Source organism: Idiotropiscis lumnitzeri, chromosome 9 (genome assembly GCF_059441095.1).
Source record: "Idiotropiscis lumnitzeri isolate Australia: NSW breed Sydney's pygmy pipehorse chromosome 9, RoL_Ilum_1.0, whole genome shotgun sequence".
In the NCBI taxonomy this organism is placed as follows: domain Eukaryota; kingdom Metazoa; phylum Chordata; class Actinopteri; order Syngnathiformes; family Syngnathidae; genus Idiotropiscis; species Idiotropiscis lumnitzeri.
This window is the reverse complement of record NC_142399.1, coordinates 18,914,113-19,182,039: the sequence shown is the minus strand read 5'-3', so window position 1 is coordinate 19,182,039 and position 267,927 is coordinate 18,914,113. Positions and strand designations below refer to the sequence as shown.

The window sequence follows — 267,927 nt, the reverse complement described above, 5'->3', positions numbered from 1 at the left end:
TTAAGGTGAGCATTTTTGTTTTCTGGGACACATCCATATAAATAATTATATTATATTATAATTATATTATTCGTACGGGAAACACAGAGAGGCACACGAATGCTCCCAGTTGCGGACACACACATTTGCTTGCTCGCAGTCCGGCAGACTCCACATGCTCTTGCCGAAAAATCTGCCAGCGTTTGTGCAAATTGCTCAGACAATTGTTTTTGAGGTATAACATTTTAAAATGATTTGATGATTTATATATATTGATATATATAAATGGTGACCCTAAAAATGTACATGACATATTACATTGACACCACTTTGAATATGAGCCAGACAACATCTTGTCAGCACCAAGGTGACGACTTATAACTGCGATGTTTAACTGCAACTGGATCTGATGTAAGCCTCTTGGGACATATCAAGGACAAGATCATTTTTCAAAAGTCACACCAGGCTGCTATAACATTTGCTTCTGCAACGAGTCTACAGTACGGTATAGCACAGCTGACTATTAAATTATTGGAGCTGACTGGGAGCGGCATTTATAGAACTCAGTGGGCACTGAGCAGTTTTCTGTCACACTTGTGGGCATTAGTCTGTTTTACGAATCTGTACACACTGTCGACTAAATTCATTAGAAAGATCATGGGCTTGACACTTTAGGTACTTGCACATATTTATAGTATTAGTATAGTATGAAGACTGTTTTCTCAGTTTTTTTTGGCACATTTCTCAGATCAGAACAGAAGTTCTCAAAACTACGTGTTTAGTTTTGACATCAATGAGTCCCTTGCGCATCAGAAAATGCAGTTTGTCATTTCTAGGAACAAGTTGCAAATGCTTTGCTACATGCAATTGATTATGTACAATTTTCTGTTATTTCCTACGTTATCGGTTGCTTGTCATGTTGATTAAAATGTATTCTAATGAGTTTCTGTTACATTGTCTCACACCCTACAACATTTTGGCATTAGTTCATTGTAGAAGTCTTTACATGAAAAATGGTTGAACATAATATGTCTGGCATAATTGAATATATCTCGGTTGGATGTTTTTTTTATTTTTATTTTTTTCTGAAATCACTCACAGCAAGTTAAGATAATTGTTGTAATGTGGATGAGAATTTGTGGCCCACAAAGCCAGAAATACAATGTGTAGGAAGACTGCGCTGTAATTCCTGCGTTGCTAGCGCTCCCGGCAAAAAAACTAAACAAAACAACAACAAAAAAATTAACAGCATAGACTAGAAAGTTCCAAGCAGCCCAGATCTGAACAGCCGCAACCGCACAAGACAAGCATGAAAACACAACAAAACCAAGCTGGTCTATGCTGTATTTTTCGGTGTTTTTTTTGGTTTTTAGTAATTACTATTATCATTATATTTTTTAATAAGCAGGGCTGTTTTCCCATGTTCACATTTCTAAATTTTTTTGTCTTGAGATGGCTTGTCAACTAATTACACTGCAAACAGTAAAAGTGAAATATCAATCTTAACTATCCTCTTGCAATCAATCATCCGCAATACACGAAGGTGTAAATTTCAATTTTAAATAATTGTTATCAAAACGTTATATTGATAACATGCCTAAACAATTTGACTGTCTTATTCGTGCACAATGACACAAAAACCTGCCATTTTGATGGTACTAACATCCAAGGATACAGTTATTTACTTTTGAGGGACGTGACACAGCCGTTAGAGAATGAAAATGGCTTTTGCAGGGGAACCAATATATTTTGCTCTAGTTAAGAGTGTCCATAATGTTTTGCATATTTCAAGCGCAATCAGAGAAATGCAACAAAGTGACAGAACAACTGAAAACTACCCCAGAAATGTGTCAGTGGATGGATATTTAGTGGCTTTTTCTTGATGTACTGTCAAGGCATGAGTTGGTTTATTATAATTTGTGGAAATGCAGCCTATTTGCATTTCATCACTCATCATCCCTCATATGACAGATTTTTGTCTCAGAGGAGCTGGACTATTAAAACATAATTGGAATTCAAGCTGAAAACGCCTTCAGCCTAATTACTGTTGAAAATAAAAGTGTGGTGAAGAGATGTTCTTTCTGTTTGTTCCTGCTAGGGTAGGGATTACAAAAAAATGAACGAGTTGATTCATGCTTTTCAAAGTTATTAACTAAACAAAGTGACTTTTGGGGACACTTTTTATGAACTGTTAGTTCAACCTATTGAGTCTTAATTATTTCAGGCCCTCGTTTAGAGGGGAAAAAAATTGCAAATATGTGGAGGAAAGATGAAAAGGCCTATTCATATTTCAGTTTAATTGCTTTGGACAAGACGAACATTGTCACAAAGTCCCATCATTTATTGCGTTTACATTTACTGGCAATGACAATATTAGTTGTAATCTGTTCAATACGAGTAATAAAAGACAGTAGCACTGATAGCAGGACTCTCACATTCAACGTGCGAATCTTTGAATCTTCTTCATATCTGAATATTCACCACTATTTTACAAACACTTTGCAACTGTTTAAGTTGATTTTACAACTGCAATATATGCTTTTTATCAAAAGCTGTGCAATTGACAAACTGTTAGCATGCTGCACTTATATTATCACTTATATTATATATATATATATATATATATATATATATATATATATATATATATATATATACATATATATATATATATATATATATTGTCAGCAAAGCATTTAAAGGCCAAAAAGCAAAACAATGTGTTTAATTCAAATTAGTAATGCTGATTTTACAAACTAAGCAAAATAATTCACTTTGAATAACAAGACACTGACATTTGTATTATATGCGTGCGTATATAGGTGTGGATAGACAGACTGGCAGACGGACAGACATATTTCAATGCGTGTTTGTGACGAAACGGACCAATATTTGTGTCATGTGAGTTAGCCAAAAGACAGACATGAATTGACAGACACAAATTCACAAAATGTGTTCTGTAGACAGCACCGATTTGCAATGTGGTCTGTGGGTGTGGATGTTGGTCCAAATGAGCAATCTTGAGCACCAGGCTGGGAACTTAGCAAAAGTGCTCCGTTTTCCAATTGATCTTGTGGTGAGTTACTGCAGACAGACCAGACTTACGAATGACTTATGTAATGTGGCCTTCCTGTATAATTTCTAAATTCTATTCATTATTTGAGAGAACTTTTGTCTTCTATCAAGAAGCACACGGAAGCCGGAACATATATTATATTTTTTTAATCCTTCTAGTTGGCTGTAATACTCACTGCACACCAGAAGTAATTGTTTGACAAATTTTTCTAGTGTTGCCTTTTTGTTTTTTTTCCAAACCTCTACACACGTTCACTCAACTACTAAGGTTACACAATAAGTTCCTGAGGACTTGTGCAATGTATTGTTAGGTCCTGGAAAGCACATGTAAACAAACTTCCACTTGTCGTGCTTTTCTCCTCTCACCATCTCAGCTTTGTCTTCCATTTTGTTTCTCCCCCACTTGGACAGCTCAATGCAGCTTGAGGTTCTACTCATCCTCCAACTGTAATACATTTGGAGGATTAAAATTCCTCCAGTAAACCTCAGCAGCTCAGACCTAAACACACCAAGCTTTTCTGTGCTCATTCTATAAGGACGCTTCATCTTGGGTCCTCATGCACAAAATTTCCCATTTGCTATAAAACTCCTCCAACATCCCAATGTTTGTTCGCAACATGAATGTGAGACACATATGAGAGCCAAGTTGCTGTCAATGTAGTACAGTTAGCTATGCTTCCAAAGGGTAATGAATTCCATGCTTTTTGATTTTTCTGTTAAACTCTTCAGAAAACGGATTATTTGACATGTGCAAACTATTCAAATTCACATAGTCTGAATTTATTACTTCTATCTTGCGTATTAAATCACTGATTCACACATTCCAATTTCAGCACACCCCTCAAAATTCTTGCTGTTCAGGGCAACTATTTTATCTCATTCTAAATATTAAAAATATTTCTCAAATGCAAAATTTTCAACCAAAAATTCACCATTCATTCCCAATGGTGTATTGAACATTACAGATTTACACAAATCCCATTTGAAATTCAAAACACTTATTTTATTCAATCTATGTCATTCAAAACTGAAAGTATTCCATTTCAATTGAAATAATGATTTAATTCATAAATTCTTATGGACTAAAATTGTCTGTGTGGCATGCCTGAGTCAATATTTTGTACTACGTTCTACTAATTAGATTATTTCTTTGACAACTTCCTATGTTCAACAAATCCCCAAAATATTTTGGTTTAAATAATATTTGTTTGGCTACCCTGGTTTGTAATTTAATCAAATCTATCCAGGAGTTTAAAACAAGAACATTCCACAAACCACAAATATTTTATATATATATATAAAATATTTATATGTATATATATATTTATATATATATATTTATATATATATATATATATATATATATATATATATATATATATATATATATATATATATATATATATATATATATATTATAGTTTGAAATTATTAAAATGTACCACACACTTTTGGATGTTGTGCAATTTAATAAATCTAAAATAAAGTTTATTTTAAGCTTTTACAATAAGGAAATCACACACGCACGCACACGCGCGCACAAGCACACACACACTCACACAACCAAAGCCTGACACTTCTAATTGGCAGATATTTATCCAGGAGCCAAGAGACGCCGAGCTGTTTTCACATGGGATTAACCCCGGTCGAAATTTTAGGTCACTTCGTTGAGAGCACCGCAACACTCCAAAGGCATCATTTGGTAAAGATTGGCCCCTGCTGGCCTGATTACCCAACATGACTCCCAATCTGATGATCATCAGCATACATAGCCTCATTGTTTAAAACATTTTAAAAAATAAATAAAAAAAAATAAAAATATATATATATATATATATATATATATTTTTTTTTTAATTGAACAATTTTCATGTTCCAACTCTGTGGCTACAAGCACATAAATTATCCCAACAACTGATTAAACCCCTTACGTTCTCGACTTTGAACAATCGAACTGCAACAACAGCAAAGACGCGATTGTTCTGACACTTTCACCAATTCAAATCTGTCTCAGAAATATTATCATTCATTTTGCTGTCTGCTATTATGTGAAAGCAATGTCGCCGCGTCATCCTGGAACTTCGGCTCACAGATGGCTCTGGGGTATTGCAACAACAGATTGAGGCTTTTAGCAGTGGTATTAAGAGTAAAGTCAGCTTGGGTGAGAAAGATGGCCTCCTTATAAAACAACACAAAAAAGAACTCTTAAGACAAACATGCATTAGCATTAGTTTTCATGGAAAATACATTCATAATCGCAATTTAGAGTGCCCAATTAAACTGGCATACATGTCTGTTTTTGGAACGTGGGTGGGAACTGGAGCACCTGGAGAAAACCAACACAGGCAAGGGGAGATCATGTAAACTCCACACAGGAAGGCCGGAGCCCGGGTTTGACCCTCCGACCTGTGGACTGTGAGGCAGTCATCCACCGTGCTACTCACATTAGTTACTCATTTCAGTAAAATGAATTGACTTTCAAAATGAAATTTAGCAGGTTTTGGCTTTACCATTATCAGTCAAATTATATAAAAATGACCCATATATTATTAGTGAGATTGCAAGTCATTCAAGACTGCTAAGTTTGTCAGGGCACTTTTGGATCATAGCATGCGTGGTTCACTCTCGATGCCTGAAGCCACAAAAAATCATTCATTCACCCCTGAAAAGGCTTAAAAAAAGAAGCCAAAACCCTTGTAAGTCCATCCATCCATTATCTGTACCGCTTGTCCTCACGCGGATCGCGGCGGTGCAGGAGCCTATCCTAGCTGGCTTCAGGCAGTTGCGGGGTACACCCTGAATTGGTTGCCAGCCAATCGCAGGGCACACAGAGACGAACAACCATCCACTCTCACACTCACTCCTAGTAAAAATTTAGACCTACCATGCATGTTTTTGGAATGTGGGAGGAAACCAGAGTACCCGGAGGAAACCCACGCAGGCACGGGAATAACATGCAAAATTCACACAGGAAGGCTGGAGCCGGAATCGAACCCACAGCCTCTGCACGGTGGGGTCATTGTGCTAACCAGTCGCCCACCGTGCCGCCGCCCTTGAAAGTATGTTTTAAAATTTCCAAATACATTGGATATTTGCTCCAAACAGTATTTTCATGCATCTCTTCTCAGTTCTGGGTGTGCTTCAGCCTTTCCCCAGCAGCCTTTGGGCAAAAGGCGGCATACACAAAGGAGAACTGTTTGCCAGCCTAATGTAGGGCACAAATAGACAAACAATCATTTAACACTGTCTTACACAGTAAATTGTGTAGAGTATATTTTACTCTAATAAGACTATTTTTTGACCTAGTAGACAGAGTCAAATATTAAAGTAAAATATTCAGCGCAAAATTTACTCTGAGAATTTCCATCTATCCATTGTCTGAGCTGCTTCTCCTCAAGAGGGTCACGGGCGTACTGGAGCCTATTCCAACTTCGGGCAGAAAACTGTGCAAGGAAATAACAATGTCCCAAACAGGCATGAATCATGTTGGCGAATTATCAGTATTATTGAGGGAGGAAAGGAAAAGTCATCACACTTTTACACTCCAGTTCATATTCAGTTTGGGATTCAAATTCTTAGTTTTTGATGGGCAGAAACATTCTGGTTTGCCAAAAACAAATACATTAAAAAAAAACGAGATGTTCAGTCTATATTTCAGATATTTACACCAGGGTTGCAAAAAGACAGCATTACTTGTAACTAGACACCATTTCTTTTAGGTGAGCAAAAATAAAATGAGAGCGACTACGACATGAGAGAGTTTATGCCTGGGGGTTGACTTGGCCAGAGTAAAAAAAGTGCTTTCCAAAATACCTTCAATCCTGCCCTCTGGAGGTTGTTGCTGATGTGTCTTTCTTTCCAGCTCGCGGTATTTCTGCAGTAAGCAGCGGCTGATTTCCTCATTTCTACTCGTTCTCTTTTCAGTATGTTGGTTAAAGAATTATCTAAATTGTATAAATGGAGTGTAAAAAAAAAACAAATCCCCAAAAACAGAGCATTGTCAATCAACACTACTTATGTGAGTCACGTGTTTTGCTCAGCTGAAATGTGCCCAAATTTCCAACAAATGTAGGATATTATCCTGCATTGTGATTCAGATCGAGACACAAATACCTGGAAATATAATAATGTACTATGTAATGTACATAATATAATAATGTACCATTAACCTCATATCTATATGTGTATAGATATATAAAACGTGTTTAAATCATCATCAGACGGATGATTGTTTCTTTTCTTTTTTTTTTTTTTTCATTTGCTGACCAGTTGATCGGCTCCATAATCCTGATTGTTTAAGCCTACTGTCATAATGTCAATAGGATGACATTACACGCGCCTGACACAGAGTAAGCATCCTAAGTATTAATACACTAAAGGGAATGAGACACAGTAGCCCTAAGTCGAGGGTAAACCCCTGCCACGGGTGAATTGTGAACAAAAGTAATATCTGCAATTGTCAGCATGCATTCTGACAAGGATAAGGCAGTAGATGACAATAAAACTCCCGTTGCAACATAAAATTGTGTCATTAAATAAACAAACAAGATTGCACTTTTTTTTTTAATTTGTGGGTGGATGGAATGGTACCATCATTACTAAAATGACAAAATTAACAAAAGTGAAATAGATGTGCGGTATTTTTATTTTTGTTCCGGAACAGGTTACTTTTTAGTTCACGCGATTACGATTTGAAGGGCCAACGGCATTCACTATTACTAAAAAAAATTAAATAAAAATAATGTTTGGACCAAAATTGAAAGCGAGTTGAGCTCTTGAACCACATCACCACACGTTCCATGTTCCAATACATAATTCCTCCAACTACTGGATGGGATGTTCTGTGTTAAGTGCTATTTCTTCTTGACTTCTTTTAGAAGTGCGAGCTCTGTATGGATAACCCAAACCCACCCAACCATATTTTTCCAACAATTTAATTTCTCCAAGATTGCATGTTCTGTAACTTGATGCCTGAGTCATGTAATCCTATGATAAGAAGCCTGGCTGCGTGCAAGGGATATACATACAAATGCAATGCAATGCTACGATATTTGCGTTATTATCTAAGTTGTTTTTGGTAGGGGTGGCTGACTACAGATTTCTCAACTCCATACTGATTACAGTGACCCAAAGGTGAAGGCTGAAATATGTCTGAAGCCCATGACCCGCTCTAAGGTATACGTTTACCAGTTCTTCTGCCATCTGCCCATTTCCCACCAGCTCATGAACTCCGGCATCTGGCTGCACTATTTAAATCAGTCCAGAGTGAAGACAGTGTCGTTTTGCAGTCTTCTTGCCTGACCTTACGGTAAATGACGTTCGTCACTCTGAATTGGTTCATTATTATTATAATTTGTATTTTCATCTATATCATATCCTGTCAATTTACTTTCAACAGATGTCGCCAATGTGGACTTTCAGTCTCGTCTGCTTACTTGCTGGTGCATCTTATGGTAAGTTATTTATTGATTTTACAAGACAGAAACCTATGATTTTTCTTTTTTTGGCGGGGTTGTTTGTTTTGAGTACAAGTGTATCTCAATAAGATTTTATTATTTTTAGTAGTTCAATCTAAAAATGTAAAATTTACTGTGTTGATCCACTGAACATTCATCATAGATAAAGAATCTTTTATTTGTCAGCCTACCTTTGATTTTTTTTTTTTTTTGGTAACATTTGACTGTTGTCAACAACGTGGTGCTGGTGGGCACCAGGTTGCCCCCAAGGACCAAATGACTAGCCCATGGGCCAGTCGAAAAATAGCTCACAGTGATGGGACATGCTGAAGAAGTGATCATTTGGACATATGAGCACTGGCAATCATTTACAGAACTAAAGTGTTGCATATATATATGTATATTTTTCCAAATTATTGTGATCAATGAATAACATCAATTAATATCCTTAATTATTGATAACATAATAAGAGCATTATTAGGGGGCCTTTTGAGCAAAATTGTTATTTCAGATGTTTTACCGTTTCACACATTACCCAAAATTTTACATTATTGTAGATTGTCTTACTTAGTCTTCCATTCCACTGAAGCTAGTCAGCTCCTCACAACCGAAAACAGAATGAAGCATATAGAAAATGGATGGACGGATGGTTCACTGAGGGCCAGAAAAAGACTCGTCCATGTTGTCAAAAATATGATGTAACGTCATGTGCTCCATGTGTGTAGCTGCTGAGGTCTGTTTAGGTGAGCTTGGTTGTTTTAATGACCATCCTCCATGGGGAGGAACCACCCAAAGACCTGTCAGTGCCCTCCCGTGGGATGCTGAGAAGTTAGGCACCCGTTTCCTTCTCTTCACCCAGAGAAACCGTTACTACCAGGCAAGAAGCAAGCTTGCCAATTCATCTTTATTCCTTTCTCTTTTGACAATCGAAAAAAGTGATTTTTTTTTCCACAAAGTTACCAGTCATTAAGCAGTTTGCATCTTAACTACTGTTGAACTTTCCAGGAGATCAAGATTGACTCAACCATCCAGGCGTCAAACTACGGCGGTATGAGAAAGACTCGATTCATCATTCCTGGTTATCTGCCAAAAGGGGATGAAGACTGGCCCCAAGAGATGTGCAAGGTTAGAAATGTGCTCGTGTCACCCAATTGGGCCTGGGGTAATATGTGGTTTGTATCAGGGTCACATGCAAAAGGAAAAGTTGTAATATATACGAGAATTAAGTCAACATTTTTTTGATAAAGGTCTTCTTAATAAGATGCAAATTAGAAGTGGATGATAATTTAATAACCCAATAAAAAGGAGATTTATTAGGAACACTGTGAACATATTTCTGTCATCTCATAATGTCCTCTGAATTGAATGGAAATGTAAACCTAGTGTAATTGTAATGTTTAAAAAAACATGCATGTTTTCAGAGGCTATTTTTAAATGGTACATTTTCAGCAGATATCTGTCCCTGAGAAACAACATATTTCGGTTGGCCGTCTACTTAAATTGGCAGCTCTCTCGAGGAAATCAGCAGCTGCTAGTCTCAGAATGGTGCATTTACAATTGTGCTGGAATTTTACTTCCATGTGTTTCGATTACGACGATTCTCATAACATTAAAACTTTTTTTTTTCCTGAACAAACCTAGTGCACTGTTAAAGTGAAAAGCTCAACTTTGGGTATATTAGCTCACTTTCCAAAACTGCACTCTTTATTCCAATTTTAAAATTAGATTCAGATGCAGCAGTAGTGAAGTGCAGTTTGTCACTTGTGAAATTCTTCTAATAATATGATGTGATTTTATTTATTGTCTATTAAAATATAAAAACCACTCCACTGGTAGTCTAGTGGTACAAGCTGGTGCCTTTTGTGCTGGCTGTGCAGGTTTGAGTCCTGGCATTTCCAATACCCAGGCACTGCTGCTGGTTTGTGCCAAGAAAGCCAGCCAGTATATGAACCGTGCCAAACAAATCATCTGAGTGACTTGCAGCGGCCCGCAAATCTATAAGCACAAAGTCACAACAACAGTGTTGAAAATTAAAGTTCATAAATGTACATAATACATTCATTGACAAAGTTTTTGTTTTGTCATTCAAGTGCAGCAACCCTACATTGCAAAATGTAAATACTTTATATTGGTTGATGAAAATGACAATTGCATTTCATTATCCAGGTTATGCTGATCTGGGAGAATGTCAACTGCATCGCCGTGGAGTGGAAAAACGGTGTGAAGACTCAGTATGCCCAAGCAGCAAATAATGGCAGAGTGCTCGCTGCACAGGTGGCATCCATGATGACATTTCTCATGGTACATTCACTGGCCCTTCACACTTGCAAACTGCGCAAACCATCATCCTGAGAGATTATTGCTTTAAGGAGAACATGATCTGAATGAATGAAACAATTATCGAATTGTCTTTAACTGTAGAGATCTATATTTTAAGAATAGCCACATTTAGAGCTGCTTAGTGACAAATGCACTCATTTTGTTAAATAATAACAAAAAACTCATCAAATATCAAACCAAACCGAGTTGCAATTCCACAATTCCAAGAAAGACTCTGAAATCAAGTTCCTTTGTTTCAACACATGAATCTGGACAATCAGCTTGCGAGTTAGTAAACGATGATATCATTTTAGCATATTGAACTTTGACGGCTAGATTGACCCACTTCTTACCCAAGCTGTATTTTCTGCATATTTATATGTGCATATACCAGTGCTTCTCAATTATTTTCTGTTACGCCCCCCCCTACCAAGAAGAAAATAATTCGCACCCCCCCATCACCACCCACTCTCCGCCGCAACTTTAATAATAGCATTTTTGTTGCAAAACAAACCTACACCGTCGAGGTAATACTCGTGGCGCACAATGGGCAAGGAGAGAACCACTGCCAGCTACTGGAGTGGATGTGCAATTACACTTTATTGTAATCTGGCAGGAAAAAAGCATGTTCCCCAGGTTCACACGCGCCATTGATGAATTGGTCAATATTTCTGGAGTTGTCAATATGATTCCAACTTCGATTGCAAAACAAACTTCATTTTTTCGAACATCAAAACAGGTTCAATGACAGTGCGGTTAACAGCTTGTGGTTCAATATGATTAACTTGAACATATTTCCTCGTCAGGGCAACTATAAGCAGACAGCGAGTAAGTTCCACATTATCGGTCACAGCCTTGGCGCTCATGTTGCTGGCGAAATTGGTAGCAAGATCACCGGACTTGCACGTATCACAGGTAAACCCGACACATGCAAAACATCATTGCTTAGCTTCTTTTATATCTCGACATGCACCATTATGATCTAAAAGGCGGTCCTTGTACATGTTACAATTATTTGGTAACACCAACATTGGTCATGATCCGTCTTTCTTCACTTCGCAGGATTGGACCCAACTGAGCCATACTTCCATGAGACGAATGTAGCAGTGCGCTTGGACACATCTGATGCCGCCTTTGTTGATGTCATTCATACTGACGGACATCCTTTCAGCACAAAACTTGGTACACAAATTGTTGGTAAAAATGTTTAAAGTGCATATGGAATTGATGGATTGGATAAAAATTAATCTATTCTAGAGCAAAATGTTAAACTTAGTTGAATTAAGTCAGTCCAGTTTTATGCACAAGTTCAAGTGGACTAAGTGTAGAGTAGAGACCACAATCATTAAACTTGCATTAAAGAGTCCTAAGATCTGTCGCAATCAAAAGATAGATAATAGAGATGAGTGTGTGTTCTGAAAGAAAACGGCACCTAGCGATAGGCTTACCGGACATAATGGAAAGGTCTGTAACAGTAAGGTAAGACAGGTTTCAATTTTGCTTCTAATCTTTAGAATGGTCACACAGGGTCCTTCTAGCTGAAGGTTCTTCCTCCCCATCTGTGTTTTTGGGGACTCAGAAAACCACAGACAGATGATCTGACTTCCAAGATCGCTTATTATGATTTCTTTCCCCCCAAGATGATACATTTAGAGTTGGCAGGCAAAGAGGGGGCATATGAATCCTATTTTAGATTTTACAGGGTGCTTGTACGGTAAGGATAGTTGTGGAGAAATAGGATCTCTTCTCATAGTTGTAGTCAGCAATCGAGTAGCAATATCTGCACCAACTGGTGAGTCTTTACGGACTTGATTAAAAAAAAAAAAAATTACAGGAGAGATTTAACTGGAAATTGTTTTCCTTAACTTCTGGTGTATGTGGGACTTACTGTTCAAGTCTTTATCCAATTGATCTTGTTTTGGTTTCAAACGTGCAGGTCTTGGGATGTCCCAACCCATTGGCCACATTGACTTCTACCCCAACGGAGGAGAACTGATGCCTGGTTGCAAAGCTAACAAAGGCACTCCGACAGACTTGGATGCTATCTGGGAGGGTAAGACGAACCGACATGGAAAACAATGATATTCTTATGAGCTGGGAGTTTATTATGATTCGATGAAGATGATGAGTTTGTCTTTTTTGTTTTCATGCCAACAAATAAATCACGTAAAATACTGTCATGTGAAGCTATTACAACGGTCCCGTTGTTCAACATTCAATTTGTGACTTAATTGCAGACTCAACATTAATTAAGTATTGCTGCTGCAACCACATGAGCAAAGATTTGAGAAAAACAAAAAAAAAAAACAAGAAGAGAGAAAAAAAAACAACATGGCCGCAGCTCATTTGTCATAATTACCTGCATACTTGACTTTGCCTGTTTGAGTCCACATAAAGAGAGTTAGAATGACATCTGAACTGGATGTGCTAGAGCATAGTGTTTCCTGATTTGATAAAGAACACAATGGAAGCTTTGACTTCTTACAGTATGTCTGCATCCGCACAATACCGTCTGGCTGTCTGCCTCACTGTCATCACCACTTGGCCCCTAAAAGCCGAACCGAACGCAGAAATGTACGAAACATCTTTCATATTATTTTCCCTGAATACCCAAGTCCGATCGTCGACAGCCCCAATCCAGTAATCCGGCCTCTCCAAAACTTGCTGATGAGCTGATTATTTGCATCAGGTGTGTTGGGGGAAGGAGGCAATCTGGACAGTGGCTCTCAAGAACCGGACCTGGGCACCTCTGGTCTACATTTTTAAAATCTCACTCAAAACTTTGGCTTTCAGTCTCTTGTTGCAGTTCTAAACCAGTATGTTATACTGTCATACAGTATGTTGTCAATCAACAGGCTTGACATTTCCAGATTGGGGGCTTCGAAATTTGCAAGTGGTACCATCAAACACCATGTGCAGTCTTCAGACAGTGCGGAAACTGAGAAGAAATTAACTTACTTTCTCTTTGGCCCCTGTGGTGCTAAAATATATCCTCTCCCCTGTCAGGTACGGAAACCTTTGATCCCTGCAATCATGTCCGAGCCTACCAGTACTACCAGGAGAGTATGGTTAAACCACAAGGCTTTGTAGGGTTTCCTTGCTCCGATGCGGACAGTTTTGCTGCTGTAAGTATTTTCTACTCAAACTGACAAATTGACACATAACAATAACCGACGGTTACAGGGAGTCTGCCGTTTATGACACAGTTATAGTTCTAACGCAAATTTGTACATACAGTCAATAGGTACATGCTGTAGTCTTTATTAACACAGTACTAAAATCATACCGACACTAAATATTGCCATTAAAAAAAAAACAACAAAAAAAAAAAACAAGATTCTAGATTCGAAATAGCAAAAAAGCAAACAAATGAATAGAAGTAAGTACGGAGCCTGAGTGTGTCTTGTGCCACATGATTATATATTCCTATGGAGCACTGTACGCATCCTCAAAATGCCCAATATTGGGATTGTCGTAAAACAAGGTTACTATACCGTATCAGTTGTCATTTCAACTAACCAACAAAATATTTCAGGTATATATTCAGTGCTTATTCATGAATGATGGTAAACTATTGCACATATTTAGTTTATAAATCCATGTCTTGTTGCGTTATAATTAGTTTGCTAACTAGAACAGTATTTGCAGATATTAATAAAATATCAGCGTCAATCTACTTTTTCTTCACCATTGACAGAGAGCAGAGGATAGCGAGAATTGCAGAGTATTTTATTTTATTTTTTAACTTTTTAACTTTAACTTGAACTATAAATGTTGATAGATCAGAGCGCTAATTACTAGATTTTGTAATATGGGGTCATATCGGCTTTTTGTACACTGGACAAAAAGTCACCTACGCAACGGAGAAAAATGAAAATAGATGAAATTTGCATTCGTTTGTGCTGTGCCGTTATAGTTTCCGTCCCTGGGCACAGCCATTCTGGAACTGTAAGAATCCACAAAGCATACGGTCCAAATTGTCTTGGAGGAAGCAAGCTGTGAATCCAATCTAAATTAAATGCATCTCTGTTTGTAATTTAATTAATTCAGTGTCATTTTGGTTGCCTGTGTAAAAAGTATCTCACAGCTTTGAGAAAGAATTGGAGAAGAGTGGAAGGGTGGTATGTCCATCGCAGCATGTTTATGGAGCCACCACCTGTTGCGGCAATGTGACACCGATACGGCTGTGAACAATTTATTTGCTTTTAGAAGTTGATTCGGCAAGATTGGATTTTTGTTGCAGCAGTGGGGAGATATAAACAGGCTTCCTTCGCGTCTTCCATTGGGACAACTTGTATCTGCAGCTGTTGGTGATAATGGCAGTTTATCCTGGCTTTGATCAAAGCCAGCATTGTGTATGGTCCAGGATATGCTGGGCACATATCCAGTTGGTTCCCACACGGTTACTGTACATACTCTCGATGTATCAAATAAATTGTTGACTCTTTCAATAAGAGCTGAGATAGAAAACTCTTAAGCAGCACACCAAGATGGAAAGGCCCCTAACTGCGTCAGCATGACTGTAATGTCCATAAAAATTTTAATAGATGACTTGAGTGTCAAAAAACTTTTACGATGGTGACCTCAACTCCATCGGGCATCTTTGAGATGAACTGCAACAGAGACCAAGGGCCCTATTTTGGTAGACTGATGCCCGTGCACTTGGCGTAAAAACGGGTGTAACTTTATTTTTGTGCCAGCGCAAGTCTAGATTAGCGTCTTTGGGGCCTTGAGCGTTTCTACCAACGGATTGGGCTCAGGTCATCCGCCAATTTAGTAACAGAAAGTAGCCTGCGCTCAGCATAAAAATAGGCACTTTGTCATTTTCATGCCAGATTGATGGACTAATACATTGTGTTTGTGAAGTTGGTAAATAAATGCACTACCCCTCACTGGGTTTTTCTACTTGCCCCCCAGCGCATCTGCAATTTTTTTTTTTGCATTGCATGTGGTCCAACGCAATTTTGTTGTCTTTAATCAAGGTACAGTCAGATAATTTCGATGCTCAATGGATGTGAGTGGTGCACCGTGCATGTCACCGAATTCATGTTGCAGTTTACTTGCCATTGCTGCCAATGTCATGTACGGACCCCAGCAAGTCTAATTTCTGTTTCCGCACTTTCAAGCATGTCGTACTCTTCACCTTTGACTGTCCAAATTTTGATGCAAATGAGGGATGCGGCGAAGATTGGCTGGGGGAAAAGAATTCCATCTCACAAGGGCACACAAAGGCGTGAACGCCCCGTTTACGCCCACTTCTACCAGTGCAAATTTGAGCAAAATACCAAAAGGACGAAAACTCCACCCATGCGCACAGTTAGACTGCGGTGGCAACTTCTCATTCAAATATCTGCCTTATCTTCCCTCTGAACAAACATAGGAGTTTTTAACTTCTTGTCTTTGCTTTTAAATGTCTTTAACTCTTTTTTTGTTGATGTATTTTTAATTATGTGAAGGACGTTGAATAACCGTGTGTATGAAATGTGCTATCTAACTAAAGCTGACGTATGTTGTGTTATCTTTCCAGGGAAAATGTTTCCCGTGTGCTGGCGACAAATGTCCATTGATGGGCCTGTATGCGGACAGGTTCCCCTTGACTGACATCATCTCAGAGACAAAGTACTTCCTCAACACTGGCAGTTCGGAACCCTTTGGACGTGGGTACCCTGTCTATCCTAAAATATGACCTGACCATTATTCAAATAGAGAGTGACTTCATCAAACTATGTGTAGATATATACATTCTTTAAACAAAAAAAACATTTTCATAATTGAGGCGTCCCAAGTAGAGCAGTTTATTTCAAACCACTTCATTCAACAACCTCAATAATGAAATTCTTAACATCATTATTGAGGTGTCATAAATGCTCTGAATGTTATTGTCATGGTAAAGGATGAATTATGTAAGGATCACTTTATTTTCATATAGATCGCAACCGCTATGTGTAGAACCCAAATGCAGTGCACCAGACCATGGCTGGTAGCCTAATGATGTATAATGTCACCTTTGACAGGTCCAGAAGCAAACAAGTGAGTAGCTAAACCTATCAAATTAAAGTTCAGATTCGCTCCGGTAGAAGTCTCAAAGCTCAGGAATTCACAGGTAGCCAGACAAAGTGATAGCAGAATACCAAACCGTGTGCAGAATGTAAAAGACGTGTGTGTAAATTGAAATCCAATGCATAATTTTGCTTAATTCATCACTGTTAGCAGCAGCTATGGGAAAACATCCAGTACTACATCATTCATTCGTTGTGTGAATATTTTGTTTGTTCAAAATGTTCGTAAAACATGAGCGATTAGAAAGGTGTACCAGAAATTGTTGAGAAAATGTAAGTATTGAGTTTGAAATTTTGAAAGAATGTGAACTTTTTAATTGATTAATTCTTTTTATTAGGTTACAGCTACAATATGAAGGTAACTTTGGATGGTCCCATCTGGCCTAACCCAGGCTTCATGTTTGTGGCTCTTGCTGGAGAAAGTGACACCACAAAGGAATACCAACTTCATGTGTAAGGCATTTAAAGAATTATGAAATGACACAAGGCCATTAGAGGTTTTGTTTCAGGTGATCACACACTTTCCCAGACTTCTAGAGCTATGCTTGTTATTGCAGGTTATGTTGAGTAACAAAATGCAAATGTTTGTGTGACCATGTAACAGTTTAAATTGACAGATTTGTATGATTTCAGGGTCTTTAGAGGTTGCAATGTGAATATCTCACAACTATTTTTATTTTTTCTATTTATTTTTTTATTTTTATTTATTATTTATAATTGCACTGGAGAGGGGAACTTTCCTATCTCTTAGTACTCTGAGTAGTCCGATTCTGAACTATCAGGGGAACTAAGAGAACATTTTTGTTATATTTCAATTAATTATTGTTATTAGTATTATTATTTTTTTCTTTTTTATCTACAAACATTTTGAACCGGTGTCCAGGTTCACACTACACTGAAGGGGGTTCCAAAGGAACAGTTGAAACATTTGTCACCACAATTTGAATCATATCTCTTCATTATGGCCGCCTCCAACAATATTGGAACAATCCATCTATCCCTTTCATACATCACTTGCTGTCAGCAGGGTGAGCTGCTGCCTTTCCCAGGTGACTCTGGGGGGGAAACGGCCCTGTGCCAGACAAAACTTAAAATCAAACATCAAAACAAAGATAAAAAAAAGCCCCCAAATCTGTGACTTGCTATTGTAGTCACACATAAACCTAATATACCAATAAATGCGTATACAATATTAATTTAAGCAATTAATGGCTACATATCTCGGAAAAGCTTTCAATATCATTGTCAGTCCCATACATGGGTTTCAATCAATATATATAAATATAACATCATGAACTGTTTTGTGTGAGCTGTCCTGTGTGTTTTTAGGGGGACCATGAAGCCAGGAAAGACCTATGAAATCCACATTGACGCCGAGGTTGATGTGACTGCCGTAACGGAAGTCAAATTTCGGTGGAACAACCACATCTTCAACCCCTTGAATCCAAAGTATGGAGCGTCGAAAGTGGAACTGCTGAGGGCTAAAGACAAGAAGGTGTAAGTAAACAAATGTGGTCACTGAAAGAACAGAAAATACCCCCACATTATCATATCATTTTACTTTTCCACAACATACAAAACAAATCAGTTTCATGTTGGCAATTGGCTCGACATGTTTCTACAGTTCAGCTGCTATCTTCAAGTTAATATAGTGTAGTACTATGAGTGGCCACTAGAGAGCAGCAATGCACTGAAAAAGGATTACATTTGTGCTGGAGGAAACATAAAAGGAAAAAATACTTTAATATATGTATTTACTAAAATAAATGCATGTGTTTTGGCATACCAGTCCTAACAAAACGTAAATATTCAATTCATTTTAAAAATAAAGTTATATGCACTCAAAATGTCAATGTCAGTATCCATTTAAAGTCTTAAATGTTGTCCGTTAATCTCTGCTCTTCCTCTCTTGCAGCTCTTACTTCTGTGGACCAGAAAACGTCGCAGAGAATGTGATTCAGTCTGTGCTTCCATGCCAAGTTTAATCACCATAATACAAGTATCCTTTCAATAAACATCTTGGATTCAATTTATTGAATTTGTCTTCACTCATTCACCCAAAACACATTGATATGGGTACATCACTACATAAGATCTTATGTATAATACACATTATGATTTAATTTACATTGTGCTGAATGTTTAATGTTTCACGCGGCATGCAAGGAGAAATTCTGAGAGAATTAGCCTGGGAGGGTGAGGGCAGCGCCTTGCTCAAGGGCACCTCAACATTAACCAGGCAAATCACACATGGGCCCACTGGCTCCAAAATCCTTACAGGTGAGCTACTGCTGCCTGCAGATACAGGAAACCGAATGACAGAATACTGAAAACCAACTATTTTGAAAAGCGTAGCACATTGTAACACACCGGTGGAAGAAAAATTGCATACAGATTTAAAACCACAGATTCACATGCCACGTTTTATCATCACAGCACTATCTAAATGGGAACAGGAAATTACTGAGTTTTGTCTTGCCATATATTTGCAAACTTGTCTACCTTTTTTCCGATTGCCTACAAATTCAAACCAAGATTATAACATGGGTTGAAAAAAAGTTGATCATCTTTAATTGTTTTGGGGGCTGGCACATGGAGTGGGTGGAGCACAGAAAAGCGGAGTCAGCCTTGATTATTAGATTTATCAAAGAGTAAGGTTTTAAGTCTGATGTTGAAAAGTGAGACCAAATCTGGAATTTGTTATTAGGAGAAAATCCTAATAACAGATGTTCCCTCCTTGCTTTCTATACGTTTACAGATTCTATTTTCCTCGAGACAAAATAAATGGAAAAAAATCCATTTCATGGTTCTAAATTCTTATCCTGTGATGTTCCTCATAACACCAATTGTTGAGGCTGCATTTTTGGAGTCTGCCAGAACAAAAGTAAAGCCAGTTAACTATTTCATGATCAATAAATTAAAGCTCCAATATTAAACATTCAAAAGTAGCACAACTGGAATTGCAAAAATATGTCTCTGAAATCGACAGTTGAACATTAGAATTATCAATTCATGACATAAACCTTGACAAAACCTGTGCACTTAGTTATGATTTTATAAGGAGAAAAAAATAAAACTCACTCTTATTGTATGGGAACATTTATTTGAAATAAGAATGGCTTAGAATTCAACCAGCATCATAGAAATGATTTTCTTCAGATTTGACGGTTCAACTGTATAATCATATATATAATATAAAAAATATACGTTCAGTGACCATTTGACGCTGAGCGCTGATCACTCTTGCAATGGTTTGCAATTTCACGTTCAACCTTGGTCCACATTTACATGAAAAAAAAAAAACACTACACAAAACGATGCTTGTCTAGGCTGACTAAATTTCCTTCAAAATTTTCTGCTGAATGCGGTTTTTATGTCATACTATTTTACATCACCGAAGACATTTGTCTGAAGTTCATTAGATGGTATGTACTCTATATGCAATGTATTCAAATTATGTTTGAAGTAAGGAATTGACTTCAGAAAGTTCCATAATAACTGCCCAAGTTGTGGTATTAAAAAGTTGCTGAAATCTTGTTGTCACTGTCAAGGCCTGTCAGGACAAGGAAAGGGTAAATATTACCCTCGTTAATGCGGAGACATCATGTGCCATTTATGCAAACACAAAATCAACAGCAAATGACATGGTGAGATCACTGCTTTCACCTGCCGATTTGAATGCACAATGTGTCACATATATGTGTAATTCCAAAATCTTGTGCGCGCACGTTTGTGAGCGTGTCTTCAATGCACTCATTAATCTGTCCGTGGCCTTTCGCTGGTTTATGAAGTCCTGATTGTGTGTCATTGTTTTGGCTTCATTTATTTAAACGCACACCCTGTAATCACGCCTGCAAATACACAGCTTTAAAAAGGCGAGCTGCCATTTTCATCATGGCGCTAACAAAGTCTATTTGAAATCACTCTGAACTGAGCCATCAGCGCTCACACAATACCAATCAGCGGAAGAAACTCTTCGCTTCCATGCTTCAAGCCTGACTGCATTAATAATATTAATACAACAGCAAAGTGAATGTGTGGGCTAAGAGGTGGCGTCGGGGGTGTCTTGAAATCCTCTAAAGACATCCGTCTTTGTCTCACCGTCTTGTTTCTCTTTTCATTATTGGCTCATTGAAAGTGAAGGCTAATGACAAAATAGCAGACTAATTCCTGTAATTATGTGTGTTTGTCAGAGAAAATTTCCAAATGACAGCACTTCCTTTCTCTGCTCTTTAAGCCAGTAGCTTTGGGGGTGGCATTGTTACTAACAAAACATTTTATCGACAAGTCGTGAATTAGTTGAGGTATAGATGTAGGTTGCAAAGGGAAAAAAATAGCCCCCCCGAGCGAATGCTTACACAACAAATGTAACCCCTGGCCGTCGAGCTGTCGGTGTCATCTTCAAGAGCAGCTTCAGTCGAGAAGAGGAATAAAACATGTTTTTGTGTTATTTTTTGTTTAGTTTGGTCATGTTTTCGTGGTATTGGCACATGTCTAGGGTTAGGTGCACAAGGGATTTTGGACCCAATGAAAAGAAATGCCCCATCCAGAGCCAGCCAATAGGCCGGTGGAAAATTTTGATATTGTTTTACATAAAACTACGCATTTTATTAATATTTTTGACTATTCCCATATTTGTGCTAACAATATGACAGTTAGTTGGTAGCGGAAGGACTGATTATATAATGAAATTGGATGCTGGAGCCTATCACAGCCGCTTTCGGGCAGTATAGGCGGGGTACACCCTGAACCGGTTGCCAGCCAATTAGAGGGCCCACATAGACAAACAACCATCCATGCTCGCACTCACACCTAGGGCCAATTTAGAGTGTTCCATTAACCTCCGATGCATGCTTTTGGAATGTGGGAGGAACCCAGAATACCCGGAGAAAACCCACTCAGGCATGGGCAGAACATGCAAACTTCACACAGGAAGGTACTGTGCGGCCTTCGTGCTAACCAGTTGTCCATCGTGCTGTACACATGCAATTCAATTATTAAAATAACTGAATGACAACATTGATAAACATGCCAGAAAATTTTCAACAAATCATAAGTATTGTTGGCTTCATATAGATCGAGAAAAGAAAATGAATTAGTGTTACCCTTATTTTGTCCTTTTGATCAAATCAAGACTTCCACTGTTCTCGAGTCTTTTGTTGCTTTTTATTCGAAGAAGAAAAAAATTACAAACCAAAGATGTTGAAATGAAGTAATATTTAAAAATAAAACAGAGGCCCACATAAATGTGCCTTCTGCAATTTCATTCTTACAAATGGACTGAACATGGTAAATTACATGTTTGTGGGCCAAATTTGAAAATAAGAGCCTATATTATTTTTGCATCGGTAGTAATTTGCTCCATGCATTGTTTAGATTCTTTTTTTTGGATGATGGTGGCTATGAGTGGCTAACTTCTGTGTGTGTGAGTGTTTTACAGCATTTCTCTCTCTTTTCTGAATGTCTTTCGATCGATGCTTTTGCCCAGCAGGCGCAATTACATGTCTCTCTCTTTTTTGTGTAAAACGGCATCTTTGGGGAACCGAAACAGGCTCACGCTGTCCTCCCGTCACGTCAAACAAAAGCTTCCAACGCTATGTGGCAGCATAAGTGAAACAAAGAACGGAATTTATCAGAAGAAAAACCACGCCGAGCGCACTTCACAGCCAGCAAGTCAGAGATGTGGCTCGATTACATCATATCCGCCTTCTTCACGATTTAGCTGTTGCACTGGCCCAGCCTGGAAGGTTCAAAGCGTAATGCTCAATTCTATAAATAATTGTTTAATGTGTATCAATTCGAAAAATCGTTCATTGCAACATGGATATTTCATTGTTACGTACAACTTTAAATTTGTAAAAATTGTGTCTCATACATTTTAATCGTTGGAATGCCCCGGTCATGTAGTTATCATGCAGTTGGAAGTAGTGGAATTGGCTGGATGCGTCATCTGCAAAATAAGACTGTGTCCAAACATTTTTAACAAAACACGACCAACTGTATCAATGAGTAGTTACTGGTGTGCCTCCGAGCCAGAGGTTGGGCATTCCAACAGTTCTGATGGAAGGTCATGTGTGCTGCACCCTGAGGTGCGTGTGAGTGTGTGTGCATGTGTGTGTGTGTTTGGTAGCTTCGCAGGTTTTGTGTGTCGGAGTTGTCTGCAGCAGAGTTCAATCTTCATTGCTAGTACTTCCTACCACAATGCTTTGTGATGCCAACCCATCGCCACATTGTACCCTGTGCATGAAATTTGTAGCTATCGAGCCTTTTATCGCTGAGGATCTACCTTGAATATATGTTTTAGTTATCTTACTCTTTAACTACAGATCATTGGTTGCCATCATTGCCTTCATGAATCCATACTGCCTGCCTGGCTGCCTCAGCACATGTGTTGCTCGGCCCCTACACGTCCTCCACCCGCATGCTGAGCACCGGTTCCCCTCAAGGATGCGTGCTGAGCCCTCTCCTGTACGCCCTCTACACCTACGACTGCAGCCCGGCCCACGGCAACAACACCATCGTCAAGTTTGCTGACGACACGACAGTGGTCGGTCTGATCTCGGAAGGTGACGAGACAGCCTACAGAGAGGAGGTAAAGAGACTGACAGCTTGGTGCAAGGACAACAGACTGCACCTTAACACTACAAAAACAAAGGAGATTGTCGTCGACTTCAGGAGGAACAAGACGGTGCCGCCCCCCCTCTGCATCGAAGGCGTGTGTGTGGAGAGGGTCCACACGTTCAAGTTCCTGGGAGTACAGATCTCCGACGACCTTTCTTGGACACACAACACCACAGCAGTGGTAAAGAAGGTCCGCCAGCGTCTGCACCTCCTGAGAGTCCTCAGGAAATTCAACCTGGACAGGAAGCTGCTGCTAGCCTTCTACCACTCGTCCATCGAGAGCCTGCTGACGTACTGTGTCTCCACCTGGTACAGCGGCTGCACTGAGGCGGACAGAGTGAGGCTCCAGAGGACAGTCAAAACAGCGCAAAGGATTATTGGCTGCCCTCTCCCCTCACTGTCGGACATCTACACCGCCCGGTGCCTCAGAAGGGCTCTCAACATCGTCAAAGACAATACCCACCCAAACTCACACCTGTTCGACCTGATGCCCTCTGGCAGGCGCTACAGGTGCATCAAATCGAGGACCAATAGACTGAGAAACAGTTTCTTTCCGAGAGCCATCTCCATTCTGAACTCTCACACACACACGAGAACACCCTTACCTTACAGAACAGCATTGTGATGTGTTTTTATATACACTATTCAGTACTAAATTCCATTGCACTCTCTTATTTATTTATCTAATTTATATATTTGTCAGTATTATTGTTGTATTGCACTGGAGAGGGGAGCCCTCTAATCTCGTTGCACACTTGAGTACAATGACAATAAAGGGATTTCTAATTAATTCTAATTCTAATTCTAATCTCTTGCCGCCCCGCCTAAACTCCACTCCAGCTCCAAATGCAATGGGCATTGAAAGAAACTTTTTGGACACTAACCTACCATTCCCTAGTTCTGCATTTGGGACCTCTTCTTGCCTCCACAAACTCTGACACCATCTATTGATCGCTGAAGGACGCCTGTTTTGATAATGATTGATGAATGACAAGAAGGTGGGTTGTCGTCCGTCATCACTAACCGGGTCGAGTACCAAAGGACCTCTAGTCTCGACCTGCTTCCGGTGATCCCTTCGCTCTGTTTCTGTTTACTAGTCTTTTCCCCATCCTTCCATTATCTGTACCGCTTCTCCTCACAAGGAGCCTATTCCAGCTACCGTCGGACAGTAGGCGGGGGACACCTTCAACTGGTTGCCAGCCAATCGCAGGGCACACAGAGACAAACAAGCATCCGTGCTCACACTCATACCTAGGGGCAATTTAGAGTGTCCAATCAACCTGCCATGCATGTTTTTGGAATGGGGGAGGAAACCGGAGTACCCGGAGGAAAGCAGGAACTGGGAGAACATGCAAACTCCACACAGAATGGCCGGAGCAGGGATTGAACACACGACCTCTGCACTGTGAGGTCATCGTGCTAACCAGTCGGGCCACCGTGCCGCAGTTGATGGCAAATGAGGGATGGGCATTTCTTTGTATATTCCAAAGGTGAATATTCTATGATAGATTCAGCAACGCTTCTGAAACCCAGTGTAAAATGTCATCCCGCTATGAGTGTGTATAATGCGTGACTGACACCTCGTCAGTCAGGCCTTCAGTGACTGCTTGTTTTTCTTCAGGTGTGATAGTTCACTGCATGAAATTGGAGAAAGAACATAGGGCCAAGGTCATAGTTAAAATTTTAGCAAAAATGACAAAAGGTGCTGTTTTTTTTTTTTTTAATTCCTCCACTCCTTTCACCTTTCCACTGCTGGAGTGCTGATAAATATATGAGCGATGTAAATTGCATTATGTTTTTTTACGCGTTTTATTTTCTGCCCATTCTGTAACGTGCAGTAGGGGATTTATTTATTAGTATTTTTATTTTTTTAAATGCGGGTTTCCTTTTTAGAGAAAAAGCCTCATCAACTCTTGAAAACTTAAGAAAAAGAAAACACGCATGCTCCCCTTAAAAACACACACACACACACACACACACACAACAGGAACAAACCACAAACAAAAGTAAGGCTTCTCTGTCCAACATATCGGTACAGGAGAAAATATCACTGATAATTATTAGATGAATAATAGTAAAGTTATTTGGACTTTTTTTTTATTTGTTTCAATGTCTGCCCAAGGGCATAGAGAGCATGAACTGAGGATGCAGAACACTTTTTCTTCTACTTCTTTGTATTATTCAATTTCAGTTTTGGTGTTAAAGTCAGTTAAATCACGTTAACAACGTTCAACACAAGAAGGAGAAAAAATGAACATGAAGTTGAAAACGTTTGAAGTTGTCAACAGTTTTAGACTTTGAATATTAAATTAAATTATTAACGCCCAAGTTCTCAGCAAATAGTTTCTGTGTCCTACACAGCAGCATCATTCACTAATTACCACAGTTTTGTATCGGCTGACCCCCTCCACCTAGCCTCTCCCGGGTGACGGCGAGGATCAGAGGGCTGACACAAGAAACTTTGCTCCGTCCGGACTCCAGTTCAGGTAGAATGCACCTGGTCTTTGAGGCTTCAGAAATGAACTTCAAATTGACTCCAAAGAACTCGAGACTGGAGTCCATTCTTTATTCAAAACCCAACCAAAGTGAGAGAGTGGAGTTTTACAACAGCTTTTATACAGTTTTCTTCTGATTAGGCGATGTTAAAACCACTCCTTCTTTCTTTTGTCTCTTTTGGTGTCCCAAAGTCTGATAAAACCTCTTTTTATTGCCAATGTGTAGAACTTACAAAACTTAGCGGTACAATTTACAGTTTATATAGGTATCCTGGTAGCTTTACTAAAGACAAAATAAAAGTATTTTGTTCTTTAGACAGCATAAGCCATTGCGTTCAATGGTTCAAAACAACAAGATATTGCATTCAGTCAGCGCTATTATTCACAACTTTTGCCTTAGATTATGAAAAAATAGCGGTGAATGGGTTTTACTAAACATATCAAACATTGTCAGATCAGCATTTTCCAGTACACCTGCTCAGTTACATCTGCGTTATGCGTCTTTTCCCATCCTGCAGTTTCGGTCACTTACGTTGTGACTTTTGCCATAGCCCTCTCGTTCAATGTTGTTGTGTTGTGGCTTTTGCTATCTTGCCGAGGGTCACTCGTGTTGTAGTGCAGAGTTTGCAATTGTTGTGACCTTTCTCCGCCACCGTATTGATTGCTGTCTGTTCTTTTTTGAAGATCACAAACTGTGAATCAATTAAATGAATTAATATCCAAACCGTGGTTGACTCTCTCTCAATGTCTTTGTCAAAACATGTTATCATTCTCACAAGTTGACAAATGTAACAAACCAATTTTGAGAAAGGAGTAGAGAGTACCTAGTAAAACAACCTGGAACTGTTTTCAGATTTTGGGAGTAGAAGTCAAAAAAGTCTGAACAACATGTTCTCAATTAAAGTACAGTGGGAGGAGTACAAATACTCGGTTACTTCCTACTACTGAGCATCACTAAACTATTCCGTTAACATCCATTGGTTTGCCAAACATAGTTATTCATCTGCAAAGTTTACAGTAACTGACGTGCACAGTCATGCTGTACAAACATATGATGTCAAAGATGGTGTTCCTTACATACGATTGAGTTGTGGCTGCTCAGTGAGTTTTAACACTTAGCTTAAATTAGTCTTGGTCCCATCATTAGTGTTGGCTGCTTGTGAACATGTTACATGCATTTCAGCCTACCTCGACACTTCAGAAGGTTAGCCAAATATTTATTCCAGACAAACATAATTTCCTGATGTTAGCTTAACTTTTTTTCATCCAGACAATGAAGCCTAAAAAAGATTAAATGAGTCAGCCTCCCTGTTATTGTCCCCTGATTTTCATGGTTAACCACTATGCACTAAACCATGCAGCGATCAAAAGGAGAGAATGGATGTGGGAGGGCAGTGGAGTGAAGGACCCTTTGGAGAGTTCGGGTGTCGCCCGATTACCGTAGCAACTGCTCTCTCTTGATGCCTATTTGAGGAAAATGCACCATGCCTATGCACACTCTTCACCCTGTCCACAGTCTGCTTCCACAAACGCACACTCATGCACATCCAAACTGAAATGAACCTTGCCCTGTGACAGGTTGAGTGGTTCGAAGCGCCACTTCTGTAAAAATAATACACTCCAAGCACAAATGTAATATGGTCACTCGTGCATTCCTGTGGTTAATTTCTTGTTCAACCGGTGAATCACTGAAGGAAGTTAACATGGAAAGAACATAAAAAGTAATGGAAATAATACATTGGATATAAAATATGATAAAACTGCTTGAGTCCCAGGTCTTATCCTAAACCACCCTGGCATACGTCCATCAAATAAGATTTCAGTAATGTGGCTCCTATTTGTGGTCTCATACAAGTGTTCGATCATACAATCACGTATATGAGTGGGAGGAAAACCCATAAGAAAAAAATGTGTGCAAATATATATCAGAAGTCATGGACAGTAAAGTTGTGATTTAAAGAAAATCAATAACCGTGTGGAAGAGAAGGAATAACTAGTTAATTATGTGCTGGTAGTAGTATCCAAATCACTGTCGTGAGTCCGGTTTGAACTCCAATAGTGATTTGGATACTCCTACCGCCACATAATTAATGAGCTATTCTTCAATGCTCCTTTGAGCTGGAGAGCAAATTTCTGTTTAAAGATGACGGACTCAGAATTTGTTGCAAAAGGCAGTAAACCCAAACGATTATTCTTGGTGCCTTCCTATATGTCTGACGATGACCTAAGTGGACCAGGGGCTCGGAGTAATTTTCAAAGACCAGTTGTTCCTGCAAGTGCATTAAAGTGGCACACAAAGCCTCGGAGTAGATCGCCATCACCACCAGTTAGCTGGTTGAATTTGGCGGATGTTTTGCAAGAACAAGAGTCCAAGCACTTTAAGATCCCAGCCACCAGGGGGCAGCATATCAACCCACTCACTGAGTTTAATGCTGTTCTTAGAGAAATGTGCACGGAAATGCAGAACTCCGCAAACAGTTCCAAAGCCTGACGACTGACTGCTTTACAGTCCACCTCCTCCTCAACCTCCAAGCACATACAGCAATGATTAAGGTGGAAGTGATCAATCCTCAATCAGAAGTCAACCGAACACTCCAGCCCACCCACAGCTGCCATATCAGACATGCCGTTAATACCGAAACGAACTCTGCGCTGTGAGGTGGACGTGCTAACCAGTCGGACTCGGCACCGTACCGCCCTTCAGCTATACTTAAAAAAAGAGAGGAAAATTATAATTAAAAGTACTTTACATCGGCACGTGATCACTTCATAATTATTCTACTTTAAAATGTTTTGCCAAATTTGAAAAGCAAAAAAATCAAAAATTAATATGAAATTCCATAGCTCACATACAGTTTATCGCGAAAATGACCATCGGTTCCCAATCATCACAGCAACCTTTCTGAAGCTGTTTTAAAGTCATGTTGACTCATATTGCAGCGTTACGGACCCGTTCTCCTTGTGTGGGGAAAATACTATTAAAGACATTCTGCAAAAATCTCACATGGTGGCAGTGTGGCTTTATGAAACCTCAAAAGCAATTAAAACAACTCAATTAGAGTGCAGTGTTTGTATCTCGAAATCATTCCATCACCAAATTAAGTTTGTGGTTCTGTTTTTTGACAAATGTCAATACTAATGGTGCTTCAACCAACAAAATGATGAATGACTGCCTGTCAAGATCATATCACTATTAAATTGGTGCCCTTTTTTAATACCAGTATACCTGGTTTATTATATACACATTTGTATCGGAAGTTGTTCATATTATTTGGCAGGCATTGTTGTTGAATGTGGAATGTGAACCCGACCATTTTCACCCATTAGCATTTGAACTCTAAATTGTATCACTTAATAACATTATGGACATTCAAAATTCGAACGGCAAACACAAGACTATGAAACATTGCCACCTACTTATTCATTCATCCATTATGTATAACACTTGTCCTTGAGCCTATCACTGCTCAACCAGTTGACTTTGGGCCACAGGGTGATACTTGGTACGTTTCTACAAACGATGCTCCAATCAACCCAATTTGCATGTTTTTGGAATGAGTCGAACGACTGTAAAACGGATTTACTTCCCACCAGTGCAGCGCGCTGCCTGTATTTAGTTAGCATATATTTTCATTTGCAGCCTGGTGTGAATAAGGATTGTCTGTCTCTTTATGACTCCCGTAATTGACTGGCGACCAGTCAAAGGTGTCACCACATCAACCTTTAGCACAAAGTTAGCTGGGATAGACTCTAATGACCCAACTAAATTATAGATATGTGCTAAAGCAATCAAGCACATTAGCATATTTGTGTCCTGAAAACCAGACGACTGTCTGATGATATCTTAGCTGTATGTTATCTTACTGGAAAAAAAACAGCCTTGAGGCCAGCCCTGGCGGTTGTGATTTTCTGATGATGACGGCCGCTGTGCTCTGTGGGACCTACAAAGCAGCAGAAATGCTTCTGTGCCCTTCTGAAGACCCGTGCCTTGAGATAATTCTGTCTTGGAGCTCTACAGACAATTCTTTTGACTTCATGCTTGGTTCGTGGGCTGACGTACAGTCACCGGTGGGACCTTATATTCTGCAAAGGGGTGAGTCAAACTTTCCAATTAACTGAATCTGATTTCAATTAAGATGTAGAAACAATGATAAAGGAGTTCATTAAAGGGGAAGTTAATACCCCCCCTCACCCCCCCAATTCTTTGCAATAAAATGTTACATGCGTCTTAATTCACTAGCCCTAAACATGGCATTCTGATTAATACTGCATTTGCGGAATATGAGTTAAGTAGGAAAATCCAGGAGTTTTTAGCAATCTCAGCGGGCGGCCATTTTGTTACTTCTGTCGACTGAAAATGACATCACAGTTGCTCAGGTAATGACCAATCATGTGGCACACATGTTTTCTGAATCTGACCCATAAATTCTCATTAGCTGAGCCTGAGCAACACTGATGTCATTTTCAGTCGACAGAAGTGACAAAACCGACGCCCCCTAAGATGGCTAAAAACGTGTGGCTTTTACTACCGGTATTTAACAAATTTTACACAATGCAATATCAGTCAGACTACCATGTTTCGACGAGTGAGCCTGCATAGGACATATTCTTGAAAATAAAATTTTTGGGTCAAGCAACTATTTTAAGTAACTGTACCTACCTAATATTGTGAATGCTAAGGTTCTAGCATGACAATTCTGGATTGTTTTGGATTCTGTCCAATTATAAAACTCCTTTGAAGACACATTTTTTTATTCTTTAGCTTTCGACTCAACTGTCGCTGTTCTGCTGTTCATCTGGTATCTATTGTTTATGCGTATTAATTTTTGTTCCTATTTCTCTTTGATTTATATTACACCATATGCAAAGTGCTTTGTTAGAGCTCCAGCTGTTGTGAAATGCGCTCTATAAATAAAGTTGTATTGCATTGTATTTTTAGCATTTCCCAAACCAAAGAACCACTAGAAAATATAGGCAGCAAATGCAGAAAAAATATTCTTTGAAATACATTTTTATTCATGAGAATCTGACAGTGAATAGTTGTAAATGGTTTGAGTACACTTTGTAAAATTAGCGGACTAAGACATGAAGCAATTGAAGATAAAGGAATATTGAAACTTCATCCATTAAAAAAAATTAACAACAAAAAGTACATTCAAGAGTGATTGAGAAAATGTTAAGGTGAACCACAAGTCAAGTGTTTGGCTCATTGTAGACAGGGGAAAAACACAGTAGTTGATTTACACTGGATTTCTGCTCCAGACTCAAGCACTTCCAACTCAGCAACCAACATGCGGCTTGGCATCGAAATGCCACATTCTGCCTTGAACACAATTGAAAGCATTTACTTGAGCTTTCAGGTCAAGGGTGCTTTTACACCTGCAGTTTGCTTTCTCAGGTCAGTCATCTTGTAAACAATTTAGGTTTGGCTCGTGTATTCACACAGTAAACGTTCAAACGTCTCCCTCTTCTTTTATGCTCCTGAATGTAAGACAAATGTAACCTGAAACAAGGTTAACTGTTTGGGCTTGCAACAAGAGTTTTGATTAAAATGAACTAATTGGCTCTCAGTGTAAAAGCACCCAACCAACTGCCAATAGAAATTGTATTCATACATGATTCCATTTCACATTTGCTTGAGTGAGAGTACATGTTAAAGAAATGTAATAGCTTATATCAGTGCGGTTTACAGTGATTGAGAGATGTGGTGGTGGGCAGCACACAGCTTCCCGCACATGTCCAACACGTCCATGTGCAGTCGCAGTTCGCCTTGGTTGTGGTGTGACTGCAGTTAACTTGTTTTGTCTGTCGCGACACATGCAAAACATGCATTGCAGAAAGGAGACACGTGCACTGCCTGCTACTGTCAAGCATGACCACCTAGGATTTGCATATCAAAATTAAAAAGACGTGGTGACAATAATACAGAAGCACAACATGACTAATTACTGCAATACAAGGTTGCTGACTGATGTCAGGTGTTTATTGTAGTTCACTGCGGGCGCTGTTTTTTTTTATTTTTTATGTGTGTGCCACCAGATAAGATACACAACCCTGCTCAATATGAATATCACAATAGAGAAAAACAGCAATAGCAGTATCCAACCTTTTCTGTGCTCTATACCACCTGGAGACCTTTAATACAATCTCATATACTGTATTCTATCATTTGAAAAGTAAATAATATTAAATATGACAAAAGCATGTGCACTTAGCCATGTCTTAAAACAGAACAATTGGTGGTGAGTTAATTCCCATAGTTGACTTTCATTCTAAACATTTTCCCTTTAAAGAAGGATTCATTGATTGAGTCGTCTAGTGGACTATTTGTTGTTCCTTCTCATGTTTATACTGTCCCAAGATGTTAATGTCAAACAGAAAATTGCACTCATCATGTGACACTTTGATCAAAATCCTCTCTTGGCCCTGTTAACGTCACACTTGATGTGTGCAACTGTAATCGGCGATGGGCGTATTAATCAATCGAATTTTGCAATTGAATGTTTGGAGATGGAGTCTTGAAGAAACTGAGGCAAAATCAAGTATGAGTGATATTCTGTTCAGCACAACACTTCTAAACTTAAAAAGGGGTTTAGAACACACCCAAAAATTATTCCATTACTTTAATAACTAATTTTAAAAATCCTAGTAATGTTGACGTAATATAATGTTTTTACATGTACTAGTCATATTCAATGTTAAGTTAAGCAACAATTAGTAACAACAGAAATCGTTTAATTCCTTCTCATCAAGTATTGTGAATGACACACTGACACCTTAGCTGTTTACTATATTTTGTATATAAATTAAAAAGAAAACAAAAAAAATATTTACTAAAGCTTAACTGCTAAATGTTGACTTTTCAAGGCACAGATTCCCGGGTTAAAATGGAGGCAACAATATTGTGACGATAACCACCATTTTCTGTCAAGTAGTGATGCAAATGCAGAAACAAACTGCAGCTGTGCTTGCTGACAGTTATCAGTCAGCAACAAGCAGGCTGGCAGCCCTTCAATCATCTGTGCCAGATACTGCCCAAGCAGAAATTCCCTTTAAACTCCACTTATGAGATTTTGACAAACGTAAAAGGGTGAAATGTGAAGAACGGCAGCATCAGTGTCTGGGACATTAACATTTAACCCGTTATTTATTGATTGACTCTTAATGTATTAGACAATCATTGATTAGTTAATCATTAAGAATTCTGTTATGTGGAATTGATTGCTGATAAAAAGGGAATGCACCATTTGGTCGGGCCCAAAAGAGGTGCTAACATGGCTCAGGCCTCCTTTGCAGCACAAATATCAATAAAAAGAAACTGAGATATAAACAAGCGTTCAGAACATTCACTGAATACTCTCACATCCCTTGATTGCAATGTCTCACGCAGATTTGTGAAAGAGAATCAAGTGGTTTGGTATAACTTGCAGAACCAGAATACTCCTTTTATGTGTTTTGAAAACTGACTGTATTGCTTTCTGTAGTTTTATTGTTGATGTTTCCAATGATTTAGTGTATCATTGTGAATTCCTCTATTAATGTCCTGAATTTCCCTTCTGGGGCTCATTATATGCAGGGCAGGGCAATTGAGCCTTTTTTGACAGTCAGTCCCCCACCCATTGGCCGCAATCTTGGTCGTGTTCCGGCCTCAACCTTCTGGCCTTAAAAATTGTCGGCCTTGCCATAAAAAAAAAGTGTCTATGCATGACGCCACCACGGGAGAGATGCTAGGAACAAAGGTTTATTTAAACATAGCTGGCTAAGCTACTATTCAAATCCACTTACCTTATTATCAGTTTATTACGGTCTTATTTGTCTAATTATTTTTATTTGTCTCATTCTTCTTTCTTTTTCTTCACAAACGTGCCCAATTCAAGTAAGTATGCAAAATTGGTGTTATAGGGGTTTGGGTATTACCCCCCCAAATTGTAACGGTATGCCCCATTAGCAGGCGGGAGGCACGGGTGATGTGATGTCAGAATATGGAACTATAGGAACGCTTGAGCACACACGGCTGTCTCGCATCTCTTCAAACACAACCTCTTGGTAGTGGCGCTTTTGACACGTTCGGGGGCAAGTTTTGTCGTTTGCTCATTACGGCTGGACTAAAATCAACCTTTGACCTTTTTTAATCTAACCCTTTTTTAAAATTTGTCACCCTCCGACCCATAAATGGGCATCTGGCCGGACCGTTACATCCCGTGGATGGACTGCCCAGTTCTGATTATATGTTTATCTTATCTTAAAACAGGGGTAATAAAATGTCAACCTTCCCTCAATATCGCTAAATGTAAGGTCTCCGATGTGAATTATTTTCTCAAACATTTTGACATGTGACTGGATAGTCATTGCTGATTGTATTTGAAACTCAAGCAGGATTCCCGCAGAACTATTCCAATAGGAAGCATGAATAACAAGGGGGCGGGCACCGAGATTTCAACATCTAATAGTCAATCACCATGAAGTGAGTGTAACTTCATTTGAATGTGGTCCACTTCCCTTCTACTACTGTCTTGAAAGCGCACATTCATTACGGCTCCAAACCATTCGGAAGAGGTAGAATGCTGACAACATGCAAGCTGGCAGAGTGCTGTGACACGCTAAACAGAATGCACGCGGAATGAATGAATGATCTGTTTGTCCTGCACAAATGTGGCCACATTGTCTATCGTGCTGTGCTGGATGACGTGCTCAATATGAAAAGTGAAAGCACGCGCATGAAACGACTCAAGCTAAAGCTATTGATACAATGCTAAAAATCTGTACAATATTTAAATACTGTATATACAGAAATAAACAAATATTACTGTTTGTCATAATAACGCTGCGTATATCCGAGTGGCCAAGTAACATCTATTAATCGGAAGCAGTAACAAATAAAGGCAACACTAAATCGGCTCTGATGGTGGTACTTGCAGCATGTTTGACGTTCCTTCGATTGCTGATAGTAGCAGATGAGCCTGGTGTTATTGCGCGATTTTAGAAACTCAGGCCAAACCAGCAAACGGTATACAGTACACCACTTGTTCTTAAGCACAAGATGCAATGTTGCTTCACAGATGCAATGAGAGGACCTTAGCGTGTTATGGTCAAACCCAACCAGCGGTCACGTGAGACTGCGTACCTGATGGTGTCGGATCTGAATGTTACAGAAACTGCAGCCTTTTTCACTTCTCATGGTCACCAACAGTACTGCTTAGGCTTTTTTAGCCTATTTTCCAAGTAGAGTATTCATCATGCCTTAATTTAATCTTCAGCGTGGAACTCTTGATTTTTATTTTTTATTTGGTGGGGTGGCAGTTAAAAGCATGCCAATTTCTGTCATACTACATGCCGCTGCCTTCCAAGCAGACGGCACAGTTGGGTTCCCAGCCAGCTCCCTGACCCCGCATGTGGCATGGAAAACAACTAATGAAGGTGGCTGTGGTGATGTCTGAGGGCAGGTGCCGAACAACAACTACATTTGGTGAGAGTTGAAAAAAAATCCAAATCCAGTGTCAACTAAACCGAAATGTTGTAATTCAGAAGACAACAACCTTTATGAATACCTGTACGTTTCTCGTTTCTGCTTCTTTCACATAAAGCTATTTTGCAGAGCACATACCAGAGGTACATTCAGAGCATCGGCATTATTTTCAACGCACACCATGTTTGTATTTTTTTGTCTTTGTCATCGTCTAGCGAATACGAGATCAAGCGTTAACAGTACATTTAAATGGGCCGTTATAATGCCACCATTGGATAAATGGTTGAAGTGATTGGAATGATTTAATCGTATACTATCCAAAAAGTGTCTAAGCCTTAATTTAGAATATTTGAAACATTCTACTAGTTGTGTGCATGTGCATGTAAGCTGTGCCGTTTCCAATTAGCACTGTGCCTCCTTCCTTAATGGCTGAGGAAGTCAATACTGGCCTTGACTGTGCGCCCGGTGGACACGTCCACCGCCATGGCCCGAATCTCGGTGTCACCAAACTGCATGAGCGTCTGGATCTCGCGGCGTGGCGCTGTGCTTTCCGTGCCACTGACATCCAAGCGAAGTGAGCCGCATTTTTTGACGCCAGACTCGCTGATGAAGCCCACGCTCTCCTTCTCGGCGCAGTAGACGTGGATGACAATGACCTGCTGCGAGGGCTTGGCCGGCGTGTAGCTACGTTTGACCATCTCGCCAAGCGCTACTGACTGGTCGGTGGCGATGAAGGTGTCAAAGACGTCGGTGCACCAGCGCGTTCCGTCCTTCACCAGCAGCTTCTCGGGAGGATGCTTGCCCTCTACAAAGCGGTTGAGGACACCGACACCATATGTAAGTGGCGAGCGGCGGACTTTGATGATGCTGGGGTCCAAACCGAACAGCACGGCGCCTTTCAGGATCGTGAGGCCGACATCGTGGGGGATGATAATGCGACTGCGGCCCTGCAACATGTTCTGAACGGCCTGCTGTAGCAGAGCTGATTCGGCGAAACCTCCCACGAGGAAAAGGAACTTGATGTCGCTCACCTCAGGTTTTTCAAAGAGCTCATCTACAGGGGAACAAAAAAAAAAAAAAATCAAATTCATTTATAAAGCTCACAGTATCAGTATACAAACCCTTTTAGATCAGAACAAAACATTACACCTATCGCACAATATTAACTCTTTTGAAACTCTCCAAAATAAACTGTTGTTTTTTTAAACACATTACAACAGAGGATAACGAGAAATTCACCCAAAAAATCGTCACATTTCTCTAAGGGTAAACAAATACAAATGGACAAAGTAATGCAAATCTGTCAAATGTTCTGCCTGTAATTGTTATCTTTACTGTGTCAAGCAGCCAATTATATCTTGTTCAATATATATTTTTTAAATAAATCAGCTAATTAATCGGTGAACAAAATTTTATTCTGCCAAATATTGGCATTGCCACTGGCCTCAACAAATCCCTATCAGTAGGACCATGGTTTCAACTTTGTCAAACAGGTATTTGTTGTTAGCTTGGCATGGTGATTACAAGGAGGAAACAGCTTACATAACGACTATCTGTATTTATTTTGTAAAGAAAAATTAAATGGATTTTTTTCATCCACCCACACATCATGTTTACATTATCAGTTGCTTTGAGGTTAAAAGAAAAACATATTTTGTAAAAATCTTTTGTAAGAACAAAGACTTGAATTGCCTTCTTCGTATGCACTGTAAATAGGTACTTGTGCGACATTTGAAAGTCTCTCTCAATCTTCAAGGTACTTTAGAATGCAGCCTCATTCTCAAGTTTATTCAATATTGAGGGAACATGCTGCCAAAGTGACGGCTCGTTCTGATAAAGCATCAGGGCCAACTTTCATTTTTTTTTTAAGTTTGAAGGATAACGTTTTTATTTCTTTACATTTAATATGAATTGCATACCTTTGATATAAATTGAAACAGATATTGTTCAATAACTTGAATAAATTGACTGTCAAAACAGTCTTGCTGAATGAAGCACCATGCAAGCTGATGATGGTGTTGAGCTGGTATTGACAAAAGGATTACAAATCTAAAAAGCAAGTCATATTATCGCTACATTGACATAATAATTACAGATAAAATACGGATTTATCACTTTTGACCTTAGTCCTACTACTACAACTGCTATTAATAGTATGAATGATATTGCAATTATGATTTATTATAGCATTTCTTTCCAAGGTCCTCTTACTATGTTTTTAAAGCAATAATTAAATCTGTATTATCAGAGGTACAGACTAACATTTTTAAAGGAGCGCAGTAACCCCTTTGATAAATTCAATTTATATAATAATATCTCTCACCATTCAGAACGCTTCCAAGTTATCCAAATGTTTAGACAACACAGAGCAGTAAAGTGTATTAGTGTTGGTGGGCAATTGTTTTAAAACTTATATAATGAATGGAGTTTTTGTCCATGTATTACTGGACATAATAATCTTGTATGCCAGTGTTCTTCCATTCCAATCTGCTGCTGGTGTGAATCTATGGATGTATTTATTTATTTTCCAAATCGGTAGATTTACTGGTCACACATGCACAAGTAGATGAAAAACTGATTCATATGCTCAATTTTGTGGCAACATTCAGGAGGGGTAGTCAAGAGCCCCGATTACAAAAAACATCAAATTCCTAAATGTTTTGGTCTTTCAGGTTATCTTAAACTAAAATAAAGCCATTTTATTTATCTACTTCCATTAAAATGGTTAAATTACTAACCAATTTGACTTTCATTCTTTGAAGCATTCACTTCAACAACACCACAAAATTCTACCAAGCAAGTGTGACGGAAACACTAGTAAGTCAGTCGGAAATCAGATTACGTTTATGGTACAACAAGAATGCAAACATCTTTTATGACACCGATTTCTTTATGTCTCATGACACAAAGACATAAAAACATGTGGACAGCACGTCTTCACCACTGTAATTCTCCAGACACTATAGACAAATTACACAAAGCCCAATAAATAAATAAATGCTATCAAATGACCCAAATGAATCACTTTCCACAGCCTTTGCAATTTGAATTTGATTAATTGTTCAAGCCTAATTAGTAGCATTAACTACCTCCACTTGGGCTTAAGTCATCGATTCGTAACAAAACCTTGCAATAAATGTAAAAAGGAATAAAACGTCATTTGCGTGTTTGCAGAGTAGCTTACTGAGGTGTTGAATGATATGGTCGATGGTGGGCTTGAAAAGGGAATTCATAGCATCAGGACTCATCCTCAGCATCCCCTGCGATGACCATTTGACAAAATCCACACTAGAGAGAAAAGTGTTCAATATTATTAAACAATATTTATCTATGGTATTAAATGATGATGATGAAGAGTCAGAGGTAAGCTTAAGAAAGGTCGAAATAATGAGAAAATATAAATGTTTGATCTAATGGAAGCAGTTTGAGTTAACATTTATGACCAAAACCAGGATCCATAAAGTAATTCCAGTATTCCACTCAGTCTTTAGGCAATGGTGATGATATTGCTGTGTACTCGATTGTTCTGGCATACATTAAATAGTAGTCGGCAGTCTTCTGGTAATTACTATGGGCATAGTGAGCATTAGAGATAAAAGAACCGGGTGAAGCGTTCCGCCAGATCTTTTCAATGCTCAGTTTGACACAGATCAGAATCAGAAAGCTTTTGATTAACAATGTGATTCCGATTGTTGTAGTTTGCAATCGTGTTGAGGTGATCTGCATCATACTACATACTAAAATGTGTTTTCACTGCAGTTTTATTTACTGTTAAGCTTCCATGGTTACCAAGGTCAAAAAGTTGATATTATAGGAAAGCCCTGACCTTGAACAGAAAAAAAAATCAAAAAGTGAGAAGGATTGGCTGTAATTTTTGAAAAATTCCAAGCGACATTATTCACCTAGTTAAACCTTTGATTCAATCATCTATTCTGAGCAAATAGTTGCAAAAATACTTTCACGTCGAGAAAAATAGCAACAACCCTTCTAAAGTTCGACAGAAGAAAATGTTTAAATATTACAAAATATTTTTTTTAATTGGCAAATTTTATTATAACTTATCAACCACAGGTTTAATAAAATTAATAAAAAAGAACTCGCCAATTGCCTATTTTACATTTTTCAATAGTTATCTACTGACACAAATGAATAATAAAATCCACCCCCCCCAAAAAAAAACACAATTTGAGGGGGGGAAAAAACGCTAAATCAGTGTGACAAATAATGCGAAACTCTTGATAATGCAAATAGTAGATGGTCATGATTAAAGAGTAACTGTTGTGACTCACTACAACATTAATTGTGGTTGTGTATGGTAAAATGTATGCACGTATATGTATGCATATGTGTTCTGGTGTCGCGAATAAATAAAGACAATGTGCTGCATTTCTATCAGCCTCTGTGTGTACTCATCTAAGTGTAGATCAATATCAATCTCCTTCTGCTTGTCTAAATCAGTGTAGCTGTTACATCATAAATTTTGAAACAATCGATAAGTACTACCAACTATCATCCCATGAGTGTGATTTATGTTCATTATGGTCATGTGAGAGAGTGTGTGCAAGAGTTAATAGTAGCCCCTCCCTGGGTCAAAGTCATTCTTAGCGCTTCCAGTTATGCATCCGAGACTAAGACCCATGGAAGGCTCTGGTTTCAACCTTCATAAGTTCTTTGAGTGACCCGCACTATGGGATTACTAAAACATACAGACAGGAGACAAGGCAGTTACATTCTACACAGTGAGTGGCGTACTATGCTCATTACTAAAAGGGAACATCTATCTTCATGAATAGTGCATCATGTCTATAAAAAAAAGAAAAAAACTGAAATAAACAAATAAATAAAAAATTAATCTGTGTTGGCATGGCCTGATTTTAGCCTTTCATATGTTTTTTTGCAGACTCTAGATACAAATAAATATGTACTCATGCTAATGTACTAAACTAAACATTTAGAATAATTTTCAAACAATGAATATCCAAGTACAATGTGCAAAGTGAGACCTGGACCTAGTTACGGAAAGAAACATCGAATGGATCATCGTTTTGAGGGGGGGGTATTTCTATGCTTTTTGACTCAATCTGCCTTTTGCCTGCACTTCACTACAACAAACTCCCATTGTGACATTAAAGATGGGCAGTAATGTTAGGTCACTGACACAGCAAACCGCCGTGTCGAGAAACAAGAGGGACTAAACAGTCATATTACCTACATATCTATTTCTTGCCACATATAGATGCAGCCAATCTCCTCAGTCACTACTAAGGAGGCACACTGACCATTTTTGTCGTGTTTGCAGCATGCCTCGGACTATAAGAAAACAAACGTTTTGGATCTGTTGGCTGCACATTAACGTCAATGTTGATGTAAAACTTGGTACAGTGCAGGCTTTATCGTCCTCTTGAGCAGTGATTCCCAATCGCAGTGGTCCAATTGCACCCATTGATCTGAGACAATAACACGTTCTTCCACTAGATTGCCAAAGTACAATTAACCTGTTTCTTCACCTGTTGCCATTCATAGAACAAAATAGCATCGTTTTACATACTAGACAGGCTCAGATTGTACACAAAGTATATTTGTGAGTAAATTGAGGCAAGAACATTACTTCAGTGTGTATATGTACTTTTTGTGTCATTTTTTGGGGCGGTGCACCGAGATTTTTTCCAACCTAAACTATGTGCTTTGGCTCAAAGATTGGGGACGACTACTCTTGATGTAGTGTCACTGATGGTGTACTGGTACACTCGCCTGACTTCTGTGTGAGCAGCGTGGGTTTAGTTCCCACTCAGTGACGATGTCTATGCTTGTCCCTGTGACTGGCTGGCGACCAGTTCAGGGTGTAGTGCGCCTTTCGCCCATAGTCAGCTGGGATAGGCTCCAGCACCCTCCCGCGACCAAGTACAGGATAAGCGGTGTGGATAATGACATGACATGACTCTCGTGTACTTACTTGCTTTTGCGCAAGGCGTGTTCAACACTGTGGCCCCGGAACTTCTTGTAGTAGTCGATGAATGAGAATGGCAAGTTAATATTCAGGGGGTTCGCTCTGCCCGGAGCTGCTGCCCGCTTCCGCGATTCAAAAGCAATCATTAAGTCCACCCAAGCCGCTGGCCGCTTGATTTTGAACTGGTCAATAAAATCCTGTCCAAAGATCTGACAGAGGAGCTTCTCAAATTCATAGTCAATCCCAAGAGAGCCGTATGGTCCACCTAATGTTGAAAAATGGGTGAGCTGATTGAAAAGAAAGAAGAAACACACACAAGAAAACAAACAAACGAAAAAAAAACCCGATGTCAAATGTTACCAGAAGCTTTGTACAGTTCTTTCAGATGTCCTTCTGGAAGACGTATCTGATGGACAGTCAGGTCCACTGTCCCTCCGCCACAGTCCACCACCACATACCGGTCACCTGCATAAAAGGTGTCATGATAGGGTTTGGAGAGATCCAACATTCATCATCAACATCATCTTCAACCACCAATGGGTACAGGTACTTTTGGCTCTAGTCGGAAATTCTAAATTTTGATCAATAATTGACAGAATCAATTATTGTAATGCAGCCTTTTGATTAAAAATGATTTCAACAACATGAATGAATCTTGCATTCGTCATAGGGTTAGGGTTCTATTCGCGGGAGACAGGTACTGCAAAGAGAAAAATCTGCATCAACAGCCATTGAAATGCTTTGGGAAAAGGAAAAAGCTTTTTAATGCAAAAAATGTATCAGAAAATGTGAACAAACATTCCATTAAATTGGCCCCCCAAAAAAACCTGGAGGTACGGCAAAAAAAAAGAAGCCTCGCAAAAATCGGTATTCATTTATTGATTTGTTTTTTAAACTGTAAAATAAATTGGCAAATATGTGAATCTGTGGGTGCCGAAACTGAGCGCATACAGGGATCCACTGCACTTACACACTATTGAGTGCACTTGAATACTAGCCCCACCTACTAAATCTGCAAAAGAAAACAAAAATATATTTTTTGTTATTTTGAGGCTAAAATGGACTAAGCTGCTGGTATTCACAGTGTAACATGGGACTTATCTTCTTTTAATTTTTAGGATGTAACATAAGAGGGCTCAGTCCTAAACGGAGCAGCACCTCACTAGCCCACAATTGAGGGGTAAGGGGTTAACATTTTGAAGAAGCCCGTAAAAGTAAATGAGCAAGATTATGGTATAAGCCAGAAAGTTCAAAGTGTGTGAAAATAGTAATGTCTTACAGTTTGTAAGTAACAGTAGTTATATTATTTACATCACTTTATGTTTCTGAGCATCACGGTCATACAAATTGTCAATTTGCGATTGAATACAAACAAATTGCAACTCAGTAAATGTCTACTAAAGGTCAGAGTGCAGCAAAGCAAACCGTAAGAGTTCCTCTCAAGCAGAAGCAGAAGGAAAAGAATCAGAGGCACGTAAAAAGAGACACTACCTTCTTCCAGCTCCGACCAAAGCTCCCCTACGACATTTTCCACCAAGAAGGTGCGACTTTGCCGGTTGCGCCGAACATGCTCCTTGTTGGCTGCTTGTTAACAGGAAAGAGAGCTTTAGTGAGTGTGATAAGGAATGCAAAGCTCTGCTTTGTGAAGTAGTGTGGTTCAATTAGTATAAAAGGCAAGGTGGGTCAGATGCGAATAAAATATAAATCATATTCATTCAAAAAGAACAGAACCAAGCGTTCAATAGAATTGAACAAACGAAAAAGCAACTAATTTGTTTTTATTCAATTTTTTTCATGAAATGAACACATGAAGATATTTTATATAGATCGTTTGATGGGCTATGTCGCGATGACGTTAGAGGGTTCGCTGGAAGCAAAAGAAAATCACTCTGGAAGGAGAGCGGAAGCCAGGAGTAAACACAACTACTTTTATGTAGATAAACATCGTTCTCTTATGTTTTTGGTTGCCAAAACAGTAAAAGTAAAAACAAAAACTTGAAATTCTATCGCATCCCAGTCTTTGCCAGTTCGAGAAATAGACGGCTGTGATTGAACGCGATGAGGCAAAAGGATTGGAACGAGAGTATCAACAACATCGCTTGTGTTTGCAGCGCACACTTTATATCAGATTTAATGTCAAATGTATTGGTGTGGTAAATGTAATCTGTATCAGTTTCCGCCTGGAAAATTATTCAGGCTAGACTTAGTTGTGGCTGAAATTACTTTATGTTAGTCATGATTTGGGGAATTATTTTTATATGCGACATGCGCTAATGCTAACCGCTTGCTACCTCAACGTTAACTGTATGTTTCAGAAGTATCCAGGCGATGGCTTCAGATGATGATCAACAGACTTGCAGTTTATCTTTGGTGTAAACACGGTTTTTCGATTAGGTAGGCGTAAATGTCCGGTTAGGGATCGGTAAAAATCAACCCATCATTCAGAGTCAACTTGCTAAAGTAACATTTACGGTCGTGGAGAGTACATTTATTTACATACTCACTCGAATGACCGTTTTTCACACTCATTTCGACGTAAACATTGTTGTTGAAATATGCTAACTTGCATTGTCATCCTAGCACAATTCTATGTTCAGCAGTGTTAAATTCTTTTGAAACATTTTCCTTGACATTTTTAGAGCCTTTGGTTTGGTTTTAAAGGAGGTTCTCCCAACTATTGGTTAATCGGTATAGGCCAGTATCAACAGCATTCTGTATTCGGGTGTAATATCGCAACAATTTAAACGTGCTGTGGTGCAACCCTTGCTCAAAAAACCTTTCCTCGATCAAGATGTACTGTCACATTTTGGATCAATTTCCAAGCTGCCTTTTATTTAAAAAAAAAATCGAGAAAAAGTGTACCCGGCCTACTTCTAGCAGATAGCTCGGGTAGGCTCCAGCACCACCCGACACTTGTGAGGAGAAGGGATACAGACAAGAGATGGATGGATGGATAGAACTCCATCACGCGTCTCCACTTGGTCCAAAATTCTGCTGCTGGAATCTTGACTGATACTCGTAAGAGGAAGCACATAGCTCCTACTCTGGCGTCCCTTCATTGGTTCCCTGTACATTTTAGAGTTCTTTTTATGATTACATTATTTGTTTTCAACTCTTTAAATGATCTCGCCCCACATTATCTCTCGGAGCTCCTCCACCCTTATGGACCGGCCTCAGGTCTGCAAACCATACGCTATTAGAGGTACAGAGGACTAAGCGAAGGCTCAGAGGTCATCGTTGCCGGTCCCTCTCTTGGGAATCTTGAAACTAATTTTTATTATTTGGCTTTTGACTCACAATGAGAATTCTTTACTTATTTTGTGCTTTTTACTGTCTTCATTAGTAATTTGCTTAATTGTTTGTTGCGGGGCAGGACGGTCACCGATTGGTTAGCACGATGTCCTCACAGTTCAGAGGTAAAGATTTTGATTTCTCTGGCTGTTCTGTGGAGTTTGCATGTTCTCCCCATGCCTGCGTGGGTTTCCTCTGGGTGCTCTGGTTTCCTCCCACATTCCAAAAACATGTACATGCATGATTGGACACCCTGAATTACCCCTAGGTGTATCTGTAAGAGTGGATGGATGTTCGTCCATGTGTGCCCTGCGATGGGTTGGCAACCAGTCCAGAGTGTACCCCGCCTACTGCACAGAGATAATGGGATAGGCTCCAGTACGCCTGCGACCCTTGTGAGGAAAAGCGGCTCAAATAATGGATGGATGGATGGATTGAACTCCATCACGCGTCTCCACTTGGTCCAAAATTCTGCTGCTGGAATCTTGACTGATACTCGTAAGAGGAAGCACATAGCTCCTACTCTGGCGTCCCTTCATTGGTTCCCTGTACATTTTAGAGTTCTTTTTATGATTACATTATTTGTTTTCAACTCTTTAAATGATCTCGCCCCACATTATCTCTCGGAGCTCCTCCACCCTTATGGACCGGCCTCAGGTCTGCAAACCATACGCTATTAGAGGTACAGAGGACTAAGCGAAGGCTCAGAGGTCATCGTTGCCGGTCCCTCTCTTGGGAATCTTGAAACTAATTTTTATTATTTGGCTTTTGACTCACAATGAGAATTCTTTACTTATTTTGTGCTTTTTACTGTCTTCATTAGTAATTTGCTTAATTGTTTGTTGCGGGGCAGGACGGTCACCGATTGGTTAGCACGATGTCCTCACAGTTCAGAGGTAAAGATTTTGATTTCTCTGGCTGTTCTGTGGAGTTTGCATGTTCTCCCCATGCCTGCGTGGGTTTCCTCTGGGTGCTCTGGTTTCCTCCCACATTCCAAAAACATGTACATGCATGATTGGACACCCTGAATTACCCCTAGGTGTATCTGTAAGAGTGGATGGATGTTCGTCCATGTGTGCCCTGCGATGGGTTGGCAACCAGTCCAGAGTGTACCCCGCCTACTGCACAGAGATAATGGGATAGGCTCCAGTACGCCTGCGACCCTTGTGAGGAAAAGCGGCTCAAATAATGGATGGATGGATGGATTGAACTCCATCACGCGTCTCCACTTGGTCCAAAATTCTGCTGCTGGAATCTTGACTGATACTCGTAAGAGGAAGCACATAGCTCCTACTCTGGCGTCCCTTCATTGGTTCCCTGTACATTTTAGAGTTCTTTTTATGATTACATTATTTGTTTTCAACTCTTTAAATGATCTCGCCCCACATTATCTCTCGGAGCTCCTCCACCCTTATGGACCGGCCTCAGGTCTGCAAACCATACGCTATTAGAGGTACAGAGGACTAAGCGAAGGCTCAGAGGTCATCGTTGCCGGTCCCTCTCTTGGGAATCTTGAAACTAATTTTTATTATTTGGCTTTTGACTCACAATGAGAATTCTTTACTTATTTTGTGCTTTTTACTGTCTTCATTAGTAATTTGCTTAATTGTTTGTTGCGGGGCAGGACGGTCACCGATTGGTTAGCACGATGTCCTCACAGTTCAGAGGTAAAGATTTTGATTTCTCTGGCTGTTCTGTGGAGTTTGCATGTTCTCCCCATGCCTGCGTGGGTTTCCTCTGGGTGCTCTGGTTTCCTCCCACATTCCAAAAACATGTACATGCATGATTGGACACCCTGAATTACCCCTAGGTGTATCTGTAAGAGTGGATGGATGTTCGTCCATGTGTGCCCTGCGATGGGTTGGCAACCAGTCCAGAGTGTACCCCGCCTACTGCACAGAGATAATGGGATAGGCTCCAGTACGCCTGCGACCCTTGTGAGGAAAAGCGGCTCAAATAATGGATGGATGGATGGATTGAACTCCATCACGCGTCTCCACTTGGTCCAAAATTCTGCTGCTGGAATCTTGACTGATACTCGTAAGAGGAAGCACATAGCTCCTACTCTGGCGTCCCTTCATTGGTTCCCTGTACATTTTAGAGTTCTTTTTATGATTACATTATTTGTTTTCAACTCTTTAAATGATCTCGCCCCACATTATCTCTCGGAGCTCCTCCACCCTTATGGACCGGCCTCAGGTCTGCAAACCATACGCTATTAGAGGTACAGAGGACTAAGCGAAGGCTCAGAGGTCATCGTTGCCGGTCCCTCTCTTGGGAATCTTGAAACTAATTTTTATTATTTGGCTTTTGACTCACAATGAGAATTCTTTACTTATTTTGTGCTTTTTACTGTCTTCATTAGTAATTTGCTTAATTGTTTGTTGCGGGGCAGGACGGTCACCGATTGGTTAGCACGATGTCCTCACAGTTCAGAGGTAAAGATTTTGATTTCTCTGGCTGTTCTGTGGAGTTTGCATGTTCTCCCCATGCCTGCGTGGGTTTCCTCTGGGTGCTCTGGTTTCCTCCCACATTCCAAAAACATGTACATGCATGATTGGACACCCTGAATTACCCCTAGGTGTATCTGTAAGAGTGGATGGATGTTCGTCCATGTGTGCCCTGCGATGGGTTGGCAACCAGTCCAGAGTGTACCCCGCCTACTGCACAGAGATAATGGGATAGGCTCCAGTACGCCTGCGACCCTTGTGAGGAAAAGCGGCTCAAATAATGGATGGATGGATGGATTGTTTGTTACTGTATGACTTGCTTTTGCTCCATGTACAGAGCTTGTCTTAAAGTTCTTTATAAATACAGTTAAGTTGAGGTGATCCACCCACCTAACAGTGACATATGAGGATGCTGATTTGTCAGCATGATTATTGTCCATATGTGCTTTCTTCGGATTATGTTGCTAAGATTGCAAATATATAAAGGGAAAATTAGAAACTGACATCAACACCTTGAGTGATTTCAACGAAAGTGCGATGAGTGGATGTTAAGACTGCTGTTAATTATCCTTTCTGTATTCCCCCCCCCCAAAAAAAAATCTAATATATGGGAGGATTTGTATTTGCTGTTTTATTTATTTGGTTTAGCTTTTATATAGCATAATCCTATAAACTAGTGCAGCTCAACAAACCTCACTGTAATCTGCCCCAATGATGGATGACTCAATGTCAATGTAATTAATATTTATACTGTAATTTCATAAATTTCATCGAAATTCAAGCTAATACTTGAAAAAATATATAAATATACATATGCCTTTAAAGTTTATTTTTACATTTACGCAACTGTTTCTAGGGGTTATCAATAACAACATGTAATGGAACGAGAGAAACAAAATAGGATTCATGCTTGAAATGAATGAATTTCTACAGTGAAAAATCCGAAGCGCAGTGACAGTTTGGGACAAAAAGGATAGGATATTATAATATTTTCTGTTGCTGTTTTAACTGTTAGCTGCTGCCTATTGAAATCTGAAGCTAATTTTAACTGAGAGGGCATTTTTCGCAAAATTTTGAAAAATATGTGGAATGTGGAAACAAATATATAATTATTGACATGCATCAATCCAAACATAAAATGAAGGTTTGTTTACCATGACCTGGAGAAGCTACAGGAGGAACAACATACAGAAGAAAAAGATATTTTTCTTGAATTACAGTCAAGAAAAATATATCTTTGTGTTTTTAAATGACTGTTTAATGAGAGGTACCTTGAGTCATTGTACTTCCAACATTGTCTGTGGGACTGAAACCATTCTCAGTGGTCTGGTTGCTCAAGTCCACCATCTGGTGGAGGCGGAGCTTACGGCAATAAATCGATGCTGCCTCAGGTTCCAGAGCAATTATAAGTTGTTCTGGGTTGTCACGGGACACCAGACCAGCCTATACAAAGGAAAAAGACAGAACATTTGGGGATTCAAACAAAACATATCAATCATAATTTGAGTTTGTTCAACACAAATGCACCGAATTAGGTAGACATGTAAAACACTGAATCTGCCAAAGCGATAATCTAATCTTGTGATCTGATTGGCTATCGCAGCTGTGTATTAACTGTAAAAGCTCCCTTGAGACACAGAACAGACCCCTGCACGATTGTATCTGAAGGCCTCGGACGAATCGTGCGTACTACTGGCATTATGAAATCTGCCTGGCAACACGGGCTAGCTGAATTCTGATTGGATAAAAACCTCTAACCTAAAAAATCAACACTATATGACATCAATGAGAAGAATATGATCATGATGTCTTGATTATGTTAGGCCAGCAGAAAAGGCCTTGACCGCCCACCACTGTAATCTAATAACCTTGGTCTATTTCAAATAACACAGATTTTCACACACAACCTTCATTTCTAAAAATCATGTCTAAACACCACTATGACACAAACATCTCATATTTCTTCACAATTTTTAACTATGATTTTTCTTTACGTATGTTCCTGCTTGTATTATGAATATGTTGAGTAAGGTTCTGGATATCTGTACATTTTATTTCATTAAACCATGACTGTGGATGGTACGTTGAACAGTTACTTCTCAGCCGTGTTGGTTGCTTTCAGTGGTGTGAAAAATAGATATAATTGACATTGTCTGTAAAACTCAAACATTCTATTATATAGAGATTTTCTTAAGAAAATTGTATTTATGTAATTATTTCTGGCGACCATGTAGCTCTGCCACTGATGCTAATTGGCTCAATTTGCTGTCTATACAGTATTGTGAAATGATCAATGGGCTGCTCCCTCAAAATTGTAGGCCAGTCTCTTGGGAGCAAATGTAAGGAAAAAAAATAGAAAATGCCAGCCAAGCAAGCATCTCTCCTGTAGGCCAGATGACCAGGATAGACCTGGCCATACCACATTAAAATTTCTGCTGAGGTCACTTCCATTGTACCACACCCTCAATGTGTATAAAATGCATACATATGTGATTGGCCAAATACATATTGAGTGTGAAAATATTAAATATTGGACAATTCAACTGTTTCACTATATTAACTGATTAATCAAATAAGCCAGTGGACCACAATCACCAGTGAGCGCACTAGTGCTGAGCAGCGGCAGCATATATATAGTATACTGTTTTTATGTTTCTATAATAGATAAATAGAATCAGATAAGTTACATCGCAAAAAAAATGCTGCTTCTGCTGTTTCAAATAATGCAGAGGGTAAAATTATCATCCTTTTTGTCTCAAGAGGTAAAAATAAAAAGAGTTGAGTAGATTCTAAAAGAGGGGGCTGTGAATTACGTCATGGCCCCAGGAGAGCAACTGAGTTGTGGTTCCCTCCCTCTGTCCTCGATGACCGAAGCTCAGTGCCAGTGCTGAGTCACTGCAGATGCCCAACCCATCCACTGCTCATTTTCTCCCCAGCTTCTCTTTCAGCTCACCCCGCCATCCCTGCCTCCAGACGCATGGCTGATAAGAGCTAAAAGCCCTCCGCTTCCTTCCTGTGTCTGCACTCATGAAATCATCCGCATTCTCCTTCTGTTTTCATGCCAATTTTAGCATACGTACACATGCACACACACACAGGAAACGTAATCACAACAAAAGGATGACATAAATGTGGAAGGCAGGGACCCTGAAATGTATTGGTTCAATCAGTATCCCAAAATACAAAGACTGAATTGAGACTACTTCCAGATGAACTACAATGCAGCCAATTGCTGAAGTCATCTGTAAAATGTGAGAAGGATCTGAACGATAAAGCAGCAGGCTCATTCACATCAGGATAAATATGATGAGGCATTTCAATGTGTCTGGAAGATGAAGCGTTAGGATTGTATGGTCACTCGTTGAGTAAAGTGCAACATATTTTCAGCTAATTCCTATTTCAACACTAGTTAACATGCTACAAACCTTATGTCGGTGTTTCCCAAATTAATACAAGTGGATGGTTTTACTACATCACACTATTTAAGTCTGTGTTGTTCTACTGTACGAATTTGGTGCAAAAGGGTTTGTGAAGTTAAACAGGGCTTGATTTATAATCTCTGCTTTAGTTCATGCCAAAGATGTTTGATGATTTGGAGGCTAGATGAGCAAGTTAAATTGGTGATGTGGAATTTGTTCTACTGTACTACATTATAAGCCTTACACACATTTTAATGAGTACCGTTAATAGGTGAGATACTTAATCCAGCTTTGATTGTTTGTCATACTTTATCAATATGGTGGATAGGAAAGCAGTTGAATATGTTGCATACATTAACTGCTCTACGGTACGTTTAGTTGATCATCTTTCAGCAAAAAAATCCCCACCAAAACAGAGCATAATAATCACTGCATAAACTGCAGGTGTAAAACTTGGTTTTATTCACCCAGGCATTATACAAAACAACAAAAAGAAGCTTTTTAGTCACTGCTACAGGAAATCAATTATGCAAAGGAATCCAAATAATGTTACCCATCCCTTAAATTTATTTAATTTCTGTCTTTGATTCTCCATTACAATCCATCTCATTCTGCACATTCACTCTATGTTCCCTCCCCGCAGCCTCATTTGACCCTGCAGACAGCCACACCCAGTGACCCACACATTCATGAAAGGATTTATATAGTTTTAATGATAAAACAAGTCCAATTTTTGTTTTATTTTCCCAACAATAATTGATTTAAATTATTTTTTTCAAACATATTTGCAAAAAAAATACACATGGATTGTATGGTTGTTTATTTCATTAATATTTATTGACCTATATATTTTTTTACTCACGTAAAAAAGTTGCACGGCGGCCCGCTGGTTAGCTCATCTGACTCACACTTCTAAAGTCCCTGTTATAAATCTCGGCTCTAGAGATTAGAGAGAATGGATAGATTTACAGCAACTCCATTGGATTAACCAATCATTTAATAACTGACCTAAACATGTTTTTAAAACATAAATACATTTTAACTAACCCATTCAAAGGGGGATGAAACTGCAATATTGATGCATCTAATATCACAGGACTCTTGATTATGTAAATGCTTAATGGGCGAGATTAGAGAGCGGAGCAGGCCATGCGATTACAGTATTTTGGAAACACCTGAAATAGACCAACACTGCAGCATGTATTGTATTAACTAACTGCAATGTGAATCATCCCTGTGTATGGCAAAACGTATACACGTGCAATTTGAAATATGTTCAGTTGCTGTAAATAAATAAAAGCAATGCACAACAGTAACATCAGCCTCTATGTAGTCCATCATGTATGTATTGATCAATGTTAGTTGTGTCCAGGCTATTTGTATTGCATTTGTCCGATCCAGTGTGTCGATTAAATCACGAATCTGTAAACAATCCGTGAGAAATAACTGTTGCAATCCCATAAGATTGATTCATGTGCATTATGGTTACTAGAGTGTGTGCATGCAAGAGACAAAGACAGACTGTGCTAAGCACAGCTCTGCATCAAAGACGCACAGGATCCATTGATGGCTCTTATTTCAGCCATTTGAAGTACTTATACGGAAGTTTGAGTGGATCACTGCTCCCTCACAGGACTGACCATCACTCAATCATAAGGATGACACACACAAAAAACATTCATTTGCCTTCATGCTCACACTTACGGGAAATTTACATTGTTGAATGTATACTATACACATATTACTGTCTTGAATTAGGATATGAAATCCCCTGCTGTAACATTCTACATCTTAGTAGATGGTGTCCTTTATGGTGTTGAATAACTTGAGATTTGTGTACAAAATTTTTCGGATTATAAGGCACACTTAAAATCAGATCAAAAATTGACAGTGCGCGTAGTAATACGGTAGGCCCTTTATTGATGAATGTTGGCTTTTCAGTTCACCTTTAATTCAAATACCTTCCTATTATATTTTCACCCACATCTAAACACTAGCTGGCGGCCACATGTTTTCATCATACCGGAACTACGACTACTTCCTGTTTCTGTGACCTAGAATCACGGGAAATGTTGTCCTACTATCCTAGTGCAAGCTATTTCTGGCTGCACGTCCAGTGTTATAATGAGGAAGAATATCATTGCGGTCTGTGGGATTTAGAGGTCAACATACATTTAAATTCCTTCCTATTTACTTTAACATTCATGTTTGCGTTCTCATTCTAATGCGCATTTAATTGCTAGCAGGCTTCTCATTTTGGTTTTCGTCATCCCAGTACTGGAATTACTTCCTGCTTTCATGTCTAAAAATCATGGGGAATGTCCTGCTTCTAATGTTACAATGTGGGAACAGACCGGTGTGAGTTCGAAACGGCCCAGCTTCTTATAGATGCAAAAAAATGCAGGATAATGGTGAGTGCATTGACTTGTTTACAGCTGTTGAACTGTTAACCGGGATAACATCTAGCATTAGCCAGAGTAATAAAACAATTACTGGACACCAGATTGATGAACGATTTTCAAAGATTTTTTTTTTCAGTCCATGGATGCCCTCCTATCCTCCGGTCAAAGCAACCCCTAGTTTCACAATGAATAAAAAGCAAGCGGGAAACGTGGCGCTTTCCCGATGGTTTCAACCAAGCTGAATCTAACACAATACTGATAAATGCATCAAATGAACACATGGTATGTAATATACCCATTCATTGATATTGCGCCTATTAATATGCTAAAATACGTTAGTAGTGGTCTGATCGATCATCCATCAATCGTGTTTGGCCGATTTTCGTGATAAAGCACGGCATATGCCAATTAAACTGAAATAGTGAGCAGCTCTAAAATGGAAAAATTATAATCAATTAATTAATTAACTAATTAATGTCAGGTTTCGCCGTTCGGCGAAGAGGTGGGTGGACCCAAAGAGCGAGGAAGCAGGAGAAGGGTAAACTAAGGGAGTTTATTAAATAAATCTAACGAGGACAAACAACGGGGCGTGGACGAACAAACGTGGCAGGATGAAAAATAACAAGGACGCAACCAAAACGTGACTAACAGAAAAGGAAGACGAGGAACATAAGCCGGGGGCAAAACGCTGAGGGGCGTGACGGGAACGAGGACGTGAACAAGAGCATGAACTTGACAGGAACAAACGTGGTCGTGGTCGTGGTCGTGGAAGTCCGGAAAGTGCGGCAGCAATTGCATAGGGCAGGCGTAGCAGGGGCAATGTTCCGACAATAAGTTGTTGGGATGAGGTGTTTATATAGTCCAGCCATTAGGAGTGCGGATGGGCATCAGGTGTGTGAGCTGACGGGGAACAGGTGCGTGGCTGGTGAGGGCGAGGTGCTGAGGGGAAACGCCCCTACTCAGCAGATCAAAACAATAACAAGTGCACATGGCCGGGAGGTGAAGAAAACAATAACAAAACCGCATGAACATGAAAACAATAACAAAACCCCGGTCATATCCGACGCGGATCATGACAATTAACAGTTAACTAATATTTATATCAGCATTGGACCCGGTATCTCAATCGAGAGCACAAAACCCTGATCGGAACAAGACTAATATAACTATAAACAGAGCTGGGCAGTCTGTCCTGGGGGCGGAATGGTCTGGCCCTCCGGCACAGCTGGACGCTCATTTTTGGGGTGCTCATTTTATAAATGGTGGATTTTAGGCTGGCCCAATAATCGGACCTCGTGCCTGTGATGTGGTCGCGAGCTGGCCAAAAGTTCATCTCAACCTACTCGGCGAAATGGGCAAATGACAAAAATTGCTTCCGAGCGCCAATACCAACTGTGCGCACTTACTTGCATTTGGCATGTTTGTGGAGAAGAAGACAGAAAAAGAAGGAGACAAAGAAGAAGTGGGGGAAGAAGAAGAAGAAGAAGAAGAAGGAGACAAATAAGAAGGAGGTGGAGGAGGAGGAGAAGTAGCAGGGGGCCAAACAAGATTAAAAATAAAGATTTTTTTTGTGTTTAAAGTGGTCCACACTGTTTCACAATAAATTATTGAGTGCTGTTGTGTTCTACAGTGTTTTGCTGCTGGTCTGTGGCGTAATTTTTACGAATAAGGCCGGAGGGCCGAGGCCGGAAGGCTACCCAGCCAAAGGGTGGGGGAATGACCGTCAAAAAAGGGTCAACTGCCCAGCTCTGACAATAACTAACTAGTATAACTAACTGCATATGATACTGTCATCAATGTGTGTCTAATAGAATGTGGAGCGCCATAGCCCACCTTATAAGCAGCTTCCCTCATGAATTGCTTTGCAGGCATTTTCCATATGGCAGGAACAGTGATGACCCATCTGACATCATTATTGTCAAACTCGCCACCTGTCTGATCACTCAGCTCCTGCAAGATGAAAAACAAATACACTCGGTGGGCTCCAAGTACTGAATGTTAAGTATGTATATATCTCACAGTCCATTTTTTTCATGAATGATTTGGGTTTTTGCCAATACATGAACACAAATCACTTCCCAAGATGCACTTCCAGTTCATTGTAAGAAATAATGTAGGCAATGCACAGAAATACAGTGTGTAATGCTGATCATCAATAAATCAGTGAGGTACATTACCTTCAGAGCTTGCTCCTTAAAGAAAGCCAGTGCATAGGCAAAGATGTCCAAAGCTTTCACACGCTTCCCATTGGCTGCCTGGAGATCCGTATTGATGGACAGATTCTGTTTGTGGGCATGATGGCACAGATTTGAGGTTTTTTTTCTATATAGTAATTGCAAAACAAATGGGACAATGATCACTTTTATCTTGTTTTTAATGATTTACTTGGTTCATAAAAGGATTATTTGCTCAAAAGAAAATCTTATTACGTTCTTGTTTGGAAAATTAGAAGCGATATCCTTTTTTTTTTTATTGCTGCTACCCTTTTCTAAACATGCCAATAGCATCCTTGTGACTAGATTTTAGACCTTTATCTACATTTCATCTCCGTGACTACCCAGAGCCTTCAAACACATTGCTGCCATACAAAAACAAACAAACATTGAAAAATGTCTTGCACATCTTGGGAATTTGTCGGTGGTTGTAACCAGCAACCAAGAAGAAGTTGAAACCGCGGCGACAAAGAGCGATGTTTTGAACATGCATGCTGGAAAAAGTGAGAATCCACCCATCTTGTCCATCGCATGGGACGGCCATTTTGCTACTTCATGTCGACTGAAAAAAACATCACAGTTGCCCAGTGGTCAATTATAGGCCTATCAAGGCTCAGCATCAGAAAGCAGGGGAGCTTAATGGTCATTGGCTGAGCCCTGAACAACTTGTAGAGAACATTTGAGCAATCATGTTTTATGAAAAAAATGTCTTGCTCACATTACAGGGACAAAAGGTCAAGTTATTAAAATGCACCAATTTCCTTGTTGAATTCCCCTTACAATACGTGTTTTTATGAAGATTGACCCAGTAGTTCACGAGATATAAGGGTTTCAAAGGAAATTGAAATTTTTGACAATAACTTTCCTAAATCCCTGCTCTAATTTACCTGAAGTTTGATATTTAATGTTGTGCCATTATTATAAACAAGTACACCAAGTTTCATTAAAATATATATCAGCTTGGTTAAACCAATTGGAGACCCATCTGCATTTAATGCTGTTGCTTGTATTATGCACTTGGTTTTGGTGCACATAATAGGTGATGTGATTATCAGTAGTAAGTAGAGTGGACGAGGTGTTAGCTGAGTTCTACGTCAGTTTGAAGCTAAATAATGTCCCATCTCTTTTAACAAAACACAAACAACTTTATTAAGTTGTAGGTAACGATAAGCCTCAGAGAATTTTGAGGTCACATTGCCTCACAGGTCTCAAGCGACAGAGTTCAGGAAATAGTAATATGACCATTTTTGCTGGCCTCCTCTCATCTGACTAAATTAGTAGGGAGTGGGATTGTTGTGTTTTCTATTTTTAGCCTGTGACAACCGGCGTGACAACATGGTTTAAAGTCTGTAACTGTCATAGAAACTGGACTCGCACGGACAGTTACCATGTAAACAAAGCGTCGGTTCCGGTTCATACTGTAAGACGCACCCATCACGAAAAGGCTCATGGGGGATAAGAATGAGGGGGATAATTGTAACTACTACAGGCTGCCAGGTTGCTAATCCTGACAGTATAACACCACTACTACATAATGTCACTTTATTATTTTTATGTTGTATTTGTATGCATCTAGTCATTTTAACTATTCTTTTAATATATGTGCTGACTGTGTGTTTAATAAATGGCAATAAAGCAAGTCTAGGTCTAATACAAATTAAACAACCAGTTAAATCTTTAGTTGATTGCCTATCGATGAAAATGTGTCTGAACTAAGTCGGTTGTTGTTATTACGCATGACCCTAATGAGGACAAATATTATATAGAACAGAGGTATTCAATTAAAAGTCACGGAGGTCCACGACTAAAATTTCTTCCAATTAAAAGGTCCGAACCAAAGTCCGACTTCCCTTAATGTCTAGCCTATGTTCACATTTTTATATCGTTTCAATATTTAGTCATTTTCAACAGAGTGCACTTATATACGAAATATTTAGCAATGTTCCCATTAAACACCTTTGCCAGTCAAACAAATATAAGGCGTTTATTTCACATTCAAGAAAATGTGGCTCCAGGAACTTAAGGGTGCCACTTCTGGAAAAAACAGTAAAATATCTCCTGCGGAAATATATCAAGTGCTAAGCATTGAGTTAACATCTTTTACCTTTTTTTTTTTTTTTTTAAATCAAAGAGTTATCAGCCTAAAAAAAAACGGAAAGCCTAATTATTCAAGCAAAACAGGTCAACATGTTCAGTACACAATCAATAAAAATAGCTGTCCTCATGAAAAACTAATTCAAAATGAGCTTTGACACCACCTTTTCTTTTGAATATTTTTTTTAACTTCTCTTAATGAGAAAAATGAGTTTGTGACTGCCCTGCCAGTAACTTAAATCTGGGTTGGAACGGAGTCAGGTCCATTGGGATTTGGTAGATTATTTCGCACATCTGGGCTTTATGTTTTCCTTTAAATAATGTTTGTGCAACCTCATTTAAGCACTCCTTCACAACTTCCCCATCACTTGAACGTTTTTTTATGTTTCCCCAAAATCCATGATAATTTTACTGAATATTCGTTTGCATGCCGCTGGGCTGTAAACGAAAATGTAAAAATCTGTTATACTGCACTCGAAGTTCGATGTTTTGCGCGAGCTCACCTCAAACTTCAGCGGCTAACTTTGCACAAAAGGGCGGTGCTTTGATTAGTAGGGGCGCTTCGCAATGTTGCGACGGTTTCGGGGCATATGATGCACACTGGTTTTGAATCGGCTGCAGCCAGAACGAAACTAAATTTCTCCGTCCATTCATTTAAAACAACACGCATCGACCTCGCTAACTTATTAGCAAGGCATACTGTCAGCAGCACTCTCTTCCGGTCTGCTACGCAATTGGCAGTGGTTCGTAAACAAAAGATTTGATGGGCTCAAATCAGTGACGCCTTTTCCATATTAACTAGAATTGCAGCGTCAAGGTTTGCGAATGCGCCCTGAAAAAAAATCATGATAGATTGGTCATGGGTCCGGTCCGAACCATCTGTCGGTCCGGATCCGGACTGCGGTCCGCCATTTGGTGATGGCTGATATAGAATGCATGGATGGATTTAACTTGTCACTAAAATTAATAATGCCTTACATTACTGTGCTAAACACCACGAGACATTGTTCCCAACTATACACACAAAACACTTATGGAACCCACAGTTGCTTTTTCACATTATTAATAAAGTACTTTAATGATAGTAACATGAGCAGGCAATACATCTAATTTGGATGGTGGCAAACTGAAGTACGATTGTTATTCATTTTAAATAGATTCCGATGTTTGTCTCCAGTACCAATTATGTGTGAACATAAGCATGATTCTTACCGCTGTGGTGTGCAGCTTCATTTTGAATTTCTCCAGGTAGAGCCAGTGCTTCGACTCACTGGGGTCTAAGTCATGATAAAAGTCCCGTGCTGCGTAGCCAAAACTGTGGAACTTTCTGTCTGGGGTCAGCAAGATTGTGGTTGGTGTCTTCTGGTTGGACACTCCAGGATCACCACCCTCCCAACGCCTGGTTAAATTAGGTAATAATAACAATTATAATATACAAGATATGCCATTCATCTAGATTCACATTCTATGTATTCGTCCCTTTTAGAAGGATTAGCTAGTTACATGATGTTTTTGGGAGGTTAAAGTCCAACTCTCCTTAAAACAGGACAACACTTTTCCAACTATAAATGGGAACTTTCTGGTATAAAAACTGTTACAATGTGCAGCAAGAAGGCAGTCCATAAAACTTCCTGTTTCTGGTAATAGTCATGATAGAACATGCTCTGTTTAAAAAGGGAAGTCAACTCCCCGAAAAATGTTTGCAATTAAACGTTTTATGTGCCTTCACTAGTCTGAACATGGCATTCTGATTAATATGTTTGTGAAATATGAGTTACGCAGTTAATTCCACCCATTTTTAGCCATCTCAGGGAGCGGCCATTTTGTCACTTTCATCAACTGAAAATGGCGTCACAGTTGCACTGGGCTCAGCTAACAACCAATCATGGATCCCTTCAGAACACAGGTGAGCCGTGGTGAGTCGTTACCAGAGTCCTTTTCAACTATGATTGCATTTTCAGTCGACAGAAGTGACAAAATGGCCGCCCCCTGAGATGGTTAAAAACTGGTGGATTTTACTTCTCAACTCATAGTCCACAAATGCAATATTAATTAGAATTCCATGTTTAGACGAGTGGGTTCACAAAGAACATATACTTGTAATGATTTTATTTGGGTAGACTTCCCCTTTAAGGTAGGATTTCTGCATGCAGGCAGGTCTCCTACAATTGTGTCAACTCCCTTTCCTGAGCATAAAGTACTTAGTGGATTAAAGAACAAAATGGCTGATATTTTATGCCCTTTGGAGTTAACAAACAATAATTCTTTTCAAACAATCAATGAACTTACAAAAATGTATGCAAAACTATGTACTGTACACAATATAATAATGGCCAAGATTCAGGAATTTATCCTGCAAACTGCTTATCCTCACTTGGGTGAGCAGGTGGCTCTCCCAAGTCTTTGAGCAAGAGGCGGGGTACACCCTGAACTGTTCGCCAGCAAATCACGGGGCACAAATAGAGAAACATCTAATCAAACTCACATTGATTCTTTAATTAATTTAGCAGCCATGTTTATGGAATGTGGGAGGAAACTGCAGTAAATGCCAACGATGATAGCAAATAAAAAAAAAAAAAACTCTTAATAGATTTAAAAAGCTGATGGAAACTGTGTGCCGGGCACTTTCAAACTCATTAGATGACTAACAATATTTTCTTTGAAAGGCGCTTAGACCAGCAGCTTAATATGGAAGAAATCTCTGACTGCTTTCCAGGATTTGTGCTATGGTAGCATGCTCATTGCTCAACCAAACACGCCGCCTCTCAGGGTGGCTCCCAGTAAACCTCAGTAAAATGTTACAGTGGATATTTCTTTTATGCTTAGAGGCGAAAACTGGTGTGGAGGGAATTATGGAGGCAATTTTTGCTGGAGATTTGAGATTTGATATTTACAGCAGAAACATGAGTAAAACTCTGAAATCACCAGACTTATATTATTGTTGATCATTTCGCTTTACCGAATAATTTTGCTCTTTCGTGGCACAACACATTGCTGACAACAATGCCAAGAATGTGAGAAACCACAAGAGTTGCAACTTAAACACCTGTCAGCTGGTGTTGAGATCGAAACCATTCATGCCTGTGGAGCCAGGCGCTGAGGCTCACAGCTTTAACTTGGTGGGTCTTGGGGGGGCTCTGGTCAAGAGTCTCACAATTGTATTTTTACATCAATCGATCCAAAGTATTAGCATTGCTCGAAAAATATTAAATAAATCTTAAATTAAATTAGATTTCATGCGATCAGGGTTTTTGGAGTTGATCAGCGATTCCATCAGAAGATGGAGAAAAAATGCATTAAAAATCCCCAAGAATCCTCCCAAAACGGCTGATAAACATTAAATATAAAATGCAATGTTTACATGTTTACATCTCCCACCTTGACATCAATGAAATAAAATGCATTGAACATCGCATGGCAATCATGGGGGCGGAGCTTTTGCTAACACTATTGCTATCTTGGCTTCAACAGTTGGAAACTGTCAGGTTCTATCGCCGGTCGGCGAGGAGGAGGTGGACCCAAAATGCGAGGAAGCAGGGAAATGGGTAACTTAAAGGGAATTTATTAAATGGATCAAACAAGGACAAACAACGTGGCAGGGTGCCAAAACAACAAAGGTAAACTAAACGCGACTAACTGGATCAGAGGGCGAGGAACAAAGACAGTGACAAAATACGGAGTGACATGAACGTGAACGAGAGCAAGAACGAGATCAGAGAGCGTCCGTGACAGTCCTTAATGGAGCAATGCACTGACACTGAGTTGTCGGCAAGGGGTGTTTAAGTAGTCCAGTCATTAGGGGAGCAGATGGGAATCAGGTGTGTGACGTTAACGGGGAACAGGTGCGTGGCTGGTGGGGACGAGTGCTGAGGGGAAACGCCCCACTCAACTGACAAAATAAACAAAACCCAGGACATGGCAAAAATGTGAAAAATAATAACAAAAAACCTGACATGACCGACACGGGTCATGACAGAAACAAATCCATACATTTACTTTTCAGCTAAGTAGTCTACACTTGATCCTTTTCAGCTTGTTTTGGAAGTTGGCTGTGTTGCACAAGTCCCGGCGCCCACAGACAGCAATTATTAGTTGTTATAATTAAAGTGTTTTAGTTTTTTTTTTTTTTTTTTTAAATTGTTTAGTCCTATTGTTTGTCCACTTTTTACCCTACGTGTATTTAAAAAAGTTGAACATTCTTAAGGTCGTTAGGCTACAGCTGTAATTTGCCCCTTTCTATGCAAATTGTGGACTTAATATGTAATCGTGTCACGAGAATAACTCAACGCACGTTTGGCATGACCATGATATGTCTTGTATTCTTGTTAAACAAATGTCAACAATTGAGCTATTTCTATCTTTTTTCAAACAACATGTCTCCCTGCTGACGGCATCTGTTATTGGCTGAATGTGCGTGGCTGCAAGTTCAGGTACCGTAGCCTTATTTTTTTGGGATGCAAATAAAATGATTTTTTCACTGTTTACCAGTCAACAAATAAATAACTACAATAATGCCATTACTTTGTGATTGGGTGGTCAAAGGTGCAGACTTCTGCTTCTCAGGAAAAAAGCTTTTCGCTCACAAGAAATGCAAGAAGGCTAAAAATAGTCTAGCTTTCAGATACACTATGGCAACACAGAACAACTTCCGGCGAATGAGGTTGTGTTTGTTGTAATTTCTTATTTCGCAGAAACATATACATACTCAAATTATGTCGTAAAATAAAAAAAATGAAAAATGTCAACTGATTAGATTGGTGTAAAGTCTTGATTAAATATACTACAGTTGCCTTGTAATTGGATGATGACCAGTCATGATATATCAATTCTCTCGCTCAAAGTTAGCTGGGATAGGCTCGAGTTCACCCGTGATCCTGTGAGGTGATGGATGGATGTGAGTGTCTATAAAAATGTATTCCATCTTTGAAAAATGTGCTTTCCCCTTGAACGCTTGGACGAAACTTGAAAATATCTAACTCCAAGATCAACTGGTTGTTTAACTATGTTGTCCACAAAAATGACAAGACCTACCTCATGGTGTGTATGCACTCAGGCTCCTTTGTGAATGCGTAAGCATAGCCGCTTGATGTTGTGCCAAAGTCAATGGCCACCACCACCACAAAGGCCATTCCTGACGGAACCTGGTCTGTGTCATTCTGCTGCACAAACATAAAATTGACATTAAGGGGATTAGCGCATCAAGTGACATGCAATGGGTCTGCGCTTAACTAAACTCATACACATTAACTCGTACACATATTCACCACAGTTGCATTCAGTTATTTGGAAAATTGGAAATAGAGAGGACAGAATGAAACATCTAAATTAGAATGACCCTAAAGTCAAATAATTCCAAAATCTGGTTGGTGGAAAAAAAAAATATTTGCAGCATAAAAATGTCAAAACCACTTGTAGGTCATGTAAGTAACATGTATGGGAGCATTTTGGATGAAACGAGTCCATGTCTAAATTGGGTACCTCCAAATAAAAATATTATAGTTTTTTTTTTTTCCTGCCTCAGGTAAGTTTAGTGTGTCCACCGTCATTTAATCATGTTAAGGAGGCTGCAAACATAGTTGTAATGATACGCGCCGCCAACGCTAAGACTAACTTTGAAATGAAAGCTTACCAAATACATTGACGCGAATGCAATTGCCTCAGTGGCTTCTATCTTGAAGTTGTCCCCCGTTGTGGCAAGACAGCTAGTTTGTTATTTTTTTTTGACATTTTAGTATGCCTTGTCACAGATTTTATTGCCATTACATAGTGGCTACCAAAATCAAAACAACACCATCCTAAAATCATAATCAATCTCTAATTTAGGACACTAAATAACCGCTAGTTGATCACACCGTCATTGTATGGTATGGCACAAGTCTCCAGTGTTCGCGGCTAGAAGCTAGCTGCTAGCAGTTTGTGCCCGAGCGGCTGGCTACAGAGAGTATCTTTTCTTATTTTTAAATGATGTGGACATAGACTTGTTTTTCATTAACTCTCCAAGAAGAGGATGTGACTTAAATTGCAATTTGCGGTCTTTTTCATTCACAGTCCATACATCAAATAAGAAGCTATGCTGCCTTATATTTCACTTAAAGTTGTCTTCCTAAAAGGCCATATTTTACATTTTGAGTGGATTGTTTTTTTATGTAATGGGCAAAATTGTTTTATAAATTGAATGAAGAAAGTACAATGTATCGTGTTTATTTATTTAATTTTTGCTGATATGAAAAACGATCCATGACCCAAATCTGTGATCCGATCTGGACTGTTATTTTTTTTATCCAAAAGTGTAATGATGATTATAGAATACAGTGGCTCTAACTATTTTCGATGTAGGCAAGCCGTAGGAGCAAGTCTGTCCTTGGTTTTCCATACAAAATGGCTGACATGGCACAGAATTAACAGAATTTGAAGAAACAGAATGCTCCTTGTGAAGTGAGCACATTCATCAAGGTGTCCATTGCATCACAAACAATTTAAAGTTTACTACAAATTTATTGTTTTTAAAAATGTAGATCCTTATTCTGCATTTGTTGATACAACCACCATATCTTCAAAGGGTAGTTTTATGACAATTACAAATGCTAAATGTTTACTTAAAAACAGAGCCAATACACTTAATATTTCACGGTGGCAGCAATTTTACAGTGGAATGGATTCTATTTCAACCACTCTCTATGGGAATAATGTTTCTAAAAAGCACAAATTAGAAGTTGACAAATGGATTATGGTTGTGTTTGCATTGTTGTTGAGTTACTGCATGCATTTTATTTTTGACTTTGTCCTCCCATAACAAAAAGCCCAGAGTTGGAAACGTTATTAAGAATTTCCTTTCATGAATTTCTCTATTGGCTTGTTAAAATTAAAGTTTTCAAAAAGTTTGAACGTCACTAACATTGATGAAAAATATTAAAATAGAAGAATTACCTGAATGTGTGTAGGAGACAGTGGTGTGATTCCAGGGTCGCCTATACTCTTTGCTGGCGATGGATTAGCCATTTCATCTGTAGAAAGAGAAAACGATTCATGACCACACTGCACCATCTCAACAAGCATCTATTTTCATGAACTAAGAAAAAGATAAAGCCAAAAACAACTTTCGTCAAACGTTCCTGATGTAATGCAATTTGTTATTTGACCAAAATCGCAGAAGCAAAAACAAGAGACTTTTCACCACCGTATGACATCACCTAAGATAAAGAATCACTTACGCATGTTTGTTTGGCTCTTTATTTAATTTTGAAACAAGACCAACCTGACCTGAAGTACTGTTAAGAGAAGACAAACTTTAAGAAATACATACTGGAGTTATACAAATTATGCGGGCTCACACCGGTACTCGGTGTTGCCATCTTAGAGATTTTGCCAGTGTAATGAGAAACGGTCCTACTATTCATACACTTTTTTTCCCCAAAAAATGGAATTTGCACATTTAATTCCTGGTAAGAAACAAGTCACATTGATTTACATGCAACCCGGTGCAAGGTTTCACATTGCCAAAGACATGGTGACTATTTATATACAATAGAGTACTAATATAATTTATTTATATAGCGCATTTCACGGCTGGAGCTGTAAAAAAGCTCTTTCTATATGGTGTAATGTAAATTAGCAGGAAATTAGAACACAAGTTAAAACACTTAAACAATTGATACCAGAAGAACAGAAACAGCAACAGTCTCATGTTGAGTCGAAAGCCAAAGAACAAAAATGTCTCTTCAAACGAGGTTTAACATTCATATTATGTTGCCTTGTTCTTTCGTCTTTCTCTTTCTTGTTTCCAAGGTCAAGGTCACCTAGCCTCACCTATACAATTCTACAAGAGAAAAGACGGTGAGAGAGCTGGAGGGGTTGAGGTGTTACTCTTGACAACAAACATGGACTACCCGAGCCGTGCATTTTGACAACTCATTTTATTATGTCAAATTTTGTTGAACATTTACAATGTTTTCAGAAGGACTTTGTTAACGTAGGTTTAACAAAAGGGATTTTTTTTAACCACCCCTGGCAATAACTATGGAATCACCACTCCTGAGGCTGATCATTTAAATGTTACATTTTGGATAAAAATGACAAATTATGAATCTTCCACGAAACCATTTTTATTCACATTTTTTCTTTTATTTTTCAGTTCTAAAACAAATAACGGCATCAGACTGAATCTGATCATTCCTGCTGACTAATAATCAGCCAGTTCCGAGTGAGAATGCAGTGTCTAAAATCTGGGCAAAGTAATAATAAAATCTGAAGGTTCTCAGACCAAGGAAGAGCTCAACGTGTCTTAAAAATAGAAATTGCACAACAAAATAAATAAGGTACAAATTGGCGGAAACTGGGAGCGGCACGGTGGCCTCAGGTCGTGGGATCTATTCCAGCTCCGGAACTTCCTATTTGCATATTCCCCCCGTGCCTGCGTGGGTTTTCTCCGGGTACTCCGGTTTCCTCCCACATTCCAAAAACATGCGTGGCAGGTTGATTGGACACTCTAAATTAGCCCGAGGTGTGAGTGAGAGCGTGGATGGTTGTTCGTCTATGTGTGCCCTGCAATGTGCTGGCTACCAGTTCAGGGTATACACCGCCTACTGTGCGAAGACAGCTGGGATAGGCTCCAGCACCCCTGCGACTCTTGTGAGAAGAAGCGGTTCAGACAATGGATGGATGGATGGGTGGAAACTGGAGTCAACATGGAGTCAACATCTTAGGCAGAACTTTAAGAAACACAATTTAATTTACATACAGAAAAGCCAAACAAAAGACAAGTATAGTTTATTTATATACCCCTTAATCACTGAAATGACTCAAAGGGCTTCAAATGCTCATAGTAGACAAATATTAACAACATCCCATCATCTTAACTCACAGCACAGCAAGGAAAAACACAATAAAATTCCATGTGGGGAAGAAACTTTGCGTTGGGACCACAGATGGGGGAATCCTCCTTCCAGGCTGGATCCCGAGTGGACAACATTTAGCACATATTATGAAGTCATACAATGTTAGATGAAACATTGTGAAAGCCATCCGGAAAAAATCAAGAGAAAACAGCAAGGCTTACAGTGGGCTAAAGACAAGCAATCATGGTCTGTGGATGACTGGATGAAAGTCCTATTCAAGGATAAATGTGTATTTGTCAAGATGATGCTGGTGAAACTTTTGTTTGGTGCTTGACAACTGCTGAACAAAACCATGAAAATCTTTCCACAGTCATTGATGATGTGGCGCTACATGTCAGGTAAAGGCACAGTCATTACAGCTTCAATAAATGCACAAGTTTACAGTGAGCGTTTGGAAACTTGCTTTAATGGTTTGTTGGACAATGGCAACGGATCTCGTTTAAGCTCAAACCACATAGGATACTATACAGGTGAGGCTATTCATGTGCGTTTTAAAAGCAAGTAGTTCATGTCGCGTTGCAACATCTCATTAAACACCTTGTCCATTCAAACAGCAGTAAAAAGTCATCTGCAATCTTCTTTTTAAAAATAAATCACACGACATTTCAATTGAACGGAAGTGTGTCTCCATACGTGTGCCATTAGTTCTATTTGTCTGTCTTAATAACCTAAAGTGTTCTATGAATGCACACAATAATAATCATTTTGTCTGACTTATTATAAGCATCTTGTTGAATTGTCTCCCAGCAGGACATCATGTTATCCAATCCAATCAAATCCTTTTATCTACCTCACTCATCTTTCCTCTTGTCCACCCCTATGGAGAGGATGAGTGGTCTGAAGTCCCATAATACACTTTGCCAAGCAATTACAGAGCCGAATTACAGACCACCTGTGGCTACACCCTATCTAGCCACAATCCAATATGTTTTCCAGCAGCAATGGCAGTCAACTCCCCAAATCACCTTTACAACCGCTAGTTTGTATTTCTCAAAATGAATCATAAAAGGCGCACTTTAATCGCTTTCACTCTTACCCGAGGGGGATGAGTCAAAAGATATTACTGTACACAGAGTCCATAAAATTACTTTAATGGATCAATGGTCAGGGCCAGCAAGTTTTTTACAGAAGCACTGACCTGGATTTACAACTTAGATTCTTTATAGCATTACATTTTTTTCATTAATTTCCAACAATCGATTATCTTCATTTTCGAACGTTCCTTGTGGCTGCACTGCTTCTTGTGTGTGTGTGAATCCTACTTTTTTTTTTCCTTTTGTCTCCAATAGGAATTCAGATTTCATCCTATGCGGGGCCCTCTGAGGCTAATCTGCTCAGGGGCGTCTGAAGGAGGAATTGTGACTGATGTCACTTAAACCATTGGTTCCCAAAAAGGGCAACCAAAAATAACAAGCAATAAGAATGATAAGCAGAAAAATGGATGGATGATTATTTTCTGTCTTATTTAGAAACATATATTGTTGTTCATTTACTGTATCTACGCCAGTGACTTGGGTTCAACATTAGGTGGCCCAACAGCCAGGGGACACTGTGTCGTTGTGTCTGGCCACAACCCACCTATTGACACTGGGCTGACCAGGCCAGTAAAAATTTCAGTCATGGCTTCTGAAAATGGCTCAAAATTGCATTTTTAATTGAGCTGCAAACTTTTTGTATGGTGGTGAGCCAAGTGCTTTTTATAAGGTCATCAGGCTACACAAATGTAGCCTGAATTTTAGCCGACAAACATGTCTCGTACGTAGCCGATTTTTAATCGTCCTGGTGAATGCAGTCTGACTTACTCACATGGTATGTCAGAACGCTTCACGTCCACCACGATAAAAGTCCTCACAGTGAGACACATCCTACGTGGTTGTTAGATTGGTAGGAAGACAAGAAGACAGTACCCTCCTACTTACGTCGAGAGATTGGATGTGGCGAGTACATACCAACAATCAAAATGCAAAAAAAAAAAAAAAAAAAGCAACAGTCTGGAGGAAATATTGGAAAGTATATTTAGCATTTCAAATCATGCTACATTAGCCTACTGCAGTGCTTCTCAATTATTTCCTGTCACGCCCCCACCACCAATTTTTTACATTTCGTAATATACATGTTCTTTGTATATTAATGTTAGATTGTCAATAAAATATTCCTGAGCAAAGCTCAATAGATAAGAAATATAATTTTGAGGACTATTATTGTGAGGATCTCAAAACTCAGTACTCTGTTGTGCAAATATTGATGAGATGATAAATATTTACAATACGTTTTTTTTTTCTTTATTAACATTAACAAACCAAACACAGTTATATATACGTACATAATATAAAAAAGACAAAAAGAACAGCCAGGGTGATTTTAAACAAAAATGTTATATAAATAACAAAGCAACAGTTTTAATATGTTTATTTTTACTATATATGTCTCCTCCTCATTCTAAACAAAGCCAGGGCGTTCCGTTGTAACTCGTTTATGTCCAAATGAGCGAGAACAGGGGGATCTCGTAGGTTACTTAAACATGAACAAGTACACATGGGCAAGAGAGTCGACGGGAAAAGGCACAGCTTCTATATAACTTCATATCATCTTTGATATTGGGTAAAACTCCACACATTAATTCATCAGACTTTTTTTGTACTTCAAATAGACTCAACTGTTATGAAATGTGGTAAATATAGTCACTCCCTACATTTATCTTTAGTCTTAAAGAGATGCCCCATTATGTCGCTGGATCACACTTGTTGGGACTCAGCTATCTGTTTTCTTATGTATCGAGCTGATTTGCAAGATTACAATATGACAGCTCCTCCATGGACACGTCGACAACCATACAGTGTGTGTTTTGACAAGTAGCTTAATGCTTTCTTGGTTGTGACAGCATTGATGTGCAGTCCATATGCAAATTCTGCAGCGACTGACAATGAGCCCAGTTAGTATTGTTGGCAGCATGGAGACATGGCTCATTGGTAGAGTGGTCGTCTTCCCAGCCAAAGGTTGTGGGTTTGATTCTCAACTGTTGTGACTGTGTCAAAGTGCCCTTGAGCAAGTTACTGAACCCTACATTGCTCCTAGTGGACCTGGCAGTACCTTGCATGGCAGCAGCCTCCTGTTAGTGAATGAATGAATGAGAGGCTTTGTAAAGGGCTTTGAGCACCATATTGCAGAGATAAAGCGCTATATAAGTGCACTCCATTTTGTGTTTAGGATGAACAAATATTTGACTTGGTTTAGTCTTGACCAAGAACTAGTTAACCTTTTGGAGAAATGTGACTTCCACATTCAACAAAGATGTTCACTGAAAGCCAAGACATAGCAGCAAAATAACTTGATTGTTTTATGTTGTTCTTTTCTTTAATGCTTTTCTAGTGAGTTTGGTAATCGATCATTCTTTTCATGTGACAGTAAGCCCAAAGGACAGCCATGATATCTCATGGATTTTTACAAACTGTGCCTGTCCATCATGCAAATACTTTGATTCAAAAGTTGACATTGGTTTTATCCGGGTCGACAACGGAATGAACAAACAGTTGGTTTGAAAATGGACAACAGCAGCTTGGTTCAGAAAAACATTGCTGGCAAAGACTGAGAGGAGGGAGAACGAGCAAAGCCTCCATTGTAATAATAACAGAAGAAGAGGAGACTCATTAAATTGTGTGAACGTAGCAAACTAAGGTGACACACTCAGAAAGCCTTCAAAGAGTCATGTTCATTCCACATGAGAGGGGTTGCAGTAAAATGAGGTTGGACAGAGCATCTGCTGTTTCTTTTAGCCATCTGATGTCCCTTTATTCATGCCATGCCGAAAAAGAGGCAATGCCCCAAAAGCTTCCCTCTCACTGCCCCACTCCAACAAACTTGGCCATGAGCCCAGATACACAAAGCAGGGAAACAGCCTGACATCAACTTCAGCCATGACACACAGTGTTGTTACACAAACCATTCACAGGTCCTCAAAATATCCTCTCAAAGAATTCAGAAAACCGAACTTCCGTTCCATTTTAAATATTGCTGATTGTGGTAAAGAAGAGTAAATTTATTTTTAATATATTCCACAGTAAAATTGGTTGGGAAGAGAAAATTCAATCACTGTAACGAGTCTTCATTAATTTATCACTTCCTTCTAACAGTTTCATGAAGGATGATTTTTTTTGTTTGAGTTCCTTGAACTCCATTGCTTCCATTGTACATATGGAATATTACAATCGAAATTTTACAAGGATTTTGAAATCAGAGTCAGGACAAGAAAGTCAAGTGACAGTGTTGGTGTCTTGTACGCTATTCCCGCAGCTCTGAAAACACACATTTGGTTGTGTGACAACATTAGCTGGGCAAATGAGTTGAACCTATTTTTCAATAGGTTTGATCAAATGCCTGACCCCGCTCAGGCTCCCCTGCTGCAGCCACCACCAACCCCTCCTGCCACTGCGAACGAGACCCTCTCTCCCCCTCTCTTTCTCCACAGGCTCCAGTTCCCAGCCTCATCAGACAACCACCACTGATTCCTGCTCAGCCTTGTTCCTCACAACATCTCAGGTGAAGAACCAGCTGAGGAAGATGAAGGCGAGGAAGGCAGCAGGCCCAGATGGGATTAGCTCCCAGCTCCTCAAATCCTGCGCAGACCAGCTGTGTGGAATCATCCAGCACATGTTCAACCTGAGCCTGAAGCTGAGCAGAGTCCCCCAGCTGTGGAAAACATCCTGCCTGGTTCCGGTTCCAAAGACACCCCATCCGAAGGAGCTCAACAACTTCAGACCAGTGGCGCTGACGTCTCATCTGATGAAGACCCTGGAGAGACTGGTCCTCGTCCATCTGCGCCCCCTGGTCAGCTCCTCAATGGACCCACTGCAGTTCGCATACCAGCCTGGCATCAGTGTGGATGATGCCATCATCTACCTGCTCCACACTTCACTCTCCCACCTGGAGAAGGCAGGGGGCACGGTGAGGATCATGTTCTTTGATTTCTCAAGTGCTTTCAACACCATCCAGCCCGCCTTATTGGGAGACAAGCTGGAGCAGGCGGGAGTGGCCCACCACTTCATCACATGGATCCACGACTACCTCACAAACCGGCCACAGTACGTGAGGACACAGGACTGTGTGTCTGACGTGCTCCTCTGCAGCACGGGAGCGCCGCAGGGAACTGTTCTGGCTCCCTTCCTGTTCACCCTCTACACCTCGGACTACAAATACAATTCCACAACCTGTCACCTGCAGAAGTTCTCTGATGACTATGCGATTGTCGGCCTCATCACTGACGGTGACGATCGGGAGTACAGAGGGGTTACGCAGGGGTTCGTGGACTGGTGTCAGCAGAACCGCCTCCAAATCAACGCTGGGAAATCCAAAGAGCTGGTGGTGGATTTCCGCAAGCGTCGGCACTCTCCACCTGCACCAGTGAATATCCAGGGAACAGACATTGAGAGGGTCTCAACTTACAAGTACCTGGGTGTTGATCTGAACAATAAACTGGACTGGAGCGACAACACAGATGCTCTCTATAGGAAGGGTCAGAGCAGACTCTTCCTACTCAGGAGGCTGAGGTCCTTTGGCGTTCGGGGAACACTCCTCAGGAACTTCTATGACTCTGTGGTTTCATCAGTCATCTTCTATGGAGTGGTCTCCTGGGCAGGAGGCATCTCGGGCCGGGACAAAAAGAGACTGGACAAACTAGTGAGGAGGGCCAGCTCTGTCCTGGGCTGCTCCCTGGACTCTGTGGACTCAGTGGGGGGCAGGAGGATGATGGCAAAACTGTCATCAATGCTGGACAACCCAGCCCACCCACTCAATGACACTTTGAGAACACTCCACAGCTCCTTCAGTGATAGACTGTTACACCCTCGTTGTACCAAAGAGAGATTTCGCCGCACCTTCCTGCCGACTGCTGTCAGACTTCTTAGCAAGAACATTGGGTCAGGCCTACAAACGGGAGGGCATTAGTGCAATTTTGCAGTCCTAGGATGCAATATACACTACTACTGTACTTTCATCCAATGGTGTACTTAAATATTGACCAATGATGTATTTTGTTTACCATTACAGTATTCTTATTACAGTACTTCTAGAACTGCAGTATTTCTACATTGCAGGACGTTCACTATTACAGTACTTTTATCATTGCAGTATTTGCTATCATTGCGGTACTTTTACTATTACAGTACTTTTATCATTGCAGTATTTTTCTATCGTTGCAGTACTTTTACTATTACCATTGCAGTATATTTTATCATTGCAGTACTTTTTACCATTACAGTACTTTTATCATTGCAGTATTTTCTATCATTGAAGTACTTTTCTATCATTTCAGTACTCTTAGCATTACAGTACTTTTATCATTGCAATATTTTTATCATTGCAGTATTTTCAATCATTCCGTAGTTTTTATCATTACAGCGTTTCCCCCTATGTATAATGGAGAGGCATTAGCCGTGTTTCCTTACACTAGATACGTTTATACTGTGTATATTTGCATGCTTTTTATGAATGTCTGCTGCTAATGTTATACATTAACGGCTACATTACGCCGCCGACTCTGTGTGATCTATATCTTTGCTGCTGTAACACCTCAAATTTCCCCATTGTGGGACTAATAAAGGACATCTTTATCTTTATCTTTAATCAGAACTCTGTGTTAATACTAGTTGGGCTGCATACAACATATTCTTGTAAAAAAAAAAAAATAATAATGTTTCGCAAGGAGGTTGAGGACCCAAATGCAGGGAAGCGAGACAGGGAGTGGTTACCAGGGGTATTTAATTTTAAGTAAAAATGCAAACCATACTAAGTAAACATATTTTCACAACGATACGGTGCACTATAAATTCCCAAATCTTCTCCAAAACAGACGGGGCACCCAATAATGGGGTGCGTCTGGTGTACAGACGATCTATAGATCTGTGAATGTGTTATTGTCATAAGCAACGTACCAGATTAATTTAGAGCATTTCACAGTACATGTTAGCACCCCCTCTTGGCAAAGTCTGAGTCTGTCCCAAAGCACAACTCTCTAACCAGGCATTTGATTGGCTGAGGTTGAAGGACTCCCAGAATGCTTTGCAGCACTTTATACATGTTTTGAGTTAATTTTATTTCTTTTTGGGATATGAATTGCATGAGAGATACATGGTTTGTGTTAATTGCAATTATTTGTTTGTTGTTTTGGTTGTTTCATTGTTTGCTAGTATGCTGTTCAGTTAATATTGGGTGATAGTTTTGGTTTTGATTTAAAACCATGACTGTAAGTACTAGGGCTGGGCAATTAAGCAAAAATTTACCGTTACCGAAATGTATTACAATGACCCGCATCATTTTGCCCATCTCGGTAAATTTGGGTGTAATAAAAAAAAAAAAAAAGAAAAGAAAAGTCTTTCCTGTCTGCGGCTACGTTCATGCCCCTTTAGGACGGCTGCAGCGCGTGTAGTCACGTGACTCCACCCATCTGAACAAGAAAGTAAACAGAGACGCGTTCGTTGCTGGCAATTCAAATCCAGAAGTGGCAAACACGGATGAAGACGAAGTAACGTTAGTTGAAATTGTTCCTGTCGCGCTTGTCCCGAAAAGAAATTCGACATCTGTGATTTGGAAATGTTTTGGGTTCCATAAAGACGATGTTTGAGCAAAAGAACATGAACTACAAAGTGCGTTGTAAGCACCCGAAACAGCGCGTCCATCCTTTTCTTTTTCACCACCCTCAACACAACCTTGCTGTTGACTTGGAGCTTGTGCAAAAAGTTCAAAGTGAGAAGCAAGGTTCGACAAGTGACAACAGCCCATTAAGGGAGTCGACACCATACGAGAGAACGTCTCAGAGGTGGACGCGATAGCCGAGCACATAGCTAAAGATTTAGCTCCTCTAGTTACAGTGGAGCGCACAGGATTTAAACGCCTCATGAAAGTAGCCGACAAGAGGTACGAAAATATTTGTCGCAAACCGCACTTCCCGATATGGACATCATCGGGACGGGAGCGTAGACATGTCAAGCATTTTGCGTCCACATCCGACTTGTGGTCGAGTCGCAACATGGATCCCTGTTTGAGCCTGACTGTGATAGACAAGTGGTGACTGCGCATCAGAGTACTTGAGACGGTACATTTTCCTGATGATGCACACGCGTTTATTTGGCATTGGCATTCCATTGACATTTTTTTCATTTTATTTAGCATTTTGTTTACAGGCGACTAGCCCTTTTGCACATGACATTATTTATACTGTTTACAAGATACCTTTACACAAATCTAGGCCTTTGCAAATGGCATGACAGCATCTCGGCGCAATCTATTTGTAGAAAAAGATTTTGTGAGAGGTACCCTTTTTCTCCTGTTCTTTGTGACATTGTTCAATTCATGCAAAGCAAGCTATTTTGAATGTTTATACAAATGAAAGTAATGTGTACCAGTTGGTCAATAAAAAAAGCAGTTAATATGCATTTCCTGCATTTATTTTGATTTTGGTCCACGGGGGGAATTTATCGTGCATTCATCGTTATTGAGGTAAAATTGCTCAATTTATCGCGATATTGATTTTAGCCCAGCCCTAGTAAGTACAATACAATACAATACAACTTTATTTATAAAGCGCTTTTCACAACAGGTGGAGCTGCAACAAAGCACTTTTTATATCGTGTAATATAAGGTATATATGATCTAACATCAAGTAATGTGGTCATTAGTGACATCCCTCTCTCGACAATGTGGGTCTGTTAATGGCAATGTGTCAGACACACTGCTTGTTGAGTTGTCGCAGAAGCTGCCCTAGCCTCAGCGGGACTGCTAATAACATGTGACTTACTCATTTTTACCTCAACAGTGTATTTCTCAAAATGTATGCTTACATACCTGCAAACGAACACAATAAGCATGACAAGGCAAGAAAAAAACATGAAAGTATATTCCAAAATCAAAAACATAGACCATGATAACTATTGCGATTTGCATGTTTGAGGCCCCTTAACAATGTGACAATAGAATGTGGCGACAGAAGCCAAGTCCATTAACACCTTTTGGGAATGTAGGGTTGAGTAACTTTTAATGAAAAAACATATGGTAAATTACTTATCGGTGACAAGGTGCCATTATGCAAGGAACACATTCATGGCACACAAAATTAGATTATTTGGAGTGAGTAGACGAATGGCTGGATCCCAAAGTAGTTACGCTTTGCGTGCCTTTCCTGTTATGTGTGGGAAATGTTCTATTCTATGCTGAAAAACCAGAATACAAATTCATTTCCAGCACACCTCTACTACTCCTAGCTGTTTAAAATTTCCAAAGTGGAACATCAACAACCCAAATACGCGGGTGGACTTTCTTCCATATCGCAGGTTCAACTCTGAGGCGGTTATGACATTATACATTATATTGACTATTTCAGAAACTATAGTCACTTTCACACTTTACTGCACTAAAATGGCCTCTCAGAGGTGTAACAGTAAAGAAAAGATGTATTTGTCTAACCGTATCAGACAGACCTAACTGAAACAGGGACGTTCCAAATCCAAAACACACATACATTTAGGATTTCCACTTAAGGATTATCATTGAATGTGTGGCAATTTTAGTCAATTACTTCAAGGCAAGCAGGAATTGTTTATGTTACTCAGAAGTTAAACTTCAGACTTTCCTTACATGCTGGTGGTATCCCACCATTGTTATGTCTCTGATACTACTTGGGAAGGTGAAAAAATAAATCTGCCTCTCTTCGTCAACACGCCAATCACACATCAGTACTGTACACATAGAACAAGGTGAAAAAAAAGATGCCTTTGCTGGTCAGTGTGTACTGGCTATTGATGTCGAAAAAACAACCCCTCGAAAGAATAACAAATCATGTCTGTGATGTCATTTCACATGATGGTGCAACATCCTGTATCAAGTTACTGCAGATTAGTTTAGCTGTTAGGGCAAGGAGGACACATGGTGGAGAACTTTGTGGCAGGCTAGGGAACAATGTCGCATTCAAGTCACATTAGAAATAATCAGAAATAACAGATTTGCACACCAATTCAAGTTCTGCTTTGGTACACACTACCCGCCACTAGAGCTGCAGCCTTGTAACATCTGCTCCCTTCTGACTTTGTCAAGCCCCAAGGTACTAGTTTGCATTTCTTCAACCAACGTAGATTTTTACACTGGCCTGACAATCACTCCAGGACATCAGGTCACAGGCACAGGCCAAATACCATTCACGATGGTAAAGTTTTTGTTGAAGTCCCTCAATTTTATTTTGTCAAGAGATTGCATGTAATCAAATCATCTGGACCCAGGTATTTTTTAAGTAGACTATCTACATCAATTTAAACAATCCATATGGATCCAAATGTTAGTTTATGCAGCCACTTGATGAAATAAAATTGAGTAAATTCAACACACCATTTTTTTTTTATTCTTTCAGAGGAGTGTTGCCAAGATGTGAGATGTCACTAGCAATACACTCAGTCAAAAGTGTTGGGACTAATATGGAGTTGATCTATATATTTCAGTATATATGTGATTCACCTGAATTACATTTGTGAGGTAAGTTTTACATGGGTTTTTTGCGCTGCATCTTTGTTCTAATTGATCCCAAAAGTGTTGAGTCACCACACACCACATTATCATATTTGGAGTTAGGGCTGGGCGATATGGCTAAAAAACTATATCGGTAGGCATGCACAGGGATAGAGAACAACGTAGCTTTAATAGCACTCCAATCAATTCAACAGAGCTCAATAACTCACTTTCATTCTGGAGCATACACGACGACGAAAAGTGTAGCAATCTGCCCCGAGCAATTCTTGTTAATGCGGCTTCATGCAAGTTAATTTTTCACAAACGTCTGAAAACAACCTAAGAATCTTTGAAGAATTCTTGAAAAAAAAAATTCCAAAACCAAAAACCTGTGAAACATTGTGGTTATAAAATAATCAACATTAATATTCTCTTTGACCCGCTTGGGTGTATTTATTAAATAGTAATAATAATAATAATAACATATAATAATAACATTGTATTTGCAGTACTTATAGAGTGCAAAACATGTCACCAAACAATGGGTTTGAGGCAGAATAAATGATACTAAAGCAAAGATTAAAGATTAAAGAAAAGTATCCACTTGGCCTGGTTACTGTAAACATCCTGCATACAGCAAAATAATAAAAGAGTAATTCAGAATTCCAGCCACGCAGACAGTTCATTTATTATGTGCGGCAATGACTCATTTTTAGTAGAAGTCTGCATGAAATGAGATCAAAAAGTCTCTCCTCATTTGCCCTAAATATTTCTCCTGCATCGCTGCTCTGTCACTCCCTACACACTGGACTTTATTTATATCCACACTACCGCATGACATGGTCTTTTCTGCGTGTCACTCAACATCGTGCTTTATGTGCATGCGTGTCACATCATGAACACGTTCTCTTCACCTTTGTTTTTGTAAAGTTAACAAATACCTAAAAAAAATGGATTTAACAAAAAATCTGAATTGGGTATCAGACCATGCAGTGTGAACATCAATCTCTTCTATCTGACTGTGACATGTAGCTGCCGGATGAAAACTACATGTAAATGTAATATTCTGCACCTCGCCCTGTATTCGGCGAACTACTTTGATTTATGCGGAGGCCTTGGAAATCAGTGGTAAATTCTAAGACGTAGAAATCGCAAAATTGGCCACCAGCTGATAGGCAGTCAGCTTGACAGCTCACAGTAGCATGATGGGAAAATGTCAGTACACTGGCAGGTGTCACTCCTTGCGGGGTTGGTACAAGCGAAAGTAGGGCAATACACTTCTCAAAATGATGAGAGAAAGGACCAGTTCACTTTTGACAGTGTTGGAAGTAAGCAGTTTAACAGTAACAGCTAGCTTCTCAGCAAAAGTCGCTAGCTGTTCATCAATCTAAACAATTGCTGTACCATGTATCGCCACTAGGGCTGCAGGTGAGCTGGTGATTATTCGAGGTGACTTTGGAGGAGATATGGGGTACACCATGGACTGGTCGTCAGCCAACTGCCGGATAAAATGAGTACCAAATCATCATCAATACCGCTTAAGCTATACAGGGTCCCATGAGCCTACCACAGCTGACTTCAGGCAAAAGGCAGACAACACCCTGAATTGGTCACTCGCCAGTCACAGGGCACAAACAGACACTGTTAGGACTAGATGTGATCGGCTTGCTAGATGTGATTGGGGTCTTTCGGTGGCTGCGCGCCTGCTTTAATTATGTATTTCTCAAATATATTTCTATGCCTTGTGTTTTATTTCCCCTTGCTGTTCTATTTGCGGATTTTGATTCGCTAAATAAAACAATTAAATAAAAAAACTGCATTACTGTCACGTTGGTGCGGCGGCTCCTACATCACTTCCGCCTATTCCCCAAGAAGCTGGCGCAGCGAACACAGTGGAACATTTACGTTTCTCCTGACAAACTTGCAACAATGCAGTGGTTCACTCGGGCTACAAGATTGTATTAATATAATGTCTGGATATCGTGTGAAATATTTAATAAAACATTTCCATGTTTTCCCTCCCATTACAACAGTCTGATTCCCAAAGCAACTGAACATTGATGTGACATCTTTGATAGGCACGCAGGACACCGAAGGATGACCCTCGCAAAAGTAGCAATAAATTTACTTTCTTTTTTTTAATCATTATTATTGGACCTTCAAAGTTCCTGGAAATTAGAGTTTCTCAGGACCTGAAATGGCCAACATCAACTCCATTCAGAAAAAGACCCAGCAGAGGATGTACTTCCTGAGACTGCTGAGGAAGCAAAGCTGCCCCAAAAGCTGTTGAGACAGTTCTACATAGCAGTCATAAAATCAGTTCTATATTCCTCCATCACAGTCTGGTTCGATGCAGCCACAAAAAAAACCAAAAAACCAAAAAAACGGACAAGATCCGATTGCAACGGACAGTCAGGCCTGAGGAAAAAAATCATGTGTCCACCTGCCCACTCTTGAGGACTTGCACACTTCAAGAACCAAGATGAGAGCTCAGAAAATTCATCTGTTCTACAACTATCGTAGTATTGTAAGTATTACACCACTGACCATTTTATTTCAGGTCTAATGACTGTCCAAACTGTTGCACAGCTCTCATTTCTGCCCAATGGTGCCTCTACATTATGTATAGTTTTTCTATACCGATATGCCACATCTTAGTTGCCTGTTACTGTAATACGAGCATAGTTCATACTGCCGGAGACTTACTTGGTCAATAAAATGATTCTGATTTTGATTTAGAAACTCAGAACATACAAACACAACAAACAGAGGCGCAGGCCACCAAAGGACACTAATCACATCTAGCAAGCCGATCACATCCAGTACCGACACCGTCACTGAGCGGGAACTGAACCAACATTCCTAGCACCAAAGTCAGGCAATTGTACCACTATTCCATTTGTTACTGATTTGAAAACGTAATAAAATTGCAAATGAGAAATGATTCATGGGTATTTTTACTAGCTGCAAGGATTTAAAGAAATTGAGTGTAATTCAAATTCAAGAATATAGTACGATGGGATATACTTTAACCCACCCATTTAATACTGGACAATTGGTTGCCCTTTACCTGCTTACATTACTGTGTATTAAAACACTATTACAAAATGATATCAGGCTTTAAATGGAAAATGTGTAGGATTTAGTGACATTTGAAGCACGCGCACTACGGTGCCTCAGAGGGACCACACCTCGTAAGCCTACCACCAATTTCTTTCGCAGCAAATTTGTGATAAGGCGATTGTCTCCTTCGGGTCCTCATAGGAGAAAGATGGCGGGTACACATGACAGCGTCCTGTCCAGTGAGGCGCCACCCATGTAATATAATAAGGAATTACTAGACCCATGATTGTATATATATATATATATATATATATATATATATATATATATATATATATATATATATATATATATATATATATATATATGTATATATATATATATAAACATATATATATGTTTTTTATGTGCGTTGATTATCTTGCATATTATTGAAGTTAGTGGCTTTTTGAATTTTGAAAAATCCAAACATTTTACACACTCACATTGTCCCTTTAACTACAGTAGTGTTTGTCACAATCACCATTCTTTTTATTATAATTTTGTGTTTGATTTAAAAGGCGATTTAACCTGACTCACTTCATGTGATGTTTCATAAATATTTAAAATAGTGAAGGTTTGCCAAGAGGGGCGTAGTGGCCCACCCACCGCAGCCAAGCCTGGAACACTGCGCTACCTGAGGACATGGTGCAGACTTTTTTTTTTTTTTTTTGCTGCAGTGTCTCAACTCTAGTGGGGTGGGCCGTGATCCAGCTCAGCACCGTTATAGAGCGCCAAGTGTCAATATGAAACTGTCATGAATTCCACAAGATGGCAAAGTTAACTCTAAAGGGGTGATTAAGTTTGAATGTCGCCATATTGTCCGCAGTGATGGTAGTCTCGGCCAAGGAAGTGATGTCCACACACACACTGCGGTTCCCGTTAACAGAAGGAGGCAAAGGCTACAGCGACCTTTCGCTGCGTTCGAAAACATTTTTCCGAGCTCACACACGCCAGTGGAGGTTATTTAGAAGAGGAAATCATCTCTTAGCACTTTGGCGGTCATAACCCAACACGATGCGCACGCTAAGAACGATGAGTGAAGTGTGTTAAATGAGCCTACCTGTTATAATGTTGTCTTCTTTGGTCGTCATCGAGCCTCCTAGTTTCGCCTCCTCCCGAGCCTTCTCCCCAATGCAGCTACACCAAGCAATTTTCTTCTTTTCGTAGGATAACCCGGACAAAAAAAATAAAAATAAAATAATGATGATAATAGCGATTCGGGGGGTGAAGAGTTTTTTTGACTAGGAGCTTGCAAGTTCACTTCCCTTAGCAACGTCCTGTGCTCGGGAAAATAAAGCACATGGAGACATGGAAAGGCAGGAGGTCTGTGAAGTGTAGGAGGAGGGGAGGGGAGGGAGGGAGGCACTGAGCAGAGAGGATGTTGGGACCCCACACTGCTGCGGCTGCTCTCAAAGCCCCGCCCATCACATTCTCGGCTGTCCTGGCCTGGAAGACAGTACGAGTTGACCACCCTGCTGCAGCTTGGCGCAGGACATCCTGCATCATGCTTTGCTGTCCAAAAATATGCCGACATGCACATGTTTTGAGCCAAAAGAACTCTACTCTTTACCGATGGTAGAATTAGATGAGGAAGGTAGTCAGACCCAATTAACATTTTTTTGCACAATGTAGAATACCCTATGAAATGCGAAATCTTCCATCTTATTTTACTCAGCAGTTGTCTTATTTTCCTCAGTCTACAATCGCTTCAGGTAGATACAACAGAATATTGATTTATTATTCCTGAATGATTATTCTTAAAACACAAAGTAAAGAGCACGGGATTTGGAATATTGTGCATTATTGTTGCAGCTCCTATACAGTCAAAATCGATTTGGGTGAAAATGAGTCAGTGACTTGGTTTAAGTTTGACATCCACCAGGTTGAAATGAAGAAGGGACCAAAACGCTTACATTTGTTTGATCTTGTGGAATTGAAAAATGCACCTTTATTCAATGGTGTACTTATATTGACCAATGCTGTAATTTGTTTATCATTACTGCATTTTCTTTTATCATTGCAGTACTTTTTATCATTGCAGTATTTTTATTTATTTATCCTCTGTACCCTGGACAGACTTCCCTCTGCACTATGGACAGACATTAAGAGTGTTTCCTTACACTTGTACATGTTGAGGGATGTAAGTGTGTATATACATGTGGATTTGTGTATATAAGTATATCGTACTGTGGATCTTCCCATAGGTTTGCTTTTTCTGAATGTTTGCTGCAAATGTTATATATTAACGGCTACATTATGCCGCCGTCTCTGCGTGATCTATATCTTTGCTGCTGTAACACTGCAAATGTCCCCATTTTAGGACTAATAAAGGCCATCTTTATCTTTATCTTTCTTTTAATCTATAAGAAAATCATAATTATGCACCCCCGAGTCTAAACATGAGGGTCTGATTATTTTTGTGTTTAGAGCATGGGATGGCAAACTTTTTGATTGGTGGGCCACAATGGGTTCTAAAATTTGACAGGAACAGAAGGATGGAGTGTTTTGGTAACCTCACCTCATCTGAGAATAAATAAAACATTTAATTTTATATGAAAATGAACAAAAGCATCACAACAAAATGTCTGTCTTTGACACGCCACAGTATTTAGAAAATAAAACATGAACATGGTTTATTCATTTCATTTTTTTTCAAGTTCGGCGGGCTCGATTAAAACGTTTAACGGGCGCATGTGGTCCCCAGGCCTTAGTTTGCCCATGGCTTTGCTAGAGGAATATCAATTAGGGAAAGAATTTCACTATTTTTTATCCATCTCTGGGAGCTGCCATTTTGACACTTTACTGTAACACTCGCCATTATCTGTACCGCTTCTCCTCACGAGGGTCACGGGGTTGCTGGAGCCTATCCCAGCTGTCTTCTAGCATTAGGCGAGTACACCCTAAACTGCCAGCCAATTGCAGGATACACAAAGACCACTCACACTCACACTCACAATCACACCTAGGGACAATTTAGTGTTCCATTAACCTACCATGCATGTCTCTGGAATGTGTGAGGAAACCGGAGTACCCGGAAAAAACCCACACAGGCACGGAAAGAACATGCAAACTCCACAGAGGAAGGCTGGAGCCGGAATCAAACCCACAACCTCTGTACTGTGAGGCCATCACGCTAACCAGTAGTCCACCTTGCCACCTATTGTGAAAGCAGTTTGGTTAAAAAATACCAATCTCTTTGGTTTACCTTATGGTTTCATTGGCCAATAGATGGGACATAATTTGAACAATTTGGGTGGTTACAGTACAACCAATTTTGTTGGTTAGCCAAACAACCACTGAAATTGGTTACAGGTAGTACACTTCACCAGCCTGACTGGTATAGTCAGAGAGAACATGTTAATTTAATAAATTTGAGGATAAGCGACTTGGATAATGGATGGATGGATTAATTTATATACCGGTAATTGTAATTCATACATTTCATTTAATTAACCAATGAACACTTAACCCTAACTAGTGGAGAAATATCTTAGTTTTAGTATAGTATATATTGTATTGTATTGTATTGTCGGTGGAAATGAAGATAAAGATAAAGATGGCCTTTATTAGTCCCACAACGGGGAAATTTGCAGTGTTACAGCAGCAAAGATATAGGTCACACATAGATGGGGGCATAAGTTAGCCGTTAATGTATAACATTAGCAGCAAACATTCAGAAAAAGCAAACCTATGTGAATATAATGAAGTGGCACAGTTGATGACTGGTAAGCACATCTGACTGACAGTGCAGAGGTTGTAGGTTTGAATCCATGGCCTTCCTGCACATACCCCAGTTTCCTCCCATATTCCATAAACATGCATGGTAAGTTATTTGCACATTCTAAATTGTCCCCAGGTGTGGACGGCTGTTCATCAATGTGTCCCCTGCAATTGGCCTTTTCTTTTTTTTTTTTTTCTTGGGGGGGGCAACTAACCAATATCTTGGTTAAAATGACCCATTGGTATCGGGTGGCCCTGTCAGCAATATAGATTGGTTGAAAACACTACAATTCTAAATTGGTTGTTTTTAACCAAAGGATTGGTCGGACACATAACGACCAATTTGATTGAAAAGCTAATACTACTTCTCATTTCTTGCTAAAATCCCTACCAAAATTTCTAATTGTCTTGATGTTGCAAATGTTTTTGGGGATCTCCAACCCCATTTTACATTTAAAGGGGTAGTCACCCGCCAAAAAATATTTCCAATAAAATGTGCAATGCGCCTGATATTGCTTTTGTGGAATATGAGTTAAGCAGCAAAATCTACCCGTTTTTAGCCATCTCACGGGCATCAATTTTGTCACTTTGTCGACTGAAAATGACATCACAGTTGCTCAGGTAACGACCAATCAGTTTCTCAGGTAACGACCTGGTTTCTGAAGCTGAGTTTGACACCCATGCTCCAAATTGTCCTTTGGTTTGAGTTGAAATGATTAGTTGTTGTTGTTGGACTCCTGCAGCTGTCTGGTGACCAGTCCAACTAATGAAGAGCAGTATAGAAAATATATGGAAGGTACCTCAATAGTGTATTGGATCCACTGTCGCCACTGAAAGAGTAGTTTGGAGAAATTTAACTTGGAACGGCAAGGACTCATACAAAAGGGCCAGAAGACAAAAGGATGAAGATAAATGAAAAGAGTCCAACAACAATCAACCACATCCTTGACACACTAAGTCATGTGACTTTTGCCCATGAATATTCCACCATGGGCTGAACCTTCACAGTCACGCTCTCCCTCCACATTGACCAGTGGTGGGCGGTCAAGGCCTTCTCTGCCGGCCTAACATAATCAAGAAAAATATGATCTTATTTGTCATTATTCTTGATGTCATATTATTTCCGATTGTATTTTTAGGTGAGAGTTTTTGTCTAATCAGAATTCAGCTAGTTTGTGTTGCCAGGCAGATTTCATAATACCAGTGGCACGCACAATTCGTCCGATGCCTTCAGATGCAATCGTGTGGGCGTCTATTCTGTGTGTGTATTAGGGGTGTTTACAGTTGATAGACAGTTGCAATAGCCAATCAGATCACGACTTGGTTACAGCGAGCCTTCTCATTGGCCTTGTTTTGAAGGTGAAAAACGCATTTTCTGTTTGGTTACTCACTTGTGAGGGGGCAGCGCCATACGGAATCAACACACCCGGAAGTCGTAACTAGCGACTGTTCGAAAATGTAAAGTATATTCTTGCTTTTTTAAACCACAATGGCCAAAGGAGCAAAAATTGCGGATTTTATTGCAGATACACTTGCAAGGCCATTTTCAAGATGGACCATTCAAGAGAGTCACTGATGGTGTTGTGGTACACCCGCCTGACAGCGTGGTTTCGGTTCCCGCTCAGTGACGATGTCTATGTCTGCCCTGTGACTGGCTGGCGACCTGTTCAGTGTGTAGTGCGCCTTCTGCCCGTAGTCAGCTGGGATAGGCTCCAGCATCCTCCGCAACCCTGTACAGGATAAGCAGTGTCGATGAAGACATCCTTTCAAGAGAACCTAGGTACTCAGTACCGTGTAAGTGTGTTTCTGTATATTATTTGTCCAGACATGGTGTCATAAATGATGGTAATATGAGGGGGATTTATTCAAGTCGGACTTGGTAGGATTTCACTGAAGGCCAAGGTGTAAAATGCACGGCCGGCCAGTGACATTGACTACAGATGGCAACGTGCTAACCATGGACAACACCAGTGTTTGGTCACCAGCTGGAACCAACATGACCCATATTTAATTCAGATCTCAGAACAAAAGGGAAAGTCCAAGAAAATCAGTGAAGATCTACGAACCCTGCCAACCAGTCCTTGGGGTGCCTCTCCGTGGTCAGCATGGAAATCAGCACCACCTTATTTCTGTAAATATCTGACAGTGTTTACATTTCAAATAGTTACTTCGATCACATTCCTAAAAAATTACAATGTCACATCAGAGGTGTGCTATTTTCAGAACAGGTCCACGCCTACTCATGTGGTCTTTGGAGGCTACCAGATCGGTGACCCCTGCTCTGTACTGATTATCCACACTTGGAAAGTCAGATTCGAGTCTTTCAACACCCCAAGATTTGATCTTGGGTTTTAAAAGACATCGACTACATCTGTTTTCTAGCAACAATCCTCTTTTCTTTATTGCCAAACCAATTACCACACTTTCACATCTATAGGGCACACTTTAAACTCCCTAACCTTGCCCAAACCAGACAAGGCACCCTGTACGTTCACACGAACAGACTGAGACCCACAGATATGCACACTTGCTATTCACCAGAGCAACGGGTTGGGTGGCCCATTGAGCATTTCAGAGTCCTTGTTAGTATGTTGGTTAAAGACAGAGATTACTGGGCGCAAACTGTGACATTTAAATTCTGTGAACACCTCATTTGGTGATGGTTTCACCAGTTCGAACAGACCAGTATGTTTTTTATTTTTGTTGTTGTTTTTTTTTTTGTTTTTTTTCAGAACAGACCACTATGTACGAGTGGGAGAAAGCTGGACAAAAGGGCAGCTGTCCACGATGCCGTAGTCTGTCTTATATTTCATGTTATTGCAAGCAAGAAAAATCACAGGTATGGACAACAGACTGAAAAAAAACACTGCCCAGAGCACAACACTCACATGCCTCAAACAAGCCATCTGATTGGCTGAGGCTAAAACGGCAACCGGTCGCCATCAAAATGCAAATGCACATTGCACATTACTACTCTTGTTCACTTGAACCTGTGAAAGTATATGTGTTCTGCACAATATTTTGGATTTATTGACATTAAACGTGAGCTCACATGATCACCTCCACAAAATCAAAAATACCATGCCGAACTCTTTACTTACACAGGCTGATGCTGACAAGAGGAAGAATGTGCACACAAATCCCTACTTGTTATATTTTTAAACTCCTTTGTTTTGTATTGATTTATCCAAAACAAATTGATATCATAGAAAATGCTAGCTAATGTCATTTTCCTGGAAAAGGGATACATAAATTGCGCTTGTTATTGAAAAATGGACCATCCTGGCTGGAGGATCTCTTTTAATAAATGCTGTTTGTGTACTTTGATGAGGTCGGAATTCTGATTGGAATTTATCAAGTAGTTCATTTGAGTTCAAGAACTTGCTCAGTTGATTAGAAAAAACTTTCTCAAGAATTGCATAAGAAGGGAAGGTTTGGGATGGGTCAATAATTTACTAAGAAGGCCATATCCAGCGTTGTCATTTCTAGAAGGGGCTTGATGGCGGCTACATTTAGGGGTTTAGGAAACTTACCTGACTGAAGTGAGCTGTTGATTATTTGCTGTTACTCAGAACAGATATAGGTACTAGTTTTGAAAAAAATCAGATGGTATTGAGTCAAGACTGCTGAACCAAATATGTTTTTTTTTTTTTTTTGATCCACTGTAGCAAATTCTGTCATGTTAAAAAAAAATCAAAGTGTGTTTGTATTTAAAGTAAAGTGTAGTTTTGGAATGGTTTGCATTATCCATCCATCCATCCATCCATCCATCCATCCATCCATCCATCCACCCATCTATCCATCCATCCATCCATCCATCCATCCATCCATCATTTGCCGCCTATCGCAAAGGCAGCAGCTTCAGCAGGGAAACCCAGACTTCCCTCTTCCCAGCCACATCTTCCAACTCTTCAGGAGAGATCTCTAGGTGTTAGACATAATCTCTCCAGCATGTCCTGGGTCGTCCTCGGGGCCTCCTGCTGGTGGGACACCAGGGAAGCGTCCAGGAAGCATCCTAATCAGATGGCCGAGCCACCTCATCTGGCTCCTCTCAACGTGGAGCAAAAGCGGTTTGCATTATGTAATCTAGCATTTTCAGAGTTGCTCACAGAAAAGGTCAAACGTGCAATTATTTCAGGCTTTTAAAAATCACTGATACCAGTGGTGTTTCAAACAGTAAAATCATTTTTTGGTTTGTGATGTTGGATTTTTGGGGCTCTGGTTTGATGCCCTTGAAAAGTGATTAGATGACAGCTTGACTGAACAACATGTTGAAGATACACAGACACAAACCCATCGATCCCTCCTGGAATTATTATCAGGGCCTGCTGTCTTCTGTGGTTTGTCTTTTCTGAGTGTCATTCATGGTTTCATGTGTGAATTCCTGGTACTGGCAAGGCGTCACTTTTCTCGTAAGGTTGGTGGTTAAGTCTTCAAACTCTCCCAAAAACTGATTTTGTTCAGCTCATATTGTGGCGGGACAACCTTGTACTCCGTGATGGACTGAATGCCTTGCAACAGGCACCCAGGGCCCTATTTTCATGGCCAGCAGAAATGCACAAGCACGAAGCACAGAGTAACTGTGTGCATGTATGGAGTTTTCTTTCCTTTGGTATTTTCGCAGAGATCAACACATTCAGAAACATGTGTTTGCACTGTTGTGGGCATGAAAACAGCCAAGTTGCTTAGTAGGCACTGGAAGTGGCTCCTCTCATTCTTTTTGATTTCAGGGCCGGACAGAGGTACGGTCTAGATGGCAGAAGGAGAAACTGACTTTATGGAATCCATACATGAGCTCGTGGGCAAAGTATGTTTATAAGTAATGCTTGTTGTGGCAAAGAACACTCGTCGACTATGGCTTGAAATTCACTCTCTTTGCCAGAATGAAATTGGTCCATTTACGTGCCCTATTTTTTGGTTCTGGACACTCAAACAAATGCATTACATTGGCGACTGGCGAATCGTCGGGTTGCAAAATTCCCGAAGAATATCAGAGATAGCCGAACAAAAGCATTTTGGTTGTTAGGGCATTCCTATGAGTCAAACTATGAATCTTGCACGTTTGTCTTGAAAAAGATGACAAGAGTATTCTTAAAATAGATTTATGACACTAAATTTGGTTGGTCAGGTTTACTTCACACCAGCGAGCTGGTTGTCCGAATGTTGGTTGACTAGGTGGGAGGCCTGATCAATAGCTGTAGGAATAAAGCTGTCGCGGTTCGGAGAACCGAGAGTGGGGAAAAGAGGACCCAAGAGCGACTGGGGTGGTGTGAACTGGGTTTATTGAAAGAGGAGGCAGGGGAGCAGCCCGATCCGAAACCGGGGCTGGGGAGCAAGAGGTGGAGCGACGCGGTAAAGTGACGGGATAATCCGGCGTCTGGCTCCTGGCGAGGCTGGGTTTTATGCCGGTGGTGAATGCCGCTGATGAATCAATCCGGAGGTGTGCCTGGCTGGAAACTGCCGAGAACCTGAAAGCAATCACACTCGCAAGGCCCCCCCAAACCCGAACCGCCACAGTACCCCCCCCTCAACGGACGCCTCCTGGCTTGTCCGGGTGTAGGGCATAGAACTCCCTGATCGGGGAATCGTTTATGAAGAGCTTGCGAGGAATCCACGAGCGCTCCTCTGGGCCATAACCTTCCCAGTCCACCAGATACTGGAACCCTCTACCCCGGCACCGCACGTCCAACACTTTGGACACCGTGAATGCCGGGTGGTCGTCGATGATCGGGGGGGTGGAGGGGAGACGGTCGGAGGGCTCAGAGGGCTGGAGGAAACAGGCTTGACAAGGGAGACGTGAAAAGTGGGATGAATCTTAAGGGAGTCGGGGAGCTTGAGCCTGACGGAGCACGGGTTAATTATTTTCGTGATTGGGAAGGGGCCGATGAACCGGGGAGACAGCTTACGTGAATCCGTCTGTAGTGGAAGGTCGTAAACGGTTGTCGACCTTGATGGCTAATACGACCAACTCTTCGAGGGTTGAGGTTTCGTCGCGGACGGCCAGCTCGTCCTTGAGGGAGTCGGTCAACCCGTTGAGGAAGACCTCGCGGAGAGCGGGCTCGTTCCATCTGCTCTCGTGAGCCAGGATGCGAAACTCGACTGAAAACTCGGCTGCCGAACGGGAGCCTTGCCGGAGAGCGAGCAGCCTCCGGGACGCTTCGCGTCCTTTGACGGGGTGATCGAACACGCGTCGCAGCTCCCGGCAAAATTCAGGGTAGGAAGACATCGCCGGTGACGAAGCTTCCCACAATGCCGTAGCACATTTTGCGGCGCGGCCGCGGAGCAGGTTAATCATGTAGGCGATCTTAGCCCGGTCGGAGGAATAGCTGAGGGGTTGCAGGTCGAAAACGAGCGAGGTGCTGAGGAGGAATTGGCTGCAAGAGCCTAAATCCCCGGAGTAGGGCTCTGGTGTGGGGACATGAGGTTCCCTGCTGCCCGGGAGGAACGTCGCGGGAGCATGGGGAACCGGGGAAGAACCACCCGGGGGGTCGGAGAAAGAAACGAGCGAGCCCACCTGGTTGGAGAGGTGCGTGAGTTGACGGTGGATTGCCTGGAAGGAGCCCGGGAACTCCTGTAGCATCCTCTCATGGCGCTCTAGCTGGCTTCCTTGGAGGGCGAGAGCCTCCCTGAGGGGATCCGGGGTCGCTGGGTCCATTGGAATGGCCGGATTATTCTGTCGCGGTTCGGAGAACCGAGAGTGGGGAAAAGAGGACCCAAGAGCGACTGGGGTGGTGTGAACTGGGTTTATTGAAAGAGGAGGCAGGGGAGCAGCCCGATCCGAAACCGGGGCGGGGGAGCGAGAGGTGGAGCGACGCGGCGGGTCGGGTGCGGCTGCGGGAGCGAGGATCGGCTGGCGGGCGTCGAGGCGGCGAGCGCTGGAAGTGGGTGGCGGGCTGGTGGAGTAGCAGCGGGAGCGGCGCGGAAGAGGCAGGTGAGCAGCGTGGCGGGGGGAGCGCAGGCGAGATGAACGCCGGTCAGGAACTCGGAGATGGGCGCAGGACGCTCGGGTTCGGACGGGCACAGGACGGCTGGAAGGGGAACAAGAGGACACGGAAGTCAGACAGGCGCGGGAAGCAACAAGATCAGGCGAGCGGGCAGCGTGTCGGGACATGAGCCAGTACCACGTAAGGTGACGGGATAATCCGGCGTCTGGCTCCTGGCGAGGCTGGGTTTTATGCCGGTGGTGATTGCCGCTGATGAGCAGCAGGTGCGCAGAAGCCGATGCCCACTCAATCCGGAGGTCTGCCTGGCTGGAAACTGCAGAGAACCTGAAAGCAATCACACTCGCCAGGCCCCCCCAAACCCGAACCGCCACAAAAGCAACTGAAGAGCATCTGCAACCGTGTTGTCCTTAAACATTTACGAGGGTGTTATATTGGTGTCAGAAGTGGGATTGCAGTTGGTGATTGAGGACTTCACAGCACGCTTGACAAAAGAAAAGGAGGCTTGGCGGAAGGAGTTGAGGGTGTATGATCCGTATGAGAGAACCGAGCCCTGCCTGTGAGAGCATTTCCAAAGAGGGGCAAACATTTCCTTCAGCCAGGGGCGCATTGAGGAGGCGGCAAGTAACCCCTGGCTACATGAGGTGAGAAGCGGGCCAGGCTTCCAAGGGTACCCCGTAGAGACTTACAGAATGAACTCTCCCTATGCCTCCACACTCAACAGTGGAGATGCCACGGCAACGGCGTATAGTCAAACTGCTGCACTAAAATGGGGAAAGTCATCAGAAGACGTACCTCGCTCAGGTCCAGTTGGCAGCACAGTTTATTGGCTGGTCTCTTGAGGAGCCAGCAGTCCAGTCCTTAGCCCTGGAAGGAAATGCTATTCACATCCTTGTGGACCACCCACCAAATAACCGTCTTGATCGGCAGGCTATGTCCCTTGCACACAGATGATACCAGGCAGAAGCTATTTACTTGCACCGTAGAGGAGGTGAGAGTTAGGAAGCCTATCCTACCAAAGAAAGTGGGAGGAGAGCAAGAGCGAGGATTATGATAATGTGGGCGTGGCCTGCCTAGCCACCAGTGCACCCTGGCGACAAAGACTACAGGACATGGAACAGAAAACCACTAGACAGCAAATGGAGGATTGCTACCAGTGTGGAATGCTCGGACATATCGCACACTACTCCCCAGCGTTGGTGCCAGAGACTCACCTCAAAGCAGTCTCGCGCCTACAACCAACCACAACTGTGACTGGGCCGCATAGGCAAGACCCATGGACTGTATCTTGATTCCAGCATAGATGGGCAGAACTGCAAGGCCCTCATCGACACTGGGGCAATCATATCATTGCTACGGCCTGAGGTCTTGCCGGGAACCGCAGGCCCCCGATCCCCAGAATGGAGGCCCATCAAACACCATATCACCACTGTCACCAAGGAACAGGCCAGGATGTTTGGTGTGAAGGCTCCAATTACTGTGGCTGCGACATGAGTGGTCCACAGATTTTACTGGACACCTGCATCATCAAAGGCTAGACTTGCTAACCAAATATTTTGCACTAATTCTCAGGATGTGTCCATCGTCTAGAACAGGCAGGTTAAACTCGGTTTGAGTCTAGGACCGGAACTGTCCAAATTCACCTTGTAGCTCATAGGAAAGTTTCAGTACTGCGCCTCCTATTTAACCACCGTACATAAGTGTGATATGGTAGGCCGGCATGAACGCCATTATCACTGATAAATGTGTCAAACTGACGGTGATTTAGACGGCGCGCTCTGATGAAATTGACAGTTTTCACAACTATACTCATAACATGGTCTATTTTAGAGAACTTTACAATACAATACAATACAACTTTATTTATATAGCGCAGTGGATTGCAAAAACGTTGTGTCCTCCATCTACAGTCTGTACCTTCTCACAGAATTTTGAGGCAACACCAGCCTTCCTTCCAACCATTGGGCACCATAAGTAGCCAGGCTGATGGCACAGTCCAGTCCACTTCTGCCTTGTTAGGCGCGCCAACGAGAGAGCTGAGCTGTAGTGGTGCTGGTCATGGGCACCAATTCAAGCAACTCCTCTGTGGTTTTCAATATCTCAGCAACAACCATAATAAATATGGCCTGTTGAGCAATATCTGTGACATCCATGCTCTCGTCAATTGCTTCAGAAAATCCGATAAATTATTTGATTATGTCTTTTATTTGGCTGTCCAAATCATTTAATCGGCAACCCTATCTGCAACAGTGTTCCTCAATAGACTAATGTTGGCAAACGCAGGTCGCTTTTCGCGGCACACGACTTCTGCATCCTCTGCATGCTTTTTAAACAACTCCCCATCAGAATATGGTTTGGATGCCAGCACCACATCCTTGGCAATGAAGTAGCTCGCTCTCAGAGCTCCATCAGCAATATTGCCGCTGCGAGTAAAAGTTAGTCTGCCGAGTGTCCTTTAAAATGTTCATATTTTTCTTTATGATGAGTCTCATGGTAGCACCCAATATTATAGTCTGTAACTTGCTGATTACATATGCAGCATACTTGTTTCGTATTCACCTCTGTGAATAAAAAGCTCTCAGTCCATTTTTCCTACAAAATTCAGTACTCTGTGTCCACTTTTCTTTCTTTTTTTTTTGACAAGGCCATTTTTGGAATTGGGGTGTCTGTCACATAAAACAACGTCTTATAACTGATGACTGGAGTGAAGAAGCAAGATAAGCACATGGCATATGACCATGTTTGACATTTGCTGCCCTCAATCAGCTGGAGGGTGTGTTTGGGCTTTGGCATATTTCTTTTAAAAAAAAGAGAGAATTTTGATAGAAATGAGCAAGAAAGACGCTTTTTTTAGGTGTTGGTAGGTTGAAATTATCCGGCGGGATGTTTGACATGACTGTTCTAGAGCATCTCGCGTTAATCCTTGCTGCCTTTCATGAGCAGTGGCCATTTATTTATTTTTCACTGTCCTCCTGCTCTCTTTTTTAACTTCAGTAGAACCTTAAGGGTGCAAAATCCAGAATGTAAATGTTTGTTAGTGGAAAAAAAAGTTTAGATCAGGTTTTGTTAAAACTTTGGTATGTTTAAAAGAGCAGGTCATTTCAATCAAACAAGTTATTCTCAATTTGCCTCAATAGAAATTGGATTCATAAGGTATTCTGTCTTGTCAGTAGAATTATTTTAGATTTTGATGGACATAATTGACAGCTGCTCTCAGATTTTTTTTTTTTTTTACATGTGTAATTCTCGTCTGAAATCTACTCCTTTATTTGAGCTTGTCAATGATTGCCACCAAGACAGACGGATAGATAGACAAGCAGACACACGCACGGACGGATGGATAGAAAGATTGTTGACCTCTGACAACTTTTTCTTTTGTAAACAGTGGCCTCTGCTGACACAAGAAGTTAATTGCAAGATGCTGGTGACACTTCTTGACATTCCATTTGCATGTTCACTTCAATAGCAATAAATGGTGATATTAATGGAGAACAAAAAGCACGTGAGCAATGATTTGAGGAGAAGTGAATTTTATAATAATTATAAACGTTCATAAATACTAGTTCTGGGAGATAGCAAGTTGATAATATTTATTTGACTAAATTCCAGTGAGGTTATGCATGCAATAATAATAATAATAATAATAATAATAATAATAATAATAAAAATAATTAAGTGGGGGAAAAAGTCAGTGATGTGTGGTGAGGTATAAGGCTGGAGAGGCCCTAATATTTTAGAAGCAGATTATCTATCTATCTATCTATGAAACGAAAAAGTTTCCTGGTCAAAAAAATGTAAAGAAAAAATATATACACATTTTGAAAGTAACTTGCTCAACACTGCAAATGAGATACATGCTTGCGTTGTAGCTTCTCACGTGAGCAACAGGGTCAAGTCAGTAAGTAGGAAACAGAAGAGTAGGCATACTTTGCATCATAGCGGTCAGATAGAGATTAAACATAAATTCAAGTTTAGTTCTCTGCTCTGTCATTTATATTATATTAAATGTTTTATTCATCATAAAAACTTCGGAATGTTCATAGTTCCTGTTCAAATACATCCGTGTGTCGCAAAGTGTAGTAATGAGCAAGGCAAGCCGAAACTGAAATTGTGCAAACTGTCACTGAGTTTGGGAGGCTTGGAAATTACAAGGGCGTTTCTCTCTCTTCACTTCTCCAAAATATTACTTTCAGACACTGTTATTATTGTCATTTTCCACAGTGATATTTAAATACATGTGTTGTTTAGTGCTGGGCAAGCAGAAACCTTGTATCTTCAAAATCATTATTCTACAGAAGACCATAAAAATCTATACATCCATCCGTCAACATATACATGAGCATATATATGTATTGTATGTAATTTTCTTCATTGGAGCATTTTTATTTATTTCCCTTGTGTACCATGGAAAGGCATTAGGAGTGTTTCCTTACTCTTGTATATCTTGTGGGATGTAAGTGTGTATATACATGGGGATTTGTGTATACAGTAATACCCCGCTACTTCGCGGTTCACCTTTCGCGGGTTCAGTGCTTCGCGGGTCTAAAAAATATTCGGGGGCATTGTAGTTTCGCCGAGCGGCACGAGGGGGCGCTGGAGCGGTTAGACGGCCGGCGTGCGCCGAAGAAGAGCGTGGGTGAAGAGGAGAGTGGACGAAGAAGAGCACGTTCCCCCGGGCACGATCCGGGGCGACGTTTCGCGCGGTTCGGACCGTACGAGAGCTCCGGAGGAGGCCGGCCGGCGTGCGTGACAGTTACGCCAAATAGGAGCACCTTCCCCGGGCACGGGCGGTGTCAAGCGGCCCCTAAGTTTAACCAAATGGAAGCTCCGGAGGAGGAGGGCATGCTCGCGTCACAGTTAAGCCGAATAGGATCACCTTCACCGGGCACGGGTGGTGTCAAGCGGCCCCTAAGTTTAACCGAATGGAAGCTCCGGAGGAGGAGGGCATGCTCGCGTGACAGTTACGCCAAATAGGAGCACCTTCCCCGGGCACGGGCGGTGTCAAGCGGCCCCTAAGTTTAACCAAATGGAAGCTCCGGAGGAGGAGGGCATGCTCGCGTCACAGTTAAGCCGAATAGGATCACCTTCACTGGGCACGGGTGGTGTCAAGCGGCCCCTAAGTTTAACCGAATGGAAGCTCCGGAGGAGGAGGGCATGCTCGCGTCACAGTTAAGCCGAATAGGAGCACCTTCACCGGGCACGGGTGGTGTCAAGCGGCCCCTAAGTTTAACCGAATGGAAGCTCCGGAGGAGGAGGGCATGCTCGCGTCACAGTTAAGCCGAATAGGAGCACCTTCACCGGGCACGGGTGGTGTCAAGCGGCCCCTAAGTTTAACCGAATGGAAGCTCCGGAGGAGGAGGGCATGCTCGCGTCACAGTTAAGCCGAATAGGAGCACCTTCACCGGGCACGGGCGGTGTCAAGCGGCCCCTAAGTTTAACCGAATGGAAGCTCCGGGGGAGGAGGGCGGGCGTGTGTCACAGTTACGCCAAATAGGAGCACCTTCCCCGGGCACGGGCGGTGTCAAGCGGCCCCTAAGTTTAACCAAATGGAAGCTCCGGAGGAGGAGGGCATGCTCGCGTCACAGTTAAGCCGAATAGGATCACCTTCACCGGGCACGGGTGGTGTCAAGCGGCCCCTAAGTTTAACCGAATGGAAGCTCCGGAGGAGGAGGGCATGCTCGCGTCACAGTTAAGCCGAATAGGAGCACCTTCACCGGGCACGGGTGGTGTCAAGCGGCCCCTAAGTTTAACCGAATGGAAGCTCCGGAGGAGGAGGGCATGCTCGCGTCACAGTTAAGCCGAATAGGAGCACCTTCACCGGGCACGGGCGGTGTCAAGCGGCCCCTAAGTTTAACCGAATGGAAGCTCCGGGGGAGGAGGGCGGGCGTGTGTCACAGTTAAGCCGAATAGGAGCACCTTCCCCGAGCACGGGCGGGGCGAAATGAAACCAAGTTCAACCGAACGGAGACACGCTTCGGGGGAGCAGGTCCGGCGTGCGTGACAATTAAGCCGGAGAGGAGCACCTCTTCCGCCCGGGCACGAGCGCAGCGCGAGGCTGTCAGTTATGAATGAATAAATGAATAAATAAATAAATGAAGAATGCCACCTTTCATTTCACAGGGCACACCGGACGGCGTACCAGCAGGTAAAAGTCGAAGTAATTAAATAAATACAAAAAGAAGTAATTGAATAAATACAAAAATAATGGCTGGGGAATAAAAAAATAATAAGTTTTAATAATAATTTTTTTTTTGTTATAACATGAATTTCATTCTCTCTCTCTCTACCCGTATATATATATATATATATGTATATATATATATTTTTTTTATTTATTTTTTTTTTTTAAGCATTTTTGTAGGTGCGCCGCTACTTCGCACTTTTTTTTTTTAAGCATTTTTGAAGGTGCGCCGCTACTTCGCGGATTTTCAGTTTTCGCGGGTGGTCTCGGTCCCCATTAACCGCGATAACCGGGGTATTACTGTATACGTATATACTGTGTATATTCGCATATGTTTGTTTTTTTCTGAATGTTTGCTGCTAATGTTATACATTAGCCGCTACATTACGCCGCCGTCTCTGTGTGATCTATATCTTTGCTGCTGTAACACTGCAAATTTCCCCTTGTGGAACTAACAAAGGACATCTTTATCCTTATCTGTTATACAAATATATCAGTAGTGGGCGATCAAGGCCTTCTCTTCTGGCCTAACATAATCAAGAAATCCTGATCACATTTATGAGAAACGTTTAATAGTTAATCGCGATTAATCACATTTTTCAACTACTATTTTTTTGTGAAGCTTGTAACAGGTATTTACTTGAATAATACATTGGAGTTCATTTGAAATCATCAAATATGAAGTGCAACAGTGTTGCTTTGCAAGGCCCAATGGTAACCAGAGCATGGTGTTTTGTTCTGAGATGTGCTAAAGATGTGCAGCTAATATTTGCATTTGGCTTTGCAAAATATGTACATTGGTGGCACGGTGGGCGACTGGTTAGCACGATGGCCTCACGGTGCAGTGGCCATTAGGGGGTTCTTCTGGGATTCTGGCTTTGGCATTCCTGTGTGGAGTTTGAATGTTCTCCTCGTGCCTGCGCGGGTTTCCACGTGGTACTCTGGTTTCCTCCCACCTTCCAAAAACATGTATGGCAGGTTGATTGAATTGTCCCTCGGTATAAGTGTGAGTGCGGATGATTTTGCGTCTGTGTGTGCCCTCCGATTGGCTGGCAACTAGTTCAGGGTGCACCCCGCCTACTGCCCGAAAATAGCTGGGATAGACTCCAGACCCCCCCACGACCCTAGTGAGGAGAAGCGGATAATGGATGGATGACAAGCACCACACTACAGCAGTGTTGGTTAGCAAGGCCCAGTGGTAACTTGAGCATGGTGTTTTGTTCTGAGATGATATGAGAAAGATGTCCGACTAATATTTTAATTCGGCTTTGCAAAGTATGTAAATTATTTTTGAAGTAAATAAAACGGAGTTAACTGAGTTAAAATATTTAATCGCGTGACATTTAAAAAAAAATCGCAAATTAACGCTTTAATTTTGACAAAAATAAATAAATAAGTCCAGCACATTTCATAGTACGCCTTCAGGATCAACAGTGCGGGAATCCGTGTTGTGTGAGTGAAGGGGCTCTTACAATTGATAGACTATTGTGACAGTGAGCCTTCTCACAGGCCTCACGTTGAAGGTGTGAAGTCTTACTCGGCGACCGTTCAAAAATCAAAATCTATGCTTTTTTAACCCACAAGGGACGAAAGAGGGAAAAGAGTGGATTTGACTGAATATATACTTGCAATTCCAATTTCAAGATGGACTTTTCAAGAGAAGCACTCTTGTGAGCTGAAGTGATCCAACTATCAGTTAGTAGTAGTAGTAGACCCGTAAGTTTTATTTCTCCAGGCGTCCCGGAGCCTATCCCAGCTGTCCTCGGGCAGTAGGCGGGGTACCCCCCTGAACTGGTTGCCAGTCAATCGCAGGGCACACATAGACGAACAACCATCTGCGCTCACACACAGGTACGATTTAGAGTGCCCAATCAATCTGCCATGCATGTTTTTGGAATGTGGAAAGAATCCGGAGTACCGGGAGAAAACCCACACAGGCACGAGGAGAACATGCAAACTCCACACAGGAACGCTGGAGCCGGAATTGAACCCTGTACCTCTGACTGTGAGACGGCTGTACCAACCAGTCGCCCACCGTGTCGCCCAAGTTCAAAATCTATTTTTTAATTTGAATTTTCTAATTATTTGTCTCATAGTATGACTTTATCTTTTGTCGAGTGTTTTTTTTTAATATTTAATTATCTTACCTTTACTTGTAGATGATGGACGTTTCCTCAGAGCAAAAGCCTGTGTGACCTGTAAAAGTTCACATTTTCTTCAACGTTCTTCAAAAGTGTCTCAGTCTAAATGAAGATTAAAGGAACTCTTTTTTAGCTTAAAATCGGCACTTATATACTAGGTTTGCATGTAAAAATTACGTCAGCACTAAAATCCACCACACCTCCCAAAAAAAAAAAAATTCCGTAGTTATTTAAGGGCTTTTTTGTTGAGATTTCTGATTTCTTTTGGAGATCGCCGATCCCCACCAAAATTCAAATGTACATAACTACTCTTGTATTGCCTTCTGCACTATATTTTGGATCAAACATGAGCTCATATGAGCAAAACCAAGCTAATCTCCACAAAATAATAAAAGAAAATGTGACAGCCGCTTCTTTAAGCAGACAAGAGCGTGAATGCACACACGGACCCCAGTGGTAACCGGTTGTAGTTTTCGAACATTTAACTACACTAAAGTTTTGCAACTGATGGCAGCCAGGCATGGATTCAAGTAAGGTGCTCATTTCCTCATTCTCTTTTCAGTCAGCCACGGAAGGGCTAATTGTTTTGTGACGTTTTCAGAGGTTGAAGTGGGCCTAAGTGGAGATGTCCTCATACATTTTGGGTCTGGTTGGTCCAGTTATTTTGCCATTATTCACGACATAATTTCAATGACTTTGAATGGACAAATTGTGATTGGTTCCTCAAATGACTCCCACCAAGATTTAGAGGGAGGGGAGGGGGGCGTGGCCATAGTGCTCATTAGCAGGAGGTGTTTTTGACTTCCATTGTTTTTTATTCATTTCTCCAAAACAAATTGATAAAATTTAAAATGAAAACTAACATATTGTTCCTGATAAAGAAAAAATACATAAATTGAGCTTGTTGTTGAAAAATGGACCATAACGAAAGGATGATCACCTTAATGGCAGCAAAGAAGCTCTTGCTGCATTAGACCTATTCCCAATTAATGATTTGAGTATTTTTAAAGGGCTCATCCAGCTCCTGCTAAATTTTGCTATATTTTTTTTTTATCAGGTGCATTATATTAGCTTGTCTTTTCAATGTTATCAATTTGTTTTGGAGAAATCATTACAAATTTAACAATGTTAAAACCGCTTTCTGGTAATGATCGACATGGCCACAGCCCTCTCCTGCCTCCATGTCATTCAAAATCATTGTAAATATGTTGCTAATAATGTCAAAATAAGGGGAACCAACCATGCTGTCTCTCAGCGATAAAGTTAAAAATACCCCAAAACCTAAACCAGATTTATGAAACCGTTGCAATGGTGTTGTTTTTGACGAGCACTCATATTTTAATACATAAATGACATCTATAACACACAGTCATCAACTTACAGTAGACACATCCCTAAAAGCCGGCTTTTCATTTTCGGTCAGATCTTGAGAAGGCTTACTTTGCTTTTATCTCATCAAGGATAGATTATTGTAACACACTGAATTTGGGGTAGAGGAAAAAAGCCATCTCACAGCTACAAATGCTGCAGCTTTTCTTTTACCAAAGAAGACCATAAGACAAGATCATATCTGTCCCAATTAGGCCACTCTTCACTGGTTACAGCTCACAGTCAATCTTGGGGTTGATTTTAGGACATTAGATATAACCACATTTCATGGCTATGGTGCATTACTCCACAATGAGTGAGGATGCGGCCTCATATACTCAGTCTAGCACTTAACACACACACACACACACAAGCGCACCCCCACACATATACATTTACATATCATATATACACACATATATATATATATATATACATATACATATATATATATATATATATATTATATATATATAAATATATATAATATATATATATATATGTATATATATAATATATATATATATATGATATATATATACATATATGTATATAATATATATATATATATATATATATTTATATATATATATATATATATATCGTATTCAAGAATCCAAGAAAGATATTAGAACAGTCTTTGAATTAAATATACTTTATATTGGGTGATTTTGCATCAATTCCAAAATAATATTCAGGTAAATATCTGTTATAAGCTTCGCATAAAATTGTAGTTGAAAAATGTGATTAATCATGATTAATCCTGGAATTTTTTGTGATTAATTAGTTTAAAAAATTAATCACTTGACAGCACTAATATATACACTTTAGGGCTGTCAAAATTAGAACCCTGCACCTCCAAACTGATAGGCGGATGTGCTAACCTTTTTAAAAAAATTCATCCTTTTAAAAAAAGACATTTTTAAAAAAAATATTAACGCAATTAAATACACACACACACACACTCACACGCACACACACATTTTTTTGTAGTGTTTTATAGGGTTAATTGTAAAACTAAGGTCTCCGTCCGCTAGCTCTTACACGCACACACATGGACACACAAACGCATGCACACACACACACACACACGCACACACACCCCCACACCCCAACACACGCACACACACACAAACACTTGCACACACTGCCAGTCATTCAATAACATTGAGCGGTTTCCAGCTCGCTCCGTCCCACCACCCATCAAAAGTGATTCTTCGCCTGATACCAGCTTGAAACCACAGTTTAAAGAACATCAATGTTCCTATTGAAAGCACACCTGGCCAAGTTTGAAAACATGACTAGGATATTTTAATTAGGTGCAATTAGAGATGGTGACCATACATAGACCAAGAAAGCGCCCCCCATCTCTTTAGTTCAGAGAGAGAAAAAAAATGATGCACTAATTAGGCTGAATGCTACTTTTATTCATGTGACCTGTAAAGACCCCACACAAGCTGTTTAATGTCACAGCCTATACACAAAGCAAAAGGGAATTCATTTGAGAGAAGTAAACAGACGCCATCAATTTCACAGCAATGGGATGATTTGTCTATGTATGAGGCTTGAATGAGCAGTCCGTACAAAAAAATGCAACAGGTGACTGACTGTCCGTTCGACACTAATATGTGTATGGATATAAAACAGTTCAATTTAAGTACTTTATTGTACGCAGTTCCTTAGAGATTGTACGGATTAATTCACATGATAGATTGTTGTGCCCTTCCAATAAGCCTTGGAGCCACACTTCAATTTAAATATTTGGGGAATAAATTTAAGGAATTAAACGTACTTTGTGGGGAATACATGCAATTGGAAGACTACCATAAATCTAGCCGTGGTGACCCCCTCCTCCTCACACAATGGAAACTGGTGCTTAAAACACATATTCAGTATTACTCTCCAGTGATAAATTAGCTACCAACACGTTTCAACCAGTCTAATTTCATGTGCCATTTATGTCAATTAGACCAGAGTGGCATTGGTACATTTTCATGTCAGTTACAGCAGCATTTTTTTAAGTGTGTGGACACCCTGCTGTTGTAACCTTCTGTTCTCTACAGGACAAAAAAAAAAAAAGAAAATACACAATGATGGCCCTATTTTAGCCTCATATATGACAGGAGAATGTCCACGAGGAGGCTGTAGTTCACCATTATTGGCACTTTCAAACTCAAGAGGCTTTGTGGTCTTTTAATGTTTCCAAAGGTTATGCTCAAACTGTTGCTCCGGGTGGAATCATTCTGCTCTGGTAGGCCTCTATAACATTAAATGGGGAATTATCGTCCTTTTTTAATCATCTTTCTCTTATGTATTTCTTTCATAAAGAGAGAAAAATGAGTGCGTAAAGGTAAATAAATAAACTCCAAGTGAAAAGAAACACATTATGCACAACGAAGCTATTTTTTTGGCACTTGTGGCGACTAAGTACTGATACACATGCAATCAATTTAAGAATAGGATTTTAACAAACATAAATAATTACAGATCATTGTTTTTCTGTCTCTGTTCAATTTTGATTCCTATTTAGTCATATTGGAGATATAATGTTTTACACTATCCACATTAATTGTGTGAAAATGTGAATATCTTCTAAATGCCACACAGGTTGTTAATAATGGCCTCCAACTGGTAGGAGTGAAGTGATTTTAAAAATGTTTCAGAACCATCGCATGAAGGAGAGCTATGTGGAATAAACAGTATTTTTTTTATAATGTTAAATTCTCTGTATTTGTGTAGCAACATCATATTGATTATATATTCATTTGCCCATTGACTTATTTTTTTGTTCCGGAACCCTTGTCTCCAAGGGAACCCTTGGACAAAAACCTCTGGGTCTTATAAAATATTTGCAGAAAAGAAAAAAATGCTTATACAATACATACAGTACAGTTACTTGAAAACACTTTTGCGATTTAATTAGTAATACTTGCATCCAAAGACAAATAATGTTCATCATGTTTGCGGTGAAGAAATTATGGAACATTGTTGTTTATGATATATATGCGAGGCAATGTTGTGGAGAGTGCGACAGCATATATTACTTTGTATTTGGGAGGGTGTCACTGCAAAGATTTACAAGGTTGCATGGAAGCTCATAGACTGCTTGACATTAGGAAAAAAATATATTCTTAACTGCTGGCAGTGCGCTGTAATATATTTAGTGTTCTGTGTCACTTCTTCTACTTCTATGTAACTTAACACTCATTTGTAGACCAGATTTACCAACACGTGAAGTGCACACTGTGTGTGTGTGTGTGTGTGAGAGTGTGATTGCGTGCATGTGTGTAATTGGGTGTGTGTTCCTTGTAAATACAACCTTTGCTTCAGTTGCCAGAGTCAAGTTCTATTATTTTATGAGTAATACTTGCTATGAAATACTGTTGTAAAACTACACAATAATGAAATGGCCGCATCAAAAATTATTTTTTAAGATTCTCATAGATGATAGCGCCTCTTTCGTCAAAACGTTTTGGCCACATGTTGTTTTCAGAATCAGAATCAGAATCAGAATCAGAAATCCCTTTATTGTCATTGTACTCAAGTGTGCAACGAGATTAGAGAGCTCCCCTCTCCAGTGCAATACAACAATAATTCAGATAGATATATAAATTAGATAAATAAGAGAATAATTGGTGCAATGGAAAATAATACTGGATTTGACAATTACATTTTGTTTTTAAATGTGTGCGCGTATTTGTTTCACCAAATAAACACAATAAAATAATTGTAATTATGTAAAGCAGTTCTAAAATTCACATTGTGGTTCTTGCATTTCCAGATGTAGACAATTTTACTTGAAATGATGGCTGTATAACATGTAAATGAAATTAACTCTTGATTAATTCTGAGTATTATCCACATCACAAGGAAACGCTGACTGATTAAGTGATTGAGAATATTAAAAACAAGTGAAAACCTCCAACATATTTAAAAAGGATTTGTCGATGTGGAATACTATACTATGTGTCTTTTTTATTATTATTTTATTATTATTTTTATTTGACCAGTTATACTGTCTGTTTCTAAATTAATTAACAAGTAGTGTTGATGGCCTACATTGTTAACAATAGCATTTATTCGACCAACATGGTCTTTCTGTCATTGACTCCAATGGAGGATAGTTTATGTTTAGATGCGAGGATAAGAAAATATCTTTACTCATCAAACAGTTTCGAGCATAAGGCTTTTGTTACCATTCACAAACGTAATTTCTTCCACACTGTGTGCAAATATAAATAGCATAGAAATGGATATTCACAAATATTCATAAAAACACTTGTTGTGTGTCCCAACACAAGGGTTCGCGATTGTAATTTATCAACCAATTCTCCAGAAAAGAAATTCAACACTGATTGCAATTAACCCACAGAAGGAGTGGACAGAGGCTTTTTCTAATACAAATGACATTTATCCCATTTTAATGTCCATGTAAAAAAGTTTTCATTTGTCTTTCAAATGGACTTTCCTTGTTTTTCGGCACAAAAAAATATTTAAATGAATTTACTCATTTATATCATGATCAACTTTTAATAAACAACAAATACTTATTTTTATTTCATTAAGCGGTTGCGCAAAATATCATATGGATCCAGATACATTTTAAAAGTAGAAGTCCTTTAAAACATGTTTTTTTTTGCAACCACTTTTCTTTCTTCTTTTTTTCTTATTAATGTTCAGATGACCCAATATATTAATCTCGTTGTGAATTTTCAGAGATGCAGAAATGCACTGGGTCAAATAGCAATAATTTACCTCAAGTCAAACTTCTCAAATTTCTTAAATATTTGCGTAACATTGTAAGTAAAACCAATTAAAGACAACTTTAATAACTTAATTGATGTCACTGTGAGGTGACCTTACATATGAAATAAAAGACAAAGAACGAGTAGAGAGGACGAAAAAGCACCCGCTTATGTCATTTTATTTCTTCACTTTGTGGAGGTTTCGGTAACTAATCTTCACGTCCGCCACTGACGCGAAAGGTTTAGGGGGTGCGTTGAACTGCGATGGGGGTCACAAAAGGATCCCGTCAATGTGACGCGTGAGCGGTTGAAGCCGTGTTGCCAATATCTATGACTCAATTCCATTAGTGACACGATAACACAATTCGTAGTGAAGCGTAGAGTGCGTAAAAGTGTTTTTTCTAAACCATTCTGATAAGAAAATCACAAAAAGAAAAGAGAAAGAGCATCGCGAGACACCTTTCCAATTTCCGACTCTCCTACTGTCACCCGAACGTGCCGCTCCCATGGTAACGAAAAACAGGAGTTTGAGTGAAGACCACACGACAGCTGAAAAAAATGTCTGCTTTCGTCAACTGTCTTTCTGAAGAAGACCAGGAGTTCTACGAAATCAAAATCGCTGCTGCGGAGTTTTACCGGGCGAACAAAGTACCCGAGGAGCTCGAGAAAGCCCTGGGAGAGCTTTTCTTCCAGAACCCCGAGGACGTCCACGGTTACCTGGTGCATAAAAACTTTACTTCCTGATATTTAGCATTACTATTTTCAGACCTCGCATTTTGTCTACACGCAGAAATGTTCTTTTATTGATAATTTGCTGACGTACAAACGAGCTACGAGTTTGAATTTTCGTGAAGGCCAATTTATTTGCATATGCATAGGAAACGGTCCACGGATGTCACTGTGGTTAGATTTGACATAAAATTGAGAAAATTAATGGTGATGTATATCATTCCAACTGGTTCTTGACAGTTCAGGAATATACAATACCTTTACAATTTTTATCTTTTACAGCTTACACTTCTTTTTACAGCTTTACACATGCGTTGTCTTCCACTTGTCTCACCCAGGGAGGAGGTTAGGCATAAAGGGGTACAAGTGAGCAAAATATAAATCACAATAACAAATTTGGAACCATTACTCTTCATATAATTAATGATTACGTGATTCAAATTCACACTGTAGTCCAATGCCATTATAAAGCACAAAACATGAGAGTACTTTGCCCAATATCTTTCTTTAGTATTTGCATGATGTAGATTATTTATTTATTCTATATGCATTCAATGCATGCTTTTACATTTGTATTTACCACACTACATATATCTGTATATCTCAATATTTCTATTTGAATACGTTTTTTTCCCAATCACTGACTCCCTAGGCCAACTATTTCACAAACCTCTCATCGCAACCATCAATCAGCAGACTGAATGGAAAAGAGGTCTATGATTCAAGAGGGCAACTATGCGCTGAGGCTGAAGTGTTTTGCGTCCTCTGTAATAAGGAAAAGGTAAAGCTCAATAAATGACGAATACTGTCTTAAGAAATTGCAATCCCCGCCCCGTTCCTGATTTTTGAGTTTTTGCATATTTGTCACACTTTAATGTCTCAGATTATCAACCCAGTTTTATATTTCACAAAGACACACACACACACAAGTAGAGTAATTATAAATCTAATTTCCAAATGATATGAAATAAGCGCGCCAACCTTGCTACATGATGTTAGATGCAATCACTGAAATCAAGCATTTGTGATAAATCCTTTGCATCACTGCAGAGGGATTTTACTTAAAAACCTCAATTTTTTCACTTTTTTGGGGGGGAGAGTGGGGGGGCATTTATAGGTCAACTTCCAGGTACGCTCTGGGTCATTCTCTTGCAGCCTAACCCATGACCACTTGAGATTGAGGGGAAAACATACATCCATACATTTGTCTGTAATCTTTCCTGCTCGAAAAGAGAAAGAATTGCTCATTTAATCAAAGCAATTCATCCAGCTTCTGAATCAAACTACGCCCAGAACATCACAATCCAACAACGATATTTGTCTGTTGGCATGATGTTCTTTAGAGGTTGGGACTGTCAGTACATTTTGCCAGTCTGTCATTGACCAGTGGCCAAGTCATACGTCTGTCCTCGTCAATTTATTTATTTATTTATTTTTAAGGACCATCAGATCCTTGTACTTCTTTTAACATCCCGGGGAAATTGCGTGACCGGTGGGATCTGGCAGACTCTTTAAAAAGTGGAGGTCATATAAATATAAATAAAAGCAGGACAACGGCGCTAAGATAGCTACATAAGCTGCATCTTCCTAGGCTCTGCGAGTGATTTGGAACAAGAACTAGCGGGAAGTTGCTATGTTAGTGACTGTTGGATTTTATCAAAAAAATATTAATTAAACCTGCTCAGATTCTCCACGCTTCAATGCAACTGTACTTCATGCCAACCGCAGAACAAAATGAATTTTTCATCGGCAGGTTACGATGTCCAGTATTGCATAGTAGTGTTGGGTCGTTCTTGACCGAATCATTCAAATAGAACGATTTGTTCAAAAAGAATGAATCTTTTTAGTGAACGTGAGTGAATGAATCACTTCCTTAAGTGAGTTGTTCTTTTACCAGTTCATTCGAGCTCCGAAATGTGCATTTTGTCAATCATCGCGACCAGTCAGCTGCCAGCGTCAGATGGTAGATGGCTTTTACTCTAACTACTGCCACACTTGGCATTCAGAATCAGAATAAGACGATTCGGTGAATGAATCTTTGGACCGAATCTTTAGAATGAATCTTTTGAATGATTATGTTTGATGGACTGATTCTAATGAGCGGTTCGGTGGATGCCTGGTTCACACATCCGCCTCACAGTTCAGAGGTGCAGAGTTCAATTGCGCCTCCGGCTTTTCTGTGTGGACTTTGCATGTTCTCCTCATGCCCTCGTTTTTTTTGGATGATTCTAATGATTCAGTTCACTTAAAAGAACTGTCATGTCCATCACTATTGCGCAGACAAAAACAAACGACAACTTTGTTGCATGATTATGACGGTGGTGTTAAGCGCTTCAGAAATTAGATGAATGGAAAAAATGGCGTTGTTACTGTTGTAATAGTCATTAATACTTGTTGGAACAACGGCCGCAGTGCAGCTATGGTGATTGATATTTGAAACTATTTATTTTGGTGTATATATAATATATTTACTTGAAAATGACTACCAGCCCTGAAATAGGGTCATGCATTTATTTAAAAATGCATGTGTGTGCATGCTACAGTATGTGCATTGTTGAAAGGTCACTGTTATGTAAATACTTCTATGAGTGATTTATCCTGTGAAGCATTAAATATTAAATATAGAGTAAAACAAAACCCATGCGTATTCCTGCTGTAATTTTCCTGACAGAATTTTAAATGAGGAAAATTAACATAAATTGTTGAAGTGAATTTCTGTGAATTCAGGAATAGTTTTTTTGTAACTTAAGCACTGGTGTGACCATGTAAAAAGTTGCCCAAACGGCAGTTTAAAATCAGTCCAAAAACAATCAAGAGGCCTGCTTTTTATTTATTTTTTTTCATGTACATGTGCAGTACATTCTCATGTTTGCGGTTGAATTCCTCTAACCCAAATGTTTGGAATAAATGGGTCATATTTTCTCATACCTTCTGTTCCTTACTATTTTGATTTATTTTAGTAGTACAACTTGATCAAGTCTCCTCTAACAATTCATACCCCCCCCCAAAAAAAAAAATTAAAGCATGTAAACATTCTTGCTGATATTGTATCGGAAGATAGCGCTTTCGGACATTACAGGCCGCAATATTGGTATCAGATTGGAAGTGTAAAAAGTTGTATCGGGACACCTCTAATTCTATCGACCTAGGTAGGTTATGTTTTTTTTGTTAGTGGCAAATGAGTCATGTTATGTTCCTTTGAGTGCTGATATTTATGAGTTTATGAACTACACACACGGCATTTAGTTGCCATCGAGTCACCGTAATAGAATCATAGCACTTGTGCTATTGCTGTCGGATGTCAAACACAGGTCTACAAAAACTGTTTTTAATAAATGTGAGTTCGCTGGCTAATGCCGCTGTCGGTACTAGATGTGGTCGAGTTGCTAGATGTGGACGGGGTCCCTCGGTAGCCTTCGCGACTGCTGATGACGTCACGCGTTATAAATGAATTTATTTTTCTAATAGATTTCTTTGACTCCATGTTTGCCTCCCCTGTTTGTTGTGTGTTTGTATGTTCTGAGTTACTAAATAAAAATAATAAAAATAAATATATAAAGTACATTTACAGCTACTTTTGCGAGGATCGTCCTTCGGTGTCGTGCGTGCCTACCGAAGATGTCACGTCAATGTTCCGTTGCTTTGGGAATCAGACTGGTTAAGGGTCGGATGGAAATCATGGAAACGTTTTATTACAAAATATTTCACTCTATATACAGTCATTATATTCATAAAATCTTGCAGCCCGGGTGAACCACTGCATTGTTGCAAGTTCGTCAGGAGAACGTAAATGTTCCAACACTGTTGCAGCAGCAACTTCTCGGGGCATAGGCAGAAGTGACGTATGAGCTGACGCGCCAATGTGACAGTAATGCAGTTATTTTATTTTATTTTTTTAATGAGCGAATCAAAATATGCAAATAGAACAGCCAGAGGTAAAAAAAACCACTGAGGCAAAGAAATATCTTTGCGAAATACGTGATGAAGCATGACGTCATCAGCAAGCACACAGTACCGACACCACCATAATACACAGTAAACATGTGTTAGCATACCTCATCAGGACATCGTGTGCCGTGTTCCATTAAACGCACAGCGACACAACTGTCCTTATGTCAGAAATTACATCGTGCATCGGCCACAACATGCTTCCTTTTGAGATGCTCGTTTATCACCGCCGTGCTATGAAACGGAGGTTTACATTGTATTAAGTAATTTTGTGAAATGCGCCCAGATTGTCACACTTTGCTAATGCTAACACCGGTTAGCTCTGAAATTAAACTACCCACAATGCTGCTTTGCATTACGGATGACCCGGATTACCACTAATGCACGTTGCAGACAAGTCATTGTGCGTTTGCATTGTTTTTGCAGCAGAGGCATGAGAGAGCAGCGCTGGTTAATAATAAGGATAATTGTATTTTTATATTGATGCATAATCTAAGGAGTTTACATCGATATTATATTGATTTTCACATCCCTTGTAAGAAAGTAATATATATAAAAAAAAAAAAAAAAAAAGAATCAAAAGAGGGGGCACGGTGAGCACGTTTACCTCACATTTCGGAGGTGCAGGTTTCGATTCCGGGCTCTGGCGTTCCTGTGTGGAGTTTACGTGTTCCCCTTGTACCCTCGTGGGTTTCCTTTACTCTGGTTTTCCTCCCACATTCCAAAGACATGCATGGTAGGTTAATGGAAACCCTAAATTGACCATAGGTGTGATTGTGAGGATGATTGTTCATCTACATGTGCCCTGCAATTGGTAGGCAACCAGTTCAGGGTATACCCCGCATACTGCCCAAAGACAGCTGGGATAGGGTCCAGCACCTGCGCGACCCTCGTGAGGATAAGTGACTTGGATAATGGATGAATCGATGAATCAAAAGAAGAAATAAACCTGCTTTAGTAATACATAATTCTTCTAACATTTAACACAAAAAAATGGAGCACCTTTATAAATTAGTCCCCTTTAAACTCGCATTAGAGTTTAAATATAAGAAACAAAACACTGACCAATCATAAGATTTAGTGCCATAGTATAGTAGTTTTCTTAGCGGGCTGTGAAGCTTTGGGTTTCAAAAAGGTTTATTTCATATGGTTGAGTCATGAACACTGAATATAACTGAGAACAGGGAGAGACAGGGTTCTTTGGGTTTAATTTGGTTTTTTTTTGTGACCTCTTTAATAAGTCTTCGAGTGGAAATGTTCATCTCATCTTGAGTCAACAAATCTGCTGGCATTCAGGCTTGTGTGTGGTTAGTGTAGCAGACATTTATTTTCCTAAAACTGTGGTTAATCACAGTTTTAAGAGAGAAAGAAATAACTTCTTCAAATTGGGTCAGTTGGATTTGGTAATTTCCCCCTTTAAAAATTACATATTTTGTTTCAAAACTGAATTTTAGACTTACTTGGATTGTATTGGTGAAATATTAAAATTGTCAGCTCGTTGATCCCAAATATTTTTAGTTGTGTAAATTTAAAAAACAAAAACAAAACAACAATATACAGATGCAAGTTAAACAGGGAAAGTCTTTTTTCTGTATGTCATCTCCTAAGTGGAAGGCTTTCAACTTGAGGGATTTAAAAAAGCAACACGATATACAGTGTGACTGAAAAGAAACTTTTAAGTACCCATTATCCTGGTCTGTGTTAGTTGTTTTTGGTTTAGTCTTTAGTTTCATGTTTTGCCTTGTGTTCCTGTGTCTTCTGTCTCATCATGCTTACTGTGTCTACCTGTGTTCGTTTACCCAAGCCCTTGTGTTAATGAATCAGCTCCCTCCAACCCTTTGGGTCTTGTCCAAGTGTTCCTCGTTGTCTCGTTAATGTGTTTGTATTTAGTTCGTGGATTTCTTTCAGTTGCCCGTGTCTCCTGTCGTGTTGTTTTGGTACCTTTTGTCTAGTGATGCGTCGATGAGGCATCATCAAGTGTGGTCGATGAGGCATCATCAAGTGTGACATTGTTGATACTGTGTTGATACTGTCTCACTGACCACTGACACCTGCTGGATTTAAAAAAAAAAAAAAAAACTGCAGGCAACCCACTTTACAGACTGATTTGATGACATAGTGTCCAGAGTATCATTCAGGTCTTTGCATTAATTTTGTGTTATTCCATATTTTTGAATAATGTGAACACGTATAATCTGAAACTCTAAGTTAAAATTATGTGAGTGAGGTTGCTTGTGGGCTTTTTCTTTGCAATTTTTTTATTCAAAAAAATTTCTTTCAATGTTTTGAATTTCAGTTTATTGTTTTTTTTTGCACGCAATTTTCCCTCGCTCAAATGGCACTGATCTTGTTGGACCTGGATCAGTTCCTTGAACACTCACTCTCCACAATGCTGAGAAACTAGCAGCCCTTGAGAATGAATTTCAACATTGCCTGATCAAGCAACTGCTTCCTGGCAGCTTTATTGTTTAACAAAGTGGAGACTCAATTGATAATAATTACTTATTTCCAGAGATGGGCAGTCTGTTCCGGCTGGGCGTCAGTTTTTGGGACGAAGGGCAACATATTTTAAAAAAGGGTTCGATTAACAAAGGCCGGAGGTTGATTTTCATTCGGCCCTTGTGCGTGTGATGAACCTCCTCGCGAAAAGGGCAAACAACAAATATTGCCTCAGAACGCGTCAAAGGTGCCACTATCAACTGTTTGTGTATGAGGTGACATAAAACTGCAGCGTGCGTTCAAGCGTGCCTGTATTTCCTTATTCTGACATCACGTAACTTGCGCCTCCCACCTCTTCCTGAGGCATATCATTACAAGAGGTGTGTGTATCAGGAACATACCTCAGCATTGATGAGGCGCCTTTGTTGGTATATGATAATTCTTTGAAACAAATGCGACATTTCACCTGCAAGTGAATAGTAAACTTGAAATTAATTTGAATTAGGATGGAACAAAATAACGCAAGCCGGCATGGTGGACGACTGGTTAGCATGATGGCCTCACAGCGCAGAGGTTGTGGGTTCAATTCCATCTCCGGCCTTCCTGTGCGGAGTTCTTAATAGTTTTGTTGTGGCCCCTTAGTCCTTTCTTTTGATTGCAAAACCCTAATTTTTTCTGCAAATTGTGGAAGGGTATTCTGCAATTCGCCAACTCACTTGTCCCGGACCAGTCAACGGGACACACTGATGATCATGCAAATTACCAGAGATGGGCATTCTATCCCAGGGATGGAACGCACTGTCTGTTCCTTACTGGGTCAAGTTACCCATGTATAGATTTAAAATGTTTGCGCTCGAACAAGAATGAAATCTTGCAGCATTTGTTTTGTTGTGGCAGGCCATACATTTCACACCTAGGCCTTCTCTAAAATCATACTTAGTCCAACTTGAATAAATCCCCCTCATATTACCATCATTTATGACACCATGGCTGGACAAATAATTGACAGAAAGACACTTATGCACTACTGAGTAAGTGGTAGACGACCTAGCTTCTCTTGAAAGGTCCGTCTTGAAAATGACCTCGCAAGTGTATCTGCAATTAAATCCACACTTTTCCCTCCTTTGACTATTATGGTTTAAAAAAGCATGAACATATTTTAGATTATCAAACGGTCGCAAGTTACGAATTTCTGCTTTGTTGATTCTGCATAGCACTGTCCCCTCACAAGTGAGTATCCAATCACAAGAGGCGTTCATCACATTCAACGTAAGGCCAGTGAGAAGGGCTTACTGTCCTCAACTTGTGATTTGATTGGCTATCGCAACTGTCTATCAACTGCCCCCTTGCTCACACATAACAGATGCCTGCACGTTTGTGTCTGAAGACCTTGGACGAATAGTGTATACTACTGGTATTTTGAAATCTGCATGGCAACATGAGTTAGCTGAATTCTGATTGGTTAAAACTCTAACCTAAAAAAAATTAACTCTAGGATATAATGTGACATCAATGTGAAGAATATGATCATGATTTCTTGATTATGTTAGGCCAGCAGAGAAGACCTTGGAAGCCTTGAGCGCCCGCCACTGCTGTTTTGTTTACTGGCCCTTTAACTAGGAATTTAACTCTATGAGAGAGAGAAAGTGAGTGTGCGAGAGTGTGCAAAAGAGAGCGAGCAAGAGTGTGCAAAAGAGAGTGAGCGCATGAGTCAATGTGGGCACGTGATACACATAGCTGTGTGAAGAAGCAATTGAGAGTCAAAATAAACATCTTAAATTGCGTTTAATTAGAGGAAATGGATGAAGTGGAATAAACACAGCCGTCTCTTCAGTGCGATCCCCAGACTGGTGAAATGCAAGGAAGCTTTACAAAGACAAGGATGGATGGGGACGGAGGGTGATTATTTTATGAATAAGGGTTGATGACGAAAGGGTGCCCACGTCTCGCACAGAGGACGGACTGGCAAAATAGGGTGATGTTCTCTTCTCTGTAAATTACCACCATTAGCATTGGGATGCTCAACAATGGGTACTTATATTCATGGTCCAGAGCCGCTGATGGGTTACAGCCCAGTGTGTCATGCCATAACAGCTAACCAGGTCGGAATTAAAATTCATAAGGGCTGTCAAATTTAAAGCGTTAACTTAGTCGATTAATCCAATTTTTTTTAACTCAGTTAAATATTTTAACTCAGTTTGATTTACTTAAAAAATAATTAGCATACTTGGCAAATATTGTGCCATATTAGCTGTACATATTTAGCACGTCTCAGAACAAAAATTGTGTGAGAAATGTATTTCATTTTAAATTAAAGTGTGTCAAAGTCAAAAAGTCTTAAAGCAATAAAAAACATTTAGGTAGTACTTTTATGCATTTAAAATCTACAAATGGATCGTGCCATCACTAACCAGAGTTAAAGGAATAATCTTATTGCTTTATTTTTAGAGGATGTCTTATGCCGCCATCTCCAGCCACCTTGGGCAAAAGGAGACTTTTGTAGACTGGCAAGCAAAATGTGAGGAGAGAGCGCACCATGTCAAGACTGCTGTGCAGTGGATAGTTGAACCTCTGAACACGATGCTGATGGGACAAAACCCTTGTGACCAATCAGATCTTGACCAGAAACTCAGGTAGAATTCAGCTGCATTCCCACATCTGCATCCACACTTTAAAAAGTAAATGAATGGCCAAAATGAAAATACGAACATTTGAAAATCGATCGGGAAGCACGGTGGTAGACTGGTTTGCATGTCCGCCTCACAATACAGAGGTCCAGGGTTTGAACCCGGGTTCCGGCCATCCTGTGTGGTGTTTGCATGATATCCCCGTGCCTGCGTGGGTTTTCTTGGGTTTCTCTGGTTTCATCACACTTTCCAAAAACATGCACGGTAGGTTGATTGAACACACTAAATTTTCCCTTGGTGTGACCATGAGCGCAAATGGTTGTTTGTCTGTGTGTGCCCTGCGATTGGCTGGCAACCAGTTCAGGGTGTACTCCGCCTACTGCCCGAAAACGGCAGGGCTCCAGCACGCCTGCACCCTCGTTAGGAGAAGCGGTTCTGATATTTGATGGATGAAAAAAGATCCTACACAACAAAATTGTGGGGACCCTTCTGTTTAAGAAATACAAATGGAAAGAAACTCTTGCAGCTGTCCCTGATTTGCCTTCTCTCAACTACGTTCAGCTCCTTCCACAGCTTATCTGAATTGTCAAGGCGTTTTGTTCTTTGCCATTCTTCAGTGGTTCTAGCTGTTAGACAACATCTCGCTTCCTCCCAGGGGCTGGCGACAGTATACGGAGAAGGGCTGAGGTGCCAAACATATGGTTTAAAAGTGTACCGTCATTAATGGAGAGGCTAAAATCCTGCAAAGGTGTTCATACTGTACATTTATACCAAATTTGCTTAATCAACAAAAAGTGACCAGAAACTGTAAAATGTAAGGCAGATATTGACAGTGTACACACTGATCCACGGAAACAGGTGCCATCACACCGGAAGTGAGCTAATGTGACTTGTCAAAAAGCTCCAGTTTCCTCTCATCTCTCTAATCATCAAGGCATTTTCACCGTTATGTGCCTTGTCAATCTGGAGTTTTGCCACAATTGGAACGAAATGGATATTCTAAAGAGACACTCTGTGTGTGTGTGTGTGTTTGGGAGTGTACTTGAAACTACATTAATGAAAAGAAAATACAGAAAATTACGGAAAATGTATTTGAAAAAAAAACATCATCATGTTCAACAGTCGTCAAACATAGAAACAATTAGAGCAACGAGGATGGAGCATGCTGTTGGGCTGCAAAAAGGACTTGTCTGAGGTGAGATGCAAATTCTGTTTGTTAAACTTGCATGTGTTTGCCCATTGACATTTCAATGATTGATTGACTCTATGCACATGTCTGCATGTAGTGTATGGAAGTGTGCTAACTTCCGCTACGCCAGTGCATATTGATCAAACACTAAAGTATTTTTGCAGTCTGCTGAAATGGCATTGTTACCGTCAACGTTGTCTTACCTTATTAACTGCTCCAGTTATCCAAGTGCCAGTGAAGTGAGCAAAGCACCACATCTCATTAAATGAGATAATGAATTTCCTGTGTCACAGTAGGTACAGGTACGTGTAAACGCATGCTCATTTTGACATGCTCAACTCAACTTTTTTTTGATAGTGCACTAAACAAACAGCATCCACAAAATTAGAAAGCTTTTTTCGTGTAGATGCAACAGAATTCAGCTTATGAAAACCTAAAAGACATCCATCCATCCATTATCTGGACCGCTTCTCCTCACTAGGGTCGCGGGGGGTGCTGGAGCATATCCCAGCAATCTTCGGGCTGTAAGCGGGGGGACAACCTGAACTGGTTGCCAGCCAATCGCAGAGCGTTAGTACATAATAGTAAAGAAAGAAAATAAAAAAAAAAAAGTCTGGCCAACCTCAATGACATTAGTTATTTTCAAAGTGAAGTAGTACACTGCGATTACTTGCCCAAAAAAAAAAAACAGTGTCATCTACTGCCAATGCACATTAATTACAATTTCAAGCTCACTCATCGAAAAAAAAAAAATTTTTGTCAGTCGAGTGTTCATAAATGCTCTACGTTACAATGGCAGCAGTGGGATTTGTGTCCTGGCATTTTGTAACGAAGAGTGAAGAAGAGAAGTGCCTATGATTTGTACATAATTTGTATGGCTAAATTCTGCCTTCTTGATTGAGTTTGATGTCATTATTTTAAAAATAAACATTTAAGTCTCAAGACAATCTCCATAAATATAATCCCACATTGTCCGCTCCACAATGGAAAACATGTAATTTAATAAAACACAAAAATATGACATGCAATGAGTGTGTGTCAATGTGTGCTTCAAAGTAAACTATAGAACTGAGTGTTCACCCTCTGTGCGTGCGTGAGCGTGTTTGTGTGTGTGTGAGTGGTGTGTAGTGCGCTGCAGCATCATTGGGTGCGCTGAGAGCAGTGCGCAATTGCTTACACGTGCATCTTAGAGGGAACGTTGGTGATATCGCTTCAGAAAGATTTGTCACAGTGTACACAAAAGACTAAATGCAGAATTTTGTCAGTACGTGATTTGTGATGATGCATTTTCAAATTTCCTTTTTAAAAAAAAAAGTGACCGTGTGGTGACGTACTTTTTGTAAGTGACACTTTTATTAAAGTATGACATTCATGTCCGGTAATTGCACAGCAATTTCTTCATGGTCCGCCTCCAGGAAGAGAAGGAAAGCAAGGAAAAGGAGGAGATTCCTTCTGCTGGTGAACAGGAAGCGGAAGTCCCGTCTCCGCCACCTGAAAAGAAGAAAGAAAAAAAGGCTGATAAAAGTAAAGTAATTTTGGTCAACTTATAAAGCTGACAGGACACACCAGAATATGTTAGGCAAGCACATGTCGCTTAAATGTAAACAATTTAGCATGACAGTTGTTTATACAGATTTCTGTACACGGTTGTGTGGTGGCCGAGAAAGGTCACAACAATTGAAAACTCAACAACTCGACAACATTGAACTACAGCTCTATTGCAAAAGCCACAACACAATGGAAGCCCCAAGGCAAAAGCCACAACGGAAGTGCCAGAAACTTCCGTGGGATGGCAAAGCCGGAATAATAATGTTAAACCTTAACAATTGTAATGTAAACTTTACGCCTACATATATTTTATTTATTTATTTTTTTTAATTAAATGAAGAGGTCACTCGGATTTTGATCGACCTGCGGGCTTCACACTCATGAAACATCAAAACTATGAATAAGAATGCTGCGACATTGTCTTTGAGAAGCCACACCCCTGTTCATACCAATTAGGAAGCTGAACTCCTCCACCGTCTGTATGTTCTGAAAGTGACTTGCTGGAATGTTTAAACTCTCCTGTAAGAGGATACTGAGACGCTTGTTGAAATCTGCAATGAACATCACATACCTATCAGAAGTGTCTTCCAGAATTTCGCCCCTCATTTATCACAGTCTCTGGATAAACAGCAGCCTTTCATCTATCACCACGAATGGTGTCACTGACAAGTCGGACATAGTGTTGCAATCGTGCTCGTAATGCAGCCAGACAGTATTGATGGGGTGGGGCCTCATCGCGTCACGTCTGACAAGATATCATGTGAAACCCCAGATAATCAACATTTCTATTGTTGCAAACTATACCCCCCCACACCTGATGCAGATAACATCTCTAAGGACGTCTTCTACTGGGATCTCCAGCGAGTGTTTCAGCACTCTCCCTGCGAGTACATTGTAGTGGTGACAGGTGACTGCAATGCTCCTCTCCGATGATGAGGTGAATCACATCCTCCAATTTAGTATCAGATTGTGCTGTGCCACTCGAGAAGATTGAGCAACTTCGCCTCTATGATCAAACCGTTTGTCTCAAACACTTGCTTCTAACACTCACAATGCCATCTCGTAATGGTGTATTCCTTTGGCGGGTCTATTGCAAAGTATTCCATACTGCGAAGGTCCAGCTAGGTTCGAGACTGTTCTGCATTTTGAGGAAGCACATGTGGTTCCTACCCTTTCATGGTACACCTGCTCACCTGCCCCTGAAGACCCAGCAACGCAAACCCAATTCTGTATGACTTGATGTTGACTAAGAAAACCACCAACGGCATAAGGCTGCCAAATAGGTTTGCGCAATTACAACCCAAAGCCGCCTCTAAAACTAGGACTAAATAGGAAAAATGAAAAGCACAATTTCACAAATGACTGAAACTAACCTCAGTCATTGCTGCCGTTGTCACAGTGAAAGGATATCTGGAACTACCATCGGGCTAGCGTAACAAGTCAATCACACCTCGAAACATCACATTTTGGCAGAAATCTAGTTTTGTCCAGGCACTCTCGTCCCATGGCTCAAGTATCCATGTGACGCTGCCTTCTGTAGCAGCCATGGTATTGCCAGGAGCTTGCCGGATGTGTGTGCTGCCGTCTCCTCAAAAAGGCGGTTAAAACGGTCTCAGGCAGTTGCTGTGGATTTGGCCTGGTTTATGTTGCCGTGAAGGTCTTTGCCATCACATTTCCAACGGCCAGAGATAAGAGTTCTCACCCACAGCAATCCAGATTCTGTCCAGAATGATGTTGTAAGGATCAAGTATTCATGTTCATTCTTTAGCAGCTGTGCTTTGGCAATGTGCAGCCCTTAACTCATTCGATAGGGACTAAGGTGTCCAACTACGCTTGAGCAGTGGGCATATGCATTAATTCTGTATAACTTATCTTATCTCCAAAGGTACATATATTTCAAGCAGTCCTGCTCTCCCTACTCTACAAAGCAAGATGTAGCCAGTAAAGAAGGTTGAGAAGCAGAAACATTTTAAGATTATGACAATGACGTGTCATCCGCATCCACCATTTCTGCCCCTCGCACGCTAGTTGCATCTTTGAAACCCAGATTCCCATCCGAAGAAGACTGTGTTGATTTAGTCATGCAGATTGACGCACTGCTGGTGAGCTGATTTGTGACTTCCTGTCCTAGCTAACAATATTGTATCGGCAACCAGGGGGACAGCTGCAATCATGGGCAGCAACGGTGAAACACAACCATGGCAGTTTTCACTGGTCTTAAGTCATTGGTCTAAAAAGGTGGAAGAAAGCATGTCTGCACATCGCCATAGAATAAAGCCATGGAATAAGCTGACGACTAACGCTAAGGTTGCCACCCTCTAGCACATCATCCCCATGATCAAACATGCTGACCAGGTCGAAACCCAAATAATAAAAGTACCATCAGTAACTGGAAACTGCTTGAACATCAGTTCCACTTTCCACGGTGAAGTGCATTTTACATTGGCTGAGTGTACCAAGAAAGAATACACTGCTTCAAAATCTACATCACTTAGCTCGACTGATATTTGCATTTGCCCACACGGACGAGCCAAATGCCTTTTGGACAAAAAGCTTGGAGGAGGCAATGTGAAGCTTTCAAACCGAAGACAACTACCAACTTTCAAGCATTTTGATGGTAGTTATGCTCTTGTGATGTTTTTCAAGGTACTGGTGCACTGCATTAAATGGATGGAATCATAAAGGTGGAGGTCTACCTCCACATTCACCTGAAACAAACAGCTAGAAGGCTGAAACTTGACAATTGGGTATTTCAACTTCCAAAAGCATGTGTCTGTATGTGTGTATGATTTTGGCTTTGACGAGAGAAAACCCACCCCAAAAGTTTGCAAAAATTGGCGTAGAATTGAAACAAACAAAAACAGTTGATACAAATTTCATTGTCCTGGCTACTAACACAGTTTATTTCTGACATCAATATCCACAGAAAAAAAAGGCGCTTCAGACAAGCCATTTTGTCCGGCAGAGCCACCTGAACCAGTGATGCCCGGGTGCTTGGCCATTGGCTCAGTGTCTCTTGCTGTGGCCAAGTGTGGGGCAGAGATAAAAGGCATTCCACTCTACAAATATATCCGAACCCTGAAGAACCCAGAGGTGAGAGCCAAGGGCATTATTTCGGGTTGAGTATTAAGACTTGGACTTAGACTTCATTTTATTGATCCCTTGGAATGACTCCCTCAGGGAAATTCAAGTTCCAGTAGCATTTGATAAGAGCACACGATAGCACAGCAGCACACTGGTAATAAAACAGAAAATCGAAATATGAAGAGATATTTGGATCGGCGAGCTCGGGCTTTAGCTTAGCCCTAGTCTTGCAGCCTTGAGGTTTTGTCCTCAGCTCTGGCGGGATGTGGTGTCGTCTCCCAGCTCGTCCCTTTGTATGCAGAGCCATTTCCTCCTGTGAAAAGGTGAGTAGACTTGCTCTTTGTAGCATAAGTTGAAACTATTCATAGAATATATAAAGCATAATTTCTTCATGAGTAGAATGAAAGAAAGTATCATGAAAAGGTTAAGAAACCTTGAAAAGAGATAAAAACTGGAGCTGCAACTGGACAGGCAGCCATCTTCACAACTCTACTCAGCAATTTCTATATAGATTAGGGCTGTCAAAATCAAAGCATTAACTCTGGAGATTTTTGTGTGTTCAGGATCAAGCTGGATTTCACATTCCTGTCGTGCTGGTAACTTTATTAAGCTGTGGGAAGACGTCTCCTGGAAAACTGAACTTGCTGGAAGAGGTCATACTGATCCCCAACGCAGGACAACAAGTCAAACAAGTACTCAAATCTGCAACCACCCACATAGTTGCTAAAGCACCAATCCCACTGAGCAGGATTTTGAACATGTTCATATTGTGAAAAAAACGTCTGAGGACCGTTTGGCTTACATTTGTGACCTTGTGCGAAGCCTGATATGAAGGCATTTTACTACCTTTGCCAAACGGCGCAAGTGTTCGCCCCTCAACGGGGTAGGGGCTTTAGTTGGATCAAAACCATTTGGTTGTTTGTTATCATGATCTGAGTTTTTCAGCCTGAAAACAGCACCATGTGAAAATTGCTCTCAAGAAGTAATGTTTCTAAAAATGTCTGCATTCTGATTCTGCTTCTGCTTCTGATTCTGAAAAGGGAGGGCATGTTTGTGCATGTACACACAGTAACTTTTTACAGTTGTGGAAGTCAGGGTAGAATCAGTAGAGTTGGCTGATGTAACTAACATTATATTAAAAAGGGACTGTTTCTTTAACCAATCAAATTTAAAATTTGCAAGACAGCTAGCGTCAACATTTTTCTGTCCTCTGAGTCCTTGTTATAGCAAAACCTGTCAAACCAAAGTTTGACTACCAAAACAAGACTGTGGCGATCTGCATACGCCAATGCATTCAATAATTGGATTGTATTTTATTCTATTGTGTTTTTGTCATGTTATTAAATGTGCAGTTCATCAAGGGCATGTTCAGGTCGCTCCCTAATGTCACCCATGCAAATTGACCGATATGTGCCATGCCTTTATGAAGGGCAGAGGTTCGGGCGTACTAGTACCCCTGGGGGTACTTGAAGTAACTCCGGGGGGGTACACAAGATTGTTTTACAAACAAAAATCCTAAAAAAAAAAATTATTCTTAAATTCAATAAATGTTTCAGGAAAATATAAGGTCATAAAATGAATTTTATGTTCAGAAGGTTCAATTCAATATCATTGTTTTAAATACCCAGATTCCCTCCCAACCTAGAACGGTTCAATCCAATTAATCACGTGCCACCTCTTGTTACCTGTCAATCACTTGAAGACGCAAAGAATGGAGTCGTGGTTGAAGCGTAAGTCTTCTGAAAAAACAAAGGCACAAGTGTAAAAGAAGGCCAACCAAGTGTCGGCAAAAGTCGTTGTAGGTTGAAGATTATATTTTATTTGGATTTACACCTAACAAGTTGTGAGCCACCCAAGGCACTCTTTTTTATTTTTTGTGCGGAGAAATTTTAGAAATTACCGAGTTCGAGACCGGTCTGGCGGATGTCCGGGAGGCCAGACCAGCGAGTCCCGTCGTGGCCATTCGGGCGGACGTCCGGGAGGCGGAACCAGGGACCGCGAGCGAGACCGGTCTGGCGGGTGTCCTGGAGGCCAGACCAGCGAGTCCCGTCGAGGCCATTCGGGCAGACGTCCAGGCGCACCCGGGACAGGAACGTGGAGCGGGGGCTGGTTGTTGTACCCCGCCGAGACAGGAACGTGGAGCGGCAGCTGGTCGTCGTACCCCGCCGAGACAGGAACGTGGAGCGGCGGCTGGTCGTCGAATCCCGCCGAGACAGGAACGTGGAGCGGAGGCTGGTCGTCGTACCCCGCCGAGACAGGAACGTGGAGCGGCGGCTGGTCGTCGAACCCCGCCGAGACAGGAACGTGGAGCGGCGGCTGATCGTCGAAACCCGTCGAGACAGGAACGTGGAGCGGCGGCTGATCGTCGAACCCCGCCGCGACCGGAACGTGGAGCGGCGGCCGGTCGTCGAGCCCCGCCGAGACAGGAACGTAGAGCGGCGGCTGGTCGTCGAACCCCGCCGAGACAGGAACGTGGAGCGGCGGCTGATCGTCGAACCCCGCCGCGACCGGAAAGTGGAGCGGCGGCCGGTCGTCGAGCCCCGCCGAGACAGGAACGTGGAGCGGCGGCTGGTAGTCGAGCCCCGCCGAGACAGGAACGTGGAGCGGCGGCTGGTCGTCGGACGCCGCCGAGACGGAGACGGGACGCGGTGGATCGCCGGACGCCGCCGTAGCAGGGACGAGACGCGGCGGTAGGTCGACGAATCCCACCGAGACAGGATCGTGGAGCGGCGGCTGGTCGTCGCGCCCCGCCGAGACAGGAACGTGGAGCGGCGGCTGGTTGTCGATCGTCGCCGAGACAGGAACGTTGAGCGGCGGCTGGTCGACGAGCCCCGCCGAGACAGGAACGTCGAGCGGCGGCGTTTCCTCAGGTGCCGCTGAGGCAGAGACGGCAGGTGGCGGCTGGGCATCGTCCACCGCCGAGGCAGGAACCGGGAGCGACGGCGGGTCGTCGAACGCCGCCGAGGCAGAGACGAGAAGCGGCGGCGGCTCATCGGGCGCCGACGAGACAGTGACTTGAGGCGGACGCAGGACGTGCTCCACCGGGACGTGAACTTGGGACGGACGCAGGGAGTGCTCCGCCTGGACATGGACTTGAGGCGGACGCAGGGAGTGCTCCGCCTGGACATGGACTTGAGGCGGGCGCAGGACGTGCTCCGCCGGGACATGAGCTTGAGGCGGACGCAGGACGTGCTACGCCGGGACGTGAACTTGGGGCGGACGCAGGGCGTGCTCCACCGGAACGTGAACTTGGGGCGGACGCAGGGCGTGCTCCGCCGGGACATGAGCTTGAGGCGGATGCAGGGAGTGCTCCGCCTGAACGTGGACCTGACCTTGAGACGGACGCAGGACGTGCTCTGCCGGGACGTGAACTTGGGACGGACGCAGGGAGTGCTCCGCCTGGACATGGACTTGAGGCGGGCGCAGGACGTGCTCCGCCGGGACATGAGCTTGAGGCGGACGCAGGACGTACTCCGCCGGGACGTGAACCTGGGACGGATGCGGGATGTGCTCCGTCTGAACGTGAACTGGGAGCGGATGCAAGACGTGCTCCGCCGGAACGTGGACCTGGGGCGCTGGCAAGGCGCCGGGACGGGGCTCAGCAGCTGGCGGGGAGCCGGGACGGGACTCAGCAGCTTGCGGGGAGCCGGGACGGGGCTCAGCAGCTGGCGAGGAGCCGGGACGGGGCTCAGCAGCTGGCGAGGAGCCGGGACGGGGCTCAGCAGCTGGCGAGGAGCCGGGACGGGGCTCAGCAGCTGGCGAGCAGCCGGGACGGAGCTCAGCAGCTGGCGAGGAGCCGGGACGGGGCTCAGCAGCTGGCGAGGAGTCGGGACGGGGCTCAGCAGCTGGCGAGGAGCCGGGACGGGGCTTCGCAGCTAGGGAGGTGCCGGGACGGGGCTCAGCAGCTGACGGTGAGCCGGAGTGGGACTCTGGAGGTTGCAGCTGGTGAGGGACCGGCACTGGAAGCTGCAGCTGACGAGGGAGCGGCGTGGGTTGCTGCAGCTGACGTGGAAGCGGCGTAGATTGCTGCAGCTGACGTGGAGGCGGCGTGGGTTGCTGCAGCTGACGTGGAAGTGGCGTGGATTGCTGCAGCTGCCGTGGAAGCGGCGTGGATTGCTGCAGCTGACGTGGAAGTGGCGTGGATTGCTGCAGCTGACATGGAAGCGGCGTGGATTGCTGCAGCTGACGTGGAAGCGGCGTGGATTGCTGCAGCTGACGTGGAAGCGGCGTGGATTGCTGCAGCTGACGTGGAAGCGGCGTGGATTGCTGCAGCAGACGTGGAAGCGGCGTGGATTGCTGCAGCTGACGTGGAAGCGGCGTGGATTGCTGCAGCTGACGTGGAGGCGGCATGGTCTGCGCAGCTGGCGTGGAGGCGGCGTGGGCGCTGCAGCTGACATGGAGGCGCCGTGGGTTGCTGCAGCTGACGTGGAGGCGGCATGGTCTGCGCAGCTGGCGTGGAGGCGGCATGGGTTGCTGCAGCTGACGTGGAGGCGACTGCGGGCCGGGCGCCGCATTCGGACCGGGCGCAGCCGAGACGGGGGACCTGATCCCCGTCCGCCTGCCGCCATAGGGGATCAGGGGAATGGGAGACGCGAGGGACCGAGACTAGGGGTGCTGGTGAACGTGAGCTATTAGACGAAACGGGAACGTGACCAGGTGCGGAAACCGATGGGGGACGAGGTGTACGTGAACTGTGAGACGCAACGGGAACGTGACTAGGTGCAGAATTTGACGGGGGAAGAGGTGAACGACGTGGCTGTGACTTGCGCGACTCGGGGAGTGGAGCGCGCGTGGTACCGTGGGGAGTAGCCGAACCCCCACTGAGGCGTCATCGTTGGCCGCCACGTGGGGGTGCCCGGAAGGCCAACCGGGTGCCCCAGTAAGGGCTCGCGGTGGCAGAAGGGGAGAAAGGGTCAACCCGAAGGGGTGCCCAGAAGTCATCGTCCGAGGGAGAGTCATTAGTGAATTCCGACTCGGAGTCGTCGTCTGAATCCGAGTCGGGTTGCACGGGAGGAGGCATGACGGAGGGGTACGCGTTAACGGGATCGTGAAACAAGAAGGGTGAAACCGATGTGGAACGAAAAATGGAACCTACATGGAGGATACGGGGTTGGTCGGCAGGCGGAGGGGAGTAGTCGGAGCGACGACGACGGCGCCGCCGCCGAGAGCCTCCCGCTGGGTCCGGATGAGGTCGGAACATTCTGTCAGGGTTCGCCGTTCGGCGAAGAGGAGGTGGACCCAGAAAGCGAGGAAGCAGGGAAACGGATAAACTTAAAGGGAATTTATTAAATGAAACAAACAAGGACAAACAATGTGGTGTGGACAAACTAAACGTGACTAAATAGAACGAAAGAAGACAAGTGACGAGGATCGTGACAAAACACCAGGGACCGGGGGCATGAGCGTGGGCATGAGCGAGGGCATGAGCGAGGGCATGAGCGAGGGCATGAGCGAGGGCATGAGCGAGGGCATGAGCGAGAAGGAGGGTGGTCGTGAAAGTCCGTAACAGGGCGTAGCAGGACAAATGTTCCGACGCTGAGCTGTCGGCCAGGGGTGGATAAATAGTCCGGTAATTAGGGGGACCAGATGGGAATCAGATGCGTGATGGTTGACAGGGAACAGGTGCGTGGCTGGTGGAGACGGAGTGCGCCCCTACTCAGCTGACAAACATAAACAACGTGCACATGGCAGGGAGGTGACGAAAACAATAACAAAAAACACAGACATGTCCGACACCGGTCATGACAGACGCCACTGCACTCATTACATTGCACTGCATAAACAACATTGCTGAGTTAGCCATCTCGAGAATTAGTGTTTGTCTTGGGGCTGCTGGGTTTCATGTCTGGTATTGGTATGCTTTGTTTGCAAAAAGTCCTTTCTTAGCTTTTCCGAACAAATCAGAACATGTAAGGAACTCCAAAATTCTACCTCTTCTTTTTATCATAATGTGACCACCTCCAGACCTTAATTGGTGAAATCCCCCGAGACATAAACAGTAAATAGGTAAGCTCTAAATGTGGATTTGGATCTGAGGAAGTGTTTTGGATAAAACATTTAATGTCTTTACCCACCAAGATTCGTACAGCTGCCATAATCATGACTAGGATGACAAACAATCTCCGCAAACACAATAGCCCAGTGTTCCTCGTTTTTTTATTCGGCTTCGACATAGTCGTGGATGCATTCATGAGTATTTCGTCCATGTGTTTTATCCATCTTGTGTCAAGAGTTTTTCAGTGTTTAGACAATTATTCAAGCATTTCTGCATGTGTCATACTAAACTGTGACCTCCTTTAACAGATCATCACAATGACAACACAGTTACAGAAGGAAATGATGAGAATATTGAGCGCTTCATCAAAAGCTGGGGTGAGGGTCATTCTCTTTTATTGTTAAAGAGAACAGGAATGGAAGAATATTGTGGCATATTTCTCAAGTGTCGGAATAATAGTCTGAAAGGTTTTATGAGAGAACGGTTTGTGAAAGGATTTTCTGTTTGAGCATTCCTAAAAAAATACAATATGCATTGAACTCGTCTTCAAATTTATTCAAACATGGAGCCCTGGAGTTTTGTTGAAAATATTATTCAAGCATTCATGCTGGCAATCAGAATGTTAACAATGGAAATTGTGAATGGCACATTCAACTGCCCTAACCTTGCAAGCACAACTGCATATCTCATCCATCATAAACATATATTTATTGTAAGTTAACACAGCTACTTTATTTTTCCTTACACAGAATTGGGAAACAGATTTCAAATAAAGGCTTGTGTATTTAGTACACAGAGTATGCATTTTTATTGTCTGCATAGATAAGGAAAATTCAGTTCATAAGATGGACATTGTGTATGCTCCAAGGTCACCGCGGCCATTCTGAGCGACAACGGTGTGCAGCCTGTGAGCTTTGATCGTCCTGAACAAGCTCTTGATCTGATCTCTGAAGCCTGCAATAACCTTGCGTTAGAACTGGGAACAGAGATCCATCTAGCACTGAACTGTGCAGGCCATGACCTCATGGACTATGTAAGTGCCTCAGCAAGTAAGTTTTAATAAGTAATCCATGTTAGTTACAAGGAGCCGAGAACTACATGCTCTGATCTTTTTTTTCCGTCTCCATTTCAGACCAAAGAAAAGTATGAGATTGCAACAGGAGGTTTTAAGTCTCCAGATGAGCTCGTGTCGATGTATCAAACCCTTGTCAGCAAATATACCGCAGTGGTGGCTTTAATTGACCCATTTAGGCGGGAGGTATGTGTCTATAGATTTAATATGAACCGATCTCATGAAAACAGAAAAAAGTGCTGGTACATTAAAGGGCTGTCGCAAACAATTTTTTGCTATGCTGAAAAATCACTTGGAATGATACATCCTTGAAAGAAAATTGCAATGTTTTTTTCACTCAGAACTTCTTAGTACGTTTTATTACAAGGAGAGTTTTTGAGTAAATTTTGCATAGTATTGGTTATTTAAAATAGTCACTTTGGGTTGAGGAACAAATCAATGTAAACAATGTAACATCAAGTCAATGATGGTGTAGTGGTACACCCGCCTGATTTGTGTGTGGGCAGCGTGGGATCGACTCCCACTCGGTCTGCCCTGCGACTGTCTGGTGATCAGTTCAGGGTGTAGTGCGCCTTTCGCCCGTAGTCAGTTGGGATAGGCTCCGGCACCCTCCCGCGACCCTGTACAGGATAAGCGGTGTGGATAATGACAATGACATAAAGTAACAACACATCAAAGGTTTGACAATGGTCAAAATGATGGCTCTGGGAATTCTTGTGTTACCATGAGTTGACGGCTAGATCAAATATATGTATATATATATATATATATATATATTAACCCATTTTTAACCCAGCAGTGTTGGTTTGCAAGGCCCATTGGTAACCTGAGCACAGTGTTTTGTTCTGAGATGATATGCTAAAGATGTACGGCTAATATTTGAATTTGGCTTTGCAAAGAATGCAAATTGTTTTTTAAGTTAAACTGAGTTAACTGACTTAAAATATTTAATCGCTTGATTTTTTTTTTTAATTAGTGTAATCAGTGGCGGGCTGTGGATTTGACACCTTGGCCTTCAGTAAAGTCCTATTGAGCTCGACTTGAATCCCTCATAATACCATCATGTATGATACCATGGCTGGACAAATAATATACAGAAACACACTTACACACTACTGAGTGAGTGTTGAAATTGTCCTCGCAAGTGTATCTGCAATTAAATCCACACTTTTCACTCCTTCAGCCATTGTGGTTTGAAAAATCAATAGTATATTTTTGATATTTGAACGGTCGCCAGTTACGACTTTCTGGTGTGTTGATTCCGCATAGCGCTGCTCCTTGATGAGTGAACATTCAATCACAAAACGCTTTCATCTTCTTCAACATAGGGCCAGCAAGAAGGCCTTACTGTCATGAATTCAACTGTCTATCAACTGTAAAAGCCCCCTTGAAACTCAAAACAGATGCCTGCACGATTGAATCTGAAGGCCTCGGACGAAACGTGCGTGTTACTGGCATTATGAAAACTGCCAGGGAACACAAAATCTCTCACCTAAAAATAAAACCCTAGGATATAATATGACATCAATGTGAAGAATATGATCATGATTTCTTGATTATGTTAGGCCAGCAGAGGATGCCTTGAAGACCTTGAGCGCTCACTTCAGTTTATATTTAACCTTTAAAAAAAAAAAACGTTTTGCTGATTTAACATATTATATTGATCTGCAAAATCAAAATGATGTATGCACCTCAAATGGAAAATAAAAATCCTTAAATTAGAAAGATTTTTTTAGCAAGGTGTACATATGCTATAATGACCAGGGTTATATGTGTTTTATTGTTATTTATTGCCATTGAGGTGTTGTGGCAACCATCAATTTCTGATACGATCAACACTCCTGTTTCCCAGTCCTGAAATGCACCATTCTGTTTGAGTGTGGGAACAGGAAGAGAGAGAAAGAGAAAGCATGTGTGCTACATCTTTGGGCATCAGTGCCTGTGTTTTGGTTGTTAATCACTCATTAATGCGTCCCTAATCCATAGCAGATTTAACACTACAATATGTTAGCATAACCAAACATGGCATTGTGTTAAAACAGCTAATAAATTGTTGTGTCCTCGTGATGCTCTAATGTAATGACTGTAAATGATGGCCATTGTTTCCATCTGTTCACCACTAAGAGGTAATTTTAGCTGTTTAAGTGTAAACAAGTATTCATTAAAAAATAATTAAGTTCTTGACTACTCAATGTTTGGTGTCCATGTAACAACCGTACCGGTATGGAACAAAATAGAGTAGACCACAACATTAACAAGCGCCTGCGAAGGAAGGGCTGAGTGAACTATATTTATTCATAACACAATGCAAGAAGGTTACTTTTAAAGCATATTTGAGTTTTAACTGGTTTTGCAACTTCAGTTCTGGGCTCACATGTCACACATGGACCATGTTTTCTGAGAACCACCTATAATTATCTTCTTTATTGACAAATATGACGAACTATTCAATGTTGTATGCTCCCTGAATCATAATTTTACCAAAGCATTTTGGACAATGTTGTGCAAACAGCTGTGGATGGCCTGTTCTGCTTTGTCTTAAATGTTTCCCAGTGCACCAAACAAGGTTAAAAATGCATGGTTGGAGAAGTTTGTTTTGGAAGAACTTGAAAGCCCCAGTCTCAACCCCATCCAACACATTTAATGAATTCGAACAGAGTTGTGGGCCAGCAACAGTGACCTCTGACCTCACAAATGTTCTTCAGGATGAATGGACAAAACCTCCCAGACTCACTCCCAACAGTGTCCTATGTTGCTGGATGTTACTGCAATGAGGCGTGCAGCACCATACTTTGGAAACTCCAGTTATGAACACTCTTTTTTACATGTGTGATATAAGTGGCGGCGTGGATCAGTGGTAGTTTGGTCGTTTCCCTACCATTGTTACAATGTTTACGTATCCTTGAGCAAGATACTGAACCCCCATTTGCTCCAGATATGTCATCAGTAGGTCGATGAGGTAATCGTGTGAAGCGCTTTAAATCCTGTAGGTAGAAAAGAAATAGAAAACAGCCCATTTGACGAGAAAAGATATAGCGGGATAGCAGATGTGTTGAAACATTGCCTGCTGGATATATAAGAATTAAAGGGCGTGTTCTTGAGAACCTACAGTATCATTTGTTTGATGTTGACAAACATCACAGTCAGCAAATTTCTAGTTGCACCCGCCACAAAAATTATGATGCGCCCTTTTTATGCAGAGTGCAGTCTACTTCCTGTCACCAAATTGTTAGATACGTCCGGAGAGCAACATCTTTGTGCGCGGGAACGCCCAAATAGGCGGAATGCGGTCTGCCAAATTCTCAAAAATGGTGAACTAGATTTATATAGATATATAGCCATTTTTTAAAACCCTGTCTTTCCAATATAAAGTGTGATCTCACTTGTGATTAAAACAACAAGAATAACCACAAAAACTGAAAAAGGTGGGGGCCACAGCAACATTATGCTTTGATGTGAAGTAGGGGGCCGCAAAATATCATCCTGCGGACCACAAAAGGCTCCTGGGGGAGTGCAAGATGTGAGTCACTTCGAATGTTATTTGTTGACGTTAACATGATTGGCGAATACAGACTTTAGGTGCGACTCCAAGCCCTATTTATCATGAAATTAGAATTATTTTGACATGTAAATTGTAGGATTTTGATGTTTGTGTCACTTCTGTTATTTCGTTACCGTGTTAGAAAAAATCCCTAAGGGAGAAAAAATCCTTATGGGTCGATCAGGGTAATCTGGAGCAAAATGTGCTTCAGAAAGCTTAGTCTCAGTTCCAGGTCTTGAGTCATCCCAACAGGACAAAGACCCCAAACAAAAAACTCAGAAAGTAACTGTTAAATCTTATTGTCAATTTCAAGTTATTTCAGTGGCTACCATGGATTTTTGTTTCACAGAAGAGTAATTACTATTTCTCCCATCCGTGCACATGGTTTATGTAGAGCAGGGGTGTCAAACTCAAATACACAGTGGGCCAAAAGGAAAACTTGAACAAAGCCGCGGGCCAGCATTGAACAAATGAATCTTTTAATATGGATCCAAACATGATCTGCTTTAACATTGAATATGTAACAAGCAATACTTATTACTATACAATATATAACATAATAGTCCAAATATGCAAAATTGAATTAAAAATAAAAAACAAAACAATGACATTCATTATATTAATAAAATGTGAATAATAATAAATAATTATTTTAAAAATAAATAAAACAAAAATAAATCAATCAACCATTCAAGCTCATGTCTTGGAGTAGCAAGAAAAGGTGTTACTATTATCATATAGAATGTAAAATGCTATAGTAGTTATTTGGTATAGCCTCGCGGGTCAAATATAATCACACTGTGGGCCAAATTTGGCCCCCGGGCCTGAGTTTGACACCTATGATGTAGAGTATACACTGTATGAAAAATGCTATCCTTTTATCTGCTTGTGTGTTTTGTGGATTTTGCAAGGACAGAGAACAGTGGGAGAAACTGAGCACCGTGATTTCACAGTCGTGTGTGCTGCTCTCTGACGCGAGCTACAAGCCACAGACTCCACCCCTTCCTGGTGTCACAGGTTATCTCCTAAAACACATCAACGAGATAACTGTCAGCGACTTGATCCGCATCACATCTGAGCAACAAGGTAGCTGTTTTAAAAATCGTTTTGTATTTTCAACAGACTTTTTCAGTCTCATGGGTTTTTCAATTTGTATTTCTGTACACTTGTTTTATAGTGCTGGCAAATAAAATTCATTTTTTTCAAGAACCACGGGAAGTGCACATGCTTTATTGAATACAGTATAGTATACCATATTTTCACAACGATAGGGCATTCCAAGTTAAAGGGCGCAGTCTCAGTTGTGTGCGCTATTTCTGTAATTAACACGTACACTGGGCGCATGCTAGTTGACACATATTAGCTCACGCATGCTAGATCTCGTATTTTGAGAAAGAAAGACCAAACTGTTGGTCACATCACATAAGCAGTCCCACAGGTACAAAAGCAGCTTTAGTGGCAACACGGCCAGCCATTGGTTGGACACATTGAAAGTAATAAAACGAGATTATCAATGTCAGGGGAGGGATGTCACTAGTCAGTTTTTTTTTAAAACCAAAACTATCATCGAACATCCACTGAACAACATAGAAGCAAACAATGAAACGAAGAAATACAATTAACACCAAACATACATCTCTCATGCCATTCATATCCCAAAAAGAAATAAAAATAACACACAAAGGGTACTGCACAGCATTCTGGGAGTCTGAGGTGGGGGCAAACCACAGACAAGAGAACAGAGGGTAAGTCAAACTGTTAGCCGACTTCGATTTAATGAAACATTTACCACCTTTATAAGCCCATAATAAGGTAAGCGGATTTGAATAGTAACTTAGCCAGCTAATGATTGTGATAGGGGTTGTGGTATTGCCCCCCTCTTGTAATGGTATGCCCCACTTGCAGGTGGGAGGCGCGTTTTACGTGTTGTCAGAATAAGGAACCAAAGGCATGCTTGAACGCACGCGCACATCTCTTCTTACACAATGATCTCTAAATAAACCTCTGAGGTTAGCATCTCTCCCGCTGCTCCGTCGTACACGAACGTTTTTTGGGTGGACGACAGCTTCGGAGGCCAACAATTTTTATGAATAAGGGTGGAGGGTCGAGGGCGGAAGATTGCGGCTGGAGGGCGGAGGACTGACCGGCAAAAAGAATCAAGTGCCTACCTTTGATAAATACCTATTTTTATGCTTCTTGATATAAGTATAAATGTGTGCTATTGTGGTATATGTTGATGTGGCATTTGTTGGATGAAGGGTGGTCACTGCTAATTTTGTGTACATTTCTCTTGCAGGTTCACTTCTATTAGGGAAAGCAAGCAATGAGTCTTGCGACGACGACTCTCTGTCAGACATAGTGAGTGTCGCTTTTGTTTCCAGCTTCAACAAAATGGGTGTGTTGGTTTAAGTCTTACCCATGTGGCAAATGTAATATTTGTTTTTTTTTGTCTTTTGTTTTAGAACTAGTTGCTTCTTGCCTTACATTTTAGCACAATCCATGCTTGTATATATGACCGCATAGTACAGGGTCCAGAGTGAATCTTGGCTCATTTCCATGAGACAGAACCATTCTTCCACAACTAGTATAGTCAGCCATCGTGTTATGCGTGCATGTTAAATGTCCTGTAACTTTAATCCTTTGTGTATTTGTCTCAAGGATGGCAGTTTTAAATGGTGAAAAAAACATGGGGTGAAATGCATGAATCTCCCCTAGAGGTATTTATTACTTACATTCAAGAAGAAGTCATATTTCATGCAATTTCTGAGACAAAGTACTAATTAGTAAGCACATGACCATTGTAGGGTAAAAAATGATATACACAGTGCCCGCTTCTTGTTTTCAGAATACAAATGAACTGTTTTCAAGCAGTTGCTGATATTGGCATACGTTTAAAGCATTTTGACTAATCTAACCTAAAACCAACAAAACATGTTTTTACAATATAAGAACTGAACACATCAAAAGAAAGGTGCGACTCTTCTTTAACTAACTTTTTTCCCGCTTACAGATTGAGGTATAGCTTTTTTTTTTCTTTAGTAATCAGCAGTCAGACATGCCACTCCCAGGATTATTTGCAAAGTTTCTTGTTGTTGTTTTTGATCTGATCAAATCATCTGTCATTTTTTTGATTATTTGATGAATCGGATGAAAAATAAATTTGCATCCCTTTATAAAAAAACAAAACAAAAACAAACAAAAAAAAACACCAGGAAATTATTTCAAATCAACATATTCCAATTGACCAAGAACCACCGATGCAAAACAACATTCATATGTATGTCATGCAATATCTGACAAATTGGCTTATTCCAGGACAGTAACGCCCTTTCCCTTTCACTCTTTTAATTTTTTTTTTCTTTTTTTAATTCTTGCTTGGTGTCTTGCATGCTCAGCGACTCCTCCACCTTTAGCGAAAGTGCTATTTGTTAGAAGGTTGGCTTGACGCCATACTTAAAGGAGAAAGCTGCATGATGCGGAGCAAGCTATTTGAGCTTTTTCAAGCAGCAGCGAATAAAAGGACTTTGGAAGGACTGGTGACAGTGTGACGTAAATTCAACGTTTTGTTTTAAACCAGCTTGGAGCTTCCTCAGTAGCCTGATGTTGATTGGTCGGCTGGGGGATAAGAGAGAAGGGATATGAACCAAACAGGTGAACTCTAACCATCAAGTGACTTCCTCTGTGTATTCTTGAGGCATTTTTTTTTTTACTTTATACATCTTGCTGTGCATGCACGGCAATCACGGCCTGTCACGTTTTACTTTTCCCTCCCCCGTGCGACCAGCTGTTCTTCTGATTGCCGCAGTCCCATGTCCACTTAGGTGGTGGACCACTTGAAGGTACACTGCTTTCATGGCTTTTGGCACACTTCTTGATTGTGCTTACCTATTTTATTTTTTTCACCCGCTGCCCCCTCCCATTCAGGCCTCTCAGCTGTTATTAAGCTGTTGTGATTGCATGCAAACAAAAACACCAGTCATGAAATACCGCCACATACATTGTAAGGTGCCGATACAGAATTGGGTGGTTCAGTCGACCAGCGAATTTGACGGCTTCTAGCATAATATCAGAAGGACGTGGCTCAATTACCCAGATCTTTGTGATTACTTCTGTCAAAAAGATGTTAGTGAAAGTTACATTCATGATTAAAGTCCTTACAGTGTGTAAAGGTAAAAATGACAGACTCTGAAATTGGTCAGCTTCTTAAAGCATTGACCTCCCGAAATCCATCCATTGGGCAGTAGGCGGGGGACACCCTGAACTGGTTGACCTCGTAAAATGTTTTTTTTTTTGCCTTAAATATCTCTTCAAGATGCAAATCAGCTACATTCTTAGTGAAACAGGTCATCGGTTTCTACTCCTGAAATGAAATGATTCATAAATATTCAAATCACAATTGGATTCAGTTTTTTGTGTTTACTTGTTATTTTAGGAGGGTGATGAAATACAAAAATAAGAATGTACTTTTACAAAGGAAAGTATTTTTACTATCATGATTTACAACTCCCATTATAACATGACACAATGACAAAAAAAGTTAATTTTGTCAATGTGTCGTTATTTGAAGATGGTTAAAAAAAAGTAAGGAGCCTATTTTGACAAAAATGTAAATGCTAAAATGTAGGCAATTAAAGTCAGGTCAGAAATAGAAATCCTCAAGTACAGATACCTGCAAATTCTCCCCAATTAAAGAAACAATATTATATTACTTCAGACACTGGTTGGAGCTGATGTGATCTTGCATCAAATCATCTATTTGCTTGAAAGCCACATCAGCTGCATGAACATGAACTACAAGCACAGGAATTTCCCACTTTGGTGAATGGTACGGGCTAATAAATGTGTTACACCTCTGATGCCCGTGGTAGTGTGAAAGGGACGACAGACACACACACAGCGTAATTGTCTCGCTCCCTTTGGTGCCGTCAGACAATTTTTTTTTCTTCTGACCCTCTCGTCTTTCAGGCTGTGGGTTTGGGCCTGGACTATGTCAAACTGGGAGGTCTGACCAGTGCCGAGAGGATGACTAAATACAACAGGCTGGTTTCTATAGAGGAAGAGCTGTCCCAACAGGGGATACTGGGTATGTTTCTTTTAGTCTCGCTTTTTCTCTGAGAGAAGGCCGGACAAAGGCCCAAAGCAAGAGCGGAAATCTCTCTCTCTCGCTCTCTCTCTCTGTCTCTCTCTCTCTCTCGCTCTTTCTCTCTCTCTCTTTTGTGTGTGAAAGAAACCAGTGTCTGCGGAAGTATGTGTGTGCAAAGATGAAATCTCTTACCTTGGATCTGTTAATTAGCTGCCCATGACATGCGAGGACAAGCGCTTTCCTTGTCTGTCAACCTTTTTTGGGGGGGGACAGAAAAGAAAACAGGATGTGTTTGTGAGATCATTCCTGACACAAAAAAACGTATGCAACATGTTGTGGGTTGATCCTACAAGGCATCATTTCATTTGTATTGCGAGCTTTCTTTTCAGCCATTCACTTGATTTGATGATTTATCTCATCCACAGTCCCGAAGGAGCAACACTCGCCACCACTGTTCCTTGAACCCGAGGAGGAGGTAGTCTAAAAGGAGGCCATCTTCTGTTTGTATGCCTCCATACCACACATTTATTGTGCTTGCTTCAATCACTTTCTGACTTCCTACTTCCATTCTCCATGTACTCTAAAGTAGGAAAATCCAGTGACCCATCACATGTACTTCTTTATAATCTTTTCTCAGGATTGCATACAACTGTACTGTGGAAACCATTGATATATTTTTAACAGTACCCTACACTAGCTCAATAATGTACTACCACAAAATGTCCTTCCCCAATGTAATATTTGAGGCTATTTGGGGTGTTATTGACGTTTCAAATGCTATTTTGTAATGAAGGACCTGAAACCTGTAGTCTGTGTTATTTTCATCAATCATGTTCTGTCCTTTAGTCATTTTAGCAGAGCTGGGCCGTCCGTCCCCAGGGCGGAACGGTCCGTCCCTTTGGCGTGGCCGGACAACCATTTATTGGAGGGGGGGGGGGGATACAAATTTTAAAAAGGTTCGATTAGCAAAGGCCGAAAATGAACACAACAGACACTCACAGCACTGTGATTGGTGAATGAAAAACTATACGGGAAAATGTCATTGCGGAATGTGCGAAGGAAAAGCATACAACAATTTTAGTTTTTCTTTAATTGGCTGTGCGTGTCAGGTGTACGGCTCCTCTGTGTGTCGCAGCACAGGTAAGTGTTCTTGATGCCGTTTGGCTATCGCTGTTGACTCGGACAAACTGGGCTGGCCTGGAATACTGAGTCGAGTAAATTACATTTAATCATAAGAGTTTCATCCTGTAACAAATTCTATATTGTACCATTACTGCATCACCTGTGGGAAAACTGTTTCGAATTTCGACCAAATTGGACTTTGACTGTTCCCTTAAATGGATTTTGTTGGATTTCTGTCATTCATTTCTGAAAAGCCTGACCCCAAATTGACCTGCACTGACGGGGTATGGTGATGCAATATGCTCTGTGGCATAACGACCAATCTGCGTCGCAAATAAATGTTAGTTCCAGCACATGAATGAACATGAATCAAACTGGGTTTAAATTGAGGAGATAACAAGGAAGTCAAATGGATGCGCACTTGGTCTTTTTTTTTTTCATTTAGCTGGTCTTGAAGTGTGTCACACAACACTGACCCTGCTGTCAAACATAATCCAATCATTCTCATTCTAGCTCAATATGCTGCTTGGTTTGTTTCTCGAGTCGATAGATTACTTCCCGTTTCGATTGGGACTATTGTTAGGACTAAAGCTCAAGTTAAATCCAGTCTAAGTGAGACTTCTTCCGCAGCATTTGTTTCATTGGGAGCGGTTGAGTGGATTCTTTGATGCCCTCTGAGTGTGAATCTGGGGCCTTAAAACAACAATGGCATTTCCTCCACACTGTGTTAGGGGGACAGCAAGCTGGAAATTGCACCTCAGTGCTAAATGAAGCCTAAATCCGTAATAACCAAAAGTGTCCCATAAGTGACGGGCAGGGCACAGTTCACACTTCTCATTTTTCAAGCGCTCACACGAGGAGTTGTCTGGGAAATCTGGGCGGGTGTTGAGAGAAATCAACACAAGAGCTAGTGTTGCGTAATAACTTGCACAGCCATTGTTAGGCTTCAATTAAATCATAACAAAACAACTCAAATTGGTTGGATCAAAGTATTTGGAATCTCGGCAATTATACAGACAGGAAGTGAAAATGAATGAAAATACCGATTCACTAGCCGAGCAACACACACGTACACACATGCGTACACAGAAATTGCTAGTTCAGATTTCCTTTTGGACATTCCCAGGGCGGGCAAGTTTTATGGGTGTCATATGGTAAGGACTGCTGGACAGTCCATAGAGAGACGAGCAAGGAAGCAAAAGAAGTGTGTGCTTTATGTGATGTAATTGTTCCTCCGTCATCTAGAAGGCCATAAAATTTATGTTTTGTTGGAAATATATCTTGAGATTATTGTCTAACGACACTCCCGTAATCCTTGGAAGACTATTCCATCCATTATCTGTCCCGCTTCTCACAAGCGTCGTGGGGTGTTGGAGCCTATTCCAGCTGTCCTTTGGAAGGAGGCGGGATACACTCTGAACTGGTTGCCAGCCAATCGCAGTGCACACAGACCAACAACCATCCGCGCTCACACCCCCACCTAGGAAAAATTTTAAGTGTTCAATCAACCTGTGGGAGGCAACCGGAGTACATGTAAACTCCACACTGGATGGACACCATGCCTACTATATGTGTTGCTGCTGTACAAATCAAGGGGGGAAATGCGGAAAGGGATTCTACAGACTCTCGCAAGTGATCACAAGTAAGGGAATTCGCGGCCAGAAATTAAATGAAAGACGAAGACAACTGGCTGGCTACCCTGCTAATGAAGGGGGGGGGGGGGGAGTACTATCCTGTAGTGTAGTGTTTTTGTGTTGGTCCTGCCAGATTCCCTGCTGGGGGGGGCAATGGTTATCTCAGTCCTGCATACACACACATGCGCGCACACACAAATTGCAAGCTCAGATTTCATACATATGGCAAAAATGGCTTTCTTTGGAAAATACTTTTTGCAGTCTGGGGAGCCAACTTTTATACAAAACATAAAATCGGTTAAAGACATGTTTCTTTTTATTTAAGGTCTTATTCCTTGTTTCTCACGCCTACCCGCAGAATAAAATACATTACAACTTTATTTGTATAGATCTACTCCATTCTCAACATTCTTGGTGAATGACACCCCAAAACTGTTAGCAAGGAAATTCTCTTCACACATAAAAATCAAAAAATCACAATCTATCAAAAGACTAAGTGGATAATACAGATAAGATAATAATGCAAATCAGGAGACCGTCCAATAAAAACAAAGTAAAAACAAATCTTTTTAAAAGCGATTGACACGTGCGTTACTTAGAACAAATCTTTCTGTGTAAATATCCAATGTTCCAATGTGGACAACTGCAGCCACTGCAGCCGGTGCAGTACATGTATAAAATATTTTTCAAATTTAATGGGTGTGGATTATATTCAGGTGCACTCAATTGTTGGTAAATTACAGTAGTCTTCATAGTTGCTTGTTTTCCATCAGGAAAACTTCAAAAACATACAAATGATAAAAATAATAATGGTAATATCCTAAGAGACGTTTGTTGCCTCCATTACATCGCGACGTTTCAGCAAGATTTTCTGAAGTTCGTCATCTGTAGATGATGATGATGGTGTCGAAGATCCTATTTTCGGTTGCGAAACAGTTGTGTCAAAATTCCCCTGAAAGATTTCAACAAAAGTACAAACACTTCAAAAGAAATGTATAAAGTTACGGAGCTAATATGTGATTATGTGTTGCACTCACTGCTTATTTTTTCCTTTTTATTTCTACATATTTGCTTTGTACAAATTCAAAGGCCGTGTTCTCCAAAGGTTGAATTTGAGGGTCACGCGCTTTGACCGCACGCTTGCCAAAGTCCAAATTCATGCGGCCTTTACATCTGGCATTTGTTTCTTTGGAGACGAGGCCTGAGCGAAGGTTGCTTTGAAGCACACTTTTATAGCTTACATTGCTCCGTTCATATTCTATGACGCTCTACGTCGCTCTTCTTCTACACGTCAACATTTCAATGTCCAACTGAACACATTGCCGCTATCTTGCGGCAGTACAGAAAACTGTCAAGTGAGGGGAGCCAGGCCTGTCCAAATTTGCTACGGCTTATGCGGGCCATGCGGGCTTGGTCCTTTGAATTTGGACACCGCTATGGTATACATAGCTGTATACACTTAAACATTGAACTATCACAGTGAGCAAATGTCGGACTGCTGGGCCAACATAATCAAAATCCGCAGTGGAGGACCCGTTTGACAAACTCCATTACCATGATTGCTTTAAGTTCCTGGAAGGCAGAATTGGTGGGCTTCCTCTCCATCTAATGAAAGGAAAATGATAACAAAAGAGACGCAAAACATAAATATTATCCTTATTATTTCCCGTGCAAGGCATTCATTCTTATTCTTAAATGCACCCCCAATTACAAAAAAATGACAACACGACAGAGCACACATCAATAATAACACAGAAAGTCAATCGACCCTTTCCCATTTTTGAGGCAATTGCTTCATATACAGTTGCAGGTCCCAATTATTGTGGTGAAGCAATACATGCAAAGATACCTTGCCTGTATGGCCACACCTGCAGAACAAGAACTAAACAACAATGACAGAGCGCTAAAAAGTATTCATACTATGGGTCCATTTTATAGCATAACCATATACAAACGTGTATTTCAATCCTCAAATGGGTAAAAAGAATCCTCAGTCACAAATGTGTAACATGAATCTGCAAATGTGTGATTGAAATCATACATTTGTGACAAAAATCTGAAAATGTGTAAATTGGTCTGCGCAAACAAATGGTTAAATATGCGAATTGTAAACACTGGGCTTCATGATTGGCCGCGTTCTTATATGTGACTTTTGTACACTCCTGCCATGCACGAGTCACAAACGCGTGTAGTGATTTGCAAATGCGTGACTGGAGACTTTGTGTGTGGCTCCGTAAGCTACAGATTCAGACCACAAGGGGACGCAAGTGTTCTACCAGCCCAGGACCACCAACATAAACATGAAAATTTGTGGATTCTCAGTACACATTTGTGACTTCAGTCACGCATTTGCGTATTCATGTTACACATATGTGACTGTGGTTACAGATACGGATTCTTTTTACCCATTTGTGGATTGAAATACACATGAAATAAAGTAAATGGTTCTTGCTGCAAGACTGGCCCCATATCATACCCTTTGAAGTTTTTTCCCATTTTGTGACCTTACAATCGCAAACCTGATTGTATTTCGTCGAGATTTTATTTGATAAACTCAAAGTAGCACATGATTGTGAAGTGGAAAAAAATAATGCATGCAAATCGGAAAAGTGGCGTGCATTTGTATTCAGCCTGCTGTACTCCGATACGCCCTCAATACAATTCAGTGCAATCAATTGCCTTCGAAAATTAACCTAAAAATGGAGGGGATGGAAAGGAGATCTTTGAACACCTATGTGGGTGACCCCTAGATTCAAAAGGGAAGCCAAGAAGCGCAAGTCTGAGCACATTAACTCAAAAAACAAGTTTACGTGGGAGAATGTCATAGACAAAAAGTTGTCTTTTTGGGATTGCGATGATTCCATGTTGGGATTTACAGAAATCTAATGACAACACTGTCTCTCCTGTACCTCAAAGTCAAACCGAACTCTTGAGGACAAAATAGTGAAAATATTCTGGACTGAGACGACATCATTTGAAAGAGGAGTGAGGGACAATAAGGTTGAGAAACCAGCTCGAAACAGAGGAGGGAATTTACAACACCACTTATCTCACACATACAATGCCACCCCTTCCTCCCTTCCAAAGACATTTAATTATTGAGCCTCTCTCGTACAAATAACAAACAACACAGGCACTTTTGGCCGTTATGCGCCTCCACAAACCATAATCACAACTGAATAGAATATTACTGATGATGATTCCACCCAAACAACTATTGTCGGAAGAAGCAAAAACCTCTCTTCAATGTATCTTAACGACTATCATTTTGCATCCCAAAAGAGTGATACCATTTGTGTTTGGGGTGTGCCTCTCACTTGGGGACTAAATAATAGTGTCTCCACCAAGGTTATTTTAGTTATCGAAAACTAACAAAATAACTAAAACTAAAATTGAACAAAAAACAAAATAAAGCAAAAATGCTTTTAAGAAAATGAAAACTAGCTGAAACTTCATTTTATGTTTCGAATAATTAATTAAAACTGACTATTATGCTGAAAATGTCCTTAGTTTTCATCTTTGGCAATCATTTTAATACACGGGCCTTTGTTGTTGATTTCAAATGTATTTATTTCAATATTACTGCACGGCCGGAAGAAGAGAAAGTCGGACAGTCATCTGGAAGCTTTAGTCCTCTTAAAGTGTGTCGCACAGAAGCGACGTCATCAAGTAGCAGTCAAGTAAAAAAAAGCCAGCGGAAGACGTCTCTTCTAGGAGATGATTTTGTGCGTTGTTTTGGCTGGAATGGCTCCCCTGCTTTTGTCAATTAAATCAGCACAAAAGGCAACGCCAGATAAAATCTGCTTTCCTTTTTTATTGCATGAATGAAATAAGATTAATAAGTAAAAATGTATGCTGTACGCCTGGGTTTAATTCTTCTGCAAATGAATTCAAGCCACAAATCCACTTAAGAAGTTGGAAACTTGTCAAACAAGGCATCCTAGCTTGATTATAAATAGTGTATGCATGCATCTTACTTTAGAAGCAGTATCATGTACAGCACTTATTTCAATTCAAAGTCTGTGGACTGTGTTTTAAAATATTTTGGTTGAATTTGTACTACACAATACTTACAATGGTGTTTTTCTAATCTTGCACACAAGTAAAACAAAACTAAAAACTAAAACTACAGTATTTTCACAACCATAAAGAGCATGCGTTAAGTGTCGTTTCAATTCTGGCTGCGAGTTTTGTATTAAACACATCAGGCGCACTGGATTATTGGGCATAGGCATGGTAAAAAAGATGCCAGTTTAAAACAAACGGTACACTAGCATGTATGCTAGCGTATGTTTTTAAAAAGGCAATGGGAGTAAAATTGAGTTCGGTTGTTCTTTTTTGAAGTATTTGACACAATAGGTTGCTTCTCGTCAGCGTCAGTCAGTCTTGTTGCCGGGCAGCTCCTCACAAATTATGAGTGAAGCTCAAACAGTGCAAGCGGAAACATCAGCGCAGGTGTGGGCAAACTACGGCCCGTTAAACATTTTAATCCGGCCCGAAGAACTTTAAAAAATAAATAAATGAATAAACATTGTTAATGTTTTATTTTCTAAATACTGTGGTTTTTCAAATACACATATATTGTTGTAACTGTAAGAGAAGCTGAAGATCACAATAACCTTTAGTAACTTTATGAAATCAGTTTGTGTATTTCTAATTATGTTTTTATATATTACTTGTATCATTAATGATTGCACACGCACACACACTCACATTTTTGTTTTAGTCTAATCGGACATACATTGTTAGTTAATCTCCTGTCTTTTGGTGATTTAGTTTAGGCTAAACAGACCTTCATTGTATTTTAATTTCTTGTTTCCTGGTGATTCTTGAGTCAAGCTAATAAAAGCAGAGCCGGTGGGAGGAGGAGAAGGAGGAGTCACGCGGAGCGGCTGCGAGCGGGCGAGCTGCCTGCTCGCTTCCGCTTTGTCCCACTCTTTCTCCCGCCGGCCGGTGAAAATGAACGCCATGTCTGGTTCCTCCTGGCCTCTCAGCCATCTTTTTATTTCGGCCGTTACCTTTAGTAAGTTATTTCAGTAAGCGCTCCCAAAAGGCGTCAGGGCATTTAAACCTGACAGTAACACTTTTGTTCACTTTCATTTAAGATTATATGTATTTTTTTTTCTCCGATGAGGTGAGGTTACCAAAACACAACATCTACTCCTGGTCCAGCCCCTCTGTCAAATTTTAGAACCCATTGTGGCCCGCCAATCAAAAGGTTTGCCCTACCCTGTATTAGCGGCTAATGTGGCTAATGATTAGCAATCACAATCCATTCACAAATTGTCACACAATGCACTGTGGCTGCTTCCCAGTGTTAGTAAAGCTGTAGTCGCCATCTGTCATCCATCACTCGCATGCCACTCCCAACTTCCGATGTCCAGTGGTTGGAGTTTCTTCATCTAGCTTTCCAGAATGATTGCAAGCTCTGAGTTCATTTTCTGCACTACAATACCGAATGGACGCGAGCCTTAAGCATCCTCTTTCAGTCCACATGCTGTCCTCCGTCACATGCGCCTTTCCTCCATGTAAGCAGTGTGTCGGCAGGCAATGCTGCCAAGCGGAGCGCTCAAAGTCAAAACATTTAGAGATTTTGTAACTCATGCACACACCAGGCACACTGTATTTATTAGGTGCCCCGTCCACTTTGGAGAAAATTTCCGATGTTTATGTGCACCTTACGGATGTGAAAATACAGTGAGTGTTTTAGATAAAACTAAAACTAATAACAACAAAAGCCACTCTGAAAACGAATTAAAACTAGCTCAATTAAAAAAAAAAAACTCAAAACAAAATAAAAACTATCGTTTAAATTCCGAAACTAAAATGACCTTGATTTCCACACCAACACAACAGCAACAGCTGTCCAATCATGGTGGGTGGATTGACCAAAATAAAGATAATATCGATACAGACATTGGTATTGATATTTACCAACATTAGTGTAATTAGAGCAATACAAGTTTTTGTTTCACTCCTGTATGCACTTGCTGCAATTTTATCGAAGCAGTAACCGACTGAGTCCTTGTGCCACTTCTCACTACCACATGCACAGAGCACTGAGCTGACACACTGCTCTCTCTGCGGCTCTTTTGTGTTGTCCCTCCCGTCACCTGAGTGGTGCCCGGTTAACAAGCAGGTAGACGCAGCACGTCTGTGTGGCTTTATTTGGAGAACACAAATGATATTGGCAACAACGGTAAAATTGCAGTCCCTATAAAAAAATCCTGAAGATTTAGCACAACATGGAAGAAGTCACCTGTTAGAAAACAATGAGCTGCAAAAATGGAGAGAGCAGAGAAATTCCCTACTGCCTGAACTCAACAGGACCCAGACCTCTAATGACAACTTCCAAGTAAATAACACAAAATTGGCATAATCATAAAAATTGATTATCCACTATGTATTATCATATAAATATAGTACTCCTTTGCCTAATACTGTAGTGAGTATAATTAATTGAAATTCTATGGCAATTTATAAGTGTATAGCAAGTAAACTCCAATGGACTTTACACATACTAAAATGTATACATTTGCACATTTTTTTTAAATGTATTTACATAAAATTAATTTGAGTTGTTTTAATATTGATTTCATTTCTACATTTTTTTGGTTTTGCACCCAAAAAGTAATTGTTTGAATAAGCGTGATTTCGATTATTACTAAAACAATCGTGATTAATATTTTTTTCTTAATCAATCAGCCCTGCTCAGCATTAGATGCCATCAATTCAGTGCTCTGAGAATCAAATGGCCTTGGTGAATGAAATTATTCACAGACATTATCATTATGCTCTGCATAATACACATGGGGTGGGAGTGAAGCTGTGCAAGGAGTTGGGCTTTCGGTCATGGACAGTAAAGTGAACAGTGTTAAGAGAGATGCGAATCTGCTTGCTGGCAATGGACCTAATAGCTGCTAACCTGATTTCATGACACTGTACTTTAAGCCGCACTGAAATGATAATAAAATTACTGTATTTCAGTGGAACTGTAACGTATCACAGTGGTCAAATGATTAAATCCTCAAACAAAAAAAACAACAACCTGTCTCCTGTTACTAGGTCTCTGGCTGACAGGCCGAAGCTGAACTCCTTTCTTGATCCTGTTCATCATTTCTTCAACGGCTTTCTGCCTGACATCCACTTCTGTAAAACACGTCCACAAAAGACACACACACGCAAACACACACGAAGGAGGAATAGTGTCAAAAAACAAAATGACTGATTTTGATTGCATGCATAATTAGCAAACACTTGAAATACCAATTATGTGTTCTATTAGCTCATAGGACCAATTGTTTTTAATGATTATGAAGGAAGCTCTGGTTTGAGTATTAAGTTTTATTAGGCGGCACGGTGCAAGACTGGTTAGTACGAAGAAGAATACACAAACCGTTTATTTGTAGCTAAAAGTACCCCTCAAAATACATTTACATACTTATTTCTCCTGGCAGTTGACATGTGGCTTGTGTGTTAGCTTGTGTAAGCTAACCAGAATACTGTTAAAGATCACTGGCAAGATCAAAAGTGTCTGACAGATCTTGTGCACTACACGTTAGCATTAACATCTTTGCAAGAGCGAAGATGTCACAGTTGCACAGCATGCCGGCCGGAGTTGTCTGGGCTACCTGTTTCCCAACAGTCGGGTTTGGTCGTAATTAATTAATTAAAATGATTATTGTACGATGGCGGTAACAGTTTAAGGAACAGATATTTAAAAAAAAATTATGAATATTCTCATTCATCCAGGTCATTTTTATTCTAAGGCCATTCATCCAAGCATGCATCATAAATTCATGCTCAAAGGACAGCGCAAGTTTGAGGGGATGTTGGAGGCTCTACCACAAGCAAAAATGCATGCAAACAACAGTCATTAAGAAGCAGCGACATGAAGCCTCTGCCAGTCAACGACAGTCGTATGAGTGAAATCACTCTCGTTCGTTGGAACAATAGTTATTGAAGCTCACGATGCTCAAAAGTGGCTCTGTCCTGTTTGTGATTTGTAAGAGACTAAATTATGGAGAAAAAAATGGTTTGTGCGTTTAAATGTTTTATTATTTGGCTGTCTTGCTAAAAATCAGTCTTGTGGGCTTTTACTCCTTAACAACAGAAAATGTTTTGAGTAATCAATAAACCATTTGCAATTTTTGTACCTGCTTTCTTCTGAGAATTGTGGACCACAAGTGGAATATCACTGCTGTTTTGTCTCTTTCTGATTAATGACAGCAGGGAGCTATGGAGAGAACACAAATCAATCATGTTTTTATGACTCAACATTCAAAAGCTGCGACACGTGTTCATTTTTTTCACTTTAATTGAAATTCAACGACAGTGTAAAAATTCTACAGTTACAAATCTGGATTTTTGTGGTGAAAAAAAAAAAAAAAGAAAACACTGAAACATCATTTCAAAACTTTTTCCACCGCAATGTAACCTAGGACTGTAAAACCCAATTGAAAAAGAAACTAATATAATTTTGAAAGGGGCGTAAAAAATAAACAGGATAACATGTATTTTATTTGTAAGATAAGGCTCGCGCTTATCCAACCCGGACCACACCCACACTCGGACCAGCCCCTCGTTGATTTTTTTTTTAACGCTGATCTTCCGTTCACGCTCCCATTCCAGTTCTGAGTTGTAATAATACTGTTCACCAGACATCACATTGTTCCACTCATGGATCTCGCCATTAAAGAAGGAATTCATCACCAAGAAGTAGACTTAAAGTAAAAGGCCGGTTAAAATTCATTTTCCAGCATTCAATGAGTCAGTCAAATCGATTAATTATCAAAACACGCATGCATATTGGACATTTTGGACCGCTTCGCTTAATCCCTGTGACATCACGTGTGCTGTTCATTACTGTTCATTTCGGACTTGTTTACTGGTCTATTGTGCTATATAGTAAAAAATTAAGTAATCCCATGAATTAAATATCATGACAAAAGTCAGAATCAATTTTCATTTTTCCGCAGTTCCAGCCCACTAACTCACTACACCTGCAACACTGATTTCTACAAACATTTATAGAAAAATCATGGACTCAAATTGCAAAACGTTCAGACAACCAGAAAAAATAGTTGCTATGAGTTTGACAACATGCCAGGAGCACACTTGAAATTGTTGTGCATGGCGTCCCCCTATCAAAGGATTTTATTTTCCATATGCTTTGTAAAAAAAAAAAAAATTCATTTCGGCTTTGAGAACGGAATCGGGAGAAGCAGACAGGCTCGTGGACTTTCTCAGCCGTGGGGCTCATATTTGATCAGTGACGCCTAGCTCTGACGCATGGGAGTATGTGTCGACTATTCAATGCTTTGCAAATTACTTTGTGCCAGAGTGATGCATTTGAATAATGAGATCCTGCTGATGCTGTGCCTCTGCTGACCACATCTTGTGACTTCAAAATTTTCAGGAAGAGCCTGAAAGAACAGCGGAATTTTATTTTTTTTGGGGGGGGGGCGAATCCATGATCTTTCAATTAAGGCAGTTGTGGAAAATCTGCAGAGTCCCATTTAACATGAATTTGAATGTGATTGGTTAATTCCAAACACCGACCCAGCTATATGGATAACAACATTATCTTAGTTGTTTATTTTAGTTTTGTCATGATCCGCGTCGGGCATGACAGGGGTTTTTGTCATTGTTTTCGTCTGCATGTGCTTTTGTTATTGTTTTTGTCACTTTCCTACCATGTGCACTTTTGTTTATGTTTGTCAGCTGAGTAGGGCGTTTCCCCCCAGCACTCTGTCTCACCAGCCACGCACCTGTTCCCCGTTATCATCAACACACCTGATTCCCATCTGCTCCCCTATTGACTGGACTATTTAAACACCTCACTCCGACAACCCATGGTCGGAACATTACTCCTGCTACTCCGTTTGGACTGTCACGACCGCTCCCTGATCTCCTTCACGGCCATGTTCTTGCTCTCGCTCCCTCTCATGTCCCTGGTTTTTGTCACTGTCTTGTTCCTCGGCTTTTGTTCTGTTTAGTCACGTTTAGTTCGTCTTAGTCATTTTGCACCCTGCCACGTTTGTTTGTCCATGCCATGTTGTTTGTCCTCATTTGATTAATTTAATAAATTCCCTTTAGTTTACCCTTTTCCCTGCTTCCTCGCACCTCTGGGTCCACCTCCTCCTCGCCTACCGGCGAACCTGACAGAATGTTCCGACCAACCACGGACCCAGCGGGAAGCTCTCGGCGACGTCATCGTCGTCGCCGCTCGGACTACCCCCCTCAGCCTGCCGACCAATCCCGCGTCCTTCACGTAGGTTCTATTTTTCGTTCCCCACCGGTTTTCTCCCCTGCGTTTCATGATAATGTTAAGGATTACCCACCTGTCATACCTCCCCATTTTATTATAGATTCAGATTACCAAGAAGATTTTGAGCGCAATGCAATTACACCACCTCACATTATAGTAGACTCAGATCACGAGGATGACTTTGAATACATTTATGACCAGTTGTATGCCCAGCATGACACAGATTCCGTTAGGATCCGTCACTGTCCTCCCCCCGAACAATTTCCGTCACCTTTTTCTTTTGACCGTTTTGAGACCACCCCCCTCTTCGCCGACCGGCGACCGAAGCCTGACAGAATGGTCCGACCAAACCCGGACCCAGCGAGGGGCTCATGGCGGCGTCATGGATGCCGCCACTCGGACAACCGCCCTCATCAGCCTGCCGACCAGCCCCGTGCCCTTCCGGAAGGTTCCGCCTCTTGTACCACGTCTGTTTCTCCCCTTGCGTTCCAGGATCTTAGCATTGATCGTCAACCCGTCATTCCGCCCCACTTGATTACAGACAAAGAGTTTGACCACGAATCCTTCTACAAAAATATTTTCACTCTTCTAGGCATGCCTTATCCTCCGTCGGTTTCCGCACCTGATCACGTCCCCTTGGCATCCCATAGCTCACGTTCACCAGCACCTTTAGTCTCTGTCCCTCGTGTCGCCCGTTCCCCTGATTCCCTATGGCGGCAGGCTGATAGGGATCAGGTTCCCCGTCTCGGCTGCGCCCGGCCCGCCGTCGCCTCCACGCCAGCTGCGGCAACCCTCGTCGCCTCCACGCCAGCTGCAGCAACCCATGCCGCCTCCACGCCAGCTGCGCAGACCATGCCGCTTCCACGCCAGCTGCAGCAACCCACGCCGCTTCCACGTCAGCTGCAGCAACCCACGCCGCTTCCACGTCAGCTGCAGCAACCCACGCCGCTTCCACGTCAGCTGCAGCAACCCACGCCGCTTCCACGTCAGCTGCAGCAATCCACGCCGCTTCCACGTCAGCTGCAGCAATCCACGCCGCTTCCACGTCAGCTGCAGCAATCCACGCCGCTTCCACGTCAGCTGCAGCAATCCACGCCGCTTCCACGTCAGCTGCAGCAATCCACGCCGCTTCCACGTCAGCTGCAGCAACCCACGCCGCTTCCACGTCAGCTGCAGCAACCCACGCCGCTTCCACGTCAGCTGCAGCAATCCACGCCGCTTCCACGTCAGCTGCAGCAATCCACGCCGCTTCCACGTCAGCTGCAGCAATCCACGCCGCTTCCACGTCAGCTGCAGCAATCCACGCCGCTTCCACGTCAGCTGCAGCAATCCACGCCGCTTCCACGTCAGCTGCAGCAATCCACGCCGCTTCCACGTCAGCTGCAGCAATCCACGCCGCTTCCACGTCAGCTGCAGCAATCCACGCCGCTTCCACGTCAGCTGCAGCAATCCACGCCGCTTCCACGTCAGCTGCAGCATCCAGTGCCGGTCCCTCACCAGCTGCAACCTCCAGAGTACCACTCCGGCTCCTCGCCAGCTGCTGAGCCCCGTCCCGGCTCCTCGCCAGCTGCTGAGCCCCGGCCCGGCTCCTCGCCAGCTGCTGAGCCCCGGCCCGGCTCCTCGCCAGCTGCTGAGCCCCGGCCCGGCTCCTCGCCAGCTGCTGAGCCCCGGCCCGGCTCCTCGCCAGCTGCTGAGCCCCGGCCCGGCTCCCCGCCAGCTGCTGAGCCCCGGCCCGGCTCCCCGCCAGCTGCTGAGTCCCGTCCCGGCTCCCCGCCAGCTGCTGAGCCCCGTTCCGGCGCCTTGCCTCCGTCCCAAGTTCACGTTCCGGCGGAGCACGTCGTGCGTCCGCCTCAAGCTCATGTCCCGGCGGAGCACGTCCTGCGTCCGCCTCAAGCTCATGTCCCGGCGGAGCACGTCCTGCGTCCGCCTCAAGCTCATGTCCCGGCGGAGCACGTCCTGCGTCCGCCTCAAGCTCATGTCCCGGCGGAGCACGTCCTGCGTCCGCCTCAAGCTCATGTCCCGGCGGAGCACGTCCTGCGTCCGCCTCAAGCTCATGTCCCGGCGGAGCACGTCCTGCGTCCGCCTCAAGCTCATGTCCCGGCGGAGCACGTCCTGCGTCCGCCTCAAGCTCATGTCCCGGCGGAGCACGTCCTGCGTCCGCCTCAATCTCATGTCCCGGCGGAGCACGTCCTGCGTCCGCCTCAAGCTCATGTCCCGGCGGAGCATGTCCTGCGTCCGCCTCAAGCTCATGTCCCGGCGGAGCATGTCCTGCGTCCGCCTCAAGCTCATGTCCCGGCGGAGCATGTCCTGCGCCCGCCTCAAGTCCATGTTCAGGCGGAGCGCTCCCTGCATCCGTCCCAAGTTCACGTCTCGGCGGAGCACGTCGTGCGTCCGTCTCAAGTCCACGTTCCGGCGGAGCACGCCGTGCGTCCGTCTCAAGTCCACGTTCCGGCGGAGCACGCCGTGCGTCCGTCTCAAGTCCACGTTCCGGCGGAGCACGCCGTGCGTCCGTCTCAAGTCCACGTTCCGGCGGAGCACGCCGTACGTCCGTCTCAAGTCCACGTTCCAGCGGAGCACGCCGTACGTCCGTCTCAAGTCCACATTCCGACGGAGCACGTCGTGCGTCCGCCCCAAGTCCACGTTTCGACGGCGCACGCTCTGCGCCCGTCCCAAGTTCCTGCCTCGGCGGCGTCCGACGAAACGCCGCTGCTTCCCGTTGCTGCCTCGGCGGTGCTCGACGATCCGCCGCTCCACGTTCCTGTCTCGGCGGGGCTCGACGACCAGCCGCCGCTCCACGTCCCTGTCTCGGCGGGGCTCGACGACCAGCCGCCGCTCCACGTCCCTGTCTCGGCGGGGCTCGACGACCAGCCGCCGCTCCACGTCCCTGTCTCGGCGGGGCTCGACGACCAATCGCCGCTCCACGTCCCTGACTCGGAGGGGCTCGACGACCAACCGCCGCTCCACGTCCCTGTCTCGGCGGGACTCGACGACCAGCCGCCGCTCCACATTCCTGTCTCGGCGGGGTTCGACGACCAGCCCCCGCTCCACGTTCCTGTCCCGGGTGCGCCCGGACGTCCGCCTGAACGGCCACGGGTGGACTCATGGATCTGGCCTCCCGGACGGCCGCCTGAATGGCCACGAAAGGACTCGCTGGTCTGGCCTCCCGGACATCCGCCAGACCGGTTTCGATCACGGGTCGTTGACCCACCGCCCGACCCCTTCCGCCCACCCTCGTTTTTGGACATGGTTTTCTTTTTGTGGGACGTCTGGAATCCGTCCCTTGAGGGGGGGGTACTGTCATGATCCGCGTCGGGCATGACAGGGGTTTTTGTCATTGTTTTCGTCTGCATGTGCTTTTGTTATTGTTTTTGTCACTTTCCTACCATGTGCACTTTTGTTTATGTTTGTCAGCTGAGTAGGGCGTTTCCCCCCAGCACTCTGTCTCACCAGCCACGCACCTGTTCCCCGTTATCATCAACACACCTGATTCCCATCTGCTCCCCTATTGACTGGACTATTTAAACACCTCACTCCGACAACCCATGGTCGGAACATTACTCCTGCTACTCCGTTTGGACTGTCACGACCGCTCCCTGATCTCCTTCACGGCCATGTTCTTGCTCTCGCTCCCTCTCATGTCCCTGGTTTTTGTCACTGTCTTGTTCCTCGGCTTTTGTTCTGTTTAGTCACGTTTAGTTCGTCTTAGTCATTTTGCACCCTGCCACGTTTGTTTGTCCATGCCATGTTGTTTGTCCTCATTTGATTAATTTAATAAATTCCCTTTAGTTTACCCTTTTCCCTGCTTCCTCGCACCTCTGGGTCCACCTCCTCCTCGCCTACCGGCGAACCTGACAAGTTTGCTCTTTTAGATAATGAGTTGTACAGGTTACAGGTCACATTTGTGGTAGAAAAAGCGTTGAAAAGTTTTTATCTTGGCGTAATTTTTTTCTATACCACAAAAACCTGGCTTTTGAGCATGGGTGTGCAGACTTTTTATAACACAGTCGATCAGAAAGAAATCAGCCTGTTGACATCATTCAAAAGTTACCTGAGTGGATTGAAGTCTGCTAAGGTTGAAAGAGGTGGTGGTGGTGGTGGTGGTGGTGGACATGGAGGTAATGGAAGTTGTGGACTGGTAGCTGTTTTTAGTTTCTTTTGAAGTTCTTCAACTGACCAATCGGATGACAAAATAGATACAATGGATACAGTGATACTATACAGATATAGTTACTGTTGTTAAATCCATGAAGCTTATGCAATCAACGTGGTGGTGATATCAACACCGCCCTTCAAAAACAGAAATTGCAAACTGAACTAGGATGGCTTAGTTTAGATTAGGGGTCACCAAGTAGGCCCCCCCAAGGACCGCAGGAGTAGCCCACGACTCTGTTCTAAAATAGCTCACCTGTGATGAAACATTGTGATTTTCAAGGAATGTTGTTTCGAAATGCAAATACAGGCAAAGATTTATAGAAATGAAGTGTCGCAAAATGCTTGATATGTATCGTTTCACTAATTATTGTAACAAAAAATGAGAATCATGATCAGAAATTGTGATACAAGAATTACTGTTTTTGATTAAGCATTAAAAAAAAATGGAAACAAATTTGTTATTTTAAAAGTGTGTATCAAACTGAACTGTGGTAGCCCTTTGCATTCATCTGTATCTGAGATATAATTATCAATTTTAATAAGGTCAGTCACCCCTGGTTTACATTCACCATACCAAAGAGACGAGAAAATAATCGAATACAATACTATACATTTTTTTTTAATATATAGCGCATTTCCCAAATGAGCTGAAGCTCTAACAAAGCGCTTTCCATATGCCGTCCTCTAAATTAGCAGGTAATTAGAACACAAATTAAAACACATAAACACAATTACATCAATTACAATAGATACCAGAGGAACAGCAGAACAGTCACAGTCTCATGTCAAGTCGAAAGCTAAAGAATAAAAATGTGTCTTCAAACAATTTTTAAAAATGGACAGAGAGGGGGCTTGCCTAACATTTAATTGTTTTATATATATATATATATGTATATATATATATATATATATATATATATATATATATGTATATATATATATATATATATATATATATATATGTATATATATATATATATATATATATTTATAGTTGGAATTGTTGCTGATGTGCTGTGTGAGTGACATTTACTTTTACAATACGGTAATTAAAAATCTAGGTATGTAGTTGTACTCAAGTTAAATTAAACAAATGATTATAATTGTTGCTGATTTTTTTTTTTTTAGTGATACTGAAGCCCACCCAAAATGGCATCGCGTCGTTGCCACAATGCAGCTTGTTTTCATGGTTGTAAATATGTTCTTACCTGTAAACCTCAGATCCTTGACCTCCACTTGGGCCTTGGAGCACTCATCACTGCACTCCCTCTTCTCTTCCTCTACAATCTCAAGTTTACACCTCAAGGCTGTCAGTTCCTTTAGCATCTCACAACTACTCAATTTGTCTTCCAGTTTCTTTATCTGAACACACAAACAAACATTTTGTAGGTGCGAGCTTTTTTCGACTGGATTGATCTTTCACTGCACAAACAGCACGATAAGGATCTGACAGTATGATTATATTGTTTTACCGTACACACGTTTCAACCAAACGTCACTTCAATTCAGTTCAATCTAGGAAAAAAATGTCCAAAATGAAATGTTTCGATCATATTTTTCATGGCAGCTCCTGTAGTGCTAATTGGTGTTAAATAGTTGTGGGTAGATGCCCGCTGACCTTCAGTTGCCTGCTCTCCAACCCATTTTCTGGAACCTTTTCCAAGTTCCAATTGTTCATCAAATGAGGGGTATGTTCACCTTCTGTATGGCACCAACAAAGATCAGTGATCCCACTCCGCTTTAATTGTTTTTATCTTTAAGCCAATGGAGGTGGGAGTTGGTTCGAGGCCAAGCTTCTGCCGTTCATTACTGGGCATGTTCTTAAATGCTTTCCTTTATGTGGAAAATGTTTTGCTAACTCCGAGGTTATGTTTTCACTCATGCGTGTTTGTGTGTTATTCTATTCCACAATGTAATGAGACACAATATAGAGTGTCCAATCAACCTGCCATGCATGTTTCTAGAATGTAGGAGGAAACCGGAGTACCCAGAGAAAATCCGCGCAGGCACGTGGAGAACATGCAAACTCCACACAGGAAGGCCGGAGCGGGAATCGATCCCGCAACCTCTGCACTGAGAGGGCATCGTGCTAACCAGTCGCCCACCGTGCCGCCCGCTTATATTTAGTCAAAACATTTTGCGTTACTTCACAATAGTATTTATAAAAATGAGCATACTGACAAACCTCTTCCGTGACGAGAAGAAAGAAAAAAAAAGAGGGTTTTTGTTTCATTCACGCCAACCTAGCAACCCAGTCAGCATCATAGTTAGTGTTAAATTAATTTGAATGAATGGATTATTCAGTTGATGACAATGGCGTAATATAGTCTTAACTTGAATAAAAAAGACAAAACTAAAAAATAACAATGAAAAACTCAACCTCTACTTTGCAGTTCTTCACTTTTCTTTGGGGATTCCAAATTTACCGCGGAAAACGAGGGATTGCAGAATACATGTTTAATTCCACATTGAAATACTGACGAGGACTCACAGACGGACTAAAGCACTGACGAATGGCCACCTCTGTACATTTCAAATAAGATCAAACACTCAACAGACCATCAATAGACCAACCGCAAATAAATCATATCTTACCCAACTTTCTGTGTTCAGATAAAATGCACTTGACTTGGAGGTCTCGGAGTGGGAGTGAATTCTAAAGTGGCGATTAAAACATTTATGCACACTATGGAGAACACACTCTGAATTCAGCTTTGATAGATTCATTACCAAAAGTAGGGGTGCATTTGGTAGGGGTGGCGACTGCCACCCTGTAAAACAAACTATGCAGAGTACCAAGTAACTTTGTACCCTGAGTACATAATGCCTGAATTCTGAAATCCAGGATGGCTGATGCACTGTGTGACACATGTTCAACACGTGAGCAGAATCTCCATACGCTGGTTCAACGCAAGACTAACTTGACTTATGCCTTTGAGTTTAAAATATGTCAAGAGTCTGGTTTCCCCACTCTTGCTTTTCCATCCATATCCCAAGTCAAGTGTCAGTTCTACCTGGCTCTGGTGCTCCTGCTTCAACGTTTCCAAATCCTTTGTCAGTGATGTAACCTGGTTGAGAGCCTCCTGTAGAGCATGGCTCGGTGAGGTGCTCTCCATCAAGATCTGGCTCTGTCTCTTAAGCATCTTTTGCTCAACAACCATCTAAAACAACCACCACCATTGCGAAATTAGTTCGAAGTTTGCAAGAACACACAGAAATTGCAATATAACTCACTGATCTGGCAAAGTTCTCTGCCCCCTCTCTCAAGTCCCGCTCTAGGTTCAAGGTGTCCTGTAAGGCTTCGAATTCCTCCACAGCAAGCTTAGAGACTGGACAGAATTCACACATTGTTTTATTTTAATTAGTAAGATGTACTGTAAGAGTAATCAATCAGCAACCAATACTAACATTGTGAGCGATATTCAGATTCACGACACTTTCACATTTTTTTTCAAACTTTTATTTCATTCAACCCCAACCCTCCCGCTCTAACCTCTGTTATATTTTCTCAGTAGCTTCTTTTGCTTCACTGTCTCGGCCATTATAACAGCGTTTGTGCCTTTTTCTTCCACCAGCTGCAAATAGAAAAACGAATGTACAAAGGTTGAATTTACTGCAAACATTGAAGGGTCAGAGGAAGTGCAGTCAATCAGTGGTTAGCACTGCAGCGGTAATCCATTAGTCGTTCGTCAGTCAAATTCAAGAGGAAGAAGTGTGCGGACTCATAATGTGAATGTGAAAAATACAAATAATTATATGAGACATATGGATATCTGACAAGAAATCAACATTTCAGCTTTTATTTCCAAGTACTTACATCTGAATTGGTTACACAACATAAAAGATAGTGTCGATTATTTTTTTTTTTTTTGGGTGTTGTTTGTTTTGGAGCGTTGGTCCAATTAGTCACCTCTCTAGCAAGTAGCACAAATGCTTGATAGGGTTCAAGTCTGGATATTGACTTTCCAACCTTCCTGTTTCATCTTTGATGAAATCCTTTGCTGTTTTTGGCAGTGCCTTTTACGTTATTGTCTTAATGAAGAATGAGTTGAGTTGCAACTTTTAATAAGCAGATAAAATGTTGCTACTATGTGTCACATCAATGAAAATTTGTGAGACTGTCCCAGAAGAATCCACAACATAATCTAAACTGAATTTCAAAGATTGCCATGTAAGTTTAGGAACAGACTTTAGCCTTCCCATCATTTTGTTAGTACCCATTGACAAATTCCACCCTGCCCTCCACAAAAAAAATAAATAAATAAATAAAAAATAATTAAATCAGCCATGGCATTTTGATTTAGACGACCCAGGCGCGTCTACACGCATGCAAGTGTACACGCGCATTAACATGTAGGTGCAAATGTTCTGTGTTTTTCATAATGGTCATGATTCACTTTGACTTCCTTTATATGCCCCCAAGGCAGCGTGGCTGTTAGTGGATATTTTCAAGGTTGTACAGGATGCGTGGGAACCCTGAGGGTGGTTCGTCCCCCAAAAATCTGCAAAATCTACACAATTCTTTTTTCATCCTCTCCAAATGCCTAACCATAAAAACGCAGGGCTTCACTTACTTCTTGCCTTGTTTCCTCAAGTTGTTCATTCAGCATGGCAAGATTATCACATATGTGATCTTTCTCCTTCAATGTCAACTGCAATTTACTTTGAAGCTCTGACAAAAAGAAAACAATACTCTTAAAATTGACACTAAATCTAGAATATATGAGGCACCAGCCGTGTACCGATGCATACTGTCCATGCAGTTTTTGAGACAACAAGAGGATGCATGAAAATGTAGACACATTACATTACATTATATCAGAATGAATTACATACCAAGACAATTTACATTTGGTCAGTAGTTGAATCACCATATTTTACCGGACTATAAGGCGCACCTGTATATAAGCAGCTGCAACTCTTTTTGGGGGGAAATAACAACAACAAAAAAACATATAGGCCACACCAGGGTAGAAGCCGTAGTTTTTGTTGAAAATAATAATTTGATATTCGATTTTGGACAGTGAATGCACATGACGGTACATAAACAGATTGTCAAAACAGTGCCTTTTAACACGGCAACAACTTTGCTAATTAAAAGAGAACAGACCCAAGAGAAAAAAAAATCAAGATTTATTTAGCGTATTTTCGGAAATATAGAGCGCCCCAACCAGTGAAAGAAAAATCCACAGAAAAGCAGCATCGTTGTATTAGCCGCATGGTTCAAAATCTAGGAAAAAAGTAGCGGCTTATAGTCCAGAAAATACAGTAAGCTCAAAGAAGAATTGTGTATGTTTTGTGTGTCTGTGTTTAAAACAAACAAAATGCTGTTCCCATCATACTGTATTGTACACTTTATCTTGGGAGAAATTTTGCACCTGAAATTTTGGTCTGGCACGCGGTTGACAAGCAGTTGGCAGCATTTAGCTCGTCACCTTCTCCATCTTCAGCCTCAAGGTTTATCTCGCTGATGGTCCCTGGGTTAAGTTGAGACAGCAACATCATGCTCTTTCGTTTTAGGGAGCGTTTCTGATGGTTCAACTGCAGGGATGAAATGCAGAAAATTGAAAAAGAGAAATGTAAGTACATAGTTTCACAATGGCAAATTAATTTGGAAAGTATTTAATAACACTAACAAAAAGAAATTACACTAAACCTTAACCCCCCAAAAAAGGAATGCCATCATTCCATTGGGTGTGTGTGTGTGTGTGTGTGTGTTATATGTGTTGAGAGGGTTTGTTATGTAAAAATCCTAACGTAATGTTAAGCTGGTTGACCAACGTGGTGGTTGTCATAAAGTAAAAAAAATCTGCACTTACACTTGTTGCCAACCGAAAATTATTATTCATATTCTTGTATAATATTCATTTTATTATTCCTTGATGGTAGTTCATCTTCCAAGAACACAACATGATATGTGGAGATATTTTACTGCATAATATGTAATGATGCCTGTTCAAGCACGAAAATGTCTACTTATAGTCACAGACAACACTACAAAATTTATGTCCTTGATTGTGAATCTGCAATGAATTTTGTTAATATGATGACTTGCTGAACTAATTGCCGACTTGAGTTGTAGGAACATAACAAGATTAAAATAATTATTCAATAGATGAATAAAAAAACCTTATATGGAAAACCTGAGACAAACATTTGCTTCATGTCACGTACAGTGATTTGTGTTTTCAGTGTATCACAGTGATATATTAAATTCACAACTGTTTTGATTTAATGAAACATAAGACAACGTCACTTATACATTCAGGTACTCATATTAAAATTTTCAAATGTGTGAAGTGGCAGTGGGTTTGTATTACAATCAGGAAAATCGAGCACAACAAAATAAGGTAGCTGCACGACAGGGCAGATGAGCTGTTTCGCATTTTCTTTTGCCCTGCAATCAGTCATAATGGCAGGACACATGCAAAAGCAAGTGTAGGAAAAACATAAACCATTAGAGGACTACACAGTTGAAGAATGATTTTCTCCTTTTATGCGTAATGATTTTTTTGGGGGGGGCGGAGTTATTCGTATTTGCATCAAACATTTCAGAACATTTCATCATCATATTTTCAGATTGATCTATTCAACATGAAGCAGGCATATTATGCTGCCATATTCAAAAAGTTCAATCATCAGGACAGCCATGTAACAAATAAGAAGGCCATTCCTGAGAAAAGCACAAATGTAGCCTATTGGAAATACTGTAGATGACTGCAATGATGTTATTAAAGAAAAGAAAAGTAAATTGTAGAGAAGATGGGAAAGAACAGCCATAAATTAACATTTAATGCATCCCCAGTGAGACAAGCTGGAAGGCCTTTTTCTTTGAAGCAAAATAGTGCATGAAATAACATTTATAATGCGCATCAACAGATGCAAAATGAACATTGGGAATAATATACCAAGACACAACGAGGTATTATCACAAGCTTTCACTTGTTCTTTTTATCAAAACAAAAACATCAAATATCGCGTAAGTATTTTCATTTGAATGCCTCTGAAATGTTGAGAGGCTTGAGTCCAGTTAAACTTTTATTCAATTTATGGTGTTTAATTAATCATATTTGAGGCATTTTAGCTTTGATATGTACAACACGTCATTGAACACACACAAAAAAAAAGGATAATAAAGCGGACTTCAATTTATGTATCAGCAACAGGAAATACAGAACCGCAATCCCCGGACTGTAGAGCGCACCTGACTATAAGCCGCACCCACTACATTTTGAGGGGAAACCCGATGCTGTGCATACACAAGCCGCACCCGCATATAAGCCGCACGTGCCCACATTAAAACATGTAAACATACTTACAAAGAAAGACGGTACACAGAGACTGTTTTCAAAGTTTTAATAATATAACTTTCAGTCTGATCTGCACAGTCGAAACACCTCGGCCATCTGCTCTCTGTGTGTTCACCCAATCTTCTAGAATGTTTTCCAGTTCGGGACAACTGCCTTTATAACCATTGAAAGCTTTTTTCGTCTTTTTACATTGCTCCAGTTCTTCCCGCTGCCGTTTTCAGCGTCTCACTATCGATTCGTTTATGCCAAGTTTACGTGCAGCAGCTCTGTTTCCTTCTTTATCGGACAGCTCGATTGCTTTTAGCTTGAAAGCTGCGTCATATGCCTTTCTTTTTGCATTTTCCATGATGAGGGTATGTTCACGCTAATTTCATTTATGCACAAGACAAGAAGTTGCAGTCTTCCTCGACGCATATATTCCACCGGTCTTAATCTTATCTTTTCTACTTGTCATGATCCGCGTCGGGCATGACAGGGGTTTTTGTCATTGTTTTCGTCTGCATGTGCTTTTGTTATTGTTTTTGTCACTTTCCTACCATGTGCACTTTTGTTTATGTTTGTCAGCTGAGTAGGGCGTTTCCCCTCAGCACTCTGTCTCACCAGCCACGCACCTGTTCCCCGTTATCATCAACACACCTGATTCCCATCTGCTCCCCTATTGACTGGACTATTTAAACACCTCACTCCGACAACCCATTGTCGGAACATTACTCCTGCTGCTTCATTTGGACTGTCACGACCGCTCCCTGATCTCGTTCACGCTCATGTTCTCGCTTCGCTCCCGCTCTTGCTCCCGCTCTTGCTCCCGCTCTTGCTCCCGCTCTTGTCCCTAGTTTTTGTCACTGTCTTCGTTCCTCGGTTTTTGTTCTGTTTAGTCAAGTTTAGTTCGTCATAGTCATTTTGCACCCTGCCACGTTTGTTTGTCCACGCCATGTTATTTGTCCTCATTGATTAATTTAATAAATTCCCTTTAGTTTACCCTTTTCCCTGCTTCCTCGCACCTCTGGGTCCACCTCCTCCTCGCCGTAAGGCGAACCGTGACACTACTCGAGCGCCCCTGGCGGCCGTTAGAAAAATTACATAAATTGGCCGCATCACTGAATAAGCCGCAGGGTTGAAAGTTTGGGAAAAAAGTAGCGTCTTGTAGTCCGGAAATTACGGTATTTTATATTTGGAGATTTATTTTAATAAGATTTTTACACATATTTCCAACTTCACTCGAATGTATTAATGAAGCACTTTTTAAAGAAACAATGGCTAGAACAGAGTGTTGTACTTTAACACAAAACATATAACACAATACTACTACTACTAATAATAATAATAATAATGGCGTTTGCATGTTCTCCCCGTACTTGCGTGGGTTTTCTTCGGGTACTCTGGTTTCCTCTCACATTCCAAAATCATGCAGGTTGATTGGATACTCTAAATTGCCCCTAGGCGCGGATGGTTGTTCGTTTATTGTGTGCCCTGCGATTGGCTGGCAACCAATTCAGGGTGTGCGCCGCCTACTGCCCAAAGACAGCTGGGATAGGCTCCAGCGCCCCCTTGACACTTGTGAGGAGAAGCGGTACAGATGGATGGATTGTCTTATTTTAACTGGAATCCCGTGGTGCAATTTAGTCAAAGGCACAATCCTGGTTGATCAATGCACTTTTAAACACTTTACTGCTGCTGCTTCTTTGTTGCATTCTTCTTCTTCTTCTTCTTCTTCTTGGTGGTCACGTTCTTTACGTTTCCCTCTTCTTTTAAAACCACGAAGAACCACTGTCGCCAGAAGAAATCATGGCCTAACTTTCACTTTGCACAATCAACAAAGACCTTTTAATAAATTGCAATATGAGATTCTAGTTGTTTTATGACAAACTTAAACAAATATTTTGTTTTTCAAATTTTGCCGAGGTTTCGTCGTGTTGTGCGCAAACTATGCTCAGTTTCTGAACACGGCTATTTATCCACCTTTAACCCTGACAATCTGAACGACACATTTGAATAATGTTACGAGTTTGCAAACCGAACGTTCAAATGTGCATTGACGTGCTGTTGCGATGATGTGAAGCCGATCCTCTCACGGATTGAATCGACTTGTGCTCTGATTGGTCGATCTCGCGCCGGAAACCAATCACACGCCTTGTATGTATAATGCCTATACATATATAGATAGATATGTGTATGTGGGCCTTGCAAACCAACACTGCTGGAGTGTGGCGCTTGTGAGCAGTTTTGAGAAATGTTTCGAGAAAAACAAAGCCTGTAAACATGTCGCCATTTAGATCGTATTCAAGAATCCAAGAAAGCTATTAGAACAGTCTTTGAATTAAATATTTGGTAATTTTGCATCAATTCCAAGATATTATTCAAGTAAATATCTCTTATAAGCGTTGCAAAAAATAGTAGTTAAAAATGGGATTAATCACAATTAATCATGGAATTTTTTAGTGATTAATTAGTTAAAAAAGCACTATATATATATATATATATATATATATATATATATGTATATATACAAAATTTGTACAATTGAAAGTAAGTAAGCAACGGTGGGTATGAGAAAATTAAAAAAAAAACATTTGGGTTACATGAATTCAACAACAAACATGAGAATGAACTGCACTCGAATAAAATAAATACAAGCTGGGCTCAAGACTGTTTCTGGACTGGTTGTAAACCGGCGAGCTCAGCGCAAATTGTGACATTTACAAAAAATGTAAAATTTATGAATAAAATTTCAGCAGTGATCATCTCAACTTTTTCAGAAATATCAGAAACTAATTCATGAACAAAACACAGAAATTTTGTCTGCTTTCTGCTGCATCATTTGACGCCAAATGAGTTTTATTGCCAATTATCAGTGATAGTGTCCCAGTAGCTAATCTCATTTGCTGAGAGGGTCCACTTTCGTACCTTTTACTGGGGTTGTAATCCACCTAAGCTTGCTAGCCAGATGACAATCGGACAAAATTGTTTCTCAGTTCAGTGCGCGTGTTCTGTTTTCCATAAGACGGTTTCCTTCTTCTTGCCGGTGCCAAAGCCCAAAACTGATTTCTTGGTGTTGATGCGACCTCTTGCATGACAACAAATTTGTTTGCGGCTGTTGGGCGAAATTTCACTTTTGGCTTTGCTCCTTGCAAATTCCAGGGAAGGCTGGTGGATGGAGCTAGCTGTCTGTTAGCATGCTTGTGTTCACCATTTGGAGACACTGGTAGCGTGGTCTCATTTGCCTGATATCCCATTCACCTCCACAAACACTTCGACGAGATGTATTTTTGTCTCCAGCACTGCCATCTTCTTAAGGAGTTTGTGGTTGTCTTCTGTGGAGATGGGAGGCATCTTTCCTTAGCCTACTAGCACTCTTGTGCTAATTAGCAGGCCATGCTGATGTTGTCGTGACCAGGCAATGAAAAATGTTGAATAAATGGACCCTGCCAGCTATATTAATAGAGAAAAACCACACCGATATAAAAAGTATCCTGGAGATAAAAAAACAAAGAGAAAATAACAAAACAAAAAGCAAAGCAGTTACCAGCAAAAAGAATGCAAGTGAACCTGAGCAGCTGGCATCTAAACACTACACAAGCAGAAAGTTTTCTTTCTTTTCTACTCACAATTTGTGCTCATTGCTTTGCAAATACATCATATATGGAACACGGTTATGAAAACCGTCCTGGTTTCATGCTGTCATCAGAGTTGTGATTTAAGGTTTGGCGCGGCTTCGTGGGTTTCAATGTCACAGGAAAATTACGTTATCCGTTTAATTGTAAACGATTTGTGTTGGTGTTACAATACAATGGACCTTTGGAACTCAAATGAGAAACATCACAGGACACCATTGAATTCAAATTATTTTCCCATCATAAAATATATGTAATTTTAATTTTAGTAAATGCCTCAATAATAATTAATTAATAATAAGAAATTTTGTTTCATATGGGGAATACAGGCAGCTGTGGAAGCTGACAAGAAGAAAGCTAAGATGAAAAAGAGCAGCATTTCTAACTGTAGGGTTAGCGTGTGCGTGTGGTTATGGTTTTACAATGTTGGAGACGGAAGTGGTAGAAGCGCGATGTGTGAGTGAATTTGCAGAAATGTTCTTCATGCAAAATATAACCATAGTAGTAAATAACATGTTGTTCAATTAATACACCTCTGATTGTGTGAATCAAAATTGAGCATTATCCGCTACAAATTATATATGTAATCATAATGTTATGACTAGATAACACACTGTAGGAGTACTTTAGTTTGACCATCACAAAACTCATAAATCGGATGAAAATGAAACAATCCAAAACATCAGGGTAGAGTTCGAAATGCAAGAAGAAAGGCTTAACTGTCAATATTCCCTCCCAATTCTTCCACAGCCTACAAGTTGCCAAAATTTGGTTGAATGTGGTGGACTGGTGCTTTTGTCCAAGAATTGAAGGAGAAATGATTACAGTAATATGTTCAGCAATACAAAGCTGCAAAACGCTATGTCCAGACTCCATCACTTTCAAATAACAACTCCCGGTTTAGCAAGGACTCCAAAATTGTGCTCCGAATCAAAAGAATCGAATGCAATTTTAGACACAGTAGACATGAGGACAGAGGGAGAACTGTTTGGGCAAAGTGCTTTTGCTTTTGTCAAAGTCATCAAATTACTCTGATTGGACTGTTACCCTGGATTTGGTGCGGTATGTACTTTACAAATGATCATACCTATTCCTTTTATCCCCGCTTTATTTTTCACATTTGTTAGTCATTCTCAATGACTATAGATAACATGAAAAATAAATAATACAAATAAATCAGCTGTTATAGTCATTGGGATAAATTGCTATATGTTAGTGCACCTTGGAGGCAAGAGCTTCAGCGCTTTCTCGGCACGTCCTCTCAATCTCCAGTTTCTCTTGAATGGCGTTAATTTCTTCAATGACCATCGTAGAAACTAAGAAAGAGAAAGAAAGACAAACACATTGATCAATCACAAGCACTGAATGGCATCAAAGCCCATATTCCTCCATGATGTGTTTTATCTTCATGGGCATGGTTGAAATAAAGAAGCCAGCATGTTTTGAAAAACAATAATTAAGCTGAGGGTCATTTCAAACGGTGACTCTCAATATAAATGGTTTTCAAAGCTATTCCAGTTGAAAGGAACAGAAAGAGAGCAGCAAATTGTTTCATTCTTTCAAATGTTTTGACCCTCCCCTTATTTTCCCCAAACAATTCTCCGCGAAGCTTTGATACCACTTTACAGGTGACAGAATTTAACATAGAGGATGAGATGTAAAAAAAAATAAAATAAAAGAGCAAGTAGTTTGTGTTTGTGACCGTGTTTTTCATTTGAATAAATCCCGCCCATACTCGTGTATTCAGCAGTTCTCCAACCAAAGCACATTCTTTGACTTCCACAGCAATAGCGGCGGTCATGGTTCTGTTTGTTTAGGTTTTACAGTTCCAGCTAGAGTGGGGGGGCGTTCCCTCCAGCAGCGCACCTGTCTCTCGTTTCAATCATCAGACTATTTAAGGACAGCTATAAGCAGGCTACTCAACATCGGGATATTTGTCTTGCTCACGACTGCCGCCCAATTTCTGAATTCTTCTTGACGCGCATCTTTTGTCTGTATTCGCTTGCCTCAAATTGCCTTGTTTCCTGAAGAAAGTATTTTTGGGGTTTCTAGTGATTGTCTCAGTTTGTATCATACACATTTTGGATTTCCTTGTCATTTTCTGACAAGCCATTTTCGTTCTTTTTTGGTACTTGCCTTTTGCAAGTGTTTTGGGTTGCCTCGTTATCCTAGACCTTTATATCCAGCGTCATTAGTTGATTTTTGTATAAATAAACACCTTTTTTGTCAATTCTCACCCGAGTGTACGATCTGGAATCCTGTTCTAACCAGGAACTCGGTCTGTTCCTGACAGACGCTGCCTCACTGTGCCAAGCAGCTGCATATTAGGAGCTATTACGTGATTTCATAGCTCTTAGAAAATTGCTCCTATTCACAACAAAACGGCTGGAGGTGGGGTGGCAGGGTTGGTGAGGGGTAGCTGGAGGACGGGACAAAAAGCCCCTAACACACAATCATGCCTTTTCAATTGGAGATGGCAAGGTTGATGACAACATGACCATTGTGTTATAATGATAACACCACAAAGGCATCTGCCCCCGTCATCAAGGCTTCACAGTGGCTGCAGATACAATTTAATTCACTGTTCTGTTGGCGGCGCTGATACCATTATGCAGCCCATCGGCATAGGGGTAATCACTGTCTTTCCTGAGTGGAGGATGAATAAAGACAGCCACAAAAAGAGAGAAGAAAACAGATGGAGTGATGATGATGATAAAAGGGGATGCCAAAACTCACAATTAAGACTGCCATGTTTGATGTGTCAGGGGCCCCGTTGACTTTCATCACTTCTTCACTGCTGTTTGTTTACCATGGCTACCAGTAATCATAATTAACAAGTCATTAAGTCAAGGCATCCATTGGAAGATTTATTCGAGTGGCCGGGGCATTACGGTGACAAGAAGATAGCGACGAAAGCGAGAGAGAGAATGAAAACTGGCAGCTAAGTGCTGTTGAATGGCTGATGTGAAGGGTGCAAGGAGTGCAAGGGTATATCGCCTCATCCCAGTGTTCATCAAGGTCTTAATTAGGTGTCACCGGGGGGAAGGAATTGCTTGCGGTCATGGAATGAAGACTTAATTTCTCCTGAGCTCAGTCATTAGTTAAGTGGGAAGGCAATTTATTAGGGGTGGTCTACAGTAGGCTGATTGTGAAACCATTATATTATTTTAAAGTTTATGGGATTTTTCAACCTTTCAGTAGTTTGTAGGTGTCACATTTCCAAATTTGTTGTCAGACACAGATTGAGAAGTATGAGTCTTGTTGTCTCGAATTACTTTGATCTTCGATACAATGAATTTTGCCATGTGTACTCTCACATGAAATTGAACTTGAAAGTGTAGATGTGCTGTCCGGTGCATGTGGAAGTGATATATGGAAGGTCAAAATGCCCATTCAGGAAGATGTCATTATGGGTGATTATTTGTCTGGCTACTGTGGGGGTTCGGGTTAGGGGGCCTGCCAAGCCTTTTCCCTTTTCCCTAGGTTCCGGCTGTTTTCCGCCAGGCACGCCTCCGACCGGAGAGGGCGTCGGCTCCTGCGCACCTGCTGCCCATCATCAGCAATCACCGCGGGGGTTTAAAGCTCAGCGCTGCCAGGAGCCAGACGCCGGATTATTCCGTGACCTACCTCGGTACCCGGTCCACGTCGACGTTCGCCTCGTGCACGTCCGCGCTTTGTGTTATGCAACCCGAGTTAACCATTGTCTTTCCTCGCTCTCCCTCCAGCCGCCCAGCGCCAGCCCGAGCCCGATCCTCCGCCGCCAGCCGCCGAGCCCCGGAGCGTCGATCGCACCGCGTACGCCCGTACGCCGTCTGCCTGCCCTTCTCAGCCTCCGCCGGCTCGCCGCCGCCTTCGCCTCCACGCCGCTCTCCGCGCCCGCGTTCCCCCCGCCACAGCGCCGGTGCACACTCAGCGCGCCGTCTCCGCTGCACCTCCGCGAGCGCACATCTCGCCACCCCGGCGAGCACCCCGGCGCTGACTCGCCGCTCCTCCACCTGTCCTCCTGCCCTGCTACCGGCACCCGTTCCTCTCCCCCCGAACCCTTCAATAAATCCTCCTCAACCATCCTCGCTTGCTCTTGGGTCCAGTTTTCCTTTCTCACGGTTCCCTGAACCGTTACAGAATAATCCGGCCCCAATGGACCCAGCGAGCTCGGATTCCCTCCAAGAGGCCCTCTCCCACCAAGGCAGACAGCTGGGAAGACACGAGAGGATGATGCAGGAGTTCATGGACTCCGTCCAGGCTCTCCACCACCAACTCGCGCTCCTTTCGAAGCAGGTCAGCTCTCTTCCCTCTGCTTCCGGCCTCCCGGAGGGCACCTCCCCGGTCCCTTCTCCCCCTCCTCCGCCCGCCGTGTTCTCTTCGAGCGGCAGGGAACCCCATGTCCCCACTCCCGAGCCGTTTTCCGGTGATCTGGGCTCTTGTAGCCAGTTCATATTGAGCACCTCGTTGGTGTTCGATCTCCAACCCCAAAGTTACCCGACCGATCGAGCTCGCATCGCCTACATGGTGAACCTGCTCCGCGGCCGCGCCGCGAAATGGGCCACCGCCTTGTGGGAGGCATCGGCCCCGGCGATGGCCTCCTACTCCCACTTCTGCCAAGAGTTGCGGCGGGTATTCGACCATCCCGTCAAGGGACGCGAGGCCACCCGCCGATTGCTCGCACTCCGGCAGGGTTCCCGCTCCGCCGCCGACTTTTCGGTGGAGTTCCGCATTCTCGCCCACGAGTGCGGGTGGAACGAGCCCGCCCTTCGGGGAGTGTTCCTCAACGGGCTGACGGACCAGCTCAAGGATGAGCTGGCCGTTCGGGATGAGACCGCCTCTCTCGAAGACCTCATTGCCCTGGCTATTAAGGTAGACAACCGGTTGCGGGAGCGGCAGTCCGAGCGGACGCGTAGGTCGCACCGTCCGGCGGCACGCGCTCCCGCACCTCCCGTCGACTTCCCTCCGCGACTACCGGTTACGCCTCCCGTCGGACAGGAGGAGCCCATGCAGCTGGGGAGAACCCGCCTGGATCCTCAGGAACGCCAGAGGCGCCTCTCGAGCCAGCTATGCCTCTATTGTGGCAACCCCGGTCACTACATCGCCGCTTGCCACGTGAAGCCAAAAGAGGGGGCCTCGCCGCTGATCAGGAGTCCCGCGGCGAGCCATAACGTGTCAGCTACGGGCTCCTCTTCACGCATGTCCATCCCAGCCCGCCTCCTCTGGCAGACCCAATCCCTCTCGGTCGCCGTACTGGTGGACTCCGGAGCGGATGGGAACTTCCTGGACCTGGCTCTGGCTCGCCGGCTGGGTGTCCCCCTGGAGCCTCTCCCTTCCCCACGGCGCGTGGTGGCTCTGGATGGACGCCTCATCTCCCAGGTCTTCCATCAAACGGGACCCCTAACCCTTATTGTTTCCGGTAACCACCGGGAGACCATCCAGCTCCTCCTAATCCACTCGCCACAAGTCCCCCTGGTCCTGGGTTTCCCGTGGCTCCAGCTACACAACCCCGCGATAGACTGGAGGAGATGTGCAATCACCGGGTGGAGCGAGCTTTGCCACTCACAGTGCCTTCTGTCCGCCGACCCCGCTCCCCGATCGGTTCCTCGCTCCCCGGCTCCACCCGACCTGGCGTCCGTCCCCACGGACTACCATGACCTGGCCCAGGTTTTTTGCAAAGACCTCGCCCGCACCCTTCCTCCCCATCGGCCCTATGACTGCGCCATAGACCTCTTTCCCGGAGCTCCGCTGCCCAGCTCCCGGCTGTACAACATCTCCCGTCCCGAGAAGGAGGCCCTCGAGACCTACATCCGCGACTCCCTGGCGGCCGGTCTGATTCGGCCCTCTTCCTCGCCCCTGGGAGCGGGTTTCTTTTTTGTCAAGAAGAAAGACTCCTCCCTTCGCCCTTGCATTGACTTCAAGGCTCTCAACGGCATCACAGTCAAAAATAAGACCTCTCTGCCCCTCATAGACCCCTCGTTCGAGCCCCTCTGCGAAGCCCAGGTCTTCTCCAAGCTCGATCTCCGGAACGCCTACCATTTGGTCCGCATCCGCGAGGGCGATGAATGGAAGACGGCCTTCAATACCCCCCTTGGACATTTTGAGTATCTCGTCATGCCCTTCGGCCTCACCAACGCCCCCGCCGTTTTTCAAGCTCTCATGACCGACATTCTCCGGGATATGCTCAACCGTTTCGTCTTTATTTACCTGGATGACATCCTCATCTTCTCCCGATCCCTCGAGGACCACCGCCGCCACGTCCGATCAGTCCTCCAGCGCCTGCTGGAGAACCGCCTGTTCGTGAAACCGGAGAAATGCGAGTTCCACGTCCCATCGATCCATTTCCTGGGCTACGTCATCGCCCGGGGTCAACTCCAGCCGGATCCCGCCAAGATCCAGGCGGTGGTGGAGTGGCCTACTCCCACTACTCGCAAGGAACTCCAACGCTTCCTGGGGTTCGCTAATTTCTACCGTCGATTCATCCGCAATTACAGCAAGGTTGCTAGTCCTCTCACGGCCCTCACCTCCACCCTCACCCCCTTTCAGTGGACTCCGGGAGCGGCTCAAGCTTTCGGGCATCTAAAGGAAGCCTTCACCAGCGCTCCGGTCCTCAGACACCCCGATCCCGCACTCCAGTTCGTGGTGGAGGTGGATGCTTCCGACACGGGGGCGGGAGCGGTGCTCTCCCAACGGGACCCCGACACCCAGAAGACTCATCCATGCGCCTTCTTCTCCCGACGCCTGTCCCCCGCCGAGAAGAACTATGACGTCGGCAATCGGGAGTTGCTGGCAGTCGTCTGGGCTCTCCAGGAGTGGCGGCACTGGCTGGAGGGCACCGCCGTCCCCTTCCTCGTCTGGACCGACCACAAAAATCTGGCCTACCTGCAGTCAGCCAAGCGGATGAACCCCCGTCAAGCCCGTTGGCACCTCTTCTTGAGCCGATTCAACTTCACCCTTTCCTTCCGTCCAGGGTCGAACAACGGCAAGGCGGACGCCCTCTCCCGGATGTTCGCTCCGCCTGCCAGTCCAGAGACCACACAGACCATTCTCCCGTCCTCCTGTCTCCTGGGGGCGGCCTCCTGGGAGATCGAGCGCACGGTTCGCGAGGCGCAGAAAACCCAACCCGATCCCCGACCTGACCCCTCGGACCTCCTCTTCGTCCCCGATGCCGCACGCTCCCAGGTCCTCCAGTGGGGGCACTCCTCCTCGCTCACCTGCCACCCTGGCGTCACGCGCACCCTTCGCTTCCTCCAAGCGCACTTCTGGTGGCCCAGTATGACAAGAGACACGCGAGAATTCGTGCTGGCCTGCTCGGTTTGCGCCCGCGGAAAGGCCTCACACTCGGCTCCGGCCGGTCTTCTCCACCCTCTGCCTATCCCGAGCCGCCCCTGGTCCCACATCGCTGTGGACTTCGTCACGGGTCTTCCTTCGTCCAAAGGACACACAGTTATCCTCACCATTATCGACCGCTTCTCCAAGAGCGTCCACTTCGTTCCCCTTCCCAAGCTACCCACCGCCTTGGAGACAGCCACACTCCTGACCCAGCACGTTTTCCGGCTCCACGGCCTCCCGCAAGACATCGTCTCCGACCGGGGCCCCCAGTTCTCTTCCCAGGTCTGGAGGGAGTTCTGTAAGGCAGTGGGCGCCACAGCCAGCCTTTCCTCCGGTTACCACCCGCAGACCAACGGGCAGACCGAGCGGGCCAATCAACACCTGGAGGCAGCGCTGCGGTGCGTGGTGGCCCGGAACCCCGAGACATGGAGCGAGGCTCTCGCATGGATCGAGTACGCCCACAACTCCCTCTCCTGCGCCTCGACAGGTATGTCGCCGTTCATGGCCTGTCTTGGCTACCAACCTCCCCTTTTTACGGAGCAGGAGCGTGCAGTGGCGGTTCCCTCGGTGGAGGAACACATCAGTCGGGCCAAGGCCGTCTGGGCAGAGGTCAAGGCCTCCCTCACCCGCTCGGCGCAACGCAACAAGCGCCTGGCGGACCGTCGTCGAACCCCAGCTCCCGACTACCAGCCCGGTCAGCAGGTCTGGCTCTCGACCCGCGACCTTCCCCTCCAGACCGATTCACGTAAGCTGTCTCCGCGCTACATTGGTCCCTTTCCCATCACCAAGATCATTAACCCCTGTTCTGTCAGACTAAAGCTCCCCGATTCCCTCAAGATCCACCCCACCTTCCACGTTTCTCTCCTCAAGCCGGTCTCTTCCAGCGTCCTAAGCCCTCCGACCATCTCCCCTCCACCCCCCCTGATGATCGACAACCACCCAGCCTTCACGGCCTCCAAAGTGTTGGACGTTAGACGTCGGGGGAGGGGGTTTCAGTTCCTCGTGGACTGGGAGGGGTACGGTCCGGAGGAACGTTCTTGGATCTCCCGCAAGCTCTTCATTGACGACTCCCCGATCCGGGAGTTTTACGCCACACACCCGGACAAACCAGGAAGGACGCCAGGAGGCGTCCGTTGAGGGGGGGGTACTGTGGGGGTTCGGGTTAGGGGGCCTGCCAAGCCTTTTCCCTTTTCCCTAGGTTCCGGCTGTTTTCCGCCAGGCACGCCTCCGACCGGAGAGGGCGTCGGCTCCTGCGCACCTGCTGCCCATCATCAGCAATCACCGCGGGGGTTTAAAGCTCAGCGCTGCCAGGAGCCAGACGCCGGATTATTCCGTGACCTACCTCGGTACCCGGTCCACGTCGACGTTCGCCTCGTGCACGTCCGCGCTTTGTGTTATGCAACCCGAGTTAACCATTGTCTTTCCTCGCTCTCCCTCCAGCCGCCCAGCGCCAGCCCGAGCCCGATCCTCCGCCGCCAGCCGCCGAGCCCCGGAGCGTCGATCGCACCGCGTACGCCCGTACGCCGTCTGCCTGCCCTTCTCAGCCTCCGCCGGCTCGCCGCCGCCTTCGCCTCCACGCCGCTCTCCGCGCCCGCGTTCCCCCCGCCACAGCGCCGGTGCACACTCAGCGCGCCGTCTCCGCTGCACCTCCGCGAGCGCACATCTCGCCACCCCGGCGAGCACCCCGGCGCTGACTCGCCGCTCCTCCACCTGTCCTCCTGCCCTGCTACCGGCACCCGTTCCTCTCCCCCCGAACCCTTCAATAAATCCTCCTCAACCATCCTCGCTTGCTCTTGGGTCCAGTTTTCCTTTCTCACGGTTCCCTGAACCGTTACAGCTACTTCTCTTTCCATCACTTCTGTCAGCAACATTGTTGCAACACTTAAAAATATTTGGAGTGCTTTTTACTTAAAACTTGTATGGGATAAACAATAATTTTCACCTCATTATGAAAGACCACCCACACAAATTGTATATAATTTGTAATCAAATTTGTGTTGCACATGTACAAGCAGTGCTGTCAACAGTTTTAGTCAGGGGATATTTAGGAACCCATGCAGGCAGGTGAAGGCAGCTCAGGGGTCCTCGAGGGTCCTTGTCAGAAAATGACTTTTGTTTTGCTGCGCATTGTGGCCCAGTTGAAGACAAAGAAATTTCAAAGCTCAAGCCGCATCATAAATCTGTCCATCTCCAGTTAAGCCTCTCCAACATTTTACTTAATATTCTTAAATATATTGACAAATTATTTCTTAGGCCCCCCTACGTATTGGACAAGCCTGGAGCCATTCCTGATTGCAGTGCAGCCGGTTCAGACCTCACATCTTGCCATCTCAGTGTTTGCCCTTGGATTGATATACATGTGAATCTCTGACAAGCAGAAATATAATCAATAGGTAGACATGAGGCATTGCTCTGAGCATTGAGCTGTGTGCCTACGGCAACAAAAAGCTTTGCAAGGTTTTGGACAGCACGAAAAAATACAGCTGATTACATTTGGAAAATTGCAATTGGGAACTTTTGGAGATCTTTCAAATTGATGACAGTAGTCTTATAGCACATACTTTGGTGTTGACAAAAAAGTAATCCTTGTGAAAATTGGTTAAGAAATTTACTTTTAATTTACTGCACAAGCATTGCCTTTGATGGGATCGCGGTCGCCCTCGCCAATGTGCCCACCACACGTAATTTGGGACGCAACAACACGCTAGCGTATCTGTGCCAGTGAACTATGTAGTCAGCCTTTCAATTGCGCTATCGAGACGGAAACATGAGTGCATGCCCAACCAAGTTTTACACTGAAAACGTAACACTTCCACGCAAGATGGCAGGAGGACTTTTCTTTTTTTCTTACTTCCTCAAATTTAGGAACACTTCATAAAAACTACGATTTCCCTATAAAAATCAATCTGAAAAAAAGAAAGAAAGGAAAAGACTGGTTCAAATTCATTTTCTAACATTTGATTAGTCAGTGTGTATAAGGAATAAAAATGCAAACATCATTATTGGCATCTGAAACATGACCAATAGTCACCAACATTTATGTGGACGTATAAAAATACGATAGCCATAGTCTGAAAATATTAAAACAAAACTCAAAAACAAAACAAAATATTTTGGAAGATAGTCACATCCAAAGCATTAATATGCATATTCATATTCATGAGTCAATGCTTGCCACGTTATTATCTTCCATTATTTTGTTTGTGATATCCGTTCTAATATTTACAGTCTATGGTTATCATTTAACCTTATGCATTGCCCACATACATTTTGTTGAGTATCAATCAAGATCTTTGTGACAGAACGTTGCCACTCTACGGGGCAAATATGGAAAGACCACTTTATGACGTGACTATCATCCAAAATGTTGCGAGTTGCATTCGAATATTTTCAGAGAATGATAGTCACATGCCTACACATACATTTTGGTGACAAACGATAATCTTTTATGAACATAGATTTGTGATAGAAGTCGTCTCACCCCATCCCCCTTTTCTCCTTGAAAGGACATACAATACAATACAATTTTATTTGTTTAGTGAATTTCACAACAGCTGGAGCTGTAACAAAGCGCGACACCTGATGGTAGGAGTGATGTCTAAATTATGGAAATACTTGCCGATGCCATACAGCATTTTTATAGGACAATAAAGCAAGGCCGAAATGAGGAGTTTAGTGTACATCACAAGCGATGAGTGGTCTCTCTGAGGCACCGTAGTGCGTGTGCTTCAAAATGCATGTGCTTCATGCCCTTTGGTCGTTGCATTCTATTCGTGCACCACTAGGTGGTTAGTACATTTCACACACTGTCCCTTTAAGGAGCTAATATCTAAACTCACGGTTGTCAGGAAAGCAGTTTCAAAATCAGTCAGCTAAATGCTATATATATGTCTCTCTCTCTCTCTCTCTCTATATATATATATATATATATATATATATATATATATATATATATATATATATATATACAATGTATTTGATAAATGTGAGATGATATGATCACTTTAAATTGGTCATTTATAAAGTAGCTATAAGTAGAAATAATGCATACACACATCAAGGCAATAATTATTTTTCTGAAAATATGTTTTCATGGTGAGAAGGCAACAGGAAATAACAATTACATTAATTCCTCAGCTGTAGTTTACTCCCAATCAGGCAAACTGAATTTACTTCTATAAAAAAAAAAACCCTGCAGATATCTGTTGAGATCGACTTACCTTGTTGAAACTCATTGAGCCTCTTAATTGCCTCATCTCGTTCCTCTTCCAGTATCTTACACTAGGGGAGGCAGACACACAGTTGTAATGCATTTTTGTTCCATTGAGCTAGCCTTATTGGCTAGTACATTTTTTTACCATTGTGTCTTTATGTAAATAATAATTATGATGTTTTTTACAATACTGACACTCTTAAAGAAACAAAGAGAGTGTTTCCATGACAACCACAAGTGTCAATTTGCCATTGATTCGATGCCCTGAGAATGAAATGATCTGAATGAATGAAAATATTCACTGGCAAAGGGGATTCAAACTCACAAGATGATCTGCTTGTCCAGCTATGAGCGTGTGACTAGAAGATAGTATTGACATATGCTGTGTAATATTCGAACAAATATTTACCTCTTTAGTTGTTGCTTCTTGTCTCCTTTGCAGGACTTCATATTCCTGTATCGCTGTAGGAAGCAAAGGATGCCAATTATCCATCACCAAAGCAAAATCCACACAAAACACTCAAAGCTTCCTCACTTTCCTATTAATATATTCAACATATGGGAACTTCTCAAGCATGTGATACCATCTCAGACTCTGACTAATTCCTCTTGTCACCCGAGTGCAGCAGTATAATGCTGAAAAAAATCCATTTCCCCATTAGTATAAATACATGATGATGTTTTACAGTTCCTGAATTGGATGGAACAAATCACATGCATCAGGCCGAACCCTCCTTTGTAACAAGTAGGTCCCTTTCATGTTTTTTCAGAAATCCATACTACGCAATGTGTGACTGTTCTTTTTAAACATCATTGAGCAATCTAAGTGATTAAATGATGTGCTCTCTTTGGTGAAGCAATGTTAATAGTTGAACAAATGGGGATTCCCTAAAACGTGATTGTGGACGCCAACGACAACTGTTTTATATTTTACAATAACACTGAATTGAACACCCTAAATTGCCCCTAGGTCTGAGTGTGAGCGCGGATGGTTGTTCGTCACTGTGTGCCCTGCGATTGTTTCGCAACCAGTTCAGGGTGTCCCCCGCCTACTGCCCAAAGATCGCTGGGATTGGCTCCAGCACCCTCCGCGACCCTAGTGAGGAGAAGCGGTACAGAAGATGGATGGATGGATGAACAAAATCAAGGCGCACAAAACATTGTAGTTCCTAAAATTTTAGCCTCTGCTCCAACAGATACCAACCATGCCCCAAGTAATTGCTGGGTGGCGTATGCAGAATGTTGTGTATGTTGACACATATCATTCATGCAAACAATTACAAAAGCACATTTGCGAATTAGTTTAGGGAATACAAGTTTAGTATGACATGCTACCTATTGTTACAACAATGTTCACAAAGACCAATTTCATCATGGACACTCAAAATATAATGAATATTCTGAGAAGATAAAATGTGTTTTTGTTTTTGTTTTTTTGCGGGGGTACTGTATAATTTCTGAATTCTATCACGCGAATAACTATTTACATCAATATTGACCTCCACTCACCGGCTACGACGTAACAACAACACAATGTCATGAGAATATAATAACGGCCCCGTTTTGACAGTCTAAAAATGGATTGCATTGTATTCATGTATGTAGTCATCATTTGGATTCACTCATTCATTGTATGTATGTAATAATGTATTCAATCAATCATTCACGTATTCAATAGATGCAATCATGAATTGCAGTCATTCATTGTATTCATGCAAGTATTTGCGTACATACACATGTCTATCATGGTGCGTTTATTGTCCAGTGGTTTAAAACTGCACTGTTGCATGAGATATTATTTATCATGGGTTGTCATTCTCTACTATTAAATTCAATGGGCACAAGGCTGGGACTAGAGTTGTTCCAGCTTGCCCCCCCCGCATGAACTTTTCCATGCGTTAAGAACTCATGCGCAACTTAAGTACTTGCGCATACCATTATCAAGTAATTGATACAAGTATTTTTTGATGCATACAATTTTAAATAACACAATGACAGACAATTTTGATGACATGCTTTTCTTTGATATCCGACAAAAGGCAGATCAGTCCAAAGTCTGGCCTGGGGGCTATCTGTGGCCCACGACACGTTTTTCATTGGGCCACTACATATTTGAGTAATACATCAAAAACATGTCCTGCACAAAAAGATTATGAGGAAAAAGATAAATTGTTGAAAGATATCATCACTATATTATACACATTAAACATACATTTACTTTAAAAATATTGATGAGATGAAATGGAAGTTTGGCTGGTGATGTAAAATTGTTAATATCCGAATAGTTTTAGTACATTTATTAAAGTTAAATGATACATGTTATCGGCCATTTCAATTATGGAAAAAATAAACGTTACACCACGTCAGATGTTAAATTGTTAAACAAAAATGAATATAAATTTCTTATGATTTTTGGGATTTGTATAGAATAAAAAAAAGAATGTTACAACATATAGCACTACTATATAACATATTTTCAAGTTTTGTTTTTTTTTTCTAAATGAAAATTAAACAAAATGATTGTTGAAGTTGGTTCCTGAAGTCATGTACTTTTTAACAATGTCAATTAAACATATTTTTGATGTTATAAGATATACTTTGTTTCCATTCAGTTTGGGTTTGATCCAAGATATTTTCTTCCTCATGATTGCGAACCCAAGATGGCAGCGTGCATAGTTAAGGTAGCGCATCATAACAGGTTTGTCCGCAAACTAAACCTAGATGCTCTATTCATTTTTTTTTCAACATTGAAAAATACATCATCAACTATGTTTGTGAATTTCATCAATTTTAATGAATGTATTATCATCATTTATCATAAATAATAAAAGGCTGAATAATGTGGAATTGACTGCCTTCCGATATGCCCTTTGGCATTAAGCAAGGCCCCCCCAGGGGTGGACTTCTTTGAGAACTGTTGCTGTGGTGAAGTGACTGACAGAAAGTTTAACACTTGGCAGAATAATATGAAACTTCACAAAATAATATATCAGACTTCTGACAGGCTCTCTCTTGGTACACACACAACTTGCAGATCTCATCTGCACATGTGTGAGAATCAAGTTTAAAAAAAAATGGCTTCCAAACAAACCAGCCGTAATTCATTACATCATTTGGGCAAAACCACACTTTTCGGATAAGACCTTGGTAAAGGCAAGGCGTGCCTACTGTAACTGGCAAGGACGACTTGCCTTGAGGTATCAGTCGCTGGTACAGACAGCCTTCATGAGTGGTCAATTCCTTGAAATAAGGCAGGTGTTAGTCCGATACGATATCTGGAAATCAGTACTCACCCATCCCTTGTTATTTTGTGATAATTTGTGACTTTTCTTAAAAATATACATTTTTTTACTCTCTCACACGCACCGAAGAACTAATGCAGGATCAAGCAACAAGGCTGGGGCTGCACCAGCGTATAGTGCTTGTCCACTGAGTTGAAGGCAGAGAATGACTTACAAAATTACAGCATTTCACGACACACTGCTATAGACGTGACAACATTAAATATATAAAAAGTGAAATAATTAAATGGTCAAACAATTAAATAACTACTGGAAAAAATAAACAGTGAAATAAATACGTCATGACAATTTTAATGATGTATTCAATTACTAATTTATTTATCTAATTTTGCCACAGTCTTTCATGTGCAGACCTTAGGCCTACAGAAATAACGTGACATCAAATCAAAAGTGTTCGCCATTAAAAACAGTATTTAAAAATGTGAAATACAAGGCTGTCTACAGGACGGCAGAGGCATAAATTGTCTCTCACTGCCTCGGCTGACGAGGTAGCTCCGTTCCTAGGAGAGGGACGTAACCCGAATTTGTACGTAAATCACACATGACGCGCCACTTAGTAATATTTTTCTGTACTTTATTATTATTAGTAAAAAGCACTTCTATTCCACTAATCCAAATGACATTCTTTACTTCATTGCGTGTCGTTCGTTACCTCGAACCGTATGTCGGGACGAAAGGTCCACTTAAACCCATCGTGATTAATTTTTAAAAATGGTCTTATTCGTCTTGTACAGAGCTCCTAGTTGCGTTTCAGGTTTGTTTGTGGTGATTTATTATTCAAAGGGCTAACATAGCCTCCATACTGAATGCCACAAGGTGCACGCTCTCATTCCAAAGTGCAATGTATGTTGCAGAAAAACTCCTCAAGCCGGTTCTGCTTTTGGGCATGTAAAACGAATACATAGTAATCATATTACGATGTAATGCATATACATGTATAGGCTAAATGGTTTATATAATCGATGAAGCTAGGGCAAGATTGCGGCAATGAGTGCAGCACAGGAGGAGCTACTAAATATCTTTATTTTTTTTAAGCGCAAACTAATTTGCACGTAATGAGTTGGTCGTCTCGCAGCAAGCCTACCTTTGTTTGTCAATTCAGCAATGGTGTTCTTTGTATCATACTCTTCGGAGTTAGCCATATGTCTTTTTTTTATTTGTTGCAGGAAGTGAACGTCATGACACACTTGAACACATTCTATTCCACGCTCGAGCGCAGCAGGTCAAAGTGTCGTCAAACACATGCACGCGCACACGCGACTATAACTATACCAGTGTTATAAACAGCATTCTTCTCTTTTAATAAGAATATAACATTAATTTGCGTGCCCATCTCAATAAATTGCTCTATGTGAAGAAAAGTGCAACTCACGACAGCGATTAGCTGCAAAGAGTAAATGAAAACAACTATTTCACCACCTTGAACTATATTACATAATTCATTTTAATTTCATTTTAAAACAGAAATTAGGTGGGAATGTGCTTTAATTCACCGCCACTGACAGTATATATGTCAAAGACGCATGTTAAACGGGAGGGCTGGCAGTGAATCAGCCTGTCATGTGTGTATTTAAATGTGTTAATTTACACGGGATATATCTTGCACAGGCAAATAGGAAGGATTCTGAGGGATTCCCCAAAAAATTGTGCTTCAATTCTAAAGAAATAATCTGACGAAATTGGGTCACAGAATTAAAGGGGAGGTCAACCCCAAAAATTATTTACAATATGGTTTATGCGCCTTCACTTGTCTAAACATGGCATTCTGATTCACATTACGTTTGTGGAATATGACTTAAGCAGTAAATCACATCCATCCCGTTATATGTTCCGCTTTTTTTCACGAGGGTTGGGGGGGGGGTGCTGGAGCCCATCCCAGTTGTCTTCAGGGAGTAAGTGGGTACGCCCTGAACTTGTTGCCAGTCAATCGCAGAGCACACAAAGACAAACAACTATCCGCTCACACCTTGGGACAAATTAGAGTGGCCAATCAGCCTACCATGTATGTTTTTGGAATGTGGGAGGAAACCGGAGAACCCGTAAAAAACCCACTCAGGCACAGGGAGAACATACAAACTCCACTAGGGAAGGCCGGAGCGGGAATCGATCCCACGACCTCTGCACCGTGAGGCCATCGTGCTAACCAAGCGCACACCGTGCCGCCTCAGTAAATTACTTTTTTTTTTTTTTTCCTTTTAAATCCATTTTAGGGGGCGGCCATTTTGCCACTTCCTGTCGACTGAAAATGATATCACAGTTTGTCAGGAACTGGTAACAACCAATCAAAGCTTCCCTGTTTTCTGAAGCTAAGCCATGATTGGTCGTTACCCGAGCCCTGGGCAACTCCGATGACATTTTCAGTCGACTAAAAGAGGCTAAATGGCCTGCGCTTAATCACATTTTTTCCAAATACCATTTTACACCTTAGTACATATTCCACAAATGTAATATAAATCAAAATGCTGTGTTTAGCTAATTGGAGGCGCATATTGTAACAAAAAATTTTGGATTGAATTCCATTTTTAGCAATGTAAAAGATGGTTGACATGAACATGGGAAGGAGGGTTCCACAAAACAGCAAAGGATGGTAATAAATTGTACTCATAATTTAATTTATCTGTTCACAAACTCAAGAAACAATTATTGATTGCACAACAAATAATTAGGGGGTAATAAATTGTACTCATAATTTAATTTATTATCTGTTCACAAACTCAAGAAACAATTATTGATTGCACAACAAATAATTAGTTTTTGCTGATGAACAGGAATGTTCAATATACTCCTTTTATAACACAAACCAAACAACAAAGCACTAATAATGTAAACATGGATGATATAGTAAGTATGAGGGCCCAAAATATTTAAATACAACATGATTCCCACCTGCCTGCCGTGAATATGGTTCACACTGATGGCTTTGAGTGTTCATTTGATTGATAAATCAGTGCTGAGCACAAGAATACCATTCAGCTTATATCACATTAGGAACATTCTTCACTGTGAAATGCTTTATGACATTGGACAATACACATATTTCTATATATACTTATTTTTTAAGGAGGAGAATCCAGCAGTAACGTGTAACATGGGCTTGACTAAAAGTTTACAGATATGATTTCATTTCTTTGCAATAAAGAGCAATACAACCACGGATACTTTACAAACACCGCATACTTTGGACAGCGATACACTACAGTACACCGACATAAAATTACTACTGTGATCTTGTGGTGCAAGAGAAGAGTATTTTAGGTACATGGATATCATTGGAGATGAACTTGGGGAAAGGAATGAAGCTTTGGGATCAGGGGTGCTGAACAACATTCATCTCCATGCCACAAGGTCACGGGCAGAACACTGCGGTCATCATAGAGAGAAGAGGATGGTTTTTAGAAGACGAGATGACAAAATTTCCTTTTCGTGGCTCAGTGGCGAGCAGCAGACTCCCTGGGATAAAATTCGGCCAAAGTGCTCTGAGGAATCCTCTTCAGCATCTCCTTGGGGAAGATTCGGAGCAGCTGCCAGCCGATGTCCAACGTTTCATACACCGTCCTGTTGTCGTATGGGCCTAAGGGGCACAGAAAAGTCAAAATGCCACGTTAAAATTGTACAGTTATTCTGGCCTTAAAAGAAAAGTGACCATATTTATCAGTTTGAGAAACACACTAAAAATAAAACAAAAAAGTCATTTCATATACAGTACAGTAGGCGAGTTTGACCAATAATTGGGGGTGAAATATGGTGTTGAAGAGCTGCCCTCACCAAACTTTTGAGCTTTTTGTTATTTATTTACTCAATTCCTACATGGCTGACAGAGTGTTTTTGTCTTTTGAAATCCAGCCATGTCAAATGATATCCGATATAATGGATGCAGAATCAGGTCTTATTTCAATAATGAGCCCCCTTACAAGTTCAAATTGACCAAAGACCATTAACTGAAATGACTACACACCAAGGGAGCAATATTTCATGAGTTAATAAAAAAAATAAAAAATAATGATAGACTTGCATGGTATCAACAGTGAATGAAGGTTGATGTAAGCGACTCAACGCTACTGCATTGGGGTACCAGCTTTACATTATTGGCAAGCATTTACGGCACTGCTAAGAGAGGATCCTGTAAACATTTCAATATACAAAGCAATGTACACTCCCTGAAAATGTATTTTTCTACCAGATATTTGGAATAGTATTTTGGGGGATAATATTAGGGTTCACAACTGAAGGTTATTTCCAATTAAAGTTTAAGAATAATGTTTTTGTAGACTCTGCAGATTTGAAAAACATTATGTCAGGAATATGTTTACATGTTAACTCAACATTTACAGCCGTATTACCACGGCTGTGAACGCATGCAGTGGGGACTTCATTTGTTTAGAATCCACTCACCCTGGGCAATGAAGTTCTTTTCAAATTTCTGCAGGAACTCGAGGTAGAGCAGATCATCAGAAGTGAGGGCTTCTTCTCCCACAACCGCCTTCATGGCCTGAACATCCTTGCCAATAGCATAGCAGGCATACTAGAAACGGTAGAGTACATTAAAAAAATTAATGGACGGAGAGGAAAAAAAGGCTAGAAAGTTCCAATGAAAAACATAAAACCCATCAGAATGCTGTCAGTTCCTTCTCATGTTTTCAATCAAAACTATTTATAGGGACTGGAAAGAACCAAGAAAAAGCATGTAAATTATTTAATTAAATTAAATTACATCGAAAATAGAACAAGAGAGTGAACAACCAAGCTCACAAGTAAAAAAAAAAATACTACACTTACCTGAAGTGTATCTTAGACTTTGAAAATGAATACTCTCAAACAGACTACAACAGAACATGTATTACCAGCTGGTTTGAGACATCGGCGTGGTCCTTCCTGGTCATACCCTCGCCAATGGCTGACTTCATCAAACGGGACAAAGACGGCAAAACATTGATTGGCGGGTAAATCTGCAAGACAAGCACATTTGGAATATGAAGAAGAAAGAAAACTTGAATGGAAGGTCAAAATGATTGGCATCTGGCCAACCTACCTGACGGTTGTGCAGCTGCCTGTCCACATATACTTGACCTTCAGTAATGTATCCCGTCAGATCAGGAATCGGATGGGTGATGTCTTTCAGATGGGGGAAAAAAAAGTGAAATGTAAGGAAAAAAAAACAACATTTAATTAGTTTTAAAGATGGAATAAAGTCACAAACAAGCCATTTTCATTTGCTCATGTCAATTTCATGTCTATCGTGTGATAAAAACTTCAAAATTGGTTATGAAAACAGTTCAGAGCTTGCATTTCAACAAGCCAACCTTTCGAGCACCTTCATTCTAAATCTAGCGCCTGAAAAGCGCCAGGAAACTAGCAGTGTTGAAGTAAAGGTTAACACACTCAGCCACCTCCAATACTGTAATGGGGTATGAGTGTGCACTACATACTGCAGTTGCCAAGGCAACGCCAGGCATAATAAATGTCTTGTAAAGCCCATTTTTAATGCTTACAAATTTTTGTGTGATGACAGATAATTTGTTCAAATCCCAAAATGAGTATCCCTCATGACATAGACTTTATAGGGAAAATTATTTAGACCTTCAAGGTTCTTTTATGAAAAAAATGAATGGACAAAGATGTCCACAGACACAATCCACTAATCTCGCCTGTAAATTTTATTCTTGCGGTATTTGTGAGTTCATAAAAGCCAGAGAATCCATCTTGTCCCGAGCTCACTGAATTGCTCCGAGCTACACCACTTTATTATTTTACAAAACAATGTTGTTCATTAAATAATTTTCAGTTCAGTCTAGCAGCATATTTTATACACTGTACCACGTATAAAATAAAAAAAAACGTTTTTCCTTACATTACATTAAATTATGTTATTTAATCACAAACGGCCATATTAGACATTAGAAGTTGATTCATTTTTAAAATTTTTATTGTGAAACGGGCAAAAGCATTTCATACAATAAATGAAGACAAACTTCTCTCTATCTTTTTTCTTTTTTTATTGTCATTTTTCCTGACCTGAAAAACGATGCAATCCGTGACTAAAAATCCGTGATCCAATCCGAACCGTGACTCGTGATCCTTTGCGCTACTACTTCTGACTAGTATTGTTATCACGAAACAAGGACGGAGAGAAAGGCTAAGCAGCCATGCTAAATGCTAAGCTATCAAGTATGACATGCAGACGTGAAACACAGAAATAAGTGATTGGATGATACAGTACACTTGTCACAGCTCCTGGCTGGAACTGCGTTATTGTGGAGAGTAACCAAATTTGAAAAGCAAAATGACATGCACCTTAAGTGTCTGTAGAGAAAAAAATAATGCTACACAATCAGATATGACAGGAAACCTATTAGTACGTCATACGTCAGCGGTGAGGACTGGCCTATAAAGATAAAAGAATACTAAAGTAATTAAATTTTTGATAAAATATAAGACCTGAGAATTAGATATCTAAAAATGAGATAGTAATATACTTGCTTTCTTTACTACAATCCGAAACAGAATTGATAAAGGCAAATTCATTCATAGATCCCAATATTTTTTATCATGGGACACTGACGTGTCATAATTTCATTCAGGCAGCCTTTTTTTGCACTATTACGAGGTTGTTGCGAATACAGTACAATGATAAATACTGGAACCATACTTTAGTAACAATTATAATAGAGGAATGATTGTGTTATGCGTTATAACATTATGCATAATTCATTTTATTTTATTTTATAGAAATGTAGGCACATTGTTATGAAAGTAAAGTTCTGTCAGTTGTCAGCTCTGTTTTCAGTCAAAGACCAAGTCATTTTGTCAATAAAGAACATCTATTAGCTTTAGTTTAAGGACAGCAATTCTTACCGTCATTAGGCATTGTGAGAATGGGGATCTGGGTGATGGAGCCATTCCTGCCCTCTACTCGTCCAGCACGTTCATAGATGGTGGCCAAGTCAGTGTACATGTAACCAGGGAAGCCTCGACGACCAGGCACCTCTTCTCTGGCAGCAGACACCTTAAGGGTGTATAAGAGGGTAGGTGCTTAGGTGTGAGCGCCACATAAAAACAATTTCCAATCTTAGACCACGGGATTTTAGTCACAAGGACAGAAAAACTAAATGAAACATAAAAGGAAATGGTCAAGATGTCTGTAGTGCCAGTTTGGCTCAAGGATGAGTTACTGAACATAATGCAGGTTAAGGAAGGTTTCCGTTTTTGTCAAATAATCGAAACCTATTTTGGGTTTAAAGACAGATACACACATCAGCCCAAGAGATGCTCAAAAGTACTTCAGCACAATTCTCGATACGTTGCTGCTCCATAAAAAGAGCACAATCAATTGCATACACAAATACATTTTACAATACCAGCAGATGCTAACGTAATTAGCATGTCGCTGAAATTTAAATGCTTAATAATGAGCATGAAAATCACTTGAGGAGCATTCAAAAGACAAATCTTTACTCATGCACAGTGAAAAGGTGTATATTCTTATTTCATTTGCATTTTTTTTTGATGATATTGGACATTTTATTTACAACAGGATTGCTATGGAAAAAGTTGTTGTGTGTTTCTCTTTTTGACTGACAACATACAGTGGCTTAAAATGTTGTGTCGAGTTGCCTTCCCCTTCTTTGTTGAATTCATTTACAAGTACACGTTAATAGCCGGGTGGAATGAAAAATTATCCACTAATGGAAATTAAATTTAAATTTCAAGTGTTCAAGTTAATTTAGAGGTGGTGAGGTGAGGACACAGTCGAGGGCTGATGCCAAATCAAACAAAAACCCAGATAGTATCGCGTGAAACATTAGTACAAGTATGATTCCATAAAGTAGAGAAAAGGGAAATAAAGTATCCCTTTTTAGTTGGAAACATTTGACGTTAACAGCCGAGCTTTACAAGGAAAACTACTGCTATTTATTGCTTCCCCTGTTAACCCTTCTCCTTTCGTTCCTTTACTTGTTCTTGGAAGTCAGATCCTTGCTACTCACCCTTTTGTATCCTAGTCGTGATCCTTTTATGCTGTGCAGTTTGCTTTTCAATACACTGGCAGCACAATTCTCGGTTTTAATAGTGCATTTGTGATTACCTCAACCTTGAACCATGCAGTCTGTACACAGCTAAGAGTCAAATTGCTTGGAAGTGTAGTTCGGCACATACAAAGAGCCTTGAGAAAAATAACATAGCGTATTCCTATTCAGGCATGTAAAGGTTGAGTCTTCAATTGACATGTATTTAGCCCTCATCCACAACATCAACCTGTGACTCCAAGGATAAATGGCGTGGATTTACTAGTTCCCCCTTTGCTCTCTATTCACTTGACTTTGGAACAACACAACACGCACAATAAAAAAAGTCTTTTTATTTGGTCATTTTTTTCTTGTTCTTCACAATGGCAACATATGACCCTCTGTTATGTGCCTCTTTAAAAATTTGGCATCACTTGACTCTGCAATAGTGAGTGTAGTGTAGACTATCATCTTTAATTCAAGAACGTTTGTCTCGACTTCACTCATTGATTGCAAAGGATTTTCTATGTACGAATAACATGTACGAATAACAAGTTTGTTTACAAACGTCATTTTCTACCCCCTCAAAGCACGATTTTCCATTTATGGTATTTGTATGTGTCCATCCTTTTAATATACTGCTTATCCTCATCATGAAGCAAATAATATTTAATAATATTCACTCATGTCACCATGATTACACCTTTACATCTGTCCAGAATGATTAAAGTAACCGTTTAAATGATATCATACAAATATATGGTGTTCACTGGCCTATGTGAACAATTTCGTTCAAAGGGAAATCAAAATCTTCAATAATAAAGTAAAGTGATAGATTTGCTATTCGATATATGTTTGAAGATGACTGAAAACTGAAACATGCAAAGACTGGCTGCAGTACTAAATTGTAGCGATAAAGTGTTAAAATACTTTATCACCATTTCTTTTATCCTCATTTTGAGGGGGCTTCGTGACACATTTGGGCATCAAGCATTAGCTGCCCCTCCTCCAATGCAGAAGAATTTCTGTTAGGTTCAGACCAAACACATGATGTGTTTGTTCACAGGGGAAATGTGTATGGGTTGCTTCTAGCTGAGAAGAGAAGAGGCTTTTCCTTCCCCCCAAGAAAGAAAACCAAAGTTTGAACTTTGCTAGTCCTTCTGGTAGCCTGTCAAATACTATCTTAGTCAACATATGTGTCAACTCCATCGCTCCCAATTCTCCAAGGCTGCTTCTTTTTTGGCTCATTTACAAAATTACATCTTCCTACATTGTTTTAATTTCACCACGATTTTTGCGCTCGTGCTGCTGCTGAACGTGCCGTAGTAAGCACATTCTTGACGCCGACTGGCTGTTTGCAACACAACGCTGCTTTGACTTCACATTTCCAAAACCCAGCGATATGTGCAAATAAACAAATGTGTCACAACAAACGCTACCTCCGTGTTGCCTGGCACGCATTCATGCACAAACTCTATTGACTACTACAGGAATTGCGCAGCCAGAAACGCTTAACTCTCAGTCTGACCGCATCATTATAGGCTGTCTAGTTGGGGGACTAGTCAGCAGTCATATAATGTCCCCACCAAAGAATGGAAGTTTGCTTGTGCACTTATTTTAGGATTAGAGTCTAGAGCAGGGGTGGGCAAACTTTTTGATTGGGGGGCCACAATGGGTTCTAAAATTTGACAGAGGGAGCAGATGGCTGGAGTGTTTTGGTAACCGCACCTGATCAGAGAAAAAAAATACATTTAATTTTAAATGAAAGTGAACAAAAGCATTACAACAATATATATGTCTTTGAAAAACCACTGTATTTGGAAAATATAACATGAACAAGGTTTATTCATTACGTTTAACGGGCCGGCCGCATGTGGCCCCCAGGCTGTAGTTAGCCCATGCCTGGTCTAGAGCTATTCAACTTTGAAGGTGAACCTCTTAAAGTGGTTTTACATCATTAAGCTGACTATTTTTTTTTTCCAAGTATACACAGCTACCTATTAGTTGTGGTATTTGCTTGCCAATTAACGGTTGAGAGGGGGCGTGATTTCAGCACCATCAGCAGACACGCCCTGTTCACATTTGGCAGGTTTGTCTCTGCTCCATATATTTTTTTATATACAGTGTCTTTAACGGCTCTATACGAAGGCATGCATTAGGATTACAAATTCAGCAATGTCCATCCATCCATTATTTGAATAGCTCAAGAGGGTGAGCGTGCTGCAGCCTATCCTAGCTGTCTTCGGGTAGTATGCGAGGTACAACCCGGACTGGTTGCCAATATAAACGATGGTGTCTATTAGCCAGCTGGTGTAGCTGCGTTACCTCTCTCAGAGCCTCAGCGTAAGAACTCATATCAGTGAGGATGACCAGGACGTGTTTCTCACACTGGTAGGCCAAATATTCTGCTGTCGTCAACGCCAGGCGAGGAGTAATGATACGCTCAATCCTAATTGGTAACAGCGAGAAGAAAAAAGAGACAACATTTTGTTTCATCGGAGAAACCACTATTACTGTACAATAGAGCTGCATGAAGTAAATAAAATCCAATCAGGTGTGATTTAATCTTACGTGGGATCATTGGCCAGGTTCAAGAAGAGGCAAACGTTGTCCATTGAGCCATTCTCTTCAAAATCAGACTTGAAGAAACGAGCCGTTTCCATGTTGACCTGAGGAAGAGATGGATAATCATCATGTCCGTGACACACGCTAACTGATATCGCTGGCGTTGGGTGGAATCATCCAAAATCATCAAAAACGATTGTTCAATTATTAGTATTAGTATTACAAAAGAGACTAAGCCATTTTCAAAACTTTAGATTGGTCAACAATTATTAAAATTAACACCCAAACATGTGGACTTACCAATGATAGATTTGTGAAAAAATATCAAATTTGCCAATTTATGACAAGGGAGGTTGGAAAGTGATGCCAGTGATATGTTCAAAGCTTGGCTCTAGCAAATGTGTTTGTTTTGTTTTTAGCTAAATGGATTTGTCCCTTTTATTTTAGCAGAAAATTTATACTAACATTTTTCTTCACTTTCATTATCAAATCCCTTCTTCGCATAAATTGAACAAAGGTAGTGTACTTATTGTGTTTATTTTGTAGTCATTAATTTCACTTCTGATTCCAAATTAATATGGTTTTGTTAAATACACTGCATGTATAATAATGAAATGCAGGGGCCATTATTTATATCACTGGAGTACAGCTGCAACATCTTTTGTCACAATTTCCGAAATTTAAGAATTTTTCTATACTGTACTATATCTATACTGTTGGTCTGTCCACGTGTGTGTCTGAATTTTACAAATTACATTGGCCAAAAAACAAGTTGACTTTTCTAAATTCTATTTTTGCACCAAATCCAAATCTGCCCACGTTTTATCTCTATCTCAGTTTTTAATAATAATAATAATAATAGTAATAAATATATATATATATATATATATATATATATATATATATATATATATATATAACCAATCAGAATTAGCCCTAGTGTCCGAATTGTGATTGGTTAAGAATTGTGGCACTGTCATCACGCCTGCATCGCAAGCGTGAATCTGCATTTTGTACGTGTACCGAAGAGAAACCATAAGCGTAAAACCAATTTTGTGCGCAAGCGTGGAGGGTACTGTACACGTGGAACACATTTTTTTATGCACAAAACATGCTTTTGTACGTGGTATGTCACACTACATGAACGCAAAACTTATTTTTATACACAATATTTGACATTATGCGTGTCGTAATTGTGGCATAACTCTAACGCCATAGCCTTGAAGCCAGTTTGGACACCACCACGTCAAAATAATGAAAAAAAACAAAACAAACAAAAATGTAATTTGAAAAGCATCAATTGAGCAATTGGAAATTTACAATAAAAAAATAGATTATTTTTTAAATTTGTGAATATAGTTAAGGTTTATAAAGTAACAACAAACTGCTCAGATGTCACCTGATGTGTCATAAAATTGATTGATTTATTCAACAATATCAGATTACAAACTGATTACATAAGGAGTTAATAATGTGCAAAACATTTCACAACTTCATTTATAGGTTTAATGTTAGAGACGGTAAAATTTTTAGGTGGATTATGACAAAGCAGCAGTTTGTTTGAAACTCTTATTTATCCATCCAATATATTAGGTCAGGAAAAATGTGACGTTACAGTTCAGGCAACAAGTAATTTTTTTATGAATGAGATTAAATAAGTGCTGCAGTCAATGTAGCATTTTTTTGAAACCTCAGCCCAAAAGAAGTGCAACAGTAACCTCTTCAATTTGTGATGTTATTTGCAAACTCTCCTGGTGAAATAATCCCGGTAGGGTGTGACATAGTCAAGTGGGGGTTGGAAGTATTCAGCAAGTGAAGCAAATTGGGAGTTTGGTAAAGGTCAACCTGTCACAAAAGACAGGCAGGAGGGGCAGCTGAAGGGGAGAGAATTTGATACTGCCAGGACGACAGTGTTAAGGGTCTCTTGAATTAGTAACCTCTACATGGAAGGAGGATATGCTCAGAGGTGCAGAAGTAACAAGAACGACTTAAAGGTTAAATCACCTAATGAATAAAAGACTGAAAGCAGGGTGGGAGAAAGGAGGCTGGCTGTTATTTCAGGGTTAAGAGGTGGATTAGCACCACAGATGTGCATGATAGAAAACATGTTGGCTGGATGCTTTCATTTTCCTGCTTACCCCCATGGCTGCAAACACAATGGCAAAGTTTTCTGAGCTGTAGTCCATCACATCCTTGGACTTCTGCACCAAGCCGGCTTGTCGACAGATCTGGGCTGCAATCTAAGGAGAGACAGTAAATGTGTTTATACTGTAGCACACAAACAATAAAACAAAAAAGACGACGTACAACAACTCATGTACAAAGCTGAGCCACAACATTCAAATTTGATGTAGAAGGTAACCGAAAGTTCACTACTACATTTTGTCATCCGTTGTATCAGAAAGAATATTACAGTTCAGTTGCATTGCATTATTTCATCCTTTACCGGTTGAACACTAAAATGCTTTTTTTTTCATGTTACACAAAATCTAATCTAGAAAAATAACACACAAAGCAGAAGAATAAATTTTCCCGAATTTCTGGACTTCTTTGTAAAAAAATAAATTATATGTGACATTTGAGTGAAAACATGAATATCATTCTGATTCTTTAGTTACCATTAAGTCGGCAAACAACTGTAAACGTCAGAGTTAATGCCCGACGAGGTGTACAATTAGCTATCAGGGATTAATGGGCGACGTGGAGGCGTGAACCGACACACGGCCGAGAACGGTTGTCTCTGCGAAATCCATTAATCCCTGATAACGGTACACCTCACAGTGCCTTCACCCACTTATACTAGGGGGACTAGCCAACAAAATTAATTAATGAAACTACCAATTCATAAATGTATACAATTTGCAGTTTTTACTAAAACATTTTTTTTTTCCTTGGCACCTAAGAGCTGGACCAAGAAAAAGTATTCCAACCCCTAACTTTCTAAAGGAATGTAAAGGCTATTCAGTACACCAGCAAACATATTTTCTAATTTGACAATGTTAAATAACAACCTCACAGTCTTTATTTTTACACATTTGGTGATGGTTGATGCAAACTCATGTGCTAGCAACATTGTACTCTTGTCGCTATAAAATTGTCGCAGGTATTGTTCTAAACATCAACAGTGAAGTCTTCAGTTTCTAATAACTTTTTGGGCGTTTTAATCGCCTATTTTGCAGTTTTTTTCCCATTGATTTTAGCATGCTCACCCAGGAGTTGACCTTAACATGATGAGTTATCCCTGTGCCGTTTATGTCTCCTCATTGTTCCCTCAATTCTTCAGCACCATCACAGTCAAAGGTGTTGTAATCACCAAGTAAAGTTAATTACTTACAACACTTTTTGTTTTAAATTGGCTCATTTCTGTACTTAATGTTTAATTTCGTGAATATGTATAAGAAAATCTAAGAGTCAAGTTGCTATCTTTGCTTATATAAAAGTTCTGGGTGCTGTGCAATAACTTGGATGTATCTAATATATATATTTTTTGGAGCAGGAAAAGAATATGTCCACTGATGTAATTTTCTGAGCCAATCGGGAGTCGTATAATAATAGCATGTGCTCTAACGTAAACATCGTAGTTGTATTTCCAGGCGCCTTGAAAACAAAACAAAAACTGATCGATCTATATATACAGTGCGGTGAAAAAGTATTAGCCTTCTAGCTGATGTCTGTGTTTTTTGCATATTTATCACTCAGAGTGGTTTCATTTTATCAAACAAGTTTTAATATGACACTGAGACAACTCAAGATTATACAAAATGCAATTTCTAAATGATTATTTTATTTACCAAGGGGGAAACCTCTTTGGTCATATTTGCCCCCTCAATATAATAGCGAGTTTTGCCACCTTTGGCAACAATAATTGAAATCAAACGTTTAAAATAATTGGCGAGTCTTTCACAGCGCTGTGGAGGGATTTTAGACCACTCTTTTTTTACTTTAAAAAGTTAATTTTGTTCTTTTCCAGGCCTTCTGAGGTGAACTTGTTGGTTGTTTCGGATTGTTGTCCTGCTGCATGATCCGAGAGCATTTAATTTTGTGGGCACAAACTCCTTCATGATCTTCTGGTAAACAGCAGAATTAATATTTCTGACTATCACAGCAAGTTGTCCTGGTCCTGAGGAAGCAAAGCAGCCCCAGACCATCACACTGCCACCACCATGCGTCACTGTTGGCATCATGTTCTTTTTATCAGACGCTGTGCCATTTTTACGCCAGATGTAACGGGCTGCACACCTTCCAAAACGTTCCATTTATGACTCAACAGTCCACAGAATATTTCTCCAAAAGTCTTGAGGATCATCAGGATGCATTTTGGCAAATGTGAGACAAAGCTTTGTGTCCTTTTGTGACAGCAGTGGCTTTTGCCTGGGAACCCTCACATGGATGCTATTTTTGACCAGTGACTTTCTTGTAGTGGAGTCGTGAACACTGACCTTAACTAAGGCCAGCGGGCCTGCAGTTCTTTGGATGTTTTTTTTTTTTTGTGACCTCCAGGATGAGGTGTCGTCCCACTCATCTCCGTTGGTCAACCACTCCTGGGAAGGTTTGCCACGGTTCCCAGTTTTCTCCATTTGTGAATAATGGCGCTGACAGTGGTTTGCAGGAGCCCCACAGCCTTGGGAAATGGCTTTGTAACCTTTGCCACACTGACTGATTTCGATCAATTTTTTTCAGGAATTTCTTTGGCTCGTGGCATTATACGTTTCTTGTTGAGATTCTGTAGCCTACTTAACTTTGTCTAACAAATTCTATTTAAGTCATTTCTTGATTTAACAAAGGTGGTGGTTGGATGTTGCCTGTGAAATTGAACTCAGCTTTCACATAACTGTGGTGACTCACAGTTGCTTGGTGATTTAACAATTACATCTTCACATATGGCCAATTAGGTTTGTATTGTTTCCCCCTTGGTGAATAAAATCTTAATCTAAAAACTGCATTTTATGTATCCTTGTGTTGTTTCAGTGTGATGTTAAAATTTGTTTGATGAAATAAAACCTTTGTGAGTTATAATGATACAAAAAACTGAAAACAGGGAGGGGGCAAATACTTTTTCACAGCACTATATATTTTTAAAATTTCACAATGTTTTGTTTTATTAAATAGAGCTGTTAGTATAGTCGTCTTCCAGATCTGGAAATTTATGAAATCAGATTCCATACTTGAGTGCAATTGTCTTGTAAGCCAGGTGTGGTGTTTGAGACCACTGGAGTAGAAAGTCAAGAGTAAGCAGCCTTCCACTCCTTTGTAGGAGTGTTGCACGAGTGAAGAGGAATTTCATGCTTTTCGCTTAATGTGTGTTGATCCGGCCCGACCCCTTGATGCACCCTGGGAGTAGGCACCTGGTCCATAGAGCAAACCCCCACATGAATGACCTATGTGACATGTACTTAATTAAATAACCAGCCAGGTTTTCACACCATCCAGATGGCACGACAAGTGGGTCATCATTAGGAGGGCTACACAAGCCGTGTTTGTTTGACCAATTCTACAGTAGGACCCCTTTGATCCGACAATTATGAAGCATGAATGAGATTAGGGATGGCAGCTGCATTGGTGCTCATAATACAATAATAATTAAAGAAACTGATTCTATTGTGTTATTGCTATTGCAGGTTTTCTCTTTGTTTGTTTTTTTTAAGATACAATACTTCAGTTTTCTATACCTTTAAATTTGACAGAATCGCACGGATATCACAAATGCAGTGGAATGCAAATAAGTACTGTATTTTACGAGACAATAAGACACTTTTTTTTCTTAGCTTGGCTGGTCCTCTGACTTATTCTCAGGTGTAAATTGTATATATTAAAATTAGAGCATGGACTGACACCCAAAATCTCTGTCCCCTGACCATGTTGACATTCTTTTGGCGGTTGGCAAATACTTTTGGTCCATTAATATTTGCCAACTGCCAAAAGAAAGTGGAAGAAGAAATATGTAAAAGTTGAAGTGAAGAAGAGGTGGAAAAAGAAATAGAGGATGAAGAGAAAGATGGAAAGAAGCAAAAAAAAAAAAAGAAAATTTAAAGAAGAAAAAGTCGCAGAAGAAGGAGTAGTAATGGTTATGGGAACTAATGAGTGATGTAACGCTAGTTAACATGTAGCTTCCACCACAACAGGAATTGACTATTTACAGCAGTAAAAGGGACAAATAACCAACAAGCAATCTACCTACAATGAAATTCGAGTTAAAAAAAAAAAATATATATATATATATATATTCTTTGGCTGTTGACTACACATGTGGCCAACTTACTGCTTTTGTGCTTTTTACGATCTTCAGCACTTTGCATACCGTGGTGGTTGTCTTAAAGTGCTTTATATACAGTTGAGTTAAGTTAAGGCAGTGGTTCTCAAATAGTGGGGCGCGTCCCTCTGGCAGGGCGCGGTGCGATCCTGAGGGGGGGTGTGTGTTACCCTGGGAAACATGCTTTTTTCCCGCTGTAGTATGGCTGAACGATGTATGGTTTTGGAACCGAAATTGCAATCTCAGACAACGCAAATTTGAGATCGTCAAAGCTGCGCTTTGTGCCCCTAGTTCACGCAGTAGGTCTCGCAGTACTGATTTAAAAAAAAAAAACGTTGCCCTGTCGCTTGTTGTAGTAATTTCTTTTGCCGCTACTTGAATGCTAGCCGCCAAGCTATCTTGCACCGCAACAGTATGAGCTTTATTTGTACTATATCTGAGTCCGTGCACAGCAGCAGCAACGAGCTGCGCGATGACAAATAAACGACCCCGCTGACAAGAAGCGTGCTAAACGAGTCGACGAACGAGGCGGCGCTAAGCGTGCTATTCGCTAAAATGAATTACAGAGTAATAAGTGTTTCGATGTATGCTCGACTTTTAACAGTTTGACTCGAACTGTGTTTGGGCGGAGAGCCAGCAACTATGAACAGAAATGTTGTATTCCAACCATTACGTATAGAAAAATAAGACGACGGCTACGTTAGCAATTTAGCAGACGCTCTGAGACCGGAACGCGAAAACGGATGACGTCACCACGACGAAGAGGTTCGATGTCAAACATATTGTAGCGTCTTTAAAAGACAGGCAGGATTCCATCCAGTTCTCGACTTTTTATTCTTACAAAAAACGGCTGTGTTGGCCGTAACCGATCAAACACCGTCATTTTCAATGGATCTCTTTCTCTCTTGCTCGCTCGCACACACCTCCCGTCCAGTGAGTTGCACGATGCATTCACAGAAATGCGACAAAACACAACTCAGAGAAACACAAATGTCAACATGAGAACAGACAACAGAGACCCCAATTTGTTACAGTATCGTAAATATTTGTCATATCAATTTTTGCACCAAGAGTACTGAGTTTCGAGATCCTCTCAATAATAGTTCTCAAAATTATATTTCTTATCAATTTAGCTTTGATGAGGGACATTTTATTGATATAATCTAACATCAATATATAATGAACATGTACATTCGTACAAAATGTAAAAAAATTGGTGGTGGGGGGGCGCGAATTGTTTTCTTCTTAGTAGGGAGGGGGGGGGCGTGACAGAAAATAATTGAGAAGCACTGAGTTATGGTAAGCCATTTTATACATTTGATCCTAATTATCAAGGCGCAGTGTGCAACCGGACATGCATTCACAACTTCACCAGGAACAAAGGTAACACAGATTATTTATTGAGTATTACTGTTTAACTTTGTTCCCTTTGTTGTTGTATTTTTTTTTTTTACTGTACTAGAATAAAGTGTAATTGCAAATCCATTCCAGTTGGTGGCAGTGGCGCTCATTGTCAGAGTGGCGTGTGCGCAAGAAATATTACTTCAAAGGTGTTGGGTTTTTGCATCAAGCATGGGCACAGAGAAATAAATAAAGTGCAATTAACAAACCCTTAAGAGATACCATGAATAAATATTAAATAAAAAGACAAAAGGGTGAAGAGAAACCTAAAAAAAACAATGTTGAAGTTATCTTTGTTGTAAATTGATCTATATATTTTTTTCTCTTGTTTATTTGTTTTACTTAAAGTTAATGCAGTGTAAAGCAAAACTGTGCGTGAAAAACATTTCTTCTTCCTAGGAGGGCACAACAGAAACTAACAGAATCACTGCTTTAAGGGAAGCGAAACAAACAAGTGTACATGTGGTCTTACTTCGTTATGGGGCAACCCAGCAGCGGAGAAAATGGGGATCTTCTGTCCTCTGGCAATACTGTTCATGCCATCAATAGCAGAGATGCCAGTCTGGATCATTTCCTCTGGGTAGATGCGGCACTGGGGATTGATAGGTTGACCTGGACAGTAAACACACAACTTTTCTTTAAATTGCTTTATTATATATGCAAAGTAGGTCACATGTTGCATATACACAGCATAGTACTGTGCTTCAGTCTTAATACATCAACAAATTTCTTGTTTTTCCAAATATGTTTTCCAGATGATATACAACTAGAGTATGATCCAGTGAAGTGTGGATATCAGGCTTGGCCAAACTGTAAACAAAATTGTGGTGTGCAGTGTTCATTTCATCATCTTCCTCTGTTCAACAGGTAATTCCGGGTTCAAGAACACCAACAAAAAGACGAACATTATGGGGCACCCCACTGTACTGTGAGTCTGATGTGTTAATTGCTCAGTAAAGGTTCTTAAAATCAATTTAATACAATGTACTTATGTCAGGTGGAGTCAGATAAGATGATGTGAATTGATTTAACATAAGTTGATACATTAAAAAAATAACCCAAAAAACAACTGCAACAACAAAAAAAAATAGATAAAAAGAGGAAGTACCCATGATATCCAAATAGTCCTCAGCCAGAACACTCGGTCCACGGTCGATAGGTTTTCCAGAGCCATTGAACACCCGCCCTGAAAGAGAAGGGGGATCCCGTTCAACCAATCGGATAATTGACACTGATTGGATTAGCTAATTCATCTATTGGAATAAAAAGAATATTTTAATTTCACGGTAGACGCTAAATAGTTGAGAGTGGCTCTTACGGAGTCTGCGGGTAAAAGCATAAAAACTCTGACTTCATGAACATGATTAATGATACTTGAAAAACAAAAGTAGGCCTCCTTTTTTTCTACTGCAATTCAAATATGTTACCTTGTGATGACGGTGAGATAATCACATTTATTGAGACTAGAGAATAATGAATAATTAGAGCAAAGGGCATAAAGTTTGACAGTTATTTTGCAACAGTTTTATAAGCAGATGTGAAATGCACAAAGAATACTAATTTCTATCAACAACCATTTATAGCAGGGGTGCCCATTAAGTAGATCATGAGATACCAGTAGCTTGTGAAGGGTGTGTTTGTAGCTCTTATGGCATAAATGCAACCACCGCCAGCCCTCCCAATATTATGCTTTTGATATAGCTGCCTGTCAACGACAGTGAATGAGCTAAAGAAAAAGAAAAAAATAATGTAGACTCCCGCCAATCATCCGTTGTGAATTTGTTTCTTTGGTTGCCATAGAGGGCAGCCAGTCACATGCCTGTAGTATGTCTCATCATGTATATACAATAGATGGATTCATGCATTTATGCATAACACCAAAAAAGTCAACATATATTTTCTAAATACATAAAGTGGGATGATCATTTGGACTAACGGTAGTCGTTTTAAAATAAGCTCACATGCTTAAAAAGTGTCATTACCCTGGTTTAAATTATGAGAGCAGACTAACTCAATTGACAACGTGACATTTACAGTATGTTCCTCCTACCAAGCATATCCTCAGAAACTGGTGTACGCAGGATATCGCCAGTAAACTCGCAGGCCGTCTTCTTGGCGTCAATGCCAGATGTTCCTTCAAACACCTAAACAGACGCAACATAAAACTTTATCAAGAGACCTTGTCCAAAATGTATTGGTTGGGTTGGCATATGGTGCCTGCAAATAGGCTGCCAGGATGGCCGAGTGGTCTAAGGCGCCGCGTTCAGGACCCAGTCTCCCCAGGAGGCCTGGGTTCGAATCTCGAATTTCCCCATTGTGGGACTAATAAAAGGCAAATTATTATTATTATTATTATATATATTAACCGAAGGTTCAAAGTGTTTTTTTTTTATGTGCTTGATTTCTGCATACATCTTGCTCGTTGTCCAATATCACACTGTAAAAAAATTATCCAAAGTAGGTTAGAAAAAAGTTTCTAAGGAAACAAATATGTACAGTGTTGAAAATGTCATAGTTTTCACTCACTAAGCTATGTGAGAAATGCCCTTGCAGGAAAGCTTTAATGATTAGTTTCTTTTCAGTAAATTGTAAAAGTAACTTATCTTTGGGGAAGAAATGAGAAAAAAGGTGATGTTGATTTACTTTTTAAATTAATAAATTAGCAATGACGGTGGAACCACATCAACTCCAGTAGAGCAAATAATCTTTTTGTTTTAACAAAAATATACAGTATTGCTAAAAGACGGCTGAGCAAACCCAAGTTCTCAAATTTGCTTGTCATACAATTCAGATGTCAATTAACATATAAAATAATATGCCCGTAAAGTTGACTTTTTGTTTGGCTTTAGAAGCACTGTATATTGAAATCAATTCTTTTTTTGTTCATCTCTCCATTGTGAGGTTTGACTTTGAAGTTGAATACTAAACAATAGACAAAAGATTACGATGACAAAGATCGAACAAGTTGGAAAATGAGCAGACAGACACCTACGATGAGGCAGATTAAGTTAAATTATTAAATACAGCAATCCAACTGTGGCAATAGCTCAAATAAATAATAAATGTAAATGAATTGAATAAGTTCGAGAAAAGCCAAACATGTACGGGCCAAAAGTCAAATCAAAATGCATGCTCTCAAATAGTGCTTTATTACAATCTTGCAAATTGGGGGGCAATCCGGCTGCATCTCACCTGAACAACTGCCTTGCTACCAATCACCTCCAGGACTTGACCACTCCTTTTTGTGCCATCAGGCAAGGTCAGATGAACAATTTCAGCATATCTGGGGAACTAGTTTAAGCGGATTGAACACAGTTACAATATAAACAAATTAAGTATTTTATTTTAATAACAAGCACACAGTCGTTACACACGCTGATACATATGTGGCTGAGATTTTTACAAATACAAACATTTAAGAAATAAGTTGATGGATGGATGGAAGTTTTATACTAAATTTAACAATGAGTGTAAATGAATCATTACTGTTGTCATGCGATTAATAGATTCTGATTGTCAACACATAAATACAGCACAAGTGCAGAGGAAGTAGAAAAAAATATATATATCATCCGAATCAAACTAAAGTAGTTTCCTCACCTTGACATTATCCAGAATCACTAAGGGTCCATTCACTCCTGACACTGTAGAATAAGCTGAAAGACAAGACAGTTTCAAAATTGAGTTCAGTTTCTGATGTATTTCATGGCAGTCAACTAGAGGCAATATCATTTTTACTGTCTTCCAATTTTCATTTATGGTTGAAAGCCACCAATCAACTTAGAACCAAGTGCACTTCCTTGTCATAATTGCGGTGAATAATCACAAGCTGACCTTTAACTGTAAAATTCACACAGCTTTCTGTACGACATCATGCTCCTGGTCCAAATGTCAAAAGGCAGGAAAAATGTCATAAAAATGTATGCAATTCACTTGCCCACGAATGGCATTGACAATTACATTGACACAAAGCACGCTCTGACCATCTTCATAAAAGATCTCGAAATAAATGGGTCATCAGTAAAGAAGGTTACAGAACGTTACATGTAAATTATACAATCAGTATAAATACAATCCAAAAGAAAAAGAACACAAATGAAAAAAAAATGGAAAATATTTGCTACACCCATTGATTTCCCTTAATAACAGCTTTGTTGTCAGTTTTTGCATTTAACGGCTCAGAAGAAACAAAATCTCCTGCACTGCTTTTAAGGTGAACATGCTCAGTTTTTTTTCTCCATGTGGTTGTTTTGTATAAATGCAACTGACACAATCATTCAGATGTGAAGGTGGTGACTCTTTGGCAAGTCTTTTGATTCCCAGCACGCAGCACGTCACAAAACACTAACTGTCGTTAATGATTATTTATATTTAAGTATGCTTATGTCACCCAAAGGTGTAAAATGTTTGTCGTAACTGCCACATTAATTTTAAGTTGCACACCGTTAACATGAAGCGGTGACTTGTGTCCAAAACATTAAAATCCCTGTTTGGTCTATTCTTGCAAAGATAAATACAATACCATTTTATTTATGTAGAGCATTTCACAACAGCTGGAGCTGTAACGAAGCGCTTTCCATATGCCGTCATGTAAATTAGCAGGTAATTAGAACACAAATGAAAACACATAAACACATTTACAATAGATAACAGAAGAACAGCAGAACAGTGAGTCTCATATTGAGTCGGAAGCTAAAGAATAAAAATGTCGTCAAACAGGTTTTAAAAATGAACCATGGGAGCTCATTCCATAGGGAAGGACTGGCAACAGAAAAGGCACGATCCCCTCCGAGCCTGCGCCTAGTCCTCGGCACCTGCGTAGGGGTGGAGGAGCTCGGAAAGGTAGGCTGGGTCTAGGCCATTTAAAGAGTTGAAGACGAACAGAAGTATCTTAAACGAACTCTAAAGTGCACTGGGAGCCAGTGAAGAGGCCAAGATCGGGGTTATGTGCTCCATCTTCTGAGAGCCAGTTAAAAGGCAAGCGGCAGCATTTAGGACCAGTTGGAGGCGCTTGAGTGAGGATTGACTGATTCCAATGTAAAAAAGAAAAAAAAGTGCAGCAGTTAAAATCATGTCAACCCTTTCAAAAAAATTGATGCCAATGGTGCATTATATCGCTGGCGTTGGGCCAAAACCGTCACCAAATTTTGGTGAATTTCATCTTTTAAAAATATATATATACACTATTGGTCAGTTCAAAAACATGGGTGTTATCTTTATACAGTATTGAACAGTCTAAAAAAGTGTTGAATATGGCTTGTTTCACGATACAATTCTAATGGTTGAAAAAACGTGCAGATTTTGGGGTCAATCAAGTCGGATTGCGGATGTTACAGACCCAGACCAGCCAGATTCCAATTTTCCATCACCATCACTCTCACCTAACATCGGAACTTCATAGGGGCTGTGGTTACACAAAGGAAATTCAAATGGAAATTAGAGCTCCAAGCAGCTAGGAAGGGTTCTCACAGCCTTAGCCATGTTGGGGTACTGGTATGATTAGGAAACATTTATTATTAATTTTTAAATGGTCCAATAAACCTGTAAGGTACTGATTTATTTGATTTTATATTTTTGTGGCTGGTTTTCACACGTTTAGACCATGAAATTTTTCTTGGCAAACAATGTGTTGCCACAGCAACAGCATTTCACTTAATAAAACGCCTTTTCTGTACTTTCCATCTGAACATCATCATCATTCAATGCCAGCCATTCTATTGTCAGCGATTTCTGAGCCTTTTGACTCACAACCCACAAAATATTGTGTTCTATGATTGTTTTACACAAACTATACACAAAATTTCTGACACCAGAAACAATGGTCAGAATGCACCTTTTTCATTCTATAGCAATCAGTAAACAAAAAGTTTTAAGAAATTCAGCCACTTAGCCCCAAAAACCTGGGGAAAAAAGTACAATTTGGTGGAAACAATTTGCTCAGAGACTTTGATGCAAATATTTTTGCACTAGTGACACCTTTAACATCTGAACAGTGGTTTCATTCTATATATCATTTGTGAATGCTCTTGGAAAAGATGGAAAAACATTTAGCAATGGCTTTTGATTGCAAATTAATCTATTTAGTAAAATAAAAACACAAGAGCAATGCCAAATGATTAGGTTAGTGGCTGTTCATTGATGACCCTGTCATCCTTATCATATTCTCATACAGATCAGTCTTGTACTTTTTTTCCCCCATTAATGACACGCACATAATTGCTGCTCACTGTTGTAACACCGACAGCATTCCGTGAAGGGGCTGGGCGATAATTGGGAAAAATAATAATCACAAATGTTTTGATTATTTAAAACGTGATGAATAAAAATGATTTAATGATTTAAAAAAATTGCAATTTATTCATTTATAGAAACTCAACTATTCAAAACTATCATCATAGACTCATGCTTATTCATCCCTTCACGTTGAACATTTTATTCTTAAACACTCAATTCTTTTAATTACAAAATGACCTTGTGAATATCAGGTGAAATTCAAACCTCTAGCATTTTCCATTCTGCTGCAGTGAATAAGTATTTCCCTTATCGTGTGTGTTTAATATATATATATATATATATATATATATATATATATATATACTATTTTTATCTATATTTTTTGTTGTTGAAATTTTGTTTTCACAAATCTTGGGACTTACTGGGACCATATTTTATGTCATATCATGTGGGAAATGTGTGTTGCTAGAATATGTATGACGTTCTGCATGTTTGCGACTGTGTGGTGGTGCTACATGAGTTCCGGTAGGTGGTTCTTTTTTTTTGGCTCATCTCGCATTTCTTGTTTTCCGCATAGGTTGTGTGAGACTTTGTATGCTTGGTTAGGGATGCTGCAGTTGGTTTTACTCCGGTTGGCTCTGCGCATTTGCTGGTGATGTCCCTGCGCCCTTTTACAGCTTTGTAGTGTGTGACTTTGGTCTTGATCCCAAGTCTTGACCTGGTACAGACCAAGTTTGAAGTCAATCTGATTAAACATCTTAGCCATGGGTGCAAAAGTATGACTCTTGTGAATGTGCAAAAATGGGCCAAAATTTTACATTTGTATATTCATAGCTCACTTTCTGTCCATTTTAGGATACGGCTTGCAATGACTTTTCTGTACACCTCAGGGTGCGACACGTGTCTCCCGTTCAAACGTACAGAGATAGGGGTCAGTTAAACATCTACAGGGAGTGCTACAGAGCCTTTATTTGTAATCATGGATATCAACTTTAAAATATGAATAAAATATTTTTCGGCAGGCCCAATGTGCGTGCAAAGTTTAAGTTTTCATACAGGTTTACAAAAATCTGACCCACAGCAGATGAATAATAGAGCGAAACAAGAAACAAAAAACCAATAATTTCTACAAAAATAAAACGGACCTCACAGCGGTTGCCTAATCATGTAAAACAATCGACCATGACATAATTTGTTAACATAGAAACAAACAATGTGCAATGAGTCAGAGAACGCAGACTGAATGTCATTTTAAGGGTTCATGAATGTTGGGGGACAAGGTGTGGGTGAGTGCCGGTTTTTGAGGCAATTAGCATTCCCACTTTCAGTGGGGCTGTGGGAATCCCTTGTAGTTGAGGCTAAGATGTGAATTTGTAGCTGCACATCACAGCAGCCAATGCTTTGTTGCACTCATTTATTGTTAGAACAGGGGTGCCCCATCTCCATCCTTGCTTCCCCCCCATCCCCCTTCTAGCTGGAAATTTGAATTGTGTAGGAATGCTATGTGCCTCTTTTCTCTGGCACTTGAATGGCCTCTTCAGTATTTCACACCAAGGTGTCCTTCAGGGTGCAAGGTCAGGCTACCAAAACAGCCTCTAGTGGCAGATTAGGACCAATTAACATCTTTGTTCACAAAGGACTTGGCAGTTGAACAGGCTGCATGGTGACCCACACTGCGGTTGCATGCCAAGCCAAGAGACCGCCGCACTTGAGCTGAAGTAGCAAAGAGGGGTGGAGAAAGTTTTCAAACCTAATGGGAATTGTTGCTACTTCACAACTCATGAACATAGTTGATTGAGTAATGGTTATTGCTATGAAGTGCGAGCAAACTACCTTCACTTTTTACTACAGTAGCACACAAAGAAGTGCCATGGTTATGTTTATATTATTTGGGAAAAGTGCAACTCCACATTCAAAAGTTATGCACTCTTGCACACGGGCTTAGTGCCACCAGTCACGGCGCAAGGAATCAAAAGAAATCAAAATCAAAAACACTTGAACAACCGCTGATTTATGTATTTTTTCCCTGCACAAGGATAAGAAGTCATTTATAATTTTTGGCAGACTACAACAAACTAGCTGTTTTTATAATAAACACTCATATTGCAATGAAGGAACAATTTAATAATTAAAAAAATAAAGACGCTTCACAAAAGGTATTGTGAGGGAGGGACAGACAGGAATCTATTTGTAATGTTGCAGAAACCAATATCCCATTCCACTGCAACATAGGCTGTGGAATGCTGTCACTGTGATGAACATCAGATCATATGCACATGTTGGTTAAACGACACTTAAAGATGGGGTGAGCTTCTTGCCACAGGATGTGGTAACATGATCAAGACCAGGACTGCCAAATACGCCGTTGCTAGTCGACTAATCACCAACAGTAGTCCCGATTAGTCGACTAATCGAATCAGATGTACATCGCAGCATTACACAACCAGCAAGCAGCTGCTCTCATATACTAACGATCACTAGCTTAAAGAATATTTAAGGTATGTACAAATGAATGATAAAGACAATTAAGATGATAGTATACTTAACACTGATTAAACTTTGCATCTTGTAGAAGCATTCCTGAAATTTTCATAAATGAGAGAGCAAATTCAATTGAAGGTGATACTAGGTGATCACTGCCGTGCAATCACAAAAGGGGGGTTTGCCTTGTAATTAAGTATTTTTGGTGAAATGCACTTGAATTTTTTGGACTCTGTTGCTCACACAGGTTGGCCATGACACTGCATTACCCACAGTGCTTCTGTTTACATCACATACAACCTGGATTGCCACAACTGCGCATGTGCGTCACAGACAAGACATGGAGATAGAGGGAGAAGCACGAGATGTGACGATTTTGATTGTTGACCAAGTCGACAACTAGGGCTGGGCGATAAACCGAAAATTTACCGTTACCGAAATTAATTACAATGACCCACATCATTTTTCACATGTCGGTAAATTCGGTGTTTAAAAAAAAAAAGAAAGAAAAGTCTTTTCTGTTTGCGGCTATGTTCATGCCCCATTAAGACGCCTTCAGCGTGTGTCGTCACGTGACTCCACCCAGCTGAACAAGAAAGAAAACAGACGACGCGGTGGTAGTTGGCGATTCAAATCCAGAAGCGGCTGACACGGCTGAATCCGAAGAAACGTTAGTTAAAGTTGTTCCTGTTGCGCTTGTCTAAAAAAGAAATTAGACAGACGATGTTTGAGCAAAAGAACACTAATAACAAAGTGCGTCTTAAGCACCCAAAACAGCACTTCCAACCTTTTTTTTTTTTTTCCACCACCCACAACACAACCATGCTGTTGACTTGGAGCTTGCGCTAAAAGTTCAAAGTGAGAAGCAAGGTTCAACAAGTGACAACAGCCCATTAACGGAGGCGACACCATGCGAGAGAACGTCTCAGAGGTGGACGCGATAACCTAGCACATAGCTAAAGATAGAGCTCCGCTAGCTACAGTGAAGCGCAAGTGATTTGAAGTAGCCGGCAAGAGGTACGAAAATATTTGTCGCAAACCGTACTCCACAATATGGACAACATAGGGACGGGAGCTTATACATGTCAAGTATAAATCCACATCCGACTTGTGGTCGAGTCGCAACATGGATCCCTGTTTGAGCCTGACTGTGTGGCGACTGTATTACTCGAGATGGCACATTTTCCTGAAGATGCACACTTGTTTATTTGGCATTGGCATTTCATTGACATTTTTTTCATTTTATTTAGCATTTTGTATACAGGCGACAAGCTCCTTTGCACATGGCATTTTTTATATTTTTTACAAGAGACCTTTACACAAATCTAGGCCTTTGCACATGGCATTACAGCACCTTGGCGCAATCTATTGGCAGGAAAGATTTTGCGAGAGGTACTCCTTTTCTCCTGTTCTTTGTGACATTGTTCAAGTCATGCAAAACAAGCTATTTGGAATGTTTATACAAATTATTTTTGTACTTTTATTTTTCATTGAAAGTAATGTGTACCAGTTGGTCAATAAAAAAAAAAAAGCAGTTAATATGCATTTCCTGCATTCATTTTGATTTTGGTCCACGGGGGAGAATTTATCGTGCACTTATTGTTATTGAGGTAAAATTGCTCAATTTATCGCGATATTGATTTGAGGTCATATCGCCTAGCCCTATCGACAACCCTAATCCATGAAAAGTCAAAACATTCATTCAACCTTTTCATGTGACAACACGTATCCCTTAAATAGTAACAATCAATTTACAGCAATTGTTCTGGCTGTATGTTTAAAGCAAAAACAGAATACCAAAATTACAATTGCTACATTGATTGGTCAACGTACGTCATTGGTGCCTTGGCTGCCATATTGTATATTCCCTTCATATTGGAAAGGTTTAACAAATACTTTACAAAGTGCGTTGCGTTTGTTTTGGTGGTTCCTCCCATTAGTTAGCTTGCGAATGTCACATGGCCAAACCCAGAAAATAAGTGAGCCCTAAGGCACGGTAATGTAATTTTCAGTCAACAGACAGTGGCAAAACGGCTGCCTCCTGAGATGGACAGAAATCTGGTGATTCCCCCCCACAAACCCAAAATTAATCAGAATGCTGTGTTTAGACTATTGGAGGCGCATAGAACATATCGTAAAGAAAATGTTTGACTTGACTTCCCCTTTAAGGCCGGTCGGCAACAAAGATTTTTCAAATCTTTCAAAATAGTTTTTCATCAGTGAGGATCTCCAATGGACTATATGCATGGCAACTAATGACGTATTTCTGGAGGAAAGGTTTGGTGGCCTACGAGCTTCCAGTTTCCATTTATTGCAACGTACCGGGACATCATCTGCAGGAAAACTAACGTCATTGTTTAAAATAGAGTTAATGTGGGTTGTTGCTATAGGTGCATTCAATAGCTCAGAAGTTGTTTTTTTTTTTTTTTTTACCTTTTATAAACATTTTTACCAGTGAGCCAGTACTGCAGAGGAGATATAAAGTTTGTACATGCAACAACATGGAATTGATTAAGATTGTCTGTTCGTCTTTTTTTTTGTTTCTCAATGCTCGACTCCCCCGCGAGTCACTGCGCTGTGTCACACCCTCTCTCCCTCGTCGTCTATGCAAGGAACCCGGCTATACCAAGGCGTTGATGTTGGTCGCTCCGTCACAAAGCTTCACGGGAACATTAATCCTGATCCTGCTGTAAATCGTATATGCTTGTCATTATTATTACTTTATCAGGGGTTTTATTTTTTTAACAATCTCAATTTTGTTGCGTCTGCACCATAGAATGTCACATTAAAGGCTTTCTATTCTGTGTTTTGTTTTTGTGCGCCCTAAACAAAGTTGGGTTGAGTGTGTCAAAATAAGCCATGCAAGTCTATGTTGACAGTCACTACTATGAAAGCGCAAACGGATCATTAAATGAGACATGGTGCTTTGATCGCTTCGCTGACACTGACTATAAAAGAGTAGCCATTTATGATAACATCATTTCAGCAGACTGCAATATTTTAAAGCACTATATTTTAAAGCATTTGATGCCAATGCTATGCGTTAGACTAGTGACGGGAAGTTGGCACGCCTCCGTACTTTAAATGTAGAAATGATGCATGTAGAGCAGGGGTGTCAAGATCCAGTCCTGGAGGGCCGCTTTCCTGCATGCTTTCAATCTCTCCCGGCTGCAACCCACCTGATTCAAATGATCAGCTCATCAGCAAGCTCTGAAGAAGCCTGATAAGTATCCTGCTCATTTGAATCAGGTGGGTTGCAGCTGGGAGAGATGGAAAACATGCAGGACACCGGCCCTCGAGGACTGGAGTTTGACACCCCTGATGTAGAGAGTCCGTTCAGTTTGGTTGCATCTCTTTATAGATTGGCATGAATGAAGATTAATCCCCAAAAATGGCATGCAGGCCCAAGACAAAACATTACCTTAAACCAGGGGTGGGCAAACCTTTTGATTGGTGGGCCACAATGGGTTCTAAAATTTGACACAGGGGCCGGACCAGGAGCAGATGGATGGAGTGTTTTTGTAACCTACCTCATCGTAGAAAAAAAATAAATTTAATTTGAAATGAAAGTGAACAAAAGCATTACAACAAAATATCTGTCTTTGACACACCACAGTATTTAGAAAATAAAACATTAACAAGGTTTATTCATTTCATTTTTTTCAAGTTCGGCGGACCGGATTAATTCGTTTAGTGGGCCGCATGTGGCCCCCATGCCTTAGTTTGCCCACACCTGCCTTAAACAGATGAAATTGTATGTTTTGGAGCAGATGCTTTCTTTTCCTCAAATTTAAACAATTTAATTTTTTTGGTGTCTTCCTGCACGCATTAGATTTTAGATTGTTATCCCTCTCTCAATCCCTTTGGAGACTATTTCTGATTCACTTGCAGAAGTTTTGAGGTCTTTCTTTGAAGCTTTCAATATGTTTCTGTCATTAAATGTTGTTTTATCTTTTATCTACCCATTTGTTAATAGCTACACCAGTCGATTCTTCTTCAGGGCCTGCCAAATAGTTGTACTGGCTAAGGCCAATATTCGTGCAAAGGCTTTGATTTTTTTTTCCATTCGTCTTTCTGCTTTCGCCTAATTGGGTTTTCACCCACTGACAGCTATCTTTTTATGTTGTTTACATTTCAAGCATAAATGCAGAGAATATAAATAAACCTTTTTATCTTGACAATTGACATGTTCATCTTTTGGTGTCAAAGCCAAATATTTTCAGTATAAAGCAAAAATAGCTGCACTGTTTCAATACTTTTGGAGGGAAGTACAACATGATGGCTATGTTGAATGTGAAAACGCATATTTGAGTCAAATGTCTTAATATTTAATTCACCTCTTTGGCAGGCTGTTCCTGGATCTGCTATTAAGATGCTGCAGATGCACAGATTGCCAAGAGGATTCTATATAATTATGTGGACCAATTTCCTCAGCATTATCATCATTATCACCTGTCAGTAAATACTGTAGCTGTATGAATGTCTTTTGAAATTTTCTGGCAATTTGCAGGTTCTAAGTGTGGTTATTATTTCCTTAAAAACAAACATGGCTTACATAGCATTTGTAGAAAGAAAGGGTCAGCTATTAAGTAACAATGCTTGAAATTTTAAAGGACTTTCCATTAAAGCATTTTCTGTCCCTAGTGTTGTCAAGAAAAATATCCCTGGACAGTTTTGCAATTTTTCAAAAACTGGGCACTTGACCCTCCAGCCGCGACCTAAGTACCCTTTCGGTCTCGACCCACTAGCCTCATTTATAAAAATTCTTGAACCCTGAGTGGTCATAGAAGCTTCTTGTTGGTGCGCTTATGGGGCGATTTACATATGTTCAGAGTAGTCGACAAATCATGAATACTGCTGGTTGTTAGCTTTTATGCTCTACTAGCAAAATAATCGTTTGTGGCAGCTGTAGACCCCATTAACAAGTAGTGTTTTCAAAGAGGAGGCGCTAAGCGCTAAAGCAAAACTCAGAGTCGAGAAAGACCCAAAATAAGTACTCCAATGTACGCTTGACTTTTGACAGAAGTTTGACTCCAACCGTGTTAGGGTGGAGGGCCAACAGCTATGAAAAGAAATGTTAAATAACAATCAGTACTTGATTAGATAGAAATTTATTAAAACTTAGCAGACGCTCTCGGACCGCGAATCGAGATTTAAATTTCAATCAAAGATAATCATGATTATTTTTTTCCACAATCATCCGGCCCTAATCTAATGCATTTTGTATTGATATTGATCATGTGACTCTTGCGACACAGACCTACGTGACCTAGATGTTAGTACGTAAGATTCTTTGATTACTGGAATGGGATCTGACTACCACCATGCTAACTACTATCTAGCATTGAGGCTAATGTTAAGCAAAGCTGATTTACTTGAACTAAGTGTGCTATATAAATAAAGTTTTATTGTATTGTATTGTATTGCAACAGCTTCAGTTCAATTTCTGCTTGTCCTTGCACACAGTTTCCAACCTGTCTGAGGAGCCGCCCCAGCAAGACAGGGGAGGGGCCGTGACAGTATCCCCCTACATTAAGGGGCATATACAAACCTAAATCTGAATTGCACAAACTTGTAACTTTCCAGGCCTTTGTCTGACCTCAAAAACTTAGCTGTGTAGTGAGAGGGAAACTCACCAAGAGATATCAGGGTAATGACTTTAGAGTAGAGATGGACCAATATGTGGGCCAATACTGATTATTAGTAGTGAAGCAGCCAGATAATTGAAATTTAGAGCCAATATTTATTTTCAGTAAAAGATAAATTATTGGCATTAAAATAAAAAGTTTCCAGATTAGCAAAATGTTCAAGTTTTGACATATTGGTTTTAAAATTCTGACTAAAAAGGTCAGGGCACGGCCAGCATCATCACCATTTCAAGTTGAATGAAAACTTCAGAAAATAGCTCTCTATGCTGTAGCTTTGTACACTAAATAAAGTTTTCTCAACATTTCAAATTAAATTAAATAAATTAAATTTTAAACTTTGACTTGTCTTCATTTTAATTTCAAATAAAAATGAAAAAAGGTGTTTCCCACGGTCGGAAAGTTAGAAAGTTAACTGAAATTTTTAATGAATTGTTCCATGAAAGTTAACCCCGTTTTTAAATTGAAATTTATTGGCCTTCAGATTTCTTTAAAAAAAAAAGAATTTTTTTTTTTTTTTTTAAGTCAAAATGTCAAAGATTGGCGTCCATAAGCAGCCTGGCCAATCATTGGTCTATCCCAACATTTACCAAAGATTCAGTTCTAAATTTTACAAACAGGTTACACTGCAATTATCAATCCTGTAAACACACCATTTGATGTTATAACAAAAGCAATGAATAACCCCAAGTTGAAACAAGACAATTTATAATCACCACTGTCAAAAGTGACTAAACAGCTACAGGGAAGTTCAGTAATGGAATAGGGGATTTCTTTAGACAAGTAACAAGTAGACTGTTCATGTGGATTGCTTCCTGTTCTTGCTGACAGAAATAAGACAGACAGATTCCTACAAAAGAGGCCTTTTTCCTCATTCCTGAAAAGCACGTTGCTGGAGGCTAATTAGAATATAAATTAGGTAACTTTTATAGAATTAGAGATTTTATAGAAATGACTTTTGGTCATGACAGATGAGGCTTTAAATAATCACTACATTATTAGCACTAATTAAATCATCACAAAAGCCGCACCGTGCCTTGCTCTATGCCTTTTCATTGCACTTCATGTAAGAATGCACCACTAAAACAAAGGGCACCATTTCATGGACTAATAGCTTTTGTCCCGTTTGACACAAGAGAGACAAAGACCTCCAGAAAGAAAAGACAGTATGATGAAAAAATGACTCCATTTGTTTATTTTGTTGTTCTATCTCAGAATGGCTTTAAACGTTTGCATCTCAAAGAGCTATGACAAGTCAAGAAAAATGTCACAAAAAGCATCTCAATGTTGATCTTATGAACCGTTTGACACATGCCCACATGTCAGTGTCGAAGTATTGAAATTTTTCATTTCACATTTACATAATTTGCTGAAGAGTAGCAGGCTGAACCATTTCTTATTTTTGGCTGCCAATCACAACAGATGCAGTGCCATTTATTCAAACATTGTATTTGGTGTACAAGTTGATGACATGGTTTGATGGAGTTTATACTTGTGGTACTGTATTAGAACAAGTCTATGTTGTTAAAACGTTTTTATTTTGTTTATTGCTTTAAAGCCACAACAGTTGCCAAATAAAATGTTTTTATTCTTGGCTTATTTTGGAGCAATGAGAATTGACCACTTCCTCTGTTTATAATGCATAATACTTAGCAGTCGAAGAGAAAGTATTTGCCATTGGGTGGAAACCTTCTATGCCTACATTGAACTAAAATGGACTAAAAACTTCGAGTTTTCATCAAATAAATATACGAAAACTAGACTAAAACTTTTTTGGGGCATTTTCGCTGACTAAAACTAGATTAAAACCTTTTTGAGTTTCCGTCGACTAAAACTAGACTAAAAGTATCATAAATAGGAGTGACTAAATGTGATGAAAACTAAAAAGCATTTTCGTCCAAATGACTAAGACTAAATGTAAAATGCCTGCCAAAAATAACACTGCTTTGGCACAATGGTGATCTATTTTCTTTTGAAATAAGACGTTTGGTGGCTTAAGCGGTTTATAATCATTTGGTGGCCCGTAAAAAGACTAAAACTCCGCCTTTCCCGATGTGGCTGCAGCGTCGACGCCTTGGCCAAGGCGGCTGCTCATAATGTGGCTCATTCCCAGAAACGCTTGTCGGTTGTTGGTAACTTAAAAAATAAACGAAAGAGAGGAGCTTCTACGGCGGAGGGGAAGCCGCTTGGAGCACGCCTTCATCGTACACGCAGGTGTGTGCGGGCACACGGAGGTAGAAAAATATCACAACAGTGTAGCTGGAGCAGCGGAGGCCGGCTCCTCGGCTGAGGAGACCGGACATCGCTTCTCATTCCCGGAAATGCTTGGCGGGTGTCCCGCTGGCTGCTCGGGAAAGTAGACGTGTGTCTTGTCTGCAGGGGTGGTACGGGGTTCCGTGTATAAATTTGAGGAGGCCAATAATTTTCCTGGATCGGTCTGAGGTGGTTCTTGGAGAGCAGGAATTAGCTGGAATGCTGAAAAGATGGGTGAATGGCCGAAACACTACTTTGGCGGTGTTTTTGCTGAGGAATTAGCTTTTTAACATGGCTAAAAGCTAACAAAAAGAAATTGGAATGTTACAGACCGCAGACCTGAGGCAACGGCAGGTGCGTAAAGGTGGAGGTTGTTGAACAACATCGCGCTGAAACGCCAGCGAATTAAGCGAAGCGGGACGCTCAAACAGATTTAGATAAGGAGCCAGCGGGTCCCACAAGGGCCACTGGGACCAAACATAACTTCTGTTTTCTTTTCATCGAAATTCAGCACCCTCCAGGTCTTGAGTTAATCCAGACAAGACAAAAGTGTTTTCAATGAGAAAGTGGACCAAGGCTCGGGTTGAGCTTTTGACTGCAGTTTTTAATGGAGCCATCGAATCTAACAGAGCACGGTAGCATGGGTGCAACCAAGAGGTGAGTTCCTCTGTGTTTGAAGAGGGAATACAAACTCATCAAAGGTATCAGTGAAACAACCAGCAGTTAGGGGGTTGAAAATCCGGCGGCGACACTCCGAAGCATCAGATTTAACAGCAGCACAGGAAAAGAAGACATAAAATATGAAGAATGCAAAAGTGTCTTGAAGTCAATGGGTGACAGGTAGGGTGTGCACCAATCAATTCAGCCGGTATTGGTATCAATGCCGAGCTCTTTAATTTTGGGAAATCAGTAATCGGACGATCACTTAAATTAAAAATCTTCTCCACCGATCTTACCTCCCTCTGCAGAGGAATGCCTTTTCGTGTCACGCCAACCTTTCATTATTATTTGAGAGAATTACTTTATGTGCAGTCAAACAAAAAAACTCTTTTGTATTGTTTCAAATATATTTTTCAATGTTTTAGAATAAGAAAAGATTGGGACATGAAAGGTGTATGGTTATGTGAGTGAGTTTCCAGATCAGGGATCAGTGATTGGCCAGAAAATTGAGATTGGTGAACGCCACGTCGCAGGCTTGCTGCAGTTATTGGAAGTAACAATTTAATAACATTCGTTCCAATATTTTTGTGTACTTTTAAAGTGGGTTGCTTCAAACCAAAGGTTATGAGTCCTGAGTTGTTTAACACATGTAGATAAATATTAGGGCTGTGACGATAATTCGATATCGATATGTATCACAATAGGTGGGGTGAGTGAGTGATATCAATAGAAAATGGTATCGATAAATTGCCCTACTCGTCACAAACTCTCTCCCATTGAGGAAATATAACCGGAGGCTTACGCATGGAGCTCTAGTACACAAGACCTCCGTCGCAAGGGAAGCGGGCGTACGTACAGTGAAGCTGCTAACAAGCACCCTCCGCGGACACGCACTGGACAAAACGGCCCGTAGCACCAGAATTTTTCCGTCTCAATGGAGGCCGGCGTGTGTTGTACATTTTAAAATAAAAGTAATCGGAATTCAGCCCTTTTTGTTTCATTTTCAATAGTTGTTGTAAATTCCTCATTACTGCTCTGTTTATACAGGTATTGGTTTGCTGTTTAATTTGCGTATTTAACAACAGGCATGTTTTCGGGCAGTTAATGGGTCCTTGTATTTATGTTAATTTATGTCGGGCATATTGTTGGACAGCTAAGCGGCCCTAAGAGAGACGTATCGAGTCCGTTAGCTCGGATGCTCGATTGCTACACTTTTCGTCGTCGTGTATGCTCCAGAATGTGAGTTATTGAGCTCTGTTGAATTGATTGGAGTAAAATTAAAGCTACGTTGTTCTCTATCCCTAAGTCCGGTCACGCTCATGTGAACCTCCCCAAATTCACATACAGTCCCAGCTATATATAACAACTGAAATGTATTTGTTCTTATATAATCCTGGAATACTGATAACTGTGACAAACAAAGTCACTACAATCAGGGAAAAAAAGCTTTCATGTAATTTCATTTGTAAAAAAAAAAATACAAGGCAGTATATTGGAACATTTCTTCAAGAAAGGTAAATGAGGCCTTCAACAACAGCTACTCAACTTTAGCAGAATGCAAGTAAACTCCACCAGCTAGTTATAAATACTGCGACCAGATCATGGGCTGGAATAGTTTAGAAATATGCTTTGCAGAAAGAGGCTTGCCAACAGAGTTAGAGCATTTCAGCTGCAGAATGTTTAGACGTAAGTACAAGGGCTACATCACAAAATACCCTTGTCCTGACAGCAAGATGGGCCAAGGTCCATTAAGTAATTTTCTTTTTGTTCTCGAAGAAGCTTTTAGTCCATACTTGCCTCTCTGACACTCGCATAAAGGTACAAAAAAATGTTTCTGGTGTTCTGTTCAACAAAAAGAAAGCAATCCTGGTTTAAAAAAAATGTAAATAAATAAATCTGACCTACAACATCCATATCGGTAATCAATCATATGAAGAATCAAACTAAATAAACCACTAGGCCAAACATGAAAACAAAAAAAGAAAAAAAAACAACATCAAAAACAAAACCAGTCTCAAGCCAAACAGCATCGGTATGCACCTATCCAATAAAAGCTGGTCCAACACATTGGGTATCATATTCAAGGACGGTACATACTAAAGAGGAATGATTCAATTCGGTTTGATTCAGTGCGACTACCATTCAATTAGTCCACGTCCTCTGCCTGGAAATTATATGGGATTGACAAAACAGAATAACATTGTAAAATGTGTCACAACAGTTGCTGTCAAGAGCAATTCATGGACGAATCTTTTCCGCCATTCACCATATAGATCACAAGGAAAACTTTGCAACTCTGTGAGCATGCTAAAGAAAAGCGAAAAAAAGCTGTGCAACACACGCAGAAAAGCCTTGCTGAGTTGAGCAAACACACACTGAACCATTGATAAGCAATTAGTGCTGAGACATCACTAATGCCGCCATCACTGTAACATTACTTTATGCGAGCAAGTTAAACCTACACAGGATGTTTGATATTCACTAAACATTCAGGTTACATACTGATAGTCCCCATAACGACATTTGCAACTATATCACTTGTAAAATATGTTGGACAATTTCAGAGACTGACTGTCAAAAGATCTCCACATTGCTGTCAACTTTACCGCTTAAACTCTTTCCATATTCAAGCAAGTACATTACATATCACTGGAATCAGGCAGAATCCTTATACCTCTAAAATATCCACTTATCATGAGACCACATAATTAATCTGTAAGGTTAAAAAAATAGCTGATATCTCCTTGGTATCCACTATCCAGACTTTAGGGTCAATCAGTGCAACCACAACAGTATTTGTATTGAAAAAACGATATCAGTACGCAGTGCTACGAAGACAAACACTTCTCACTTTAAGCCTACAGCATGGCGTTCCCAGTACCCTCTTGTGTTTTATTTGTGATACTCATATGACTCCCTCAGAAATGTGGGTACCTCCACAAATAAATACATTATTTAAAAAATGATAGAGCATTTTTTTTTCTCCGGTTTACGGGCATGTGGGCTGTCATTTAGACAGGTCAGGAAGCTGCATACATAGTCGTAATATAGCATGCCACCAATGCAAAGGCTAACTTTACAATGAAAGCTTAACAAATAATGTATTGATGCCAATGCGATTAGCCTTATTAAGCTTTTATTTTGAAGTCAGGCTACGTGGTGGCGAGGCCGCTTGCTTGACTTGTCTCATCGTATTTCAGCTTGCCTTATCCAAATTTTTATTGCCATTTCATACTTGCGACCAAAACAACGCCATCCTGAAAACAAATTTGATTGCTCATTTAGGACACGAGGAACCTGCAACTTAATTGAATAATGTTTCATGACGTGCATGAGACATGAGGTGCATTCAAATACAGTTGGACATTTCATACTCAGACAGAAAAAAAAATATTTTTATTAAATTTAATTCATTTATATATGTATCTATTTATTTGTCATCCATTATATACTTAGTTATTTATTAATTAATTAACTTAATGGAAGCAGTCAAATAAGGGGAGCACCGACACTTCCTACAGCTCCAGTTGCTGTGAAATGCGCAATGTAAATAAAGTTGTATTGTCTTGTATTTTTCCCGTTAAAGCACTGATACCTGGAACTATCTTCCATTGGATGAAGAGTTTCTTCTGACACTTGTGGAAGCACTCAAAAATGACAAGAAAAGTCTACAAGAACAACTGAAATGTATTTGTTGTTAATAAGAGGCAATTTAAATGTCGGTATATGCTGTATCTTACTGTATATATCATATAAGAAATAAGAAATTGGGGTTGGCTTGATCTAGTCACCGGACTTCAACCTCAGGAAGCACATTTAGGATACAACTGCTGAGGTGGTGAACCAGGCCCAATTTATCAACGTTCATCTCAGCTCTAAATATATGTCAGTTTTCATTTTATTTTGTCAATCCCCATCCACATAAAATATTACACGTTGAGGTGTACAGTACGCTTCTAATAAGCTTCGCATTAATTTAGCCGCTACCTCAAGTGATTTTAAACAGAAAGTCACGTGACCTTGCGCTCTGGAAACTGCAACTCTCGTGATCGTGTCACATGACAACTCTTCGTCATCATTCGGTCTTCACAAAATAACGACGTTCCCCGTGTATCACCGACGATGTGCTAATGTTGTAACATTTTGACAGAAAAGGTACAATGCAAGCAACATTTTAACACCATCAATCGAAATAGCAAATGAACTCTCAAGGGGTGGCTTAAGTGTAACACCGGAGGCTTACAGCTAAGACAGAACCTTAACTCACAGGCCAAAAACCATAGTGCAGTAGTTACAACATCATGGAAATATTAATACTACATTATCAAATCTGAATACAGTGACTTTGGTGAACAATGTCAATTCATTGAATAGTACCCGCGACGAATACAGGATGCCAAAATAAAGCACGTTAGCCACCCCTTAGCAGTAGTTTGCAATGTAGCTTAGCCAATATATGCTACAGATATGAATGACACGAATCCCAACATTGCCAACAACAAACACACGCGCACGCACGAAACAAATATACCCAAAATGGTCGTGTATTATTTAGAATTTGTTTTGCTGCCTGCAACATCATAGCTGTCACTTTTAATTCATTTAATTATCATTTCAATGTACAGATATTACAATGCAGCAGTATGCAACACACAAAGCTTAATGCAATCCACTCTTAACGTCATTATTATAATAACGTCTGTAGAGAAGATTAAATATTTGCTTTCTTCGGTATATCTGCAAATGTAGCGTGACATCCGCGTTAGCCTGTAGCCACAATAGCAGCTAAGTAGCATCTAGAAGTAGTCAATGTGCGTACTTAGCCTTGGTTGAGAGATGTAATTTCTGGTCACAGCTTGAGTGTGCGTCCTCGCTGCTGCTGCCAGGCCGTTGTCCATCGCCCTGTTTGCCACCAATGTTGCCATTGCTGGTTAAATGTACGGTAAATCGAGAAAGGGAACTGTGTTCGACGAGCTTAGCTAAACTGGTGCTGCACAGCAGATGACAGTGGAGTGCTGGTCATATGACTGACTAGGCGGATGATGGTTTGACATACGAGTGAGTGGCCACTGTTTACGCGCGTCACTGAATCCGAATGAGAATTTACGATGCGGTTCGTTTCTTTATGTGTTTAATAGTAAAAAATCAAAATCACTCAGACAATGCCTCCATAATTCGACAGAAGCGGTGATCATGGTCTTTTTCCCTCTTTTAGAACAGTCATCCTTTACTTGTTAGTAACTCATGTCATGTTGACTACAGGGTGACAAAATTAAATTGGTATTCAATATACTCTAACTAGTATTGATACAATCTCATGGTAAATATTCACATTCCTCAGTCTCGCTTCCTCAACCGCCAACCCAATTGTGTAAATACAATTCAATACAATACAACCTTATTTATATCAAGCATTTGTGACAACAGCTGTAACAAAACTCTTTCCATTTGGTGTAATATAAATTAGAAGGAAATTAGAACACTAATTAAACTAAAACACTCAAACAAATAACCACATAGTCAATAGATACCAGAAGAACAGCAGAACAGCGACAGTCTCATGTTGAGTCGGAAGCTAAAGAATAAAAATGTGTCTTCAAACGGTTTTTAAAAGTGGACAGAGAGCGGGCTTGCCGAAAATTCAATGGTAGGTCATTTCATAGGGAAGGACAGGCAACAGAAAAGGCACAATCCCCCCCATTTGGCCCGCAGACCTGAGGCAGCGGGCAGGTATGTCGGGGTGGAGGAGCTTGGAGCAGTACACTGGGGCGAGTCCATTTAAAGATTTGAAGACGAACAGAAGTATCTTAAAGCGAACTCTAAAGTGCACTGGGAGCCAGTGAAGAGAGGCCAGCCAAGATTGGGGTTATGTGATCCGTCTTCCGAGCGCCTGTTTAAAGACGACCAGCAGCATTTTGCACCAGTTGAAGGCACTTGTGGGAGGACTGGCTGACTCCAAAGTAAAGTGCATTACCACCGAGATGTAACGAAGGTATGGATTACTCTTTCTAATGTCTACAGAACTGTAATTGTACATAGACAGAAGCAAACACAGTCAATCCATTTTACATCCTGCTTTCAAGGATTAATTTAGCTTGAGTCATTACCAGCTGATTTTGAGCAGAAGTATAATAGTATAAAAAAGTATAATTAAAGTAACAAGTAAAAGTATAATAATCTCTCTCTCTCTCTCTCTCTCTCTCTCTATATATATATATATATATATATATATATATATATATAATGGCGGAATGGTAGCCCGACTGGTTAGCACGATGGCCTGACAATACGTAGGTCGTGGGTTTTGCTCCTGCCTTCCTGTGTGGAGTTTGCATGTTCTCCCCATCCGGTTTCCTTCCACATTCCAAGAACATGCATGGCAGGTTGATTGGACACTCTAAATTGCCCCTAGATATGAGTGTGAGTGCGGCTGGTTGTTCGTCTATGTGTTCGCTGCGATTGGCTGACAACCAACTCGGGGTGTACCCCGCCTACTGCCCGAAAACAGCTGGGATAGGCTCCAGCACCCCAATATATATATTTATTTGTCAAAATTAAAGCATTAACTCAGGTGATTAATCCAAATTCATTATTTTAACTCAATTAACCCAGTTTGATTTACTTCAAAAAATAATTTGCATACTTTGCCAATATTATATGCCATATTAGCTGTACATCTTTAGCAAGTCTCAGAACAAAACACTGTGTTTAAGTTACCGCTGGGCCTTGCAAACCAACACTGCTGGAGTGTGGCGCTTGTGGGCAGTTTTAAACTTTTGAGGACCCGTTGTTCAGACGATTTAAGAGATATGTTTTTGAATGCGGGAAGAAACTGCAATTTCTGGAGAAAACCCATGCATGCATAGTGACACACCAACTCAAATGTTTGGGAAGGAAGGCAGTCTCCAAGTAACCATTTCAACGATTGGTGATCTCCCTGGCCAACTTTACATCATATAAACATATTTTGTGCGATTCAACCGCTTGCATGGATGCCAACAATTTAGTTTCTTCTTCCGTCACATCAAGGACTGGGCCTCTCACCGGACGGATAATTTTAAAGGGGGTGGGAGGAACTGCTTTGATTGAATCACGTTGAGTATTCACGCCAGCAACGGCGCAAAATTCCCATTTTAACTGCCAAGCTTCATGCATCTGCAAAAATACCAAAACTTTGTCTAGCCTGCCTTGATGCAGAGTTGGACAATTTGGCTCGCTAGACTTGCACTGCACACGGAAACAGGGCCTACAGAATGTGCTGAGATTTGAATAGGTACCTCTGTAAGTCAGACATACTATCCACTTGTGTGCTGCCATTCAATAACAGTCAATATATAAACTGCATTACGTCAGTTGTTGAAATTCCTACAACTGCACAATGTACATTTACATTACTATACAATATATGGTATACCTGGAGGTTATTACCTTTGTTTCCATTAATCTGATTGTATTGCATCATTTTATGGTATTCATATCTTAACTTGTGCACTGATGGGCGTTTTTAATGATTTTGTTTTAAATTATTTCATTCTGCATTTGTTATTGGTCACATTATGTAATTTTAGGCACATTTTACATTCTCTGCCTGTACAATAGCTTGTAAGTGTTTGTTTGAAGATGATATTTGAACCATGGCCCCTACCCAACTAGCACATCTGCAGTCACACATCACATACAGACATGCATCGATTAGTTGGTGGGAGAAAAAGCACTAGAAAACTGAAGAGGTAAGCACTGCCAGGTTGAGCCTGATGGTAGTCTCTTAAGAGCTCATTCAAACGTTTCAGGTTGGATACAAAAAAATAGAAAATTAATGCAACTGAAGGACATCTGCCTACACAAGCTTTGCCCTCATTTTATAAATACCTGTTGTCTCCCCTTTTTTATGATGAGTTCAAAAGGATTTGATCACCTCTGCTGTGTAAACTATATTTCATATTCGCACTTCAGAAGTTCAGCACTGTTCTTACACAAATGGCTTCAATTAGGGCTTCTTAATCGATTTATTTGATCTTTTTTTAACTAATCGCACATCCTTTCATCCATCCTTTTTGTACCGCTTATCCGGGGTCAGGTGGTGGGAGCAGCAGTTTTAGGGATGTACAGGTTTCAAGGTGTTCCCAGACCAGACAGTAGACATGGTCTCTCCAGCGTGTCCTGGGCCGATCCCTGGGTCTCCTGCCACTAATACATGCCTGGAACACCTCTCCAGTGAGGTGTCCAAGAGGCATCCTTAGTAACCAGATGTCTGAGCCACCTCATCTGGCTCAACTCAACAGTGAAGAGCGATGACTCAACTCTGATCCCCTCTCGATTGACCAAGCTTCTCACTCAACTCTAGGACGGGAGCCCAGACACCATGTGGAGGAAATTAATTTTGGCAAATTTCATTCTTTTGGTCACTACCCACACCTCGTGACCCTTGGTGAGAGTAGGAATGTAGATGGACTAGTAAGTTGAGAGCATTGTCTTTTGGCTCAGCTCTTACTTCACCGCGAAAGACTGATAGAGAGTCGGCATCACAGCCGATCCAGCACCAATCTGCCTGTCGATCTTGGGCTCCATCCTGCCCTCACTTGTGAACAAGATACCAAAATGCCTGAACTCTCCATTTTGGGCAGGCTCTCATCCTCGACCCAAAGAGGGCACTCCCCCCTTTTCCGACGAAGGATTCATAGGATTCGCTGCCCAGCTCACAAGGTACCACGTTGCATTTTTGGTCTTTGCCCTGGTGGGCCCCTTGGGTGCAGACTCAGTTACTCTGCGCTCATCAGTGAACCCCACCTCCAGGACTGACTCCAGTGGGGGGGTCCAAGTGACCCGCGTCCAGGCAAGTGAGAATGTGATCCAACATTGTGACTCATCATTGTCTAGTCACTCACCTTGGACCTGTTTGAAATGGGTGACTCTGCCAAGGAAATAGTGACCGAGACAACTTTGCTCGTAGGATCATTCGGACACTCAAACCGCTCCACCATGGTAGGGTGACAACACTCGGAGGGGAACTAATTGCAAAATTATCTGTAATTAATCCTGATTAATTGCATTTTTATACTTCTACTACTTCCGGTGTTGCACCAGGGAGAGATGGAAAACGTGCAAGACACCGGCCCTCGGGGAACAGGATTGAAGACCCCTGATTTAGCGGGAGGGCATTCCAAATAGAGGGGCCAGCAACAAAAAAGGCTCAATCCTCTCTGTGCCTTCACTTAGTAATTGGTAACTCCAACAGTGTCTGAGGCATAAGGCTGGAGGATTTCAGCGAGGTAAGGAGGATTGAGACTATTTAAAGATTGAAAAGTCGGACCCTTACAATTGGACAAAGACATGTAAAGAAGTAATCATCTTGGAAAGGTGCATATATTTGAATTTATTCAACATGTTCACAATGTCCCAAACAAGCTAACAAACAAACTTATTTTCATCTGGTTTAGGATTGTATTTATCTTCATTGCCTCCACAAGCACAGACAGCTCCCATCACTGTGCACAGGAGAAATCTTGGTTCGAAGTCCACCTGCTCACTCTGTATAAAGATGATGCTGTATTCATTTTTAGTTCTACAGAAAAATAATTAACAAAAATTACCTTTGTTACTAAATGTGTTGTTTTTGTCATGTTTAGAGACACTAACTCGGGTGTCAGATTTTAAATACAATGCGTGTGAGTGATGAAAGCCTTCGGATACACAGAGATGGATTTCGTTGGACCGGAAATGGGGACGGAAGCCAGAGGAAAAGAAACTAAGGTCTAAGCGAGGATGGAATTTGGACAAGGACTCATAAACTCCCAGTTCACTGACAGAAATACACACCTGTCTTCCATGCGTATATAATCCACTTCAGACTGATTGTGAAATGTCACCATAGTGGCCGGGCCCATCCACCAAGATGCGATATATAAAAATAATATAGCCATCTATCCATTATCTGTACTGCTTCTCCTCACTCGGGTCGCGGGGAGTTCTGGAGGCTATCCCAGTTGTCTTCGGGCAGTAGGCGGGGTACACCCTGAACTGATTGCCAGCCAATCAGAGGGCACACATAGACGAACAACCTCCTTCGCTCACACTCATACCTAGGGGCAATTTAGAGTGTCCAATCAACCTGCTATGTATGTTGTTGGAATGTGGGAGGAAACCGGAGTACCCAGGGAAAACCCACACAGGCGCGGGGAGAACATGCAAACTCCACACAGGCAGGCCGGAGCTGGAATCGAACCCTCGACCTATGCTGTGAGGTCATCGTGCTAACCAGTTGCCCACTGTGCTGTCAATATATAATATATTTAAAAATAATATATAATTTATGTTGTGAAATACTAATGTAAAAATACTAATACTAAAATGGGTGGCACGGTGGCCCGACTGGTTAGCATGTTGGCCTCACAGTGCAGAGGTCGTGGAAACCCGCCCCGGCCTTCCTGTGTGGAGTTTGCTTGTTTTTCCCCGTGCCTGCGTGGGCTTTCTTCGGGTACTACGGGTTTCTCCCACATTCCAAAATCATGCATGGCAGGTTGATTGGACACTCTAAATTGCCCCTAGGTATGAGTGTGAGTGCGGATGGTTGTTCGTCTCTGTGTGCCCTGCAATTGGCTGGCAACCAGTTCATCGTGTCCCACGCCTACTGCCCGAAGATAGCTGTGATAGGCTCCAGCACCCCCGCGACCCTAGTGAGGAGAAGCGGTACAGATAATGGATGGATGAAATACTATTGTTGAGTTGTTTATCACTAAAATATTAAAAATATAACAAAACCATTATATCATTTTTGTTTGCTGGATTATGCGTCTTATCTGCAACAGCCAGTCACAGCCTCACTGAAAATAATGCTAACAGGCAAACAAGACAGTGGAAAAAAAATCAAATATACCAAGGTTAAAAAAAATAAAAAAAATCAAAGCAAATACAGATCGATACGGAGCCTCTAAAGTGACATAGGAAAAAAAAAAAAAAATGGTTTCTCGTTCAAACCAGAAACTTTCTCGTCCTGATGAGAAACTAACTCGTCCAAACCAGAAACTTTCTCGTCCTGACGAGAAACTAACTCGTCCAAACCATAAACTTTCTCGTCTTGACAAGATAACTTTCTCGTCCTGACAAGAAAGTTTCTCATTAGGATGAGAAAGTTTCTCGTCGGGATGAGAAAGCAGTAGGCGTGTATGGAGACCCAGTGGCTCCATTTTGGTTTGTGTTGTAAGTGTGAAAATGACAGTGCAGGACTTAGTTAAGTTATATTTTCATCTTGGACTTTATTACATGGACATTGCTGCTTTGCTGGCAAGTCGTCACCATTATGTTGTGTCTGAGAGACATTTAAAACGAATTTTGAAATTCTTGCAATCTGCTTCGGCGAAAGGAATACGTATACCACTTTGGATCGTGTTGTTAATTTTATTCAAGAACATTTACAGACATCGGGGCAGCTCTGTGGTTACAGATGGATGTATACTAAATGCAAGGAGAATGGGTTACACGTCAAGAAAGAACAGGTGCGCCTAATTTTAAAAGAACTTGAACCAAGAGGTGTAGAACGCAGGAGGCAACGTCCATCGCCGAAGCTATTTTGCAAAAGGACCAAATTACATTTGGCATTTTGACTCGTATGACAAACTGAAACCATTTGGTAACTGTATCAACGGCTGCATAGATGGGTTTTCCCGAAAAATGATATGGATGAATGCGTTCACCACCAGCAGTGACCCAAAAATCGTTGGAGGCTACCTAATGGAGGCAGTCCAAAGATTACATGGTTGTCCGAGGATTGCCAGAGGTGAACGGGGCACAGAGAATGTTAAAGTCCGAGACTTTCAGCAGTTTCTCTCTCGCAACATTAACGACGGCTCCGGTATTGAAAGTTACATCGAAGGCGCCAGCACAGCTAACCAGCGCATTGAGAGTTGGTGGGGCTTCCTCAGAAGGGAATCAATTGAATTCTACATCGCTATCTTTACTGACCTGAAGGACCGTGGTTTGTTCGACGGGACATATTTGGACCGAAATCTCATTCAGTTCTGCTTCATGGGCATTGTTCAGGTAAGCCATATGTCTATAAATGTTCTATTGTCATCTTAAATTGTGTATCAATTGCTTTTTAATATTTTCCAATGATAAAACACTAATTGTCAATGCTATCAATTACATTACAATAATTATTGTGAAGAAATAAGCAATGCACAGCACTTGTCTTCCAAGCGTGTATCGGAAATACACTGCACACTCGATGGGCACGCGCATCAATATTGATCAATAATTTTAAGACCGCTGTCATATCCGAGTGGGTATCTGATGACAATTAACCATCGATATTGTCAGGTCCGCTTTCCAGCCGAGGCCCTTAAGCGCAGACTCAGGAGGTAGGATTGACAGGGTGTTTATTGGAGAGCGTCAAGCAATACACAATAATCACTATAGTGTCAATATCTATGAATTTGTTAACCGCAAGGGTTCTATGATTACAACCGCCGGGAGGGCGAAACGAAAAACGCTGGGAGACCGAGTCACTCCAGGAAACAAATAACGAGTTAACCGAAAACGCTTGCAACGCAAGGTACCGAAAAACAATGCTTACCACGAAAGGGTGAAGACAAAATCCAATTGAAACGAGAAACTTAAAGCGAGCCGTAAATAGCTGAGAGAAAACTAGAACACAAATACGCCAACAACAGAACGAGATCCAATCACGAGACAAACAATCTATGAACAAGAACATGAGCAAGAGCATGAGCAACGCAGGATAATAATCCGACGCGGGTATGTCCGCGGCGGCTGCTTAAATAGTTCAGTCATTAGCGTCTTAATGACGCGCAGCTGTGGTGATCGGAAGCGCGCCCCGCTCGTGGCCGCTTCCCGGAGCGGAGCCGCCGGGCCACGCCCACTCGCTGGGAACGCAACAGACGGATCGTGACAGTACCCCCCCCTCACAGGACGCCCCTTGGCGGACCACCCGGCTTTGACGGGTTGGCGTTGTGGTAGTCGCGGAGCAGGTCAGGACACATGATCCAGGAGCGGGGAATCCATTGCCGCTCCTCTGGGCCGTAGCCTTCCCAGTCGACCAGGTACTGGAACCCTCTCCCCCTGCGCCTGGAGTCCAAGATCTCCCGGACGGTGTAGACCGGGTCTCCGTCGATGATCCGAGGAGGTGGCGGCGGGGCGGAGGGCGGCACGAGCGGGCAGGTAGGTGCAGGTTTGAGGAGCGAGACGTGGAACACCGGGTGAATCCTCATGGTGGGGGGCAGCTTCAGCCGGACGGAGACCGTGGTTGATCAGCTTGTCGATCGGGAAGGGTCCCACGAAGCGCGGACCCAGTTTGCGAGACGCCCCTGCCAAGTTCAGGTCACGAGTGGACAACCACACTTGGTCACCGACCTTGTATGTCGGGGCCGGGCGCCGGCGGCGATCAGCGATCCTCTGGTTGCGTTCAGCTGTTCGGGTCAGCGCCGCCCGCGCCTCCTTCCAGACCCGGTGGGCCCGCTTGAGGTGATGCTGGACCGAGGGGACCTCTTCAGCGCCGGCCTGCGTCGGGAACAGTGGGGGTTGATAGCCATACGCGGTCATGAACGGGGACCTACCGGTTGCGGACGAGACCAAGGTGCTGTGGGCGTACTCGATCCACGGGAGGTGGTCGACCCAAGACGCCGGCTGGTCGCGGCACACACACAGGAGGGCTGACTCCAGGTCCTGGTTAGCCCGCTCTGACTGCCCGTTGGTTTGGGGGTGATAGCCAGAGGTCAGGCTCGGGGTGGCCCTCAGGGACCGGCAAAAGAGCTTCCAGACGCGGGAAATGAACTGGGGCCCGCGGTCGGACACCAGGTCGTCCGGGATCCCGTGTAGGCGGACCACGTGCTGGACCAGGAGGTGGGCGGTCTCCAAGGCGGACGGGAGCTTGGGCAGGCCGATGAAGTGGGCTGCCTTGGAGAAGCGGTCTACCACGGTGAGGACGACTGTGTGACCCTTGGAGGCGGGCAGTCCCGTGACAAAATCCAGCGCGATGTTTGACCATGGGCGCGCCGGGACAGGGATCGGCCGGAGCAGGCCCGCTGGAGGCTGGTGGGACGCCTTGCTGGCGGCGCACGCGGGGCAAGCCTGGATGTACTCGGTGACGTCGGACTTGAGGGACGGCCACCAGAACCGCTGCCCAATGAGCCCTAGGGTGCGGCGGACGCCCGGATGGCAAGCCAGCTTGGAGGCGTGTCCCCATTCGATCACCTCCGACCGGTACTGCGTGGGCACGTACAGTCTCCCCGACGGGCATCCAGCCGGGGCGCCGTCGTCCTCCTGTGCCTCCCGGATCTTCTGCTCCATCTCCCACTTCACGCCCCCCACCAGTCGGTGACCCGGAACCACGCTCGGAGGACCTTCCTCTTCCTCCCAGGGGTCGTGGATGCGGGACAGCGCGTCGGGCTTGGTGTTCCGGGCGCCGGGGCGGTAGGTCATGGTGTAGTTGAATCTGCTGAGGAGGAGCGCCCAGCGCGTTAGTCGGGGGTTGAGTCTCTTCATGAACCGGATGTACGACAAGTTCTTGTGATCAGTGAAGATGGTGAATGGTTCGTTGGTGCCCTCCAGCCAGTGCTGCCACTCCTGGAGAGCCAGAACCACGGCCAGGAGTTCCCGGTTGCCCACGTCGTAGTTAGCCTCCGCAGGCGTGAGTCGGCGGGAGAAGAAGGCGCAGGGGTGGAGTCGCTGGTCGACCGGAGACCGCTGAGAAAGGACGGCCCCCACTCCCGAATCAGATGCGTCCATCTCTACGACAAAGGGAAGATCAGGGTTAGGATGGTGAAGCCCAGGCGGGTTCGTGAACGCCCCTTTCAGGCTCGTAAATGCTGCTTCGGCGTTACTGTCCCAAATGAAGCGAGTCTTGGTGGACGTTGAGGCGGGTGAGCGGCAAGGCCCGGCGGCTATAGTCCTTGATAAACCGTCTATAAAAGTTCGCAAAGCCCAGGAAGCGTTGGAGCTGTTTGCGGGTGGTTGGCACCGGCCACTCCACCACCGCGCGGGTTTTGGCCGGGTCGGCCTTGAGTTGTCCATTCTCGACTATGAAGCCCAAGAAGGGCACAGAGGTTTTGTGGAACTCACACTTTTCGGCTTTAACAAAAAGTTTGTTCTCGAGCAGGCGCTGCAGTATGGCGCGCACGTGCCGTTGGTGTTCGTCAACGGTGCGGGAAAAGATCTAGATATCGTCCAGGTAGACGAAGCAGCAGGTGTTCAGCATGTCCCTCAGGACGTCATTTATGAGCGCTTGAAACACGGCCGGCGCGTTGGACAAGCCGAAAGGCATCTCTAAGTACTCGAAATGCCCGAGGGGGGTTTTAAACGCGGTTTTCCACTCGTCGCCCTCCCTGATCCGGACCAAGTGGTAGGCACTTCGCAGGTCCAGTTTGGAGAAGATCGTGGCGGATTGTAGGGGGGCGAACGCGGAGTCCAGCAACGGCAGTGGGTATCGGTTTTTAATCGTGATCGCGTTTAACTCTTTATAATCTATGCACGGGCGCAAGCTCTTATCTTTTTTCTCTACAAAAAACATGCCCGCCCCGACCGGGGACGTGGAGGGACGAATCAGGCCCGCGCCCAGCGACTCAGTGATATAGTTCTTCATGGCCCCCTGTTCGGGCTCCGAGATCTTGTACAGGCGGGCTGACGGGAGCACCGGGTTCGGGAGGTCGATCGCGCAGTCGTACGGGCGGTGTGGGGGCAAGGACTTGGCGCGCTCCTTGCTGAACACAGCGCGGAGGTCGTGGTAGATTACCGGGACGTTATCGAGGGTTATTTCTTTAACCGGAACTACGTTAACCTGGCGACCCTCTTCGGCGGATCGTAGGCAGTGAGCGTAACAGAAGGGGCTCCAGCTCTGGATCGCGAGCCGCCCCCAGTCGATATCCGGATTATGTGCTTTTAGCCACGGAATTCCCAGGACGACCGGGGCCGCTCTAGCCGGCATTACGAAAAACAAACGTTTCTCTACGTGGTTACCGGAGAGTTTCAGCGTCAGGGGTTTGGTCAACCGGCGGATGTCGGCTAGTAAGCGGCCGTCTAGGTCGCACAGCTTCTCGGACCGGTCTAGGTCGGTGACGTTGCACCCGAGTTTAGCGACTAACCCGGCATCTATGAAGCAGTCGTCTGCCCCCGAATCGATTAGAGCTCGGACTTTAACCGCGGTGTTTAGGACTATGAGCTCCGCCTCCACCTCCAGCCTCCGTGTGTTGCCGGCCTGGACCGGCCCGTTCGCTGGAGCCTCAGGCTGCTCCTCTCGGGGGTTGGAGTTCGCGGTAGAAGCGGCCGCGGACACACAGCACTCCTCGCGGCGAGCGGGCGACCCTCGACGGCTGGCTCGGCGGGGGCAGGTGGCCGCTCGATGACCCTGGAGACCGCAGTAGAAGCAAGCTCCGGACCCACGGCGTCTCTCTCGCTCCCGGGTGTCGAGGCGGCTGGCTCCCAGCTGCATCGGCTCGTCGGCTGGCAGTGGCTCGGGAATCTGGTAGCGTGGCGGCTCGTGGCGTCGCAGCTCCAACCCTCGCTCGCGGCGGCGCTCTCGCAGGCGATTGTCGAGTCGGATCGCCAAGGTGATGAGCTCCTCCAAGGTCTCGGCGTCGTCTCGCACCGCCAGCTCGTCCTTGAGGGCGGGGCTCAGCCCCCTCCGGAACACCGTCCGCAGGGCGCAGTCGTCGAAGCCACTCTCGGCGGCGCGGACCCGGAAGGCGATAGAGTAGTCCGCTACCAACCGGGAGCCTTGCGTACAGTCCAAAAGTTCCGCTCCTGCTTCTTTTCCCCGAATCGGGTGGTGAAACACCCTCTCGAACTCCGCAATGAACGCGGGGAACGAGGAGCGAACTTCCGGGCGCGCGTTGCTCACGGCCATTGCCCATGCACTAGCTTGACCAGTCAGGAGGCTCATCATGAACGCTACCTTAGCATTATCGTGAGCATAGGTAAGGGGTTGCTGGTCAAAGATCAACCGGCAGTGGTGGATGAAGGGGCCGCAGAGGCCGGGCTCTCCGCCGTAGCGGTTGGGATGGGGCAAACTGGGTTCTCTGAACGGCATGCCCGCGACCGGCTGTCCGGTCGGGACCGCCACGGGGTGGGGTGCCGGAGCGGCGGGGGCTGCCAATGTGCCCAGATGGGCGCCGAGGCTCGTGAGCTGGTGAGTCAGCTGGCCGACCGCATCGCGGAGCGTCGCGAGTTCGGACGTCTGCTGTCCTATCATGCGTCCTTGACTGGCCAAAGCCGAATATACCTTCGCGGAGTCAGCGGGATCCATGGTCGGATTATTCTGTCAGCCTCGGCTGGAAAGCGGTGGAGAGTGGACCCTTAAGCGCAGACTCAGGAGGTAGGATTGACAGGGTGTTTATTGGAGAGCGTCAAGCAATACACAATAATCACTATAGTGTCAATATCTATGAATTTGTTAACCGCAAGGGTTCTATGATTACAACCGCCGGGAGGGCGAAACGAAAAACGCTGGGAGACCGAGTCACTCCAGGAAACAAATAACGAGTTAACCGAAAACGCTTGCAACGCAAGGTACCGAAAAACAATGCTTACCACGAAAGGGTGAAGACAAAATCCAATTGAAACGAGAAACTTAAAGCGAGCCGTAAATAGCTGAGAGAAAACTAGAACACAAATACGCCAACAACAGAACGAGATCCAATCACGAGACAAACAATCTATGAACAAGAACATGAGCAAGAGCATGAGCAACGCAGGATAATAATCCGACGCGGGTATGTCCGCGGCGGCTGCTTAAATAGTTCAGTCATTAGCGTCTTAATGACGCGCAGCTGTGGTGATCGGACGCGCGCCCCGCTCGTGGCCGCTTCCCGGAGCGGAGCCGCCGGGCCACGCCCACTCGCTGGGAACGCAACAGACGGATCGTGACAGATATGACGTCTAAATCATTCGATTGATGTCATATTGAATTAAGCATCAATTATAACGATAAAAAAGTCAGGCTATAAGAGGTTGGGATAATGGATGGTAAGTGGAACAATTTTTTTTTTTTTTGCATAGCACTGCCTAAGTGACCACATCTTATGGTTCAGCATTGCATGTGCCATTCAAAGTGTTTTTCGGTATAAATATCAAATATCAGATGCAAGTACAATCAACTCAGTCAACTAGACCTCTTGCATTCCCTAGTTCGAGGGTGACAGTAGCTTCTAGTGCGCAGTATTTTTGCAGCCCATTACCTGTCCTATTTCACATCAGGTCCGGAGCTGTTCACGGCACTTCCATGCCAAAGGTCACTTATTTCAATTCCCTCCTCTTCGATACTTTATTTCATGTAATTTTTTGCATCGTCTTCAAAAACATCAAAATTCATTTTTATTTCAACACATCTAATAAACCAAGATTATGACCCACAACCATATAAATATTTGGTTGCTCTCTTACTGTCTAATGTAGCTTACTGTTTTTTTCCAGGACGTATTGGATGAGACCATCCGTGTGTGGGATGTACACGTCATCAGACCATCGAAGAACAAAAGGGTACCCAGTGGTCGGCCCCAAATCATGTACATGTTCCCAGAACTCTACTCAAGTTCTGACTGCATTTCTTCAGTAAACAGAGCTGATGTACAGTTGTGTTGGAGTGCCTGCAGATTTCGCCCAGCCGTGCCATGTGACATAGACATTTACAACATCTGCAACATTATAATGGTGGAGTCACAGATTCAGCTTCCAGCTGATGCCTATCAAGCATTGGATCTGTACCTACATTTGAGGCGTGAGATTACATCCGCTCTCTTATTTGAGATGGCATTCAGAGCCTTATAAACTGATCAGACACAGTACACCATGGAATACTTACTGCAATTGTATTTAATTTTTCAGATGAAATTTGTATAAGCTTAGTTTGGAACTTGGATCTGATCATTTCTATGAGCACACCTACTAAACTATAACCTATACCACAATACTCACAGAGGTGTTGTATATATGACAGATATGTTGTGTAATGTGTATATCACAGAATGTATGTGCCATTTGTTTCAAAGAACATTTCTAATTTGTAGTACAGTATATAGTAGGAATGGCATTGTCATCTATGTTTTTGCTTTACCTTTAGATCTGTCATGACCAGAAAATAAACAAAACTGCCAACAAAGCAGAACAAACCAGTATATGAAAGGAGAAATGTATTTATTCACGGATACTGTTGTTGGGAACTACTCTTATTTTAACATTTCATTAACCTAATAGTATAACTGCCTAAGACATTTTTTCCCTTTCTGCTACATCAATAAGAAAAAAAATACTAATGTGATTTAAACTGTGTTTTTGCTTTTTGTTTGTGTAGTTTCTAAGTCATCCAGGTCATGATAAAATACAATGGGTGAATTGAAAAATAAAACCTTTTTTTCTTTACATTCCCAAAACATTTAAAAATGACTGGCAATTATGCTATTTGGCTAACGCTATAAGGCCCTAACAAGTACAGCCACTGATGCCATTTGAAAAATGTGGCTACTAACTGCATTTAAACAGATGATTTTTGTTGAACTAGTTGCTGTTGAACAAAATAATAAATTGCATTAAATTAGCAATGACAAAAAGTGCTAAACGTGCAAACAGTTCTTGAAAAAAAGTGGACATCACTTTTTAGAAGAAAAAAAAAATGTCTTTTGGACCTGAACAAATTATCAGTCATTGTGCTGATGCATATTACAGCACAAAATATGAATTAACAAATGACATTTTTTCGGGTGATAGTTAAATGAACAGTTTTTGTGGAATTTCATAACATTCTAATACAATATGCAACCCTTACGTTTGCTACAAAATATCCATTGAAAAGCAATCACCAGACAGCACATTGTCAAACTCTTGACGAAACTGTGGGTACGAGCTGTAGGTGCAAGGCAATTCGAGAACTGATCCACATATGTGTGCCACAGGCCTTTGACTTAAACCACGCAGTCGATTAAAAGTCACTTCGATGTTGTCCTTGCACAGCACAGTTGATCCTGTGCAGAAACGTAAAAATATCTCCAGTTTTCTTTGGTCGATGCTTCTCACATACCGTAGGAGGTGGTTAAGAGATGTCTGCTCTTGTGGATTCAGGATTTCAGTTGATGGCTTTATCATCTGGGCCACTTTCTTGTTTGTTGGCTTCTTAGACTCATAAAGCTCCATTATGTTGTCTTTTGTTATGAGTAGTGGCACAGTGTTGTGAATACTGGAATGGAAACAATCAATAATAAATTTTGGCTCTTCTAGAAGCGCTTTGTGTGCAATTGTGAGAGTGGCACTCCGTAAGTGAGAAGGCACGCATTGAGAGCCCATTCGTGAGAAGATGTCTAGTAAGTCTTCTGTAACAGTTTCATCCATATTGCCTTGAAATGCTTTTTCTAGAGATGATCGCTCATTCCCTGAAAGAAATTTGGCAAATGACATCATCAAGAGTTCTTCATTCACTGCACCAAGTCCCTGACAGCAGGCAAGAACAAAAGCTGGTGATAGTCTGATTGGTAAGATTTTGTGGTCCTGGTAACCTTTCAGCCACACTCTTCCAAGAGCTTGCCATTTCTTTGCAGAATAGTCAGGCCTTAGTCTGGGTACTCTCTCATCTTCCCCCTCACACTGTTCCAGGAAATGCTCCCAGAATGCAGAATATGCCTCTCTTGACACACCATCGCTGTCCAAAGCGTTCTCATTTGTGAACTCCATTTTTAAGCTAGCATTCAGTATATTTGGTTCCATGAAGACATTAAGGACATCATCAACTATGTTAACACGCTTTAATTTCACCAGGACCTGTTTTTTGGTGAGATCTGGTGATGCTGCAAAGCTGCTGGAGGATCCAGGTCCAGAATTTGGTGTTGAGTACTGCAAGACAGTTAAAAGGAACAGTGATTACTGATTAAATAGGAAAGAAAATATTTATTAATCACAACTTTGACAATCTACTATATCTAAAAACATCTGCTTTTGATGAGAAAACACAAGGATTTAAAAGATTCACATTTTTGTAAATACAGATAAATACAAATATAAATATAAACACAAAATGTTTACAACAAAAATGAATAGGTAAACCTTTTTCCCATTATTTTTAGCACTGTCAGATCTGGTTCCGCACCAACTATACCTGCATAGTGTTTAACTCATGAGGATTCCAGGGGATAGTGGAGTCTTGGTCGTAATCATCATCACCAGTAACAGGTCCAGAGTTTACTTCCGCATCCTCAAGAGATGTTTCAATGGCTAGGGCATGAGGTGAATCCAAAACACCACCCAACCCCTGGTCAGCATCTTTATCTGACACAGGGATAAAAGGGTCCCCATTAGATTCCTGCCTGTCTGCTAATTGTCCAAGAGCATCATCATCATATGGAGGATGCAGAACTTCTGTGTCACTCATCTCAAAAGATGCAGCTCTTGATTGATTCATTATTTCTTCTCTCTGTTTAGGATGACATGAAAAAGACAAATTGAACACATAATTATTGTCTTGTATTTTTCATGGACTATCTGACAAAGCCATCATATTTACTTTCATAGTCTCATCCTTAACATAGCTAAAAGCATATCAAACATGTGGCATTGAGGATACATCATGACACAGCACTACGTCCTGATCCTTTAAGGCACAGGTGTCAAACTCAAGGCCCGGGGGCCAGATCTGGCCCGCGACCATATTTTATGTGGCCCGCAAAGGGGAAATCATTTGTGTCAACTTCCTGTTTCTAACACATTTATTTCACTTTTAACAACATTGAGATCTGAGATATTGTCGTTCATTTGTTAGCAATACTCCCCCTTTAAAATAAATTTTTGAACAAACAATTATTTCCTGGCTTCTGATTTCAGAACTCGCTAAGTTTGTTTCGGTACGCGGTAACGTCATAACGGCCCTCTGAGGGAAACCATAAGTATGATCTGGCCCATCCACAAAAATGAGTTTGACACTGCTGCGTTTCAGGTGACATGTAAAGGGGAGGAGCAAGTTGGGGTTGTCCTCTTGCAAAACTTGAACGGAAACCTTGCATGTAAAGTTTATTCCATGAGAACACAGGAGTATTTTTTTTCTTTTATGTCACCTTTGGAGCGCCATATCTTTGAGACCTTTAAATGTAGATTTAACTTCAATGCCACTACAGTAAAGTAATGTGATCAATTGTTGTTTGAGTTTTAAAAAGCATTGTTCAAGCATTTTGGCAAGAATTTCACACCCTGCATTTTACGGTATCGACTATTTCATGGTTTACCTGTATTGAGCAACTGGGTGCTGAACCTAAATCAGAGGAGCTCTCTTGGTGATCCGCCTGATTATCAATTGTAGTCCTCATAGGCTGATGTCTCCCACGCCGTTTTCTCAAGGATCGTCTTTGCATCATCATTAGTAAAGACAGAAAGACATTAGCAAATGAGCAAATTGTCACCCGTACCCCATGGATGAAAGCCTTTTTTTCCAAATATTAGTGAAGAGAGAAGTGGACCAAATTACTGTGTAATGTGTGATGACATAATGTATCTTGACCAATTGCAACTCGACCTTTGCCCCCATTTTAGCAATGTCTTTGCAGGCTTCAAAAAAATTTGACACATCATCAAAAAGCACTGACGACATCAAAGAATGTACAGCATAAATTCAACTACAAAATACAGTACATTGGAAAAGTAGTGTACAGTGTACAACCGCAAATCTGTCAGGCATTACATATGATGAGAGTCATATCGCATTATTTTTGTATCCATTATGCGATTAACAATTTGGAATAGGCTCAGAGGTGGTAATTGTCATGTGAAAAATGAGGGCACTGGACAGCATATAGCCTTGAAAAAACTGTGCTTCTATTATTATTATTTTATTTTATATGAAATGGAGAGGATCATGATTGTGCCAGTACACACTCCCAATAGCATTAATTAATTGGTCACTTTCCCTTGGCAGTTGCAAGGATCCATTCCACACATGTGCGACAAAGACTGAATAGATGGTCTTTGACATGTTTGAAAACATCATATCCCGGGCTCCACTAATGAATAACAACAGAAGATCCTGCGGGTCACAGAACACATGAACAGTTTATCTTCTACAATGACTGATATGTTTGCGAATGAATATAATTGCTCAGCCTCATATTTCAACCCAAGCTTCCTTGATATGTCAACTTCACTTAACCTGTATGCTGTAAATCAAAAGTATTCAAATTAAAGTCACGCATTTATGTGATAAATCTGATATTTCCATGTACACAAATCCCACCTTGAACTAACACATTTAAAATACTTTGTACTTAGACTTGAAAAATAAATACCTTGGCACATCAAGTAGATTTCACCTACCTAACCGTGATTATAATTTGGTGGCAATTCCTGGCAAAATGTTTGCCTTTGACAGTGGTTTTAAAAAATTTGATGTCATATTGATGCAAAGTGCCCGTGCCCGAGATATTCAGTTCAGGGGAATTTGCCCGCCTCATCACTGTGTTCTTGCATGATGGCTGTATTTGTGTGATCTGCTGCTCTCCGTGGTCTGCAACAAAAGTAGACAGGTCGACAAAATGGTTTGTCTCCTTTTGTGTAAGAGCAAACCGCTGCAATGGTGTGTATCTCTCTCTCTCTCTCTTTCTCTCTCTGGCTGTCGAAATGAAAGCATTAACTCAGGTGATTAATCCCAAAAGTTTTAACTCACTTAACTCAGTTTGATTTAAAAATAATTTGCATTCTTTGCAAATATTGTGCCATATTAGCTGTCTTTAGCACGTCTCAGAACAAAACACTGTGTTTAAGGTACCACTGGGCCTTGCAAACCAACACTGGGGCAGTTTTGAGAAACGTTTCGAAAATAAATGTCTGCAAAGATGTCTCAATTTCGATCGTATTCAAGAATCCAAGAAAGCTATTAGAACAGTCTATGAATTAAATGTACTTCATATTTGGTGATTTTGCATCAATTCCAAGATATTATTCAAGTAAATATCTGTTACAAGCTTTGCGAAAAATAGTAGTTGAAAAAGGTGATTAATTAGTTAAAAAAAATAATCAAGTGATTAATTTTTAGATATATTAATTTGATTCTTAAATCCGATCTAAATGGAGACATCTTTACACCATTTTATTTCAAAACATTTCTAAAAACTGCCCACAAGCGCCACACTCCAGCAGTGTTGGTTTGCAAGGCCCAGTTGTCATTTGAACAGTGTTTACTTCTGAGACTTGCTCAAGATGTCCAGCTAATATGTATACAATTCAATGTTTTATTGAATTGCAATACCTTTAATATATGAGAATTGATTTTTTGTTTTTATGCAAATACTTTTTTTTAATTGAAAAAACAAAGCATTGGATTTGACTCACACAAACAAAGTCACACAAAACAGCATCTCAACAGCCTTTCTAAGGGATCAAATTGGAGTAATATAAGAAATATAAAATGTCAACAAAGTGCAAATGAAATGGGTCAAAATAATAGGCTGTTACACCGAGGTCATTGGGGTTACTGAGAGAAGTCCAGTCATGACCGGTGAGCGCGACTGCTTCCACCTTCTCCGCTTCCTGCAAGTCTTGAATGCGGGTTGCAATGGCGTTTCTCGAGGACAATTCGTAAGTGCAGTCGTTGGACGCAATGCAAAGTTTTTCAACCAGACCTTCGTCCTCCATGATGCTAACACACAGTGGCCACCCATTTAGCTATGGCTTCGGCGAGTCTCTTTTTAGTTGATCCATCCACCGGTTTTTGTCGCAAATTATCCATGGATGCCTGGGTTTGACAAGGGGCTGGAGAATTGGCAGCAGCGGTGTGCTTGGCCATCAAATGGTATTTTAAACTGGACGTGCTGCGTAGTTCAGTGCACGATGGCAATTAGGGCTGGGCGATATGACCTAAAATCAATATCGCGATAAATTGGGTAATTTTACCTCGATAGCGATAAATGCGCGATAAATTCCCCCTGAGGACCAAAATCAAAATAAATGCAGGAAATGCATATTAACTGCATTTTTTATTGACCAACTGGTACACATTACTTTCAATGAAAAATAAAAGTTCAAAAATCATTTGAATAAACATTCAAAATAGCTTGCTTTGCATGACTTGAACAATGTCATAAAGAACAGGAGAAAAAGGGTACCTCTCGCAAAATCTTTTTCTGCAAATATATTGTGCCGAGATGCTGTAATGCCATTTGCAAAGGCCTAGATTTGTCTAAAGGTATCTTGTAAACAATATAAATAATGCCATGTGCAAAGGAGCTAGTCGCCTGTAAACAAAATGCTAAATAAAATGAAAAAAATGTCAATGGAATGCCAATGCCAAATAAACAAGTGTGCATGATCAGGAAAATGTACCGTCTCGAGTACTCCGGTGCGCAGTCGCCACTTGTCGTCTATGTAATACACATACAGGCTCAAACAGGGATCCATGTTGCGACTCAACCACAAGTCGGATGTGGTTGCAAAATGCTTGACATGTCTAAGCTCCGTCCCGATCCATATCGTCCATATCGGGAAGTGCTGTTTGCGAAATATTTTTGTACCTCTTGTTGGCTACGTTCATGAGGCGTTTAAATCCCGTGCGCTCCAATGTAGCCAGAGGAGCTATATCTTTAGCTATGTGCTAGGGCTAGGCTATCGCGTCCAGTTGTGAGACGTTCTCTCGTATGGTGTCGCCTCCGTTATGGGCTGTTGTCACTTGTCGAACCTTGCTTCTCACTTTGAACTTTTAGTACAACTCCAAGTCAACAGCATGGTTGTGTTGTGGGTGGTGAAAAAGAAAAGGTTGGACACGCTGTTTCAGGTGCTTACGACGCACTTTGTAGTTCATGTTCTTTTGCTCAAACATTGTCTTTATGGAACCCAAAACATTTCCAAACGACAGATGTCGAATTTCTTTTCGGGACAAGCGCGACAGGAACAATTTCGACTTCGTCTGCAGCCGTGTCAGCCGCTTCAGGATTTGAATCGCCAGCTACGAACGCGTCTTCTGTTTACATTCTTCTACAGCTCATGAGTCACGTGACTACATGCGCTGTAGCCGTCTTAAAGGGGCATGAACATCGCCGCAAACAGAAAAGACTTTTCTTTTTCTTTTTTTTTTTTAGACACCGAATTTACCAACACGGGCAAAATGATGTCGGTCAGTGTGATACATTTCGTTAACGGTAAATTTTCGGTTTATCGCCCAGCCCTAATGGCAATACACACGACTTTGCTCTTATCAAAGACACCATTAGCTAACCAAAAAAAAATGCCGTTCAGAATTGAATTTGCGTAATTTTTACCACTCCCATGATGCTTTTAGTTCTATAAACCGGCAAGCCCATGCAGGCGTGTCCTAAATTTCGCGTGCATGATGTTTTTTTTCCGATCTCGCAAGCGTCAACGCTACGTCATAGGACTACATTGTTTATTCGGACAAGATGAGTCTTAATCGCTCGTTAAAAAAATTTACGACGTTAAAAGGGGTTTGGATTAATCCTATTAATAACACGTTTTTCTGACACCTCTAATATATATATATATATATATACATATATATATATATATATATATATACCTTGTATGTGTGAGTATGTAACATATGATGGAGTTCTGTCATGCCCTTTATTTTATTTTAGGTGGTAAAACTGCCCATTTAAAAAAAAAAAAGCCTCCTGTCAACTCCTGGTTTGTCTATAAGAGAGCTACTCTTTTACCCAGAGTGAATCAATGCTGGAGGTCAGGAGACTAATGGCTGGTCTGCATGCTGTTTGGCATATTACAGTGGGCTGTTTTGTGAGTGTGCAGTAATGGCTTTTTATTAACAACTTGACCTGGTAACCCATTTTTGTACAAGCACCTCCTTACAGCTCAGCAGGAAACAGCCACACCACTTTTTTTTCGAGAGAAGCCTGTATTTCAGCTGAAGTTTGTTTGTTTATTTATTTATTTATTTATTTTGGCACCCCAAACCATCTTTCAAGTACTTGTCACTGAAATATTTTTTGGCCGACCTGACAATGACTTGTTTTCAACTGAGCCACTAATTTTACACTTCTTTTAATCAATCTAAATGAAGCTCTGAACATGAACGATTAACATTTTCATATCATCCGTCCATCCATGTGTTCCGCTTATCTGAGGTCGGAACCCGGAGGCAGCATCTTAAGCAGTGATGCCCAGACTTCCCTGTCCCCAGTCACATTGTCCAGCTCCTCCTGTGGAACCCCGAGGCGTTCCCAAGCCAGCTGGGAGACATAGTCCCTTCAGTTTGACCTGGGTAATCTTGGGGTCTCCTCCCAATAAGACATGCCCGGAACACTTCACCAGGGAATCCTCCAGGTGGCATTCTAACAGGTTGCCACCTCATCTGGCTCCTCTCAATGCGCAGGAGCTGTGGCTGGACTCTGATCCCCTTTCAGGTGCCCCTCACCTTATCTGTTAGGGAGAGCCTGATCACACTGTGGAGGAAACTCATTTTGGCCACCTGTAGGCGGGATCTTATTCTTTCAGTCACAACCCACAGCTCGTCATCATAGGTGAAGGTGGGAACGTAGATAAATGTAAATGACGAACCGATACAGAATCCACCTCACTGCAGATACTGTACTGATCCGCCTGTCCATCTCCTGCTTCATCCTCACCTTGCTCATGAACAAGACCACAAGATACTTGAACTCCTCTACTTGGGCAGGGTCTTATACCAGGAATGGACAGGGCACTCCACCCTTTTTTGACTGAAAAACATGGTCTCAGATTTGAAGGTGATGATTTTCACACTCATCTGCAAACCACTCCAGAAAATCGCAGCTTGAAGAAGCCAACAGGACCACATCATCTGGAAAAAGCACAGTTGTAATACTGAGACCACCAAACTGGACGCCCTCAACATTCCGGCTGCGTCAAGAAATTCTGTCACTTAAAGTTCTGAACAGAATCTGTGACAAAGGGCGGAGTCCAACCAAATCCGAATTATTGTCGGCAATGCAGAACCAGCTCTGACACCGGTCGACCGCCTTTTCCAAGTCCACAAAGCACATGTCGACTGGTTGAGTGAACTTACATGCACCCTTGAGTACTCTGTCTATGGTGTAGAGCTACTCCTGTTCTACGGCCAGGATCAAAATCACACAGTTCCTCCTTAATCTGAGATTCAAATTCCAGATGGACCCTCCTTGTTGTGATCCATCTTGTTTTAAGATCTGTTTGTCTTTTTCTTTCAGTCTTTGGAATGGGTGGAGTCTCCAGCGCACACCAGATGGTCATCATCGTTAGTTGGCTTCTTAAGCGCTGGAGACAGCGGTGCTAGTCGCTGGAATATTGTGTCCAGTTGCCATCTCCCAGTGCGCAGTTTGTATCGCGAGTTTTCCTGTGTTGTGTCGCTTGCATCCATGTAAGTCTTTCCTGGCTCTAGTAATTTGATGTAGTCCTCTAACCTAGTGTAGGTTAGTTGTCATTTGTAGAGTATTTAGGAGTGATGGGTAGATGAGGCATCCTGTATCGTTTCGACACAGTGACACAATGTGTTGACACTGTGTTGCTGAATACTGACACCTGGTGGACTTGCAGGAAATATTTGACAGGGTCATCTGACACTGATCTGTCAAACTAATTTTATCCAATTCCATTGATTAGCGACGTGATGTGTTTTTATATATCCTATTTCGTATTACTTTCCATCGCACTAATTATTCTCTTATCTAATTTATATATTTAACTGAATTATTGTTGTATTGCACTGGAGAGGGGAGCTCTCTAATCTCGTTGCACACTTGAGTACAATGACAAAGGGATTTCTGATTCTGATTAGGCATTTGCTTTCACATTATTTTTACATACACGCAATTTCATAAAAAAAATCTTTGATATTCGAGACGCAGTTGATAAATTAAGAGAACATCTGTCTGAATGCCCAAGTAAAAGTGTTGTGAATGACAATGGACTCGTTGTAATTAAAGATTTTTATTCAAAAGAAATTCGTTTCACCAGCGTTTTGTTATTCAGTCTATTTCTTTTTTTGAGGCAATTTCCCCCGCCTTTGAGAAAATCCTCTCACAAGGCACTGAAGAGGCCGGTGTGCACAACGCCTGTGTGGCTAATATAAATAGGTGAGGGAACGTTGCCTCCATGGACTTCCAGTATAAGAGCGGGTCTTCCGTACGTGCAACGTGTCCTGCGGACATATAGCGCTGCACCTCTGAGTGCGCATCAACAGTGACGTCTTCCATCTTGCGGATATTTAATGCAAAGTAACGCGCCAATAACTTGATGCTTGTTTTGAGCGTCCATCCTGTTGACAGATGCGCTTCCTTATGAACACAGTTTGGCGCGCGACCGCTGTGTCGACACGATTCTGGTAGTGGTCACGTGACTTTCTCAAAGCAGTATGGGCACCGACACGGGGTTTGCCCTGGAAGCTCGGCGCGCGCATCGACGCCTCGGAGTCGCTGGACCCATCACTAGTATTTAGTGTTCCCAGGTAGCTGAGTTTTCTTTTTGTCTTTCGAGTATTCGCTTTGTTTTTTTCCGTTTGGGTTAGTCCTGTTTTTGGCGGCTAGCTCCTCGTTTCCACCCATTCACCTTTAGTTTGTTTTGCGTATCGTGGCTCGTTTTGTTTAGTGTAGTTTTTTGTGTTTTTTCTTAATCACGCCTGACGTGCTCCCTTTGTTAAATAAAACTCTATTTTGTTTAATTCCTGCCTCTATCCGTTTCCTTAAGTCCGCCGTGCTACAATACACACTCGTAACACTCCTCTCCAGCACCGCTGAATAGACTTTACCATCAAGGCTGATGAGTGTGAATCCCCTCTGGTTCCCTTTGCCAATCCAGAGGCACTAACCATGTGTCCATGTGATCCTCCAGATGCATGTCAACCTGGATACCCCAACAACATTTATTTCCTTTAGGAACTCTGGCTGGATTCGATCCACCCAAATGGCCTTGTCACCAAGGAGCTTTGTAACTAGCTCAGTGAACTCAACACCAGAGATAGATAAGCCCCCCAGAAAGACTCAAGAATCATGTCGCTGGAATTAGAATTAGAATTAGAAATCCCTTTATTGTCATTGTACTCAAGAGTGCAACGAGATTAGAGAGCTCCCCTCTCCAGTGCAATACAACAATAATACAGACAAATATATAAATTAGATAAATAAGAGAGTGCAATGGAAAATAATACTGAAGGGTATATAAAAACACATCACGATGCTGTTCTGCAAGGTAAGGGTGGTCTCGTGTGTGTGTGAGAGTTCAGAATAGAGATGGCTCTTGGAAAGAAACTGTTTCTCAGTCTATTGGTCCTCGATTTGATGCATCTGTAGCGCCTGCCAGAGGGCATCAGGTCGAACAGGTGGGAGTTTGGGTGGGTATTGTCTTTGACGATGTTGAGAGCCCTGCTGAGGCACCGGGCGGTGTAGATGTCCGACAGTGAGGGGAGAGGGCAGCCAATAATCCTTTGCGCTGTTTTGACTGTCCTCTGGAGCCTCACTCTGTCCGCCTCAGTGCAGCCGCTGTACCAGGTGGAGACACAGTACGTCAACAGGCTCTCGATGGACGAGTGGTAGAAGGCCAGCAGCAGCTTCCTGCCCAGGTTGAATTTCCTGAGGACTCTTAGGAAGTGCAGACGCTGGTGGACCTTATTTACCACTGCTGTGGTGTTGTGAGTCCAAGAAAGGTCATCGGAGATCTGTACTCCCAGGAACTTGAACGTGTGGACCCTCTCCACACACACGCCTTCGATGCAGAGGGGGGGCGGTACCGTCTTGTTCCTCCTGAAGTCGACGACGATCTCCTTTGTTTTTGCAGTGTTGAGTTGCAGTCTGTTGTCCTCGCACCAAGCCGTCAGCCTCTTTACCTCCTCTCTGTAGGCTGTCTCGTCACCTTCCGAGATCAGACCGACCACTGTCGTGTCGTCAGCAAACTTGACGATGGTGTTGTTGCCGTGGGCTGGGCTGCAGTCGTAGGTGTAGAGGGCGTATAGGAGAGGGCTCAGCACGCATCCTTGAGGGGAACCGGTGCTCAGCGTGCGGGTGGAGGACGTGTCGGGGCCGAGCAACACAGTCTGGGGTCTGTTGGTCAGAAAGTCCTTAATCCAGATGCGTGTGAGGGCAGGGAGGCCGAGAATGTCCAGTTTGGCGACGAGGATGTCTGGGATGATCGTGTTGAATGCCGAGCTGTAGTCCACAAAGAGCATCCTTGCATAGCTCTGCTGTTGTTCCAGGTGGCCCAGCACAACATGCAGAACAGTGTCGATGGCGTCCTGAGTGGATCTGTTAGCCCGGTATGCAAACTGGTAGGGGTCCAGAGTGGGAGGAAGGCAGTCCCTGATGTGCTGGAGAACCAGCCTCTCGAAGCACTTCATGATGACTGGTGTGAGAGCAACAGGACGGTAGTCATTCAGGTGGACGGCGGGTGACTTTTTGGGGACAGGAATAATGGTGGAAGTTTTCAAGCAGGAGGGGATGACTGCTTGAGCCAGGGAGCGGTTGAAGATCCTGCAGAAAACATGTGGCAGTTGGTGGGCATATGCTCTGAGGACCTTGCCTGGTATTCCGTCGGGTCCAGTAGCTTTCCTGGGGTTAACAGCCAGGAGCGCGCGCCTCACATCGTGTTCCTCTACGGTGAGTGGGGGGGGAGTTGGAGCATGAAGTGCAGGGGTGTGACGGTTGGGGCGAGTCAAAGCGAGCGAAGAAGCAGTTAAGCTCCTCTGCCAGCGATGCACTCGGGTCTACAGAGGTCGTGCTGCTGCCACGGAAGTTGGTGATGCTCCGTAGACCCTGCCACACCTCCCGTGGTCTGTTGCTGGCAAGGTGGGCCTCCAGCCTCCCCTTGTAGATTGCCTTGGCTAGCTTGATGCCTCTGCTCAGGTCAGCACGAGCCACCCTGTACTGGGCTTTGTCGCCCGACCTGAAGGCAGCGTCACGGGCCTTGAGGAGAGAGCGGACCCTGCTGGACATCCAGGGCTTCGCATTTGGGAAGGTCCGTATGGTCCTGTGCAGGGACACAGTTTCCATGCAGAACTTGATGTAGTCCAGTACACAGTGCGTGTAGACATCAAGGTCCTGAATTGAGGAGCTCTTCGAAGTATTGTCTCCACCAATTCACAAAGTCCAGGGGTGAGGTCACCACCACCACATTACCATTATATGCTTTCAGTGAAGACTGTGCACTGCTTCCCTCTTGTGAGACGGCGGATGGTGGACCAGATTTTCTTCAAAGCTGATCAGAAGTTATTCTCCATGGCTCACCAAAATCTTACCAGGTCTGAGTTTTTGTCTTGGTGACTACCAAGACTGCATTCTGCTTATCAGCTGCTTCTGGAGTCCCACGGGCCAAAAAGGCCCGATAGGACTCCTCCACGGAACATGGTCTACTCAAACTAAATGTCTGCTACCTGCCCCAATTGATGGGAAAACCTCTGCTGAAGATGTGAGTAGAAACTCTTTCTTACCGGGGTTTCTGCCAGACTTCCCCAGCAAACCCTCGAAGTGTTTGGATCTGCCGGGTTGAACAGGCATGTTCGCCCAACATCAGAGCCAACACACCACCAAGTGGTGATCAGGTGACAGCTCACCCCTTCTCATCACCTGAATGTCCAAAACAGGTGGCCGCAAGTCCTATGACACAACTACAAAGTTCATCATCGAACTGCAGCTGAGTGCGTCCTGCTGCCAAGTGCTCTGATCTACACCATTATGCTTGAACATGGTGTTCGTTCAGGACAAAGGACTGGTTATGATCAGTTGGCCGTTCATCCCAATCATGCCCCTCCAGGTCTCACTGTCATTGCCCACGAGAGCAATGAAGACACCCAGCAAATTTATGGCTTCCCCAGGAGAACTCTTCTGCACTTCTTCCAAGGATTCCAAACCAGGTGGGTACTCTGAACTGTTGTTTGGTGCATAAGCACAACCAACAGCAGTCAGGACCACCTCCTTTCAGAGTGAGGAGAAGCAGTACAGATAATGCATGGAAGGATACTTATTTGATATGGTCGCAATGCTAACTCAACAGCAGCATACCTCCAAATTCTCCTCCCATTCAGCTTTATGCAAAACTCTTAATGGGTTTTTAGCATATACATGAACTACAGCCATGACATTTACACAAATCGAATGTCAACACTTACTGTAATTGTGTAGTACCTTTTATACATTTTATTTCCTGGTGATGCGAATGGCATTAATTTGGCCTTTATGTACAAGCATTAATATAGACTGAGTGATTCCTCTGTTTGCATGCGTTTGATGTATCTAATCAGACAATACATGATGAGTCCACACAGCTAAGTAGTTGGAGTGCGTGTGCGAGTGTGTGTGTGTGAGACTTTTCTCATCTAAAAACTTCACCATTGATTTAACTTTTATTTATTTTTTGAAAAAAATCTAAAATTATGGGTATCTTTTATAAAACCAAGGATCTCCTAAAAAAAAGGACATATACTGTACATATACTATTCATTATTACTGCCTTACCTAACCAATGGGGTCTTGGTATGGTAAATATATATAAAATACATACTCAATCTATGAACTTAAAAAAGGAACTACACAATTATAATCAAGTTATATACAATCAATTATTTATCAAATGAAATTTTACAACTTGGTTAAATTTAAAACTTTACAATGTATAAAGCATACAATAATCAACTTTGCCACAGTGTTCAGAAGCTGTTCGAAATCTGAGAGGGTTGCTGTTATAATTTAAGGGGCAGCAGTGAAAAAAGATTAATGAAAAACTAATTTAATGCAAAATGTGTCTCTGTTAAAGATTTTAATCTATGGAATAATTATGATAAAGAAATGAAAATGTGTGAATCGTTTGCGATGTTCAAAAGGAAGTTTAAAAATAGTGTTCCAAAATTATCTAAATTAAGTAGAAATAATCAAGATCATCACACTGTTTAAAAGGACTACTGATCCATCTGAACGTTGGCACTTATATCATACTGAAGTCCATCCATTATCTGTGCAACTACTCCTCACAAGCGTCGCGGGGGTGCTGGAGCGTATCCCAGTTATATTCGGGCAGTAGGCGGGGGACACCCTGAATTGGTTGCCAGCAAATCACTGGGCACACAAAGACGAACAACCATCCGCTCTCACACTCATACCTAGGAGTCATTTAGAGTGTCCAATCAACGTGCAATGCATATTTTTGGAATGTGGGAGGAAAGCGGAGTACCCGGAGGAAACTCACGCAGGCACGGTGACAACATGCAAACTCCACACAGAAAGGCCGGAGCCAGAATCGAACCCTCAACTTCCGCACCTTGAGGCCATCGTGCTAACCAGTCGGTCACCGAGCCACTTATTTTGTATCCTATATACCCCAATTTAAAATCCCCCTATACCCATGAAAAAAGTAGCAGTGAAATTCAGATGTATGCACATTTCCACCAACGAAATATAGAGAACACGTATAGTTGTGATCATAAGTGTATATACACTTGTAAAGAACATAATGTCATGGCTCTCTTGAGTTTTCAGTTATTTTCAGAACTCATCTGTCCAAAAATCTGTGTCGCCACAGTTAATTCATGTTTTGAAGGGGGGCAGTTACGTTTTATAGTGGTTTTTTTTTTTTTTTTCAGTATTTAATTTTTTTCCAGTATTTTTTTGTTTACAATCATTAATAACCATCAATAAATTTGACTGGATGCCCTCAATAATAAAATACATTTGCACATCAAATGTTTCTTTTGCTTGCATTTACTAGGTAATTTACACCACTAAACAGCTAGTTACTGCGGCTGGTGTACCACGGCCAATACATCCTGAAGGATCCATCTCACCTTGTGACAGTTTATTCTTCCTTTCTTCTGCTCAAGATGCATACAGTTTAAGAACAAGAGTCATTCATTCGAAGAATCAAATTATGTTAAAGCTGCAATTTTTGATATTTGCATTTTCTTTTAATTTTCTAGTTATTTATGAATCTAGCAATTTATCCTGCTATTTTTAAACAGGGTAGCCATTTAAACATGCCTGTCTCAAGCTATTTAATTTTATGCCTTGAAATGAAAAGAGAAATAATGGAATTACTTTATCTACTCATTATCTATTTATTTATTTATTGAATCACTGTCCCTTTAATTTTAGAGGCCACCCAACAAAGCTCAGGTAATCACTCAAGCCATCCAAGAAATAATTAATATTGTCTTTCTGTTTTACAAATCCAAAAGTTGAACAATCTTGGGAGTCTTTCCCTTTATTTGCTTACTTAAGGGATTCATTATTTTGAAATAATCAGGGCAGTAAAGCTATGCAGCATGTTTTTTCCCGACACACATGAAGACAAAAGGAGCTTCCTTGAAATATTTTGCAGTGCAATGACCTCAGGATTACTGTTGCAAGAGGCGTGTTAGTTCGTTAGCACTGAAACCCAAGGCACGACAAAGCAAAAAAGAAAAAAAAAGACAGGATGTGACCTCTCTTTCCTCAGACCTGAGCTTGAATACCCTGAGGACCATGTGACGAGAGAAAATGTGTTGGTGGTCTGCTCCTATGACAGCCTGGAGGACCCCCACCCCAAAACACACACGCTCACACACGCAAACACGTACGCATGCACACACTCTTACAAAAAACACATATCTTCATCCTAATTGGACTTTGGGTGAAGAAAGAGAATAGATGGTGGGGGTGGTGGGCGGCTTTGGAGGGTCATAGGAGGGGTGTTAGGAAGCATAAATGCAACCTCCATTCCCCCCCACTCTTCGAGGGGGGATTTCCAAGACAGATGCTGTAGAAACAAAATGTTTTGGTTTTTTTTTAGGCCCAGTGTTTTTCCGAAGTGTGAGTGCTAATAGTTTCTTCCTCACTAAAGTCCCAGAACTTCTTAGCTATGTTTCTATAGTTTATTATACATGACCAGTTTATTGGCTTCATTGGTGTATTGTAATGTCTATAAAATTTAAAGCTGAGTTTACTGCAATGGCTTAAATCAATATATTTTTTTCTGCATTGAAAACCGCCATGTTTCTACTGAATGTTAAGTAAAGTATATGTCCAGTGGGGAGTATGATCCACTACGGGCAAAAATAGACACTGTGATGTACTACCAGTGTGATCTGAAATTATGTTGATCACTTGCTCGAATGCTTGATACTAGTTGACCTTTTCGTATCATTTAGGAGAGCTAATGGATTCCCAGATGGACACTGTGTGGTCATAATGTAACTAGTTGACTCAGCATATATTTAAAAAATATAATAAATATTTTCATCATGAGTGGCTACATAAACATGAGCTGGATTGGAATATAATAAGTGATTGAATGCAGCAGTAACTTGCTTGATAAGGATGTTGCAATGGGAGCAACGGTGCAACCCCAAAAATCGGAACATTTAACAGGTTGTTAAAGAAATACTGCCTTCTGGGCAGTGTCATTGCAACCTTTTAGAAGACTCGTTATAGACTGTAACATGTCTACAAGTGGGGGGAAAACCTTAATTAATTAGAGCATTACAGTATGTGATTGTCATTACTATCATAATTTTAAAATAGTTATATCCATGTAAAACATCCATTATGCAAATTTACCAAGTTAAATAAACAAGGTAATAGTGAAAGTATTTAAAAACATCTTATTTAACTATCCAACCTTTTAAAGAGGTTGTGTTTTGGGATAACGGTTTTGAGTGCTGACCTTTAGAGCATTGAAAGAAAAAATCTGTGTCATACTTATCAAACCACCATGTATTGGATATAATATATAACAGTCACGGAATGTATCAATGAACTTGCTTCATAGAAAGATGAATTAAAGAAACAAGGAAAAAGCATGTAGCCAAACAGTATACATGATATACAGTATATATATCCACATTTGGACCGCACATTTGACAAATCGCACAATACAGCACCAAATAGCTTTAACTGATCATTCAATCCATTCATTCATTCTTGATTCAGCAGATATACTAATAATGTATTAATTACAAAATTGAATAATTTACAATAAAATAACAATTTTAAACATACATCTCTCATTTGCAGTACTTTTATAGTACAAACATTTCACCCTTTCTCCAAGTGTGTCTATGCCTTAACGGCCGCTGATTTCACAAAGGAGCAAAAGGGAGTTCTTCAAGGCTGATAAACCTTTTCCCATTTTGGTGATCATCACAGCAAGCAGCACACTGATGGTGAAAAGAAAAGCTTTTCTAAAGGACTATACAGCAAAACTCACAATGGTACCAAAATCACAGACAAGAAAAATGATCAAAAGTAAAGGTTAGCTACTGCAACTTGAGGACAGAAAAATCCCGACACAGATGTGTTGAAAAAAAAAAAAACATTCCGGTCCTCAATAAACCATTGAGAAGACAATGAGCGATTCTGCTGAATGACACCTACATCTCTTGAATGTTTTTGTTGAAGCCAGGTTTCTCACAAATGAATATACAAGACAGCGCTAAACCAGGTAACTTTGTGATTTGCTTCATCTGACATACAGTATTGCTACACAAAACGGCCTCTTTCTCGACAACTACTCACGTGTTGCGTCTTGTTTGACCTACCCAATACAATTAAATAATATTACACAGTAAAGAAATGTCTTTAATGCTTGCCTCCTTTTGTTGCGTGGAACCCTATGCACTGTGCCGTGCTGCTATTTGACTTTTGCATCTTTTTGAATGAATCGTTGAACTTGACTCCCGCTGAGTGTTTTCTGAAACGTAAATATGGGAAAATAATTCCTTTAAGAATTCCCTCCCTTAAATCACCCATTTATTAACATTTTACAGACAACATTACCACAGCCAAATCTGTCCATACGAGATGAGTGTGTGGAGGTCTTGATATGTATCTTGATTACCAGACAGCCACAGAACATGATAACACAAACAAATGAGACAGTGACTGAGTGATGAGACAGGTTAAGCCATAACATTCCAGAGCAAACAAGAATACTTCCACATGAAAACAGCATCAGTCCAGAATCTTCTTGTCCATGGATTCTTTGCCATTGGTCCGCGAGTAAGGCTCAAAAGCAGAAGAGCTCAGATAGCGGGCAGAGAGTTCTTGCAGATTGCCGGCTAACGAATTGGCCATGGTCAGCGGGTTCGATGACATGCGACTGGCGACACCGCTCAATAAGGAGGGCATGGGGAAGCTAAATAAGCTGTGAGCTGCCGCAGAGCTCTGTAGGCCTGGCACCGTACCGGAGCTGGTGACAGCGGGTAGAGTCGGGCTGCCACCGGCGGCTCCACTGCTACCTCCGATGCTGCTGGTATTGCTGCCCATGCTAATGGAGGGGGGCCGCAGGGCCGAGCCCAAAGTGCTGCTACCACAGTGGGGCAAGATGCCAGGTAGGCCTGAGGGTGTGAGAAGCCGACCTTGCTCCAGCAGTCTGAGGACACTACAGGTTGCCGCAGTCTCTGAAACCACTGAGCGGAGCTCTGAGTCTTTCCCCTGGTCTTTTTTCTGTTTTGTGCGCCGGTTCTGGAACCAAACCTTTACCTGTAGACAAAGCCAAGGGAAATTTCAAACACGCAAAACATTGGGGTGTCAAAGTCATTATAGTTCAGGAAAAACGTACGGGCAAATTAGATGTCAAGCATCATAGCATCATCAAAATCATAGCATAATCACCTGTAATTAACAATCAGTCCAAGTTTGCCCCTTTGTCCAAGTACATTGGGAAAATATTCATATTTAATGAAATGACAAAATACATCATAAACAGCCTCAAATTTCTTAAGACAAATGGACATCTTGCTTGTGATTATAATTTACATCTGGTCATGGTGTTTTTATAAATGTGTAAAGTTAAAAAAAAAAAAAAAAATGCAAAATAACCTTCCTGTTGTCCTCAATCTTGACCCAATCTGTTTGGACTTTTCCGTTCTTATTTCCTTACTCGTGTCTTTGTCTTTTCATTCCTCTATCCTATTTTCTTTCATTCTTCCTTACTTATGACCACTTTCTTTCCTTCCTCCCTCCGTCCTCCTTTCATTTCCTGCTTCCTTTCATTTCCTCTCTTCTTTTTTTCTTTACTTCCTCTTCCCTTTCTTTCTCAACTCAAGGAACTTCTGAGTGACGGTCAATGAATGTCTTCATGACTACGGCCAGTTGAGCGACGTCAGTAATATCAGCGCTCCAATATTTGTACAGATGTGTCAGTGCTCTCATCAGTTGCCTCATAAATTGTAAGAAATTACTTGACTTTAACTAAAGCCTTCCAATAGTTCCAAAATCCTCTCTGGCACAGTATTCCTCGTCAGATCAATGTTGGTAAAAGCTTGTCACATCTCTGCAGCTTTCAAGGCATATTTTAACGGCATGCCGTCGGAATATGGCTGCAATGCTGATGCTATTTTGTTAGCAGTCAGGTAGGCCGCTTTTACAGCTGCGTCATTGACCTCTTGGCTCCAAGAGAAAACAGACTGCCGTTTCCTCAGACCCACCAGCAATTCTTTATCTTCTCTCTTCTTAGTTGTCCTTGCAAGCGGTCATAATTTTCGTCATGATGAGTCTCTTATTTGCGTTCCATATTATTTGCTTTTTGACACTTGTTGATTACACACCAAGCACACAGGTTTCCCATTCCCCCTGTGAATAAATAGGATGTGGTTCATTTCGGCTAATAAGGGTAGACCACACCATAATTAGCAGAAGGCGCACTGCTGTCACCGGTTTTCTTCTACCGTTCAGTGCCGCTCCTACTCCTACAACAGTACGCCTCACTACTCCTGATGGAATGTTATCAGTAGGTATATGAGGCATTAGTGTGAAGCGCTTTGAGTACCATAGGTAGATAAGTGCTATACAAGAGACAGCCCATTTACCCTGGCTAAAATAGTTTACCCCTAGTGGATAATGTAGAAGGTATGTTTTATTTAAAAAAAAAAAAATAAAAATCCAGTGTTTGTTTTTCATGCATTTCTTTTCTTTCAAAATTCATCCTGCTTACTCCATTGAACCGCGTCGTGGGCCAATTCCGGCCTGCAGGCCGTATGTTTGACACAGCTGCCATAGACCATAAGACCATTTACATAGTCCTTCATAAGGGAAGGGAGCAATAATATCCACCCATCCACTTTTTACAATTTAAAGAGTTTTTCAGTGTGACAGCAGTGTGCGTAGCCCTTATATTAATATTTTGGCGTAAAAGGCCAACCATATTCCGGAATTGCTACAAATCAAACAAAGCATGATTGTGGAGGACGCAGTAATCCCGCGTGTAGTGCATTATGTCACCCTGCTAAAATATATACTAATATTTTGGCGTAAAAGGCCAACCATATTCCGGTATTGCTACAAATCAAACAAAGCGTGATTGTGGAGGACGCCGTAATCCCGCGCGTAATGCATTATGTCACCCTGCTAAAATTATTTTTCAGAAAACACAAATAATTCAACCAAATTCTGATTCGATTTTATTTACTAATAATTACTTATAATTTCCCCCAAATAACCAATGAGTAAAGGAAATGACAAATGACAAAAAAACTACTTAAAGGCAATTCAAGCAATGTATCACAGATGTATATTAATATTAACCATAATGACAATTACATTTTGAGTTAAGGACTTTTTCATCATGACTTTATTGGTGAGCAACGTATTTGCTGATGATACATAAGCAGAGTTAAATAATATTTATGAAAGATATTAAAATGATATTAATTTAATTTCAGTGAACTATATAGCGATGCCATATAAAAGATCCATTTCAGGGAAAACATTATTGGATATACAGTAAATATGTATAGAGTCGAATATATTAGGGGCCTTTGAAGCACACAGCGGAGCGATGCACAAATCATTGAGGTTGCTCCACAGCCAAGCTGATTAAATACCAAATTAACTTGCGTGATGTGTTGATCATGAAAGGTGTTTTCCAGAGCGTTGCTAATTAATTTATTTCTCAATGCGACGCAGAGCATTTTTGCTTGTGATCAGCAAAATCCCGGGTTACATTCAATGGAGTTGTATTTCAAGGTCGCATTAATCAGGAAGTGTAATGCACATACAAGTGGATATTTGGTATGCCAGCACAAAAAAAATGCAAGAAAGGCTTACACAGACACACACACCCCCCACACACAAACACTCACTCACACACTGTATAATGTAGTTATTTCCTAAATAGAGAATTGTTTGTCCATTAAATGAGATCCCAGAAAAGACAGATCGATTAGCCTAGCATTCATATTTACATAAGTGAATATTTCAGTCCATTAAAATACCAAAAATCTAAAATAACTATACCAGAAGATAACGCTCCAAGACGTGAATAAATATTTGGCTTTGGATTTATTTGACAGGTTAGTCAGAAATAACCTGCTAATTGTCAGCTACATTGGTTGAATGCAATATTTTTGCAAATGTGTTAATGAGTATGCACATCGGAACTCAATTGGCAACCATTTCCACATTTTTTGGGATCCTGGTGAGTCGCTTTTTGACATTTTTAGGTATTGCAAAAACCATCTAGAGAAATAAACTAAAAAATATGATAAAATAAAGTCAGGTTAGGCAGAAGAGGCATCTGCATTTATATTTAATTTGAAGGTACACTGTACACAATTTATTTTCTTTACATTTGTTGATTTGGAATTTGGAAATTTGTGCTTTTATAATTCAAAAGATATTGGTCAACTGTAAGGTAGGTCCTTATAATGTACATTTATTACACTGTACTAATGAAAAATCTCAATGAAGAGCCATAACAATTCCATGCAAAATATATTGTGCATTTTTTTTCAAGTTCTTATTCAAATTTTTTGCCTTGAATTCCATTCACTGCTGTCTATTGTATCATGTTCATTTGTGAACACAATGTTTAACAATGTCTATAAATTAACTGCAATGAATCATTTTATTATATTAAATTTTTTGGGGCGGTGGGGTAATAGCTCATCAGTAATTTTCGCACAATAATTGTGAACTACAAGTAATTCAAATACAGTGCAAATGAATCCAAGAAGTGTAATAATTCGAATGAGTCGCAGGCCCCTTAGTTGTTATTTTAACAGAGCTAATGTTCACTTTTCATTACTGCATACTTCCAAAAGCCAAACATATATCACCATCGCATTGGAATGACCAAATTATTTAAACCATTTGATGTAAGCAACGCTCTCTTGTTTATGAAAGGCCCTACTGCTCATCCGAACAGAGCATAGGATGTTTTAGTATAGTATAGAGGTCACACGTCAAGGAGAAGCTGAGAATGAAAATGATTGATTATTGTAGCAGCATGTGACTTCTATGGACCGAATGTTAATCTAATCATGTCACTTTGTTGCTGAGAACTGACACTGATAAAGATTCGCTCTCTTACGCCTCCTTCAAGCTGAGAACATGAGCTTTTTCCTTCGAAAAAATCTTGGTTTTGGCCTTGAATTCAGTTTGTGCAAATTTTGATCTGCAGACCTCAGAAAAAAAAAAAACTATCAATTTAGTCATGCTGAAAATCACTAATTATTAATTACGCAATTTAATTTGCAACAAGGATGAAGAGGGTAACACTGTTAGCCAATTTTGACAAAATGGAAAAACAACACTTGAGCTTAAAAGTTGCAGAAGCCAGAAAGAAATTGGAATGATTCCTTCAAGTCCGAATACAATGTTACGGGTTGACCTGCTTTGAAATATGGTGTCAAACTCAAGAGTGCAAATTCAGTTCATTCATGGCACGTGAACTCTAGCTGACCCCTCGCACATAGAAGTGAGGAGTCCACAACCTGTTTCATGCCGACTTTTATCTCGTCGGAATCTAGCACATTATAAACTCAATGTAATCCTTATATGGAGTATATTATGTGGTCAAATGTATACTAGTCTATCATTCACACACACTGTGTATGGGTATATATCTTTTTAATATTTTTTTCCAATTCATTTTTTTTAACCTTGAAATTATAAAGCTATATTGTAAAAGATTTTGCACATGTAGAACCAAATAAATGCAATATACAATTATTTTTTTCCCATCTAGACTGTTCTTCTGAAAAATACCATTGGTAAATATAACGTTACATTCTTCTTTTCAAAAAAAGTGCTTCGGTGTATTTTTTAACATTGGTGCATCTGTGAGGCCCATTGCAATCAGAGGCATAATATTCAATTCAAAATTGAAGGACAGTAACATTTACGTAATTAGTAATTCAAGCTAAATCAAAGTTGTTTCACTAAATACCGTTTCCAGAAAAAGTCAAATTTGAAATCTAGATCAAATAAAACACCTTGTAGCGAAAGTGTGAAAATAGACTGTAGCCCTTGTAGTTCTTCATGGGCAAGGTAAATTCAATTCAAATTAATGCCGCATCCTCATTATAAAGGCAGCAAGCCTATAACTTCAACAAATACAATTACATGAAATGTTTCTGTGCAGAAGCATAAAAATAAATCTTATTGTACTTCTTAACATTATTTTAAATATGATATGATCAATAATTAAAATATCTTGTTTTGTCTTCTCATAGTCTTGAAAAATGAGGCTATGATTTTTCCTGTGTCAAAATTGAGGATTTTCAAACATTTCAGAGTGGGATAATTTATATATATATATATATATATATATATATATATATATATATATATATATACTGTGTTGATCTATTTTTAGATAAATGGTCAATTGTCTACATTCAAAACAAACATGAAAATAACAATCAAGCATTTCAATATTGTAGCTAATTTTTTTCTTCCCCGTATTAACGCCCTAGTTCATTTACTTGTCAAAAAATCTCATCACAATTTGTCTTGTCTTTTAAATACTGCATTGTATTATTAAAAAAATATTCCTATTTAATTCATTCAATTTAATAACATTTCACGCAATAATTGATACAATTTTATATTCCATGGCTATTATTATAACAAGTAACTAAAGAAAGAATGTAAGGATAATCAAACATATTGAAGGCTGAAGGAAGACAGTTGAAATGACCACCTACCTGAGTTTCGGACAGATTGAGCTGTCGGGCCAATTCAGTTCGCTCCCTTCCAACGACATACTGACATCTCTGAAACTCCATCTCTAACCTGTAGAGTTGCTCTGCAGTGAAAGAGGTGCGGGTTCGTTTGGGCCGGTCCAAATCCAAACCCTTTGGTAGGATAATCTCTCTGATGGAGCCTTTTGCATCTACAACAATTACAACAAAGATGAGTCACACAGTGCACTGCGTAGTGTGATTGACATCAAGAGAAACACAGTTCCAAGTGAACACTGTCGTCATTATTGTCAAACATTCATTATTTTGCGTCGATGAATTACGATTGTGAATGATAATTGAAAATGATATTAAGTCACATAATTTACTTCATCATCAAAGACATTTATAATCAAGAAAGCACATAAATTCACACTGTTTGGAATGGCTAAGCGGCAAATTAAGATACTGATTAGAACATTCCAAAACTGTTCAAATAAATTGAGAGGTTGCGCAGTGTTAAATAAATTGATTGGATAAATTAATGATTGATAAAGCGACATGTGCAAATTATTCAAATGTTTGGTTTCATTTAATAGCCCCTCATTTTCTACACTTGGAGTGTTGTCCAGTAAATAATTGAAACTGAAAAATATAATAACAGAAAAGTTGTACTTTCTCTTGCTTAATTGTGGTAACTTTATCATTATTTAATTTTTAGGCATTGAAAGAGAATTGGTTGAAATTGGCTGAATTGATTATAATAAAAAACAAGTAAAATAACAAAACAATATATCAATATAATCAAATTAATTTCCATTTTATAATAATAATAATCAATTATTAATACTCAGAATGATAATAATAAATTCATTACCACTATATAATAGTATCCTCACAAATAGAATAGAAGAATTTTGTATAATGTATTTTAATAACAACAGCAACAATTCTTCCATATGTAATTATTTTACTTTGACCAAAATATGTTAAAAAACTTAATATTGACAAAGTGTGATTTTTTTTTCAACTCAAGCAACAATTGCTAAGCAACACAATTAGGTTTTGTTAAAGAACAAGAATTTAATTACAGTTTGGACAAAAATATTGTGAGCACAATAAGAAATGTGAAGAATTGTAACTTTAGTCTTTCTCCTTATTGCTTTTCTAGTAACTGCTAAAATTCATTGCAAGGATTCCTCTCGAATGTGTTTCTAATAAGAGAAACTTTTGTATTTGACCTAATAAGGCTATCTAATTCCAATTACAGAAAATGTGCAATTTGGAATTGAAGCAAAAAAGTAAAAGAATTACATCATTAAAACAAAAGTCAGGATTGCTGTCTAACAATAGTTTCTACATTTCCGAGTTCTGTTGGATCATCGTAGACGAAAGATTTACCTCGCACAAGTATTCTCCGACAGTAGTCCGGGTCTGCGGCGCTCCCCCTGTTTTTCTCGCAGTTTTCCACAGTCCCAGAGGAGGAAAAAGAGCTGTGTTGCTCCTTTAGAAAGCTTTTGGACAAACTGCCCTGTGAGTCCTTTCCGTCTTTGCCCTCCTTAAGTCCATTCTTCAGCACCAATCCTTCTGTCTCTTGGTTGTACCTGACCTCCATGCTCAGTTGGTGGACCTGTAGCTTGGCCGCCTCTTTTTCCTTCTTCCTTTGTCCCGTTTAAAACAAAAAGGAAATTCAAGAGAACACGGCGCAACAGATCATCTGACCAGTGTGGGTTTCGTTTCAAAACAGCACCTTTCAGCAAGGTAGCGTCAGCTATCTAATGGTGAAAGACTTCCGCCACCCAACCAAGGAAACCCTATTATCACTGACCAACTCCCTTGCCCAATGATCTTGAACGTCTCCGTGAAACTCGATGATAATTCAATGCCCCCCTTTCCTTGTTACAAAGACATCAGGCTGATAGATGAGCTACACATAATCAGAGCCATGGATGAGCCCTCGCTGTTTCAACTGATTGCGGTAATTTTGCTGCCTCCACATTTGCGTAACCTCGTGAATACTCTAAATTGTTAGGGAAAATCGACCAGGTCTTGATGGTTCCCGTCCGTTTGTTGACAGCCGAGGGAATCAAGAGAAATGATTGGTCTTGCCTCGCAACCGAGCCTCCCTGAGCCCTCACATCAACGTAGTCAGTCACAGGGATGTGACTCCTCCAGACGCACCAAAAGTTCCCGCTTGTTTCATTCTTTCATCCGTCCAAACCCAGCTGGCAATCTCTCCTCAACTTTTCACTTTGATTGCCGTCGATTGCCGTGTCAGCCAACTTTGATCCTATTTCTCTATGGCTCTGCTTGTCCTGTAATGCTCACATCTACCGCTATCGTAGGAAAGAGACACTTGGAAATAGCCAGCGGTAACGGCGAGACAGAGAAGAGCGAGAGAGAGGAAAACAGTTTCGGGTGAAATCCATGTCCGTGGCGCTTTTAATTATACTTTCTCGCTTTGTCCTGTTTTATTATTTCTTTGTTTGTTTTGGATTTTTTTGCCAGCCATGCAGATCAACTCAGCCAGGTCCTGAAAACAATTTCATCCCGAAAGCAAATGACTGAACCCCCGAAACCGACTTCAGCTCTCATGATCTTAACCTACGCGTTTGCAAGATGCAAAAAAGGGAACAAACCTGGTCATTAGTGCTCACTTTCTCACACATGCATACCCCTGGAATGGCCCCTACCCCTCTGCACCACTCGCCTTCCAGCCCACTAACCACCCACCCCAGCACCAACTCTTAGCTATTTTAATTGTCAGTGCAACAATATCTCTGAACACAGCAGTGGTCAGTAATCCAATAAGACCATTGATTAGGCTACAAAGATTCAATTCAATCCAGTGGCCGAGTGCAAGGAACATTCTCTGGTCCTTCTTGTCACCTTAGCTGGCCAGAAGCCCCCTTCAAGCTGCCCCCCTCCCTGAGTGCCATTCATGCCTTTATGAGAAACAGAGAGGGAAAGGAGTGAAAGATGGCAATTATCTAATTGGACTATTAACAGACAATTCTGTGAGTGTGCCTGCCCGGCAGCAGTCTCAGGGTGGCTTTAAGGGCTGCATGTTGAACTAACTTTATTCACAGAATGTTTGGGGGGGGGTTTGCTTGGAGTGGGGCAGGATCCATTGTTAGGGGAAGGTAAAAAGGAGGCGAAAAGGCCTCAACTAAGGGGAACCGAGGCTTCTCAAGCTGCAGAGCACAGCCACAGCCTGGGAAATAGATCGAGGATACAGCATTGTGGCCTCTCAGCGACACACAATAACAGAGGAGGGCCAAAGACGAGTGTTCGGCTTCTGCATTTAAAAAAAAAAAATCACACACGCTCAGCAGAGCATTATGGAGAGCAGCTTGCGAACATATTCCAATGGTAATTACCCACATTGTGCAACAATGTGAAACAAGATTTGCGAATATACACAAGCCACCACGTAATCGTTTGAGAACACCAACTTGCTGAAGGAAGGCCTTTGCTCGAGATATACAATGACTGTACTTGAAGTTGTCCATTTTAATATTCAATCCATTGAGCAGACTAGATCAATAAAGAGCTTAAAAGGCTAAAAATACATTTTTTTCTCATAAGTGGAAGCATTGGTGCAAGTGAATACACAAGGTACAGAATGAGCTCAACAGGCCATTGAAAAATCAGCTGTGCATGTTTCTCATTATTAAGGGCAACTATAACGGTTTCTGTTAGAATACATTTCATGAAGTTTGGTGAGGTTTAAATTCAAAATAGCTAACTTAAAACTCCCGGGTCAGTCATCTTTCTCACGATAATTAACACTGAAAAGCACGTATTTTCTAAAATAAATACTATGTGATGATGTTACTTGCTCTTGTGTGAGTCTGGATCAGGATAATAAATTTGACATAGTTTCCTCCAGTGAGAGGACATTGTGATGAATTTCTGTAAATTTACAGTAAATTTAAAACAATATATTACAAAGTACTTTGTGCTATTTTTATGATAATTGTAAAATACTGTTTGATATTCATCCATAGCGTGTAAATTAACAGTTAATCAGCCAGTTAACACAAACGGTAGATCTGTATTTTAACATCATAAAACGATGGATTACAGTTAATTTAGAACCTAGATTTGTTTTGTTGTTTGTTTTTTAAATTGAAAGATCGAAAGAACATCAGATATTTCTCCAACTTTGCTATACAGTTCTATCTATATCAGTGCCTCCAAACGGGCAATCAGATAACCTGATATGCACAGACAGGCAAATAGGTGCATGTTGCTGACTACATTTGTGGAATCGGTTTAGGGTAGAAGCACAAGCAGTAAGAGGGACACAATTTAAGTAAAGTACAATGTCATGCATGTTGATAGGACTTGTTGATGATATGAATTCAACGCAAAATAGGTGGCGGTCGTGCCTCAGGAGGTAGAGTGGGTTGTGCAATAACCCAAGGGTCTGCTATTCAAATCTTATTCTGTCTCAGTCATGTGGTGTTGATTGTTCGGGCAAGACAATTCACCCACCTTACCTTAAGTGCCCCTCACACTGGTGTACGACTGGGTGTGACTGATGGTCGGAGGGGCCATATGTGACAGCCTCGCTTCCCTCAGCCTGCCCCATGGCAGGGGTGGCTATATACATAGTTCACCGTTTAATTTGCGAGTGCAAGAATAATCTATCCATTGTGGGTGTTTTATCATAATAATTATAATTATATGGCATATTTAATAACTAAACTGACATGTACTTTATAAATACCGTAACACAGTCCTAATGTCAAGTACTCATCAGTGCTTTTATTAGGTGGGAAGTATCTGCTTCCCTTACCAAATGCCTTGACAACCGCTTGCCACTCCGGATGGCAGTGAAGCTATCAATACAAAACTAAACATTTTATTATGAATGTTCCTTACACTGTCTCTAGAATGTGTATAAAAAGTGTCGTTACAATTTAGTCCCACTCCTTTCAAGAAGAAATGGTTGCATTCGACCGACACCACCGGTTAAGGCAGGTGAACTCAAACCTTCGTCCAACTGATCTTCCTACCACCCCCTCTTCACCCCACATAAAATTGTCTAGAATGGACAGTGTATGTACTGTCATCCAAAATACAGAAGTATACTGCTAAAATATATAAAACCACCCACTATTATGGTTTGGTAATATACTGTGGAATAAATGACAGTAGGTACACTGTAAAATAACAGAAACATAGTACTTGCCTCCCTGCTGTCAGCTTTTTACTTTTATTTCACACTGAAATTCTTTACAGCGTACATGCAGTTGTGTGTACAATGACTTGACTTTTGCAGCTGTGCGTGAATGGGAATTGTGAGAAAAATGTTGTCGCCCATATGCAAAGCTAGTTAAAAAAAAAAACACAGATCAACCAAACTTTACTTGCTTCTCATGACAAACATATCTGCACAATTTTACACCACCCAAAGAGAAGCTTTACTTTTGTTTGACTGTAGAAAGGTCACCCTGACCAACAGAAACATTTGCTACAGTGGCTGTGCAAGTTCCCCGTCATTATTGTAATCATATATCAGTGTTTGCATGTGTTCTTGCACTGGCTGCCAGGATGGACGAGTGGTCTAAGGCGCCGCGTTCAGGACCCAGTCTCCCCAGGAGGCGTGGGTTAGAATCTCGAATTTCCCCATTGTGGGACTAATAAAGGGAATATTATTATTATTATTATTATTATAACAATAACAAAACAAACCCAATTTGCTGTAATGCTGTGCTCATTAAGGCAGCCATTGTGATTACGAATCAGCTTGATGTGAATGCGGATACATCGCCGCTTATATATCTGTGCTAAATTAATTACAAATCCAAATCGGAAGCTAGGTATGAATAGAATTGCTTTATTGTCATTGTAACATGTACAACGAAATGTAAAACAAGACACAAAATATGTACTGTATGTGTAGATTATGAAGAGCCTTGCCTGAATCACGAAGAGAAGAGAAAAAAAAAACAATCACATAATCATCCATCATGTTTAATTAAAATTCTTTTCAATATTAGTTCTCTGGTGAGTGTTTTTAAACTTTTTTTTGCTTGTTTTTGGAAAATCCAATAATGTCCGTGATTTTCACACGCACACACACACACCCCCACACGCGCACGCACCTACATCCGCGCACACACCCCCGCACGCAAAGATGAATGTGTAGATGCTGCATGAGTACTATGGTGGGCAAAATATGAAGTGCAGCAGCAAGCAGCCTCATCTCTCACGGCAGAGTCGACATTTATTGGATTTTAATGTTTTCAGACACTTTTAATAAGTATTCTGATCGAACATATTTAAGATTTGTGTGTTAAATACGGTATAGTTTTGTTGAGGTGAAGCCAACAGTACTCAGCTTCACTGATGAGGCATACGGGATCTCACCACCATCCACCAGTGTTCACCAGCCATGAATCTCACACATGTTACAGCAACCAAACGTTGTCGCAGTAGCGGCTGGTGGATTTTTCTCCAAGCTAGAAGTTGACAAGCCAACACAAAGGTGCTAAAGGCATAGCGACGAGCCGCGTCTCTCGGATTTGACATCAGCCTGCTTGGGGCGCTGGAATGCAACCTTTCTCCTGTCTCTTGCACTGGAGATTGGAGAGGCGCTACGGTGAATGTCACATTTGAGCGAGGTAAAGATTTCAGAAAATACATCATGAAATATATATATATATATAATCAACCTGTTAAACTGCCAACGCTGAGCGATTGATGTCCATTTAAAATTTCTGTATTAATATGTACTTTGCAATTGTTCAATGTTTGTAATATTAAGAAAAGAAATGGGAGGGATCAATCACTTGTGAAGGCCAGATATCAGTCTCGTAATGTATGGTGTGCTTCTATTAATATAAAAAAATCGCAGATTGCTTAAAGCTTGTAAAAACTTTATAAATTGCATGGGCAAATCACTGTATCGAGTTAACAAAAGTGTAAAAGCAAGTGATTACAAATAACACAATAATCCTAAAACAATCAAGTCAACAGAGGAAAGCATGCATCTAAATAAATGCATTAGTAATTATAAATCTTAATTTTACACAATTAGACCACGTCACTCAACACAACGTCAGCTTTATGGTAACTGCTTTAAACGTGTCACAAATGGTCCCTTTTATTTTGCTAGTGAATAAATTCATCAATTCATTTGTTGCTGAAAGCGTTCTGGTTATGTTTATGAAGATATGTTCCAATTCAGCGCTTTTCATAACTCTTTTGTTATTTTGTGAGCTGTTGCTGATTTGCTTTTGGACTGTGTCGCATAGCAGGTAACTATCTGTATTTTTAGAGGATAAATCACTCCCACAAATGTATTTATGTATTGTCGATTACAATGACATATCTATTCGATGTGGTCCAAAGAGCTTTAATTTTAGTTAAACTTTACATACAGTATATAATGCTGTACGACTGACTGTAATTTCAGAAAGGAATTCATTAAAAAAAAAATTAAAGAAATGAAATGAATCATTTCTGTGATTGTATTTTTTTGTGGTATGTATAACTGTACTGCATCATAAATGTTTTATGCTGGTTATTTTAGCTTACGCTGTAATTCTTTAGCCTATATTTTATATTCATGATCTTCCTCAATGACTCTTGTCATTTGGGTTATTGACAAGAAACGTTTTATAGATTTCTATTTACCATGTACCAATAAATAATGCTTCAACTCAGTTAGGGAAGCCAAGACCAGAAAAAAAAAATAATTATTTCTGGTTTAATATATCTATTGAGCAGATTCCAGCTTGGATGTTTCCAGGCAAATTGAGACCTGTACAATGGTCAAGTAATTACCAGGGTGGACTAAATATCTCGTTTTACATTCAGCATTTTAACGCTAACATGTTTTGAATGGTGAAAGACGCTTGGTGCGTCGGAATAAATGCGGCAAGTTAAAATTATTCAACACTGGTTTGAAAAAGAGAGCGTTGCAGTTGCAAGTTATTTGTAAGGAGAGTATGGTTTCTTTTTCTTCTAAGACCTGTTGTTTATTTGTAGATGACACAAAGCTGAATGTGTCTCACACACACGGTTATCACAAGACAGCCCAAATGTGTGGTGCGAGCCTAACCTTTTAATATTGTCAACTTGAATGGAATAAGTTGGCTCTATGTGGTTGCATTATTGGGACTCAGAGCTGCTTAGTACTTTGTTGGAAAACCCTTTTAGGTTTTCCAATACAAGGTAGGTTTCTGTGGAGAGTGCAGGCCTTGGAGAGCTGTGATGCCTTGAGTGACAACATGGTAACTCAAGATGAATGGTTACATTCATCGCCCTTCTTTATGTTTAAAAATGTGCTGATTATGTTCCACAGTAAGAGAGCAAGCTGTTCTTGAACCCTCTAAATAGCTTGTTTTCACTGATGGTGGAAGGCTGTGTTGGCAGCTGAGCTCAAATTCTGCTCTATGATGAGTACTTTTTTTTCTTTAATGGCTCTCTGAATTTTTTTAAGCATTTCTTTCACTTCAAATGCAGTATACAGTACTGTATTTTTATACAATATATATATATATATATATATATATATATATATATATATTACACATTGTTAAATGAATATGCAAGATCACAGGTGTCAAACTCAAGGCCCGGGGGCCAGATCTGGCATGCGATCTCATTTTATGTGGCTTACGACGAGCAAATGGTGTGTGTCAACTTCCTGTTTTGAGCACATTTTCTTCATTTTTAACAACATTGAGATATTTGATATTGCCATTTATTTGTTACCAATCCTCCCCACTTTATAATAAATAAAAAACTGTTGAACTATTACTTACTGGCTTCTGATTTCAAAACTGGCTTTCCATCAATTTGTTGTGAATATATGATAATATAAGGTGATCATACATTTATATGGGATCACATGTCACAGTCACTGTGGTCCTCTGGAAACCATGACTATGATGTGGCACTCCGCAAAAAATGACTTTGACACCCCTGTTCTACATCCTCCCTCGGAGTGATTGGGAGTGGGAATAGATGTTTGTCTATGTGTTCCCTGTGATTGGCTTGTAAACGATTCAGGATGTACCCCACCTACTGCCAATTAGCGTGTCCCTTTGTTAGCCTCTAGCAAGCTAAGTTCTAGCTTGAAAGGCTTCGATGACGTACAGCAAGACAAGTTTATCCGGACACAAGCGATTGAATGAACAATGTTTTACAGCATTAAAATAGTTAAGTCAAGTCAAGTCAATTTTATTTGTATAGCCCTTAATCACAGACAGTCTCAATGGGCTTTACATAACCACAATCGACATCCCCTGATCTTCACCCCCAGGAGGGCAAGGAAAAACTCAAAAGCCCAAATAGTGATTGACGTTCTGTGTCAACCAAAAGCTACATACGTTTGCTGTCATGAGACGAAGAAGGTCGTGTTGAATGCAGCCAGCCTGTTTCACCGACCCAGACACAAAGCAATTCAAGGCTCTGAATGGCATATAACTCATCCCAAATTCAGGCACTCTTCTTTCTAAACAAGTAATTCACAATGTTGTGATAGCTTATTTTGGGGATATTATTTGACCAGTCTGATTTCTCCCACCAAACAACTTCAGTTTTTCTTCACATCG

At 41.4% G+C, this 267,927-nt stretch overlaps 7 protein-coding genes and 1 pseudogene across 13 annotated transcripts; 3 read left to right on the top strand and 5 right to left on the bottom strand.

Annotated features, from left to right (window-relative positions):
• Positions 1–8,274: 8,274 nt before the first annotated feature.
• Positions 8,275–18,918, top strand: LOC148330672 (inactive pancreatic lipase-related protein 1-like). Its single transcript, XM_088305487.1, has 13 exons — positions 8,275–8,362; positions 8,453–8,507; positions 9,237–9,381; positions 9,510–9,636; positions 10,678–10,812; positions 11,637–11,745; positions 11,893–12,012; positions 12,767–12,883; positions 13,837–13,955; positions 16,358–16,487; positions 17,228–17,342; positions 18,219–18,386; positions 18,805–18,918. The coding sequence occupies exons 2-13, from the start codon at positions 8,453–8,455 to the stop codon at positions 18,872–18,874; spliced, it is 1,410 nt and encodes a 469-aa protein (XP_088161613.1). The 5' UTR covers positions 8,275–8,362; the 3' UTR covers positions 18,875–18,918.
• A 12,080-nt stretch (positions 18,919–30,998) lies between these two features.
• hspa12a (heat shock protein family A (Hsp70) member 12A) lies at positions 30,999–81,107 on the bottom strand. Of its 7 annotated transcripts, none has more exons than XM_088304502.1 (13): positions 80,832–81,107; positions 64,215–64,291; positions 62,319–62,446; positions 58,500–58,686; positions 55,158–55,262; positions 54,814–54,930; positions 48,431–48,602; positions 48,314–48,328; positions 42,910–43,002; positions 41,779–41,883; positions 41,425–41,683; positions 38,656–38,759; positions 30,999–36,525 (listed from the first exon to the last, which is right to left on the bottom strand). In XM_088304502.1, exons 1-13 carry the CDS (start codon positions 80,860–80,862, stop codon positions 35,894–35,896), a joined length of 2,025 nt encoding a protein of 674 aa, XP_088160628.1. In that variant the 5' UTR covers positions 80,863–81,107; the 3' UTR covers positions 30,999–35,893. The 7 variants fall into 7 exon arrangements, with proteins under 7 accessions (XP_088160628.1, XP_088160629.1, XP_088160630.1 ...); XM_088304503.1 differs by having other exon boundaries at positions 42,910–42,999; XM_088304504.1 differs by having other exon boundaries at positions 62,319–62,443.
• Positions 81,108–105,405: 24,298 nt separating this feature from the next.
• On the top strand, positions 105,406–136,687 carry eno4 (enolase 4). The gene is made up of 13 exons (XM_088304019.1): positions 105,406–105,587; positions 106,249–106,377; positions 114,432–114,616; positions 117,190–117,323; positions 120,274–120,440; positions 120,995–121,123; positions 126,735–126,803; positions 127,295–127,459; positions 127,559–127,684; positions 131,951–132,125; positions 133,336–133,397; positions 136,005–136,122; positions 136,548–136,687. The coding sequence occupies exons 1-13, from the start codon at positions 105,426–105,428 to the stop codon at positions 136,604–136,606; spliced, it is 1,680 nt and encodes a 559-aa protein (XP_088160145.1). The 5' UTR covers positions 105,406–105,425; the 3' UTR covers positions 136,607–136,687.
• Positions 136,688–139,172: 2,485 nt separating this feature from the next.
• Positions 139,173–180,239, bottom strand: shtn1 (shootin 1). Its single transcript, XM_088304018.1, has 15 exons — positions 180,135–180,239; positions 176,158–176,210; positions 175,756–175,816; positions 165,443–165,537; positions 158,679–158,841; positions 157,875–157,972; positions 156,794–156,875; positions 156,535–156,629; positions 156,315–156,461; positions 154,509–154,662; positions 153,197–153,317; positions 147,035–147,114; positions 145,927–146,027; positions 140,433–140,483; positions 139,173–139,830 (listed from the first exon to the last, which is right to left on the bottom strand). Exons 1-15 carry the CDS (start codon positions 180,190–180,192, stop codon positions 139,699–139,701), a joined length of 1,491 nt encoding a protein of 496 aa, XP_088160144.1. The 5' UTR covers positions 180,193–180,239; the 3' UTR covers positions 139,173–139,698.
• A 1,488-nt stretch (positions 180,240–181,727) lies between these two features.
• Positions 181,728–219,604, bottom strand: atp6v1ba (ATPase, H+ transporting, lysosomal, V1 subunit B, member a). The gene is made up of 14 exons (XM_088304016.1): positions 219,359–219,604; positions 200,867–200,922; positions 200,459–200,557; positions 199,317–199,410; positions 198,375–198,452; positions 197,739–197,878; positions 191,754–191,855; positions 189,622–189,719; positions 189,376–189,499; positions 185,903–186,053; positions 184,080–184,162; positions 183,892–183,996; positions 183,443–183,572; positions 181,728–182,621 (listed from the first exon to the last, which is right to left on the bottom strand). The coding sequence occupies exons 1-14, from the start codon at positions 219,462–219,464 to the stop codon at positions 182,479–182,481; spliced, it is 1,509 nt and encodes a 502-aa protein (XP_088160142.1). The 5' UTR covers positions 219,465–219,604; the 3' UTR covers positions 181,728–182,478.
• A 6,379-nt stretch (positions 219,605–225,983) lies between these two features.
• Positions 225,984–233,442, top strand: LOC148330667 (uncharacterized; annotated as a pseudogene).
• An 870-nt stretch (positions 233,443–234,312) lies between these two features.
• Positions 234,313–236,828, bottom strand: LOC148330666 (uncharacterized). Its single transcript, XM_088304204.1, has 3 exons — positions 236,733–236,828; positions 235,628–235,942; positions 234,313–235,365 (listed from the first exon to the last, which is right to left on the bottom strand). The coding sequence occupies exons 1-3, from the start codon at positions 236,826–236,828 to the stop codon at positions 234,313–234,315; spliced, it is 1,464 nt and encodes a 487-aa protein (XP_088160330.1).
• Positions 236,829–251,144: 14,316 nt separating this feature from the next.
• On the bottom strand, positions 251,145–260,936 carry vax1 (ventral anterior homeobox 1). Its single transcript, XM_088304929.1, has 3 exons — positions 259,754–260,936; positions 258,377–258,564; positions 251,145–252,929 (listed from the first exon to the last, which is right to left on the bottom strand). The coding sequence occupies exons 1-3, from the start codon at positions 259,965–259,967 to the stop codon at positions 252,399–252,401; spliced, it is 933 nt and encodes a 310-aa protein (XP_088161055.1). The 5' UTR covers positions 259,968–260,936; the 3' UTR covers positions 251,145–252,398.
• Positions 260,937–267,927: the final 6,991 nt, after the last annotated feature.

What these genes read in the sequence shown, in the direction of transcription:
- atp6v1ba (XM_088304016.1), bottom strand. Translation starts at nt 219,464, where the DNA reads ATGGCAACATTGGTGGCAAACAGGGCGATGGACAACGGCCTGGCAGCA. An exon ending in TGATTCTGGATAATGTCAAG is followed by an intron (nt 200,558 to 200,866) that starts GTGAGGAAACTA and finishes CGCTTAAACTAG; the next exon opens with TTCCCCAGATATGCTGAAAT. An exon ending in AAAGAACTTCATTGCCCAGG is followed by an intron (nt 182,622 to 183,442) that starts GTGAGTGGATTC and finishes TGTGCCCCTTAG; the next exon opens with GCCCATACGACAACAGGACG.
- shtn1 (XM_088304018.1), bottom strand. Translation starts at nt 180,192, where the DNA reads ATGGCTAACTCCGAAGAGTATGATACAAAGAACACCATTGCTGAATTG. An exon ending in AAGAAGCAACAACTAAAGAG is followed by an intron (nt 175,817 to 176,157) that starts GTAAATATTTGT and finishes TGCCTCCCCTAG; the next exon opens with TGTAAGATACTGGAAGAGGA. An exon ending in GTGCCAGACCAAAATTTCAG is followed by an intron (nt 157,973 to 158,678) that starts GTGCAAAATTTC and finishes TCTTTTTGTCAG; the next exon opens with AGCTTCAAAGTAAATTGCAG.
- hspa12a (XM_088304502.1), bottom strand. Translation starts at nt 80,862, where the DNA reads ATGACGACCAAAGAAGACAACATTATAACAG. An exon ending in TGTCTCCTACACACATTCAG is followed by an intron (nt 62,447 to 64,214) that starts GTAATTCTTCTA and finishes ATGTTTGTGCAG; the next exon opens with CAGAATGACACAGACCAGGT. An exon ending in TGAGGGAAGCTGCTTATAAG is followed by an intron (nt 48,603 to 54,813) that starts GTGGGCTATGGC and finishes TCCTTTGTATAG; the next exon opens with GCTGGTCTGGTGTCCCGTGA.
- LOC148330666 (XM_088304204.1), bottom strand. Translation starts at nt 236,828, where the DNA reads ATGAGGACTACAATTGATAATCAGGCGGATCACCAAGAGAGCTCCTCT. An exon ending in TACAGGTAAACCATGAAATA is followed by an intron (nt 235,943 to 236,732) that starts GTCGATACCGTA and finishes CATCCTAAACAG; the next exon opens with AGAGAAGAAATAATGAATCA. An exon ending in ATGAGTTAAACACTATGCAG is followed by an intron (nt 235,366 to 235,627) that starts GTATAGTTGGTG and finishes ACTGTCTTGCAG; the next exon opens with TACTCAACACCAAATTCTGG.
- LOC148330672 (XM_088305487.1), top strand. Translation starts at nt 8,453, where the DNA reads ATGTCGCCAATGTGGACTTTCAGTCTCGTCTGCTTACTTGCTGGTGCA. An exon ending in TTCACCCAGAGAAACCGTTA is followed by an intron (nt 9,382 to 9,509) that starts CTACCAGGCAAG and finishes CTACTGTTGAAC; the next exon opens with TTTCCAGGAGATCAAGATTG. An exon ending in AAGGAATACCAACTTCATGT is followed by an intron (nt 17,343 to 18,218) that starts GTAAGGCATTTA and finishes GTGTGTTTTTAG; the next exon opens with GGGGACCATGAAGCCAGGAA.
- vax1 (XM_088304929.1), bottom strand. Translation starts at nt 259,967, where the DNA reads ATGGAGGTCAGGTACAACCAAGAGACAGAAGGATTGGTGCTGAAGAAT. An exon ending in TCGGAGAATACTTGTGCGAG is followed by an intron (nt 258,565 to 259,753) that starts GTAAATCTTTCG and finishes TAATTGTTGTAG; the next exon opens with ATGCAAAAGGCTCCATCAGA. An exon ending in TCAATCTGTCCGAAACTCAG is followed by an intron (nt 252,930 to 258,376) that starts GTAGGTGGTCAT and finishes CTTTGTCTACAG; the next exon opens with GTAAAGGTTTGGTTCCAGAA.
- eno4 (XM_088304019.1), top strand. Translation starts at nt 105,426, where the DNA reads ATGTCTGCTTTCGTCAACTGTCTTTCTGAAGAAGACCAGGAGTTCTAC. An exon ending in CAGGACAACAAGTCAAACAA is followed by an intron (nt 121,124 to 126,734) that starts GTACTCAAATCT and finishes CTCCTTTAACAG; the next exon opens with ATCATCACAATGACAACACA. An exon ending in CATCACATCTGAGCAACAAG is followed by an intron (nt 132,126 to 133,335) that starts GTAGCTGTTTTA and finishes TTTCTCTTGCAG; the next exon opens with GTTCACTTCTATTAGGGAAA.